The 288,358-nt window shown below is 48.5% G+C and overlaps 1 protein-coding gene and 1 long non-coding RNA gene across 7 annotated transcripts; both read right to left on the reverse strand.

The window, feature by feature from the left end:
* Positions 1-1,007: 1,007 nt before the first annotated feature.
* On the reverse strand, positions 1,008-172,189 carry PLXNA2 (plexin A2). 5 transcript variants are annotated; one of them, XM_062595159.1, is made up of 32 exons: positions 172,033-172,189; positions 150,717-151,972; positions 148,270-148,452; positions 97,109-97,243; positions 69,366-69,466; positions 65,482-65,605; positions 64,804-64,957; positions 63,515-63,611; positions 59,049-59,163; positions 49,445-49,645; positions 47,590-47,686; positions 47,222-47,415; positions 41,305-41,456; positions 39,385-39,502; positions 35,569-35,705; positions 32,007-32,174; positions 30,735-30,828; positions 27,974-28,213; positions 27,359-27,502; positions 26,036-26,270; positions 24,691-24,833; positions 22,812-23,080; positions 20,273-20,339; positions 19,173-19,319; positions 18,576-18,735; positions 17,949-18,052; positions 13,030-13,129; positions 11,079-11,269; positions 10,239-10,408; positions 7,885-8,097; positions 7,446-7,596; positions 1,008-6,311 (listed from the first exon to the last, which is right to left on the reverse strand). In XM_062595159.1, the coding sequence occupies exons 2-32, from the start codon at positions 151,902-151,904 to the stop codon at positions 6,216-6,218; spliced, it is 5,688 nt and encodes a 1,895-aa protein (XP_062451143.1). In that variant the 5' UTR covers positions 151,905-151,972; positions 172,033-172,189; the 3' UTR covers positions 1,008-6,215. The 5 variants fall into 5 exon arrangements, with proteins under 5 accessions (XP_062451143.1, XP_062451145.1, XP_062451146.1 ...); XM_062595161.1 differs by lacking the exon at positions 172,033-172,189 and adding an exon at positions 166,680-166,718; XM_062595162.1 differs by lacking the exon at positions 172,033-172,189 and adding an exon at positions 166,455-166,525.
* Positions 172,190-214,971: 42,782 nt separating this feature from the next.
* On the reverse strand, positions 214,972-215,909 carry LOC134150915 (uncharacterized). Of its 2 annotated transcripts, none has more exons than XR_009960739.1 (3): positions 215,751-215,909; positions 215,477-215,606; positions 214,972-215,367 (listed from the first exon to the last, which is right to left on the reverse strand). It is a non-coding gene; the product is annotated as an uncharacterized LOC134150915 (long non-coding RNA). The 2 variants fall into 2 exon arrangements; XR_009960738.1 differs by having other exon boundaries at positions 214,972-215,371.
* Positions 215,910-288,358: the final 72,449 nt, after the last annotated feature.

Here is a 288,358-nt window from a genome sequence, read left to right on the forward strand (position 1 = left end):
GACACCACGTCGTGGGGCAGCACCAAACGCCTGGGACCCGCAGCGTGTCGTGCCTTTGCCTTCTGCATTAGATTTATCCTCTTTAATATCTAATTGAAAAAGACTAAGATCCTTTAGTAAAAGCGGTAAGACCTCTTGTTCCAGATCCCCATGTTTCTTTTTTAATGATTCCTTAAGGGTCTCCATTTTTCTGTCACTTCCCATCATCCAGAGTAATTTCGGGCTGTTAGAGAAAGTTCATTGCTGTAATTGCAACCATATTGGTCATTAAAGTTGACAGACAGCTGTTGAAGGAGTCACTTGCTGGTTCCTACTACTCAGCAGATGTCTCTCAGCATTTGCTAAAATGTTAGCTTGAATTTATGAAAAAGAAGCAAATGCATTTTACCTTGAGGACCAATAATTTCAAGGAAGGGAAAACAACTCATCCTGGCCTTCATCTGCAAACAGTGTTTGCATCTCCTGCCCTGGGGACCAAGGTCCCTACGTGCACCCTGGACCCCGGGAGCACCGTGGGACAGCAGCAGGGAAGGGAGCTCTGCCCTGACTCTCTTTGGCCAACACCACCAACTAGCAAGTCTCACCGGACATTTCCGTGCTGAAGGACATTTAGGAAGATGATGAAACCTTGCACTGAAGGATCTCCAGAAGCAGAGCGGGCAGCAAGGACAGCAGTAAACTCCTCTGGCTTGGGCACTGCTAGCTCAACGCCAGCAGCATCGCCCCGACCCACAGCCCATACGTCCTCCCTGCTCCTACACCCTTCTCAGCCAACAGTTCGCTTTAATTTATTACTGCAAAAACTATTTCTGCTGCAAAGGCTGAAGTTGTCATTGGAGGGCTGGAGGCCGGGCAAGCCCAGGCCCCAGTCCTGCCCCTGGAGCTGGGGTGACTCAGACAGTGAAGATTTCTCACCAATATACCCAGCTTACTTAACAAATGTCACACACCACATGTTAGAAAATAAGGATGCACTCAAGAGATGTTTTTTTTTTTAAACCAGTAAACTTTATTTATATATAACAGTACAAAGTGAGTCCTTGGCTTGCAAAATAGGAGTGTTTCATATTTACAATAGGTACACAATAATATATTAGAATAATAACAAAACCCCCTTTTTTCCCCCTTGGAACATTTTTAAATACTTAAACTTTCTTACATTTTTTCCACAACACTTGTAAAAACAACAAAAAAACAGACAATCATCTTAAAAAAAAATATATATAATACAGAACTCCAGTGTGTCAAGTGTAACGGGGAAGGGAGGAGCCAGAGGACGGGCAGGAGGAGCGGGCGAGGACACCGGCCAACTCCTTTCCCTGCCAGTACACAAATCCCTTAGAACTGGCGCCTGTTTAGTTTAAGGAGCGGGTCAGAAAAGATAAGAATTTGTTCCACAACTAATAACTCCACATTCTAAAACCTTAGGGGACTCATCTGGGGGGATGACGGAGATTTTAGTACCTGTGTATTCCCTTCCCCTTGCTGCTTCCCACCGCTTGTCGTAACAGCCCCAAGGTGTCATTAAACATCAGACACTCATCAATACTAGAAGGGTATTTTACTGCAGTATCGTCTGAACCTGTGAAATAATTTGGCAAAATCAGCTGATTGGTTAGCTTGCTTTTTGATGGCTCCTCTTCAAGGTGTACCTTCCATCTGCCCGGCCTTGGAGCCGGACACGTTGGATGGAGAAGCTGCTGTGCAAACTTCCAAGCTCATTTGCAGCAGAGCCATAACAAATCTCCAAGGAAAGGCCCTCCAGGAGATTTCCGACTCGATCCAGCAGCCTCGGGCGCCCTGGTGCGTGCGGGGACATTGTCCACCCTGTGGGATGCGACCTGGAGGTCTCACCAGCGCCTTCCTACGCACTGCAGGACCTTCCTCGTTATTATATTCCACTTTTACAAGGAGAGAAGGGAAGGAACGGGCAACACGTAGGGAAACGGGGCTCAGGAGGGATAAGCACGGACACATCAGTGTTCACAGCATGGACAGAGCATGTCCCACCGCGGTCCAACGGGGCAGCTGGAGCGGCTTCCGGCGCAGCCCCAGCAGCAGCCGAGCAGGAGCCCTGCAGAAAAGCAGAGAATTTCAATGCAAGATCGGAGGCGTGCAGTGGCGAAGCACCGTGGCCGCCAGGCAGCCGCGCCGAGTCCTCATGACGGCGGAGCCCCGACAGCGCCGGCGCCTGATCGGGCACGGGCTAAAGCACCACTGGGCTGCGGCTTCGACCCACCTCCCGGGGCCATGCTCAGGGCTTCTGGAGACCAGACGTCGCGTGCACGTGTGACTCCCAGGTGAAGGAAGCCCTCCAGACTGCCAAATGCGGACTGCAGTGGCTCACATGGGCGTGCGGGGTCGGTAGCATGCAAAGATGAACCCAAGAGTTTGGGGCTGAAGTCCTTGATGCGCCCACTCAAATTGTTAAATGTGCCACGGTGGTTTTGGTAAAATCCACTCAAAGGTATACTAGATAACTTAAGTGGGGGCGGGTCACAAGGAGTTTAAGACAGCGTGTTGAAGGCACTGCTGTGATGAAGGGCTCGGTTGCCGCTGGCGCGGAGCGGTGGCCCTTGGTGTCCCTGTTCTGTCACAGCACCGAGAGCCTGTGGGGCAGGATTGCCGTCCGGCACGTCCATGGCCAGCTGCAGGATTGCTATCCGGCGTGTCCAAGGCCAGGTTCCTTATTCAGATAACCTCCCCCTCCATGACATACCGTGCCCAGGATGCTTCCTACCAGCAGCAAGGCCCATCCATCCTGCCTTCTTTCAGACCTGGACCCATCTTCTGTGCTGAAGTGGGGACCGTGATGTCCATCCAGGTCCTCTGTACTTTGGTGGGCTGCAGCACTGCGGTGCTCTACAGCAGGGCTTCCTGCCGAGACAAGCTTGCTTATATGTTCAGCTCTTGTCTGCGGGTTTTTAATAAAGGCTTTCAAGGTGGAGAAGCGTTTGATTAGCACCTGGCTCCCCCTTGGAGTGGGTGCTTTGATAGCTCATGAGCAGAAGATTAAATGGAATTATTTAAGCAGTAACACCAGACAGAGAGATCCCAGAAAATGACGTCTCCCACTTTGATGTCAAAATACCTGAAAAAAAGTGAACTGGAGAATCAAAAGAGCGAGCTGTGTTTCTCCCAGCCAGCTGTGCAGGAAGAAGGGGGCAACGAGAGGGAGGTAAAATCATTTCGTCTAAGGCATAGTCACTGCCCCCTCCTAACCAGCCCTCGAGTCCAGTTTGCTGCAAGCACAAAGAAAATTCCACATGGAGCTCTGAAGCTTCCCATTCCCGAAGGAGTAACTGAGAAGTCAGATGCGAACAGAGCAGCAGATTACAAGGGCTTTGCCCCAAGGGGCTATGTTGCTTCATTCCATATAATTGCCTGTAAAGATCTATAATTCATGTCAACCACCGTAAGTAGAACTTGGTAGATTATTTATAGGCCATCCCTTCCAGCCAGCAACGTGCCATTCCCTGCACCATCCCGCTGGGTCCAATGCCCTTTTAAAAGATGGAAGAATAGACGTTTCTGCCGCTTCCCTTGGGAGGTCAGTCAAAAGTTTAACAGTTTACTGCTTCGCAAAGTGCTCCTGTTGGTTTGGTTTCCTCCTCTTCTCCGTTTCCTCCCACAACACATGAAAAAGTCGCCCCGTCGCCCACCTCGTCTCCGCGGCGCTCACGGAGCCCTTGCTTCGTCCCGCTGCACGTGCTCGAGTCGCTTCACCCTTGCTCGCAAGCCAACCCCACCGGCACGACGCAGACATGTCACCGGGGCACCTACAGGGGACCTGGCGCTGGGAAGGGGGGAGCGACAAATGCTGCTCATCGGGTGCTCCTCACCCAAAGACAGAGCCCAGGCGGAGGAAAATGGCTTAAAATCAGTTATGCAAAAGCCTTGCAAACTGGCGTGAAGAAAATCAGACACTGAGGTCCCGGGGCAGGTCACGCGGCTGAGCCGGCACCAGCACCGGCATCCAGGCGGTGGAAGCAGGTCTTTGCTTTGGGCAGTATCCACGTTTTGTGAAGCCTATGGAAAAACTGTTCAGGTTAACGTTCAGAAGCATCTGGCTCCCATTGCCTTTGGGGGTTCGGCGTACCGTGGCAATCTGAGGAAGAAGCTGAATAACTGGAGAACGTGAATACTCAAAACAACCACCGTAACTGGAATATTTGCCTGGAAACCTTCACCAAAGCCAGGCGCTGGGCCTTTGTGAATGATGGCAAGAGAACCCTGTAAAAAATTAGATCTTCCGGGGGGATTTCAAAGCCCGACACTCAACAACCACCTGCAGCGCCAGCAGCAACGCGCGGGTGGGCAAGGAGCCGCTCCAAGCGGACAAGCTCGACGTTTCTGCGTTCGCCGTCTGCGGATCGCGGCGCAGCGCGCAGGGAAAGGACCCCCGGGAAGGGAGTTTCCTGCTAGCGGCCGAACGAGGTCGGCTCCGTTCCTCAGGCTCCCTCTTTTCGCGCCAGCGCTCTGCACGTCTCCGTACGCCGGAGCCCTCCGGGTGCAAAGCGCAGGCTGCTGTGGACCTCAGGAGCTTATTGCACGAGGTCGGTCATTAGCATTTCTTCCGGACATCAGTACGGCCCAGAGAACCTCACAAAAGTGGACTACCCAAAGCAAGTGGGCTCAGCATGGCTTTTAGCGACCGCTAATTAAAACGACAAGGTTCCTGAGTAGCGCTCTCACCGCTGCCGCCCGCCGCCGCCGGCTCTGCTCCTAAGCGCCCCGGCAGCCCGCAGCCCTGGGGGTCCGGGCGCCGCGGGAGCCTCCGGGCGCCGCGGGAGCCTCCGGCCGCCCTCCACGCAGACCCTTCCCCGGGAGCGGGCGCCGAGGGGTGCGGGGACGAGCCCCGGGCTGCAATCGCAGCGGACCCGGCCGCCGCCGCCGCAGCCGGTGCCAACAGCAGCGGGTATCGCGGAGGGAGCCTTCCCCCCCCCGGCGCCCTGCAAAGGGCCGCGGAAGCTCTGGCCTCCGTTCAGGGAGCAACGCAGGCGCTGGAGTTTCGCCGGGCGCAGGGGCCGTCGCGGCCGGCCGGGACGGCCACGCGGGCAGCGGGCTCGGCGGGGCGCGGGCGGCGGGTCCCCCCAGAGTCTGCCCCGATCTCGTCTGCGAGGAGGAACAGGAAAAGCAATAAATACGTCACCTCGCTAAACCTAGTCTTTTCAAGTATCACTCACTGTAAACATCGGGGTTTCGTTCGTTTTTACTGCAAGAAATCAGATGCGGCTGCCGCAAAACACCACCGACGCACGGGAACGCGGCGAGGAACGCTCTGCCCGAGCCGCTCAAATTGTACCTGCAGAAAACCCGCCGCGCCGGCACCGGCACCGCGGAGCACCGTGGAGCACCGCGGCCGGGGGCGCGCGGGGCGCAGACAGAACGGGGAGAGCATTTAAAATCAGATCCTTCCTCATTCAACAGTAAACGGGATTTAAAATATATATATATATATATATATATATATATATAGACACTATATAAATACATAGATAAAGCTGGATTTCAAGACAGGTTGGATGATCTGGTGGTTTTGCAGTTCAGGTAAAGTTTCTTCTAGTGCCTATAATTTACTCTGCCACTGAACCTTCTCCTGGCTAAACTTATCTCACTTGTGTAAAAAGGTTTGGTGCAAACTTGTGCTCATATTTTTACAAGATCCCAGAAAGAAGAAAATTTCTCTTTTCCAAACTTTCCTATTGGCGTAAGGGTCCATTCACAGGGTCCGAGCCGCATACCTCGGGAATCTCATGAAGACGGAAATTGGAATTGAGCTGTGTTGCCAGGATTATCGCTGTGGCCTCTGTGGTTTTTCACTCTATTTATTTTTTTTTCTTTTTCCTTTTTTTTTTTTTTTTTTTAAAAAAAACCATTTAAATAAAGTTTTATTTCCTAATATACATCAAACAATTTTCATGCAAAGCAGCAGTCATGGAGACATCCAGGTTCCTTCTTTCCAGGTACACTTGAAAAATTGATCCATCTTGATGTGATTTTGATTGAGATGCTTTGTCTATTTTTTGCCCCATCTTCTCGAACTGCATTCTGTGTGGTTTTAAACACAGTAAGTCCTTGGGCCAGTGTCTGCTCCCTCCGGAAAACCCTTCGGTGTTTGTGTGTGTCCAGTGCCTTTCTTGCGTCTTCTCGCTCTTGGTTCCCGAGAGTCCTTGCAATACTCTGCTCCTCTCCGAGAGCATCACGGCCTTTCTTCAGCTCTCGATAGACATGGCACCAATAAGTTGTTCTACTTTGTATGCCAGACGCTGCCTACGTGCCTGTTCATCCTGCTCCAAAGCCCCAATGAGCTGGTACAAAAAAAAAGAGGGGGGAGAGAAAGAAGAAAAAGTCAGTGCGAGAGAGAGGGGTCGGGTAGCGCTGGGTGTGCGTTCGGAAACGTGAGCTTCTCAAAATGGGGATGGGTGGGACACACAGAGACTCGGTGAAGATCACCGGATACATCTGCTCTTGGTGGTTCCATAGGCAGGTTTCTCGGACGGGTGTAGTGTACAGTACCGGCACAAGCAATGCCTAGTGTTTCCCTGGGCGGTAGAGTAGCAACAGACACCTAATGGCTTTGGGACAGTGCAACACTGACGAACCTTTCTCTGGTTCGAGATTTCCTTCCAGCCAGAGTGCACACAAAATTCAGTTGCTGAGGTTTTGCAGCTACACTAAATCCTTTCCCTTAGCTTTGCTCCAACAAAGAAACCTAAATAATAAATGGCAAAGCAAATCGGCGAGTGCTGTGCCATTCCAGAGTCACGCTGATTTATTTGTCGGACTGTTCAGTGCACATTACCAGCACAACACAATCCTTCCCACACTTGTACCTTCCACTCTACATTTCCTGTCTCATTTAGTATGAAAGTTATGAGATTTTAGACCTTAATCGGAAAATGGTTGTGGTATTGTATCACAAATACATACATGCAATTAAATGACAAAACCCTTCCTTTTAATGGATGTAATTGCAAAATAGGTTCTTCTTACACTGAAATGAAGGGGTGGAACAGATGGTGAGAACTTGGTTTCAAGTGATGCATTCATTAAAGGAGCTCATGCTGCCAGGAATTTTTTGCAAATAGGAGTCTGCATCGCTGCAACATGGAATTTGTGCCACACTGTTCCCAGAAGACGTGGATGCTTCTGGGGAGGTTCACTGGGTCATGACAATTTTCCACTGCATTTAGGAGTGGGTTGCACTGGGGCAATGCCAAGGGTGAGGAATTCAGTTGCTCACACTGTATTTTAGCTCTGCAGTCTGCTGGGAAGTGCTTTACTGGCACAGCCAGGACCTGAACCTCTTTGTGCATGAACAGAACGGATACGAGCAGCAGGGATGCAAGCGATGACCACACTGCAATGCGAGTCCTCTGTCACACCACGTGTGCCACGGAGAGGGCATGGACTCTGCAGCCCAGCACCAAAGAGACACTCACCTCCTCGCTGTATTTGCTGACGTAGGAGTAGATCTCGTTAAGTGCGCTCAGCATGTTGAACTCGGCAGAGTGCAGGCGCGACTGCTCCGCGAGGTAGGCGTTCATATCTTGGTCGCTGATGGCTGGGAGCTTGGCAATGTCTGCATAATACCTGGGAGAATAAAAGGTGAAGGGGAGCCCATGAGAAACATGGAGGCTCAAAATGCCCCTCTTCTCCTCGGGATTTAGTCTCTGACTAGATGCTGAAAGCAAGAGCAACACTGGGCAATGCTGGGCTGTCCCGCTGGCTCATTGCAAGAGCCAGCGCTGGGGCACCACCCACCTACCACAAAGAGCAAAGCCACCACTCTGGAGCAACTCAGCCTAGGAAAAGTGGCAGGAAGAGGGCATGCCGGCCAGCCGTGCATGTGCACGGCTCCCACCCCACGCTGACACTCGCCTCTCCACCCAGCTCTTGTAGCTGGGGATGTCCTTGGCGTAGAGCAGCTTGTTGGAGGGGGAATCCTTGCCCAGGCGGTGCTCTGAGGTGGAGCACGAATCCATGAAGGTCTGAGCCACGACCGAGAGGCAGGCATCCGTGATGCTGCCTTTGTGGATATCGAACACGAACTGGGGGTTTTTTATTACATTCACCCAGAAGCGGAGAGGAAGGCTGTAGGGAAATCGAGAAACAAAATTAACGTTAAGTGAAAGAATAAGGACGGTGACTGTGGCTGCCTGGGCAGTGCGGTGGGCAGCAGGGGAGCCCCGGCGGGAGGGTCCGGCTCCGGCACCCCCAGGGCAGCGATGCCTCCAAAGCTGCGTGCAGCGGCGCGTGCTGGTGCAGGGCTCCACCAGGAGTCCATTAAACAGTTCATTAACACGAGAGTCTGTCGTGCAGGGCTGAGCCGGGGGCAGAGATGCTGCCAGAGTCCACGCTAATCATCTGCTGCCTGGCCACGGCGCAGCCCGTCACGGGGAAGCGGTGCAGCAGGGATCAGAGGCTTTGTCCCCAAATCCTGAGGCCTTTGCAATCAAAGGGGAATTATTATTCCTTTTTTCTTTGGCTGTATAGCAGGATCAAAAAAGCAGCTGCTGCTTTCTATTACCTTTCAAGTCTCAACTCCCTCTATCCAGCTAGCTGCATCGAAGGCTTCAGCCTTAACTCTTACCGCACCGCAGGCGAACGGCTCGGCCACATCCCCGGCAGCCCTGACGCCTCCTGCGCTTCCCCCAGCGCTGCGCCCACCTGCCCTTAGCTTCCCAGCAAGCGCATCCTGCCCCGGGGAGCTGCCCGGCCCCGCCGGCTGCCGCCCAGCGCCCCTTCCCGGCTGCCGAACCTCGTGCCGCCTCCCCAGCGCGGGCGATCCCGCCACCCGGCCGTCCGGGCTCGAGGCGCTCATCTCGCAGCCCGGCGGCTGCAGCGCCCTGCTCGACGCGGGCACCGCGGCCCTTTCCCGCGGCGGGGGCCAGCGGCCAGCGAGCCCCTTGCCGCTCGCTCCGGCCGGTACCCGGGAGAAGCCCCTGCGCTTGGTCCCCCTCCCTCCCCCGGGCGCCGGGGCCTCGCGGGACGCGCCGGTGCTGGTGCCGCTGGTCTCCAGTGGACCGGGCAAAGCCCTACCGAAGCGCCGCGCATCGCGGTTAGCTTGGAGCCCGACGCGGCCTCCTCGCCCCGACGTCATCCTCGCCCCTCGGCTCCGCGGGCTCCCCCAGAGTAATCTCGGCTGTTTGGCACATCCTTTTTTTTACAGCTTTAAGAAGTGTCCTCCATATTTGTGGTTCAAGCATTCTCATCCTAATAACTCCTTCTTCTAAGGCTTTCAATAAATTGTTTTTAGCTTCCCACAGTCTTAGCAGGGAAGCCAGCTTTTGTAGACGTGATGATTAGAGGCTTTTTAAACCATGAGGGACTGGGGGGAGAACACAAAGTCTTCGGGGAGCAATCGTTTGTTGTGCTTTTTATTTTCCGCCTCACAGAGGTAAATTCCGAACCCACAGAGCTCTTAATCCTAAAATAACAGCAGCGGCAGGGATGTAACAGCTCCCGTTGCTTGCAGAGCGCCGAACTGAGCGGCCGCTGGAGTCACCTGCACGCGGTGCCGGCTCCTTTCCCCCCTCCCGCTGCCTCCTCTCCCTGCCAGCGGCCCCGGAAGCTCTGGGAGCGTTCGGGAAGGGGCAGCCAGCTGCACTGTCTGCTCCGCGCACGCGCCGGCCCCTGCACGGCGCGGTGCACGCGCGAGGAAAGGCAGCGAGCCCGTGTCCCGCGAGCGACCGGCCCCGGGCGACCAGGGGCTCCGGGGGCTGGCATTCCCCCGGGGTTCACGGGCTGCAGCAGCTTGGGCGGCGTGAGCCACGATGGTGACCGAGGAGCCGAGCTCGGCTCCCGGCTCTGACCCAGGCTGCCTCTGCTCCTGCACCGCGCGAAGGAAAGCGGCGCTGGGGACCCAGAGGCAGCGGGTCCCGGCAGGTTAACCCAGCACCCGAGCGGAAGGGGATGGTGCAAACCGGACTCAAGCCCCACGTCACATCTGCACGGGCTCTAGGGCAGCGCAGCGCTGCGTGGGGAGCACCCGAACGGCTCGTGCAGGGGGCTCGCAGCGTGCGTGAAGGTGCCCTCGTGCTTTGCTACTTAAGGAACAAATGAAGGGACCTAATGGCACCTGCCTCTTTCCTAAGGTTCGTTTCACCTTTTGCTGCTACAGCACTTTGTCCAAGCCCTTCCCAAAGCTCTGCCCCCACCTCTTCCATACCCAGACACGGGGAACTGCTCAGTAGCCAGGTCTGTCCCCTCTCGCTCCCCTGCTCCACACTTACCAGTTGCTCTTCCACGTGTGCCGCACATCTGTGTCGTGGATGCCGTGCTTATCTGCTTGCTCGTCCAAGAAATCAAACATGTACTTTATGGCCAGCGGGAGCGCGCTGCCTCGGTGCACAGTGCTGAACAACGTCTCAAACAAGTCGTCCACAAATTTCTGCAGTGTACCCTAAATAGGAGCAGCAACCAACAAGGTGAAGGGTGGGACGAACACACGCTTGGTTAAACAGCAAAGGCACGAGGGACGCCAGATGGTGTTACTAGCTCTGTGCAGCGCCGCAGACGGATAGCTACAGATCCCGCAGGAATCAGTAAGATCTACTTCTTTAGCAACACTGACTGCTCTGTGCAAGGGCTCTGGGGTATTATTCTGTGCTGTAGCTGCTCAGGGCTGCACTTACTCTTTATTTCTAGGGTGAAATACAGTTTCTTGTGCTTTCCGAATCAAACCTGCACTCTCTACAGTGACGAATGCCTGGTGAAAGGCAGGAAGACCTTCGCTGGCAGAAGAAGCTGGTAATTTACGGGCACTGTGGTCTCTTTCCAACTCTTAGAGGTTTAATACCTTGGAAAGGAATGAAGTATTACAGCTATAACATTAACTTATAGCTGTAACTGTAAGGTTGCAGTATTAGGAAACGAGGGCAGTCCTGTCTCTGTACCAACGCGCTCTGGTGCGGGCCACACCTAACCCCTGGGAGGCCAGGAGGCAGAGCCGGCACGGTCCCCGACTGGGAGGTGAGCTTCCCCAACGAACGTGCAAGACTTATCAACGGCCAGCGGGGCTTCGAGGGCATCTCTATACATTTCCTAAGCCAACGTTAGTGTAAGGCAGTTACCTTTGTAGCTAATAACCTAGTCAGGTAGATCTCAGACACCATCTTACTGCCTCGGTCCCCTTCCTTCTGGTCTCCGTGGTCATGGTTTTTGACCAAGTGCCAGACTTTGACCCCGCTCTCCAGGTCCGGGGTGATCATGGGAGCCCTGGAGCGCAGGCTGTCCGGGCTGCCCGTGTACCGGAAGGTAGAGTCTGGAAGACAGGAGAAGTCAGTCGTACCCAGAGGAAGCACTTTTCCTCGTTTGCCTGCCCCTTCTCAGGGACGCCAGGATCACGGAGCCCCTCAGCCTCGAGCCTTTCTCTTCTCGCACTCAGACGCGGAACTTTTCCCAAGCCGTTTGCATCCTCTACTTACGTAAGCTGAAATAATACAGCTCTGCAGAAGATCCCTCCGCGAGTTACAACCCGCAGACACTAACCCCGCACTCGAGCGCCCACGGCACCGGAGGCCGAACGCGGGGACCGTGCAGCTCATAGCAAGCCGCCGGACACAGCCGGCGCCAAGGGCAGGAACCGCAAGCCGCACAAGAAGCGGTTCTGCTCCCGAGGCTTTCACCAGAGCAACAGAAGACCAAGGCAAGAGCTGACCACAGACCGAGCTGCAGGCCAGCAACGCGTCCCCTCCGGGTCGATTCGGCCTCTGGGCCCGGGGGACGCGCTTCCTGCTGGGCTCCCTGCTCCTGCCCTCCTCGCTGGCCAGCGAGGGCAGGCTCCGAGCGGAGGAGCCAAAGGCTTCTCCTGTAGCTGCTCTAGAAACCATGGGGTGACGCGGGACAACCTAGCTTCCCAAAGAACGTGCCTCCTTGGGTCCCACCCGGACACGGGGCAGAGCAGCGCGGCAAGGCCAGCGCGTAGCAGCGCGCGGTTCGCTCCCTCCCTCGCTGAACGTCTTTGCTCCCCCGAGAACCTCGCGCACTTCCTCAGCTTAGTCTTCCAGGGCAAGGGCGCCAACCACAAGGCAGCAGAGGGAAATACGGGACTGGTTACAGAACCAGCTAGATCTTCATTCCCGATTAAGGCTGAGATAAATGAGTATTCAACCGATGTAATTAAGGAGAAAGACAAGGGACAGCTAGGGAAGCATCTAGTAATTCTATTTTTAAACACAGCTCTGTACTGATATATAATGGGGGAAGTAAATAAGTATCTCATTTAAATTCTGCCTGCACAATTAGAAGTATTAATCTTAACATGAGCGATGATAATTCATATTTGTAGTTCGCAAAGGCTTTTCCACCTGACATAGATCGATGAGAACCTCAGACGCACGCTGTGTGACCCAGCTTGGATTTTTCCATCACCTGGAGAGTGGGAAGCACCAGGCGCTCTTGGGTGCATTGCATTTCACAGTGAGAAGTGCGATGCTCAGAGCCTGACAGGGCTTCTGCCTAAAGACCCTCTTACCATCTGGATGGCTTTGCCATATCTTTGCTTGGGGAAAAAAAAAAAACAACCAAAAATCCTGGGAGCTATAAACAAGACAAGGAGACAGGTTCGTCAGGAGACCTCTCATCTGCAAAATATTATGTAAAATGAAAGATAATGGAAGATCAGTGTGCTAGAGAATTTTCCACTGCTACCTTTTATGGAAGCATATTATTACTATTATTGTGGATTTAGCGCTATAAATGCACACCTGCTGCCGAACAGACTCATTTATTCAGTGTAAACTCTTCGGGGACCATCTGTAAAGTGCCTAACCATGCTATTATGCAAAAAACGCGCTCCCAGGTGCGTGGATCCTGGCACGCCGAGTTACGGAGCTTCTTGCCCATTTTTGGCCCGTTAGCTAGGAAGTCGTGATCATCCTCTTAGAGGAGAGGCGGACGAGGGACTCGGGGATGGCTCTGCCTTGCAGAAAACCGGGAGCCAGCGACACTTCTCCGGCACGCAGGAGCGGCACGCCGCAGCCTGGGAGCCGCGAGTTCCCACCGCTCAACCCTGCGGCTCACCGTATCTGCTGATCGACGTCCGGGATATGCTGGCGGAGGCAGGAATATTGTAGGAGGAGGTCTGCTTGGGAACGAGAGCCACCACCGAGCGGTCCGACACCTGCGGAGGCAAAGCAAGAGGCGGGAGGATCAGCAAGAGCCGCTTTGCGCACCGAGGCGGGCGAACCCTGCAGCGGGCCAGGACCAGCTCAACAGCAAGGGGCGGCAGATCAGAAGACATATTGAAGACGTTTTCGATTGATCTGATTTAAGATTATATCTTATCCAATAAAAAGGGAGAATCTCAAGACCTGTTGTGATCCAATTAAAGTAACAATGCAAAGGGAATAAAACAGCTATAATAATGTTATGGACCATAAAACATTCCCATTAAACCATTTTTTATTTTAACAATTTTTATGAACTTTAAAAGTTTGATTTACAGCTGAACAAGTCATAAAGCCATCTTTAAAGTATTAAATTGTCAGTCTCTGTGTTGCAGCAGGGAAGGAATTAAATGCTGGGAAGTCAAACTATAAATGAATATTTGTGCTAACAAGATTCTGTTGTAGTAATTTTAGTAGCCATGTTTAATTTTACCCTCCCTGTAAATCTGAGTCACTGGAAGTTCTTTTTTTTTTTTTTTTTTTTTTAAATACTGTATTTTGGTTAATTAGGACTGCACAGGCGTGCAGGGAACAGACCTGAGCAGCTCCCAGTTCTGCCCTCGGAGCCCCATTGCGCAGCGCGGCAGGAGAAGGGGAGGGAAAGCTACCGGTGCCGGGGTTGACATGCCGTGGGGATGCGCCCACGAATTACTTAGAGGAGCTACACAGAAGAAATGTCTCTGCACAGCAGAGAAAGTGCTTTGGGGACTGAGTCCTCCATTATTTGCCAGGAAGGAGCATTAGTCCTTTTACACGGGAACGTGCAAGAGCAGGCGCGGAGAGCAGAGCTCTGCGGGGACCTGCCCTGGGAACATCGCTCTGTCCAAAGCCGGGGTCCCACCGCGCTGCTCTCCAGAACATAATTAAATTCAGGATCTAGGGAAGTTCACATGGGAGTTTCAGGCAAGCTCTGGAGTAGGAGCTACACTTTGCTTCCCAGGAACCTCCCCACGCCATCAAGGGAAGCGGCGACTGCTGCCGCTGCAGCACGAGCTGCGGGCTCCACTTAGCAACGGAACAACTTTTAACGCGTAACGCTCCCCGCAGGGCTTGGGTTCTGCTAAATGAAAGGTTTCATGTAAAGGCGAGTTATTATTATTGCTAGTGATAGTGGAAATAATAGTCGCCTGTACTTCACAGTGCAAAAGTGAGATATTCCTAAGCAAAACACTTCAACGCCTCTGTTATTTCCTCCGCTATTCCTGCCTCACTTCATCCAATTTATTAAGTCAATGGAAGAAACAATCAGCGGTGATATTATTTTCTTAGGCTGTTATTAGCTGCCACTTCAGTTCAGTTTCAGCCCGCAGAAACCCGACTGCTCCGGCGCGCGGGATGCGAAGGCGGCCGCGGAGGCAGCGATTCCCAGCTGCCGCGCGGGGATGCGATTCCCCCGCGCTGCGCTGCGCTAGTGGAGGGGTATTGCAGACCCCCCCCCCCCCCCCCCCCGGCATGCAGCACTCGCGCTCTCGAAATTTTGGGTCGAACCACTCTTGTCAGCTAAATCCCACCAGCATACAAATTACCGTCAGATGTAACACACATTCCTTCCCCATCTCACCGCGCTGCTGTCGCGCTCCCGTAAGACCCCAGGGACACTCAAGAAACCCGTTGACTGTTTTGCAACTTTATAAATATTCCGATTTTTCCACTCTCTGGAAATGTGCTGTGTGAAACAGCTTAAAGAAAGGAAAAAAAAAAGAGCTAGGCTGAGGAGAGCAGCAGTCCTGGAGCAGCTAGGGACACCAGCAGCGCTAACCAGCTCCAGGTGGACGCTCCACTGCCAAGACACTGCTGGCTCCTGGACCTCATTTTCTACACAAATCGTCCCTCTCTGCTTCTAACTTTTCATTTAAAATAGTTTTCTAATCTCCCAGCCCTTCCGGACTCCCAGTGGCTGACAGGTATTCACGCTTTGCTGCCTCTGAGTTAACCCTGCGTGAGCCACTGTAAATCATTTGATATTAAATTCAGTGATTCATTTTACTTTAGTAAAACCACATGGGGGTGAGACTCTCCCACCGAGTTTAACAGGCATGAAACCAAAAGGATACTATACAAATGAAATACGATTCTTTATAACTTAGTGTAAAAGCTCCAGAGACTTAAACAATGAATTATACCTATTTAACCTATAAATCTACTTTTATAAATGAAGAAATAGCAGCAGGGATAGAGTTCTCTATATAGTACTATAAGGTTGTTCAAAAACATTACAGAAAGATTAATATTTCTTTTAAAATCCTATTTGGCTTTTACATGTTAAGGTTTCCCAAGAAAAATACATTTTATCAATTGATGCAGCTATATGGCGCATGTTTATCACCCTAAATATGTAGAAAATACAGTATAAGATTCTAGTGGAGAAATGTGGAGCGAAGAAAGCCTTGGAATTGAATAACTGTCCTACAAAAAACCTCATCACACTGACACTGAGCATGGTGAGGAGGGAGGCTGGTGCGGTCCGTGGCAAGAGCTGGCTCTCGATCGCGGAAGAGCAGCAGGGAATAGGGCTGCGGAGCGAGCGAAGCCCAGAAATTGGTCAGACACAAGACTTGAGGCTCAAGGACTTTCTGGTTCTTGTTCCAGTGATTACTCCTGGAGTATATGGCAAGGGGAAAGACCTCTGACCAAGCAAAGGAGGCCAGCTCTGAATCAAAGATGGAGACAGCTTTGCAGAGCTAATATTTATCGTTTCTAGAAACAGGTGAACACCTACTTCCCTGGTCCTCTGGAAGTCAGAGAAATTTGCATTTCGTTTTTCGGCTTGAACCACGCTTGTTTTATAGCGGCTAGTTTCCCCTTCCCACGTTCCTGCCGGTGACAAGACTCCCTGGCCGCTCCTTCGCCAGGCCCTGCCTCTTTGCTTGGACGCTCTTGGTTAAAACGGTGGGAGAGCAGTGCCAAAACCCAGATGCCTTTATGCTCTCTCCTAAGCTGCGCCTTTGCCCACATATTTGTTTTACTGTGCAGCTCTGGAGCATCTGTATTTCTGATACCTAATAAAAACATGTATTACTCAAACAGAAAAAAACCCTGGTAGGAATACAGAAAACCCTGCTGTTTGTTTTTGGCAAAAGCCCTGCCTTGACAAGATTTCTGTTGCAGTGCAGAGAACTTGGCTTCTTTTTATGGCTTCAACAGCTCTATTCTGGCTGCTCAGAGTTCTGGCCAGAGCTCGGAGAGGCATGTGCAATCGTTACCTACTTAGATATTTGGCAGCAAACTTTTACTTTGTTCCAGAGCAAAACTGACATTCAAATGGTAAGAATAGCTGCCGTGTCTTGAGTGCTGTAAGGATTCCATTTATTTTAAGGGTAAAGTTCTGGCTCAGCTTTCCCACAGGCACTAAAATAAAAGTACTCCCTCCCCTAGCACCCAACACACCAGACAAACCTAAATTTCACTTCTGACTTCTTTAGATGACTTTTAAAGATCAAGACATAATAAAGTCTTACTGCTTCCCTGCATGTTGGTTAATCCCTCGCAACTGTCAGGTAAAACAGATTCTAAAAGCCAACAATGGAATTTATATGCCCAACTCCCATGAGATTTCTAAGATAACCTGTGTTTAAATCCTTCAGGCTGCTTGGAAAAGTTGCCTCTAGAGCTGCTTTTTTACATGCACTTTGCATATTTATGCCTTTCCCTCTGCCTCACTCCCTGATTATACGGCTGCTGTCAATACTGGCTCGCATTCAACTTACACAGCAGGAGTCACGCTGATGGACTCGAGACGACATATAAACACCGAAACATGCCAGATTAAATACTAAACACTCCAGTGTAGGTAGTGATGGACAGTAGTAGGTTACAGGACCCAATTAATGCAGTTATCTCCCGCTGCAGACAGGCCTTTGATTCCTCTTATCTTAACTTTCTTCAGCCCTTTCTCTACCTCTTTTGACATTTTTCACACACCATTAGGAGCCCTTTCCAACGATAGGCACCTATCCGAAACAGCCTGGGCTGCACTGGGGCACTCAGGCTGCAAAAGTTAAAGATAGGAAAAAATTCTGAGGTCATCCACTCCATCCTGGCCAATGCAAAATAAAGCATCTTCACTGTGCAGCCTAACTTTATACGACTTCAGTGGCAAAACTCCTGTTACTTGTCCTGGAAGACTCGGTCTGAAATTTAGCAGACTTGATGTTAGGCTGTCAAGAAGTAGCTCCTGATATTCACCCTTGCTTGACTTAGCTTTGTCCTGTAACTCACAGCAACGTCCCCTTGAGTCTCACACACGACAGTATTTGAAGTAAATATTCCCTTTCCCTCCTTTGCTTCTTGCATGACGATCAGGAATCAACATGTAGGAAGATCATGAGTGTGACAGAGCAGTTGCCACTGAGACTGCCTGTCTGATCATGGGGGGTTCGCCATGCTTCAGAGGACAGCCGAAATTCCTGGTGCTCCCCAGCTGTACCTCTGTTTGCCTCAGCCACAGACCCCGGGCTCATCCGCATGCAGTCGCCCCCGGCCCCGCAACTCCAGCGGTGGCAGCTCAGCCCTCTCCAGTGCTCTGTCTATCTCACAAGAGCCGCTGGCATTTTTAATTTAGCCAATTTTCAACTCTGCTAGTTTCTTTAAGATCCATGTCAAGGTTGCTTTCCTGTTTAATGCATGAGCACGTAGAGCCATTCTGGTTTATCATACAAACGTGACCTCCCTGCCTGCCTTGGTAGATGAGACATTTGGGAAATAAATTTCTGCTTTACTTTTCCTTCCACTCAGCAGCTTTCTGGGACTTCTCTGCTGGGCCTAGTTTCTTACCTGATAATGCATCAGGGTGTTCAAGCGTTTCCAATCTCCTTCAATCTTGGTGGTGATGTCTTCATCTTGCAGGACCACACGAGCTATCCGGCCCTGGCGCCACTCTGCACAAGAGACGAAAGCCAGGCAGACGCGATGGTCAGAGACGCAAGAGATACTAATGGGCTCCAGCCACTTCTGGCCCAAGAAACTACTTGACAGATGAGCCTATAGAAAAGCCTGTCTCCCAGTAAGAGGCATTCAGAGGCATTCAAAGCCAAATTCTTTTCTTAACTCTCAAATCTTACAACTATAGTTCATACTGACAGCTTTCTTGCAGCTAAAAGCAGAACCTTTCCAGACCCGCTGCCCCCTCAGCTCTGGGAAGATACAGAACCTTGTTGAAAAGCTTTGCTCAGCAGAGTGAAGGAGACTTAAATTATTTGCTCACTGGGCAATGGACAATTAGCTGATCCCAGAGAGATCAAAACTTCTCTGGCAGGAGCAGCATCCACACTTGCTTGGGGCAGAAGTGTGGGTATAGTTGGGCAGGTAACCCAAGCCTCAACTCTAGCCTTTAAACTCTGCAAATCCCACTAAAAATCACTGATAATAACAGTCTCTTTAATAAGGAAGGGAGGCTCCTACCCAAGTCCATGTCAACAGCTCTTGGTCTTTGAGAATATGGGACATTTTTGTATACTGCATCTAGGATCTTCTCTTTGACTTGAGTGATGGTATCACAGTTCAGCACCTTCACAGGGATCTCTGGACTGTTCTCATTATCCGGGTTTACACAGTTCAGGATCTGGAAAGGAAGGAGAACCAGACCTTTCTCTAAAGGGCTTCAGACAAGCATCCAGCAGAACAGTAACAACATCCACCACACAACAACTAATTCTCATTTAAAGAAAATGGCTGCTGCATTTAGTCCATTGTCCTTTCCTAGAGAGAAGAAAATGGTCAGTGCATAAGGAGGTAAAATGTTCCCCTCAAACTCTGCCTTCAAAACCTTAGCTCAGGCTATTTGTACACGCAAATTAGGTACATACCTAACTTGGGCATGGCTCTAGCAGCCAAAGGCTTTACCTTAGATTTGTAGCTTTGAGGAGATTATAGATTATTGCACTGGCTTCAGTGCTGTGGTTTATACTGGAGACTTGGTAGGAAGCTCCATGGTAGTGCCCAAATCACTAGCCTAAATTTCAGAATAGCTCACACTCAGCTTCTACAGTGGTCACTCACCAGAGTTTTGTACTCAATTTGCTGCCGGATCAACTTATCCTCACTCAGGGAGTAACGGGCTTCTCCTGTGATGGAATCAATTGGGCCTTTCTCCATCTGCTGCTTGATGGCACAGTAGAGCATGAAAAGGGGCTCTCCAGCACATTCCTGCACAATGAGACAGACACCAAAACTAACACAGAGGTGAAGGTGCATCTCCTCCAGGGCAACTTGCCTGCAGACAGATTTTGCTCATGATTGATTTCAGGGGATGCACAGCCCCACTGCCTTAATCTTTAGCACATGTGTAAGCCAGACTTGCAGTTCCCAGCAGTGCCTAGAGAGGATACCCAAAACCAGGAGATCCATTACTCGATGGGGATGCTGTCCTTGGCTTGCTAAATCCTATACTGCTGAAAAAAGGGGGAATTTGAGATCTAGTCCTCATTGTTTGCTCCCATGAAGCAAGTTCTGTGGTGCTTCCAAAAGCAAAAGTATAGTTAAAAACCACAGAAGCCCAGGCACGGCGGTGTAAGTGGTAATTGCCCCTCAGCACTACAGAGGTGGAAGCGCTCAGGAGGGTGATTTGTTTGGAGTACTCTGGGGGACACAGCTAGCTGAAATGAGGTGAAACCAAAGCCAGGGGAAGTTAAACTGGACAGCAGAAAACATTCTCTCAAGGAGGGAGATTCATTAACCTGTAAACAGGGCTCAGGGGAAGCAAGGCAAACTCTCTCACGTGAAATTTCAGGCTACACTGAAGAAGACAGGTAAAAAGGGTACTGTGCTGGGAGGCAGGCTGGCTGCCCCAACCCCTGCTCTCTGCAAAGCCCACCCTGGAGGCCTCGTCTGCTTGCACGAGGCATTAGAGGGACTGGGCTGATGGCCTTCTGGCACCTGCCCCGCTGCAGGTCTGCCGGGCGCACCAGGCAGCCTCGGGGCCGACTGACAGGCATCTTTCAACAAGTCTCCAGCTCCCTGCCTTGCTAGTAAGCCACTTTGCTTTGAGTCTTGTTGAGCAGTTTCAAGCCCAGGTTCACCCTGGCTGGATGAGCACTCTGGAAGCAGGAAAAACGACAGCAAAGGGGTGCACGAGGGTCTCGGCTCCATCGCTCCCTTACCTTGAGGAACTTGTGGAGGAGGAAGGCAAACCAGTTGGTCAGCATCTTCTCAGCCACCGACTCCGTCCTAGGGAAGCCAGGAGGACACTCCGTCACATGCACGTTGCACACAAAATCGGCCCCAACGGCCAGGCACAGGAGACCCGATCCGCAGCCTGCGGCCGTCGCTCCAGCAGGAACGCAGCCGGAGGGGCCAGCCTGGCAGGGGCCACTTCCCCACCGTGCGGAGCTGACAGCGCATGGCCTGCCCAGCTGACAGCCCCGACGGCACGGTGACGGGCGCCGGGTGACACTCGGCTCCTTGCACGTGCCACAAATTACAGCCCAGCTGGTAAATCACTGGGATTTGCAGCGGTTGCTGGCAAGCGGGGACAATGGCAGGGAAACTGCAGCTTTCTGCCCAGCACCACCCCGCGCTGTGCCCCAGATCAGCTCTAATTTAAATACAATGGCTCCTAATGAGAGGTTTTAACGCTGGCGCTGCAGAACAGGGACCGCGATGGCCCCTTTTGCCGGGGCAGGGCAGGTGGTGCCCGAGCTGCACGGTTGGTGCCGGCAGGCGAAGAGCTGCTGCTGCGGCAGACCGATCGCTGCACCGAGGCCATTTCTGCCCCAGCCACCGGCCCGAAGCGAGTCACCGTCCATCTCCGGAGCAGCTTTCCATGCTCTGCCCCACGGGCATCGCTGCCCTGAATTAGGGACTGCACGCAGCTCGCAGACGCTAACGAAAAACACGTGCTGGAGAAGCAACAGGGTTTCATCATAACGTTAATCCGATCAGCTATAAACAGGAGCTGCAGATTTCAGCAAACAAAACCTGACTCCAGCCTGCAAAGAGAGCCAGGGTTACGTTATCTATTATCTGGTAGGATCGCAACATCTGCCGGGAATTTGTGAAAACGTCTGCAGATCCCCAAAGAATTTAAGCCTGAATTGATTAACTGCCAAAAAAATCATCCTACAGATGGACACGCTTATTGTTCTCCCGTTTAAAATATTTTGGTGACCCAGTAAAGGAGAAGAAATAGGAGCCCTGAGCCTCGCCAGCGAGCCCCGAAGTGCGGCGAACGGGGCCCGCTGCGCAGTCAAACGAAGGAACGGGAGAAAAATCTCACAACGTGGAAAGACGCGTTCCAGACTTCAGGCTGAATATCCCCCTAATACTCTGCTTTGTGAATAGACTATTAAATTAAGAATGGCAAACCTCCTAATTAACACTACTAACGAGCTAACACTGCATCCAGCTCCTGTCAGCTGCACGCGGATGGTCTTGCACGACGGCAATAACGGGGCACTACGGAGTTTGACAGAGGAGCCGGCGCGAGCCTGCGGGCCAGAGGCAGCGCGAGCTGCTCCCGCGCCCCGCTGCTCCCGCGCCCCCGCTGCTCCCGCGCCCCACTGCTCCCGCGCCCCCGCTGCTCCCGCGCCCCCGCTGCTCCCGCGCCCCCGCTGCTCCCGCGCCCCCGCTGCTCCCGCGCCCCGCTGCTCCCGCGCCCCCGCTGCTCCCGCGCCCCAGCTGCTCCCGCGCCCCCGCTGCTCCCGCGCCCCCGCTGCTCCCGCGCCCCCGCTGCTCCCTGCGGCGCCTCTACCAGGGACGCGGGTCCCGTTCCTACCTCCCGGGCTCCGAGCTGCTGTTACAGCTCTGCCTCCAAAAATATAAACCAGCTCCAGAGAGGGGCGATCCCCGAACTCGGAGAACCCCCCTCTCGTGCTGGCCGTGGAGCGGGGGCGAAGCACGCGGCGGGGACGGCTCCGCAAGGCGGCCGGGCGCCGGCGGCAAAGCCTCTGATGCACCGAGGCGAGAAAGCAAACCTAAACAAGAAGAGCTGAGAGCCCCCCCAAATATATACGTATTTTATTAATTTCCCCTTGCTTTATCTACGTCTCTGAACTGCTATATGTTTTCTATGCCGGGGACCGAAATATCTACTTAATTTAATATTGACTTTTTTGCTGTCTCCCGCAAGGGGTAGTAGCGGAAGAAAGAGAGAGGAAAGAAAAAAGCAGAAGAAAGAGAAAAAAATGAGCATCAGTTATCAAGCGTTGCCACCAGAGAGCTCAGAAAATAAGAAACAGCGTCTCGCTTTGTGGCTGATCATTTGCTAATAACTCGGAGCAAAACGTCGCAGCCGGGGGAGTTTCACGCGCTTCCTGAGGCCCGAGGAGCCCGCGGGCGCTCCGGGCCGGACGGCACGTTTGCGGCCGAAACGCCAGCTGTAGGAAGAACTTCTGACGGAGCACCGGAGCAGGTCACCCAGAGCATCTCCCTCTCTGGAGATGCTCCAAACCTACACGGACGCGATCCTGTGCAACGCGCTCCAGGTGACCCTGCTCGAGCAGGGGGTTGGACTGGGCAATCTCCAGAGGTCCCCCAGAGGTCTGGCCGCAGAGAGCGCCCTGGACACGCAGGAGCTCCCAGGGCCACGGCCGCCTCCGTCGCGGGGGGGAGACACGCCAGCCCTGCAGCTGCCGCAGGACCCGGGCGGCAGCGCCGGCCGACCGTCCCCTTCGCCAGCCCGGCCCCACGCGCGCGCCGTACCTGCGCAGGAGCAGTTTGGGGTGGTTCTTGTTCTCCAGGTTCTTCTCAATGAGGTCGGAGAGCAGCTGCTTCAGCACGTCGGTGGCGTACTCCAGCTTGCCTTGCAGGCCCGTCATGATGAGGGAGGCCACGTTGCCGCGGTCGCGCATGGAGAAGCTGCGCTGCAGCTCCAGCGTTCGGATGAACGTCAGCAGAAACACTTTGTTGTTGATCAGCTGCGCAAAGAGCTTCAAGGCCTTCTCCACATTCTGCTGCCCGTTCCCTTGGACCTGCAGCGGACGAGAGCGCGTCCCATCAGCCGAGGCGGCCGGAGGACGAGGGACCGGAACCGCAGGCACCACGGAGTCCTCTGCTTCCTCCCTTTGGCCGGCCGCGCGACCGGCGAACAGCAGGACAACCCCCAGTGCTCAAGCCCTTTCATTTTGGACCGAGGCACCAGGAACTACAACGTTCCCCAAGAACAAAGCGAGGGAGATTGGGACAGTGGTGCTGTCCCAGGCTCTGCAGCAGCAGCGCGCTGCCTGGGTGGGAACGGCCAGACCTCCCGGGGCTCAGCAGCCCAAAGCGTGTCCCGAGCTGTGGCCATCCTCAGCAAACACCAGATTTTTTGGACTCTCTGAGCATTTCCAGTGCTGCTTGCCTCAACCATTGCTCAGAATTGGACTCTGCATGCCATAAAGCTGCTGCTTTGAGGCTAACGGCCCTATAAATGACACACAATTTTGCTTGTTCTGCATAAAAAGTGACACTCCTATAAGTAAATTAAATACTAATTTAGACTATTGCTTTATTATGAGACAAGTGTAAAAAATTAATTGAGGCTTTCAGCCAGTTCCAGATTCGAGTAATTCATTACGAGTGAAAATGATGAACTACATTAAGCAACTCTTTAACAAACATCTTGGAGACTTATGTATTGGTTTTACTAACGTTACATAATTAAGCAACTGTGTAATTGGCAACACATTTATCACTTCTGCAATTCTGTTTTTCATGAGCATTCGTATTTGTTTGTTAGAGGATCAGCTTATTTGGCAATTTAAACGGTGAACATAATGTGTGGGACTGGAAAATGCGGGGCCGGCGAATGCGGCTGGGAGATGCTGGTTCAAGGACAACCAGCGCGAGGCTCACTAACACCACGACACCTGCTCACTGCTGGTGGCTTGATGGAGAAGAATCCAAGTCAGCGGATTAACGCTACCTAGCACTTGTAGGTAGCCCACTGACCACTTCTGACCCTTTTGCAAAGCCTTTTATCTTCAGAAGAGACTTGACAGAATTAATTTATAGGGACTCTCTTAATTCACCACCTAAACAAAGCTGCAGCTGAGTGAAACACAGAGATTCTCACGCACATTGTGGAGGAAAAGAAAAAGAGGGCAATTAAAATGCTTGCTTACAGCAAAGCCAGCAGCAGGCCATGCCTAGGCAAAGCACTTGCCCTCCTGTGGACATGCCATGAAACAGCAGCAGTAGGATGCTCCCAGGCACACGGCATTTCCCTACATTGTAAGGTGATTAAGGAGGACTTTAAAAGGACACCAATAACTTATGCGGCATGCTTTGCTGCTGGTCTACAGCAATATAAAAAACAATAAAATACAATAAAACAGCAGCAGCGTGGAAGAAACCAAGAGGAAGCAAGCAGTGTGCTATGAAGATAAAACACCAGGTTCTGTGTGCAAATGAACTCTGGGTTCATTTTGCTACTGTTCCCCAGTGCTTCCGAGAAGATTCAGTGTGAAAAGCACAAAGTGCTTCCCTGCCGTGTGGTTTCCCATGCAGGTTTCCCAGAGGGGCCAGCAACAGTCTCTGGACACCCCAGGAAAAGAGCTGCACGCTCTGGATGGGGGTGTTTGCCCTGCCTGTTCATTACCTCCAGCTCCCGAAGCACAGGATGGTCCTCGATGCCTGGGAAAAGCACCCTCATCGCGTACGTCCGATAGTCAAGGTATGGGATTCCTGAACGATCCAGGTCGCTGGTTAATTCATTGATGTCCGTCTGCAGCTCTGCAAAAGCTATTCAGGAAGAGAAGAACAAGAGAGATGTAATCAAACACGAGCTCAGGGAATCGGACTGCAGGGCAGGGGCTCCGCGACTGGCTAGCTGCCTGCTTTCCTAGGGGGCATATCAACAAAAGTAGATGGAGCAGCTCAGAAAACTGCTTTAGCGGAGATCTTGCTGTGCAGCTTAGATAGACCCTCATGCTTGGAGACCCTTTCACAGCAGCTGAGTGCGAGTGAGCAGGCACTGCAAAGAGCAGATGCTGAGAACAAAAGATGCTTCTTAATTTGTATGCAGTTCACACCTGTGTATACTCACCTCGAACATCTTTAAAGGCTGCAGATAAAAATGAGCATCTATTTTCATATCTTAGTGCCTCCCCTATTTTCCTTTCTATTTTTTTCCTTTATCTTTAGTAGCCAAAATAATCAAATCTGATGCTTCTGTGCAGAAACCACTTGCTGCAGGGGTCAGGAAGGAGTTTATTCTTCCTTTTATAACATAACATCAACAGGGATATTACAGCTGCTTGTGTTCCTTCTCCAAACTGTAAAAGATTGGCTTCAGCAAGGGCTCTTCCTCCCAGCCAGGTTGTGCCCAGTCATAAGTCGTGGTCTCATTTTTGCCTTACGCTTTCAAGGCTACCCTATAAAATCAGCTGAACAAATTCAGTACAACTAGCCATGCACACAGAGGTCACACTATGAAATTTTCAGCTTTCTATTTATTTTTCTTTGATTCACTAAGCTCCCTTCCAACTGGATGAAACACATTCCCTAGGCTGGAAGAAACAACTCCTGTCCCAGAGACCTGCTCTGTGTTAGCTCCCTGGCTACAGCTGGGGCGGGCTCCCTGTTTCATAAGCACGCTGCCGAAGAGAAAGGGAGATTTACAGCGGCGGTCTTACTCTGGAGAGCAGCCGTTCAGCTGGACTCTCTGCTGGAAGAGGTTCAGCTCAGAGGACAGCCCGCGTGCCCACCGCGCAGCTCTCGCGTGCTCCTGGAAAACGCCCGCCTCCCAGCGTGCCCACCCGCACCCGGGCCTCCCCTCCCCGCCTGGAGGGGCCTTCAGAGCAGGTCTGCAAGGGGGGACGCGCGCTGCTGCTGCCTCGCAGCCCCCGCACGCGCCTGGCGCCCCGCGGCTGCGCCGGCTGGCGGGAGGAGCGGGCCGAGGGCGCGCCGCGCGAGGAAGCCCGCTCCCGAGCCCCCGGACTGACCCTCCTTGCACTCCAGGGCCACCCGCGACTCCAGGTTGTCCATCTGCATCTGGAGCCTCTTGAGGGTGAGGTCGTTCTCGCGGGACTTGCGCTTGTAGGCGACGAGCACGATGATGACGATGACGAGGAGCAGGCTGCCTCCGGCCGCGATGCTGACGATGGCCGGCAGGGTCAGCAGGCTGTCCGAGACGATGCTCACCGAACCGGGCGAGAAGGCGACGCCACCGACGCGCACCTACCGAACGCACGGGCAGGTGAGCAGCAGCGCCGGGCGAGGGGGCCGGCCCGCCCCAAGCCCCCCGCCCGCCGGTGAGGGCGAGCACCGCGCCTGCCTCGGCGGGACGCGGCAAACCTTGGCCGCCTTCGAAACACACGGGCACCGCTTAGGCGAGCGCAGAGCCGCTCCGAGTCGCGATAAACGCGCCAGCCCGTCGCTGCCGGGGCTTTGCTCTTAGCACCCGGCGGCTCCATTTGGCTCTCATTTTATAATGTCCCTTTTGCAAAGCGCGGACTTTAGCAACCCGGCGACAATTTCACTGACGGGAAACAGACTTTGCACAGGGAAAAGGCGAAGGGAAGGGGAAGCTTCCCCGGGAAGCCGCAGCACGAGCAGGCTGGTGGTCAACAACCCACAGGTCTGCTTGCACGCGCCCGGACCCCGGACGCAAGCAGCCAGGTTGCTCTTATGTGGATCACACTGTGATAATTCGAGTATGTTTTGGATGTTGAACTTGAAGAGAAATAAAGCACAAGCATTTTAGCAATGCCCTGCTCGGCCGTGACTACCCTAGAGGAAAGCAACAAAAATCAAAGCAAAGCAGGACACCAGGGACCATCCTCCTCGATGAGGCTGCTGGTCCAGCCATGCCAGGGTTCAGGTGTCCCTGGCTACTTTTGCTTCAGAAAAAGGCAAAAACCTTTCCATCCACTTAGCAGACTGTGCCTGGCTGCAAGGACTGCGAGAATCTCTTCCTCTGCAGACGAGGGCGAATGCAGCGTGCTGCAAATTGTCTCACCCGTCAGTGGAGAAAGAAGGAGCAAGGCCAAAGACAAGACAGCAGCTGGTGAAGTCACTGTCACAAATATTTGTTCTTTCTAGAAGGGTCTGATGGTAGGTGGTGAATCTCCAAGGAACTAATACTAATTTTCTTCATGCTAATCAATGCTTTAAGCTTCCAATTAGACAACCATAAGGACCTGAAATCCCAGTGATCCTTGGACAAGAAATGACACTCAAATATCCCAGGGAGTTGGAGAGCAGGAGGAGGAGGGAGGGAAGGAGGAAGGGAGGGGGAGGCGCGGACGGGAGCTGCGACCCCTCACCATCACTTTGTGCTGCCCGGTGAGATTTGGAGGCTCGCACAGCAGCTGGGTCTCCGACACGGTGACGGCGCAGGGCGTTTCACCGATCAGGACGGTGTAGTTCAGCTTTGCTCCTCCTGGGGCGGGTGGGCACAGGTTTTTGCCCTAGTAACAGAGGTAGAGAACACTGTACAAAGACGCAGCGTATTTCTCCGGTTTTCACTCCCGTTCTCAGCTTGGGCAAAGGAAAGGCCTCCCTCCAGCGTCCCGCCACCCTCCAAGGGGCACCGCACAACTTCTCTAGCACACATCGCTTTCCGGATCTCCCAAAACAGAAGATCTGGTTCTTCCTGCAGCCACGATTTTTGCACGGCCGTCGCAAGTAGAGCTTTAAAAGCTTTGCTGGCAGTAACTGTAGATACAGTAGATAACTACAGAGTACTGGACGTGATTTTTATCTTACACAGCTATGCTGGTAAGAGCCGCAGGGTATACACAGTTACACAGATACAAAACTGTAAAGCCTATTTTGTTCTGCTGAACTCGAATCAGCTGCTGAGAGGCTCACGGGCGTGCTGAACCGCAGCGCGCCGGAGGGCTTTCGCAGCTCGTGCCGGCGCGTACGCGCGTCCTTACCTTGAGGATGATGGGCGACCCGGGTTTCTGCTCCAGCACCCCCGTAGGGCTCAGGAGTTCAAACGTGGGGTTGGGGTAGTATATAAACTTCGTGTCATTATAGACCAGCAGAGCCTGCACGTTGTTAAAGATAAAACCAAACTCGTCCGGGCGCTCGACGGCATCCAGGCCGGGCCGGTACTCGGGCGTGAGGGCGGGCGCCAGGCACGTCAGGGTGGTGGTGTTCACCACCTTGCAGACCTGCGGAGGGAGGCAGCGGTTCGGCAGGCAGCCGCGCGAGCCGGGCCGGGCCGTCGGCTGCGGAGCCGCGCTCGGGATCTGGAGCGCCGCCGCCCTGCTCTGCTACCCTTCTCCGAGAGCCGAAGGTGGGACAGCCGGAGCGGGAGCAGCTCCGCGGCCCGAGCCCGCGGGAGCCGGCGGGGCAGGCTCGCGTTCACACGACAGCGTTCAGCCAGAGACCTCGGGGAGGAGCAGCCCAAGCGATTGCTTTCTGCACTCCAAAGCATAACCCCGATCCTCAGGCGCTGCACTTGTGATCTTAGACATCATGCCTGAGTGGTGCCCCAGCACCCGGATATGCACGTTACGTTTTCCCTTCCCAGTCAGCTCTGATTTAGCATCCTGCCGTTGAGCTGCACGATGAAGTGGACTGGGCACAGATAAAACTGGGGTCCTGACCCTGCCAGCTCATTCGCATCTGGAGGACAGCTTTTGGAAATTAGAGAGAAGGGGCAGGGAAAACCTTATTCCAACGTGCTGTGAAATTCTGGCTTGGACAATGATGTTCCAATTCCTTAAATACTCCCTGAAGAGTCCAGTGGATTGGTGTTTATCTGGAAATAATTAATCTAAACTAGAACCATTACAGTCATGGTTTGGGAACATCTGCTTCCTCTCCAGCCAGCACAAGAGCACTGGAGAAGAGATGGAAGTAGAGCTTCAAAATGAAAAGTGTTTTAAAGAACTTAAAGGATTGCATACCAGGTCACTTAGTCTTTTTTTTCTTATTTTTCTTTCCAGTTGCATTCTCTTGGGCAATGCTAGCTTTGAAACAGTCCTATAATGAATATCTGGTCTCTGCTACAAATTGGTGATTAGAGGCAATTCTCTAATACCACCGAGAAAGAGGAACGATCATCTAACAATCAAGGACGGGAGGTAACACGAAGGTCAACTCCTGCTGGGCTGAGGATATCCACAGCTCCTGTAGCCCCTGGAAGCAGGGAGCTTGCTGATTTATTAGACTCTTGCCTTATAATGCAGCAAGTGACCAACCGTTTGGCCTCCCTCCATAAGCAGGAGATGTAATTTCACTCGATTTTGTGTCTTCGGAATTATTTTTGTAACATTAACTGCAACCACTAACATCAAAATTAGATATATTTTTACAAAAAGCCTAGATGAAAAAGAGTTTCACAGGAGAAGGGACTAGGAAAAAGGCTGCTAAGTGATTTGCCCATTCCAAGATTATATAGATTTATCAGTACGTTCACTGCACAGAAACAGTATTTTTCAGTTTACCTGGTCAAAATAAATTCCCAGTAAAGCAGAGGTACAATTCTGATTTTTAATGTACAGGAATATCAGTTAGCACCTGCTTAAGCAAGGACCCATTTCAGTTTCCTGCTCTTGGACTGAAAAAATACAGTATTGCCACAGAGAGAGGAAGGAGCTGGCATTGTACTGGGACTTGAAGTGTAAGATTAACTCAAAAATGTGTTACCAATTCCTTGTTTGAGGAACATCAAGGTGATTGCAGCTGTACGTCCCTGGTAGCGAGAGAGGTGCTCCCTCCCCACCCATCATGTTCTGCGCCCCTCCAAGGATGGACAGCTTGTGGCCTCACAAGCACCGCACGATCCAGGTCCCTGCTGCATTGCTGCTTGCAGCTCATGGCTGGTCCTTCCTCACCAGTGCCCCTCGGGCCACGTCGCCTGCTCCTGCACAGGAGCAGGATAACAACCTGCCCTATCCGCTCTCCTTGCTATGGCAAGCCACGAGACAAGTACTCTGTCAGCACTTACATGTCCTTAGGCATCTATCTTCCCTGCGTAAATGAATCTGCTGCGAGGACACACAGACATATTCCACCCCACTTTGCAACCAGAGCTCTTCATAGCAATCTAGTTAAACAAGCCAAAAGAACAAAACTGCAGGGACAATTATAAGTGACAGAAGCTTAAATACCCAGAGGACCTTTATGAGCCTGAGATGCTCTTGTTTAAGTACTCTGACAATTCAAAAAGTAGCGAGTTTAATGAAAATTAGATTTAGCAAGTGATTAGCAGAGTACTTCTCAGCACCTGGTACAACAGCACAGCATTTCTCCAAGCAGAGCAAGGGCTAGCTGAGAGATGTTCCTAACAACATCCAAAAAAGGCACATTTAAGGTAACTTGTACCTTGGGAGAGGCTCTTGGGCACAGGACAGCAAGCGTGACTCAGATTTGCCCCAAGCCTACAGGAGGCATGTGGGCTTTGCTGCTAGTGAAGCGCTGGTGGGACGCCCAGAGCACCGTGCGTCAGGACAAGCCTCACCAGGCAGAGATCTCTGGGGGCTGTTTTGACACACGGGAGCGGGATGTGCCAGTGAGGGCGCAGGCAGAGGCCAGGTGGAGGACTCTGCCGTGCTGCAGCGCGCGGGCGGCCCATCCAGCTGCACCGCCGGCCGCCGCGGTGCCAGAGCCGCGCAGGGGCAGGCGCCGCGGGCGGCCCGCTCTCGCGCGGGAACCAGCTGCACCGCGGTGACAGCAGCCACTTACGTTGACAGACTCCTTTCCGTTGTACTTGACGCGAATCCTTGGCTCCTGGATCACGTCCAGGTTGGACCCGGTGACCGTCAGAGCCGTGTGTCCGCTGCAGAGAACCAGGAGACATCGGATTAATGCGTTTGGCAGGAGGAGCTGCGGCGACACGCAGAGACCGCGCCGGACGATCAGGATGCTTGCTGATCGCGGGAAGATCTTTCCTGCGGCCACTACAGGAACTGGGCGACGTGGCAGATTAATGCCCCCGCGCTGAGCTGGATTTTCTACCCTCAGCTGTGCCCCCTCCCACATAACAGCACTGCGAGGACCAAAGAACTCAACTGAGCTGAGACTAAACACGTAAGAACAATAAATTGGCTGCGGCGTTTAATGATTTACACAGCGACCTTTTTTAAGTAACGAGGTCCTGCATGACACATGGCATGTGCTGCCCCTCAGCACGGGCTTTCACGCCTGGCTTCCTCTTGCACGTGCTAACTGCAGCAGCACACCCCAAATTCGCAGAAGCCTCCAGCCCCTCCACAGCAGAGCCCAGCTGCTTCTTTTAGATCTCCGTTAGCAACTCTGACAAACCCATCCAACCCATCTTACCCAAAACAAGAAGTGATTTTGAATTTGGGCTCAAAGCAAAGATGTCTTAGAGCCTGCAGAGAAACACATACTTCTTTCATGAGCAATTTTAAAAAATAATTGGAAGTGAAAGGAAGAGCTGCATTACATCCCTTGTGAGCACAGCCATTGAAGTAACACCAAGGGATGAATCCGTCCCAGAGCTTTTAGCGCTGCCTACGTCACGGTGCTGTGATGGGGCCTGCCATCCTGTCCTTAGCAGTGAATCTTGGATAAACAGCATATTTTGATTAGCATCAGCTTTTTCCTTTCTTGGTGGTTGCTGTTTTTGTTTTATTCCAGAACTACAAGAAGGAGCCTTTAATGAGCAATTGTGCACTTCTTCAGCAGATGGAAGTGATCTTGGGGCTTTATTCATGCTCCCAAAATCTCAGTACAGACTGCTATTGCTGTAATCGCCTTGGTAATTACAATTACTTTAGTAACTCTGGACCCGATTTTCCATCTCTGTAAATGCAAACGCAGCAGACGTCTAGCAACAACAAATTCAGGATCCTGGGTGCATTTGTTGTGCATTTCAAAACAGACCCTCTTTCGTCCTCATCGAGTGCATCCTGAGGGACGAGACCATGCCAGACCTGGTGAGTTAGCTCCTCCCGCACGGGAAGAGGAGCTGTTGTTAGAGCTTGGTGTTACCTGGCAATGCTCCATTCGGGCTCGATGTGCTGCACTTTTGGATCGTCGATGTACTCGAACAGCAAGGTCCTTTCGAGCTGCGCCCGATCAACGCTCACCGAGACGTGAACAGAGCCGAGGCCGTGCATGGACGGGGCAGACACGCACACGATCTCACTCGTGGATCGCCTGCGCAGGAGAGAGGCAGGGCACACGTCAGCAGGCAGCGGCGGCACGGCGGCAGAAAGCAGCCCTGCGCCCCAGGCCAAGCTGCAGCCCTGGGGCGAGGTGCAGCTCAGAAACGCTCCTCTGAAACCCGCCACGCGGACGAGCTCGAGACCCGCACGCAGGTGGGACTCACTCGCGCGAGCGCAGACCCCTCCTGCCCGCCCAGAGAAACCTCAGACTCCCTGAAATTCCTCCTTGTGCCAAACTGCCGCCTCCTGCATCCCTCTGCGAACCTGCTGCCTCCTGCCGGGCACGCGACAACAGACGGCTGCTTTTTAAACGGGATGCACGAGCTCGCTCAAAAGCCAAATTATGGCCCTGCCCCGGCCTTACGCACTGGCCACCTTCCCCAAGGAGCTGGCCCATCACAGCCCTGCGGTTCTAGGAGAGCATCTCCTGGCAGGTACCACGACGCTCGGAGCTGCCCACCTCGGCACGCCGATCCACCACAACCGAGAGAACGGGACCAACCTTCCAGCACATCTGAGGACCAAGCTGGGCTGAGAGCTTTCGCTGGAGCGTTTATACGGCTAACCCTTCCCTACTTCCTGCTCTCTTTTCACCTCCTCTGCACTTCTCCCTTCCTCATCTTACTCTCTGCCCAGGTTCACTCAACGGAGGAGGCGTCCTTGCTCAAGGAACGCTTCTCCCCTCCATCCCCACGGACTCGCGGGGCGCTGCCGTGCCGGCGCTCCCGGCCGGAGCTCCGTGCCCGCCCGCCGGAGCATCGCCGGCGCCCCCGGCCCCGCCAGCCGTCGCGGGCTCCAGTTACGCTGTTGGCAGTTACGCTGAGCTCCCTGTGATCAGTTAATTAGCTTTTCTGTGCTATTATCATGTCGTCATGGTGAATCTACCCACTCCTCCGATCAGAGACGGGAGAATAGGGGAAGCTGTAATTAGAGTGAATCTCATTAGAAACTGCTTCATCTAATCAGGCTCTCCCACACCCTCTGGTGCAACTGGAGCTCATCGCCTCGAAGCGGTCCGAGCCCAGCCAAGTGTGCAGCACGACCCCGCAGGTACGAGGGGTTGCTTACACTCTGCCACTTGTGTTGTTCAAGTTTCTGCTTGCCTGGTGTAATTAAAACATACACAGAACTCAGAAGCGTCCCTGGTTTCGCAGGTCAGTATCTCCAGGTTGTCTGAATGTAAGCATATATTTAAGAGATTGTATTAGAAAACAAATTCTGTCCTCAGCAGGCTTGCAAGCTGCTTCTGCTGACGGTAACAGTTACCTGCGTGCATCTGAGGATGCAGTCTGGCATCTCTGCTTCGGATACAGAAAGAAACACTGAGGAATCAGTTACAACACTTAGCGCCCGAGAGCTCACTCGCACACGAGGACCTCAGCATCTCCTGATGCACCGTAGGAGGAATCATCATCCTCCTGCTCCCGAGATGGGGAAAATGGGATACGGGGGAGGTGAGTAACCTTCCTGCTGCCTACGAAGCCAGGCTGGAACCCGAGAGCAGCACGATGCCTGGTGCCTCTCTAAGCTCTCAGCTGCAATTCCTCCCTGTCCGCGTTATCCAGCATGGGAAGCCCAGGTTCTACTGTGGAGCATTTCTACCTCAGCCCCAAACCACTGCCACCATCTGCCTTGGGCTTCTCCGGCTCCCAGGGATTTTCAAGGACTCCCAAGTGCAGAGGACTCAGGAGAGGGAATCAGCCACAGAGAAAGAAGTATAAAAGAAGTAATCACCATGTCAAATGTTCAATTCCTATCTTCTCAGCTCCATAGCCAGACACTAGAGATACAGCAGGAGAGCTGAGGAAGTCCATTAAATCCTTCCTCTTTATTAACAGGCTCTTCATAATCCATCCCTTCCCAGCTACACCATAAAATGGGAATCAAGTTTTAACCATCTTAGCTATTCTGAGGCTGATGGGAGAAATAATTGCTGATATTCAGCATTTTAATAGCCTCCATATCACATTCTGGGTTTATCTGGTCCCGTGAGAAGTACTAGGAAGGTCAAGTCCCGGCCGAGTCCCACGGTGCTCAGGAGAACGGTGGGTCAGCACGAGAGCCGCAGGGCACAGCTCACTTGACATCAAATCTTGGCTAAGACTAGCAGAGCAATTTCAGTCCTCTGCCATCCTCTTCCTCCCCAAAGTGGTATCTTTCCTGCCCACAGCTGGGAGGTTAATGAACGAGTGTGAGGGAACCCTGAGACTCAGATTTAAAGGACTGAAGATGGTCACAGAATAATCATTGCTAATATTAAACATGCTCCCCTGTTTAAACGTTCACAGCTCCCCTATCTGAGGGTCCCTCAGTCTTTCAGAGGAGAAATTCACCTCCACGGGTCTTCGCATCCCTAGAAACCACCTCTGTTCTTTCCGGGAGGCCTAATCCAGGATTTAAAAAGGCAGAATGTCTTCACACATTGCTCTGCTTTGGTGCCCTGTCCCTCTTCCCCAGCTCTGCTCTGGCCCTCCTGCCAGCTGCACGCTCCTGAACTCCCATTTACTCCACGCAGGATGCAGAGATATCATCCCCGGCACGATCCACACGCGGTTCGCCCTGGGTACGCAGCGTGCAGCGGGTGCACCTACGGACCGTTACAGCACATACGCACAGATGTATACTGCAGACACATTTTTTAACTAAGCCCCCCTAACCCAATAAACCATGCAAATATCAACTCTACATTTACACTGTTGAGTAAAAAACAAATTTGCCATAGAAATCCCAGGAGAGATTTACAGTGGTGTTAGTTCTCAGCAGGAGATGTGAAGATCCGGGCTCTGCTCCCAAAGCCCACCCCTCACTCATGCAATTTTTAGTTTTTGAGATACCTGCAGCAGTGGCTGCAATAAAGATAATGCAAGCTGTTGATCCGTGAACAGAGGAACTTTTCACAATCAAAAGCCACTGGAATTTTCTCATAAATGCTACATTTTCTTCAGTTCACATCTGGTCTGGGGGGGCAGGTACTAGTGAATAGTACAAAGATTTTGCAATTGCAGTGATGCTTGCCTGAGATTTTCTGGAACAGTTAAAATTATAATGCATTAAAATGAAAAAATCGACCGCATTAATATAGATGTAATCAATTCTTTACCAAGCAAAGCTCAGCCTCTGTAAGACAGAAGATGCCTTAAAGTAATAAATGACAAAATCAGAGCTTTCAGGGGCTCCTAAATGAGTTTTTGCTGGGGCTGCATGTTTAGCCACGGCAAATTCACAGCAGCTAAAGTTTTGTCAGTCAAGATACCAGAGTAATGGAAACGCGTGTTCACGCTGCGCCCGCGCTTAGGAACAGCTGGCCTGAAGCTTCAACGTGCAGCGGATGCAAAGGGATCAAGCCTGGCCCCACACCCAGACCGAGCCCGCGCGGCTCCTCTTACCCGTAGAACTCGCAGGTCTGGTTTCCCAGCGCCACCGACACGCTGCTGCCCGCTCCCAGGTAATGGCCAGTGATGGTCACCATGGTGCCTCCCGACTCCGGGCCGCGACTGGGGTTCAGAAAACTTATTGCTGGATTCTTGAGAAGGAAAAGAACAAACTCAGCGCTCCTGTCTGCTGGGCGCGAAGCTCTCCGCGAGCAGCTACGCACGGGTCACAGCCAGCGGCAGCAGGAGAAATGCCACCCCACCGAGTCCCTGCACTGAGCAGGGACACCAAAAGTAAAAAGGAGATGCATCCCAGAAAGCTGGCTAATTGCTAAATTTCCAAACCATATTTCCAAATAACGTTTTGAGGGCAAAGTTTACATCCCATTGCTGATGAGAAGACACCTCTAGAGCTCTTTTGACATTTTATCAGTGATATTGCAGCAATGCCACTTTATCCTTGTATCTTTGCCTCTGCAATGGCTATTTATCCCCCTTAATAGAATTTGCAAAACACAGGTACCTTTTTATTTGTTTTCAACCAGTGGGTATAACAAAATTGTTTTATTAATGCTTTCACGTTACCCTCTTTACGATTCTCATCTGCAAGCTGGCAGCCTCCCAGCCCCACTCCCTTGGTACCACCTGCTTGGCAGCTTAGTGACTTTGTGCTGTTTTCTCTATTGCTTTCAAAATGCAACATGTGTTTTTCCGGGTGTCACAGCATTTGTCAGAGTATTTTAGACCACAAGCCTATCTGACTCTGACTCCTCACTCCTACGCTGGCCTGAACAGATCAGAGAAAAACACACAATCCACCATGCTGTGGATAATTACAGAATAATGTTGCAAGAGGGAAAAATTCCTCCTCCAACTGCTCGTGGCCAGCTCACAGCCCTTATCCTAGCTGTTACACCAGCAGTACCTAGACAACACGCATGTTGATGGCAGCGTTTACGTTACGCAGGCTTGGCAGCATTTGACACAACAAAGAGAGGAGATTCTGAAGGGGAAGAAACCTCCAAAGGAGGTTAGGTGCATGACTGCTCACCAAAAGGCTCCGTCTGCCTACAGTCCCATCGTGGTGACTCTTCCCAGGGCAAATTGGGAACAAGCTGCATCTCTGTCCAGGGGGGCAAAAGCCCACTGCGAGCCACTGTTCTCCCCAGCGCCCTGGCACTGGTGGCAGGAGCACAGCAGCCAAGGGGAGCATTTAGTCAGCACAGCCGTTAGGTCCAGCACGTTCATGTGCACAAACCAGAAAACAGAGCTGCATGCAAACCGAAAAGCAGAGTCCTCCTTTGCACTCAAAGTAAATTATTAGCACCTCCTGGCTACAAGCACCTGACATTTCTGGTATGGACAAGTGAATTGAGTATTACCTTGTCTAAACATTACAGTCCTTGGAAATTTTTGCATTTCCAAAAATAGAAACTCAGACTGTAACCCCAAGCAGTCATTCTTGTAAACAAGGGAATGAGAGAAGAGCTGAGGGCCTACACTAAAGGCCTGCAAAAACCTCAAGGCTGGAACGAGACCCGTGTTGGATGAGGATATGATAGCTAAATAAGACTTTTCCATCTTCAGCTTATGATTTGGTGATAATTATGACAGATTTACAGATCTGAAGTAGCTCCAAGGTTCCACCTCTCCACATAAAATGGGTGCAATTAAGGCGACAGCATAGATCCTGCCTGGTGTCAGGCATCAGATGAGCTCACTAAGGCATGAACCCTCCCAGGGTCAGAACAGAGCTCTGCTTTAAGGTACCAATCAATTTTACTACCGACTTTAACGGCATAAACCAGCTGTAATGGAATTTGTGGCGGCGCCAAAGAGAAAAATAGAGGCCAAATAAAAAATAGGAAATGATGTACTAGAAGTTTTGGACGCCTGAGAAAAAGAAACGATATTAAGAATAAGTGCTGAAAACAAGGCGCAACACTGCAGAGAGTGATAATGTTCAGCATATGTTTAGCAGGTTGCTGCAAGGTACTACTCCAAGATTAATCTCTGCAGTTACCTTCCACTGGATCCCAATTCTTATTTAACACAAACCATGAGAATATTCTCTTTTGTGTAGCATGAGAACCTTGAAATAATTGCAAGTCTGGTGACTGTGGTGTATATATATATTAAAAAAAGAATTTTCAGACTAATAGAGCAGTTGGCCCAGAAAACAGTCTGCATGACTCTGGGAACCAGGCAACAGGCTTGCAAAGGCTCCAGATCAGCCAGCCCAGGTCCCCCTCGTTTTTCAACCCATCCTAATGACGACACCTGAGGTCTGGTCCTGGCTTTGCAGCAGCTCACCACATGCCATTAGCAAATCACCTCCATTTTAACACAGCAACTATCTCAAAGATTTGTTTATTCACCCGGTGTCTACTCTGACTTGCTAGCACACTCGAGCATACACTTAGCTTTAATCAAATGCCTGATCAAGCGCCTTGCCAAGCCACAGCTGGGCCCTTCGATTTACTCACCTACAAGAAGGGGATTCTAACATTAGTTAAGGTGCAACAAATACTGCGGTACAGAAAATGAACACTTCACAACTCAAAAATTAAAGGTTAAAAACTTGCATCTGTGAATCCTAATCAGCATTTGCAGAGAGCTTTCCCCAGACAGGGGCCGGGAGAGAGAGCAGAGGACTGTCCCCATGGCCGCCCGGACCCAGCAGTTGCTTTGAAGCTCAGACTCTGCCAACAGCCTCGTGGCACCCTGCTATTTTGCACCACTGCTGCGTTGCTGAAAAAATGAAATCCCAGGGGAGAGTGGTGCTTACAAAGCTGATAGGACAGCAGGGGCCAGCCTGATTTATCTCTCAATTAGTTTACAAATTGCGAACAATTGGTAAGTGCTGGCTTTTCACAGCATACACAGATTCCACTAAGCACAAAATCAATGTGCCGGGATGAAGTGCCCTGCTTAGGCAAAACCGGAGATACGAGAAACTCCAGCTGTGGCTTTTAAGTTTATGAATCAAAAGGCTGCTAATTAACAGAAGGAAGTGACAATCACTCAAGCAATGGAAATCCACCAACCCAAAGAGCAACTCTTCATTAAGCAGATAGATGCAGCCTACAATGAATTGGCATTCTCAGTGGGAGAATAAATAAATAAATAAATAAATAAAATCAGGGAATATTTGGATGCAGAATTGCCCTTCCATCCCGAAGTGCATCACGGAGAAAACATTAAATCTATAGACACAGAAACTAACTCTGATATTAGGATTCATAGGCTCTTTATTAAAAATAAGTTTCTCTTAGGACACTAAAAGATGGTGCCTGGTGCTTGCTCTCCTTCCGTGCATTTCCGTGCTCCTGTGCAGGGACACAGAGCGCCTGCATGCATATACATGTATGCAAAGAAAACAGCTTCCAAACCAGCAAGCAGCAGCATGGTAGATGTTTCTCAGTTAACTAGGTCCCAAAGTAACGATGTTCCTTCATTTCTCTTCCCTTCCCAAGACACAGGAAAATTTTGAGCGCTGACTCAAATTCTTTGGCAAGGTTACGCATAAAGTCCTCAACAGAGCACTAACTTACGCTCAACACAGCGCTCCCACCCCGAGAGCGCCAATGCGCTTTGCAAGCCGTAACCGAGCTCAGCAATCCAAAGGTTGTTGCTATTTTAGAGGTGCGAAGCTGAGCCAGAAGTCGTGGGAGCTCAGGTACTTAAATCCTGTTAGACCTCTGCCAGCTTTGGACCCTGAGCCCTGGTGAAAACGGGGCCAGCAGCGACCGGCCCGCGCAACCCCGCAGGGAGAGCGCAGGAACGGGCGGCGAGCGCGGGGCGTTCGCCTCCGGCCCCCGCCGTACTCACCACGAACACGTAGTGCTGCGCCGACTTGGCCGTGAACTCGGGCTCGCACTCGCCGATGCAGAGGAGCGCGGGGCCGGAGCTGACGCCCGGCAGCGCCTGCCCCATCTCGCACACGATCCTGAAAACAGAAACACCGCCGTGAGCCCCTGGCCGGAGGCGCCAGCGCTGCCCCGGTCCGTCCTCCCAATTTTTTTTCCCCTCTTCTTTAACTTTGATATCTGCCTCTTTCCTCTTCAGAAGAAGTTAATTACTGAGTCTATTTTTACCCTGTGTAGTAATTTAAAGGGAAAAAAATCAAAATTAGACATAATTATTACAAGCTGTAAACTCCAGAGCGAAGCAGAGCAATAATGGCAATATATTAGCCAGTAGCAAAGCGAGTGTGAAGTCCTCAGAGTAACAGATGAGTTCATTAAGTGCACAGCTCACATTGCAGTCTCCCAGTTAATCAAAACTGGAGAAACCTGCTGGGGGGCGATGGAGACGGACACGGCGAGGGGCCGCCTGGCCCCAGCCCCGTGGGAGGCACGGATCTCCTTGCGGGTGGATAACGCAGGGATCCCAGGGCCCTGGGAACGCAGAAAGCCCTTTAGCTGAGCCTAAAGGGAGGGAGCAAGTCTGATCCCACTGCAATGCTGGCAAAGGCAAATTCAAGCGTGTTCTGCTGGGCGCCGGAAAGCTCAGGACATGCACGAGCTGCCCTGCAAAGGGCGGCAGAAGCTGAGGACAAGGTGAAACTGTGATTACAGGCAGGGCCCGGCTCCCATGCAGGCGGAGGAACCAGTAACGCAGACGAGGAAACGCTCGTCTGCGCTTGGCCCGCAGAGCGAGACCCAGGGAAAGCGCCAAGCCGGAGCTTCCCTTCCCCAGCGCGGCCGGAGGTCCGGCTGCTGCGTGGCGGGGGAAAGGCTCTTCTGCTGACCGGGGGCAAGTAAACCAAAGGCTCCAGTTTCTGGGGCCAACACTTCAGTGGCCTTTGGCTGCATTCACTGCAAATAAAATAACTAAAGAAAACAGAGAGCCTGCAGACAGTATGCACAGGTGATGCCAGGAGGCGTAGTGAAGCACACACACGCTAGCGCAGAGCTCTGACGTGAAGGTCCTTATTGCTGCAGGTTGCCTGGAGAGGTGCTGCCTTTGGGGAGCAGGAACCGAGGCAGCTCAGCTCCGCGCCCGGGCCGCGCCGCCACCGGTTCCTCCCTCGGCCGTGCAGCAGGTAGGATGGAGCGAGGGGCGGTGGCACAAGTGACCCTGGTGCAGCTGATCCCCGTTCCTGGTAAAAGCCAAATTCCCAGCAGGTGCCTTGTTACAAAGCGGTGCATTCGGCAGAGCCGTAGGGTGCTGATTGCTGGGCTAAGTGGCCCTTTCACCAACATTAACCTAATTGCTGGCTGATAGCGCGTGTGGCTGGAGCATATGGTGAGTCATTACGGAGCTGGAGCTCGGTCTGCCCGCAGAGCCCTGCCCGGGGTCCCCGATCTGCGTCGTCTCGCAAGGGCAGCTCCCCTGCTAGCGCTTGCCGCTATCCGCCCAGGGTGAGCGTTTTAACGAGGTTAACAAACTTCGGAAAGCTCAAGAACGGCAATTAGAGTCAGGATTATAAAAATCAGGGCTTCGTACTGTCAAAGGAGGATAATTTCATAACCTTCCATCCTTCATTTGGAAAAAGTAAAGCAAAACACCGAGCGGCCCAAGCCGCTGCCGCTCGCAGCGCTCCCGGGGGGCCGCTCGGAGCCACCGCTGCAATAACCCCGGCGGGGCTCTGCCCTTCGCCCGCCGGCGCCGAGCTCCTCCCGGCTCCCGCCTCAGGCCGCAGCTGAGCTCACCCGGCCGAAGCGACCGAACCCCCTCGGCGGATGTTTAAGGGGGGTCCCCAGGCCGGAGACGTCCCAGCGCGGCGCGGGCCGCGGGAGCACTCACTGTTCGGCGGCGACGTACTGCTCCGGCAAGGGCGCGCACGGCACCCCCGCCACCTGCACGCCGTGCGCGATCTCGGAGAAGTCCAGCCCCAGGTTCACGCCGCGGATGGTCACCCTCGTGCCGCCTTCGGGAGGGCCGGACACTGTCAGGAGCTGGAGGGAAACAAAACGTGGGCTCAGCCGCGGCAGGAAGATCCGGAGGGTTCCCACCACCATCACCACCACCACCCGCTGACGGCCGCGACCACCTCCGCTCTCACCGAGGACCCGCCGTCCTCGAGCAGGAGCGCTGCGATGGCCGCAGCCACGCGTTCTTGCGTGACTTGGACCCAAGACTCCTGACCGCACGTTCTGCCTTTGCCCTGGGCGCTCTGGGTCGACTCGCTAGCGTCGTCCATGCAGAGCTCCAAGGTTTCAGCTCTTCAGGAGTTTTCCCTTAACTTTTCCAGCTGGCTGGCAGCTGCTTTTCTTCCACCTGCAGCGCTTACACTGCCCATCACCCTCCTCCCCCACCAAAAAAACCCCAAACCAACAACCCCCCTCCCCAGAATAGTCAGTGTTTGCCGTTTCCTGACCCTTCGGCGAGCCGAGCTGCCCGACCACACCGAACGGAGCCGACCACGCGTTTTGAAAACGTCCTGACCTGGAAAATCCCCGATACAGAGCTCCGCTCGACCTAGATTTTAGTGGCCGCTAATTGAACAGTTTTGAAGTAACTGTGCCATAAAGGAGCCCCGGGGTTAGAACAGATGCATTCAATTAATTACAGCTGGGGAGATTCAGTCAAAATCCCAGAAAGAGGAGAAGTCTTAAAGGTCCAGCGGCCGCGCGTGACCCCTCGAGGGGCGGCCGGCATCCCGCGGCGCCGGGACCTTGGCTTGCTCCAAGGCCTGTTTTTGTGCAGACGCGCCACCGCGGCTGCTGCAGGCTTCCTGGTCCATCTTAAGCACCCCTAAACGTGGTTGCGTTGGGAAGCTGCAGAGCTCGCCGTAACGACGGCCCGCGTTTCAATGCTGAGACAGAAAGGATTAGGAGGAAATATTTTCCCCAAAATATTAGACTTATCTGCTTCCTATCTGCCCTCAAAAGTGCTCTCCGTGTTATCTGAGTTACTGCAGCCAGCAGTAACGAGTTTAGCACAGAGGTCTTCAGCCTTGGAGGCCTGTGGACGATCAAAAGAATCTACAAGGGGGAGCTCGAAAAAAACCAAGGCTGTTGTCAGGGGTTTTACATTTACTGTGGAAGGGGCTGTACCCCTGCTGGAAACTTTTAGGACATGTGCAAAACAGAAACAGTCTGAAAAATCACTAAGATCTCAAGCAGGGCCTGGCAGGCACAGCCTTTGGTCTTGCTGATCTCCTAAACTATTCTAGCAGGACACCTCTCCTGTCTGTCTCAGTTTCTCCTTGCACGAGACAAGTGAGCAACCCCCCTTCTTTTATAAAGCATGCTCCATGCTGTTCAACGACAGGACCTAGCAACTGCAAAGCACTGGATTATCAACAGACAGGATGCACGTACGCAGACGAAATGGATGGTGGTACGAGCTTGCTTACCCTTGCACTCTGCCCTTACATGGCCTACGGGACACAGGTGCACATTTCTGCTAGTGCAGCTTCTTACCTGAAACCAAGGTAGGTTGTACCAGTACAAATCACCTCACTTTACTGGTCTAGCTTAAGGGTGTTGCATCAACGTGGCAGTGAGATGCCCATAATCCTCCACAGAGGCCACACCTGAGCCTTACGGTAACTGGTACGATAAGCGGCTGCAGCTCTGAAGCAAAGTGCCTGCACCCCTGAAGAGCAACAACCCTTCTCTCAAGGCTTCTTTCTGGATATGAGCTTTGTGTCCCCCCATTCTGCTCCCTCATAAGCCATCTATACACAGGTCCCACCAAGTCAATGAAAGATGCATTCTCCTCCCTCCTAACCTCATGCTGCTTCTTACATCCTCTCCAGACATCTTTCATGAAGTCCTTCAGGATTCCTATCATGGTATCCTTCAGATACAAAAAGCAGCAAGCATTTGCCTTGGGACACTGAAATTCAGCAGCTGAGGCAGAAGCAGAGCTGAGGAGTGCCAGTGCCCGGTTGTCCTGCTCTGAACAGGGAGCACCAGCAGAGCCTGGGCTGGTAAAGGACCCCTGAGCCCCAGTGCAGCACCAGCATGTTTCCAGCCTGCAGAAGACGCTCCTGTAATGCAAGATCAACGTTTTCACCTTATGGTTTGCCAGTTCCATGGTTTAGCATTTCTGAAATAAAGCAATATTCAACCAGAAGTGTCTGCACAAGCCAGGGAGAAATAGGACTACTTGCAAGACACAGACAGACCTTTCCCTCTGTAGAGTCGGAGACAAGCTGGGAGCCCACAACAGCTTTGCAGTATTACTAGTTGGCATCCATTAGGGTGCCGAGAGTGCGACCCGGTTGCAGAATAGATGGTATAACTGCCACCCCCTCCCCGAAATGTCATCCACCTTCATCCTTTTCTCTATTTTATTTTTTTATTTTCCTCTAAGCTCTGCGGGCCCCAGCTGACGAGCCCAGCAGGAAAGCAGCACATGAGCATTGTCATCCCGGCATGATCCCTCCTTGTCTCTGCCTTAGCTGATGGCACATTCAGAGCCTAATTGTCATCTCGGCAGAGCGACTCCATTATTCAGCCTGACACCCCCCCCCCAGCTGTTTGTTGCACTGATGTTATATTAATGAGGCCTGCAAATAAATGAATAGGAGATCAGAGTGCTGCTTGTTCGCAAGAAAACCGATTTTTATTTATTTATTGCTGAGACCACAGACCATGTGGAAGTTTTATGCTGTTAAAGGGACACTGGCAGTGACGGTACGGCCCTGCAGTCAGACCGTCCAAAGAAAAGGACACTTTATATACTACTGTATTTACTTTCATGACTATTAAAACACAATCTCTTCTTGCTAGTTATGCATCCCCTAGAGGTACGGGAACCTAGGAGTGAGGCCTGTCACCTACAGCTGGAGAATAAGAGAGGGAACTCAGCCCTAGAAAGCAAAAGGAGCAGAAAACACTCTTCTTCTAATGTGAGTGATCCAGAGTGCTTTTAACACAGGCACTTGCACGAGACTCAACGCTACTCTCTAGTCCAGGCGGATCGAGACATTGTGTCACCATTTCCAGCTTTTTCACCCAAATGATGACTCCTGCCAGCATCATGTTGTTCCCACTGGGGCCAGCTGCTCTCTGCTACCAGTTTTCAGTGCAGAGCACCAGGCTCTGCAGGACTGGACGTTGCCAAATGAGACCTTAAATACTCAAAAAGCTCAGATGCCAATAAAAAAGAACCCAACAGCCTCAACAGCAGTCAAGGCTGCAAAGGTATTATGGTCTCCAAGACCATCTCATAAACTGTTCTGAAGGGAAAAGGGGAATATAGCAGAAGTTATCCTGTGATATCGCAAGGTTTGCACTGTGCAATACCAAAGCTGCGGGGTTTCTGCCGGGCTCTGCCGTTGTCTGTAGACCCAACTGCTCGAGACCTTGCACAATTCAGCCACAAAACTCAGCCCTACACAGCGTGTACCCCATCTGCGGATGTCAAAGCACACCAAGAAGGCTATAGTTACTTCTGTCATTCCACTTCTTTTTCCACAGCAGTGGAAACTTAACTTTCTTAAAAAAAAAGTAAAAGGTAAATTCATAACAGCAAGAGTGGGAGGCAGAGTTCAAGGAAAACCACCAAACACTGCAAGACTTAGGATAAAATCACAACAGCTCACAGCACTGCCAGAGCCAGCCGAGGGCATGAAACGACAGATTGCCCTAAAACTTATCTTTCCAGTTGCGGACCCTCACCGTGGAATAGGCCGATCTGCCAACAAAAGCACAGGCAAAGTTTCCTACTCACTGTCTCAGCCCCAAATCCACGCAGGGCAATCTCCCGAGGCTCAGACATCCCCAGCGAGGCACGTCGTGCCTCCCACCTTGAACGCTGAGACACAGACCTGGTTACGGAGACAAGAAACGTGTAACAGCAAAGCTCTGCTCTCTCCTCCTTGGATGGAGACCAAAAATATTGCTTTCAAGTTGGACAGTGATAAAATACTCTGTGACAGTGCCGTGCCTGCAGCCAGCAATGAGAGCCAGCCTGAAAATGCTCAGATGCAAATTATTTAGTGGCTGGAACAGAGTATTTTTTCCCCTTCTTTGCTTAGCTCTAGGAGGGGTAAATAAATCTAAGACTTCTTAAATGTTACAACTGTCTGAACAGTTTATGATGAAGAAAATCTCAGGCAGAGGCCATTTTGCTCGTGGCATCCTGTAACATAACCTCGTGCACCCACAATGCTCGGATAAGGAAAAGGGGAGCTGCCTCCTGCTGCAGGGGACAGCGGGAGACAGCTCACTCGATTCCTTAAAAAGGCTTAGGGAGAGGAGGCATAAAGCTGCTGTGAGCCACTATCTTCGATAGGCTTCTGCTGCCCAGCGGGACGGGCACGGCAGCACAGCCTGGGCAACGCTCGCTGCCGTTTGCGTTAACTCCCTCCGTAACTTTTAAAAAGTTAATGGCAATGGGGACCAGGAGATCTTGCTGCTAGGCCCCCTTTTCTGGAAGGGCTCTGACTTGGAAAGTGCCGGTGCTGGCAGGGCTCCCTGCTCATGAAAGCAAAAGCCAAATGACCTTGGGCCCCAGTAAGGGGCCCTCCATCACCCAACCTAAACTCCAGAGCAGACCTCCCTGTCGCCACACTGCAGCCGCCGAGGGTTAACTTTAACCTGGTTAACTTCGGTCGCTCGTAACGGGCAGGACAAGGTCAACAGCCAGGCAAGCCCTGGAGGCTCATTTTATTTATATATAAATAGCTACAACCTGCCAGATAAACAAAGAGACTAAGGAAGGGGCAGACTCAGTATTTTTTGTAACGTGTTCACCTCTCCACGTGATCAGAGCCACCCCGACCTCTCTTCTGCCATCTCGCCAGCTCCGCTCTGCGCTTCAGTGTCTACAAAACTCTGCACAAGGGAAATAGCTGCCCGTTACTGGCATGACTCAGCCAGGAAGAAAGTTTAGGAAAGAAATGCCAGAGGCCCAGTGATGTCCCCTTGGGCCAGATGGAGTCTCCTTGGCGAGATCCTCCATCAGTCAAGCCCAGCCCCATCGCAACGCTACGAGCCTCTACAGTTTCCTCCTCTCCTTGATACAGAGGAGGCTAATGCCTGCCTCCCTGGGGTTTTGAGCATGAGCTAGTTTAACAAGCTGATTTAGAAACTAATTTGAGTTAAGAGGAAACTTCCATGTTGTCAAGAAGGTCTTAGTTAAGCTGGTACAAGTACGTATGCTGAAAAGCCCTTGTTTAGCCACAAACATCAGCGCAAGAGGCCACTTCACTACCACGTTGTTTTACACCCTGGTCCTCCTCCTTTGCAGTATGGACGAGTGCTCAAGACAAGGGAGGCTACTGGGGGGGGAAGTTCACTGAGAAACCAAAACCTTCTCTCATCCCCACCTGATGCGAGTGTCACTCCTAATAGTAACGTTAACAGACCAAGAGCAGTTTTACTGGTAAAAATGCTCCTGGGAGACATTTTGCATCCCTCAGTGGTCTGAGCAGAAACATCAGAAACATCAACTATAGACTAATTAGCTCCCCAGTTTAATTAGCATTCATGCAGCAGTCCATAGCGGTCACCCCACTGCTGAGAGCGATGCCTGGCAAGTGACAGCTGCAGCGCGGGGGCAGCCGGGTTGCAAACTCTGCTCATGTGCTAAAGAATCTGCACATTAATTTCACGGAAAGTAGTGGAGCGTTTTATTCGCTCTTCTTCGGCGCAGGGCAGACGATGATGTATTTTCAGACTAGATGGAAACAGATGCAAATCAATTTTGCTAAAATTAAGGAGAACAGGCCGGAGCCGGACAGCCTCCAGGCACCCTCACTTACCTCGGTGATGCGTGGGTTGGAGCACTTGACGTTTCTGCTGGACCAGTCGAGCCAGGGCTGAACGGCGGGGGAGCTGCAATGCCGGCGCAGCGTGCACTTGGCCTCGCCGCTGCACCAGCCGCACTCGAACTTCTGCTCGGCCTTGAGGCAGAGGCCGCAGCTCTCCCGCTGGGCCGCGCACTTGTACAGGTGAACTGCGGAGAGGGAGGACGAGCAGGGCTGAGCGCCGCTGCGCCGGTCCCCGGGGCTGAGAGGAGTCGATCTCCCAGGGACGCGACACCCCCGGCTGCAGTAACACAGCTCTCCCTTAAATCCCGCTTCCCAGCCCCCCTTCCCACGCCGCAAAACCAAACCCGAGCGGACGTCACCTTTCAAATCCTCGGGGTTGTCGATAACAAAGTTCCCGTTCCAAACCACAGCAAAGTCCACTGCTAAGTTGCTTATGTCCGTCCCATCATAGAGATACTAAAGAAGAAGATTGAGAGTGAGATGCTTGGGAGGATGTATCAGAGTCACTAATGCAAAAAGAGGGTCTTTTTTTTGTTGTTTGTTTTTAAACGATGTCCATTCTTCAGTTAAAAACCTGTGCTGATGTCTGAACGACCAACAGGTTTACACTTCATCCCCAGGGTCCTGCTCCGGCTCCCTCACGCTCACCAGGAAGAGATAATTAAATCAGACCCAGGCCCCTAGAGAGGTAATAGATTAATTATTCCACTCTCATAAGCTGCTCTTGTCACTCAGTCGCTGGCTTATCAATACGGCCCCTCCAGTGAAGCAGGCCAGAAGGATGCTGCCTGCAGGCCACCTTCTCCTCTAGGCACCACGCAGCCCGGTGTCACTGGGAGCCGAAGACCACGCTGCGCAGCTCTGGCTGGTAAAACGGGCAGTAACGGAGAAGGCAGACCGTGCAGAGCTTGTCCACGTGCAGAAACCACATAGTTTTCACTTACATTTAGTTATACCGTACATCTGGTTACATATTGCTTTGCATGCCTTCTATGAAGTTTGTATGAAACCAGACCTTCTGCTCAACTGATAGAACTGCAAGTACAGAATTGCCCTTAAAATCTCTACCTACTTTTTCCTATTTGCCTAACAGTGATAAAAGTGCTTTCCTATGTTTATAAATCACTTTGGATAGGAAAAGTACTATATAGTATTAATACATTTATTAGCCACCAAGCTGCAAGGCCCAAAGACAGCAAGTGATGTATAAATGTCTGGTGAAATTTTTAAAAATTCAAAACTTCATTAACAATTTAAGACCATCTTCGCTGAATATTAAAGTAGACCCTGAAGTTCTTCGTTCTGCTGCCTAAACAAACTGCTCGCGCCCTATTTGCCCAAGGACCGCTCCGAGTGCACAGCGAGGACTCAGAGGAGCAAGTTCTCCCCTGCCCTTCTCGCCGCCGGAGCGTGCTCGGGATGCGCCCATGCGGTGCAGGTGGAGGGTGCGCTTTGGGCAGAGGGAAGCTTGTGTTTGCCTTATGCACGGCGAGTTAAAGCCCTCCCTGGGAGAACCGCTACGCTTTTGACATCGAGCCTTCCCAAAGGCGCCGCGGCGAGCTGGCAGCAAAAGCCTCCCAGGTCTGCTCGCCGGGGCTGCGCCACGTCCCGCGGCAGAGCTGCCCCCCGCCCGCTCCCGCAGCGGCATCCCGGGGCCGTCTGCAGCTCCCTGCAGCGCCGCGTCGCGCCGGCAGCGCTCCTTTCCCCCCCCTCCCCGCTCCGCGCGGCTTCTCTGCCGTCAAGCCGCCCTGGCCTGGGATCTGACAGCTCCCTGATAAGGGCTCTGCGATTCTCCTTATCTCTCCGCTGTGAATTAGCTCCCCTGAACACCTTTGTCTTGTGCCCTCTTCCTCCTCCTCCTCCTCCTCGCTGACCCCCTGCGGTCGGACAAGCGGCTGCCGGATGACGGATCTTCCCCGGGCCAGTGCTATAATTGAACACCTTGCGTGCCCACGGCAGATTCCCACCTGGAAGTCGGAATTAGCTTACCTCTCGGGTTCTTCACTCTTTCCTACCCCCAAACCAGTTCCCTCCCCCTTCTCCTGAGGTTAAACCGGCCTCTTTCGCAGCGTCTGCGCCGCGAGCCCCCGTCCGCAGGCAGGGCTGCGCCCGGGCGGCCCCACGGAGCAGGGACGCGACCCGCCGCCCCGCCGCCGCCGCAGCCCCTCGCGCTTTGCCCTGCTCGCTCCTCCGTGCCCTTCCCCGGAGCCTCACCGAGCTGTTCTGGCACTGGACGCTGGAGCTGTTGAAGCGCAGGGCGGGCACGCGGTGGATCGCTCCCTGGATGCTGAGCACGCACTCGTACCCGCGCTGGCCCGACTGCGGCTGGGGCAGGTTTCGGGCTTTCAGCGTGATGGGTTTCACCTCTCCCACCGGGATCAGGATCTCCTCGGTGGGCAGGAGCTGCGGGCAGTCCTGGGGGAGACACAAGAGAGCAGAGGTTACCGCGACGCTCAGCCAACTGCTCCGGCCGCCTCGCAGCCCCGCGGCGCTCGGGACAGTCATCCAAAGCCTCGGCACCCGGGATCAGCAAATCCCTGCCACGTTCCTCGGTCTGCCACAAACTAAGTGCAGAAAAAAGAGCCCCTTGATGCAGTCTCCCTGCCCGGGGAGCGGTGCTGAGTTTGTCATTGCAGTCACACAGGAAGGAGCATCGCTATGCAGAGAAGAGCGCGACGGCACCCTCCTTCCCCCCAGCTTGCTGCGGGTTACGGGTTTTATCTCTGGAGCCACGAGGCCTCCTACCCCCGGCTCTCGCCGTCCCTGCAGAAGCAGGAGGCAGCCCGTGTCCGCCTGCCTCGGCGCCCGGCTCCTCTGCGAGGTGGACTGGCTGCTCCTGCCGCTCGCTGCACGCTCACCCTGTTTTTTTTTTTTTAATCTCGTTTCATCGCTTGCAGCACACGAATGTGTGCTGCTTCAAAAGAAGGCTGATCAGCATGGGACGTGCTTCCCTCTTGCTACCAGGTACTGTTCTGCTCTGTCCTGTCTGAGCGAAGTTATGCCAACATGCCACCAATTTCAGACGCTGCATTGATTTCTGCTCTATCTGCTTTCACCCTCACCATTTTCCGAAATCTCGCCTTTCTGAAACCCCCAGGGAGCTCACTGCAGTGCCCCCACGCTGCTGTTTGTGCTGAGAGTGTCTTAGCTGCGAGGTCCCGGGGTGGATGTGGGCCTCCTCCAGCTGGGCCTGCCAGGCATCCCGAGCCGAGCCGAGCCGAGCCAAGCCACCGGCTCTGTTTCTGGGATGCGATGCTCTTCCCTCCTCCGGGCTGCTGCAAAGCGGAGGACGTCCAAGGACAGGAGGATTTGGTTGCAGTAAGTATCCAGGGAGTGCAGGGTTAGGGTTTTCTCAGACAGGATTAAGCACCCTAATCCTGACTCCCCGGGGCCTGGGAAAATCTGCTAAACCGGCCTTTTCTCTAGGAATCACAGAAAGCGTTTGGCACGTGCAATAAACTCAGAGCCTCCTCCAGCAAATGGTATCTGTGAAGGTCCTGCAGCGCTTTCCTGTGTGATGTTCTCACCAAAGAGGAGGCTGCTCTCGATCTGAGGAGCTAACACCAGGAGGGATCTCTTCCAGCGGAGGGACACTGAAACCAAACTGAACTGGTGCGTGTGCGACTCGATCTTAGTACGGACCGGTGGGGCAGGAGACGCTGCACAGTAATGGGGAACGCTGCCTGTCCCTCGCCACGCGGTGAAGACAGCAACCACCCACAGGCAACTGCAGAGCTCCTGCGACGGGGCGTTCGCTGCAGGCACCGTGCCGCGCTGGCCAAGGCGCGAGGCTGGCCCGGGAGGTGCCGGACCTCTGTGCAGAAGAACGCTGATACCCCTCGAATCTGAGACATTCGTTCTCTGTCTTCTTCACAACGCACCCTTTGGGCCTCAGAAATGGAAGCCTCCAACTCTTCTGGAAATAGGCCCTTCAGGTACCTTACGGGGCTTTTGCAAAGCCAGCTGTCGGCGTGCAGGAGCTTTCCTGGTTTATCTGGAGCCCTGGCAGCTGCTGGGCAGGAGGGAAAGGGATTTTCCAGGGAAACTCAGTGATTCAAGCAAATGGTCAGTGGCAGCAGCTCCTGCTTCAGATCAAAGTCTGTTCACCTCAGGGATAGAAACTGGAGCTGTTCCAGCTGAGTCAAATGCAAATTTGGAAGCATGTTATAGCTACAGCCTTAAAGCGTCATCATCCTGCCAGGCCATGGCTAACCGTGGGGTGGTGGGGGGGGAACGACCAGGAAAAGGCAACCAGGAGCAGCGGGAGGCTGCTCAGCTGGAGGAGGAGGAAGGCAAGGAAGAGGGGTCGAAACAAAACAGCACAAAGAAGCATCACTTCGGGCCCTCCCTGCTCCAGTCTGGAGAAGCATGCATGGAACGGATGAGGAAAGAAAGGCTGACGGGCTCTCCGTGTCCCGGCATCGAGTAGGGCTCTAGAGAACCAGCAAACCACAGCAGACTCTGGGGAAGAGTCTGATGCAACCTGTGGTTAAGAGCTGAGGCTGTTAACCAGGTCCTGTTCCTGCAACACACGGCACCAGGTTTGCTAACAGCAACCAGTGGAGCTGGAACTGAAGCCGCCGGCGGTGGGAGCTTCAGGAGCCGCTGGGGACCTGGAAGGACGCAGAGGCTCCCCAGGCTGACCCCAGCGCAGGTGAAAGCTGCATTTAGTAAAGGACGATGCTTATTCCGTGATGGCAATTTCGTAAACAAATTTAGGAGTTCTCAGCTAGAGCTGGTGAAAGATTTGCAATGAAAGTTACTCAATCCCTGAAAAATGCCTCATTTTGGAGTGTACAAAATATCATGAAACTGGAAGCAGTCTATTAAATTTTCCAGCGAAAACAATATGAAAACATTTCAACCCTCCGTGTGACTGCAGTAAAGGAAAAAAGAGCAAAAAGCTGCTGCCTCCAAGACTACGTATTCAAAAACGTGGCAGTAGGTGGTCTTGGGCTCTTAAAACACTAAGCCCAGCAGTCAAAACGTTAAGTGCAGAGAACTGCTGTGTTTTGTTTCCACTTCTGCCGCTATCTGGCCAAAAGAATGCAATTGTTAATTAACAGCAAGTTTTATATTGCAGTAGCTCAGGGCTTCACCAGGCAGGTTGTATGCAAAATAAAACAAACTTGTCCCTGCAAACAGCACTCTGCAGCGGAGCAGACCAGCAGTTGCGCACGAGCCACGAGCGCCTGCTGCACGTCCGAACGATACTGGAAGCTGCACTCCAAAAAAGACCTCCCGAAGCACGATACTGATGTGCCGTTCCTCCCATCCCCTACCCGTGGGATCTCCCCACCCCGCACACTACCCCTTCTCGCCATCCCGGGGGAGACGAGCTTCCCTTGCTTTAGACATCAGGAACGGCAACGTGCAGAGAGGAAGCTTCTGTCACAAGCGTTTAAATTCGGTTTAGCTCTAACTCCCTTTGATTGACTGGAAATAGAAACCTAAATACCTGTAGGTAGGTGGTACTAAATAATTAATCGCAAATTAAAGTAGAATTTTGGAGGAAAAAAACCCACCAGCGGGGCTGCGTGTCCCTCGCCTTCGGCACCCCGGCTGGCAGCGAAGCCGAGCGCCGCGGCCGGGCGCGCGGGCAGCAGGCGCCCGGCTCCTCCGAGGTTGTTTCGCTACGGGCTCAGGCAAGTCGTAAACGAGAACCAGATGCTACCCTCGCTCGGAGGAGCCGGTAGCTTAAACTGCTGCCTCATAAACCTTTTTAGTGGCACTTTTCCGTATGTATTTTTTATTTTATTTCTAACAGGGACTTTCACGGATTAACAGCCAGGAGTGATTTTAAACTCCAGCAGCAAGAAAGCTGGCTCTGCTGGGAAGGGAAGAGCAGCCGCTTTCTCCCGCGGAGCAGGTTTGCAGGCTGCAAGGGAACCTCACCTACGAGGCTCCCGAGGGCCTGGTGTCAGGGGTTCAAATCCCAGCTCAGCCTTTACCCTACCCCCAGCAAACTGCTAAGATCCACAGCGTATTCCCTTCCCAAATCCGGGCAGTCTTGGCACCTACACCTCTTCCTCCTTGCTACACGTCACACATGTACCATTTTATACTCAAGATCTTACTGCATTTGGGCTTTTTGCAATTAACCTCAAAGTGTTATAGAGGACCAACAGGAGAGGAATGGGTCCAGGGAGGTTCCCAGCTCTTTGGAAAGTCTATGTTTGGGAGGAAAGGTGTCCTGGAATTGTAAAATCTTTTATCGCATTGTGATAAAATATAAAAATCTCTAACTATATCACCAGAGGGAGAATCTCAGTGCACAGTCCTGAGAAAAATGAATATGTTATGGATCATTATCCTTTCTGGCCACCGCCATTCGTGAGATGACTGTTAAGAAATGCTTTTTCCTACCGAGACATAGGAGGGGACTTACATTTTCAAATCTGCTCTGTAGTACTGGAAATGCAGGTAGCAAAAATTGTTCTAGCGTCATTAGAGGCGAGCAGGATATAATAGATTTTCTCTTCCTTTTCTTTGAGCAGGGGTTTCACTGGGAGAAAAATGTCACATTGGGATTCTGGTGAAAAGAAAGCCAGCCAGACTGAGCGCCCTCCGCTCCGGGGCGAGCGGAGCATTGCAGCCCCTCGGTGTTGCCTGACAGCTACACTGACCACGTTAATAAGGGGTATGCATTTAGGAATGGAGGGATGTGCAGGAAGATGCCACGTTACCGAAAGCACAGGGCACTTGCGGGGAGCCACAGCGCTGCTGGCGGTTGCTACTGAATTTATCAGACGAGCGAACGAAGCTCCAAAAACCTGTAGGGCTTGCGGAGGGTGCTGGGCTCGCTCGGCTGCCGCACGCATCGCGGGCAGCGCTGCTGGGGGCTCTCGCTCCCCTATTTGTGCCGCTTCCAACCCAAGCTCCGCGTTCAGCTTTCAGGTCTTCTTTCCTTAAATTGCTGCCGTGGTTGCCCATTCGCAACCTCCTCCAGGCGCTACCGGATTTAAAAGCGGCTTTGCTGGGGCGTATCGGCGGCTTCCTCGATGCCTCTCGCGGTGCTTCTTCACCTGCTGGGAACTGCCTGGTCGCTGCCAGGCGGCTGGCACCCTCGCCCCTGCCGCGCGCCCCGGGGGAAGGTCCCCTCCGCGAGCGGCGAGCGGCACCGTGCCCTGCTCGGGACGGCCCAGCTCGGCCTGCTCGACTCTGCTTTTCACCCCTGCTACTGCCAGGAAGATCCGAGTGTCCGGAAAATACAGAATAAAAGAGAGAACTGCAGTCAGTGGAATATGTAATTTGTTCCCTAATCAGTTTGCTTTGTTTTTTAATTCATGAGAAGTAAATCCTGCAGTGAGCTAGAAAGGCCGTTATTACCTCCTCTTGCTAAGCAAACACACGCTGGATTCTCTCATTATCGTTCTGACTTCTGTAAACCAGAATAAACACAAATCAAGAGATTTGCTGGAGAAAGACAAGACTTCAATGCCTTAGCGGTACAGACTTGTAAGGAATGTTCTATGTACGAAATATCATCACACATAACTTACAAAGATATCTTACGCTTCTCCAGCACCTTTTAGCCTCAGAGCTTCCGAGGTCTATAAACATCTCCAACACCAGAGATTTGCATCTTTCTCTGGAGCAGAACAGAGCACCCAGGTTTGTTACTTGTGCTTAACAGAACAGTTTTAGTAGGTCAAATCTTCTTGCTCTTATTTGCAAAAAATCCTCCAGAAATGAGGGACATTCCTTTTGACTACAGAATCCAGCTCAAGCGGAAGAAAATACAATATTTTTGTACTTGTCACCTTAAAAAAAAAAAAAAAAAAAAAAAAACTCTACAAATGTTACCTCATTACACATTGTAAAGTTAGAAACATAAATGAACCTGGCACATGAATATAAACCCTTGGCTCTTAGTTATGTTCCCAGTGATATAAATTACAGTTTCCATTACTCATGGAAACACATTACTCTTCATTTATGCTACTGGAAAGGAGAGCAGGTCTTGCCCCTTAGCAACCACACATAAAAGGAAGAAAGTCAGTTGAAACTAGATTTTTCTCACTAAAATTCATATCAAATGACCTTTTCTCCTGTGTTTCACGCGGTATGAATGTGCTGTAACTCATGTCTCGGCCTGTATTTTATAAAGTGCCAAGATATTTACAGCCATGTAAATACAGACACCAAAGTCCGGAGACTTTTCTCCCCCATGAACAACCTTGTGGACCAGATGTGAGGATAACAGTGACCTCTGACAAAACTTCTGCTCACCCAAGCGGGGACAGAATACAGGTGGGAACTTCCTTCTTTGATGCCCAACACTGCTGCCCACCCGCTGCAGCGGTACAGCACATTTTCCCACATGTCTCCTTGCCCCCAAAGAGTAAACACCGCAGCTCACATATATCAGAAATCTACTGACAAAAAGGGTTGCCAATAAGCTCAAACCAATCTTTCCAAATAGAGACGACTTAGTCTTGCTGCACGCCCAGGCTTTTTGTTGCTATTGGTACTCTTTCCAACACATACATCTCTAGAAGTCAGATGCAACCCAACATAAAGTCATTTGCTGACTTCAGTGGACTTAGATGTGACCCTTCCACATTACAGACCCCACTCAGGTATTCTGAGATGGGGACTTTACAGATAGATATGAGGAAATTCAAAGTTGTTTTATTTCTGTCACGGAGCATCAAGCAGCAGTGAGCATCAACTGGTACAATCTGGTGCAAAGACATTGCTTTCAAAGTCATAATAATTTAAACCTAAACTCAGAGGAGTCAGAACGGAGCTGAAACCTGGCTCTGCACTAAACTTTAAGAATCTGAAACACTCCACCTTCCAATTCAGCATCTCACATGTGGAAACAACATTATCCACACACAGTGGACATCAAGGAAGGCACGCATCACATGTTCTGGGAAACTAATAGGATTTATTTGGTTCTAGCTCTCCACTGGGATCGGGTGTAAGACTATACCTATGTTTCTACACTCTTCTTAATCTGCATGTTTTATTCATTTACAGAGATGCATTTTATAGCCATAAGCCTTACACACACACAAACCCAACCCCTCAGACACATTAAAGTGATATTACAGGCCTGATTTGAAGCGGCAAAGGTCTCAAGGCTCCATCTGTTTCACCTTGGGACTGAAGCTTTGCAAAGTGAGACAGTCAGTGCTACACAGCCACGAGACCTCTCCTGGCAGAGACCCTGCTTTTAGGGTGCAAGTCCGCCCCAGGCCTCTGTGCTCTCGTTGCTCCTTAGGTAGCAATGTCTAACCAGGCACCTTCTGCAGATAAATGAAGCCTCAGGCTAAGAAAAGGCTGAAAATACAGGTGCTTATGTTATTAACTCTTAGAGAACCGCCTGCCTGAGAACAAAAGCCTCAAAGCAGCCTGGTTTTACACTATGTCAGAAACTTCCCACCAGACGGAAGATATCACGAACGGTTAGCACCACCCTGGAAGACAGCTCTGCTTTGAAGGTGTTGGAGGCTTCTGTATTCACTCACCAATGAGTCCAAATCAGATGTGCCTTGTTTACAAACAATATACTTTAACTTTTAAAAAGGCAACAGCATGATATAAAACACATATCTGACAGTCAAGCTACGTCCTTTCTCAAGCATCATAAATGCCCATGATTATCATTTCCCAGCACTGGTGGCTTTACCGGACACCCTCCACCCTCCGTGACAACGCACCAACCCAGCCCCAGCCCCAGCCCCAGCCCTCTGAGTCACCGGCACCTGCTGCTGAACACGGGCACTGGAGCTTAGGAACCAGTTCCTGTCCACGGGGCATAGGGAGACAAAGAAGCTTGTTCTCTCTGTTGTATTTTCATGGAAAGCAGGGCAAAAAACCAGCAGCATTTAGTTTAGTCGGTAGATTCAGAAAATTGCAAGGAGCAAGCGCACAGATCACAAAAAGGGGTTTGCTTTCCACTATCACCTTGCAGCGTGGCTATGGCTTTGAGCTCCTCTCCTTTCCTAAGGCAAACAGAGGATTGCTAATAGCATCAAAGGGAATAGGTTGCACATCTGAATCCAGCTGGGACACAAGTTATGATGGGCCAAGAGTAAAAGGGAATATTTGGTATGCTTTCTAGTAAATTAAATATAAAGTCACAAGAAAATTTCGAACCCCATGTGAACATGTGTGGAAATCTGAAGTGAGAAAGCGCACGTGGGGCTGAAAGTAGGCCAGCATGTATCTGTGTGTTGCTCTCTCTGAATCCTCCTTGATGGAGGCAATTCTGGCTGAAGGGCTGTTATTAATGTTCTGATTCCAAACACAATAGACTTTCCGCTATGAAGGGAACGATGTTGATAAGCACAAACACTTTGCCAATATATCAGGCCATGACACAATGAGAACATTGTGATCTGAATTGTTTTAAGTGAAGAAACTTTTATGAGGCATTTATTTGATGTGTTAGCACGAGTGAAATACCCATAATAAAGGCATTAGAACTGCACTGTGTACACAAGTGTTGATTCATTTACTTTAAATAAGCAAACGAATTAGGGCTGGGTTCACATGTTCAGAGGTGCAGAAAAGTCATGATGAACAGCAAACCATCCTTATTATTATCATCAGCCCTAATCAAAAGTATTCACCAGAAAGGCTTTAGACAACATATAACATCCACTGCTAAGAAACAAACTAATGGAAGCTCTACAAGATGAGGAAACAGAGAAGAACTTTGGAGACGTAAGAGTCCTGTTCCTCTGCAGATCACAGCAGGAACTGGCAGACAGACACCAACTCTTCACTCACTCGGTGTGATCTCAGGTAATGATCTCCTATGCTTTCCCAAGAGTAAAATGGAGATAATGGAATTGTCCTACTTTACCAGAGAGTTGTCAAGCTTTAAAAACAGCAGCTTTAAAAAACATTTTTGATATCATAGGGTTGAAGACCTATAAAAATGAGGACTGTAATTGTGAAGTCTGGGAAGACAGATAATGCTCTGAGTCTGAAGGGAAAAAAAAACTTCACACCACTAGCAAGAAGGAAAAGCAAAGATTGGTTCAGCTAGCAGCCTGGGAATTCGAGTCACATCCATTTAATGGCTCAGTGTTTTACTCCACTGACTGATCTTCCTCCCTTTTCTCATGCATTCACTCTGTGCCTCCACTATCTACTGATGCGGGTTCATATTCATCCTTGTTAATCTTGCTTTCCTTGCTTGTTCAGCATTCTCGTGTGTCCTCACTGCTGTCTGGCAAAGTTGCTTGTGGGCTATGCCTCCTTCCAACTTTTAGAAGCATTTTTGGAATTGAGCCCTATGCCTTTTATTAACTCTTAACAGAGATAGCTCCTGGTTCACAGCACTGGAACCCAAACCAATTCTCCTTTTCAAAGTTTGGGGCTGTTCACATTTGTAATTCCCTTCCTAATGAGTTTACAGCCAGGCTACAGCCATAAATTTCAGACCGGTCAACACAACCCACTGAATGACACCAGGAGCCCCACCAAGAGCTCTGCATCTGAATGGTCGCTTGCTGCTGGGCAAATCACTGCGTGCCTTGTATATAAAGCAGAGTGACTGAAATGTACTGGTCTCTGAGAAGTCTTCGAGATCCCTGGAGGAAAGCATTACAGAAATTATAGCTATTGCTGAATTTAAGCACACCCACTTAGGAGAGGTTTGGTGTTTTTGCTAGACTGACACTTTCTTGCTAAGCTCCTTCAAAGCTGCTTCTGCACTTTTAGATGTCAGTCAAGACAGACGTGCAGGAGAACCCCTCCGCCCTCTGCAAAGTCAAACCCCCTCATATTAACATTGGTTATGCTACGTGTGCCACAGGAAAAGCACAGCAGGAAGCACTCAAAACAGCCCCAGTACCTCAGAGACGTTGATCCGCCCCTCCTGAAAGGAACACGTGGTGGGGTCGTGGGTGCAGAGGTTCCGGTACTTGCACCAGTGGCAGCGGAAAGCGCTGTTCACGCAGGACAGGCACCTGCGGAGAGGAAGACAGGATCAGCTCCAGAGCTGGCTCCCAGGGTGCAGCGCCCACACGGGCACAGCTGGGCTTAGCCAGGAGCCCGGGCTCAGCTTCGCTCACGGGGTAACAACTGCTCTGGAGAAAACTAACCCAAAACTGACCACACAGTCCGACCTACAGCTAGAATCACTCCAGTTGTTTGGTCAAACCCTGCTTCTGTCAGCAATCTGAACTATATAAACGGCTTCTGGTCTAGGAAAGGGATGGTCTGATACAGCAAAAGTAGCAAACGGTGCAATCTTAGGTTTGGGAAACCGCTCAAAAGACAGTCTTTAAACAACCTGTAAATTCATTCACTAATAAAACCCAAGCGTGGATTTACGACACATCATTACACTGGGGTACAACAAAACACAGTCTCTGGACTTAATTTTTAGTTTCAGTAGAAAGTGGAAAACAAAGGAAGCTTGGCAAAATTGGATCAGCTGTTTTACAAGTTAGGAATGCCTAAAGCCATGGTAACACTCCTGCTTGGCCTTGGAGAGCAAAGTGTCCAGCAAGCACTTTTGATTTATATTGGAAGAAATTAACTGTTTATGAAATCTTTTTGAAAGACTGGAGACTCCTTTCAGACATGGGGTATGCCCAAGTGCCAAGGAATTGGCTGGATATTTTTTTATCCCTTACTTTCTAATCAGCTGCCAATTAGATGAAAGGTTCATGACAGCTGTTACTATTTGCAGGAGCAACCTGCTCCACCTCTGAGGCCGGTCCTCGATGTTACATGACAGCAGTGCTTTGATGACTGTCTGTTGGCATAAGCGTAAGCCACTCTCATGGGATTTGATTCAGCCAAGGTGCTGGACAGGCAGGAGAAGGATCAGCACTCAGGACCCTGCAACCAGCCCACCCTACCAGCACCTCGGCATACTGGCACGACGCGGGAACGTGGCAGCAGAAACCTAGAGGGTGAGACAGAACGAGAGTAGCAAAAGCCAGAGCGCTCGGCTCCGTCAGCGATGCTCGGAGACCAGGTGCTGGCTGTCAGCATCTTTCCTACAAGAACATCATTTCTAGTTGGTTTTGGCATTTTATTTAAGCTGTTCTAGATCCCAAAGGGAAAGACTTGAAAAACATCTGAATTTCAAACAAATCTGCTCCTTTATAAGGAACAATTTTTTTTCCCTCTCTAAAATAACATCAGTAAGGGCAATTTGAATAAAAACAATCTTTTTACCAAAAGCCAGCCATCTACATAAAACCAACATCACTGTGGCTCAAGCAATTCAGCTGGTACCGGGGTACAAATGCCACCTGGAGTGACAGAAGCCAGAGCAGCAAGGTTGATGGAAAGCTGTGGGGGTTATTCTTGCACTTGCACCTCTTCCTGGGAAGGACACGGAGAACAGACACAGCACAACACCCAAATCCTCAGGCTCTGAAGTGCATTCTGGGCGAATGTCGCCGGTGAGGGAGGAGAGCAGGTTGTCACTGCCCTGCCTCTTCAACCTGCCTGAGCTGTGTTGGGCCAGCTGGGCAGAGGTGCCACTGCCTGGTGTTTCTTCTTCAAGCTGCTGCCCCTCGAATGCATATATAATAACTTAATTGTATTTTCCTTCTGATGCATTCACAGTGACCTTAATAGCCAGGGAAGCTTATTCTAATCATGCAAATGCAAATCTGGGGAGAAATATCAAGTGCTGCAAGTCTATTTAATTACTCATTTATCTGACCCATTTCTGTAGCATTTCTCCCACCCTCCCTCACCGGACTCAGACCTGGCCTTTAGCTTTCCTGGCTGGACCTGATGAAGCTCTTTGCTGATCTTAGCACTGCTGGGATCGAGGGGGGAGGACCTCTTTGATCGTCCAGGCCAACAGTTTGGTTTGGCACCTCTCACTGTCCTGTGGTTTTCTGGCTGCTGCTTTCAGCTCTGCTCGGCCCCAGCTGAGCAGGCTGAGGGCTCCCTGCAGACCCTGAGCTCTCACAGTCTTGCAGAAGGTCACCACTTTTGCTCTTTCATCCTGACCCTGCTTTCTTAGGGACCACTGTTTCTCCTTCACTTCTCAATGAAGGTGCATCTCTCCATCTCATCTATTCCTTCTCTTATTAAAATAGACTTAAAACCGAAACCACTACCGAGTTCCCTAGGCCCGCCTGGAACCCCCTGGGACACAGGAATGCATGTACCTGAGAGCTGAGCCACCTCAGCCTGTGCACTCACATTTTGATCAGCGTCTGAAGTTTAACAGAATCAGTCTGCAAAAACAGCCTATTCTTGTCTTCGCCAACCACAAGCATCTGCCCTTCTTAGCCTAAAGCAAACTCCCAGAGGGTACATGCTTCACACAAAGCACAGAATCATTTCTTTTGCTACCATGCAGCCAGCAATGGCGGAGCTGCTCCCCAGCCTTGTCTCTAAACTCCCTAGCAGTTGCAATGAAGAGTCTCAGAAATCAATGGCTCTGTCTTCTGCAGCAGCTGAGACCTGTCTTCCTTTCTCTCTTTCATGTGTTGTGATTCATTCCTGCTAGGCTGGCTCATGCCCTCATTGAACTTACTGATAACGAGCCCAGTTTGACGTAAGCGCTACAGAGTTCACAACCATGCTAACATATTGTCTCCAAACACATGGTCAGATGAAGCCAAATGACTGGACAGAGGAGATGTATCACCTCTCCTGATTCAAACCTCCACTTCTAAGAGAAAGTAAAAGTCCCCTGTAATGTTATCCCTTGAGCAAATCCAGAGCTATGAGAATCTAGCAAAACTGCTGAAAGGACTGCATGTGTTGGCAGCGGGCGAGAGGCAGAGGCTGATGCTAGAAAGCTTGACTGAGGGACAACACAGTACGGACAAAGTTGCACACAAGCGTTAACATGATGGGAGGCAACGATCGCTGGAGAAACGCATGCGGTCTACCATGAGAGATAATGTGAGGAGACTCACAGGGCTCCTTTCATCCTGGTAGCCCTGCTATGTGCTGTGCCTCCCCCTGCCCCCTAGATTTTTTTTGAATATATGCCTAGAAAAACTCCCTGCAAGCCAAGCTCATCAGGACACACCACAGTCTAACAAGTACATCAGGGAAGGTCATATAGTTTGAGGCTTTAAATCTAGTTCAGAAAGGTTGGGAATGACTCTATGTTGGCACTTCTTGACCCCTAACAACCAGCTAGAGCAGCAAATCATGCTCCAAAAGCAGAGCTGACGGCTGACCCCTGCAGCGGGAGATGCCACCCAGCCTTGCAGGTCAGCCTGCCTTTCGTAATCTGACTTCTGGCAGGTCCTGCCTGCATTTCACTTTGGAGTTTGAGGCTTGCTTTGTTTCTAGAGAGGAATCTATAAACACTTCAGATCTGTAAACATGCTTTTAAGGCCAGCCAGCTGCGCGCTGCCTTCCAGGGCCAGGAGTGGAAGATGTGCCCGTGGGGGATATGTTTGTACAACGCTCAGCAGCGCGGGGGCCTTGCACTGCCTGCCCTCTCGGAGCAGCTCTCAGCGCCCGCGGTCAAATGCTCAGGCTGACACTCGTGCAGCTGCAGTGGGCTCTGGAGGGCCTCCCTACCTGGACCGAGGGGAGACAGGCAGCAGGGAGCCTCTCTGCTCAGAACGCTTTTGCTCACTCCATCTTGAGTACATCAGCTGTGCTCAAATGCCCATGCCGGAGACTTCCCCGCTGCTGCCCTCCTGAGGTTGCCTCCTGCTACAGTGTCCTCCTTGATCTCGTGGAGGATCTGTGCAGGACCCAGCACCACGCACTCCTGGCTTGGTGCAGAGGGGAGAGGGTCCATCTCCTCTGGGCATGCTCACAGCCTGCTTTCCTGGAGTCTCCCAGAGACACTCTGCTCTCCCTTTGCCAGCTGCCTGGGAAGATCTAGCTGAGTTCACAGTTGCAGGATCATGCAGCTTGGGGGCACCAGCATGTTAAGGTTTTTTCAGGCTCACTCAGTCTCTGTCTCTTGAGGCAGAGAAACCTATACACAGATTTGGAAAGGTTCACGCAAGCAGGGACCTGCAGGCTCTCCTTCAATTGCTGGCTCAGAGTACCTCTCTCCTGGCACTGAACCTGACAGCATGATAAACCCCTCCTGTTGGGCCTGCAGTCCAGCACTCATTTAATAGCCCTTTCTCTTTTTCAGTCTGCTGCTTCCCTCCATACATCCCTCCCTCATGCATCTCAGAGGCACAGAAAAGGCTTTGGGGCTTTACATGGATTAGTTCAGAGTGGCTTCGATTTGCTAGCTAGCCTGGAGAAACGGTGGCTTCTGGGAAAAACAGTTGACTATACCCCTCAAAAACAGATGAATAAATAAGAAACCTACTCCCTGCTTAGGCCAGCGAGGAGAAGGGAGGGTGTACTCACAGCTGGTGGGCACTGCAGTTGTAGAACTTGAGCTCCGTGCTGACAAATGTCTTCCCAGTCTCCCTAGATTTCAGCTGCAGCACGACGCCAAACCAGTCTGCAGAGCGAAAAATAGCCAGACAGTCACTCCAGCAACAGAAGACGTGGGGGCATCCTCTCTGGGCCTGTCTGACAGTTTCCCAAGCCATCTGCGTTGGGGTAGGAGGTGGAAAGCAGGTTGCTCTTGCTGTCCTGCTCTCGAAGGCGCATGACTGCGAGTCTGCACCAGCTCCCGAGGTTCGGCCCCGAGCAGCCAGCGCAGCCGCCTGCCCCGGGCTGCCTCTCCCAAGCACCTCCGGGAGCTGAGCTAGCTGTCTCCAGCAATCCCTCCAAACCAAATCAGATTTGACGGTAAAATGCGTTGAAGACACAGGGTCTAAACACTGCCTTAGGTCACATCTGAAATGAGTTTGGGATTTCATCCCATTCCTTAAAGAACTTCTCTCCTCAGCACAAAAACATACTAACTCAGTCTACTCTGACAAGCAGCCCAAGACTAGAACAGGAGACAATTTTGGAAACAAGGGCATTAACGGAGCTTTTTAGGAGACTCAGCACCCGATTCATTAAGGGCAGATTGTTCTCCCAGAGCTGCTGTGGGCTACGTCTGCACTGGCCTGGCTGCCCCCATGGCTCTCAGCAGCTCCGTGTTCACTAGTACTCAGCCTCCATATACTGTTTTAGAAATGCAAAGATATCAGCAGGGAAGCTTGGGAGACACCTGGAAGGATGCCAAGGAAAAAAAATGAGTTTTAAGCAAGTAGCATTTTCATTACGGGAAGAGAAAATGTGACAGCAGTAGCATTAATGAAGAAACAACCCAAAGACCAGGATCGAAAAATAGAAACTACCACCTACTCATGGGTGCTGAGTCAGGCATGGCAGAGCAGCTCCTACTTTCTGGATCCACCCAGCACAGCAAAGCTGCCAGCTGCTGCCGGACTCCAGAGCGGCCACGGGGCAGAGCCCCAGATCCTGCCCCAGAATCTCTGCGGCAGCAGATGCTGGGGAAGGCTGCAAGAATGGGCCAAGCACATGGTGCTACAGCTCCAGCCCACCTTAGCTCAGGCGGCATGAAATTTTTATGGAAGAGGTGTATTCACCTCCTGGTGTTCGATGCTCTTTGGTAGAAGCATGAATTTCTCCAGCAGCAGCCCCAAAGAGGTCTGCTCTATCTGACGTACTTCTGGACCTGCACCTCGCTCTGGGGCTGTAGAGGCCACGCTCCTACGCAGGGGCCAGTCACTCACCTTGATCCACAGGTATGGCAGGGACATCTTTGGCGGCTGGCGAAACGCACACCACCTGGCTGCCCGACACCCCACCTTCCACCTCAGTGAGGTTTCCGAAGAGGCAGGTGATCCCAGCCGACAGGTCTGGAGCGTCGCTCACCAGCAGGCTGAGCTGCAGCAAGGGGAAAGGGGAGGCAGAGAGGAAATAAAACCCAGCCAGCAACCTGCTCGCAGCCCGGGCTGCTCAAGTTTCCTTCGTGTTTTCACCACCAGCTGTTTTCCCACTGAACAGCGACCCTGTAAAGCGCCGTCCGCACGCAGGAGGCAGCCAACTGCTGCTCCAGGCGAAGCGAGGAGCAAAAAGGCAAGCCAAGGATGCAGCTGCTTCTTCAGCGGCACCCAAGCACCTCGCCGAGCCGCCGGTACCGCAAATCAGGGCAGGTGGCAATTGCAACCGCCCGCAGCACCGCTGCCCCCGGGGCCCGCGTCCCGCAGCGCCAAACGCAGCAGCCCAGCAGGAAAGGGAGCTTGTGGCTGCGATCCCCACGTCCCCCCATCCCCTCCCCTCCCCGGCCCCTCCGCAAGCCGGGCCTCACGCAGAAACGCTTGCGCGCCCGGGACGGGAGGGAGGCCGGAGAAGGGACCGACGGGCGCGAGCCCGGAACGCGTCGGAGGCGCGCGCCGCGCAGCACCTACCGGGCGGCTGTGCTCCGACACGGAGATGCTGCTGGGCTGCACGCTGACGCTCATGCACTGGCCGATGCTGGCGGCGAATCGGTTCGGCTCGTCCGCCCGCCGGCAGCTGTCCCTCGGCGAGCACCTGGGGCGCACGGGTGCGGGCGTGAGCGCCTTCGCGGGACGGGAGACCCAAGCGGGTCCCGGCAACGACTCCGGGCGCCTGCCTCCCCTCGGCCCCGTCCCGCGAGCCGTAACGTCCCGATCCGCACCGAAACCGCGGCACAGAGCCGCCAAAGGTGGCACCGAGCTGCTGCCGCCGTTCGAACGTTCCTGCGTTCAAAGCCGCGGGGCTCGTTCCTCCGCTCTTCCCGAGGCCACAGAGCGCGGCGGTGTCGGAAACGGGAATTTCCTCTGCCCCAGCCGCGGAGCGGGCGCTTTGCTGGCTCTCGTGCCTTGGTCTCCCCGGCTCTCTCCCGTTCCCACCTCCAGGGACGGGACCCACTAAGCGTGCCCAAGAGAGCGGCTGGGACTGCGCGGCCCACGGCGCGCGCGCGCAGCTGCCTCGCTGTCCCTGCCTTCCCCTTGCAGGGGTCCTAAGAGCGGGCCGAGACTTCGACCCAGCATCAAAGATATCGAAAACACAAGGGAACAGGACAAGACTCCCGTGCTTTGCCGACGCAGCGCTGGAGAGCGCAGCAGATGGTGCTGGCGCGGGAAGCGCCCCTGCAGCCTCGCTCAGCCCCGCGGGACGCCTAACGGGCGGCTCGACGGAATTAGCAAACGAAGGGGACGCCGTCCCGTCCGGACCCCTCGCTGCAGGCACCACCGCTGCAGGGCAGACGCGAGCCGGAGTCGATCACACCGCGGGAGACCCGGGCCACCGGGAACCCAGGAATTACGGAAACGTTTCAAACCGCAGCCCTGCCCGGCAGTGGGATCCCTCAGTGATTCTCCATCTTATGCCATTTGGGGAAAATCTGGTTCTTCAGACTCCACTCCTGGGAGCACACAACATATATTTGCATTTTGAAAGATGTTAATGAACTATCAGCAAACTTTATCACTTTTCACTCGCTATTGATCTTGACCTTATTTAAAACTGCAGTGCAAAGATTGGACGATCGAGATATCGTCACCAGTAAGTTCTTTTTTGACATTTACTTGAGCGTATATGTTACTCCTGCTAACGAGGCGCCGTGCTCAGACTGCTTGCGTAAACGCATACATTAGCGGAAACGCCAGGTGCCCACACAAAGTCTTGCTTTTGCCATGCCAGATCTAGCGAAGATCAGCTGACAAGCGCCTTGCAAAATCACTTCTCCAAGCTTCAAAACAGTGAGCTATCATCCTTGCTGAGAGCCTATTTGCTCCGGAAAAAGAAGAGCGGAGTTTACACTTCCTGCTCCCAAACAGCCACTGCGATACCCTGCAAACAATCTCGCGGGTCTCCTCACCCTCTCGATCTTCTTTTTTGGAGATATAATGGAGTTAAATATGAATGCTGCCAAAGGAAGAATTATTGAGGTTTAAGTGAATCTGTAAGATAGCTTTAAAGTGAGCTCTTGACTGGAGCCTTTATCTCATTGACTCGCTGGAACGGTTCTTTTTTTATCATACTATTTATGGCAACAGCCCGAACAGAGATAAATAGGTCTGTAGACAATAACATACTTGCAGAGAGCAGCGTATGGAAGAGTCTTGCAGGTCTCAAATCCCACTGGGCTGAAGAGGCTCTTTAACCATCTCCTCAAGGCCTCCGCCTGCTCCCCAAGAGCACTGGCTTTAAAAGAGGAGCAGCACAAATTCTCTCTTTCTCAAATACAGAGAAAGAGAATTTGCAAGGAGGGCAAAACCCAGGCTGGAAGGGACATACGAGAGGAGCCGGGCACAGGACAAGCTACTCAGCTTCTTTCTCATTGCTGCTCAAGGGGCCACGCTGTGAACACTGTTTCTCCAGGTTTCTTTAGCACGTTCTAAGATTTCCTGGATTCCTTAAAACTTGGTGCAACACATGCTGCCCACAGCTACCACCTAGTCAAGCTCCTCTGGCAGCTCTGGGGCTGCTGCCAGCGCAGCTCTCGTGCGTACGGACACTGGAGCTACCCCGTCGGTGCAGGCTTGGCACAGGCATGACCAACGCCTGCTTGCGCACCCGGCGGTCACTCATTTAATCCTCACGGGTAGCTCGTGTTTATGAGCATCGTCACTCTTAAATTGCAAATATGTGTATGCATAAGGGCACTGTAGAGCCTTAATCACAAACTCCAGCCTTTAGGTATGATAATAGCAATCACATAACGAGGGGTTTACATAAAAATACATAATGAACGGTTTACTCTGGATTCTTTTATTATTGGCTGAAACTGGCTCTGGCTTGCTGGCTGCCGAGCGCCCGCGCGCCGGCGCAGGGACCTCTCCTTGCGCCCGGCGCGCAGCAGCAGCCCCTCCGGCTCACAGGGCTACGAGCTAGAGGAGAGAGATGACGGATTAAACGCGAATGCTCCAGCACTTGGGGCCTCTGCGCAGATATGATGGAGGCTTCAGCAACAGTGAGATAAACTCAGTTCTTTACAGCTTAAGACGAGGGCTAAAAAATGATCATTGCTCCAAGCAGGCCAGGGAAGCGGAGGAACCCAAAGGTGGATTGAGAAACACCATCAGGGAAGAAACTCTTGCTGGGAAGAGGTTGATGCCTCAATGTCATGGCCAAAAGGGCAGAGGAAATGACACTTTTCTCCCCTCCTGACGTTGAGGGTTTTCTCTTCGGACAAAGCCGGGGAGCGGGAGGCAAGGGAAGGGACGCGCTCGGCTCCCGCGGCACCGCGGCGCGGCAGGACACGGCAGAGGGCTGTGCGCCCCAACGGACCGGGGGAGCCAGCCCGGTGCCTCGTGCCAGCCGGCGTTTTGCTGAGCCTCCCCGCGCGCCTCGACGCCTCTTTGCAAATCGCACGAACCCTGACGGGCGCTGGAAGCCCGTTTACACCCCAAAGCACAGAGGTCCCTGATCCAGGCCACATTTTGCATGCGAGCTTCCCTCGCTCGCTTCTCACCCTCCCAACACCTGCTGCTTCGGCGTGCGGCCAAGTGCTATTGTGCAGGGCCCTGAACTCTGCCTCCGCCCCGACTTCCATGCATTTAGCGGGGCTGCTTCGCTAGCTGGCACGAAGCCGGAGGGATTTCTATTCCTCTGCTCCTCCTCCTCCCCGAGCCGGGTTCCCCTCGTCCCCCTTCCGCTTTAGGAAGCAATCGTTACCGTTGCAGCGGGGTGGAAGAGGGAGCACAGACACCTCTTGAATTCAGAGCGCGTTTCCCGGAGCTCCCAGAGGAAAACCCGGAGCCCTTTGAGCCCGTTGCGTGCAGTGGGGCTGCCAGCATCGCACCTGCCCACGGCCCTGCGAGCCCCGCTCTGACCTTCCCCTGCAGAACTTAAACACCTCTTCCAGCTGCACTTAACAGGGGTTAGTGCTCTGCTCTGTTCCAGTGCTGAAACCTCGCTGCGAGCCCCGCTCGCATCATCACGTCTACTTGGGCCTCTAGAAACACCCTGTTAACCAGGAGAGACCAGTGACTTGGGTGAACAGTAGCAGCGTGCAAAACGCAAGGTCTCTGCTCGCCCAGGTTTAAATTCTGCTTTTCTGTGGCGTCCCATGTCACCCTCTCGCCACGCTGTGCCTGAGGAGAGGTGGAACACATCTTCCTTTACTTCCTCCCAGGAGCTCAGGGATTTTCAGGGGCATTCGCGCTGCAACGCAGGAAGTGTCCCGGGAAGAGAGGAATGGATTTAAGGAACTTCAGCCTAATTCATGTGTGCAAAGATTACATGGGAAGTGCCAGGTAGGTTTCGAGGCTGCTTTTGTCATTGCCACCACCACGTTAAACCAAACGGCCGAGGCTGGACTTACACGTGGTGAAGCGTGCACCAGCCGCAGTGCGGGTCCCCCGAGCTCAGGCACTCCCCGCAGGTCGTGTACTGCTCGCAGGACTCTACGGGCACCCGGGACACCTGGAAGGGAAGCAGACACACACACTCAGCGCCTTCGCCTTGCACGGTAACAGCATATAACAGAAGAGCAGCTACAGGACCGACTGAGCAGGCGTTATTTGAGTAATGCAAAAGCAGTTCACAAACTTCAATGAATTCATTCTAACACTTGCACAAAAGTCAGGCAGCAATAGGAAATACTGTCATGAAGCCATTCTGCCACTTAGGCAAAGCCACACAGTGGTACCTATGGGTGTACAATCTTGGAGGCCTGACTGCCCGTGCTGTGCTCTGCCTTCGCTCAAAAAAAAAAAATCCTCTGCACAGCTGCACTTGGCCGCTCTGCTCTCGAGCTGGGCCTGCAAGTCGTTCTCCAGCAACCCCGGTGATAGGCAGCACGTGCAGTTCCTACCAGGAGCAAGAGATGGTTAAGCCTGTTGAGGAACAACGTACTCCACAAGCCAGAGGTCTCCTGTGACACCCCAGCCGCCCAGGCAGAGCCCTCTTGAACCACACCACAACAAGGAGGAACGGAGCTCACTAAAACATGCTGTTCGCCTCCCTTCCCCACGAACTCATCTCGTTGAGCAGCGTAGCACTGACTCGCTGCCTCTGCCTCCAAAGCTCTACAAAGAAACTTGCCACCAATATGACCAAATGGAGGTCCTAGACCAGCAGCACACTGTGATGACTTCATGTTGGTTTTAATGGTGGTGCAAGGCGTCAGCAACAGCAAATTTCCAGGAGTCTGTATGGCCTCAGCACTAGCAGGTACTTCCAGCACTTTTAACACAAAATGCTGTGGGCTGGGGCTTCATGCATCAGGACAGAAAAGATGCTACGTACTTAAGAAGCAAAACGCAAACCTGAAACCAGCCTGCCTCCCGCCTGGTTTGGAATCCCTCAAAACACTTGGTTGCATGTTTAAGGCTTTAATAAAGAGAAATGGAAAGGCAAATATTTAAAGAAAAAGGAGTCCTTGTGTTAGAGATGAAAGTGAGCAGAGAAAGCAGCTTTTCTGTTTTAAAGAAGTGGAGGGTGTGGGGGGGGGGACCCCGCATGCTCCAGCATGCCTGAGAAGGATGTTTCTGATTCCCATCCAGGTGGCCTCCCTGGTAGCCCGGGACCGGCTCCTTCCTCCCCACAGCGCCCTTGTGCAGCGGGCCTGGCCCCGCACCTTGGCTTTCGGGGCCCCCCTGGGAGCGATGCCTGCAACTGGCTGCAAATTAAAACAACTGTGTGCCCTGCACTCGCTCTGTCCGTCACCGCGGCGGGCGGCGCGCAGCAGCTGGGGCGCGCGGGGCTGAAAGGCAGCAGTGTCTCCGCGCACAAAGGCCACTTTCACGCCAAGTGCTGTTGATATAGTGAGAACCCAGTTCCTCTCTAAACATGACACCAATAGGGCTGCTATTCTTCTTGTTTCCTGAGCCCTACTCAACAGCTTTTCGGAAAACAAAAATCGTGTGTATCTGTGGGGATATCTGTTTTTTTCAGCAGAGCCAAAGTCCACGGGACATGCACAGCTAAGCCTGGAGAAAACTAAGAGCAAAGCAGATCTGGAGGCTGATGAGCGGTGAGGGGTGCCCGTCGGAGGCGAGGGGCAGGGCTGGGTACCGGATGGCTCTGCAAGGAACTTCAGCTTAGAAATGGGGAAGAGAGATGTAGGATGAAGGAAGAGCACGGAAGTGCAAAGGGCTTGAGTGAGCTGGGTTTGAGTGTCAGCTGCAGAAGGCTTCCGGCCACCTGGGCTTTGCAGGTCTCCTGCCCCTCACGTGCCCACCTGGGACATTTGGTTTAAAGACAGCGTAAGCTCTGAGGACAGAAACAGCCTCTCAGTAAAGACTTCTGCAGAACCCGGTACGATAGGGATGCAGCTCTTAAGGTCCTTTTACTACAAACGTAATATAAAATACGGCCCCGCATACAACATACACGTTCTTTGTCCTTACCACACTGAACCAAAATCAGCCCAGCTGTAAATGGGACAAGGTAGGGTTTTGGGGACCTGGCCTGGGCACCTGGCCCTGCTGACAGCAAGAGAGAACCGAGCCCTCGCAGATGCCTCCAGGTTGCCCCTTCCGTAGCCCCAACGGCTCCAGGGCCGGCTGCTTTGCTTCCCCTTCCCCACTGGACCAAGGCTTGACACATCAGGAGTGAACATACCATCTGCTCTTCTCAAGTTCTCAAGTGCTTAGGCCTGCGACTTTGAAATGCATTCTTTGCAAAAATTGATGCCAGAGAATCTGTATTGCTTCAAAACCCAAGGAAACATTCACATGAAGAAGTTGCAGAAAGATTATGAACAGAAACCATTTAAGTATTCAAATGCAAGAAAATAGGTTGGGTTTTTGTCTGGTATTTGTCCAGCTCTCACAATACCAGTATGTTATCGATCATCCTTACAACCCAAATATCTGAAAGGTTCCAGCACTCTAAAGAATAGGTTTCATTTTAATGGAAAACATGAGAAATCCCATTAATAGTAGGATATTTCCATGTGTTGTCACACACCTATTGTGAACACGCGAGACTGAGCTGTTTCCTTCAGAGAGCACATAGACGGAAAGCTCAGATTCCCTTCCTCGTTCCGGAGGTAGGGTGGAAAAATGCTGTTGGCTTTTTAAACCCTTCTTTGCCAGCCTTATTATCATTGTGAGACTGAAGCATTTGTGTATGTGAAACCCTGTGCGAGGAGAGCGCAGAAGATAAGGCACACCATGCTGCAGACAGGTGGCTGGCTGCAGGCGGAAGGAAAAACACCATGGATTGCTGCCGATTCGGGGAAAGAAACTTCGCAAGAGCCACCGACATCACACAGAGAAATGAAGGATTCCAGTGACTGCTGAAAACTAAACGCTACGGCAAAACGACGCAGCAGCAGCCTGGCAAAAGCCACAAGGCTGTCGTAAGCCCCAGCCCCGTACGGCGGCAGCTGGCAGCTCCGCGCCTTGCCGGAGACGAAGGCTTGAGGTCTTCCTCTGCTCGCTTTCAGCAGCGACAGCGCCTGGGAAGACCAAGAGCTTTTTCCCCACCGCCCTCTTTCATTGCAACTGCCAAGCAAAAGCAAAAGGAGATGGTGGATGCTAAAAAGCAGCTGAAAAGAAACAGTTAGAAGACGGCAGAGGCACTTGGGCATCCCGAGCGAGCGCGTGGGGCACGAGCACCTTCCAGCTCCACAGATGCCGATGGGACCAAGAGCTGCCAGAGTCTGGTGTATTTGCACTCTCATCCTCACCAGCCCCTGGGGGCAATCTGCAGAAAAGGGGGTTTATTTGAAAAGGGCTTTGCCTTTCGGTATTTAGTTTTTAAATGCAAATAGTTCTCTTTATTTATATTAAAGAAGATAGGTCACAGAAGTACTCCTGGCTCTCCAGGCAAACATCTGAGAAGGTCTATCATCACTCCAGGAGTGTATTTTGCAACCCCAGGCTAAGCCCCAGGAAAGCTCTGTTGTCTGAACTGATGAACTTATCCACTGAGCCGAAGCTCTGCTGCATCCCCAGAGCAGAAGTCTCGACTTCCGCCCTCATCTTGCAGCACAAGCAAATCTTGGAGCGAACCTTGGATGCTAATTCAGGATGCCCTGAGACCTCCGTTTGAGCTATCAGAAACACGGGGCCAGAGGTGCTGAAGCCAGGCAGAGGCATGCTGAACTCCCGGCCGCTTTCCCGAGTGCAAACTCATCCCGCAGCTCCGGCGTGCACGACGGGCAGGGCCACGTGCGGACATCTCCGCTGAACCAGGCGGCAAGGCAGCGCAGGGACAGCAGGGACATCCCGCGCTGCACGCTGGCGCGTCGCAGCGTATGCGCAGCGCCGAAGGGGTTCAGCAGGACCGAAGAGCTGCACGTGCCAAGGACAGCGGCCGAGAACAGCCTCCGGGGAGTTTTCTTCCCTCCACCAGTGGTGCCTGCTGCCGCCATCCTGGCTGCTGCTTCTCCTCCTCCAGCCCCCACACAAGCGCTGCTGTGAGCTTTTCACTTCTCTGTTCAAGAGCCTATTTCCCAAAAACTAAATTATAGAGTCTCATTACTGCTTTCCTTGACTGCCTGACCTGCAACATCAGCCAAAAAAATAAAACAAAAAACAAACAAAAAAAGCAAAATCTCAATAGACTCTCCAAATTTCTTAAAACATATGAACCAAAACTCCACAAGACCCCAGAGAAAATAATAAGTGCAAGAATCTACTTCCAGATAAATACATACATAAAGTTTCCATAGCTCATGCCTGCTACCAGTGGAGGCCTCTGACCTCTGTGGCGCGGAGCCGGCCCACAGGGCGTCCCATCCGTATGGCACGTTGCCTGCAGAGCCACCGGGGTAGTGGAGTTCAAACACAAAATCTATTTTTAATGACTTTGGGGAGTGTGGTAGAGATGCCAACTAGTGCAATGTAATTAAAGCTATCTATCACTCAGTGAGCAGGAGCCCGAAGTTGATGAACCTTCCAATGAGATTCTTTTTCTTTCCTTCATTCTTGAAAGAGCTCCATTTTGTGCTGCAGCAGGAGACATGAAAAACTGTGGGAAGGAGCAAGGGGGACTCATCTGTTCCAGCTGCTAACGTGTCAGGGGGCCAGCAGGTGACAGGGCTGGGGAAAACGAGGTCCAGCTCCCTTGGAGGTTTGTAAAAAAAAAAAGTTTGACAAACTCTTCTTTCCACTGTTTTTGCTCCCAACCTCTTCAAACAGTGTTGTTCAAATCTTGAGCCCTTTTGCAATAGACATTCAGCCAAATTAAGAGGAGCATGCAGGGCTGAGAAGCACTTATTTTTCAGGTGAAAAAGAAAAAGCACTATGGGTCCAGTCGGTCCTCAACAGTATGAAAAGTCCCATCTGGAAGTGACTCATTGACTCGGGCAGCCTCCCGGGGGAGAAACCCAGAAACTCGGCCAGACACACACAGAGCTGATGTCAGCCGCGAGCGGTGCCGATGCTCCAGCAGCAAGCGGGATGTAGCCAGTGCATTGCATGCGGCAACAGCTAGGACACATGGAGGGACCAAAGGAGGAACGTTTTGGTTGAAGAGCGTCGGGGAACTTCCCCGGAGGGCTCTGCTTGCTGAGCAGCCTCCTAAGGGAACGCGCTCAGGGGCTGTTTAAAACGGGACTGAGCAAAGCACCTGCAAGCGCACGAGGGAGCAACCTGGCTGAGACACGTCCGCTTCCCTCCTTCACTGCCATGGCTGTGACAACGGGCGTGTTACGCTCGGAGCGGAGCTTCACCGAGCGCTCGCGAGCACAACTCGAGCCTGGATACAGGAACACCTAACCCAGCAGGGACGAAGCCATGAGGCACCGTAAAGGATGAAACTCCGCTGTCAGGCGAGGAGCAGAGGAGGGCGAGTCCTCCCGGGCGGGTAAAGCAGCTTCTGCAAGACCCAGCTCTTCTCCCACTCGGCTCCGCAGAGGATGGATTGCCAGAGTTACCGAAGGGCTGTCAGAATCAAATCAACGTCTGTAACTTTTGGCAGCAAAACAGTGAGTGGGAGAGGACACAGAGACAACGTTTCCATGACTACAAAGGGATTATTTAATTACAGTGCTGCACAACCACACAGGGAAAGTCCCTTAAACTCTGATCCAAGCAACCTTTTCAACGAGCTTGGCTTTGGTGCTGTAAGAACCTCATTAGCACCTTACCAGGACAAGCTGTGTTTAAGCACAGGAGAGTGGAGAGCTTTTCCAGTTAGTAATCAGACCGCCTCAAAGCAAACCTCTCTCCTTGGCTCCCAGCTGCCCTCTTACTGCCCTCCGTGTGCAGGGCTAGATTCCTGCGGGAAGGAACGAAATGAAAGGGCAGCCTCCCCTGGGAGGAAAAGAGGGTGGAAAAAGAGCAAATGTCCCAGAGCGTGGTTTAATCAAGCTATAAAATCATCCTCAAGCCAGAGGTTCCTCCATCGAATCCGGGGCAGGACTGGGGCTTGGAGCAGACTCGTGTTTTGGCAGACAGACCCACGCAGACAAATGCTTTCTTAGGGTTTACCACAACCCCAGTTAATCACTACCTCAGTATGAAATGTCCGAGCAAGATCTGCTGGAATAACACCATGCCAGGCAGAGATCACATTCCTGCCCCAAAGAGAAGCGCAAGATCATGCAAACCTGGAGGAGGACGACCAGCACCTCCCAGGTACGTACCATAGCCCCTGACCCCCACCACAGCCCAGAGGTACCTCAATTTCAGCCAAACTGAGTGGCTGCACGCCACCCAGACCCAAACTGAGCACCGTTCTCCCCAAGAGCCCGGCCCCACCGGTGCCGCCCCGGCCCCGTGCAGCCGGCAGCCTGGACACCGTCAGCCCCCCACCAAGAGCAGCAGGCTCCTTCCCTGCCACCAGCAGCTCTTAGCACAAGCACAGCGAACGTTACACGCAGTATTTTGCCGTCATTCATATGCCCACCAGCTGCTCAAAGTTAGCCCCCAGCAAGCCCGCGTGAGCGTACACGTGACAACGGCAGCTCGAAAGCGGCTTGGCAGCAGCAGCTCTCCCTCGTGCTCTGCACGCACCATCTGCATCTGGAAGGCGAGGGGTGGGGGACACTAAGCTGCTCTGTACTTCCAGAGTATTGGATAACTTTATTGATCCAAAGAAATTCTACTTTCCTGGCAAGAAAAGGAGCTAGCATGAGAAATACTTACACAAACTAAAAACAAGGAATGTGATGCTAAGACGGCGCCTGCATAAAGAAAACTAGGTTGTGTCACAACACATCCATGTGTTTTCTCCTCTGAAAAAATAACCATGCCTCCGTGGATCTACATTTCGGCTACAGCTACAGCACTTCTCGTCCCCTTCCAGAAAAGGTGCCTTCAGTCCCTGTGCAGGGAGTAGAAACACAACTGCTTCATGTTGTGCAGGGTTGGACCTTCTAGTATTTTCATGGAAGCAAGCATGAATTTTATTTCACAACTGATGCAAAGCTTTGCTTGGGATACTTGCCCTTACGATGGCACGGGAAGCACTTCTCAGCGCTCCTGAACTCCGCGGTTCAAAGGCGATCGCTCCCGTCGGAACATGCGGCTGTTTTTACTAGAAGAGGCTTTCTGCAAACATTGGCACGGTCTTCTGACAAATGGCAAGTTGCACAGCAAGACCACCCCGAAACGGCCACCCAGCCAACGCGATACCGCCTTTGTGCGATGGTGATTAGTCCGAGCCTCGGGGGAACTAATTAACACGGATAAGAGGGGAGCAGCTTTCCAGGATTTCTGGGCTCAGGTGGGGATCAATCCGACACAGTAAACTTTTATCTCGCATCAGTTCATGGCCTCTTCATCACCGCTTTGCCTTGCTGCCATGTAACTTGTAACACTCTCCCTGCAATCATTTGAAAGTTTTAACAGAAGCTTAGAAAATTAATTAAGGTGAATAATTATAAAGAGCGCACTTCGCTCCTTCTCTGTTTTGTAAGTCAGTGGCAAAAATAGAATTCCGAATAGTTCTGCCGTTATAACCGAAGTAATTAGGTGTTCAAGGAACACTCACAATTGGGCTGCGCTTATTAAAATTACTGTTTTAGTCAGAACATTGCCAGAGAATCATTAACAGCACAATGGTTTGATTCCCGGGAACGCTAATTAGACTTGGACCCCTCCCAGCTCCGGGGTTCCCCGGCTCCGGCGCGACTCCGCGGCGCGCTCGGCACCGCAGGTGAGCCGGGTGCCGCCGGAGGAGCCGCGGAGGGGTGGGCAGGGGCGAAACGCCCCGGCCCCGGCCCCGATGCCCTTTCCACCCTTTCGGCAGTGCTGGAGGCCGCAGAAGGGGCGTCAAGGAACTCTGCGCCTCGGGGGAGCGGACTCCATGGTCTGAAACGCCGACTTCGAGATCTGCTGTGAGCATCCCGGATCCGAGCGGCGTGTGTCACGGGATGCTCAGCGCCTGCTGCTTGCGATTGCCTTCAGCCTTCTGTTTTTCCTCTCTCCCCATAAAACCACATGCTAGACAGCAGAGGCCCCTTCCCCCAAACTGCTAGCCTACAACTCATAAATTCAGTTAAGTTGTTAAAAAGGATTATGGCATGCTAAGATAAAACAGAGGAGTTTAAAATGACAAACAGACTCCTAAATGGGATTAGAGTCTTAATGAAAACAGTAATGAATGAATGAGGCAACCAAATATTACCCATTAATATTAGACAGATAGATTAGATCCCAAGGCACTGCATTTAAAAACGACATGAAATTACTTCAATTACTCTGCATCGATAAATAACAAGGCTATATTTACTGTTAAAACATATCCTCCCCCTCCCCTCGACTTGCTTTGGCTTTTCTCTCCCAAAAGGGAGAGGAGATCATTTAGAGGCTGGGGGGGAGGGGGGGGGAAGCACATGCATCAAGGCTCAGATTCCCCCATTCCCTCCTTTCCAAAGGAGACCCAAGCTAGCCAGCATGGGCAGCACGTCGCTTCCGGGGGTACCTCGTTAGCCTCAATTAACACTACCCACACCATCACTTCAGCCCTTGCACTTCTGTGCAAAAACCCAGCAACCACTGCCAGTTCACTTCAACCCTGATGCTCACGGCATCCTTCCACCTCAGAAGCCCCCTCTAAGCACACTTGCTGGTGGTTACAGCTGCTCAGAGCCCTCTTCTCCAGGCACGAAGCGTGAGATTAACCTGATCAGAGGCCTTCTCTAATGAAGAGATCATGGATGGATAATTCCTAGGTGTTTTGGTGACATTTGGTTACTAATGATGAAAGTTGATGCTGGTAAAGGCAATGTCAATGAGAGACCCTTGCCTTTGCATCCCAGCCTCCAACCCTTGTGGAACTGAGGCCAATCATCTGGTTTTGGGGGTTCAGGAAGCCTCCAGAGGATAGGTTGCCACTAGGAAAGCTGCAAAACGCTGTTTCCAGCTCTGCTGCCCTAGACTTTGAACCTTCTTGGCTGCTTGAGCTAGGCACCCAAACGGATATCTTCTCTGTGTGATTAGGGCCACCACCTGGTAAAGGATGTGGTCAGAGGTGGATGGCCAACCTACCTGATAGGATAAACAGCATGAGGTTGACTGTAGGCACACATACTCAGGTGTGACCATTAGGGGATCTTAAATGGCTTTGCAAAAGCTTGTTGCAGAGGCTTATCCAGTCTCGTAACCTATCAGTGAACTAGAATAGCACGATCAAATATTTTAGAGATACAAGGAAGAGCAGCTTCCAGGGAGAGCGCACAGCAGACTGCTGCGCTACAGCAAGCCGCAGAATTTGAGCCCTAATCCCAGGTCCTCGCTTCAGTCATCAGATATGTCATCTAGTGTTTCTTACAGAGCAAATCGACATAATCCACCTCCTCTCCCTCAGCGGGGACGAACTCTTTTGGGGAGGTGTCAGACGCTGGCCGAACAGAACGCCTGTTACTCCGTCCAAAACACCGCTGAGCACGAAGGAGTCGCGACGGGCGAGAAGCGGGGAGGGTAGGAGGGGCAAGGGGGGGGTGTGCGCAGCAAGCAGATATAAATTAACTCACTAGAAAGGCAACAAAACCAAGCCCTTGTGCTTCCCCCCCCAAAAAAACAACTGGTGAAGCAGGAAAGTGAAAAGGGAAGAATGTGCCGAGCTCTTCCCACAGCTCAGGGGAGGGGTGACCTTTCCAATGCTATACCTGTATAAATCTTATTTAATGAAATAATAAAAAAGACTAAATGAAGGTTTAATCATTCCCTGCAGCAGATTTACACTGAAAACACAGTCTGTTCAGACAGTGGTTGGTTTACATAACAGCCCTTTAACATTCCTTTCCCAAATACTAGGGTGACTCCCGACCAGCTAACCACAAGATGAGTGATAGGAGCCCTTGAAACCAATGGCGAGTTGCCAGGATGGAGGCAAAAGAAACAGTGCTTGTCTGGGGTTTACTTTAAACACACAATTACGGGTTTCGGTAGGTCACAAGTCACAACATGGTGGTTTTTGCCCATCAAACTTTCCCCACAACATTCCCATCCTTTGGGACCTGACTTCAATTTTCAGCACCACCACCCAAGTCAGCACTGTAAATAGCCGCTTCCCCTCCCCTTGCACACCGCAGAGCAAACATTGCGGCTTGGAAGTGCCCCTGGGAAACTAGGAAGACTAACCAAGGACCTCCCATAATCTGAAATAAAAGCTGGAATGGCTTTTGCAGCCAGAGAAGGTTGAGCAAAGAATTTCATTGTCATCTTTACTTGCTTTTCCTCAGGCTGCTGTTTTGCTACATGGGAGAAGCAGAATCAAAGAGCAGCTCTGAAGCTATGGCATTGCTTTGATGAGAGGCAGAGGCAACGGGCTGCAGTTATAAGCTCAGAGCTTATATGTAAACTCCAGAATTGCTGCATTAATGTTCACAGTGCTGCAATATTAAGTCACTTGTCCCTAGAAGCCATATCAAGCCCTGTTGTAAACAGTATCTTTGACATCAGCATCTCACTGTCCCAATACAGCACTCAAAACAGTGGCTTTCTGGGCATGGAAACTCCTCTTTGCTCTATCAGAGCCTGACAGGCATATGCACGCATTTCTGTAAATATAATTGGCATCAGCATAGCAACAGACCCTATGGACTGAAACAAAGATCACGCAGACTGCTGCCGAGACTTCCCACACAACAGCTCAAGGAAAGACTGCGGGTGTGAACATGCTTTGAAATCACAAAATAAATCAGCTCGCCTGAAGATTGGTAGCACTCCATTTCCAGTGAGCCTCAAAACTGCAGGGAGGATCCTCTTAAGTCTCTTAATTAAAATGTGGCACTTGTTGCCACAAAAAGGCAGAAAGTATTTGGCAGTATTGGGACGTTCTCCTGGGAAATCAGCTCGCTGGGGCCAACCTCTGCCTCAGGAACGCCGAAGCCCACGAGGACGCACGTGGACAGCACTGCTACGTGCGTGACCTGCTTCTTATGCTCTTCCTGGGAGACGTGCTTCTGCCAGGGTGCAGGCCTCGGGGAACCCTAATGGTGGTCCTCACGCTCACGCAGAGATGCTGCTGCTAACATTTCTAGGCAAAATTTACTCGCTAGTGGTCTGTTTTCCAGCCGGCTTGAGAGGCAAATCTCCAGCAGCTGGCAAATCCCCATCAGTTCAATGGGCAGCAGAGGTGGAAGGGGAGCGCTGCCTCTTCCCAGCTGCCTTCCTGCTGGAAGCCTGGACAAGAGCAGCTGTCGGGAGCTCTCTTCTCCGCGGGATAGCCGGCCAGAGACAGGGTTAATAGGCCCTCTCCATGCGTGACCTCTCTTCCCTCTCTCCAAGAGCTTCTAATTACCAGGCAGCAGAAAGCGGGGCAGCCCGCTGAGCCGGCCAGACCCCGCCGGCCAAGCCCTGCCCTTGCAGGGGCATCGATCGCAGCCCGCTGGGCTAAAGGGACCGCTCCTCCCGCGGGTTGAGCCGTAGGGCCCCGGCAAGGGCAGCGTCTCCCCCTCCGCTCAAACACACAGCGAGCTCATTAAGGCCGGAGCCGTCCTGGAAAAAAACGGGAGCAGCAGCAGGTCCCTTCCTCCAAAAGCAGGGTAGCTTAGGGAGGCCATGAATAAGTAACGCTGCTAATGAACGGACGCCTGCACGGCGGCGGCGCGGGGGAAGCAGAGCGATGACTCTATTTCTGATGCACCGGCAGCCTGACAGTTGGCAAATGAACCTCTGCAGTTATCTGCTTCCCCCCTTTATTCCTCTCCTCATAAAACTGGCAGGAACAGGGGTAGGAGAGAGATGCTGGCGGCAGCTGTGTTCAGTATGAAAAATGAGCAGCATGTGCACTGGAGGCAGCTGGAGCCCAGGGCGCTCCGCAGCGCGAGGGACCCCGGCAGATCCCCCCCTTCCCTGCCCGCTTCTCCGACCGCTTCTCACCCCGCCAGCGTTTAACCCTTTCCTTGCTTCAGGGGAGTAAATCCGCACCCCCCCACCCCCGGGATGGACATCGCGTGGGGTAACCACCAACCCCCGTCGGACCCAAACGGCGGAGCCTCATCTGCATCGCTGACGCATCTAGAAGCCTCACGAGCTGCTGGAGCTCTGCTGCAACGGGCAACGTGGACGTACAGGAAACGGCAGAGCAGCCCCCGGGGCCACAGGTCCGTCCCAGAGCAGACGCCCCAGCGGCGCAGATCCTTTAAAATCCTGAGCATATAAATGCCCCAAGTAGCTTTAAAGGTCATGGAGTGGTATCCTCACCGTTCCCACGGCCTGGCTGTGGCCCTGCTCCTTGCCCGCTCCAGGAGCGCTGCTGTAGTCCCAGCACCCTGGTAGCCAGCGTTGCTCGCTAACCAGATCACACTCTCCTCCCCGGTCCATTTTCTGCTGCTCTGTCTATCACTTTCCCATTTGTATATCATTTCATACAGCTGTCAAAAATATGATTTAGGAACCTGACCACCAGCATGAGAAATGAACCCTCCTAAGCATATCCCAAACTCCAATTCTGAAGGAAAATGAGCTGTAAGCACTTTCCCCCAAAGCAGGAAATCCTCGCCCCCCGCAGTCACAGCGCTCAGGCTTGGCTCTCGCATACAGGTGTCTGGTTAAGGGATGTTTGATTAGCACAGTCCACTAGAGATGAATGTCAAAGCACGATAAATCCCCAGAGAACATCTCAGGAGACAACCCAGCTCAAAGCTCCAGGGGACCACATCACGGAAGAAGAAAACAGAGCACGGTCCTCTCACCCACATCCCAGCACAACTGCACTGGGCACTGTGTCAGCCTTTAAGATCTTATTTTCATTGAAACCTCAGCGTAACACATGTGAGCTATTTCAAGTTACTGCTATTAACAGGATTTTTCTTTCTCCTGGAGGTAAAGTGCATGGAGTAAGCACTGAATGCCTTCTGCTCGGTGGGGTTACTTGCAGCCTTGGATATGCGCTATGATGAGATGGGCTGACTTGCCCTCTCAAGGCTAGAGAGGAGTCCTACAGACAGGGTCTAGACTTGAAGAGCAAGGTTAGATGAGCAGGGACACCTGCTCTCCTGGCAAGGACCATCCCCAAGGCACCATCCATGCTGCAGGCGCCTGGGCTGTTCAGTTTTGGAGAAAACAATCCTGCACAGATCCTGCCTCCTCCCCTTTCTGGAGGCACATACACACTTCTTGCAGTGCAGCACATGCCATTAGTTAGCTATTTCATCGCAGGCCAGAATCAAAGCTAGAAACAAAGAGTTTGCTGAGATGCATATCAAACCTCTGTGTTCTCTCTGAGCAACAAGGACATGTGGAAACCAGAGGCAGGCAGCTCTGTCCTCTAGCAATGACTTGTAAGAAAGTTTGTGATTATTATACTCCATTTACTCCTGTATAGTGCTAATTTCTGCTCCTGCAGCAAGCCAGCACCAAGGATCTTAAAGTCCATCACAAGCCCTAGCAAACAAATATGGACAACCTTGCTGCAGCTTCCATCTTTTGGAGCTTTTCCACGGGTAAATGAGTCTCCCTCTTCCCTTCATCTGAAAGCTTTCCTGCTTGTTAGGGGAATCTGCCAGTGACAAGACGAACACACGATGACTGTTTCTACCCTTATTTAGCAAACAGCCTGTCTGGGAGCGCTGGGCGCGGATCAGGACCCGCGTTTCGCTGGGATGATCAGACCGCGTCATGTCACCCAGCAAGGAGGGGGTGCCTTGAACGATCACAGGCAGTGGTAAGCTTTCCGCTCTTCCTACTCCTGGCAGCTTTTGATGCCCAAAATGTGTAGGAGAAACTTCTCCTTTCAGTGCGAGCGCAGCAGAGAGTAGGTGAGGTGTCAGTGCTGTCAATGTCACAGCACAGATCTACTCCAGACGTTCTACACGAAAAAACAGAGCTGTTAACATTAGCCACAGCAAGGACACATTCACATTGTTTTCCACTGACAGCTATGGTTGCCATAATTTCTTCCAGCATCCTTGGAAGCTGTGGGACAAATTCGCTGCTGGTGTAATAATTTAATTCATTTCAATAGATTTATGCCACGACTAAATTTGGCCCTGCATATTTTACTCAGAAGCCTAGTAATCAGTAGTGGAAATAATTTGCTGTTTGGCTGCTCTGATGTTACCATCTTTTGTGCATATCAAAATGACAAAGACATCAGGCCCTCAAAGTCCGATTGAAGAATAATTGGAAATCCAAAGTGGCACTAAATGTTATTTTCTAAATAAAATGCATTCAATTACAGAACATGAGGCTGTAAAGCATTAAGAAAGATTAGTTAGAGCATAAAAAAAGTATTCAAACCTTCAGAGACTTCACTGTATGCACAAGATAGCCTATGTTCCTTGGGACAGGCAGGAGACGGAAAATGCAAAACAATTCAAGTATTTTCAGCAGTCCACGCTGTCTCAGGACAGCCTCATGCTTTTTTGCTAGCAGAGTTTTAGCTGAACCATTGCATGTGGTTTCTCACTGCAACACACTGAGGTTTATGTGTTTTCCCATTTACATGAGTTGGGAGTGCAGCTGATTTCGCTTCCACTAGCATGCAGACTTCCCACACTGCATTCAAATACAGCAAGTTTCTTTCGTCAAAGTAAATACTCCTTTACTAAACATCGATGGTCTGAAACACTCCACCAGCTCAGCTGTCAGCCTCCGCATCCGACCACGCCATGGGGCCCTACAGCGATTTCCAGCGGCCGAGGCTCCTGGAGCGGAGCTTGGATCCCGGCAGCAAGCATGGACAGATGCATGGAGGAAGGACAGTGAACTTGGAGCAAAGCCTCGAGCACTTGGACAGAGGGAGGGAGCAAGGAAGGAAGGATGGATCTGGGTGTCCATATGCATCAGGCGAGGAGGATGAGGAAAAAATAGACAAAAGAAGAAAAAGCAGAAAATGAATACTCCTACTGCAGTGTCTACAGCAAGATGCGGCAACAAGAAAAAGAAAAGGCATGTTACAAGGATAGGTTCTTACATAAGAGATCAGAAACTTCTCGGCAGGTACCAGGATGGCAGTGTGCCCCTAGATATCAGCACTGGAGGCTCCAAGCTGTCCCTACGGCCTGCAGAGAAGGAGCATGTCTACGCATGTGTTGCGGACGTGGAAGCCAAAGATTGTGGCTTTAATGGGCACCTACTACATCTTTATATCAGTAAGGCCAATGATACAATGGATGCACCTACTTCAGCGAGCAGCATAATGGCCATCAAGCAAAGGAGGACAAAGACGCTCGTATTTCACCTAGTAGGAGCTGGTAAACCAGCACTTAGAGCAACGCGGTTGCAGCCGAACAGACAGGACCCAAGTGGGATCTGTGGCTCTGGCAGGCACCTTCTCAGCCGCCACAAACAGCTAGAGATGAGATGCATTTATCTCAGGCGCTTCATTTCAACAGCTTTCCTTAACAGCTCCGGTCTCTTGAATTAATCCATATTGCCAAGCAAGCTGCGGAGCAGGCGCACAGTGGGGGAGGTATAATTATTTACATGTCTGTTTGCTGTTTCCATGTAAGGGTTCAAGACCAGGTGAGATTTCTTCGCACACTAGTTTTTATTTATTTTTTTTAAAGAGAAGGTAATTGCACTTGAAATCACTCAGGTGCAGAGGCAACAAATTACTGACCTGAGGCTGATCTCTAGAAGCAATGACAGTATCCAACTTCACTGATAAATACAGATGTGCAGTGGGGGAGAGGGCAGAACAGCCTACACATAACTGAAGATGGATTTATTCCAGCCTTTGCTATAGGGCTGAAGGCTGGGAAGCCAAATCCCTCTCTCCCAGGGTTTCATTAGCTGGGAATGGCTTTCTAACGAGATTTACACAATCTAGCCTGGAGCCTACACATTTTGCTCTGCACCCAGAGACAATAACAACAGGGAGCTAAGGAGATGCCTTCTTTCTCTCTGGTCACCCATAATTCAAGACTGTTACACTGCTACCATCAATATGATTACACAGAGTGAAAAAATAAAATAAAAACCTGCCCTTCTATAGCATTAAGTCTCCAATTTCAACTGACCCAAGCCAGGAAAATTTATAGTTATGGGGACCACATTCAGTCCATTAAGAAAGGATCTGAAATTGCCAGCTGGGATCGAAATGACATTCTCACCTTTCCTTCCAGCGGTGTGGAGCCTGGGCTCAGGAACACTGCACTGCTTCTGTTCAGTGCTGAGGTCCTCTGATTCCTCCCCAAATCACAGGATGGGACCAGTGTATTAAATTGGACTGTGGTGCAGATTTTCTGGAACGTCGTATTCTCTGCTGGAGCCAACCCATACAAAGGCTAAAACCCAGACACCCTGATACCACACTGCTACTTTTTCCAGAAATTCAACAACCCCTCCAGTATCCTGCTTGGATAAGATGGTAGGAATTGAGCTTCTTCCCAGGCCACCAGCTGGGCCAAGCATTTTTAAGAGCATAGACCTAAAATGGAAAAAAACTGGCCATCTTTGGATAATAACCAGAGCTGGCACACTCCTCCTGCAGTCAGGAAAACGCTGTTTCTGGCCCCCTGTCTCCAGGAACGATATTCCAACGTGGTCAGCTCTTTTTACATGGAAGGATTTGAGCACATTCTCTCTGCGGGTAGGAACGTCTCCTTGCTCGCACACAGGCCTGGCCACCCGGCGAGGAGTTCCTTTTAACACCCATCCTCCCCTCCAATTTCTCTCCCAAAAGAAACAAAAACCAAAAAAGAAAAAAACCTTATCATCATGTTCCTATGGAGATATTAATAGCACCCAAGATGCTGACAGTTGCCTGCCTATGAGTCACTTCTTAAAGGAATGGGAAAAAGCCTGCAACCGGGGCTTGTTAGAAGGAAACAATGAAAATATCATCCATTAACTATGCTGCTAGATATCACCCATATTGGGGTGTTAGGTAAGAGATGCTCACACGCGTGTGGCACTTTTTCCATGCAGCTGGGGCAACCAGTGATGGAATCTGTTAAGCTTGAGGCATGCTGCAAAACGTGCCGTTTTCCCAGACACTTGGCAGGGAGAAGCAGCTGACAGCAGCAAAGGCAGACTGCAAGCCTTTGCACCAAATTGCTACCTCAAATGCCAGTTGACTTTGGCCATTTTGTATTGTCACTTTTCCTTTATTTGCATCACTGTAGCTCTCCGGAGTCCGAAGTGCTGCACCACTCACCAGAAGCATTAGGTGCATCGCTAAGAGCAGAAGGATTGCCCTTGCCTCCACCAGTCATCTGTGCCGTTGAGAGTCCGAAGTTCGCACGACACACAGCCTCCAGCACTTCCACCTATCTCAGCTGCTAAGAAGCCTTCTATGCCTGGGTCATGTTTCTGGACCTCTCTGGATTATCAAATCTTCACATTTCTCCACTGTTGGCATGCAATTCCAAATGCTTCTTTTAAGTGAATTAGTTTGAAAGCATCTTAGATATCCTGAAACCCTAGTTTGGTCTCCTCTAGGTCTTTTGGTGCTACATGCAAGGGAACAGCAGGCACCATCCTGCTCACGTGACGTGCTAGCAATGCAAGTCACTCCAGTCTTCTGAACGCTCAGCTTGATTTCTATTTGAAAGGAAACATGAATGCTAATTCAACAGCCATAAGGGCACAGAGCAGATAAATATGCGTTTGCAAGAGAAACTGGATAGACAAACTCCAGAGTAGTGCCAAAGAGAGAAGGAGGGAATGTGTCATCGTTTCTGGTGGCAGAACTTCAGAACAGCGCTCATCACCTCTTAATACTCACATAAACCAAACCAGATGTTCGACGAGCATGCTGGACTTACTGTACCGCCTTAAAGCCTTCCTCCTCCTTCACTGAGACACAGATGACTGCCCTGACTTTGGTGGTACAGATATGAAACAGTATTTTGCTCTATTTGAAGACTGAGTAAAGCAGCATTTATTTTCATGCCAGCTTCTAGCATGCTCTAAAATGTCCGCGCCAACTCCTCCACAACAGAGCAGCCCTTTGGGCTGCAATCCCTGGAGTATTAAGATAATCTGAAGCATAATATTTTCCTGCCAGCTCTTAAATTAAAAATTCTCATTTTGGTGTAACAGAGAAAGGTGAGCAGTCATGGCAGGAAGACTGGATTTTAGAGAGTGGCCCTGTCTCCCTGAACAATTTTTATCCTTTACAAATACGGCAGAAACCTACTGGTGGAGGCCATACTCAAGTTAGTGTTAGGCACAAAAATATACTGTCATGTTTTGTCTATACAATCAATGAGTGTCTAAAAACAAGTGCACTGTTTGCTTGCACTTTGGAATCACAGAGCTACAGAGATGCTCTACATAACAGACGCATTAGGTCAGAAACAGCAAATTCACACTTGAGCTTTGTTTTTGCCTTCAGAACTAGCAGTTGTTTGGTTATAGGCTCTGCCAAAGTTCAAGGAGGTTTGGAGGAAAAAAGGGTCCCAGCCGGGACACAAAGAAAACACAGAATATATTAATATTCAAAGCCGTAACTTGGCACCAACGATGCATATGAAATCTCAGCTGAAACACTAGGGCTGCCATGATGGATCAGACTACTGCTCAGTCAAGCCTGATAACATGCCGCTGGCTACGGCCACTTCCAGATGTTTCACAGGGAAGGGAACAAGCGCCTGTGGCTCCGGAGGACCCGGCCAGCTGTGCAGCGCGCTGTTCTCCACCAGCGGCCTCGCGCTCGAGGAGCCCTGCCCCATCGTGCCATGCACTTTGGGGCTCACCCGACAAGGTTAAATGCTTTCAAAGGGATTTTGTGCTCTGACATCACCTGTTTATGAAGATTTTCTTAGAGGTCCGTTTACTAATGGTCACTGTGCAACTGATTGCTGCTGGAAGGCGACGCTCACCCCGACAAACACTTTGGAAAGCATTTCCCACTGCAAACCGCAGCCTGCGCCTTCCCCTCCTGTATTAGCTCCCTGCCACTACGGATCATGGAGCTTACTAGCGATGAAGCGAAGAACGGTCCCTTGTTATGGGACCAAGGATCGGGGAGGTTTCAGTTCAATCTCCTCCTGTGCTATAGATTTCCTGTGTGACTTAGGACAGGTCACTTAGTGCCTCTATGCTTCAGTTTCTCATCTACAAAGTGATATTGCTCCTGTAGCACACAGGGCTTTGGGGAAGATAAACCCGTTAGCGGGCAGCAAAACGTTCCGACACTTGGGTGTCGTTTGCTGCAGCTGGGATAAGTCACTGGGCAGGCGAGGAGAAAGGGAGGGGGAAAGCAGCCGCCTCCCGGCACGAGGGACGCTTTGAGCTTGGTCACTTCACAAACGAGCTGGTTTTTCCTCCCCAGGGAAACGCTCAGGATCCCACAGTTTATTTCTCCCTCCAGCTCTGACGGGCGCCGGGTTCGTCCCAGCGCGGCTGCTGCAGAGCTCGGAGGCTGGAGGCCCCCGGGCCAGCCGCGGTGTTTAGTCTGCCTGGCACATTCCTGCGCGCTGCTAAAATAAATACAAGATTATTAACGGAGCCACTTTCCCTCACCAGCACGGGCCAGAACTGCCAGCGCTATCAGGCGGCTCTGGCGGGGCTCGGCGACCTGCTCTCCGGAGCCTCCAAGGAAGCCTCGGCACCTTCCTCCGGACACACGCGCTGTCCCAGCTCGAAACACCAGCACAGCCACCTCCCCTGCGGCACATCCGTCACGTTCAACCTGCCCGGCATCTGCTGAAACTTTTCCCCGAACGTTTCCGAACTTTTCAGACAGTTTGTGGGAATCTGGTTTTAATGCTGCCCGCTCGCTCGTGTTAACGCAGCGCCGGCGGGACGGGGCCATCCGGCCCTCGAGGCCGAACACGCTCACGGCAGGGCAACGCACGCCGAGGGAGTGCGAAATCAAACTGCCAACGTTAAAAACTCTTACTTTGAAATTCAGTTGTATTTTGCGGCTAGAGATGCCTGTGCTTTCGCTCACTGCTGCATTCCCCCCTCGCAGTCCCCCAGGCACCTACAGCAATTCTCAGCACCCCTGCGCAGAGGGGATGCACACGAAACCCACCCGTCGGCAGCGCCGATCTCGGGACACTCACCAGCAGGCAAGGGGCACGGCATCGCCTAGAGCTCAGCTCTGAGCCCACGAGGGTGAAGCGCGGTTATATCGTTTAATGCCTTCCTGCAAGAGGCACACACATTTCAAAGGCGCCTGCAACGTACCAGCCAGCAAAAGCAAAAATACCTAACGCATTTTGGGCAAGAATCTCCACGGGGAGATTGCATCTCCTTCCAGAGTTTCCTTCTGTAGCAGGACCCAAAGATCCTACTGAGATAGTGAATTCAGACTGGTTTTTTTTAAGCACTGTTCATTTCAAAATTACTGCAGGAAACTATGTTTATAGCTATATTCCCCCCATCTGATCTGGATTGAAACCAATAAAACGGATACTGGAAGTTGAAACTCAGCCAATCTGATTTTGCAGAACTTTCCAGTATCCTGAGGGGAGGAATGAAGACGACGTAGGATGTTTAGGTTAAGATTCAGGACGGACCTGAAGTCCTTCTGTCCCTCCGAGCCATGGGAGTCGGCCCAGTGCTGCCACTGAGGTTCAAGGAAGAGCCAGGAAGGACGGCTGGGCCAGGAGCTGCCCCCCACCAGCGGGAAGGGGCCGTGAAGGAGCCGGCACGGGCAGAGCGGGAGCCCGGGAGACAGCCCGCCACCCTTCCCCGCCCAGTCCTCAGGTCTGAGCTCAGCGGGAAAAGGCTCAGCTGGGCAAGCGCCCGCACATCATCTCTGCTTACTTCCTGCAAACTTCATAATAATAAAGTGACACTCTACACCATATCCCTTTTTCCATTTCACCCTTCACTGGATCATTTTATGCATCTATTCCCATTGCTAATTCAAACTAATTAAAGTATAAAATAGAATAATTTGTGCAATTTCAGAGCTCCCCTCACCATATTGTGAGTTATGTTTCTTTTCTGCTCGCACCCGGTGCGAACAATTCCCCTCCTCGCCGGCTGAATACCCGCCAAACTCATTTGCTGAGAAGACTGACTATTACGGCGGCCTAGGAAGGGGGAGAAGAAAGAGTGAAAAAAGCTCTGCTGAAGGAAGAGGAATCTGAGGTTTTCTTTTAAATTTCATAGCTGAGCACTTTCTGAAATGGGCAGTGTGAAATTTCAGATTTCTCCTCCGAGTAATTACCTGTCTTGGGAATACATTTCTGTCATTACTCTTATTACACAGCGAAGCACAGATGAGAGACCTGCCTCTGTCTGTCCGTCCAAGCTTGCAAACCCAGCAGCCCTCTTTAGAGCACAGAAGATTTCCAACCATAATTCGCCACTTGCAGAGTTCCCCCCTGCAGCGACCCAGCCCAGAGGGCGCTGGGCAGCTCTGGCCCTCCAGTCTCGCAGAGCTCCTGCTGGAAGCAGGTCCCGTTCCAGATGCCACGACAGCCCTGCAGACCCAATCCCTCAAATTCCTCATCACGACTGAGACATGACCGGACAAGTATCCACAAGTAAATATGTCCCTGCCTTGCCCAAATCATCCTCGCTGCAGGAGAAGGGCCAGGATAGGAAAAGCAGGGATGGACTTCGAGCAGCCACGGAGAGCTGCCTGGGGCAAGTGCCACCCGGTCTGCACGCGTCGTCTTCACCGCACGGGATCACACCCGTGTCTGTCTCACTGCAAGGAAGCCGATACCCCTGCTTTACAGGACGGATGTGCCAAGCCCCCCCTCGGCAGCATACCACTGCAGGCCACGCAAGGCAACAGCAGAGCCACGAGGAGAAAGGCTTTGCAGGACAAGCACAGAAAGAAAGAAAATGATGAAAGGCTCATTACAGCTAATGAAAATAACCCGAGTCGAACGGAGGGGAAAAAATTGCCTAATGCCTCAGCAGCGTTCCCTGCGTCGCTCAAACTCGGCCGAGAGCATTACCACCAACAGAGACGCACCAGAGACACGAGGCTGCTTTTCAAACACATGGAGCGGTTGTCCTAATGCTTTGCCTGCTGGTCAGCCCTCAGCCCCACGCTGCCGAAGCCCCGCGGCCGTGCAGAAACCGAAATCTTCAATGACTCGACACCTTCCCAAAGCTACTGAAGAGTTGTCACTTGTTCCCCATCAACTTCTTATGCACTGGTGCTCTGAGCAGGAGGGAGTGTGTGTGTGTGTGATATATATATAAACTCTGGAAACACTTCAGGACTGCAGTTGCCTGCTTGAAAATTAAACAATAGGTCTGTAGAACAGGAAGCATCAGAAAGGGGAGAAAATGCTGAAATAAATACAGGGGAACCCTGTGGCTGCAACTGGCAGGGGAAAAAATAGATTAATATGAAGAAAAACAAAGCAAAACAAACCCTGAGAGCAAACCTAGCACGCACATAAAAGCAAGAACCGTATGAGCAATGTCTAAAATACGTCTCATTTAGCTAAACAAACTCACTGACCCCCTGATGCTTAATTTTTGCATTGGGGCATATTTTTACTACTTCTTCCATAGAAGGTTGCTTCTTAAGCACGCGTCAATTCAAAGACCTCTGCACTTACCTCTGCATCCCTGAACGTTTTGTGTGGCCCCTCGGCAGACCAGGGCCACGGGGATGTCCGATGTCCGGGAGCCGCCCCAGACACGGAGGAATAAAGCCCAGCGCTGGGCACGTGCGACAGGCTGACCGCGGGCAGGGCAGGGCAGGGCAAGGGGGCTGCGAGCATCCCACCCGGCGGGGCCAGGGCCTCTCGGTCAATTAACGTTAATTAACACATTCCTCTTGTCAGGCAGGTATTGGTAATGACCTCAGACTACTTTTTAGCTGAATTTCTTAATTACTCCTAATTGACTACAGGGAGGAAAATGAAAAAAAAAACAAAAACAAAAAACCCCCCAAAAAACACAATCAGCTCCTGAGTTTCAGGCAGAGGACGGTGTATCTGCCACGGAGCGGGCCCGGGATTTGGGGCATCGCTGCAGGAATTCAGCTAAGCTGCTTGCCCCGTGTCACTGCTTCCAACTTTACTAAGATTATGTCCAGTTAACTGGCTGTTCAACTAGCAGATAATTTAGTTAAAAATTTAATTACCTTTTTTCCCCTCCTGATGGCTCCAGACCCTTTTATCCACACCTCATGAATTTTTTATCATGTTTTCTTGGTTCTTTTCAGGACACTGTCAGTATTTACAGCCTTGCTCCCTCAGAACTGATGGACTTTGTTTTTTGCAGCCCTCACTCCAACTCCAGCCTCTTTTAAATCACCTGGGCAGCCTCTGCCTGGCTCCCTCTGAACCAGCATCCAGAAAACGTAGCCCAAAGCAAAGCAGCTTGCACGGGACTTAGGCACCTCGGGGTTACAGCACAGGGAGCCGTGCAACAAATTGTCCTCAGGGACCCCGTGGATCTCCAGCTCCTGACATGGGGCATCGCTGAGCAAATATTTCACTGCTAACAGAGCAGATAAAAATACAGTTTCTTTACCTAAAGCAACAGATACGGAGAAGGGAGGGGGAAAAGCGGGACGGAGCCAGCCCGCGGGGCAGCGCCACGCACCTGTGGGAGCGGGGACGAGCTCGGGAGCAGCAGCGCGCTCGGAGCCACGGCCCCTCGGCGCTGGCGTGCGCTGCGCCCGAAGCCCCGCGGCCCCGCTACCGCTAGCAGGCTCCGCTGTCCGGGTTTGCAGCTCTGACGAAATTCAGGGAGGGAAAAGACCTGTTAGACCGTGTTTCTCTTGACTAGTGCAGAAATACTCCTTTTCCAACAAAGCCTGTGGTATTTTGATCACACTGTTTTAAATCTCTTATTTATAGCCCTTGATTAGATGGCGAAATCTTAAGATTTGGAAGGCAATTCCACCCCGATGCCTACCGTGGTTTTGGATTGGACCTCTGCTCGCTCCAGGACTAAAAATAGCAAAATTCGTTCTTCTATCAAGAGCTGTAAAAATCTTTGGCCCCAATTCCTCTGATGCTTATATAACCCCCGCTGAAGCATGCCCACCAGTTCTAGCAGAGATAACTCTCGATTGCTGAAGGTGCCAGTGGGAGCAAAATCAAGACTGCCGCCTGTGAAAGCGGTGCTACAACTTGAACTCGTACAGACGGCAGATATATTGACTAAAAAGGGGTTACAGCCTCGGAGTCATAAAATTGCTCCTGTCCTACAGGGCTTATATAATTGAAATGCACGGAGCCTTCATACATTAAAAAAAGCTACAGTCTTCCTGACGCACAGACAATTAATGCTTCAGGACTGAATTATTATAAAGCCACTTTATCTGACTATAACCAGCATTTTTTTCCTGTAAGCTTCAGTCTTGCAAGAGATCTCAGAAGCTTTGCTGCACCTGCAGAGGTTGTTGATGTGGGTTTCACGACAGATTTGCCATTAGAACGAGAACGTCCTTAATCTGGGGGCTCACGGTGGCCCCAAGACTTTTGTCACTGTTTTTCTTCTGCACTGATATTAACCCCTCGGCTGCGGCTTAATCGCTGCAGCCCCCTCGGGCGCGCACCTGCCCACGCGCAAGGGGCATCCTTCTGCCTCACCGTTTTTGGCAGAGGTCAGCGAAGCCAGCAGACAAGTCCATTGTGGCAGCAACACTAAGCATCCTGATTAATATTATATATTTTTTTAATAGAAACTGTTAATTGCATTTGTCTGCCTGTGAAAAGTAAGTGGCAGCTCACGCTGAGCGCAGAGCGAGCACAGTCCTCGTGCGAGCTCCCTTGCTTCCAAACGTGCCGGAGCTTCTCACCGCTGACCTGAGGCACCTACTGCTATTTCAGTCCCAGGGCGTCGTGTAACTCTGCCAACGCCTCCCGGTCCCCACCGGCAGCCGCTGCTGTTATTCCTGCCCCGGCGTCCCGCACCGCGCAGCTAATGCAACATGTCTCCATCTCAGTGGCATCTCACACTATTCAGCTTGGGGGCAGAAATGGTGTCTGTTTGCTAGAGCAATGCTGCAAGATGAACCTCTGCTTTAAACAGGGTCGGAGTCATTTCTCTTTGGCCATAAGAGCTATTTGAAACCAGGTGCTGTGGGAAGAGAGCCCGTAAAAGCTCCTAATAAGCACTCTTAAATCATGTGGTTAAATAGCTCAGAGTAAGTGGCTGGAAGCAAAGTTTCTTTTTCCTCCTCTCCCCTGAACTGGGTTGTGCAACTGTTGCTTCTGTGCTTTGTGGGAGTGAAATCAAATGTCAAATATTCTGCTCTGGAAGAAGTTGGCAATGAAACATGAAAGGCTCATGGAGAGCTCAAAAGAACTGCACATAAATTGGAGCAAAGCACAGACAGGCTGGGATGGGCGCCAGCGCGAGCGTGGAAGGAGCGGACGCCTAACCAGAACGCCAGATTTTAGGATGAAGCAATTACTTTCCCTAACTCATTTCAGCATAAAGCTGATCCTAGATTTGAGACAGAAATGATACATCAAGTTTTTGCTGGGAAGCATCTATACATCAACGCTGTTTACTGTGCACCATCACAGCCCAATGAGGAACATGGCTTCTGGCCCGCTGGTTCTCGCCTGGCCTCACGGCAACACAAGAAGCACGAGAAGATCCGCTCCTGGTCAGTGCTAGGGGAGCACGTGGCTCCTTCTCGAGCCCCGCAACGCCTGCATTTTCAGAGAGGTGAGCTTCAGCACAGGCGTGCACGCTATCCCCTTCTCAGCAGGTACTTAACAGCATCACAGGCTCTAGACAACCACCTCCCACCACGTTAATATGCGACAGATCAACTTTAAGAAAAGCTACTGTCTATGTCACTTTGCTGTGGGCAGAATTTCATTTTCTTCTAGATTTCAAGTCATCTGCAGACATTTTTACTGTTTATTTTCAGTACTTTCAAGGGCACTTCCTAATATTTACAGCCTCAGACCTGTGAAATTGGTGGACCTTTCTCCTTTTCTTGGTACTGACCACTTCTAAATCATCAGGCACCTTTAACATAAAGCATTTGGGAGGAAATAAATATATATTCTTCCCTCTATTTTGCTGAATTATCACATCGCCAGGATTAGGGCAGCAAGGATCACAGAAGCTAACAAATCCCAGGACTTCTGGATCCAAAGCGCATTATCTTCACAAGGGCAAGAAGGGTAAGCCCTAAAGTAAGTCCAGTAAGTAACCACAGACAGCAAGAGAAGGCTTCGCTTCCAGAGTCTCACCCAAAGAGCGAGTACTTCACCTGATCCATAGCTTGAAATGGAATTAACATTCCAGGAATATTGCATTATTTGCTAATTCTGTTCACATCATTTTGTTTCACAATTAAGCAAATTAGCACTTTGATGAATATTAAGACTCTCTCGCCTCATAAAAGATGAGTTGAAGGCATCCCCACTGGATTTTGCTAAAAAACCGTTTCACATCCGCTTTGGTTGTTTTGTCCCTGGTATGCACATGAGCAGATGAGAGATACTAAGGCTGCCTGTGAAAATCACCATGACATTAACATTTTAATGAAACCCTTTTATTTCAGAAGTTTGCAGAGATCCTCTTATCTACTGTCTAAACCAAGTCCATGCTGGGATGGGATCCTAAATTTATGGCTGTTCATGGCAGTGTCTATCACTAAATTGCCATAACAAGCATAAAATCTCTTCTTTAACCATAGGGATTCATTCCGTTAGTCTGTTCACACCTTTTCTAATGTCTTTATTCGCTGGTTTTAAATAACTTTATAACCAGGGTAGGTATTTGCTAGTTTTTTTGCTTTGATACAGGTTAGCAAACAGTTTTGCTAGGTTTGGAAGGAACTATCAACTCTGCAGTGCAACTAGAATTGTTTAGTACCTGCCTGGTCTCTACTGTCTATCAGCAGATCCTAGAGTGCTTCATCCCGATACCTCTCTGCAGCATCTCTCTTGGAGCAGGTGGGAGGGAAGATAGAGATTTATCTACTAGCAGATGTAGAAAGCTCTTAGTAAGCAAAGGGTTAACTCAATACTGAGCAATTTGATGATATCTTCAGATGTAACCCTTCTCCTGTCCCCTTCACCCACAAGGCATCAGCTCTATTAATCTGAATTACACAGTCATGAGTAATAGCCACTAAAATGCTTTGAGTCAGTGAACCCAGAAGTCTAGCTTAATGTTTGGGACTTCCTGCATTTTCTCATTTCAGAGACGAATGGAAGATCCCAGATCTGTTAGAGCTGAGGTCCTGCATTATTTACATGGTGCTCCCGTAGGCAACAGACTCCGTGGACTGCTGGCCATAAATTTCCATCACAATCATTTGGTTTTGCTTTGTACAGTGTGGCCCTTCATTGCAAAGCAGCAGTTTATCGTGCTCATAAACAGGTTCAGAGGAAGGGCTGCATGGACAGTAAATAGCGAGGAGTCTCTGAAATGCTGACACAGTCCGGGAGGCAGCGTCTCAGGTATGGGCTCCCTCTCTGTATCTACATAAAGATACGCTTAAATATATTCGCAAATAAATACATACATACATACATACATCATAAAGAATGCTCAAACAAATGCAATATTGCAGCCTGCCAAACTCAGTGTAGAGGATGGCTCGGTCATGCTTGTGGTTCAGGACATCTTTCCTAATCAGTGAAGGTTCAAATCCTTGAATGACATTTCCCTCACGGTAGCTCCATTCTGTTTCTAATACTTGCAAACAGTAAGTTGAGACAACTCTTTCTCCCCTATGCACAGACGATAGTCTCTGCTCAGAGGCAGATAAAACTAAACTTCTTCCAATATTCTACCTACCCGTATTGATCCCTGCACTGTGGAGCTCAACAGACAGCCTCAGCTCTATGTGCACTGACTCCATCCTCCACACGGAAGGAAGTTGCAGCCACAGAGGTGCAGAAGAACGTCTTACCTGTCGTTCCGACATGACATATAGATACTTCTGCTCAATGGAGAAGGCCATGTCTCGAAGGATAGGGCTCCCGTCCTTGAAGACTGTGACCATTTCATACTGAATTCCACCGTGGGGAGGACCATCTGCTCGGATCTGGAAGAAGCAGAAACAGATTACAGGTGACTTCATAACAGCCAAATTCAGTTTTTTTGGAGGGGGGTGGGAAGAGGGGGAGGACAAGGTAAGAAAAAGAATCAAATTTAAAATTGCACTTTGCAACTTGGAGATATGAAGCAAAGACAGCTGTCAAGTGCCATGAATGCGCAAGAGCTAAAGCAAAGATTCTTTCTGCACTGAAGTTAACATTATTTCCCCAACCCATAAGAAGCAACAAGAGAGTTTTCTGCTGGGAGGTGAGCTTATGCACAGTCAGTGTGCTATGACCAATCATAGGCATCCAAGAGTAAAAATGACCGCAAGAAAACTTTATAGATCCTCCCCCAAATAAACCTGGAAATAAGACCACAAGACTCCACAAACAGCAGAACTAGGACAATTACAGTAGAGATTTTATTTTCCAGATGGATAAAGAATGAGATTCATAAAGCTTTTCAGGTATTTTCCTCCACTGAGCAGCAGATGAGCAACAACATGTCTTGAGCACACTCATCCAGAACCTAGTCACTCCTGCACACTTAGGATCATATTCCCAAGTACTTCAGACCTATAACTACACCTAATTTCCTGAAGTGGTTCCTCAGACTTTCACTGCTGTGCTGCACTCTGAGTATGCATTCTTTATTCAAAAGTATGTGGAAGTTGAGTTCTTTGGCGTACTCACATATTGATGAAAATCACCCCTTTCCAGCATTATTACAGCTTGTTTTAGAAGAACAACCAACTCAAATCTCATGCAGTAGCACCATCTGAAGAAACAACTGGTTTGTAACAATCATCATCATCTCCTCCTGCTCCCATGGACACCCCCAAAATAGCATCTCTGCTTGCAAATTTGGAGACGGTATTGTCATCCCATTGCTTTGAAATATGCAAGGATAAGTCCAGCTCATACTGCTGTGCAAGCAAATAACTAACACGGTGGCCATATGGCTTGTTCAGTTTGATGGACTCCTCGTACAAAGCTACCACGCCAAAAGACAACTCCTTGCTCCTGCAGGAAAACCTGCCCAAGATACGACAAATCCCATCACCACCAGGAGCTGCTGCAGTTGAGAACGTATCATCTCTTCCAAAAGTTAATAATTTATAGCCTTGGGAGCTGTGCAAGGGGGGGGGGAGGATAAACAAACAATTTACATTGTCTTTCCTACCAGGATTTACATATTTGAACAGCCATTTGATTGCAACATGGTGTCTACATAACATCAAGCTGAAAACACTGGCAAACGTCAGGCAGGGAGATTAGACCAGTCACGCGAGCCAGCAGCTCCATGGAGCCCACTGATGGCCCAGTGGCTCATAGCGACAGAGATACTGTTTCGTGCTGGCCAGGAAAGCACAGTGCGTGCTGGGCGCTTTGCGGCACGTGCACGCTGCCCTGCTAGGAGAGGGAAGCACGGGGGACTGCCGGTTCCTGGAAAAACCTCTTATCACAAAGATGCCATCTGCTGCAGTCTCATGCCGAGCTGTCTTGCCGGATCCCGTTTTGCTGCTCAATTACTCTATGCCTGACTGCTGTATGGAGACAGAGGCCTGAAGAACCAGCTTTGGACGAGTTTAATCTTCAGAAAAGGCAGGACAGAGCACCTAAGAGGGATGTCTGTTTTCTTTGGTTCACAACCCCAGGAGTCGAGAGAACAGTTTGTTAAGCGTCTTAAGATTTGTTTGAGAAATGCGCCAACCCTGCTGGAAATAGGAGAATATTCTTACACTCACTGAAGGGTGTGCTCCCCTCCACCGCCTCCCAATGCATCCACTGCTTTGAAAGAGCCCTGATGTCTCCTGCCGTGTAAAGACTTTTTTCCTGGATTTCTCTTTCTTCCTTACCTTTTAATCTGTATTTATTGAGATATAAAAAGAACAGCAGATGTGAATTTCAGTAAAGGAAGAGCTAGTTTAAAATTCATGGCCAGATCCAGAGATCCTCTGATACGTGGATCCTCTGATACATTCAGCAGGCAGCCCAAATCTGACTCAGCAGTCCTGAATTTACAGGAAGAAAAAATGTAAATAAAGACAGATGCTCAAATCCTGTTTCCAGTTACACCCGTGTAAATGTGACTTTACGAAATAGCGAGAAGCAGGGGCGGATTCCCACCTGGCGTTTCTCAGTGACGCAGTACGGGGCTGGTGGCTTCCGGAGCCTCCCAAAGCCCGCGCAGCCGGGAGCAGGGCGCATCCCCGCGCCCGCCCGCCCGCCCCGAGGCCACGGGCTGGCTCCGCAAAGCCACCTGAGCAATAAAGAGCGGGGACGAGTTGTCAGAGACAAACAACTGCTTCCATGCAAATACCTGATTAATGACCAGAAGGGAATGGAAATGCCCGACGTGAAGGATCAGCCGCCTTTGCAAAAAATCAACAGTTTTTCAGAGTTCCCCCAGGGGCACCAGCAGCTCGTTAAATTGAGCCTCTCGTGGTAATGAGGTCAGACAGGGCTAATAAAGAGAGATACCACCGGACCAGCCTTCCGCCGGCCAGCTCCAGCTTCGGCAGTCGCGCTGCAGCACGGGCTGGATTTAGCACCACGCGCGTGGGAAACCCTCGGCTCCGTAAACCCGCACGGAGCGCTACGGGGCCGGAGCGGGGCCGGGAGCGGCGCCGCGGGCTCCTGCCGCCGCGGGGCTGCCTCGTGCGCGGGGCGCGCTCCCGGCTAGGGAAGGCAGCGGTGGGGCTCCGCGGGGAGGACCAGGCTGGGGCGCAGCCTCCGCGGGCCACCGCAGCCTCCACCTGCCCATCGTTAAGGCAGCTGTTTAAAGCCATTGCCATGGCAACGCTCTGGAAGTCCTTCCATTAAAACGTCTTATTGCAATTTAATTATTCCTCGCTGGCTGGGGTGGGCTGCGGGGTTCCCCGCTCGCAGCCGGGGAGGACCCGGGCGAGGACACGTTTCCGCGAACGATGGAGACCCCTCTGCAGCGCACCCTCTCCGAGGGCTTGGGGCCGGTGGCGGGGCCTCGGCGCTCCTCCCGGCTGCGTCTGCCCCGCCGTCTACCGCTCCTGCCTGCAGAAACCCAGCCACGAGGGGCCCCGGCACGACAGCGGCCGCCGAGCCCCCGCCGAGCCCGTCCCGTCACCCAGAGCCCTGCCGAGCGGCACGACGGTGCAGCCACTCGGAGCAGGAGCTTCAGCACATCCCTGCGAGAGCCTCGTTTCCAGGACAACAAATGACGATGTCAGAAGAGAAGAATGATGAGTCCAGGAAAGAGGAAAGAAGGGATCATCTCCACAGCAGGAAGCTTGCTGTTGACATTTGGAGAGAGAAATAATTCCTCTAACTTACGGGTGCCATGCCATAGCGTGAGTGCTTCCAGTGCCTGCCAACCAGGCAGACAAAATACGGTGCCACCGACCCTAGGAAGGTGGGGGTGGAGAAGGGAGGAAGGTGAAGGACTGACACCAAGGTTTATCACTGTCAAAGGTCTGAGGCTTTAAGGTCCTCTGGGGGCTGAGGGAGGGCTCCCGCCTGGCTCCTTGGGTCAGCAGCACCCAACCACCACTACTCCAGCGGTGTGATAACAGTCCCACAAGCTCTGGGTGCTTCTGAGCTCAGGCTCCGAGCACAGCAATGCAGGGCAGGGAAGGTGCAGCACGAGGCTGGGCTACTGACGGTCATGCTTCGTTGTCCCGCTAACTCCGCCATCCAAGTCCAAGGTGTCTGGGACAAGGGACCTGTTCAGCACCACGGAACAGAGCAGAGTCAGGGAGGACGGAGTGCAGGCTCTTGGGTTTGCATGTGAATTGGAGGAGTCTTTTAGGACAGATGCAGCACTCTCCTCAATTGCTCTCGATGTATGTTTACAAATATAGCCTGAGAAGTGCCTAATGACATAATCTGCAAATCCAAATATCAGCACTGGCTCAGGGTACCCAGGGCCAGCAGAACTCCACACGTGATGAAACAGAAGGCTTTTCAATTCAGGAAATCACAGTTCTTCAAAGGCATTGCAGAGATTTATGTGTCTAATACCCCCCACAATACAGACTGCAGGCATAAGCTCTGCATTATCTTAAGAGATTAGCAAAATACCATATTGTGTCACATATACGTTGCAGTGTAGCACCCACCGTGATAAGCGTATGAGCCATTCAAGTATCTAATATGATGTGAAGCTCCAACATACCTATTGCATTAAAGTTTCTGTTCTGTATTTTGCCCAGCTTGTATTAGATCTAAGATACCTCTGGATTCCTTTCCAGTTCCTCCCAGCAGGGTCCCAGTAGATGACACTGAATCTCTTTGTAGGAACTTTGCATGATTAAATTACCTGTCTGTTTTCATTATTAGTGTTTCAATGAGACTGACTCTTATGACGAAATGCCTGGTGCCAGAAAAAGAGCTGAATAAGCCTATGCATGAAGGGACTGACTCCCTATCCCAGATCCTACGAGAAAGGCAGCTCCTCATTAACTCCTCAGGAACTGCAGCTGTTTCCCATGTACTCCAGCACCTGGTGGGAAATGAATCCCAAAGCATCTGGGCTGGTAACTCCCCCCTGCCTCCGTGAAATGGCTTGTGGGGGCTTCCCAAGAGCGCACTGGACTCCTGAAATGACTCCCTAGGTGCCAGGGGCGCTGGCTCTGCATGTTCCTCTTCGGCTCTTTGTACGCAACGGTGACAAAGTGAAAAGCTCAGTCAATCCTAGAGCCTTCAGATTGCTTCTTTCATGCTAGCGTTTCTAGCCCTTGAGGTGAATACTATGAAATAACATTGCATTTGTGTAAAAGGGACATTTCTAATAGAACTCTCCCAGCTCTAGGAGTGCACACCAGAGCATCGCCGCAGCTATTGCCTACAACAGAAACCAAGTGCAACACAAGAAACATCCTTTACTACCAAGGCGCATCTTTGCAGAATTACCACATTTTTTGCCATTTAAGGCTGCCAGTATCAGCTTTTGGACATTTCCCAGCAAAGCCTCCTGTAAAGCTGTAGGATGGATTTCTTGCTTCAATGCTGGAAATTTAGCAGGTTTCTGAATCAGGCTGGAGCACAGTATGGCATTGACAGCCTTTCCCTGCCCTTTTTGCCCATGACTCTGTGCAGCTTCTGCTACTTAGACTGAAAGTAGTTTCCTAATAGTAGTTCCTACTAAAGGTAGTTTCCACAAACAAGAGATTCAGCAATGCAAAAGCTTCCCAAAGACAAGACAAGATAAATAAATGAGTCTAGGCTTTTTTTGTGTGCTTCTATCAAATAATCTTTGCAAAAGGCATTTACATTTGCTAATCCAATTTAATTAAACCAGGCTACTCTACAATCAAACTAGAAAGGAGATGAAGATGCATGTGTTGATCAGGCATTTTCTCTATCCCTCTCACGAACACAATTTTTCACAATCTTGTTTTACATGGTAACCCATGCTGGAGTCTGTGTGCTGCTAATGGTCCTACCACTGAGAAACAAGTACAGCATCCTCGAGGAAGGGCAAATCTGGAATGGAAATTGCAAATCTCTATACAAGAAGTTTTCAAGAGCCCTTCAGGCCCTATATGAAATTCTTCTGAGAGTAAAGTACCCTTCTCATTTCAATTCCGTCAGAGAATTGCTAACATCAACTAATTTTCTGATGCTCCTGGGAGCTAGGTCAGAGCCGTTTACAGGTCGTTAATAAACTACAGGGAAGTTGAGTGATTTGCTGCAGGTTGTACAACGAGTTTGGTTGTAAAACAAGCTGGCAGTGGATCTAGGATCTGAATCTGCTCGTGCAGACACCTGAGAGCCCTGCCTGAACCACAGGATAACATCCTTCTCCATGGGTCCACCTCAGGGAGGAAAAATCCAGCTCGGAAGAACTGGATTTCCCTGCACACACCTTTACACACAGGAATGCCAGTCATGTCATTCACTACACTGCTCTCTGCATGGGAAGTCTCCCCCTTGAAATTAAAGTGAAATGGTAATCCCATTAAGTATCTTTTCTTTAAATCGGGGATATGTCTGTAAGGAAATTAATGACAACCCTTACATGCACATTCAATTCAAATCAGCATATCCAATTAACTTCATTACCTGGAGGCCCCATCATATCCCAGTCTCCCTTTCTCCTGTCACATTTCCTCTATGTATTTTTCCCAAATTAGGGTAGAATATGTCTGCCGTGGTGGGCATCACCTTCATTTTTACCCTCAGAGGTAGCACGGGGAGGCATCAATAGACAGGTTCATTCCAGAAGGTCACTGCGCTGTCAGTCTGAATGGCTTGCAGCAAAACAGCTCTTCAAGACCAAAATGGTCTGGTCTCCTAGGGATGAGAAATCCCATCCATTCCAGAACCACGCTGTCTGACTAAACATTAAATATACTTGCTAATTCCCACTGGGGTGCCCTTAGAGAACTCAAGAGGATGATCTGGGAAGAAAAATCAATTTTGTAAAGACCTCTTTACACAGCACGACTGGGAAGGCACAAGCTTGGGAGGAGCATTGTAACAAAGTTGATTTTTCTTAAATACTGTATATTGATACCGTGTCTATTCATTAAATTTATGCACAAACATTGAGCACTCTAACATAGAGTGCCAGAGAGAGGCCTAAATCAGAGCAGCTTTAGTTACCACTGCAATCAGAGGCCCCTTGACCTAAGGAGGGAACAAACAGGTTGGGCCAGTATCAAACAGCCCGGTGGCATCAGTCCAGCACTGATTTCACGGTGCTACGGGACAGCGACCAGCAGCTGTTAGTGAGTTCTTACAGGCTCGATTTCAAGAGGCAGCAGCAGTGGTTGGTAAATCAGTGGCACCTTGATGCAATGCATCTTAACTCTTCCCAAAGCTCCGCTCCTCTCCTCCCATACCAGCAGGCAGTGCCAGAAACACACAGAATGAAGGTGCTCTCTTGGTGCACCTTTGCTCAATTCTTGCTGCTGCTTTTGAATATCAAAGCTCTGACCACGCAAATCCAGCCTAGCATCCCAACCTTTCCTCCTGCTGCTGGGTACAATATAGACGAAGCATCAAGCCAGCACCAAGCCAAGACAGCCTCTCCACTCGGATTTTCCTTTTCTTGGAGACATTTTCTTCCTCCACCCCCTCCCTGTAATTAAGAGAAGCCCCAGGTGTGAGCAGACAGACCTCCTCCATCTCGGCCTTTGCTAGGATCTTGGGTTTCCCTACAGATTAAATTGATGGTGCCTTCCCCTCAGACTATCCCTCCTTTCCAGCAACTGCAAACACCGTATGTCGGTGCCAATGTGTGCGTGAGTTTAAACCTTTAAAAGGGAATGGGGCAGGGGGGACAGACGGACAGGGAAGCAAGGGAGCTGTGAAGCAAATCCCAGTAAGCTGGGAGAATGAGTTAATGACGTGTCTTTAGCTGTAAAGTACTGCTTAGTGCAGGGGAAAGGGAGAGTAGGTTCAAGCCTGAGTTTATGCTGGTAAGGCTTCATGACCCAAATTATTTCTAGATCTAAGGTTTTTGTGAATTCAATACTCATGTCAAAAATGTCTCTGCGAATGTCTTTTACACCCACACGTGTTTCCCATCTCTTCTGATTTGGAAATGCTAGCCAAGTGTTCAAAGTCACAACCTGGGAAACGGTAGCTGCCTGGAGAAATAGCTAGTGAGAGCAACCAGGGCAGGGCACAGGAAACGCCTCCCGGCCGCCCCAGGCGGCTCTGCAGGGAGGAAGCCGGGGCTTTCGTTCCCGTGGTCTGGAGCACCGGCACCCACTAAGCACAGAAGAACATAGGCAGGGTCTACTTCTCGCGTCCTGTGCTGCCCCTGCGGGACCTCTGCCCGCCTTTCTGGAGGCGTTGCAGGTTAAGAGGCCTCCTCAGTGGTGGCCCATCCAATGAAGAAAATCCAGAGATTTCACATGTTAAGTAAGAAGGGTCAAGCTCTCCCTCACAGCTACTTAATTAGCACCAATTGCTTTAGTATCCGAGACAGAGAACTTTGGTTCAACGACAAGAAGGTGAAATACTGGCAGAGAAGTTTCGCCACTTCAGCGTGCTGACATAATTAACGTCGGGGCACTTTCCTCTCCCACTGCAAGCTCACCTGCACTGTCACGAAAGTGCTCGTGCCAACCAGCGTACCTGAGTTAGCGATACAAAACCACTACTGATTCAATATCTGCTGATATAATGCACTTCATTCCAGTATATAATTGCATCAACACCCAATCTTTTTACATTAGAGCAGCAAAACCCCAAAATTTTCACTCCTCTTTGCCAACAAATATTTTTAATCCTAGATTAGTTTTGACTACCTTGTCCAGAGTTGGAGCATAAATAGACCAGATTAGAAAACTTAGGTCAGCAAGTCCTAAAATACTCTATCACCCGAGCATCTTCACTGCTTTCAGCATGACCCTGTTTAAGCTTGTAAGAGCTGCTTCTGAGCATTCAATCCAGGCCATGTTGAATGTGGAAGGAAGAACATGCCCCAGAACAGCCGCAGCAGGTGTTTTGGTCCAGAGTCTATTAAAGACAGCCCAAATCCTTCTTTCTCTTGACCCAAGAACCCCCAAATTTCTATTGGCTTTTATTGCTGGGTTCAAGCTGCAGCTCTAACATCGTATCAGGTGCCAGTGCAAAACCTTAAGAGAAAAGATTTCCACTGAAGCTGTTCTCTCTCTCTCTCTCTCTCTTAAGCCTTTATTTCCTTCATCCATCCTCTCTGCTCCCCCCACCCTTCTGGAAAGCTGATCTTCCAAGATAAAAAAGGGAGGTTGGTACAGAGGCACCATGCAGAGACTAATCAGCAGCCCCCATGTCTCTAATTTATTACTGCATGAGAGGCTCGTTTAGAACAAAGCTGCCAGTTCGGAAGATCATTTCTTTAAAAGACTTTTTATTTGAAAAGCTGTCAGCTCACACCTTGTCACAGCCCTACTTGCAGCAGCAGAACTTTAATAATGTGCCACCTCATGCAAATGAACTGCTAATTAATTAAGTAGTATTCTTCCGGGGATGGATTCATTAGAATCAAATTTGGGTAGACTGGCTGACTAGGTCATATTTCTTTAGACTGTGATTTAAATTAGCAGCATTGCCTTTTCCTTGAGTCCCAGCACTGGGGTGATTCCTTTCAGGAGAGCAGTTCGTTCCTACCCCTGCCTTCCCGGGAAGGCTCAGCACACAGCAGTGGATCAAGGCAAAGCCATGCTGTGACGTGAATGCCGCATGGCACACACCAGACCCAGTTTGGCTAAGAACAGCAGAGAGGTGAGAAAGCAGCTAAATGTAGCACTCGTATGATTCCCCTTGCTCCTATTCTGGAAAGCCTTCGTAGAATAGGGCGCAAATCAAAAGCAGGATGCAAAGTCTATTAACATCAGAGGGCTCCAGAGATCAGGATATTGCAAAAGAGTGCTGCTCTTTTTTTGGAGCATTTGTTGCAAAGAGACAATCACTGGGGTTTGGGGGCTATAAGTCTTGCACCTTTCACTGGCATCAAAGTCACTTACAACCCATTGCAAGCACTTGAGAGTATCCTGTGGATTCACTCCTGGGAAGGAGGACAGCTCAGGGCATGTCTGCAGCATGTTACAAAACCTATTCACTTCTAATTTGTCCCCTGAAAAGAGCCCCAATGTGCAATGACTTTCTTTTTCTTTTGTTCAGCAATAAGCACCCTTCTCCCTTTAGCTTCCTGTATTATTTTTAAAGAGATGGCTCAGTGCTTCTCTGGGAAATGGGAATCATTAAGTTAACAGCACTTTGCTGCTTGCAGGCTTTACATTTTGGCACTGAGCAAGGAAATCATCAAAGAAACTAAGAACTGGTCTCCAAGAGAAAGGAACGAGGTAGGTGTTTCTGTACCACAAGGCACTGCACGCTAACCTTTCTGCAATACTCTCCTTCAGCCTCTGCCATTCTTCCCTTGACTCACCCCTGCTTCTCATGCTTTGCGCTGCTTTTATCCAGTCCCTTCCCTTGGAGCTGGAAAGTAAATGAAAGTAGAGGAGAGCAAAGAGGAGGACAGCTCCAGGAACAGGCAGGGTGTGTTTTGTTATTTTTTCAAAGCATCCTCTTGTACCTGGTGCTAACAGTCTTGAGCAGGGATGCACAGCTGACAAGGCGTGGGTAGCTGGATGCAATACGAACCATCTTTGTACTGATAAGGACAGGTAGAGATTGCAAATGCCCGGGTCATGCAGTGGCTTTTCCCCCCTTTGCTCTCACCCCATAGCTGGCTAGGAATTAGCAGGCATGCAGCAGGAACTCAAGAGCAAGGACAAACCAGAGCAAGCATCATTCTGCTTGATGCCTGCAGGCATGCCTTAATCTCGCTGAAGTCTTCTGTGACTCTCTGATAGAGGACACAGGAGGAAGCACAGGGCTGGCATTATTTAGGGCAGCAGAGGTACCGGCTCTCTGCTCAGAATCTCTTGTCACCTTCCACTGGCAGCTCTTCCCCCAAGTCCCCCAAATAGCACCATTATCCATGCTAACTATCCAGACCTCACCTGTGTCCTGCCAGCTGAATCACCCTTCACCACTCAGCATCCAGCTCTCTCCCTACGTATCATCCCCCTGCAGCAGTAAATCTCATAGCTGAAGGGACTGCTCTGGCTTAGTTTGGTTTGTTGACCTTGAGTCACCATGTAAAATGGAAAAAAAAAGACAGTTAGACTTGACTATCTAATATGGAGTTTGTTCTCAACAAGTAGTAGCTAGAAGTGATTCTCTGTGCAAGAAGAGATAAAAAAACATAAAGAACCATCTAAAATTACCACGTGAAATCCCTGTTCTCCCAAGCCAGAGCTTCGAACTGATCAGGTGGGAATCACAAAGTTTCTCAGGAAATATCAGTCTCTTTCCTCTTTAAAAATATCATGTAAGTAATATGTTTCAAACAACTTTGACTTCCTGCACAACACCTCATGGGGAACATCGCAATGCGAGGCCCCACTGCTTGCCATCAATCAAGCCTGGCTCTCAGCTCTGCCCATTTTACTAGGTTCTCACAACATTTGGTGGCATTTCTAAGTCCCGGCTTTAAGACTAATCTCTCTCTCACACACACACAAAAAGGCTAAAACCTAGATGGAAGGAAAAAGTCTTACTTTTGTTATCTTATTGTTTTAAAAACCCAGGCTTTTTAAGTTACTCTTTTTAAACTTGAGGAGAAATCCTGCCTCGTAATTTTGGAACGTTTTATGTCACACACAACACGCAGCTAGACCTCGCGTATTTTTGGTTTCACTTGTGCATGCAGGACCAGTGGTGCTTTACAGATCGGATCTAACCTCGCTGGGTTAGAGTGCGAAAATTATGGGGCACAGAAGCCTTCCTAGGCAATGGGGCTGTCCCGTGCCCAGCCTGCTCTTCTGTCCCTGGCACTGACCTGCTAGGGATAATATCCAACAGTCGCATGGGCTAGGACAGCTGCAAGCGGCGAGTAAGTTGAGAGAGGTGCAGGTACGAAGCAGTTACGAAGTCACGGTTACGAACCCTCGCTCCGACACGGCCCAGAGCACGGAAGAGCCAACGACGCGAGTCGGTGTGCTGGGCAACGCTGTTCATACAGCCTCTGGCTTTTACCAAAGCAACCGTCTCGCAGAGCGAGGTCACCTAAGGACAGGCGCAGGCGCAGCCAGCTGGCACCTCACCGCCGCCGCGGGCCGGGCGGCAGCTCCGCGCGGGGCACCGGCGCGGTGGGCAGCAGAGCCGCCGCCGCTCCCTGCTGCCTCTCCCCTCCCCGTACGCAGGGCGGCAGTCTGTCTGGCCCGTCTGCTTTCTAGCCACCTACCAGCGGATACACGCGCTGCGTTTGGGTCCCGCTCGTCTCTGCACATATGGGATCCGGACCAAGCGTGATTTCCTCTGGCCAGGCAAAACCCAGAAGCAAGGTGTGCAACCTTGCGGAGCTGGGCTGGGAGCTCCTCAGGGACATTTGCTTATCCGGGACCCTGTGTTGGAAGCGTTAAAGTTTCCCGATAGGATTCAGACAGCTAAAAATCCATGGGAACTGAATCTCTCCTTATGCTTTTGTGTCTGCTCGTCCACACATCTCCCAGCTCTCTGCGGATGGCAGCTTGAGTCAGCTCGTGTTCCCAGCACACGTGGCACGTGCCCAGGAAGACAGCTTTTGCCCCCGTGAGCCGCTTCCCAAATTCTATTCTGGGGCAGATCAAGGATAAAAAAAAAAAACTCTCTTCCATCTCTGCGCTCTAGCTCACTAAGCTTTAGACATATGCTCTTTCCCAGCATCTCAGAGTTTCTCAGCCGATAAGCAGATGAACTGGCACCGAATAATCTGTATATGCAACACATGTAATGTTATTGAACGCCGCCGTGAACACAGCGGGGAGATTGCTGGGCTAAATGAACATGATGTCTGTCCCCTTCCGCTGCTGTCCCCAGGAGGGGCTGTAGCCAGCAGGCACGTGCACGACCGCGGCAGCACGAAATGCCCCGACGCGAATCCGGGCGCGGGGGAAGTAAAGGGAGACGCTGACGGATCAGCTCTCTCCCGTCCCTGGGGCAGAGGTCTCAGACGCCCACGGTCAGAGCTGAAGTTCAAATGCAGCTAGAGGAGGAGAAGAAAATTCAAGGAGATTGGTGCTCAGCCTGTAACCCCTGATGCAGTCTGAATGGTGCTGCAATCACCAGAAATTCAGAATATTTCACATTCAGAAATACAGCACAGCGCTCAAAGCGCTGCACAGCTCCGGACCGCGCCGGGGGCCCGGCGTAAGGCGGCTTCGCAGAGCGGCGGCGAGCTGCGGCCTCCAGGAGCAAAACCCACCTCCACCCACCCGGCACAGGCAGGGACGGAGGGTTTGCTCACGCACCCTCTGCAAGACGAGGCCGAGCAGCTCCTTCCCAGGGCGGTGAATTTCCGCACGGGAGGGACCCAAGCATCTCTTCCCCCAGCCCCCAGCCGCCTGCTTTCTATATACACGTCCAGCACGACTAATCCCTTATCGCACCCACGGCCCAAAATCAACATCGCGAGGTAGGCTCAGGCCAGGCTCCACGGATGGGAGAGGCAAAGCTCCACCACATTACTGCTTTCGCTTCCATAATTGACCTGTAGATAAACACATGGCTTCCGCCTTAATCCCCTGCAGCCTCATGAACATCAGCCACGCTAAATTTTTCATGTAATTAAGAGAAAAACCCTAATCCAGTGTAATTAGCTCCCTGATTGCCAACGTCAGGCAGAAAAGCACTGTTTGAACAGCAATTCAGGTCTAGCTGGTTAGGCAAATACTGTGTGTGTGGTTCAGTAATTTAACACTGAAACAACTCCCCCTCCGCCGTCCTCGTAGGTTTGTTTTCCTAAACAGCACTAAGTGGTTTCATGACTGTAATAGGCCTGACATCCCTGAAACTGCTGTTCTGCTGGTCTCCAGTTACGTCCCTGTAGGGTCCACCATGAAACGGGCAGACCAGGCCTCCAAGAACCACATGGGCTGCTGAGTTTGGAGAGTTCCCGCCACCCCACCAGCATCCTTAAGCGATTGCCATCAAGTCATTAAGACCGACTACTTCACCCTTAAACTCTAGGACTTAAGTTCACAGTCAAGACCCTGATGGAAAGACAGTCTCCTACTGAGAAATACTGCGCACGGGGCCCGGAGGCGATAACGGTGCTCGCGGAGAGCTTTATGTCGCAGGCCAGAACTCTGCTCAGCTCTGAGCCCGTGCGGCTTACAGCGGCACTGTTCTGATTGTACGCATTGACAAAAAAAAAAAAAAAAAAAGGTTAGAAATTTGGGAAGTGAAAGCAGATGGGACAGAAATGGAGAATGTGAGATGCACGTGCGAAAAGGAAGCAGGGAAACCAAGAAAGCATTTTTGTAGTATCTTTATAAAATCCTTTTGCGGCAGATATTACTGAATATCCCACTGCTGGATCAGTTATAGCTTTCATTTTCAAATTTAACATCAGTCTCCTAAAGAACAGCATTTGAAAGAGAAATACTTCTGGGAGTCATTTGATGGGGTCTCTCTAAGCAGATCCTTAATCTTCACTGTGTTATAGTATAAGGGTTTTGGGGTCTGGTTAGTCATTTTTGGAAAAAAAGGTACAAGTCTACACTTTGTTAGATTTGGTTAACATTGCTGTAGAGGCTAAATTTCTGTATCTAGGAGACTGCAAAATAACAAGCCCACTTTCTGTACAGAGAAAGCTGAAACCCACTCCAACAGCTCCAGCTTGGCTTTTTTTTTTTTTCCTTTTTTTTTTTTTTTCCTTCCAGAACTCATTCCTGAGGAACAGTTGTTTACACGCTGTGGGATGCAAGAGCCAAACATATATGTTTTTGCAGCTATAACTCCTAATGCTGACAGAGGCCAAATGCTGGTGAAATGAGTGAGGTTTTGCCTTGCTTTGCCCATGTTTGGGCTCCAGGCTCTGGTCTCCCTCCCCAGCACCGCTCCTCTCTCTCATTACACGGCTGGTCTGTAAACAAACCAGCAGCAAGCAGACAGAGCTGCTCCTTTGTATCAAAGCCAGAGAGATTTCTTTACACAAAAAGGAACAAAAATGATTTATCAGCTCAAAAGCTCCTTTTAAAGAGAAGCCCCTAAGGAGAGCAAGCCCAGATGCTTGCTTGCGCTGCGTTGGTAAGCCAATTCCTCTTCCTCCCTTCAAATTTACTTTTTTTTTTCCCTTCATGGAAGGCACTGTGTATGAACTATCGACTGCAAACAGAGATTCCTGGTTGGAAGGCAACACATCAATATGGATTTAAGTGAGCAGCAATGATATGGCACAGTTTGGTGCTTTGCCATCATTTCCCTTACAAAGAAACTGCCCTTAAAGCCAAGCAAACAACCTTCTGCTTAAATGCGTCCCAGAGGACATCCAGCTACTGAGCCCACGAGTCTTGCAGATGGGCTGGAGACAGGGAGCCTACGTTAAACTGTGCGGTTTCACAGCTCCGCGTTTAGCTTTTCCCAAGCGCGGATTCACAAAGCAGCACCGCTGCTGGGCTCCACAACCACAAGGCCAGAGGAATTGCCAGGCTGGATTAGACCAACAGCTTATCTCCTCCACAGTCCCGTATCTGACAGCAGCGAGGGCTGAGGGTTGGAAGAGCTGTGGGACAGCAGATGCTCGTCTCTGCTTAAACGAGGTGACAGGGGACATACTTGCCTTCCTTTTCTGCAAACCCCATCCTGCTATTTCCACAGCTACCTGTGTATTTCTGGTTCTGACTGAAAAGTGCCAAAACCATGCAGAAACAGCTGTTTTCAGAACATTTCTAACCAAGCTAGAAGCTGGCGGTAATCTCACAAGAAAAAAAAAAAACATATGTGATGATAAAAAGCAGGCAGACATCAGCACGTAAACACCTGACTGGGTTTTCTGATAGCTGACCCAGACTTGGGAACTTTTGAGACCCCTCTGTGCACATCACTGTGACTCACAGGTCCATGGTAGGCTGGTTTCAGATATGAGCATCTTCACTCCACCCTGCAGTTTTTTCTTCCTCTTCCCCAGCAAAACAATCAGGAGTAAACCTGGGCATGTTCTGGGTATCCCAACTCTTAACTCCCTTAGCAATAGCTTGCAAGGTGCTGACCTCTACTCTGGAGTGTACCAGCTCATGTTCTCTTCCACCAACTTTGACAAAGATATGATCATCTCTGACAGAAAGAAGGGGCAGAAGTGTGGGGGAAAGAACGTTCTCAGTTCCTATGGTGAGGTTAAATCAGAGCTTCTGTGCCTAATCTGAGAGATGACTGGTAGATTAAGACCATCAAAGGCTTTCTCAGAAGCCTCCCTTGGTGTGCAGCGATGGGGCACAGCTGCCACTTCCAGCATGTTTCAGAAGCTCTGAAAGCAGAACGTCCTGCCAAACTAGCAAATGTATTTCTTTGCTAAGCTGCAAGCTGTACTGCAGGACATCATCATGCAGAGCTAGCATAAGCACCAGAACTGCGGGGCTCTTCACCAGAGGTTTGGCAGATTTCATGTACCTTGGTTAATAAACTTGCTTTTGATTACACACAGTTGCCTCACTTAGTATGTAGCCACTTCCTGCAACCCTGCTTTAATAAATGCTATTACCTAACTAGAGTCCATTGAGAAAGATCTTTCCACTCACCCCAGTTTGCTAAATGGAAAGACTAAAAAGATGCAGTCAGAGCTGCTTCACAGGCCTCTAGCATTTTGTGAAGCAAGTCTGCATATACTCATGAGCCATTTTTCCAGCTTCTCAAATCCTTCGATAACCCTCACACCTTCCCTTTCTGGCCATAGTTTCTACATTAAATCACACACATTGATGGGGACTCTTGCTAAGGAATTCTGGATGGGATATCAAGTTTGCACACGGTGGTTGAAGTGGTCACAGAGATGTGTATGTGCTTCATTCTTCTGTCTCGTTGTAGTTATTCCAGCTTTTAGTCAGCTTTGTGGAAATTGTTCCTGCCAAAAATTCCACCACTGAATGCCAGTGACACATGAGTGTATATCTTGAGTAGCTTGTGGTCTCTTTGCCTTAGGTCCAGCATAAATTCTTCTCTCACTCTCCCATGGCTTCACAAAGGAAGGCATTTCAAAGGTCTATGGAGAACAGCTAACTGATGAAAAGAGCTTTATGCAGCTCATCTGAGGGCAGACTCCTTTCTTCTCGCTTGTTCTCCCCATTACATTTTCAGTGGTATACAACAAAGAATGCAGTCCCAGGCTGTCTCGGCAGAAAGCTGGGACTGAGGTGCAAACTGGTTATAAGCTGTAGCTTATGCTAGCAGTTAACAGGTGATAAATCTACATTCCTGGGAGCTGGAATGTAGCAGTCGCTTAGACAGTTGAAGGATGGTAGAAGTGTCTCAGAACAGATCCAAGTTGATGCCTTCAAAATTTATTCTAAAGCAGCTTGAGAAAACTCCAGTTTCATTATTACAGCCAGTAATTTGACTTCTTTCATCAAGGCGTACTTATCTTTTTGCTTTCTATCATTTTATTGTTTCCCTGAATGCTCCTACCAGAACGCTAAAGAAACCAAAACCAGGTGACGGCAGCATCCATGAGCTCTCTTTTTTTTTCTGCTGCCTGAATTTATTTCTATCAAAGCTTCCTCCTTGAGTCAAGCTTTTTTAATTCCATCTGTATTTAATTCCAGACAAATACAAACAAAAACACAAACAACAATCTTGGCTCCCTAAGGCCATCACTTTCTAAATCAGTTACAGCCAACTCCAATTAGCCACAAAGCAACATGAGCAGCTTCGTACACTCCTGTACCTTTGGGAACAAGCCAGCCCAGAAGGCCTTTCTCTCCAGACCGTCCCCCCTTTCCTCCTGAAGAGCATGCACCGTCGTTAGAGGTACAGGCTCTATGAAATAAAACACATTTGCCTTCGTTTCTGCCATCAGCAAGGGTGCACTGCGCCTCATTACCACTGTTTTGTGTCTCTGTGCTCCTACAGCTGAGGTCTACCTGTCCCTACAAGTGCTAAAGGGAAGAGCCTCCTCCCTACTCTGCCCTTGAAACAGCTTTCTTACGGCCAGGCACCTTCTGCCTCTTTGAACGGCCTCTCTAAATCGGGGGCCGGAGAAGCTGCGAGGTCACTTGCTTCGACAGAGCAAAGGGAGCAGCTTCCAGGGTTACTGGGTTTAACGCCGTCGTGAATTCACTGTCTGCAAACTGCTCTTAAGTGCGGGTGGCACCTGTTCCTTCAAGCTCTTTCTGTACGATGCCCTCTGCTCTGCAGCTGCTTTGCCGTGGCGTTCCCCACGCGCGGGGGCCGGGAGAGCGTCGCAGGCAGCCAGCACGGGCTTCAGGCTGATGGCTCCGCCAGGACCCCTGCACAAAATGTGTCAGCAGGCAGTGGGCTTCCAGTGAGCCACTGGCAAACTCAGCACTTGCTTTGACTGAGCAGACAGCTCTCCCTCCATTAGTGAGCTATTTTGGGCAATGATTTCACATGAAAATCTGTATTTTATTAATTATGCGTCTGCTTTGCTGCTGAACTCTTTAATGTGTTTCCCAGCTGTATCAATCTATGGCCGTGAAGGAAGCCATTAAATCTAAATGCCTTCAGCGTGTAACATTTCTGCTGCGATGCATTCATCGCCGGCGTCAGCACAGAGGTGAAGGGGCTCCAGCCAAAGCTGCTTTCTCCTAACCCGTGGGGAACATCTCCCATCTCCACCTAGTGGGAGGAAAGTAGGTGACACTGCGGGAACGGAGCAAAGGATGTGCCCTGACAAACCCATCAGGGCTGTAAATGATTGTGAAGCAAGGTCCATCTGGAGACGCTGCTGGGCTTCTCCATCCTTCACACCGACAGGCGAGGAATGCACGGAGCCAGCACCGACACTGCTGGGCTTCAGCTTTGCATGTTGCCAGCAGCTGTCAAAGAGATAAGATGCGAATGGGGGAGAGAATCATTTGCATTGCTGCAAATTCTTCTTACAGCCTCATTTACTAACCTTGGTGTCCTGGCTGGCTCCGCGCTGCCGGTTCCCCTATGTTGCTCCACTCCTCTCCTGTTGCACGTACGCAGTTTTTGAGCAATCGGGACAAGGATTTTCCTGATACATGCCCTTGCCTACCATGTAGGAGTGTTAGAAAAAGTGTCTGCAGGCAGGCAGGCAGATTTATTCACCTGTCCTAACTGGCAAAACTGATTGGTTTTGACGGACATGCAGGGCTGTGCAGATGAATTAATGAACAGTTTAGCATGGAAACTGGCAACGCAATGCACCTCACAGATGTTATTAGGGGAAGTTTATTTAAAGCAAATTTTATGGCTCTGGTGAATTTATTAAATCAGCAACCTAAGAAAAATCACTCCAGGTTCCTTTCCTGACAAATAAATAAATAATAGCAAAAAATAATAAAACATGCTTATAGAACAGCTCTCAAGCACAGAGAATTTTACATACAAAATTCTTTGCCACTAATGAAGTCATCTCTTGGGTAAAAACTAAAGAGGTTACTAGCACTCAAAACTGGAAAGGGTTGAAATAACACATCAAAATAAAGTCCTGCCCTTAGGTGTGCCACAAGACTTCAGGAGGTATCTGGACTTGATTTTTAAATTCTTCCCAGACCGTGCGAATGCAGCTTGGGGCAGCAATGGCTGAGTTGTCCCCCACGGCCTGACCACACTGCTGCAGGAACCGGTGGCAGCAGAATCTGAAGTGTCCAAAGAACCAAACTCATTGTCAGCTACAGGCAGATCCAATTTGCCCCAGAGGGAAACTCAGATTCGGCAGCAATCTAGCGCAATACAACCATATAAGCAGAACCTCTCCTTGCACATCTAACATGGACCAGTACCCAGTTAGTGCAGCACACACCTCTGGGGCAGGTCCTCTGCAGGTGGGCTGAGTATCAGGCCATCATGCGACCTACTTTCCCCCACCAAGAAAGTCATTTATGCAGCATTATTTAAGAGTGTCCTTGAGACAGAGCAGCTTTAATGGGCTCTACTGTCTCAGAACTGCTCTTGCTTAGATACCCACAAAGCTGTGCAAGAGAGGCACATGGCTAAAAAATGTTCTCTCTTTCAAGCAAAACAGACTTGCAGTTGGATTGCAGAGAAATTAAAGCAACAAAAGGTCTCTGAAGCCAATTGCAATGTAACTGAGAAACAGGCTCGTCACTTTGCACATCCATCTGGCAAGGACATACTTTCCATTTCAGCAAGTGCTACAATGGTGGACAGCAAAGGGAAATGTGAAAACAGCAAAGAAACAAGAAGAATGAAAACCTGCGGGACAACACTGCTACCCTGTTATGAATACTGTATGCCTATTCATATGAAAATCCATACGGCTGCTACTGTTGCATGCACTCTTCTTACACAGCATGAAATTAAAATTCCTCTTCAGTATCATATTGCCAGCACTACAGAACAACTTTAGACTAAGCTAGCAGACAATTTATCCTTTGGCTTCCTCAGATGGGCTTGTGCTGGGATTGAAAGCCAGTGGGGTGAGGGAGACGAGTCTATTGCCCATGGTAAAAAATTCTACTTCCAAAACAAATCCCAGAGAAATATTGCTGGCCTAGAGTATGACTGTTGGTGCTAATTTCACAGTGCAGTTTCACATGCATAATTCCCCCCAGGCCCCCCTGCCACTTGCTTTCTTATCTTTCCAGAACAAACTCAACATGCAGGCTAATTTCAAGGAGTGTTTCACCCAGAGTCCAGCCAAATGTCAGTAGATCTGCTGGAAATGCAAATTGAGACAATCATGCAAAAGAGGAGGGCTTATACATTGTGCAGAAGGGCAACAGAAGGCAAATAAAAGCTGACAGAAAGAGGTAGCAAGGAATGAATCTCCCATCTCAAGTTGTTAATCATTTGCACACGTGCTCGGTGGGTAAAGACAGATTTTCAAAAACATACAAGTCCCATTGATTTTCACTGCTAAATTGCCTAGGTGCCTCTGAAAACCACAGATCGCAAAGCTACTAAATCAGAATTTTGCGTTCACTTACACCATTTGCATCCATTCTGCCCAACAGAGAAGAATCCATTCTGCAACCGACAACAGACACCTCGGAGATGCAGAGAAGCAGCGTTGAGCTTCTCTGAAAGCTTTGGAAAGTGATTTCAAGAGAAGGAGAATAACCCCTAGGTGTAGGGAAAATAAGTAAGTTGTTTGCAGTGTGAACTTGAGCATCCCTGCCATGTTTCCGCTGCTCAGAACGCTATTGCCACAGCACCTCTGGCCGGGCAGGAGAGCACAGAGCCCAGTGCAAGGTGCGCAGGCTCCTGCCAACCTCTTTGCTTGTCCTACGTAACACAGCCAAGCGCCTGGGTGTTTATCTGAGCAAAATGTCCCAATCTCTCGAGGTTCGCTTATCACTAATGAGCATATTTAGCAAAGTCATTATTTGCTATGCCCAGGCAACACGCTTTGCGATGAAAAAGGCACAGATTCAAAATGACCCTGTCCTTGAACGCATACACAGTCTGACACACCAAACCCAGCCAGCCCTGCGAGCCGTGTAACTGCTCATTGCCGAATTGGTACTGGGCAGACTGGAGACGCTGGCAAGTGTCTGCATGGGTGCCCAGTCCCTCCAGTACCTTGCAGCCTGAGCGTCCCCCAGGGCCATCGGCTGCAACGGCCCAGCTTACGCGGCTGGGAACAGGGGCAAGGGAAATGCAAAGTCCAGCCTTGTGCACGTTAAAGGACGTAGCTCATTTGACTCCCGTTCGATCCAGGCGAACTCCCAGAGGAACAGAATTTGCCTGGGGTCCCAGGGAAGCTCTCGGCGCGGCTGGGGACCGCAGCTGGCGTTTCCAGCGCCCCGCGCCAGGCTCTCGCGCCTCGCGGTGCGCCCGTGCTCGGAGCCAGCGCGGGAGCGGGGCGCTGAGCGGAGCCCCCGGCGCGGGGGGACGGGCGGCTTGGCAAGGAGAGCTGGGCAGGGCGGCTGCTTCCCAACGGAGAAGCGCAGCCGTGCTGCCAGGAGCAGCGGAAGCTTCCACAGAACAGGTCTAGTCTGCACTTTTGAGGAAGTCAGGATAACTGCGGTTCTTTGATATCATCTGGGGACAAAACGAGGAAAAGGTAGCTGAGATGTGAACCTGATTAGCTACAACCCTGCCACAAAACTTTTCAGAGAATAGAAAAATCTTAAGACGGTTTGCTTATTACACATGCAGAGAAGCAGCAAGCAAGAGAAGAGGATCTGTGAGGTGCGGTAACACGATGCAGAATTAATCCCCCTAGGTTACAGCATGCCTCATAAATGGCAGATGGGACAATATCCACTGTATTATATTTTATCATGCACACTGTCAAAATATCCCCTTCAGGGAGCCTGTTCAAAGATGGTATCACAAAGCCTTTTCTGGGGAGGGAGATTTGAACTAAGCAGCAGCAAACTACCAGTATGTTCTTTGCGACACTGGTAGCTGGGAAGAGCCTTACAGCAGTGTTTGTGGCGTCGAATGGAGCGCAGCCCTCTCTAAAATAACGCTGTCCCCTACTTTTGCTCATGTCTATATGGAATATATATGCTATTTAGTTTTTATTAATAAGAATACTAAAACAAGCTAGCTGCTATGCTTCAGCATGCCCCTAAGTCCCCGAGGGACTGCAAAACACTTTGCAAAAGCATCTGCTGAGGACAGCTTTGCCAGTAAAGTGCAGTCCCTTTCAGGCAATTCAAGGCAGCGCACATGTAACACGTGCTCACCTGCAGCCCCCGCTGCTTCCTCGCTCTAGGGCTTGCGGCACTGCTAGAAAGGGCAGCGCTGAGCTGCGCAGTGGTGCTCCGGGACGGCGACGTTGGCTTCTCCATCCCCTCCGCTGCTAACCTTCAGCAGCGAAGACCAACCTCCCACGCACAAGGCTTGCAAGGCTGGCTGAGTGCTTCCGCCTCGGTAGCCTTCACTCTGTGGCCACTTTTGTAAGACACTCTGGCATTTTTGGCAGCCACCGAACTGGAAGAAAAGGGGTCCGATTATCTCCTCCACCACTTCAGTGGTGACCCAGACCAGTGACCCCTTTCCTGTCATTCTACATTTGTTCTGGATGTTTTACATATGGAAGGGGCAAAGCCTTTACTGTCGATTCAGGCTGCATCCACATGCTTCGTTCTCTGAGCCCCGTGCGGGACACAGACACCGCTTATTGCGTGGTTTCACTCCGTCCCTTGCTCAGGGCTCACCCTTCCCGCGCTGCCCAAAAGTGCCCGGCGTTCCCAGCTCCAAGAGGCGATGTGGAAGACAACAAGACAGGCAGCACCACAGTCAGGATGGAGCAGGGCCTCCAAGTGGCCCGGCTACTTATGAGCAGAGTTGCAGGGAAGGCTGGACAGTATTCATCCAGAAAGGCCTTCTTCACCTCCAGTGCCCTCGTTTTGCTTTTGCTATCTAAAACACCACCATCCTCAAAAAGCACACCATGAGTTTTTAACTACATAGCTGAGACAGAAGTTGGCATGATACATCCCAGAGCTGGGTGGAAAAGGAGACGTGAAGAGCAGTGACACCATCTCCTCCTTCCATGGAAAGAGCCCTAAATCTTTAACACCTACACAAGATACTACCTCCAGCCTCAAGGTTTCATTCTACAGAATGACACGTGGCCTTAGGTCTGTGGACTTGTCTTGAGAGTGCTGAGATGGCTACAGAATAGACACACAAATGGAAGAACAAGTCCTCAAACCAGCTTCTCCCGTCAGTACAATTTGCCCTCACTCATCCTGAGATGCATCAGCAAGGGATTTGCACACCTGGACACAAATATAAGGCCAATACTGTGCTGTTACACTCTGCTTTGGAGGGTTTGCTGGGCTCTGTCCTCAGCGAGTGCAAACCCAACCTGAATGGCAGGTGCAGCAGCAGCAGCTTTGTCACTTTAATGCAAGTGTCCCTGAGTTAGAGACATCGATCAAGGTAACTGCCCATCAATCAGATGACACTAACCTACTCTGACAAGACACTTGGGAAGATGTTCCCCATATGCCACAACAAGCCTTAATTATTTACGTCTCCGGAATTTTTTCAATTACCTCTTCTGCAGCAAGGAAAGGTGCCCCATTCTGCAGAGGGATATTAATGACATGGGGAAGGAAAACAGATAAGGAGGAGGTGAAAGGTGTCATTAGCTCAATGCACAGTGCACTCTTTTAACGAAGAAAGAGAAGTGACTTGATTGTTTGGTGGGACAAATACTAGAGCACCTTGTTTCATCTCCTGCATTGCATAGCCTCCCTGGGCGGCACCAGGAACAGCCATACCAAGCAGTATCGTTGGGACATATGTGGTTGCTGCCTGTTTCCGACTTCCCTTGCAGGGAAATGCCTTGCTGTTTGTATGTGAAGGCAGCAGGATCAAGGTTAGAAGAAATTTCTTAGGGAATCTGGTCTTCGGCCCTGCTTTGCCTGCACCCATTCAGTGGTTCCAACCACTTTCAAAAAGGCTTTTAAGCCAAAGGCTTCTTTGCTACAGATGCTGACATTGTCTCCAGGTAAAAACTACTGCATTGGGTTTTGTGTTACTTTAACTCTGAAAGCTTGAAATGGCATGCTCCCATAATCTGGGGTTAACCTTGTCTCAGGACTCGGGCTGCAGCAGAACATTTGGCTTTAGGGTAAAGCTCTCTGCAGCATCCATAAACCATCTGAATCCCCCAGAGGTCCTCAGTTCTTCCTTAGGCAGCAGAGGCTTTGCCAGCCCCTGCATGCATAAATGCACTCACCTCTAGCTGAGTCTAGCACGATCAGATTGTGTGAAATATGAAAAACAGCTATCTGGATTCCTGCGATGAAGATGGCCAGGAACGTTTTTGGAGCAGGTACCATTCTGTGGGAATCTGAAGAAACATCATTGCAGCAACAGCAGCCGGTGCCAGAGTAACGTGGGGGTCTGCGGCGCAGAGCGGATTGCAACACAAAGCCTTTGCCTGAGACGCCACTGGCTCCCGTCCAGTCCGGACTGGAGATGATGATGTTCTGACAGTGGCTTGGCAGTCTGCGTGATTTCAGGGTGGGTTCACATCACAGCAAAGCCCTTCCTGAAGTTTCAGCAGCGGATCAAGGACAGAAGCCTTGTTAGGGCCGGGAAGGGGAACCATGGCCACGACGGCTTACCAACAGCAACAGGCAAGAAGTTGAGGGATATGACCTTATAACCAGTCATCTCTGTGTGTCCTTGGGCAAGTCACTGTCCCCTTCCTTTCCAGTTGTAAACTGGACATAAAGTTAATCTTGTTTTCTATCCTACTATATGTTCTTTGGGGCTGTGTACAAAGAGCAGACAGCTACTGGCTACTGCAGTATAGATAAATAATGCACAGGTCTCTGCTGTTTTCCAGGCCAAAAGGTTGAAGAGAAGAAGGCAACAGAAGGAGTGAAAGAAAAGCTTGCACACATGCTACTTATGCTCTACTAAAAGCTGTAATCCTGACTGCATTTTACACTAAAGCGGTACTGGTCAAGCCTTGACCTTTGGTTCCAGAAGTCTGAGAACAACTGCAAGATTCATGGAGAAATCTGCAGCTTAAAATCAGGAAGGCCAATAAAAGAAAACTGAACAGGAAACATACAGGAAGCAGAGAGCAGTGCAGCTCCCAGGCTGCTACAGAGATACTTTTTCAGCAGGTCACCCGAGCTTCTCTTGCTGTTCCCAGCCTAAATAGTCGTAGTGTTATGCTCTCTTTTTCCCATTCCTCATGCTGCTGGGAAACGATTTCAGGAGCTCAGGGTCTGTTAGGCTGGAAACGGAGCCATGCAAATCAGGCACAGGTAGGAGACCTGGGGCCAAGGCTGACACAACCACAGTGCTGCTCTGCCCCAGGCAGCATTGCACCCGCTATGCAGACACTCTGAGCAGCCCCCGCGGTGGGGAGCCATCCCTCGAGGGCTCAGCACCCGCGCTCCTGCGCAGCCCGCTCCTGGACATGCTGGCCGCAGGGCACTAGCCTCTGCTGTGTGTCCATGGGGCACGTGCAGCTCGGTACAGCAACGCTGTCTTGGACGGACCAGCTCAGGCTGCTAACCTCTGTCCCAGCAAACAGAGGTGCGCAGAGCACGGGCTGGTGAAAGCGGCAGCCGCCAGGGACCTCTGCGCTCCAAAATCTCAGTGCAAGGCAAATCTAGGAACGATTTTTGAAATGCATCAATTTTCATCTGCAAGCATCTGCTACCGCTTGGGGCAGAGACTATGTAAGGACACTCTGATCAGCCCTGGACACCACCACGTCCATTCCCAGGCTTCACAGAGGCAGCAGCCAGGACACTGCTGCAGCTCGGTGGTGGCACAGGATCCTCCTGGGCGCTGCAAAGGCAGCGTGGAGACCAGGACCCACCTGCTGTCTCAGATGCTGCTGACAAAGATAGGATCCAACACCTCTTTAATAAATTCATCAAAGTATTTTTAAATTAACTCCAGCACACTTTGTATCGCCTGCGCTCCCACTCCCAGGAGCTACTGTAACAGACCTGCATTTTGTTATATAATTAAATATCAACACATGTATCCTGTGCTCAGCACAGTTTCTGTGTTTGCTCGTGTTAATTAGGATGTGAAGTAAAGTGTCTCACAGCGGAATCTTACGTGCTTCCAGACTAATTTTCCTTAAAGATTTGGACAGTCAAATCCTATCTCTCCATATTCCATCTTCCCCTCCAATTCCTTCCCCCAGAAAAGATTAAGCCTGGCATTTCATTTCACCACCTCCTGCTCAAATTAACTCCCCTTTGATGGAGCACTGAGACTCTTCACTGACATCCCCATATCACACATACCCCTCCCCTGGGTGCATCTGCATAAATCCACCCCCATTCCTCTCTCACACGCATGCACGCATCCTGCTCTGAGCCATCTCCCCAACCCTCTCAGCGAGGAACACGGAAACGCATGCACATCCACGGGCACATACACGCGTACGTGGTGTGATAGGTGCAATTTCCAGCAATTTCCCTGCCAGTCTCTCTGCAATCTCAGGTAATCTTCCCCCAGAGGGGTGGCAGACTCCGCGGGGCCTCTGCGTGGCCATAAGCAATGCAAATCACATCCCGATGTGTCTGAATAATGCAACGGGAGCAGCCGGCGAAACCCAGGAAGGTGGGGTGTCTGGGAGCTGCTCCTCGGCTCACGTTTGCGGTTACTGCGGCTCCGCGTTACGTCAGAGACGCACAAAGAGCTTCAGAAGCAGCTGGGCAAGCGAAATCATTTGTTTCGACCACCCAAACTGCCAGCTTACTGCAGGTCCCAGATTTAAAGCTGCCGGGGACCTGTCAAAAGGTGCCCTGTGGGGTTTTGCATCCAAACGGTCTCACCGGGGCTGCGAGTGACTTTCCCTTGTAACATCCGTGCTAGCACAGGAACACAGCAGCCTCCGCAGCAGAGCGGACTGTCAGGTTTGGCATTTTGTCTCCAGCCAGGGCTGCTCACTGGGTCTCAGCGGGAGGTGCACGAAGGCAAGGCAAGGCGGTGCCAGGACCCCTGGGCTGCGTCGCAGCCGGGGATGCCGCCCTGCTCCCAGCGGTCTCAAAGCCGAGGACATCGGGCTGACTTGCCCCTTCCACATCCCCTTTATCGGCGTGTGCTGGAGCGCATAGCTCTGAATGTGCAGCACCTCTTGGAGATGGAAGTACAGAAGGCTAAAACAAGGCCTGCTTTTCTCTTGAACACTACCAAACAGTAACTAGAATTCAGCATAGCAAGTCCATGCAACAGAAATATGTCCTCCTTACAACACAAAATGCAGCTATTTAATAGTCCAGTTGGCAAATTCACAAGAGCGTTAGAGCTCAGACGCCTCTCAGCCCTTGATTCAAGCTGGAGCTGAAGTTCACTGTTATCACAGACACACCTCAACGCTCCGCGTGCTCCCGGTTCTTGCACTGGACCGGACCCACACAGGTGGGATGTGGAGCAGGGCCGGCCAAGGAATTTCTCGTTCCAAACCCAGACATTCATTAGCAGCACCAACTTAGTGCTCTAGCACCGAGCAACATTGCTCTCTCTGACTGTAATCCAGAAGTACAAGCAACGGAAAAGGCAAATACAAGGAGACAAAGAAAGTAAGAGGGAGCAACCACAGACATATTTTATCAATACAACAGGACCCGAATTTGGAGAAAGTTCCCAGGGAGCACATGAAACTTCTGTAAAACTATTTTTCCAGAAAAGAAAAGAAAAGAAAAAAGGCAATCACACTCAGGCTGGTTAAGATTAAACAGAACTGTTCATTCTGGGATTTTACAGTAATCCAAACCACAGTTCCCTCATAAGCTATTACCACATTTGTAGACTGATGCATCCCAGATACTTAAGTTGCCAGAAGAACCTACAGATATTTTTCTCCCGGAACTTGTGGTCACTTCCCACCACTGTCAATATTTCATGGACAAAACTAGTAGAAATGACATAGCCAGGTAAGACTGTGATCGTTCTTGGGTAATTGCCACATGCTGGAGCAAGTATGCAGTATTTATATGCCTGGGCACATGGAAAAATGAGTGCATGTGCACCGGTGTGAGTGCAAGCACCCCTAAAGGAAGGTTATGATGATGCATGGAGAGCACTGATTTGAGAGAACAATAATCAAACATAGTGCAAGAGCTACAAACTTCAGGAATCTGAGCTATTTATCCTAGCTAAATTAGCAATCTGTTCTTTTCCAAAAGTTACTTCTTATATTTGGAAGACTATTCTGTTAAAGTGTATGAATTCATTCTTATATAAACTCCTTCTTCCCCATAATGACATTCAGATAAAAAGCTCCCATTTATTCAAAAACACATGCCCAAGAAGCCTTTCCATCTGCTTGCAGAACTTAGACTAGGGAATTGCTGGAAAATCAATGCGAGAACAAAACCTCAGCTCTGACTCCACACCCCTGCTGCTCACAGCCAAATAGAATCAAGTAGCACAAATTTTACGTTGCTTTGGGCTTCAACACACCATGTGCAATGTACCTAGGCACATGTGAAAAACATAACTGGAAGGGTATGCTGCCAGTGACATGCCAATGGCACAGGAAAAGCATTCTGGCAATGACATGCCCAGAATTTCTGTAAGAAATAAAGTGAAAGGAGCCAAGGGAGAGCTTTATATTTAAGCAGAATACATCAAAATCATGGGAAGGGCTTATTTTCTAGAACTGGTGTGAAACAGACTTTATTGCTTATAAAGGAGTAATAACCAGACCCCCAGACAAGGAAGACATGCCAAGATGCTGTCTCAGCATTATCTTGATAGCACTTTTCAAAGCCCACCAGTATAGATATGTGCCAGTCCTGGTATATAAAGCCTTTGGCTCTCTTACTTCCATAAAGATAGCGACAGGCAACAGACTGCAGGACACAAAAGCTGAATTTAACTTAAACACAGCAGGTTAAAACGATCATGACCCCGTTCCGCATGCGTTGGTTCGAATCTTGCAAGCATTCAAGAAAAACCAGACAAGAGCCCTGCAGAGAGCAGGAGATGGCAGAGGACAGAGCAGGCTCTTCCCCGATGACAGGAGCGATCCCGAAGTAGCACAGCTGCATATCTCTAACCTGCCACTCCCCAAATTCTGCATGTCAGTAAATCCCCTGCCATTACAGGGCTCCAGAGGACTCGGACTCCTCAGGCAGCTCTAGTCCCCTGGGGCATCTGCTGCATCTGGCACCAGGTCTGCCCAGCCCTTCACTGTGAGGGGTTATTTTCATACCCAAGAAATCAAGCTTGGATTTGTTCAAGGATTTTACTGCTGCTCCTTGTAGTACCTTGATTAAACTTGAGTTGGGAACTTCTTCCTGGAGATGGGCCATCTCGCAGGTACGTTCAGCTCCTCCTTGGCCCAGCTGTTGTGCCAGGAAGTTCTCACATCAGTTACCCAAGTGCTCCCCAGCACGAGGCAGGTTACTGCTCCTCCTCCTCCTGCTCTCGGTCTCTCTTTAGCACATGCTAAGGCCTGTGTCCCTCTACCATTTGCAAAAGACACATAATTCCCTCATAAAAGTGATTTATGAAGGTCTCTCTCACAGGTGAAATAGCCTTTCTCCTAATGGAGGTTTTATTTGGGATAGCGTTAATGTTTCAACCTTAGGAGAAATTTCTGGCCGTTCTGAGTGCCCTTAGCCCTTCAGTCAGTTTGCAGGGTGCCAGCCAAAGGGACGTCCTCTGGCACACCCGCGGGCAGACCTCTACCGCGTGCGCGCCAGACCCAAAGTCTAGGCAGGCGGGCTGGGGTCCGCTGAAAAGGAGGAGGCTCAGAAGCAAGCAAGGGAGGAGAGAGACAGCCAATTTTGAGGTCGCTGAGCCGCTCGAGGCCGGCAGGCAGGTGTTCGCAGCCCGACCAGGCTGCCAGGGCCGGGTCAAACGCTCTCTCCGAACATGGAGAGCTTCCCCTTATCTTCTTGCCCTATCTACAGCTCCCTCCAGGGAATATTTTTTCAGTACCTCTTTTCTTTCCCTTAGCAGAACAACACAGCCTTTATTTTCTCCTCAAATCTCAAGAGGACGTGAAAGTAACTTTAAGCAAAGGCTGACACGTCTTGAAACAATTACACCACCCATCCGGGAGGTGGGGGGAAGAGGGAGGCTTGGTAAGAGATTATTTTTAGAGATTAGGTTTAGAGTGACTGACAAACTGATATGCAACAGCATTGGCTTTAATCTGAAACAGGTTTGGGATAGAATTAAAAGAAAAGAAAAATGCAGCCACCCACCGCCAAGAGCTCCTCAGAGGAAGAAAAGCTGCAGCTTGCAATACTAACGCGTTTCGCAGTTGCCCGCCATGCTCCTTCTCCCAAAGACGTTCTCAAGCGCTCACTGCCATTTCCATCCTGAGACTGCGAATCTGCCCCCTCTTCCCAAGGACGCTATTTGGTGCTGCCGGGAGCCAGGACCACGTGCACCTGGAAGTGAAGCGAAGCATCGCTGCCCTGCAGCATCGCCCACGCGGTCCCCAGAGGGTCAGCACCAAGAGCGCGTGCCTGGCCGCTCCCATCGGCCCTGCTATAACGTGGGAGCTTCCAGCCCCCTCGGGGGTGTGAGGGTGAGTCAGGGCTCGCATTCGAGTCTTGCCCCAAGACCTCACCACCTGGCCAGCGGAGCTGCCCGTGCCTTGGAAGGGTTGCTCTGCTGCTGGAGGTACTAAGCACCCAGGAGAAGGGACGTGGTCTCGAGGGGCCGCGCGGCATTTCACAGCGCCCCTGAACCGCGGTAGCCCTGGCTAAAACCCCTGCCAAGCTGTGGTGTGCCACGCCAGCCCTCCGCAGCGCTGAGCAGAGCCTGGTCCAGCCTCCTCCGCAGAAACAGCCGAAATAACCTCGCGCCGAGCTTGCACGTATCTCCGTACACCCTTCCCACGAGTTAACGAATCTCAGCGGACCTGCCTGCTTTCTGCTACACAAACACTGGCGCAACAACCGGGCAAAAAAACCCCAACCCAAATGAGCTTCCAAGACGTTTCAGTCCAAAGCGCTGCTCAGCCTCCTTCCTCGTAGTTCTGGTTCGACACTGCGGCTCTCCTATTTTTAGAAACATTCAGCCAGGCCCCGTGCAGATGCCAGCGGCGGAGGGGATTACAATCCAGAGGCTCTGCACAGCCCTTTCTCAAAAGGGTCATATTACCCCCACGCACGAGGGAGGGCTGCTTTTTTCACATTGGCAGCTCCAGCGTAGTCTGAATGCCAATAAGTCCCTTTGAATTGAACTGAAATGATACCCGAGGGGGCCAGTTTTGCACAAAGCCCTGTCATGCTGCTGGAAAAACAGAACTACGTATTTCCAGGCCTCTTTCAGTTATAGGTCCTGCTTGCATCACCTACAGGCAGTGCTGGAGGGAAAAGGCTAACTTTTAACCCAGTAAGCTCTTTCAAACATCAAAATGTTTTCAATTATTATTAGGATTTTCAATTTTTTTTCTTACAATCCAGAAAGAAAAAAACAAAAAGGAAATCCTACAGTCCAGGACTATGCTCCACAAAATGGCCATTTTTGACACTACTCCTGCTTCCTACAAGAGCTGTGTTTTTCCCTAAAGGATGTTCCTAAACATTTGGCTCGCGGAGAACACACAAAAACTTCATACCACCGTTAGGACTGATGCACTTTGCTTCTTCCTTCGGACACGCACCGCGTTTCCACGCTACCGCCTGCCTGCGCGGAGCCGGCGCGGCTCTGAGCAGCCGAGCTGCGCACGTGCTCCTGCTCCTCGCTGCAGACATCGCTTCGTAGCTCTGCGTTTCTCCAAAGCAATCGGTGCCTCTCCAGCTGGATCCTGACTCCGAATAACCCAGAGAGCTGCGGGCTGCTTCCGTCTGCCTGTCCCCTCTTTTCTTCCCCCGACCTCTCTCCGCAACAGCTGAGCAAAGAGATCACATCACAGCCAGGGAATACGCAGCGCCGCCTCCCAGAGCATCAAAAGTACAGATTTTCCAGCACACCCAGTCTGAGGCACCCAAGGATCAACTGGTTCAAGACCAATTAGCTTATGACATGCAACACAGCCCAAGTCCAGCAGAGCACAGTTGCACATTGCAGAACTCGGCCGCTGGGAGGGCTGGAACAAGACCAGTGGCCCAATGGTTTCATGAGCTTCAACACTTGCCCGTGCCTGAATTATGCCAATAAAAACACTAACAGATGAACAGGCATAGACCAGCTGCATGAGAAGCTTGGGGTAAAGGCTAGGGGAATTAAATTAATCCCTTCATTATCAATCTGACCCCTGGAAAAATCTGAAGGAATGGCTATGAGGGTTCACTGTGGAGCATTAAAGCCAAGAAGATCAGCTAACACAGCATCTGCCAGCCCAGACGGGTTCCACTCTAATCTCCATCATTCCAGCTGGGACTGGAGTCACTCAAGGCTGCTGGAAATCAGGCATTCATACTGATGAGACCATGCCGTGCCGTGCTAGGAGCCATTCAGAGCAGAGTCATCCCGAGAAGACTGAGGCTGCAAAGGAAAAGCGCCCTGGAAAGGCTGGCACACTCCTCTGCTAAAGCCTCCCAATCCCCCAGACCGAATCTGCCAAGTCCCAGATCTAACACACAGCTTTGCCTTCCCCATCCAGGTGCTCTTTTAAGCCAAGGATGGCTCAGCACTAAGAGCAGCTGCCTTAGTTCATCCTTCAACAGAGATTTTTAACAAAGATCTTGAGAAGGTAAATAAAATAAAAAAAAATAAACCTGAAGAGCCACAGCTCTAACACACAAGATCCTCAGTGCTCTCTTTGTGGAGTTTGAAGAGCAGCGCGCGGAGCAGAGGAGGCCGCAGGCAGGTGAATGCGAAGGGTCTGATCATCTCTGATCTGGGGAGGGAACAGCCAGTACGCTGAGGCCAGATGCCACACGGCAGAATAAAACCAACCACACAGTGTGGAGACTTTTCTACTCCTGCAGCCCAGACCCCTCTGCTGAACTGCCTGCCAGGCATCTTCCAGGCCCCTCTGGGGCAGGACGGCTGTTGCAAGCAGATACTTGTGGGAAGTTTGGGGGGGGAGGATGGAAGAAAGAAAAAGGGGGGAAGAAAAAAACCCTTCTCCTTCCTGGGATTAGTATCTCAGATGATTTCTTTTTTTGCAGAAAGACACCTGGGGAGCTAAGGGGCTAGAGCACCAGGCTCCAGCCCTTCTCTCCGTCCCCGCAGCAGGAGCAGCCCAGCGCGCAGGCTGCAGCGGGCAGCACACCGGCGGCGGAGGGGCACCACCAGCTCGGCGGGCTGCTGCAGGCTATTACCATCCACAGCACAGAAAAGGCAGCCAAAAGCAGGTTTATCTGCCGGATAATAAAGGCAAAGATTCTCAAAAGAGACAAGTTTCAAGCCAAATTGTGAGGCTCCTTCACTTCCCTTTTAATCCCTCTCAAACCCGTCAGTATTATAGCTGCGTGTACGTGTATGGGGGCGGGAGGAGACTCTTTGCCCAAAAGGCAAAAGAGCAGAAGCCTTCTGAAACCCCCTATCCCCGCCAAATACCGCAGAGGTGTCTCAGACACAAAGAGGAGATTAAAGGCCGAGAGGCCGGAGCACCGAGCCAGGCGAGGAGCCTGCTGGAAAAGATCAGGAAGAGACCATTGGAAATATTTTGGACGCCTGACAAGGAGATGCAGAGACCATCTGGGCGAGGGGAGGCAAGGGCAGGGTGCCAAGGGAGAGCCATGGGAAAGCACAGGGAAAAGAGCACCTTGCTCGGCGGAGCAGCCGGGGCTGTGCGGGGGAAGGCTGCTCCTGCCAACCGCTCCTTCGGGAGCACCTCCCTCCCTCCTCTTCCTCTCATAAAGAAAAGCAGGCAACAAGTTGGGGCTCAGTGGGAGAGAGGTGGTGGCTCCCAGCGTTCCTGGCATGGGGCGGCGTTGCAGCGGAGGACCTGGCTCGTTGCACAAGCCAAGGAAGGTTTCCAATGGGGAGAGCAGGCTTGCTCCCAGGTGACAGCAGCTGGCCTCCCCTCTCAAATGCTCTATCCTTGCCTCAAATTAACAGTATTATTTCCCTCCTGTTAAAAGCAGCTAATGAGCCATGACTCCCTGGCTCAGGCACAGAACATGTTTTCCCATGACATGTTCTTGTGAACCCCAAAAGGAACAGCTAAAACATGGCATTCCCCGCGTGCAGGTGCAACGCCGCAGGTCAGCAGCCGCGTGCGGGTGAAGGCTCACGGCAGCCGCTCGGCGAACACGGCTCGTGAGCCTGGCTCGGGGCTCCGGGTCTCCCGCCAGCACCAGCACCAGGGCTCAGTCCTGCTGCTTGAGATACGAGGTGCATGCTCCTTGCGGTAGTCCACAAAACTGCCACCTGATCCTCCTTCCAGCTGGCTCTAACTGCACCTACCAGGACACAGGCACTTACTAAAGGAGCATAAAAGGTGAAAAGCAGCATTATTCTAATACGGTTTTACTCTTCTCTTACTCTTTCCCCCTGGAAGGGCAAGCGCAGTACAGAGAGCGGCTGTTCTGCATCGATACACCATGACCTCCAGCAACTCTCCTCACCTCCTGAAAGCTTCATTTCATCATCTGTGACAAGGGGACAGCAAGGCTTTACCTTCCCCCAAACAAATTGCGACGTGCTGATAAGAATAGCTGCACCGGCCAGAAGCTCGGAAACCAGCCACCGCTCACCACAGGGCCCAGCTGGTCTTTCACTCACCGGCTCAAGGCCATCAGAGATGGCAGGGCTGGTGCCATCCCCATGCGGGGAAGGGGAACAGGACCCAGTGACTCATTTTTCACAGGGCACTCAGCACCCTTTAGGTGTTAATAACTTTTGGCAACTACTGACCTGGGTCACATTCAAACCAGTAACCCAAAACAGAGGGGTTTTGCTTTCCCCATCAGGAGCCCCTCGAGCCATCCTGCACTGCTGTGCTTTGGAAAAACGGAGCTTAGGAAGGAAAGCCAAGCAGGTCCTTAACTCCGGCACAGGGGTAACCCTATCAACAGACACTGCAGATAAAGGCTGCTTCTTCCCCGGGAGGAATCAAAGCTTCGTTGATACGTGAATTATGAATGAAACCTTAAGCTTTTAAACTTTTAACCTGTGCATTTCTACAAAAGTCTTAATTCAGTCAGAGACACAGCAGAGAAGCACAATGGGTCCGTGGAAGGCACCGCGTTTCCTGGGCTTCTAAGATACACCCGTCTTTAAGATGAGTATTTCATTTACTGAGCCATTCTCAGGGGAGGAAGGAATTTCTGATCCACATTGACTGGACACTGAAATCCGTGTTAAAACCAGACTCTGGGCTCCAACTCCCATTTAAGCTGTCCCTCCGTCGTAACTCCAGCTACGGTTGATTCCTTGGCAGTGCCTGTGCCCGGGGCTTCCAGATCCCTTCTCTCTGTTCACCCATGCCAAGGCCAGAAGAAAGCCCCTGGGAAGGCAGCGAAGCAGTAACAGTGACGCGGGGAGACAGAGATCAAGCCACCTCACGCCAGTGCGGCCAGGTCAGGGAGGGTAATGCTCGTTAGAAGAGTAAACTATATAACGAATGGGGTGGGGGATGCCTTGCTTGGAGCCTGATATGATACTCTGAAACCTTAAATCCCTAGGTCATCAGTTCAAATCCCTTCCAGCCTCTACTCGACTGGAATTCACCATCAAAAATCTCCTTGCTGACCAGGGCTGAACAAGAGTTTGTTTATTCTCTAGACAACTGCGGGCACATTGCTGCTCTCAGCAGCAGCGCTGGCACAAGCCTGGGATCTGAGTGGAGCCAGGAACAAAACGACCAGCAGAGACTCAAGTTTCTGCTGTCCTACAACTTTGCCATCTCCAGCACAAGGCTCTGGCAAACTGTCAGGGCAGAAAGACTGTGCCAAACCCAAACCGCACACGCGCAGGGTAGGGAGGAAACAGGAGAGCAGTAGAGGCTTCAAGGCACTGCCTAGCAGGAGGGATCATCTCGAAAGGAAAGAGCTACCGGTGGCCACAGTGTCCCTCCAGCAGTAACTAGCCCTTGACAACATTACCTACATATAGGTAAATAGGCATGTTCGAATTTGAAACTTTCCACACTTCAGAGCTTCACGTTTGCCGTGGAGCCGGGGCGAGAGCGGGGAGGCCAAGCGCGGTCTCGCCCGACGCCGCTTCGGCTGCGGGGGGAGAGCTGCGGTTTTTCTCAGACACACCAGCAAAAAAACGCTTATTTTCCTGAGTCTGAAATATCCGCCTCTGTCTTAGTCATAACATGAACTCGGGGGTTTACTAGAGGGAATAGGAAAGAAAAATTAAAAGCTACAAAGCTTTCAAGCAGGGCAAACAGGGAACAGCTAACACAACCCCTGACTCTTGCTCCATCTCTGTCTTGCGTTAAACCTTTCAGCACGTTTTAAGGAAAACAGCCCTGGGCCCCTGCTGCCGCCGGGGACAAGGCTGACAGGTGCCGGGGCTCCAGCCCAGCCAGGCTTCGGGGGCTCGGCCGGCCGGCCGGGACCTGCACGAGCTGCACCACCGAGCAGGGAGGTTCCAGGAGCAGAGCGCTGGCCGCCAGCTGCCCGCCTGCAAGCTGCTCCGCACGGCTCGGTGGGAACGCCCTGGGGTTTTGCCTCCTTTCTGACCCACCTGGTCACAGCAACGGGATGAGATGTTGGCTTGGGCAGCCCCCCGCCCTGCGTTCATGGAGGAAGGACAGGAGGATGCTCCAGCTCCTCTCCCCTTGTCTTCTTCCACCACGGGCTGCTTCTCTCCTAGGAGAAGACGTGGAAGAAGGAATGGGGAGCGGACCTGCAGGTGTTTCAGCCCCACTGGCACCTTCTCCATGTCATCTGCACACGTAGAGCCCTGGCTGCTCACGGGGCCCCATCCTGAGGAGCTCTGCAGCACTCGGACGAGGGAAGCAGCAGCTAAAGCACGACAGAATCGTGTTCAGCAGGGAGGCTTGGGCGGCTTGCTCGGAGCAGATCACGCTTCTCTGCGGTCAGATACAGAAATGTCACAGCCCATCGAGAGGGAGCCACATCCTGCTTCCCCGGCACTAATTGCTCAAGAAGCTTGAAAGCCCGAACTGCCAGGAACCAGGACATGAAAAGCCAAACGCCATCAGCAAGCACCCAAAGTTCAGCCTGCCTCGTGCTATCAGAGCCACTGCCCGCACCGGCAGCGGCCCGTAATGCTTTTTGCCACTTCCCTGAAGGGCAGACCGCTTGGCAGGGCAGCGACAGCGAGCACAGGGTGGTGACGATTACATACAAGAGCTCAGCTGCTCCTTTGTATTTTACATTGCAGGACACTAAATGCACTGGCAAGCATTAAAAAAATCAACGCGGCGTGATGGAGCGTTCCCAGCATCACCCGCTGCCTGCGCAGCCGCGGTCCCGCTCCCGGCGCCCCGCGGCGCTCCCAGGCATCGCTCCACTTTCGGTTTACTCCCCCCTCATCCCGCCCCCCAGTACACAGGCAAGCCCATAGGACCGCTGCTTACCCTCCTGCCCCAGGGCATCCACAGTCACTCTGAGCTTCAGGGGTCGCGAGGAAGAAATGCAGCAGGGCCGCAGGCGAGAGAAGCGGAGGAAGGAGGAATTTCACCTCCCTCCAGCCTTTTGCTGGGCAAAGTCCTGCCACCAGCTCAGATGCACAGAGTTTGGCCAGGAGGTTGCAGATCCAAAAGGAGGGTCTGCACAGCAGCGTGAAGAGCTTCCGATCAGTACTGCGGTGCTGGGACCTGCCCACCGCTCTCCTGGGACCCCCAACCCCCAAGGGAGCCTCGCTCACACTGCCTCTTTGCACGCAGGGTCTCAAGTGAATAAATATAACATCTCACATTATTTATGTCAGCACTTATGCCCTCAAAGCTAGCTTTTTTTTTTTTTTTTTTTTCCAAATCTACGTTATCACATAGACTTACTATCAGCCAGAGATCTTCATTAGCACTTTTCAAAATTGCTTCTCCTACTGCCTAAGGAGGCAGAACCAAAGTCAGTCATTTGGGGAGACCTTGAAAGGATTCCTTTCTGCTCGGGGATTTCTTCTCCTGTTCAAAGAGGAAGAATAACTCCTATCCACAGGAGCCAACGAATGCACTGAGCATCCCAACCAAATTGCAAAATGGCTTAAAAAAGAGCAGGGAGCGAAGAACAAACCCAGAACTGTAACTCCCCTCTCTGGAGCAGGGGGAACACAGAGCCCATTCCAAGACAATTTGCAGAAGAACCGTGCACACGCACGTGTCCCGGAGCGACTGCCAGCGCAATTGCGTCCAGGAGAGAGGGCAGCCCCGTTCCAGGAGAAGGTGGAGATCGCAGGGGCTGAGGAAGTGCAGCTGCAATAGGGGAATATGCTGTGAGAGCAAAAAAAAAACGCCGTTCTCATGTAAATGTCCCTAATAATAAAAGAGTGAATGAAGAAAGCAATACATACAAACAAGAAATGCTACATTTGTGCTAGAGAAGCAGAAATGATTCTAAAGAGAGAGCTTTATCAACATTTTCCAGACGGCATCAGCTGTTCTTTAATGCTCCTAGAGGAATAACACATTGATCGCACTGAACCTTGGCTACTTGGTGCCTCTGATCACAGGTTTCCGAACAATCCCAGTCTGGAGGCAGCACACTTGGAAAAAAATTAAGCTTGTTTGTTTTCTCAAACAAATATTGAGCCACTGCTCTCACAGCCCATAACTGGCATTTTGTGTTATTTGCCCTGTTTCTCCGCACAGAGCTTCTGCAGATGTTCCTGTCCCATTTCCAGGAAAATCTGGAATCTGAATCTGCGCTGGCATCAGCCTAACAGCAGCGAAACCCCCTCCGCTGTAACAGGGTTTCTCCTGCTTCAGGTTGCGTTTTGCCTAAGCTCCCATCGTACGCGGAGAGCTGCGGAGCGGCAGGGCCGTAGCGAGACGGGCTCGGCCACGGCGCGGCCCAGGCAGCTCCCCGCGCTGCGAGGGAAGCGGAGACGGCAGGGACAGCCCTCCTGGAAACCCTCCCTCACGGTCACCGCCGCGCGCGCCGGGAGCGGGCGCTTCTTCACCGGGGGGAGGAGGAGAAAAATGCAACGCGGAGCCCCGACTGCAAAAACGCCCCCGGGGCTGCACCTGCGCCCGGCGCTGCTCTCTGCACCCGTCCGCCCACCGCCGGGCGCGCAGGGGCCCTCGAGGAGCTGTGCCCCGGGCCCCGCTCGACGCCGACCTGCCCCGCGCTCAAAGCCGGGGCGCCAGGCGCTCCTCCCCGCGCGGTTCCCCACCTTGGCAGCACCAAGTAACGAGCGCCTTTCCCCCCGCTCGGAAAGGTGACAAAAGCGCGGATTTGCCCTCGCTAACGAAGCGACAGCCGGCAGCCGGCTTCCAGCTTCGCAAAGCACCTTCCCACCTTCCGCGGACTCCGCTGACGCTTCCAAGAGCATTCCCAGACTTTGCCAACATATTTGCACACAGACAAGTTGACTGCTACCAACTATTATCAATAATGTTGTCAATATTGAATACTTCGCCCGTATTAGTTACGTGGGAACCTTCCTCTTCTGATGGTGCTACAATCATTTAAGCTGTACAGATGTTCTAAAGGTCATCGCTTCCCTAGTACAGGGACAAGAAAATCCAGTCCAGACTGGGCTAAAAATAAGTCCAAACTTAAAGTCTTTAGAGTTTATACCCAGTAATTCCCTGGCCGTGTTCCTAAGCAACTTTCCAGAGGGAGAAAGGGAGCCCAGGAGTCCTCAAGACCTTCCCTTCACTGCATCATCCCACTTGTCCAACCCAATAAACAGTGGAGAAATGGGAAAAGCCATTTGGTGTACCTTGATTAAACGTCCTACTAGTTCAATGGAAAAAGTGCTGGAAGCACGTGGTGAGCTGTGGCAGAGCTGGGCAGGGGTAAGCCAAGGGAATTTCTACTTCAGCTTTTAATTAATAAGCGCAAGCTGCATCGACAAATCTCCAGATCTCCAGCAGAAAGCAACAACGCTGCAAGAAATCCTCTAACGGCTCCGCAGAGAAACAGGGTCACAGACGAAGCACCGGGACGACGCGGCGCTCGGGAAGCTGGGCCGCGCCGGCGTCGTTCGAGCCGGGTGCCCGGAGCCACGAGGAGCCCCGCGCAGCAGAGCGACCCTCCGCCCCGGTGCGCTGCCTGGAAGCCTTTGCCCGACAGGCAGCAGCTGGGAATATCTCAGGCTCCTCTCTGCAGGAGGCGCGGGCTCCCCCAGCAAGCAGCCACGTCCAACCCCCACGAGATTATAGGAAACTTATTTATTTTTCTGTTTTGGTGGAGATGAATAGAGTCTTTGTAACGGTTCCACAAGTGGAGTTAAAGGGATAAAAGGACAGATCAAGAGCCTGAAATCATGCAGCTCGGTAGAGCTGTCTCACATCTGTGTTAGGACTCGAGTTTTCCTTGGAGTTAATGGGTGTCATTTGCACAGGAAGAAATTCTAATGCAGTTTCTTCGACTGCCAGGCTGAGGACATGGCTGAGCCACCGGCTGGTGGGATTTTCAGGTACACCGCGACTCCAAAGTCCTGCAGCTTGCCCTGGAGAGAGGTGAATCCACACGCACGCACCAAGAGCGGGGGAACAGCATGATGCCTTTTGCTCATTATTATTGTACAACCCCAAACAGCAACGTGCATCCATTTAACTTGTCCCTTAATTGATGTTCCCTCCTCTCTCCACCAAGTTAAGCAAAATTTGTTAATACTTCAGGTGCTGGGGGAGGACAGGGGGATGAAGGACAATGACAAAATCTTGCAAGCCACAGCTGTCCCCAAACCTTCCCAGCTCTCTTCCCACCATTCCCCATCACTATTGCGCTGCAACCTGTCACGACGTCAATAAAGCGAGCCTGGGTGAGTACCCAGCTCAAGTACCAGTCTGGACAGTGCAGGAGGTCGGAAGCAGCAGATCCCTCCCAAGGGCTATAACAATTTCAAGTGCCAAATGCAACACAGGGATCCTGAATTGCAGCATCTTTGGTTCAGTCTGCTTTCCTCTTGCTTCAAAACTCTGCAGCGTGATTTATTTATTTTATATTTATTGTTTTATTCCAACTCTGCCATTTACTAATTCAAGCATATAGCACCAGGCTAGCCCCTTCGCCTCTGCAGGCCTGCTTGCATTTATGGTACAAAGTCTCTCAGAGTAGGAAGCTTTGAGAGCATCACGCAAAAAGCATCAGAGAAACTCAGAAATTGAGAGCAAGCAAACAGGACGCTTTGTTTTTCCACTAATAAGCCACTGGCTGCAGGATGACTAGCAAAAGCAAACATCGCATTAGTCAGCCAAATGTTAACTCAGAGCTGCTAGCCTCAAACGCTCACTAGTCGCTCCGGAAGGCGAGAGCTCCCAGCGGGAGGCACATCCGTGTTTATCCGAAGACCCTCCTTTGCCCGAGCGCCTCTGCCCCGCACCCTTCTGTCTTCGCGTTAGGCAGCCCAGGGGACTGACTCTTGCTGCCTCCGACTCACGCGGTCCCCAGACTGGCATCCTCTCCGAGCAGCAAATGCAAATCAACTTCCGAGAGAGTGGCAACGACCAGCTTCCAGGCCCCGCTGCTTTTGATGAGCTGACGAGAGGGAGGCAAAGACGAACAAGGGCCGCGTAGAGCCACGCGGAGCCTGGTGCTGCCTGGCGCCCGCGCTGTACGGGACGCTCAGGCTGCCTTGCGTAAGGCCTGAGGCAGGTTTATGAGATTAAAGCCCAGCACACAATAAATAATTTAGCAGCTTACCACAAAAAAAAAAAAAAAAAAAACCACACTGCATAACAGCTAGGCTGTATGATGTGTACATTCATTTTAAATGTACATCGCTTTCATCTACATGTATCTATTTGATACAAAGACATGAAACCAAACAAGAGAAAGAAAAGGAATAACAGGGACAAGGCGGCGGGGGGACCCTCGCGAAGACGCAGGCAGAAGGATCATAGGAGAAATTCTGGAGAATCCCACTACTAACGATTCCCGGCTGCCCGGGTCGCTGCTTCTGCCTGCGCTCTTCTGTTTGCACGCGCGTGCCGGAGGGACCCTAAATCCTCGCTCAGCCAATTATTCCTGCACCTCCCTCCGCTCGGCCCCGGCAGCCGCCCGCTACGGCCTGCACCGGCCTCGCTTGGGTTGCCCTTAGCTCGGGACACGCAGCGGAAAGCGCTGGGTAAGCAGCGGCGTCCCCGCGGCGCGGGTCCGGTCCTGCCGGCCGGCGCTCCCCGCACCGGAGAACCGCGCGGCCGAGGTGGGAACCTGCTCCGGGGGCCCCCGCGGCCAGGCGGGATCAGGCACGGGGCAACCGGCCGCTGCCGAGGGCGTAAATCACAATGTGCAAATTACAAATTATGGAGCTGAAAATTACGAGCTTCGGTAATATATCCAACATCAGATCAATAAAACCCGTGGCTAAAACGAGAAGAATAATCCAGGCATCCTCACTCTCACATTTCTCTTCCCAAGCCACTAGATGTGGCTCCCTTCCCGGCTGATTAGCATCATCCATGATTTCTTTGAGACACCTCTAATGAATGAGGAGCCGTCGCATCATGCCCCTGAGCCAGACGATTAAGATGGCAGCAGGGAAAAAAACAAAACAAAAAGAAAACAACCCCCCCCCCCAAACACACAGCAGGAGCACTCGGACCCTCCCGCTCGGCAGAAGCGTGGCGGCGGCGGCCGGGGGAAGGCGAGGAACTGCCACCACTGCCCCTCGCGGGCGGCGGTCGCGCTGGGACGCGGCACGCCGTTGCCCTTTTCATCAAGTCGCAGCCTTTACTCCAGGTCCCCCCTGCAGCGGGAGGGTCCCGCGAGCCCCGCGCGACGCCTGCGGGCCCGAATCATCCTCGGCTTGGCGCTCTCCGGCCGCCGGGAGCCCTCGCACCGCGTGCTGCGGTTTGTCTCCCTTGCTTATTACTCAAGCTGGGCTGCCTACACGGAGCTCCCCGAGGACCGGAGGAACGCAGGCATCTGCCGTGCCGGGCGTCTCCTCACAAATAGGAGTAGTGATAAAGCAGGAGGCAGTGATAAAAAGCAGGGGGAGGTGGGGAGACCACGCGCCGTAAAAGGCGTAATGGACTAACGCGAATATACAGACTGGCTGCATCCGACCCGCGCCTGTTTCGCGCACCCATAAATATCGGACAGACATTCAAGTGATGAATTTGCCTTCTCAAACCATGCGGTATTTTACGGCAAAGCTAACGCTGTCATTGCCCTGGCCAATAGCAAAAAGCAGCCATAACAACACGGAGAGCAAACAGGATCATGGAACTGAAAAAAAATTAAAGGAAGAATCAGTCAGACGAGCAAGGGAGAGTTTAAGTGCAAGTCCAGCCACGAATTACGGCGGTAGTGCTTATTTTCGTGCAGAGTTTAATTCACTGATTTTCCCTGCGCCAGTCACGTGCCAAGATCTCTTTGTACGTAAAAGATCTTCCCAATTGCTGGCCGGAGGAAAGGCGGATGTGGATATCCAATGCTGCAGTGAAAACCGGTGGCATCGCAGCACTTGACAGTCGTCACCACGTTGTTGCAGGGCACGGACAACCTGAGCTCGCGGGCGCCAGCGGAAACGCGGCGGCGCTCGCTCCACGCTGCCGCCCCGGCGCAGACCCCGCGGCACCTACCGCTCTCCCGAACCAGCGCCGATTCGCGCTCGTCCTCACCGCGCTCCTCTGCGGCGCTCCCCGGGCAGCCGGCGTGCAAGGAGCTTCCTCTTCCGCACTCGCTGCTCCGTGCGCTCCTATTCCGCTATTCCTATTTCGCTTCTATAAGCATGATCTTCTCACAGGGTTTCTTGCCACCCAGGGATTTAAGGTCTTACACAAGGATCAGCACTCACGCTATTTGACCCCCGTGAGAATTTAAAGTCTGCAGGAAAAAAAATATACTAAAAAGAGCGTAAACGTCTCGATTCACAAACAGAAATGCAGGAGTCTAACCCCCACATCATACAGCATCTAGATAACTTCAGATTTACACTCAGAGTAAAGGAGGGAAAAGTTAAAAAAAACTTAACATCAATTTACAAAATAGTCTGGTATTTACTAATACTTGTTTTTCACCAGAAGAAGACTTCAGCAAGAGATCCATTAATGAACAAGATGAAAATGTGACTCTGCTTCTAGCATGAACTGGAGGAGGAATGACTTTCCTCCTCTGCATGAAGGAGGTAATACCTCTTATAAAAGGTATGAGGATTAGTTATCTTCTAAATTTTCTAAAGAAAAAAACACCAGCCACATGTGGTAACCGAGTATTCTTTTTCTATGCCAAAGTACAAGGGTGATGCACCTTTAAACTCCTTTTACCCTTACGCGTGGCACTCCAAACTTGGCTCAGCCATTTGCCTCAAATGATAGAGGTAAAAATTGGTTTATTAAAAAAATAAATAAATAGAGATTTTGGCCTAAAATACTCAAGAATAAATATGTAATTAATAATGTAAGCAAAACATAAGTGTTGCACTCAAAATTTCAAGCAGATTTTTCAAGGTGTCTGAATCTGAGTCAGAACCAAGAGGGGCATCATGCTCTCATGACCAAGAAACAGATGAAAGCAGACTCTGAGCCCACCCAGCTCGATTTCACACAGCATTTCCTGCAGTCCTGCACCTTAGCTGTCCAACAGCTATAAAAATGTATCACGGCTTCTCATTTTTTCATTTTCCTTGCTCTGCTAGGCAACAGATAACCGAACTGGGAAAGTAACTCTAGAAGAGGAGGCGATTTCATGCCTTTAAGAGGTGGTAGGGACATTCTCGAACTGCTCAGTCTCAAGCAGAGTCTAAACAGCTTTGGCAGCTTTCTGCCCCGGAGCCTCCCTTCCGCCCTGCTCCAGCCCCAGGGCCTTCCTCTTTGGCTGGGCACTCTCCAGCTTCACCCTTTCCTGCTTTCCAATGACTAGTTTAAAAGCTCATCAGGCCATTTAAGCAGATGTGTCTCTAAGGAGCTGAAGGTAGAGAAAATTAATAATGTTTCTTCTCCTGAAAGCACTCCATATCCTCCGTCATCCTTGCTCCCGTTTCATCTGCATCAGTATTAATGGACAAATTTGGCTTCTCTTAAACATTGACCAGCCAACTATGACTTACCCTGAAATATGCCATTTTCCTTCGGCTTCAAGCTCTTTTCACGTTCCCCTGTGCACATCCCAGTTAAAAAGTATAACTCCAGTTCTGGCCGTTAACACTAGCCAACGTAAGGGACTATCAGGTCGTTGGGGGATGCTCATGCCCCGTTTGCTGGGGTCATGATTTGAGAGCACCCCTTTCACGCAATGGGAGCACGGTGGGGGAATTACTGTCTGAAGCTGGAAAACCCTTGTTTAGGGAGGAAAAATAATTCCACCTTCCCTCATCACAACAGAATCAATCATGAACAATATAATACCATATAAATACCCTCTTATCTCACATCCTAGGGCAAAAAAACAGAGTCTTGTTTCTCAGGGCTTTCAAGTAAACAGCTGCTTCAATCAAGCAAGAAGTCATCTGCAGTCTGACGGCTCTGCTGGGACAGAGGTCTGCTTTCCCGAGGGTGATGGATTGACCGAGAAGGGCCGAGTCAGCAGTGTATCCAATGTTGCAACCTATTTCCCAAACTAGGAAACTCCTTTGGAAAGGGTCTGCAAGCAAGTGGTTTTCATCTGTTCAATAAATGTCTGATGTCCTCTTGGCTTCTCTACAGGCTGATGCAACTGACTTCTTTCCTGAAGCGTTACAGAATATGTCTGGGTGATAATTAAAGGTAAATTAAAAGAATAAGATAACCATCCATAGCATGAAGGCAGATAAGGACAGGTTCTGATGTATATTTCATTGTGAAGACCTATTTTATTCCCACTAATGGAACAAGTTAAATCAGCCAAGCTGAATAAAACTATCACATACCACAAAGTAACAACACATTTAAAGTTTGCCATTCCCCTGACTGAGTAATCTGATCACTGTTTCTTACAAAAGCGGAGTATTAGCCTTCACTGAAAACAAGGACAGACAGCATTATGCACTGTGCATTCAGGCATTCAACAGGTAAATAAAAAAGCATCTGTAATCACGAAAAGTCTACTTACAGCAATACTTTTTTTTTTTTTTTTTTTTTTTTTTTCCTGTAGCACTTTTCCCCCGGAGAGATCCCAAACAGTTCTTTGCAGGTCACCTTGCATGCCAGAATTGATTCAAGCCATGTACAAATGCAGCTACAACTGGGACAGTGCTTTAGAACAACGAATGATGCTCATTTATCCACGAGGAGCGGGAGTGAATTAAGATGCACACATTGCCCTTCACTTCAGATGTCAGAAATGACCAAGACCTCCATTACTGAATTCTTGCCTGCAGCACCAAGGTTTACATTGAAGATGGGCAAAGCAGAGCACCTTCAGCTTGGTTTGGACAAGCAGTCCTTGGAAGCACACAGACCAGCTTTTAGGCATACCCCGGGTGGCTCTAATACGACCAGTGCTGAGAAGCATACCCCAAATCTGCGTGCGCCTCCAAGCACGCAGCACTACAGATCACAGCCATGTCACCACTGGAACAACACAGCACTGAGTAAAAACCACCAGCTACAAAGTCACTGTTCTTGCTTTTCCATTGGAGACATCCCGTGTGCATAACCATGAGTGCCTTAGCTCATGCGATCACAGGCAAGCGATGGCACGGCTGCAGGCCAGTATAGGAACTTCATTTTTCTTAGAGGAGGCATAAACAGCATGATGGTAAAATAATACATAGACTGTGCACTGTCAGAAATAGAAAAGACATTTATTTATCCTTGATTACAAACAATGTCCTCCATTGACAAGCTGAATGAAGGGCATTTCACTGATTTATTAGTTCTAATAAGATACACACCTCTTGGGATGAAACACAAGATTGATTTTTAGTGGTGAGCCATGCTGCTATCCTAGCCACCGTGCTCAGCCTGCGGAGATGAAACCAGGAATGCACAAGGTAGAGAAAGAGTTGAAATAGCAAACGGTAGAATAAACAAATGGAAAGATTTACAAGAGGAAGGGCAGCTAAAATGGAAATAAGATTTTCAATAGCATCCCTTCAGACCTGAAAACTTATTCTTTTCTTCCTGCAATCTTTCTCTCTCATGTTAAGTCTTCATATCCTAAGAGTCAAGCAACAAACTACTATGAAGTTTAGGTGCGACACCAGTGCCATTCTGCCTCTCAGGAAACCTCCAAGTCAGACCCTTCCCATACACGTCTTTTAGAAGAGCCCCTCTAAATATAGAAAGTATAATTTTCATATCAGTCTCAGCATCTACCAGGCAAACCACATTAGCTGAGTTCTGCGGATGCCATTTTCCATCAGGAAAAAGACAACTAGCACAGCAGTACTTAGCTTGAGGCCCTATTAATAGCAGTCCTAATTATATGGCTGCAAATTTAATTCATAGCAATGATTAGTGTCAAAATCAAAGGCATCACACATCAATATTGATGGAATTGTATAAAGGCCATAAACAGAACAAGCAAGCCGACACATCTCCCCCCAGCAGTTAGTTGCTGTTAACTGTTGCATTAATGTCTCGTCTAATTTTGCTCGAAGAAAATTACTTTATTCCAGGAATCCATGATCCTGAATGGTTAGGTCTGTAATATAATCCCCTAGCCCACTTCCTCCCCGGTCAGGAAGCAGGGATCTTTTGAAAGGAGAAAGGGTCCACCGGTTTGCACGGAGAGCCCAAGCTCACCCAACAGGTCCCACTCTCATCAACGCTTCTGCTTTTTAGTCGCTTAGAGACAGCTGCCGAGGAACAACAGTTCTCGAGAAAAGGTGGTGGCCAGGGACCACCTGTGGACAACACGCCGGTCTAGGTGGGAAGCGCGGTGGGGCGCAGGCCCGCAGCGAGGGCAGCCAGCGCCCCACGGGCGCCGCGAGCCCCTCTCCACGAGGCATGCCCTGGTTGCAACGAGAAGGAACAGCCTGGCTGAATCGGTACCTCCAGCGTGAGGTTTTAATGGAGAATAGATTTATCGATTAAACCTTCTCCCTTAGAGCTTCAGCAGCAGCAGAGGACAGACCGGCACATACAGACGCATTTCATCAGTGGTGCCAGGAGCTGGCCAAACCCCTTCGTGTCCCATGGTCCCGGACAGCCACGAACACAGCAAGGTGCCGAGCTTCAACAGCCCCGGCGCCTCGTGGTCACAAGGGCTCCGGCACCAGCCCCGCGGGGCTCACGAACCGCCAAAGCGAGCGCGGGGGCACAGGCTCGCACGGGGGCACAGCGTCAAACGCAGCACGTATTTACTCTGTCTCAGAGGATCCTGATAAAAATTGAGAAATACAACTTTCCCGGGAAAAAAAAGCTCCAGCTGAGCTCTTCAGGCTCTCGCGGCCACAGAAGACGCCAAGCGGCCGGGACGCCGCGGCGAGGCGGGCACGCGCCGGGGCCCGGGGACCTCGGGCAGGCCGTGCCTTTGGAAGAGCGCGCCTGGGAAGGCAGCAGGCACTCTCCTGGGGCATGCCAGGTGGATAACCGGCAGGGAGGAGGACACCAGCGAGACAGCGCGGCATTTTCAGCAAAATGAACTCTCGCAGGGGAAGCGCAGACAAATTTTAAAAATTTCAAAGCAGGCTCCCTGGCTTCTTTCCTGTAGCTACAGAAAAAAAGTAGCTTTGAAGCCCTAGACTGAACCCACCAGCTTGCTTCCATAATAAGTAAATCAACAACGGAGGGAGAGGGAATCGGTGTGACGAGGCTTTCCAATACCGTTGTGTAGGTAGATGCCCAGGGTGGTGAGATGGGGGAGACAAGGTGTTTATCTGTAAATCTCTGGCACTTTACAGGGGTGTGTACATTTTTACTGTCCTAATTTTACAAAAAAGGGAAAGAGACATGGGAATGTTTATGGCATGGAGCATGCTGACTACTCACCAACTTCAAGACATGTCTAGTCTTGGATCACACCCCCCCTCAAGCCAAGCTGTTAACTCCTCAACAGGTCTGCAGTGCCTCCTCCACAACGAACATCTCAAGTGCACCCCCGTAGCTCAAGGGAAAGCTCTTTCCTGATCCTTTCTTAGGCCATACAAAAATTAATCCCACACATCAGAAGAGAACAGAATTTGTAAACGTGTGGACAGGACCACGAAATAGGGAGGAACAGCAGTCCCAGCCCCACGCAGCAATGGATGGGACAGTAATAGCTCCCACTAACAATAACAGGAGGCGTGGGTCTAATCAGCCGCAGACAATGCCGATAAATGTAAAATAAGGATGCCTGGCAGATGCCATGAAAGGCTGACTACCGGGTGCCCAGAATGAACTCACTGGAGACATGAACAAATTTTCTCAACACCTGTTTACCGCTGGCTCAAGCAGCTAAAACTTGAACTATTCACCTTACTTCTTTTTCCCCATCTCCCCCACTCCTACACAGATCCCTTCCTTCCTAACAGAGTAAACTGGATAGATGTGAATAGCTTTACTTTGCATGAAGAAGGTAGAAGTCTAAGGGGGTCTTTGATGTACAAGCAGCACATGTGGAATTAAATCATGCTGCAGAAAATACTTCTATAATCCTGCATAATTAATGGGATGCAATCCTGCTCGCCACAGTAAATACCTAGTGTGCAGGCACAAGCTGTTTGTTTTAACTGTCTCTAAATGAGGCACCTCCCCTATGCTCCCCCCTGCCAGCAACCCTGAACAGCAGGTACCATAGCAGGCTACACGGCTGGCTTGAAACCTGACAACATATGCATTTGCAATATGCTGAGGGCGCTTCTTCCATCAATTTAGCTAGAAAACTCACGGAGCTGCGTGCACCACGGCGGGCGGCCAGCAGGCAGGGAGGAGAAGGGATTCTGGCTTACGAGCCCGGTCTCCACCATGTTCAAAACTGCCCCACTGCAACTTGAGAGGCACTAGGGAGGCACCTAATTTACTACTACTCAGCACTTGTAAAGTGCTGAATGAATATTAATGAACTGATGTAATTAAAATGATGCAGACATTCAACTGTAATATCTGCCCGTCCTTGTATCTTCCTGGATAGATGAGAAAGAAATTCCCTGCTGCTTAAGGACACAAAAAATTAACAACCTGCTGTTGATTACATTTGTTAACTCTTTCCCTGGCGCTGGGAAGCAGTTTGTATTTAGGGAGCTCACCTAATGCTGTCATTGACATTTTAGGTTAACTTGAAGGATCTCGGTTTTCCAAAGCAGCAGCTATAAGGCTAGTTTTGCCAAAGATGGAACAGATTTTTGCAAACACTTATGAGCTAGCAAAAGCTGAAAGCCAGGGCTACATTAAAACATCAGTAAACAGACCTCTGCTGCAGTTCCTGCAAACCTCTGCTGCCTTGTAAACCCAGGACAGGTGATGAGGTTTGATTTCTCTTCACACATGTCTGAGTTACTACCCCAACCATCCATACCACCCCACCCCTCCCATACGCTATGTACTCCTGACATCACATTTTATTTCACACAGATAAAGCTTTCATATCTAAGAACCTCCTCTTCTTGTCCTGAGGAAGGGCCTAATCATGACTTCCATTTGCAGCTCTAACACTAAAGAGCAATAGTAAGATGAGTTTCCCTTCCAGCATGTCCCTCCAGTCATAGTGCTCTGGAGTCCATGCAAGGTGCCTGGCTACATCTCCACAGGTCCATTTCCAGGCTCATTTTAAACGTGAGACTTCTGAGACATGACTAGCGTTGGCCAAACTCAACAGCAGTGTGACTGGATCTGACCAGACTTTGCATGTCTCTTACTGAGAAGAATGGTGCAGAGGAAACAGAGAAAAACACTCAGTTTGACTTCACTCACCATCACCCCCACTTCTTGTTGCTGGGAGAGAAAACCAACATGGAGCATTTCTTTGCCTTGGGCAACTGGCCCCAGTACAAGGTGAGGAATTTTATCTTTCAGGGCTGATCAATCACCCAGCTGTCTGGGGGAAGAGTAGGAGGTAAGAGGCAGCAGGACTTTGCCCTGAGGCTTGGTTTCCAAAAGTAGCCAAGTTAACCCCTTCGTATCTCTCCAGCCACCAAACATGGAAGTCCTGCCAAAACCAGCAATTTTGCCACCACCAAAGCAAACCTCCCAAAGCATTCCTGCACTCAGTTCTCCCTCCAGAGACAGCCTCTACAGCTATGGGATGGGATAAAGAGACACAAGCCCATCAAAAGAGTAAGATATGGCGCATGTAAGATATGGCAGCAGTCAAATGCCTAAGAAAGGAAATGAGAAATGGATCCTGGCTCTCCAAAGCCACAGAAATACGCTTACCTTCTTCAGCTTGCCACTTTTAGTTCCCACGAACACCACACTGTAGCCATTGTAGACGTACGAAGCAACAGAAGTCATCCGGTCCCGGCTAGAGGTAAAGAGCGTCACTCCGTCCACCGGTGTCGAACCTCCAAGGGGCTGGTTAATGTCAAGCCCACAAAAATTATCATCAATTGGAACTGGCTGGAAAGACAAAGTTTGGGGCAATCATGAGTGAAATACAAAGCACAGGGCAGACGCATACATTCAGACTCATGCAGGACAGAACAACAGCCACACAACCCCTGCCCAGACACCACTGCCAGGCTCCGCAGTTTTCCTCAGTATGTTATCTTTGCTACCCAAGGCCAAGAATCTCTGCAGCCTGCCTGGGCCAGGTCATGGACCATGTATGCATACTGGCTGTTTCAAAAATGTGCATAGACAGGGCTGAGGTAGAACCCGAAGTTCACTGTAGATGTTTCCACTGGTTTTCAAAATCCATTAGCTTTCTTGTGGGATTTAGGTCTTGTACATGCATGGCCCATGCAGGAGCTGTCTCCCCGATGCATTTCACCTCCTCTTGCCCTGATTTCCAGAGATGCTGAGCACTGTAAGCAGGAAGGTGCTCAACATCTCCACATCAGCAAAGACTTCCCTTGAAGGGCACACAAGCCTGTTTAGAGATCACAGCAGAGCAGCTCAAACCAGCTTTCCTGTGTTCCCAATGCCATCCCTTATCTCAGTAGTTAAAAGTGAAACAACAGCAACATAATTGACCTAAGAGCTGAGAGTTAAACCACTTTCTCTCACATAGGTGTGCAAGAAACTCCTCTACAACCTGTGCTGCTGAGCCAAGAGCACGCTTTCCCAACCCAGCTCACAGCACATTTGACACCCATTCGCAAAAACAAACCCACATTCCTGCTGTTCCCGAGCACCCCAGTACCATGCAGGTAGGGGTGGGGAGCAGCGAGGTGCCAACTGGCTGCCCTTCTGCTGCTGACAGCTTGCAGCAGTGGTGGCCTTGCCACGTGCTGCATGGGGCAAGCGCGGATCAGCAGCACCAGCCAGAGGAAAGGCAGGCATGGGCTGAGTCTGCACCGTGACAGCGGAGCGGAGGGGAAGCTGCTGCTTCCTGCTCACTGCTGTTCATTCCTTTTGGAAACAGCCACCTCCCTTTTGTACAAACAGTCCAGCTCCAGGGCAGATTTTAAATTCTGGAACTTCTGATTAGCTTTCCAAGCAAATATGCAGCTGGTGGAAAGTGCTGGACTGGCTGCCCTGGAAAGCCAGGATATCCAGTTACCCACACAAGGTAACTGTGTGGCAACACAAAATACATGGGTGCTAAGCTAGAGGAATGACCATCCAAGCTCTGCTATCAAGGCAGCGTGTAATGGAGAACACTAGGCTGAGGTCCAGAGGTCCAACATGTGTTCTTGTTTCTGCCACTTTCCAGCTGTGCACTTTTTCTTAAAAAAAAAAAAAAAAAAAAAAAAAAAAAAACCTCACTGTGCCTGTTTCCCTTCTATAAAATGGAATATGGACACTGCCTTCTCCCTGGAAGATCACTTGTTGTCACCCATAAGGGAAAATCATTACATTAATAGGTAGGTATGTTATTAAGTCATCTCAGCTGAGATTGCTTGAGTAAATTCCTACATGGAGTAGGTGGCAGGACTGTGATATGGGTGGTAGCTTGCCATGATGGTGATAAATCCACTCCCTTATCTTTTCACAAGGGATGTTAAGTAACTACCAAATGTTCAAGCACATCTAGTTGCAACTGAGATGGGGAAAGCTGTCTGTCCCATGTCTCCCCCCTGCGCTAGCCAGGGTTCTAGCTCCTCTCCACATTCCTTCTTTTACTTCATCTAACCCATGTTTATCTTCTCCTAGCAGCCAAACTTAATATGCTCAGCAAAAGAAGGCCCCAGGGATTCTCAAGTCAGCCCAGGAACAATCTGCATGTGAATCAAGATTAAAGAAATCAGCTGAATAAAAACACAAAAGATGCAATTGTCATTTGTATTTATCTTGTTAGTTTGTTTGTACTGTCCTCCTGCTGTAGGAAGGGCGAGACAGCCTTCCTCCAGCTTCCTCAGATTTTTAGAGCCTGAGGATGGGAATAACAGAACACTTCTAGCAAGCAGCATGCCCTTTATTCACCTTCTTATATACTATCTCTTCCTTTCATTGTCATAAGGCCTGTCTAATAACAATAAGGATTAAAGATGAAAAGGACTACTGTATCTGCTCCACATTCAGGGAAACTGAGGCACTAAATATTAACTGGATTCTGCAAGCCCATGTGCAATAAAGGCAGGAGGTGATCCTGGTTCTGCTGAAGCCAGGGCCATAACAGTCCCTCTGTTCAAAGCAGATTCTGGGCTGCTGGAGCTCCCTGTACCAACAGGCTGCACTTCTGAAGAGCTGTCAGAGCAAACCACTGAAAGTGTCCTTACCGCTTTAGTGCACTGAACATCTTTCCCCAGCAGCCAGTTCAGCTCCAGGTTGCCTTCTCCCTGATAGCAGGACTGCAGGCGGTCCTTGATCTGCGCGTTGACAGTGCGAATAGGGAAGACGCAGAGCGCAGAGTCATCTGGTGGCTGGTGGTACTGTTTCTGCCCCTTGGAGAAAATGGCAAAGAGGATATCTTCCTGGGCTGTGATGTTGAGGGACTTGGCCAGCACATCTCCCGGCTTTGAGAGGTAAGCAGCTTGCAGGAGGCGGTATTCTGTGTCCCCTTTGACACAGCCAAAGGGCAGAGAGACGTAGGAATGGAATTTGGGGTCATCTTTGCAGAGACGAACGATACGAGATGTGTAGAACAGGTCACTGGCAGAGTTGATGGAGACTCCCTCCGGGGTCTCTGGCTGGACAGTCAAAAAATAGACAAAATTGCCACTGGCGAAACCATAGATATAGAAGATGTCGAAGTGCGAAACAAGGGCCAGCGTATCTGAGGGGATTTTGATAAGGGAGGAGACAAAGTCACTGTGGAGCTCATAATCCAACATGGCTGATGACTCTGGGTCCCGTGGAAGTTTGCGACTGGAGAGGGTGGGGAAATAATCCTGTTTCCCATCGACTGCTGTGCCAATGAAGAGCTTCCCATCCTCACCTTCTGAGCGCACAATCACGCCATACATAGTGCCCGTCTTGTTGACGCTGGAGAGGTAGTGCTCCTTTTTGTGTGATGGCTCTACCAAGATGAAGAGGTCATCCAGGCGCAGCAGCTTACAGACCCCCTGGTAGAGGCTCCCACAAGCCAGCAGCCGGTTCTCAGAGTAGTCAATGATCAGCAGCTTGTTGACATTGTTGGTGAGGGTCAGGATCTCGCTGCATGGCTGGACAATGAGGGGCGGGTAGCAAGATTTGTTGTCCTCCTCAGGACCAGTTTTGTGAGCCACCAAAATGGTCAGGTTACCTGAAAGCTTGTAAACCCTGTTGATAGCTCCAACATAGACAGCTCCAGTGCCCTGGTGGACAGTCAGGTGGTTGAAAGTCCAGTCCCGGTTCTCAGAGTGGAAAGTGCTGAACAAGGCATTGCTGGACACATTCCGGGAAAGCGATGCCAAGAAGAGACAGAGTAACGCCACTGACCAGCCGTCGGAGTCCAGTATCCGAGGCCAGTTCTTCCTCTGATCCATCCTGGGAAAGGCAAACTTCCGTGTTCCCTGTGCTTGTCCTTTGTCCCAGCAATGTCCCTCACATGGTTCTGGGGGAGAAAGGAAAAAAAAATCATACAGAGTAAAGGATTAGATCCAGTGTGCCCTGCAGAGAGAATTCAGAGGAGGCTATCTAATTATACAGTCCTTGAGATAAAGCGAGGACATCTCTGAGCCCAACAAGAATTAAACAGGTCTCCCTACTTATTGGTAAACAGTTCAGTCTTTATGTTTTGCCACTTGGTTCAGCCTCTGCGTGTTAATTTGTTTTGTGGTTTAGCTGTTTATAATGTACTCTGCTCAGCCATGGGAGGGGATAATCAGCTTCAGCCCGAGACAAAGCCTGCAGTTCACACACCCAACCATCAATCTGCAATCTTGGCTAAAAGGATGTCTCCTGCAGGGTATGTTGTTGGAAGCAACAGAGGAAATAAGAGGTGTTTTCTACCTTTAAATTCTCTATGATATAATTTTAAAACCTGAGGTAGAAGTCTCATGCAAGCAAGTGCACTGAGCATATACACAATAAAGTAAGTGCCTTCTCCCACTCCCCAGAGCTCAGAAGTACCTGTACAGGTGCTTCTCAGCCTGAAATATTTCACAGCCTTTGCAAGGTATTTTACTGCTGAAAAGCAGTGGAGGCACATGGTGATTAGATAAGCAACCAAAACACAAGAGCTGCACAATGTGCAGGGGAGAAACCACCAATTTAGGCGGCTTGTACAAATTTCCTACTCTAATGAAACTTCCAGGAGATGATTAAAGCCTACACAAAGCAGCAGCTTGGACACTGTGTCCAAGAGACCTGCTACAAAACAAATTGCCCATGTGCCCCTCCCAGCAGCACTGCGAATAAAAGACAGAAGTACAACCTCCTTGGAATGGCAAATTTTCTTTCATCTGTACAGACAAGGCAATGGAGGTCAGTCGAGAGTTGGAGAGTTCTGGCCAAAATCTATGCAGAAGTGAGGCGTGAAAGGAAGAGACTGATTTTTTAATAGAAAATGTCTATTTGGGGAATGCATTTTATGAGGTCCCTTGAATTCCCCTCCTCCTGCAAACCAACTGAAATCCTTGCAGATAGCAGCTCAGCAGTATAAAATATGGTCTCAGACAAGGGAGATTGCGCATGGAGTGAGGAGGCGAGTCAAGAGATCGATAAGAAAAGCAGAGAAGACAGACACATATTTGCACGTTACAGGATCACTAAGAGGCAGGAACTGGAGAATGGCACAGGAAATTCTGCACAATGAGCAGAAAAGTAACAATTAAATCAGCAAATGAGGAGAGGAGACAATGAGGTAAGGAAAGATTTGAGGAACTATTCCTACCACAGGGAGAGCTAAAAGGGCACTTAAAACACAAGTGCCCCATCACCTGGAAAACAGCATGTCCCCTTACATCCACTCTGGCCACTCAAGGAACAAGATACACCTGTGTGTAACCCTTCATAAAGGGCTGAAGGAGCAGCAGGGCCCTGCTCCTCCCTCCTCTTTAGCAGCTGATTTGTAATACAGGAAACGCAGGCTGGAGTACCATGGACCTTCGGCACCTTGAGGAGCACCTGCTGAACCGCAACAGTGGGTGCTTGCAGACCAGCTGGATCTTACTGGAGCCTACGGGACAGTCATGCAGGAGGAGCTGTGCCGACCTCCCATCCCCCATTCCTTTCCATCCCCGCTCACATGGCCGGCTGTCAAGCTGCATTAGGAATCACAGGGCTGGAATTTCCTTAGGAAACAGGAGCTTGCCTTGGAAAGGCGCTGTCTGCATGATGCGTGTTTACCTCGGAAAGCGTTTCATCCGCCCTTCCGGACAGCACGCTGTCTAAGAGAACATTCATGATCCTTCTGCCTGCTCTACCTCGTCTGTTAGCACCTCTGCAAAGGTGCAAATTAAAGATGCAGGGCCTGTCTAACGAGCGCTCGAACAAATACAAGCTGTCACGGGAAAGGGCCATCAGTCACGCAAAGCCCACCGCTGTGCTTCCCAAGAAGCCGCCCCACCATCACTGCCATGCACATCACCTTGGTGTCTTCGGATGGACGCCAGCCCTGGCCCTTCCATAGCACCCCAGGGTCCCCAGGGAGCCCACGGCCCTCCCAGACGGACCCAGAGCCCCTTGCCGCCGCAGTGCCCTGGCTTCCCTCCGCTGCAGGGCTGCTCGCAGCTTCAGGCTCTGGCCTAGGTTACGCTGCAGAGGAACCTGCTCCTAGGTGAAAGCAAGGGAGCGGCAATGGGCTTCTCACGCTGCTCAGCACCTTCCAAAATTTTGAACAAGTGGTGCCATTGCAAACTGAGAAAAGAGTGCAAACGGGAAAATAAATACATTATGTATGTACAGGACAACAGGAGCGCTTCACTTAGACTTCAGAAATTTTATATTTTTTCCCTACAGCATTTTCATTCAAAGATGGTACAAACCCGAAAGCTGGGTTTGAGCTATTGTGAAGCAGAACTGTCAGCTGAAGGCCAACTTTTATGCAGTGCCTTACAGTGAAGGTTTTACAGAGTATTTGTGAACAGTCACTGCCAAAGGCAAGAGAGATCATCCAGGAAGAAGAATCTGTGCTTTCAAATAATGTTTGAAGACCACAAGCATGGCCATGGCCTGACATCATCTTCCAGACCCAAACCTGCCAGTGGAAGAACTTCCACCCCAGCTACCTTCTTCACCCTGTGCAGCAGCACGGGCTGGATTAGCCAGCCACGTGGCTCGAGTTAAACCCAGGAGGATAATGCCTGAGGCCGGGAAATGCAAGCTTGATACTAGGGTTTTGAAGAGGCAAACAGGCTAGTGACGAACATATTTGAATTAAACAGGGCTCAGTGACACAGCTGTCAAACGCCAGAGAAAACTTGCCTCCGACCTTGTAGCCAGGACCTGCAGGAGAAGTTTGGGGATGGCTCAGTACAGCTGGTGGAGTTAAACAACAGGGGAAATGGGAGAGTGGGTGACTTTAATCTAATCCTTAATATTATTTGACCATTAAGGAATTCTTTATTTTTTTGGAAGCGAATTTAAAATATGGCCTTAAAAGCAATCTGAAGCTATTAGTAACGCAAGGTAAAAGAGAGAGTAAATTCAGGGACACAATATAAACCCAAGCAGCTGAAAGGCTTCAATTAGGCTGAAAGGAGTTATCTGGTATTTAAATAATTATTAGATTGAAGGAATAATCACAGGTCTGAACCAATTTTTTTTCCCCACTGTCATCCTAATGGAGACTATAATATTATTATTCAAATGCCCATGATTCTCATTTAGGGGTGAAGAAAAAAGGGCTCATTTAATCTCCATGTGACAGGGCTTCAGGAGGCATGATTAGTCATTTCTCTTATTTCACCTGTCACTCACTCACAGGCACCACAGTTTGTCATTAGTGTTATTTTATGCACATGAAAAAAAAAATAAGGAAAATTAAAGCAAAAAAAAAAAAAAAAAAAAAAAAGAGAGAGAGAATCTCCCGTGGTAAATGACGGATCAAAGGAACAATTTTGATGTCATCAGCACAGCAGCTGCGTTTCACTTCGTGGAGCTGGTATCTTTTCTTTCAGGATAGAGTTAGTTTTGTAAGGAGTAATTTATGCATACCCCCCCTTCCCTTCCAGCCACCGCCACCCTGCCTTCACAGATCGGTCCTGTTCAGCTGCCATTTAATTTCCCATCTCTTTCTGATCATTTGAGCAGTGTCATACTGATCATAAAGATCCTAAATACCACACTGCAGCACCTTGAAGAATCATTTATACCTGCTCAAAGTGGCTGGAAATGGACCTTGGATGAGGTCACCATCTGACTGTCTCAGTGGTACTAAATGGAGGAAAAGCTTTTCCCCAACTCTTTACTGCCAGAACTAAAACTGCCTTTCGACTCGTACAGGGCTTGGTTCACCTTAGCTCACGCTCTTCATCCTGATGCACGCAAGCATATTTTGTGCTAGGCTTTCCAGCAGCTCCGCTTTGGTGCAAATGGCCAAGGCAGAGATGAGGACAGCAAGGATCTAGGATCTACTTCACCCCTCATCCTGAGCCCTGCCGTACTAGCTCTGCTGGGCACATCCCACTGAGACAGAGGGACTGAGGAGCAGGGTCACATCCCACAGACCCGAGTACAGTTTTTCACCTCTAGGGGAGAGGTACTACAACCCCTGCACCTCTTTAAAACACAGCAAATAAATCCGCACCTATCCTAGCATCCTCATTTGCCAACCATCCCTCTGACTCCTCCTTTTAGGGCTTTTTGTCACTTTTCCTCTTACCTTGATCCCGAGGCAAAATGAGGCACTGCCTTTCCTCTTTGCTGGGCTAAAGAAAGTGGGTCCAGATGCACTAGTGGGGAAGCTCTGCACTTTGCAGCTGCTGCTGCTGCTGATTCTGCTCCTTTGCACCTTGTAGGGGACACAGGCACTCGGGAGCACATAAACACTGCCCACCTAGTCACAGCCCGAGAGGACGACCGAATGAAAATGATGCAGTGGCATCTTGACAACAACCCTCTCCCAACCTCTGCCCTCTTGGCCTCAGCTTTCATCATCAAAGCGCCATATGTTTTTCTCAGGTTGTCCCAATGTGCTGCGCTCACGGCCTGGAGGCCATAAGGAGTCTTCAAAGACTCCTGAAAAGAGGGAGCAGAGCAGACAATAAAACACACTGTCTTTTCTCTCCTAAGGCGATACAAGTTTGGGGAGTTGTCTCACAGAACGAAGCCTCCTAAGAAATGAATGAGCTTGTGAGGAGGGCGAGAACTGGCCTAAGATTATTTTCTAAGCTGAAAGTGGATTCTGCCCTTTTTGATTCTTGTAGTCAAATAAGATTCATTGCTCTGAGGCCAGGAGCAGGGAGATAGGCTGGCTCTCTCCGCTGACCTCCTCTGTAGGTCACCAAGCTGTCAGAATTTCCCCAGAATTATAGGAAGGGTCACCAAAAGGGCAGGCTACACTATATAAACTAAAATACAAGAACAAACCATTTGGAACAACATCACCCTTGCACCAGCCTGACCCCTTCCCTTTACGGTGACTCTGCTCAGTATCTGCCAACTGGAAAGCTGGGGAGAGGTTGAGGGCATGGCCATTTCTCGGGAGCCGGTGAGAAAGCATCTGCCTGGTCTGCATCTCTCCTGGAGCTGATCAGGAATTTTTCCGTGAAATGGATTTTGAACCACTCAAGCTGTCGCAGCGATCTGTCCCCTTTGAGGAAATGATATTCAGGATTTCTCAGCTACAGAGACAGACATTAGGAAAATTAATAGGGCTTTGCTTTGTTTTAGTTGGACAAAAGACCTGCACCAAACCATCTGATCTACGCATCTCTAGACTTTGGGTACTTCCCAGTCCTTATCTGAAGTTTGTCTCAGTCCTGCCTCTTAGGCTGAGCTACAGTAGTTAGGAGACGAAGACCACCCTGCCAAATTCCCTCTTCTCTAACAGTCCTACTGAAACCTTCACTAGTTGGAGTGCTACCACCTCTTTCTCCAGTAAGAAAAACCTTGACACATTTGATACACTAACAGCTGATTTTTGCATGCATTCCTGAGAGCAAACCTGCTGAGAGCCCACGGGGACAACCTGCTGCAGCGACCAAGGAGCCTAGCCCTTCCCACAGCAGGCGGGTACTGGCGTGGAAGACACGATTCCTTCATTTTGGTGCAGGTTGGCTCACGTCTCCATCTCCTCAGACCACAGCATTAGCACCAATGAAGTGCAGCAGCATACAGTGTTTAACAGCCAGCTCCATAGCTTACTTCAGAATTTGACACCAACTGAAATTATCCACAGCTTGATGTGAAGTAATTATGTTTTTTTGTAATACATAACAACAACTACAGCTCCTAGAGTCTTTTGTTTAGGCTTTTTAGAATATTCTAACTGTAACAAAAATCAAAGCAATTTGTAAAACTTTAGCGAGCTGTCTGGCAGCCCTCTGCACATGAGTCCCTCACTGGTTAGCTGTCCAGCCCCTGGAAAAAGCTTATCATCAAAGTGCGATCATTTCATCTGCACTGAAGGGATGCTGTGCAAGCGTCCAGTGAGGAGAGGCTTCGCTAGAGCTAAGCTTGGTTCTGCACCTTCATCCTGAAAATACTCCTATCTCCAAATGGAAATAGGAAACTCTTTACATCTGATTTTGTGGGAAAACCTTCCACCAGGTTTGTTGGTTCAACTGCTTTTAAAGCCAGATAGCTTCCAGCAACTGTGGGAGCTGTAAATCCTGGCATTTTCCATGGTCTCCCCTCCATGAGGGAGGGCAACACAGAGGTTACTGAACCACAGGGATGGGGAACATCATGCCTTTTTAAAGCATAACCTGCAACACTGAACCCCTTTGGTTTTAGACAAAAAACAACCTCTTTGCCTCACGCTTTTATTTTGCTGCCTTTGCGCAGTACCTGTTTCCCACTCGAGCAGCCAGGGCTCCAGCACGGCTAACACCAGCGGCCAGAATCAGTAACTACTTGCAAACTCCGGAGCTGCATCCCTGCTGCCCGCCCTCTTCCTCCGAGCTGCTTATTCATGGGGATGGTATTTCACAGGCTTGTTGTCAGCTTTCTGAGAAAGAGTTAAGAGGGCAAAATACAGTATTGTGATTATTGCTTCCTCCAGTCCTGGGACAAGGAAGAGGAGGGGAAGACTGAAACCCAGACCTGAAAAGGCATTTCCCTGATAACAAACATGATTGCATGAAATATGCGCAAAATTTGTTCATATTGTCCAGACTTCGGATATTGTTTATACAACATGTACCGGATAAGCTGCCTCTTCCCCTCCATCTCCCTCCTGAGCGTCCACATACCAACAGGTCTGGGGTAAAGAGAAGCAGAAAAACTCAGGGAGAGAGACCTGGTGCAAATCTCATCCTAGCAGTCGCCGTGTGGACAGCACAGTGTAGCAACCTGAGCAATGGTCCAGGCGGTCTCACTATTCATTCCTGCCTTTGTCCCAGATACGCTGAACAGACCTGGGCAAGACATATTACTCTTAGCCTCATTTTTTTCACCTGTGAGATGAGGATAATGCTTTCAAACATGACATAATCTAATGTCCAATTGATGAAAATACTCTGAAACCAAAGGGGAGTTATCAGGCATAAACTACCATAGCAAAGCGTGGATGCGGCAGCGGTTTACAGCTCCTTTCCACCTCTCAGTGCCTCTGCGTCCACAGGTTCTTTCAGCACAGCAAAGCTATTCTCCCTCAATAACAATGATCACACGAACACAGACGCTGCCACCTCTGCGACCCGAGGATCCTTCAATGTCCGTGTGACACAGCAAGGAGGTGTTTCCTTAACATTGGCAAAACTAACCGTGTCCAAGGGAGCCACGGGCAAACCTAAGGCAGGATTCCAGCTGGGGCTCCAACACGACTCGTGCGTTCTCCAGCATGGTGTTCATTGCAGCTGGAGACAATTAACCAACCACCCTAAGACAACATCCGGCAAAATTCATAATCAACCAGAATACCTAGGTGGCAGAAATTAGATACCTTTTTCTTTCACTGTGCTGATACTTTACACCTGCTATCTTAGAAACTACAGCTGGCAGCTATTGAGATTTAAGAACACTAGCAAAATAGCTTTTAAATTATCTTGCATCAATAGAAAAGGTGCTGGGAAGAGGACTTTATTCACATACAGTCACTTAGGGTAGAATCCAGGAAGGCAACACCACCATATATTGGAGCACAGAGCAGAAGAGACTCCATATTTTCCCGGTTGCTTTGAAACATGATACAAAGGGAAGGGAAAAATCATCACTTAAGTTTCATAAATGGTTTATTCAAGTTTTGGGAAATTCAGTTTCTTCCAAACCTGCATAAACATGTCAATGGCTTTGGATAACAGTAAATCATAAAATTCACGGCTAGAAAGTTCTAAGTGTCTAATTCAGCCTCCTGCTACGAGAATCGCATGTATCTATCATTCGCAAAGAGATGTCTGTCTAACTCGTCCTTAAAGACCTCCAAAACTAGAGTTCAAAACCTCCCCAGACAGTCTATGCCAGTATTTCCTTTAGAAAATGCTTTTAATAGTGTCTCACCTGAGTCTTGATGGACTGAGGTTTATACAGCCCCACATCACTTATGTATCTGAGCATCTTATAATTATTAATGGACTTTATCCCCAGTGAAACAGAATTTAATGCCCAGTGACCTTAGATACAAGCAGATTAAATGATTTGCCCAAGGCTAGTCAAAAGGTCCCAGTGGCAAAGCTAGGAATTTTATCTCCTGAGCTTCAGCCCAGCATCTTCTCCCCCAGGTGACTTCCAGCTGCAGTTTATTACAAGAGAGTATTACTGTACAGCATGAGGGAAGATCAGAGCGGCCACCGAACTGGAGGAGAAAAATAAGCAGCAGCTTCTCCTGGCCTCACTCCAAGTGCACCACAGGCAAGGGAAGAACCCCAGCTCCAAATTAAACGGGTCCCCAGCCACTCCATTAAACAAAAATCCTGAAACAGAAATCCTTTGGCTGTGCCAGCCCTGTGCGGTGAGTGGTGTTCGTTATCTCCAGCACTCCCTACGGCAGCCAGATGTATTTACACAGTAGCCACAGTGCAGTTACCTAAGTAAACCAGGAAATCATACATTTGTTAAAATTACATTCTGAAATGCTGAATCCCCAATTGTGTGGCTAAAGATTTCACTCAGCCAGCAGCACACTGAAATTGTTAAGAACACGCAACTGCTTACGTGCGCACTCAGACACACGTTCCCCATTTGGAAGGTGTTTACCAGCCACATGATGATCCCATTCTGGAATGGAATTATTTATCTTTTTGATTTGTGAGCAGTAAGTGCCAAGTCAAATCTACACTGCAGAAGAAATTACTTTTCAGATACCACCACTGGATCACAAAAATTTGGAAAGGAAGACTGCAACTAGCAAAAAGCCCTTAAATTAACAACAAACCTGAACTATGTGGCTGATGGAGAAAGCCACATAGTACTAAAGAACCCTTCAGAGACCATTAAGCAGCCTTGCATTGGGCCTGTCTCTTAGTGCAAGTATATGCTATTAAGTATAATCAACATGAGCTTTATCAATTCCTTTGCCTCTCCAGGCCTGCTCTTTAAAGTGCATCACTGAGGTGCTTGATGTATTTTTTAAAGTGCTTTGAGATGCCCAAATCCTAGGAAACCTAAAGCATTTACCTTTCCTTCCCTGTCTGCTACAGAACATGACAGCGAGCAACTTCTGCAGAGCCCACAGCCATTGGGACAGCAGCGGGTCTTTTGCAGGGGCCCAGCAGGTCTCCTGCACCAGTGCTTGTTAGTACCCAGGAAGCCGATGTGCTGACAGACGGACACCCCCAGGGTTTGCACTCGGGAGCTAAGTCCCACCATCAACGGAACATTGTCTCCTCCCCTACAGCATTTGGATGCGAACGTCTACCTGAGAAAGCAGCTCCTTTCCACTCATCTACACCATGCTCCTCAGCCCTGCTTTTCAATTTCAGAGCTCTGGCAGATCACTGATTAATTCAAGCCTGTTTAATAACCCTTCTGTTTAGATGAAACAAGCTGTCTTGTTTTCTTTATTTTTAACATTGACTCTTGTTTCTTCAGTAAGGATCTTACTGTCATGTTAAAACCTCTCTCTCTCCAACCAAGCTGATAATAGGATGGAGAAGGCATTTGCTTAGGTCCACATCTGCCAAGAACCAGAAATTGCAGCATGAGGCAGAAGACTAGCTAAGAGGAACTGGACAGCCTGATGCTGGTAAAAGTTCCAAAAGCCTGAACACGTCCTGCAAAATCATTAATATTTCTCTCCACTTTCTGTGGCAAATCTCTGTGCAGCTCAAAGTGCAAACACCAGGGACCACAGGCCCAGCTCCAGATAAAACAGGCAAGAGGAAAGGAGATAAGGGAAGAGAAGCAGAGACATGCAGAATGAATTGCTGCAGTAGAAGGCAGCGAGGACTGCCTCAGCTCCTCATACAGCTCATCTGCTGGGAGGATCAGTGCTTCTGAACTCCTCCAAGCAGGGGGAGAATGATCTTCAGAAAACCTGAAAGCTGTTACACATCTGTTTTCAAGCTCAGCCCTGCACTGTGCCCCTAGCAGGGCAATCAATTAGCAATGGCCAGGCAGCAGCACAGCCCAGCAGCTGCTTCTGAAACCAAATGCAGGCCTTGCAACAGCACGCCCTCGAGCCCTCCCCCAGCCCCATGTGCCTTCACCTGCTCTCTCATGGTGTCCTCACACTGCAAGGTCTTTGAGGCATCGGCTCGTTCACCGTGCGTGAGCACGGCCTAGCTGAACCTCCTTCCTTCCCACCCTCTCCCCCGTTTGCAGACTGCAACCCTCAAGTGCTACGCATAAAGAATAATAGACGCACAAGAACCCAACTCCCGATGGGAATGAGTTGGAGCCTCTCAGCTGTCTCCTGCCTCTTTGAATTTCAAAGCTGCACTTGTCTGTAGAGCAACTGAGTCATTTCCTTCCTATATCCAGCCTATCGGACTAGATCCAGCAGCGCCCGGAAAACAATAAATCCTTCAAGGACTTGTAAGGCCATATTTCACAGGAATGCAGCAAAGTCTGCCTGCTTTGAAAATTCCTAGCACACCCTTTAATTCAACACTCCTCCGTGGAAGCTGTCTTGTTCTGGCCCCGCTCCCGTTGGAGAGCGCAAGTAGCCCCTATCCCTGCCAGTCCCATTTTTCAGGACACTGCAGAAGCCCAAGCACACACCAGCACCGCAGCCATGCAGAGGGACACCGGCATACATCGCCCCTGGCCAGACACAAGACCGAGGAGCAAATTTCAACCAAGTGACACAGGTTAAAAACCAACAATGAAATTTCCTTGACTCCATAAAACATCTGGAGATCCAAGAGTGCAGTAAGCTGCAGCAGAATCTGCTGCAGGGTTTCACTGATACCTTGGCAGACTGAGGGAACATGCCTGCTGCAAAGGACGGTTTGCTCTGCGAAATACAGGGGAGGCAGCCCCCCAGGAGAAGCTGCCCAGGTTCTCTCTCTCTGTAGGAATACTTTCACCTGTTTCACTTTTGTACACATTTCTTTTAATGCAAGCACAGATTGTCATTCCAGTTTTTTCACAAGGCATTTATGCAAAATTCATGTTGGGCACAACAACAAAGCAAAACTCAATGTTTTCAGCTATATATGGCTTGAGAGCTGGTGAACTTCCACTGAAACTACGGGACCAAGACAGTTGGCCTAAAGAAACTCTCTATGCTAGGAGATGTGTTTCCACGTGGCTCTGAGGAAAATCTGTGGATTTTCTAAGATCTCATCAATGCTGCTTCCATCATTTCTTAGAGGCCAGAAGCAAACTCCAACTGACCTGCCTTAAGATTTGTGACACCATTAGCCAAACTCAAATATGTGAGAAAAACTAAACTACAAGGAAATTAATGTTTCCTACTTTATGGGGAAGGTGGGTTGCTTCCTCTTGCCAGCCACTGACTTCACCCTGCTCACCAGGGCAGGGCATGCACATGCTGGTGTCCCATCACAGGGACAAGCGTACCTTCAGAAGGTTTGCAATAAGTCTTACTATGTGAGCTCCTAGACATTCAGTATCTTTGAGAAGCAAAAACAGTAGTCTCAAGTGTGGATGTTAAATATAATAAAGTATTTTTAATGTGAACTTCAGAAATCGCCCATATATCTCAGCTACAATTTTTTATGGCAAAAGATAGAATCATAGAATGGTAAGGTTGGAAGGGACCTCTAGAGATCATCTAGTCCAACCCTCCGCATAGCCTCGTACAGGAATTAAACCCATGACCTTGGCATTAGCAGCACTAATAAATAAATAATTGTCCAGATACATCTCTGCAAACTTTTGAGCTCAAGCTTCTCTTAAAAAAATATTTTTAAAGTTTCAAAACTATTTCTGTGTTTATAAATCAGTGTTAATATTGACTCCACATGGCACAATCTTGGGCTGCTCAGCCCAGAAAATTTAGAAAGTAGCTAGCTCTTTAATTTGACTACCAAAAATCACTACTCCTGTTAAAAGTGATAGAGGTCTCACTCACCAAGACCAAGGTCTCATTTACAAGTCATTTCTTATAAGCTACATGGAAATGGATAGTAAGAAAATTCATATTACTGAATACACACTCAAAAGTGAAGATCTCCATCTGCAAAGTCAGTTCAATCCCACCCAAATTTTACTTCTGAGGTTAAGCCTCCCGGCGACCCAATACCCTGAGCATGTTTTCTTTTTTTTCAAAAGAAGTTATACAACATGCTTGGAAGTCCTTAAAAGAGAGAAACAAAAGCAGAGGCTCTGAGAATTAGTTCTAGCACTTCTCAACTCAGCCCAAGACAATTTGTGACAAACTCCAAGTCAGAATATTTATTTGGTGGAACTGATGTAACAGATTTGCCCCTGCCACACAATTTATTCCTTGAAAAGCCAAGTTACGCAAGTACTTATATCAGCGCCTTATTATATACCCGTGGACAAGCAAAAGGGCTCCTACGGCTTTCTTCTAATGAACTCTGGAGTGCTTGTTCCTGTTCCTTGGTTGCTATGAGATTTTAAAGACTGTCTAAACCTGTTACCACCAAATGGGCCTTTAACACAATTCCTGCTCCATTAGGCTCTTCGTCTGCCAGTCTAACCAAACCTAACGCAGCCCGCTGATCAAAGGAGGGCCCATCGCCGCTGCTCCAATTAACTCCTTGCTAACTGCAAAGAAAACTTGAGAACAAATTGTTGGAAAGAAAAAGTCCAGAGTGAAGCTTTTGTCACTGTATCCTCTCTCAGCCAAATGGATTACATATTGCAAATGTTTTTCATCTAGTCCTTCCAACTTCTGTAAAAGAACAGATGATACCTCCATAATGTTAAATTGATACAGTGGTCAGAAAAACAGATGGGCCCACAACAAAGGCCAGAATTTTTAACAGATTCAAGAGCAAACATGAAAACAATTTTCATTCTAAGGTAGATTTTGAGAAGATCTTACTTCCAATTTACTTATTCTAGATTTTGAGAAGAAGTTATTTCCCATACAAGTATGCAAGTGGCAGCTCTGGAAAACATTCAATAAATACATAACAAGCTGATTCTTAAAAGAAAAAAAGGAAAACCAGCTCTCACCCAGCAGCCCAGCCTTGACTGAAGTCTAGCCCTTCCAATTGACCCACATCTCCTCGAGTGAATGGCTGAACCAAGAAAGGCATTTAGGCATCTTCATTCTTAATTACTGTATCCTACCCTCAGCATCAACACTTAATCAAACGAAAACATCAGAAGAAGTGTTTGGAGCCTGCATTAGTATAGGTGAAGTTTGCATCTGGGTACCTGAACTAACCAATGCTTTCATATGTCCATCTGGATTTTGTTAAAATAGGTGAGGACTACCACCCGCACAATCACTTCTTGTCAAAAACTGAGATGACTCAGACACTTGCTGTATACGCAGTTGTACCGAGATGTCCCCTGAATCACACAGGTTATCTGGGGTCTCCCAGTCATAATAGTTTAGTAACTAGAGTGAAAATTTGAATCAGGGTTTTGATGCTGGACTTTACTGTGCTATGAAGTCGTGCTGGGGCAAAGCTGCAGCCAGCTTCTCTCAAGTGCCCAGGAGAACAGGACCTCCCATTTTCCAGCTTAAGTTCCAATTTACAACCTGCAAGACAGCAAATCTTCAGGAGAAGGATAACTTAGCTGGTTACAAAACCTGTTGACATGCTCCCTTTTCTGCCCCACCTCTTCGCACTTCATTAGAACCGGGAGGAAATTCACAAGTGTTTTTTTAAATAACATAACAGGCTGTGACATAAACCAGCAAAGGCAGGAAATATGATCATGAGGGCAGTGCTCCATCCTCCACTCCTGTCATTGCGACTTTTTGGGTACTTGGCAAATGAATGAGTAAAGGAGACAGCCTGCATGTTTTATGGAGTTGAACTGTAACATCCCTGTTAAGCAGCCAACTTACCATTTTTCTGCTCTGACATCAATAAATCTGCCCAGCCACAGGGAACAAAGATCTTAATATGAACTGGCTACACACGAATCCCTCATAGCGGCTACCTTCACAACCAACACGCTGTAGTTTGTGGTTCCTACTGCGGCTTTTGTAGCATTCACAAAGAGGGAAATCCTGCATTTCAGTGACGTGACTTGGGAAATGTTAATAATGCCAGCGAGGTGCACGATTTCGTTAAAGCTCATTCCTGTAACGGCTGGAATCTCAGCTTTCCACTCCTGGAGGAAAATGGCCACTGTAGGTTATGAAGAAAAACTTGACAAGACAAACTGAAAGCCCAGAAATTTGGAAGCAAGAGCTCAAAAAAGAGTTCAGAACCTCTCTGTTTTAACTATTATACATGATCTCAAAATCTTAGTGCTCAAACTCATTTTTTATGCTTAAATTTGACAATTCTGCTTAGACAACAAAATGGGAGACCTATGTACAGGATCAGATCCCTATAAACCAAAATTTTATACCGATTCCTTGTACACTTGCACCCATTATGTCAAGGTTAATAACTAGTTAACCTGGTGTAAGCACAAGCACTGAGAAATACCTCCGAAGGTCTCCAGGTTTCTGCTGTTCTCCTGACAGATTCCCAGCAGTACGGGATCTGGCGATGCTGAGCCTCACCGCGGGAGCCCCAGACGCCGCACACAGGCTTCCCCCCACCGCCACGTGCCTGGGGGATGCCCAGCTTTCTCTTATCAGGGATGCGAAACTGCTACAAAGCAAGAGCTACACACAGGTGTCTCCAGGAGGCATCTGTGCCCAAACTCACCGAGCCTGGAAATACCATGAGTAACTTGCTCCAAGCTGAGTCAGGGTCTGCCAGAGGCTCCTGGACAACCGAGGCGGATCAGCTTCCTTCCCAGCCCCGCGGGCTGCGTGAGCGAGCAAGCAGCGAAGCACTGCCCAAGAGGTTTCCTGTTTTCCCTCCCACCGCTCGGCTTCCTGAGACAAGGTAAAGGGCAACCAGTGCTCCCGAGTCCGACGCCGACCTGCCGCTGCCGCCGCGCAAACCGACGCTGCTGTTTTCCAAGGGCTGTTAACAGCCAGCCAAGAGCTGAAAGCAAAATAAGCAGTTTCCTTTCATCTGCCCTGATACACGCCGGGACCAGCCTCCCCAAGAGAAAGGCCCTCCTCATCCCACCACCTCCTCGCGGGGAAAAAGCCAGGTCCCGCTCCGGAGGGGAGGAGATTTGCCCGTGCATCCCTGCTGCCTGCCCCTGCACCTCACCCACGCCTGCCCCGCAGCCCGGCCGCCGAGGAGCCTCCGCCGAGGAGCCTCCGCCGCCCCTCGGAGCCCCGTTGCACCGCTCGGAGGTCGCCTGCTCCGAACAGGCTACCGCTAGCAGAGTTAGCGTTTCTGAGGCCTTTCATCTCCTCCTCCGAATGCTGTTTTAGCCTAGGCGAAGCAGGATTAAATTTTCCCAATGTGACACATTTGTCTCACTCTTCGTCCCAAGCCCCCCGGGCCTCCCGGGTCAGCTTCGCCCACGGACAAGCGGCGATTGCAGCGAGCGGATCAAAACAAGGGAGGGCACCGCTTTCCCGGCGCCCTGCCGCGCGGCCAGGCCGGGAACGCTTCGCGGGCGCTCGGAAACGCGCCGGCGGATTGCAGCCCGGAGCAAAGACCCAGCAGAGCACCCGCAGCGGAGCAGCAGCACCCTGACACCCGCTGCGCTCGCACCGGGGCCGGGAGCGGGGCCGGGCAGCCCCGGCAGGCTCCGGGGAGCGCTCAGATCGCACTGCCCGCGCCACGAGCGCCGCTCGCAGCGGCCAGCGAAACCGCGGGTCAGAGCTGCGGGCGCCGTCGCCCGCGCGATGCCCCTTCTGCCCCCACGCCAGGGCCCGGCGGCTCGAGCTCGGCCCGGGGGCCCCGCTCTAGCGGAGCTCTGCCAGGAGCCGCTCTTATTTTTATTTTTGCGACACGGCCGCCCGCTCGGCTCCTCCAGCCTGATCCGGAGGATCCCCTCTAGCGGGACCAGGAGGTATTTCAAGCTCGCATCCCGCTCGCTCCCACCACCTCCCAAAGCTTCCCCTGCACCATGCTCAGAGCAGCGGCCGAGGGCGGGCAGCGGGCCGCCTGGCCGGCTCAGGAACTGCTAGTCCTGCTTGGCCGGAGCCATCTGGAGCCAAGTCAAACCAGGCTGGAAACGCCGGCGCCGGCGAGGAAGGGCAGAACGGGCAGGGGAAAGGAAAAACAGAGAGTGCTGCCAGCAAATCCCCTTCCCGAGGGTGAGCTGACTTTTCACACGGTCCAAGACATCCACCTCTGGTGAGAACCTGCAGGTGGGACGGCGCTGCCCGGCCAGCCTGAGCGCGCTGCGGGAGGGCGCGGAGCAGCCCGTCCACCCAGGAGCAGCCCGCCCACCGCCACCAAAACACACCAACAAACATATATGAATGTATCTTAACTGCAGAGAAAGCATCTGAACACAAAGCCCCCCAGGCAGCAGGCTCTGCCTCCCAAGGACCCCGCGCTGCCCTCAATTCTCCTTTTGTCCACGCTTCTTTTCATCCCCGAGGCTCTCCCGAACCGCTCGCCGCGCACAAAGAGCTCGCGGCCTCCCCAGACCCAAACGCCGCCTCGTCTCGAGCTCTGCTCCCGCCGCGCGGGACGCGGCCTCGTCGCCAGGCGGGAGGCGCGCGCGGCCGGGGCGCAGCGGATTAGGGGCTGCGAGCGGGTCGCACGCAGGATGCTCGTGGTGGCAATCACAAAGGCACGTAGCCGGCTGCGAAACGCTCGATGGTACCTTCCCCCCACCCCCGCCGAGCTCCCCCCTCGCCTCCCCCTTCTCCGTGTTGTGGTGGCCCTCCTCGCCAAGCTGGTTAAGAGATTAACACTCTAAAAACCACATTTACTCTAATTAGCCATGAAATCTTTGTAACTAAGTGAAAAAATGTTTCCCTTGAGGGATTTTTGTCCATTCATTGCTGTTTGAATTGCCAGAGAAGGGGGGGGGATAAAGAAAAGGGTGGAGGGAGGGAGGAAAAACCCTCAGATCTAATGGATTAACAGCAGAGAGCCCTCGGGGAGCAGCGGGCTCCCACGAAACACCGGCACGCCGAGGGGGCCCGGCGGCGGCTCGCCGCACGGCCGCTTCCCGATCATTTCTAGTTAGCAGACTGCGCGGCCCCGCTCCGGCAGCCTGGCGAGGGCTCGCCGTGCCCGGGAGCCCGCCGGCGCCCGGCTCCGCGTCTTACACGGGGAAAACGCCTCCAGAAGAGTCAGGCTGTGTTTTGGGGGGGGGGGGGGGGGAGGATCTTGCCACAACTTAAGCCCATAAATATTCCATACGGTTGGAATAAGAACAATTATAATCCTGCCAGCGCTTTTCTTGTGTATTTTAAATGTGTCACCGCCTTCCACTTTCTCCCCCGTTTGTGTTTCTTGTAACATGCCCATGAAAAAAAGATTAGCTGAATAATCAGGAGTGTTTAGAAACGTGAAGGGGCCTGTCTGAGGAGCACCACGCGCTCAGGTGCATCTTTTCTTCTTTTTGAGGATGCCACATACGGGGGTGGTGGTACCATTTTCACACACTATAAGCGATGGGGACGGGAACGGGAGCGAGTGTGCGGGAGAGGCGAGCAGAGAGCGCACGTCCCCGCCGACGGCGACAGCCTCAAAACCGCGTGGAGGAGGCCGGCGCGCTCTTCCCCATCGCATATTTATTGCTCACACTGCAGAGGGGCCAATTAAAACAGCTTGATCGCTGCCACACGCAACGGAGGCGTACAGGCTCAGAGGGGCGGCGTGCGAGAAGCAGGTGCACGCTTTCCTGTTGCAACACAGCTCAGCCCTCTCCACCGCGAGTCCCCAGAACAGCCGCAGCTCAACAAAGGTGCTTCCCAGGCGCAACCCAGCTCCCTGCGGGAAGCATCACATTGGCACCAAACAGCAAGCACGGTTTTCCTCCTAAACCTATCTTTTGCCCCACAGCTTGTGCAATTTGCAGGCATTACTTTTTGCTTTCTTTCCTCACTCAGGTCTTCATGCAAGTTGCCTACTGCATGAGACAGTCTGTGCATATATCTACCCCAGCTTTGGGGCAACTCTTTCAAGTTAGGCCCGGGGGATCTCACGTCTAGCTGCAACTTAAGTTCCCAAAGCAAGTTCTGGAAAGCCTTGTAGCAGTAGTTAAATAGGAGATCTCAGAGAGATACTGCAAGTCACATGTTTCCCTGAGACACCACAGCAAACGGCTCCAAATGTCATTTCCATTTAGCTGCTTTGCAAGCCAATTTGTCACATACTAATGCAATTTGCTGAAGAGAGTTAAAGAGCACAGGGCAGTTGCAGTCACCTCTTTTCTAGGCTCCCATATTCAGCCCAGATCTTTGTTTCCCTTTTGCATCTAATTGAAATCTGGGAAGTTCCCGTCTGCTAACAGGCAGGGGAAAGCTCAGGGTTAACGTGGAGAGCAAGACGGTGTGTGATAAGAGCATGGGAAAAGCTGTTTCTATCATACTGGTGGATTGTGTGCAGATCTTCAGCAGCATCTGTTACCTGTTTTCACTGCACAAACTTGTTATAAGCCAGGGGGGAAACTCCACAATTAATTACATCAAATAACACTATAAAGACAATGAAGACTAAATTGGGTTACTTTATCGTCTTGCAACAAGCACAGAGATGGTTAGAAAAATTGAGTAAGTTGACTTTTTTTGCTATACAAGCCATTTCACAACAGCAGTTGTGCATTCAGTTACTCACTGCTTGCACCAAGTTTCTTAAGTCAAAGCTATTTTATCTAGTTCCCTGCACCAATCCAGTACATTGCATTTCAGTCTTGCAGCTTCTCAGACTGACAACAAATGGCGAAAGGACAGCAACAAAGAAAAACAAATCACTTTTTAAAGGATCTAGCACCTCCATGTCTAAGGAAAGTGATAAACATCTGTTCTGCAGATAGCACACATGTCTTCTGAGGCAACAGTCTTTCAGTTGTAGGAAGTAGGTCATTTGATTTAACTTTTAGAGACATTGTATCAGTGAAGCCGTGCAGTGAAGGACAGCCAAGACCATCTCCCAAAAGTCAGCTAAGATCTATTTAACACATTCAAACCACCAGTGAAGCATCAAGTGCTGAGCAAATCAAGGGGAAACCCTCTGAGCAATAGGTTTTTAGGTCATGGTACTCTGCTAACTTCACATTCTCTCACCCCTCAGCCAGTATCTTGAACTGCAGGTCACAGAAGTACAGTTTTTTTCTTCTATCACTTACTATTCACCTCACTTAGTACTAACCTATTGAATTTCTGATACCCCTTAGAACACAGATTAATTGAACATCATTCACTTCACCTCCAGGAACAGAGAAGCATTGGCTACTGCTTGAATGCAGACAAAGCCGGCAACGCTTGACCATGCCAGGTTAAACCGAGGTCATGAAAAGAGAGGACAACGTGGCACTCGGGGTCATCACACGGAGCAGCCGCCCCCGCAATCCACGCGCACACACCATCCACGCAGCCACGAGCAGGGAAGACTTGGACCATCGCACAGAAGTTAGGATTTCCCAGAAGGGAGTGACGCTGATTCGTCCTCCCTTCCCTCCTTGCCTTTCACAAAGGGTCTTGCAAGGATTTGGGAAAGTTTTAGAGGAATTTTTGTTGTTGTTGTTGAAGATTCAGGAGTGCTTTCAAAAGAGTCTTTCCTTGTCAATGGTAACTTTTTACGGCACAGAATTGTTTTATTCTGATGCATTGCCTGCTCCACACCGTGACTGAACGGTAACACATGAAGACCACAGATTTAAAGAGGAAAAAAAACCTACACATGCACATATATATATATATATATGTATGTATAATTTGGATGCACATAAAACAGAAGCTGGGGTGCGGGGGCAGGGGCATGCGAACAGGAATAAGGGAGTTTAAAGGGATTTCTCCATCCCCTTCTGTATCTAGCACTAGGCAACGCTCTGGATGCTGTCGCCAGACGCAGCCGCTTCCAGCGGCGCAGCTCCCCCGCGCGCGGTCTGCGCAGGCAGATGCACCCGCGCCGATCCGGCCGCAGGGGCCCGCGGCCGCGTGCGGGAAGGGGGCACCGCGCTGCCCCCCGCCCCGGGGTGCCGGCCCCGGGGGATGCCCGCGGCCGCCCGCCAGCCGCGCTCACTCACCAGACCTCGCCGCTCCGCTGCCGCCGGCTCCGCGGCTGCCGGCGGGGCGATCCGCACGGCGCCGGCACCATGGAAAGCCGGGGCCAGGCGCCCGCTACTCCTCCGCCTTCCCGCAGCCCCTCCGCCTCCCGCGGCTCAGCCCCGCCGGCCGCTCATGCCTCCGCAGCCCAGCGAGGGCGGCGAGCCCCCAGCGCCCGCCCCGCCGGCGCCGGCATCCGCGGGCTGCGCCCCGAGCCCGCTCCGCTCCGCGCCGCCGCCGCCGCGCAGCCCCGAGCCCGGGCGCGCTGCGCCGCGCCGCGCCGCCCGCCCCGCCGCCGCCGCCGCCCGCCCCCCGCGCCGCCCCCCGCGCTCCGCTCCGCCCGCCGCCGCCGCCGCTGCCCCCGCGGCCGCAGCCCCGCGGCGGGGGCCGCCCCCGGCCCCTCTGGGCGCCGCCGCTGGAGCGCGGCCGGGGGCTGCTGATCGCCGCTGCCGGGGCCGCAGCCGGGCGGCGGCTTCGCCCCCTGCCCCTCGGCCGCGCACCCCACCGCGCCCTCCGGCAGCGCAGGGCGGGCAGCCCGCGGGGGAGCCGCCGCTGCGCGGCCCACGAGCGCCCCGTGCCTCAGTTTCCCCGTTCGGGAAGAGGCGTTAACTCGGCGGTTCATTTTTTGTTCGCCTGGGTTTTTTGCAAAAAGCCACCGCGTCAGCCCCAGCGGAGCAGCTCTGCAGGTTCTGCAGCGCCCCGGGGCCACCCGTCCCCGCACCTCCCCACTCGGTCCTGGTCCAGGGGATCCCGGCCCACAGCGGGTCCCCTCGGGACACCCGGGCTCACCACAGCCCCTGCCGGCGCTTCGCGGACAGCCTCGCCTCCGCTGCTGTCCCAGCACAAGTGCTCGGGGGAAAAAAATGCAAATGCCTGGAAGCTGTAAGTGACACGGAGCGAGCAGCGCGGCGGCCCCCACCCCCGACCCACGCTGGTTACCTGCACTTAGTTTCCACGCACAGTTTTAGCTGCTAGCAGGGGCCTAGAGAACACGTCTGCACACTGCAATGCAGCACCATGGTAGATACCCAAGCGAGCTCCGAGCAAGCGGCGGGGCCTGCGACGCACCGCGAGCCGCGGAGCAGCGCCGCGGGCGCGGAGCGGCGCCGCTGCCCGGGGCTGCCGGGCGGCGCGGCCCCGGCCCCGCTCCGCCCCGAGCCGGCGGCCGCAGCCCGGGGGAGGCAATCGGGAACAGGGTGGATGCAGCCAGCGTTTTGCATTTCTTGCCCTCGAGACCTTTCTTTCGAACACAACTTACTGCAGTAATTGTGGGAAAATGTAATCGCCGTCCCGCTGGGGCCTGCGGCTCGGGGCTGCGCGGAGCAGCCGGGCAGCGGCTCCAGGCAGCTGGGCATCTCCCGCAGGTGCAGGCGGCTCGCTACAGGTGAAAGCCATCATCTCACTGTCGAAGCAGGGCGCCACTTGGTTTTGGTTTTATTTCCAGTTACCGGCTTTAATCACCGAGCACCTGGCGGCAGCTCCCGGCCGGGGCGCTCCAAGTGCCCCCTGGTGGCAGGTCGCGCTGGAGGGACAGGGAGAAGGACGGAAACCCACGTCTTTCTGCGCTCCCCTTCCAGGCGAAGCAAAGCGCAGAGGCCAATGCATGTGTCAGAAAGGACAACATGTTTCCCCTTGCCTGCAAGGGCGGTTTGGGGGGGGGACCGCAGGGGAGAAGACATGGGCGACACTGGGTTTGCAGCTTGGCCCGTGCACCGGGATGTGCGCGGAGCAGTTCCCTCGCAGGGGCCGCTGCGCCCTCCAGGAACGGTTACGCACCCACTGGTGCAGCCCCGTCTCCTCCGGTTTCCTTTCAAAGGAATTTCCCTCTCTTGGGAAGGCTGTAAACAAGAACCTGCCCCTTCCCTCCTGGGAAAAAGCACACGTTGAGCTGTGTTTCTCCCATCTCTCCCCACCCTCATCATGTTTCTGTCCTCCAGGAAAGGCTTTGCGTTTCAGACCCACCTACATAACTGTCAGCGGGGCACGGGCGTACCAGCCGCTACGCCACAGCCGATAGCCCAGACCCACCCCCATGCAAAGGGTCCCCTGATGTCGCTGGAAGCCCTAGAGCAGGATATTTCGACATCCTGAAAAGATGCACAGGACACAACTGTTCAACTCAGGAGAGGGGACAGAAGACACTCAGTGGATGGCAGCATTCATTCCCTAGCAAGCATTCCTCTTTCACTATTCTGTCCCTAATACATTTACTGTGTCACACATTCACAGTGAACAGCACTAAATCTATTACAAATACCATCCTTGGTTAAATGCGCATCCCACTAATGCAATTTCTCCTTTTGCAGAAAGCCACACAAGGTAGATCAGTGTCTCAACAACCATTTCTCTCCTCTTTGCAGGACCATCTGCATCCTGCCTTCTGTTTATTATTTATTGATGGTCAGTTATGTTCCTGTACAGAGAGTCTGTCTCCAGCTAATTACAGGGTTGCTTGGCTAGCGGAGCAGCCCCAAGACTTGCAGAGCAGCTCACACTCAGTGCCGAGGAGTGGAGCAATGTGGGAAGCAAAACCAAACAGGTGGTGATTCACCCGGGTTTGTTCAGGCGATGTTCAGCGCTTCTTGTCTAGTGAGCAGTCTGTGTGCTCAAAACACTGTTTAAAAAAAACACGGGAGAAACCTTTCTGTAAGTATTTGTTTTCCTGTGACTGGGGATAGACCAGTGAAAATCAAACTCTGGACCCATAACAGATGAAAGAACCCGCCTCTAATTAAATCAAATACATGTGATAACAAATATATGCAGTAACAAGTTAAGCAAATTTAGGCGGGTGTGCGTACACACAAGCGTGCGGTGCCGCGTGCACCTTTGCACACGTGCACCCACGCCGAGTATCGCTGCTCAGACGCACAGACGGAGCAGCCCAGATGCAAACGTTAGCTCACGCCTGGCGGTCCCCGTTGCTTCACGCGCCCGCGCCGCTGACGGCGGCTGCCCGTGACGGAAAGGGCCCTCGGGCGGAGCGGCTGCAGCCACGTGCAGCCCTGCAGCCCGGCGGGAGCCGCGGGACGGGAGCGAGGTGCCCCGACACGGCTGCTGCCGCCTCTGTCGTCCTTCTGCACCGCTGTCGGTCACGGCGTCTAGCAGAGCGCCCTAAACACGCTCCGAAGCAAACCCGGGGCTGGACAACCGCCCCCAGCCTTCCCGCGCCTCCAGCTTCCCCCGGGCTCCCGAGGTCCTGCCCCGCTCGGCTTCACCCACCTCCTCGGGGCGCCCGCCAGGTGCCCGCACGCAGCCGCAGACAACGGCAGTATTTTCTCTGTATCTGCCGTTCCAAGGAGAGTAAAAAGAATTCTGCTTTTCACTGATTTCTAAAGCAAGAAAATCTCCTCCCCCCCCCCTCCACGTTTCCATTTAGGCCAAGTCGCTGAGCTCAGGAATACACGGTGGAGGCCTCCGCTCCGCAGCGGACGCGGTCGGAGCGGCGGCAGGAGGAGCGCAGAGCAGCGCGCGCCATCCCCAGGCACCGCGGAGCCGGCCGCGCTCGCTCCCGAAGGCTCCCGCGGCTCCCGGCAGCGTTTCGTTACCAGCCTCACAGCTATCCGTGCAATACTCAGCAGAGCTAATAATTATTCAGCACTAATCACTACAATAGAAGAATCATAGGCAGTTATTTAGAAATGATTGTTTCCACTCAGTTATCACCTGTGACAGTGAAAGGAAGTATCAAATAGTCAAGCCCACATGTATACGGGAAGCTGAGTGAAAGATCAATGGGAATTTAACCAGCATTTTATGCTATTCTTCCTCTTTAGAAGTACCTTGTCAAGTAATTTTTTTTTCTCTCTCTACTGCTCGTAATATCGTCTTGGAAAATTGAAAGGATTTTTCTTTTCCTAACCCACTTTATCCTTCCCCCTTCTAACACTGTCTCACACACGTGAGCTTTGGCGCCTGCTTCTGTATCTGCAGATTTGAACGGAGCTGGAATTAGCACAGACGAGTTTTTTTTCTTTTTAACACAAACTATGTATTCATTAAGTCCAAAGACAGGAGAACAGAAAGTCTCCAAATCCTGAGTTACAGGATGTCTTGTTTCTGTCAAAAACACAGTTGCCAACAACTCATGTGCTGAGGTTGTGCATCAGAAATTCAAGGTGCAGCTAATACGCCATTTCAGTCAGCTTCCGACAGCGCGGAATCGTCTCATCTGCAAAAAGGGATCGCACAGAAAAGGCCACAAAACGAATCCCGCGAAACACTAGCAGTGTTTTTATTTATCCACTTAGCTATTTTAAAGGAATAAAACATAAACCTGAGACCATTGGTCATACTGGTCTGTCCCCAGGAGTCCAGAGAGCAGCTGAATCCGCCCGGCCTCGCACGTCCCTCGGCAGGATCGCTGCAGTCTGCTCCAGCGACACCCGGGGTCTTTGTCACGCCGCGGTTTGAGGAAATTCAGAGGAGCTTCTGTTTTGCCTGACTCCCGAAGACATTCTGCATGCCAATTATACCAATTACATCTTTCGCATCCCTGGCCCCCTTGATGGCTCAGTAATGCGATCGCTTAGGGTCTACACGACACGCAGAACCCCATCTTTTTCTTCATAAATATTCTGTTGCATCCTTGTATTTCACATTGCTGGACCTGTACGCGTCCCTTCCAGTGCAGTGGCAGAGGCACAGCGGGGTTTTCTACCCCACTCACATACTAAGCCAAACAGTCCAAAGAAAGGGCGCCCGACCGGGTTAGTAATTCGTGGTGACAAGCTGGTCCACCCACGAAAAAGAACTATTTTCAAAAGCATCATCAAAGTGATTTATGAGGCCATTTACCCCACGTGGTGCCGTACAGACACATGAGCTCCGAGGGCCAGGAGCCTCCCGGGAAGCAGGAGAGCAGCTTGCCCATCTTGGAGACAGAGCTGTGTCCGTGCAGCCTCGGGCCGGTGCTCGCCAGGGCCTCGCTGCATGGCCAGGCTCTCTGTAGCACAGACGGACCTCTAGCCCCTTTCCTTCATTGGGGCTAAACAAACCCCAGCTTCCAACTTGCAGGCAACAACAGTTTTCAGTCAGTCCGGAAATGGGATGGCTTTGCACTACAACTCAAAATTTAATTAGGCTCTTCAAACATGACCAGTAATTTCAGGGATCTCTGTATTTGGATATAATTGGGAGGTGTTTCCCAGAAATTGAGTGCTCACTCAGTCCTGTCGAGGCACGGCAAAGCAAGCCTCAACCAGAAGCCACCACACATCTCGAAGCACTTGTGATCGCTGCCCAGCCTAGCTGTTCTCTCCAGGATCAACCCTCCTCTTCAGGTACTGTGATGGCTTTTGGCCTCAAAGCAGCCCCACAAGCTGCTGAGATGACCCTGAAAGCACAGAGAGGTCCTGCTCAGGCTGTGGGTGCTGAGGGGCCCTTTGAAGAGGTTGGCTGGGCAGTGTGCTGAGCAGGGCTGGCTGCCGACACCCAACAGGCTGTGTCTGATTGCAGCGAGCTCTTCCAAGCCATTGAGCCAATTATTGACCATCTTGCTAAGGAGCCTCCGCGCAGCCCATAACATGAAACAGGAGCCCGGCATTTCTCCAGCCTGTCATGTTGAGAATTTACAGCTTAATGATTTCCTAAGGGCCAAATCCTGTTCTGACATGAGTGTGCCTGCTTTGCTATCAATCAAAGCCAAGTTCTTGAGCAAGGCAAGAACATTTTTTGGTCATGGATTTCCTTCAGCGTGAACTCCATGTTAACACTAATACACATCTGGAGAAACGCAGTGCTGCACCTGCACATCAGGACTGGTGTGGCAGCACTAGCGTGGGAAGTGTGTTTCAAATGGCCCCTCTTCTTCCATGGCTGTGGCTTTGGTTTGCCACCCGAAACCAGGAACATTCTGGTCAGACTCCAACTTGATTGTGTCCATGGGCTGAAACCGATGCACCAAAACAGACGGTGCGTTTTCCCATCATTAGCTTATCTAAATTATTAATTATCTCCTAGCAATTCAGTTACAAACAAGCCCACTATGCTTGAAACTGCCTTCAAAGATAGAGTCATGGTCTACTTTTATTCTAATAGCAGAGAGAGGCTGAAAGGGGCAGCTGTCACATTGCACCAAGCTCTACCCTTGCACAGGATGCACATTGCAGGGTTATTGCAAACAGCTGATCTGACCAGTCACGCTTCCCACCACCAGCATCCCTGGATGTCACTGGAGAGCCTTAAGAGACTGCTTCTGACACTCCCTGCACCCACAGCTAGGAGAAGATCTGCAGAAATCCCCTCAAATTGTAGCAGAGCCCTCTGTGACACAAACAGTCCAATTTTCAAAAGACAGGTATGCAAAGCGCTCGCTACAGAAAGCTTTAACCGTGGGCCACTGGGTGTTTTCCAAAATCTCTAGTTTAAATATCTGCATCTGAATTTCCTCACAGTCTGCTGAAGTTTGCAGAGCCTCTGTTTCCCCAGGACATCAAAGGGGGTATCTTTGGGGAGAAGCATCTACATAACTTAGTTACTCGTGTTGTCAAGCCTGAAAGGTGGTTGCTGTGATTAACAGGCTATTTTAGCAATAAACCTCTGCAGCATGTTCACTGCAGCATGTTCATTGGAAATCTTTAGTTCCTTCATCATGAAGAAATGAGTATTCCAGGCTCACTGTCCTAATGAACATAAAATATGAAGCATATTGTCAAAACATGCTGTAGCTCTGCCTTTTATTCTACAATATTATCTCTTTAATTTTTCTGTAGGCATTGTATATTACTAACAATGAAAGACTAAATTATTTGAAACCTTAATTTCATGTTTTTTTCCCTCTAGCCTGAGGAGATTGAGATTTTTTCACTACATAATAGGTGGGAGGAGGGAAAGAGCTGGAAATCCTTTGATTTGTGGCTATATGATTGCTAATCTTCTGCTGTGAATTCTGCTCAGCATTTTGTAACCGACTGAGGAATGCAGAGCCTAAAGTCTGCTTATCATTTCATACTCTTTCATTGGATTTTCAGCATTTCTTCAGAAGGGGAGGGGAGGGAGACATTCGTAGTCAAATGTGAGCTCGGAAGTTTAAAGAAACTCCTTTCTCTTCAGAGAGCTCAGCCAAAGCCAGAGCAGCAGGAAAGGTCCAGGTTCATTTAAAACATCTTTAGTATCAATCTTGATATAGCCATTAGGACTACAAACTTCTGAAAGAAAATTAAGAAAATAACGAAGACCACAGGAGCACTAGCCTTTTAATTCACACTGTAATTTAGCAAGATAGCTTTTGATTTGACCTGTTTCTTCAGGCTCTCCCTCCACCTCCCTCAGGGTACACATGTGCACATGCATTGGCAGGGCTGTGCGAGGAAAATCAGATTTCCTGCATCTCAGGACACGTTCTGCTGGAGACCGGCCTACCCAAGCTTTGCGCATGAACAAATGGGTCCTCTTCCTCCTCCCCCATCACATGACAACCACAGAAAAGTCTGCCCTGAGCCAAAAAAGATGGATCACAGAGCGCGATTTATTTTGTGTAAGTGATTACTGCAGAAAGGTCTTGGGTTTAATTGATGTATTGGATTATGTATGATAAGTGTATCCAGGGAGTTTTCACATCACAGGCAGACATATAGAGAGGGACCTCCTCTGGTTCCTTTCTTTGCCTCAATACCCAGCAAGGGGCCCAGGAATATTGCGGGATTAATGTCACAACAGAGGGAAAAAGACTGCCATTCAATCTATTTAAACATTTTATTTCACCAGTGCACCAATTAAACATTCCCTGTCTGAAGAGACCACAGATTAAAGCAAGAGCAATGCTGAAAAAAAATAATCATCTCTTTGGAGATCTTCCATAGACAGATCTTTTTCTCTCAAACAATCAAGGCAAATATATGAAATTAAAAAAAAAAAAATCTCTTGAAAGTAAACTTCAGGGCTATGTGAATATTTCTCCCTTCCTTGCTCCCTTTTATGAGCTTCTTTTACATTTACTGGCACCTTCTCCCTTGCAGCTAGTTTGCATTGCTTAATTAAAGAGAGCCAGCAGCGATGGCAGCTCTGAAGACGGCCACCTACTGCCCTTGGTGGAGCCTGGATGAAGGGTTTCAAATGCTGAGCCCAACCTTCAGGCCTAGGAGCGGATGAAATCATGCTCCACTCTCATTTGCTTGGACCATTCCAGCTCACATTGGAGAGCAAAGCACCACAGTGCCACTTCAGCATTCAAAAATAGGTATTAATGCAGTGATGGACTGGCAAGCTGGTGGCAAAAGCCCACACAACACTGCAATCCTAGCTACCCAGCACTTCAGCAGTCCTCAGCCTCATGCTGGCTGGCTGCATGAAGCTGCCCATGCTGTTTTATTTCATGGATGTAGACTGGTATTCCTCCAGAGAGGAGGAGAGCACTTGTAGCAGCATGACGCACATACACCAAGATCAGGAAGTTCTCCAGAAGGTTCCCTGACCCTGCTGGGTCTCTGCTGATGACAGTGCTCAGGTTTCCTTAGGGAGCTTGTTTCTCTTAAAACAGGTGAAGCAACATGTTTTTTCTCTAAGAAGTCCACTCAAGGTGTCAGTGATGGCATCTTACTAGGGACAGCCTGGTGGGCAGGGTGACCAGGCTGCTATAATAAAGTATATCTGTGCCAATGTGGAATTTGTGATGAGATACCAGGAAAAAAAAAATAAAACATCCTTCTAAAAACTGTGCAACTCTTGGTCCATGACTGACACCAGAAACAATACCATGTGTTTCGCAAGCTGTGCACCTGCTGGCCATATATTTAAGCAATGCAAGTCACTATTTCAAAGTAATAGGAATGGACTAGATCAAAAAAAAGAAGACAAAGCATATTATTTTTCCCAACTGAAATCCTTCTCTGGCTGTGCCAAGACCTATTTCCAGCTCATTTCTCTTTATTTGAATAAGCAGAGGGCTTAAATGAGAAAGTTTTCCTTGGCAAATATTTATTGGCAAAGGAATATGACCAGTCAAACATACCCAGCCATGCTTCTAGAGATGCTTAGATATTTCTATCACATGATTTCCAATGCTGTCTGGGCTCAAGATTTAACTCAGAGAAGCAAAAAAGGGGCAGTGGGAAGCCAATACACACAGCTTTGCCAATGCCCGATCAACTTCTGCAAACTCCTCACCAACTCTCACACAACACTTGAAGCATTTGAAATTATTTGTGGCAACTGAAAAAGGACCAGATCTCCTTTCCTTGTTGCAGGGGTAGCTGCCACGGCAGCAGACCCTCACCTAGTGCGTCCTGTCCCAGCGCTGCTCAGGAGCCCGCGGGCTCCCCTCGCAGCACCGGGTGCTCTGCCACCAGGATCCGGCACTTCCCTCCCTCGCCTCTCAGGAGGCAGAGGACAACACAACTCCTTCACAGAGCTCTTAAATTTAATTTCAAATAAATTTAAATAAGAAAAGACTGAAACAGACTAGCCATAAATCTGAAAATCTTATTTTAATGTGATTGCCATTTATTGTTTTGTGGCCTCAGACAGATACGGTGCACTAAGTGCAGGAGATACTGTGCAACCATTTAACATTTATGGCACACGCCATGAGCTAGTTATAAAGTAAGAATTCACTTTCTATTAAAGAAGTTTTAGAAATATGACCACAGTATGCTGCAAGGAGTGTTTTGTGGAAAAACTCTTGGCTGGTCTATATTCTGCATTGACAGGCTCTAGACTTTATTTCATTACAAGATATTTTTATAGTGTTTTAGGGGAAACCAGGAGGTCACAACACTTTTTCTTACAAACAATAAAGAAACATAACTCATTAACAAATATAAACAAAGCTAGCAAAACCGAGCCAGAAAAATTGAATGTGCTTAAAACTGAAGAACAAAACAAACAGGAACCACTTGTTATCCAATAAAGGAACTAGAAAAAGTCTTTGATGGTAAGTGAGGACGATTTGCTCTCATGGGCCAGTGAACACCCAAATATATACAAGCTGTTTGCAGCAGACTGATTGCAGCTAGGCCATAATGCTATTGTACATGCTCAAAAAAAGAGTAAAAAAAGAAAACGGCACTACCACAGAGGTACTTCAGAAATAGATCAGGGTCTATTCATTAACAGAGATTATTTTACTGAAATCTATTTCTCCCCTCTCTTTATTGCCATGTTTTCTTTTATGTTAATTATGTGTCTGTTTAAAGTTGAATTCCTTGATCTGCAACATCTTTAGCTTTAATTTTTTTCTCTTCTCTTACCAGCAAAATGAATTCAAGTCATTTGCATTTATTGCAGAGAACATACAGCCTCATCTGTAGCCTTTAGTCTGACTGAATTGCTTTTCTGCTTCACAAGGCACATAGTGTAAGCTGGAGCATGCCCCCTCGCCATTCTGCTACAGCCAGAAATAATCTAGTTGGCACTTCCATGTTTCCATAATGTTTATCATATTGATCATATATAAAATAGATAAGCAAAATTATATTATTGGAAGCAATGATCTGATGAACCTATAGACCAAATAAGTCACTTGGCAGAGACTTAAAGAATAAAGGTAGCAGCTTGCTCTCAACCATTTCCAAAGTCAATTTTCCTTGCAAATAGGTTTCTCATCAAACTAAGCACCCTAGAGAGACTCTGCCCTTCCATTAGACTTTCTCTGAAAGCAGGTATGTTATATATGGATACCATGCCAAATTTAACTTCTTTAAAGCTAATTAAAGAGGAGCACACACTTCCAAAATCTTTTAAAAAATACCATATTGGCTTTATGGATTTACCTTAAAAGGACCCAAAATACTCAGAGAATCATGATGCATGCAGACAGAGCTTGCTTTAGACTAGGCTTAAATTAGTTTGTTAAAACTATGGGTATAAATACACAGATTCACACAGCTTATATTAAGTCATCATCACTCATGTTAACCAGGAATGATGCTTGTCCCAAAATCCTCTATGGCAAACAGATGAATGCTGGGGTCAGGAAGGCAGATTTGAGGCCCAGATTCAGACAACCTGAGACCTCAGACAACTAGAGAAATGCTAAGGTTGGTCCAGGAGGATTTTAGCAGCTCTGAGGCCTTCATGGGGGCTCTACATGCCCCACTCCCATATCAGGTCCCTTCCTGAGATTGTCCTAGAGCAGAGAACAAAGAAAACCCTAGGAAAGATTAAAAACTCCCATATATCCTTGAAGGGTGGATGGCAGGGAAGATCCAGTGCTACAGTGGGTCTCTAAAGAGAAACCATGCTAAAGTGTGCTTACGTTTAAGCATAGGCACTCCATCTCACGCAGATGCTACACAGCTTTGCTAAATAGAGATGGACTTGAGCACATGCCTGAGTGCCTTGCAATTAGGGTCAAAATGGAGCGACAAAGAGGCTGAGGCACGCAAAGATGGGTAGCAATTGCTGCCGAGACTTTCCATCAGCCGAGAGGATGCGTCAGGGCACACCAAATGGCCAATGCCACTGACAGCAGAGCACACGCTAAAGCTGCTCCTTCCCCAGTTCTTAGAGTAGTTTTATCAGTAGCAGCAGATGCTGCTGCAGTCAGATGGAAACAACACAGGGAACTTTCCACATGGCATCTAGTCAAAGGGAAAAGGAGAATCTGTTAGAGGCTGGCCAGAGATACTTGGGAAAGCCTGAGAAAAAGCAGCTATTTTCAGACTGAGCTTTTGCAGTACCATGTAAGCCATGGTCACAAAGCACTTTGGATGTAGCACTAGATCTCGGTTGCACCTCATCAGGTTAGAAAAATTCTATGTTTCATTGACCAAGCAGCAAAAGATTCAGGTGGGTGGAGTGACAAAAGGTTGTAGACCAGAGAAAAATCTGAAAGTCTTGGCAATAATCTCATATATTTTATAATCTGTGCAGTGCCATAGGATTCACATTTCCTATAAATCCTAGTTGACAAGGTTAGCTACCTCAGATGGCAATGTCTTGGCCTTCATCCTTCCTCCCTAGCTGTCCATGCAAACCTGGAGTAATCAGAGGGAATTACACCAAACCCGGAGCAAACTGCATCAGATCAATTACAGTGTAATTGCAGTCCCAGCACAACCTTTTCCGCCAGCTTGTACGCAGTCAAAATCCCCTGATGATGGGTAAAAGCTTCTCCTGTAGGCTACGGTGAATGAGAACAATTCCATGAGAAGTCCATATGATTGGGGAAAGACTCAAAGTCATTGATTTCAGTATCAGGGCTACACAATAGATGTAATTAAGCAGCACATAAGCCCATGCTGGATGTCTACCTTTGGGTTAATTCCAGTCATGTATAAACTGCAGACAGACAGACTGTTCCACCAGTTGTGATTGCAGTCACATGGAGTATGAATAAATTAATCAAGCTTGCCTCTCTTTGCTAGAAAGCCAATCAAGCTGGCTTTTCAAACTATAACCACTATAAACTCCATACCAAAAAAAACCAGCCAGGATTAACACATGAGCTTTTTAACAGCTGTTTGTAAATATGTCTAATAATTCATCCTGTCAACATGCTCACTTTTCCATTACAAGGAAGTATTCATAAATGGTATTCCCAGTGCTGATGGATCCATTTCCTTAATGAAATATGCATAGTTTATTTTACAAAACCTACTCGCTTGAGGAAAAGGTGTCAAGTTTTTTATTCTATTTGTGGTACCAAAAGCATTCCAACTCACAAGTAGAGAAGTTGAGGGAGCTTATATAGCAATTTCTTAGTAACTAAACCACCTTTAATCAATAATCCCAGGAAATACAGGTGGAGATGGACTCAGATGCTGGACTTACCTGCCTTCTAGGAGTCTGAACGTTAAGTAATATGAAATTCAGCCCTATTAATTGATTGGGCAAGGGAGCTCTGTAGGAAAGTCTTAAAATTCAGTAATTGATTATCTGTATTTCCTAGATGTGAATGTTTGCAGCAGGATAGCACAGCAAGAGATGCTGAGCTGAAAGGGGAGCAAACCAGGTGAGAAGCCACCAGCACTGCGAGAGGATGGGAGAGCTGCAGGACATACGATATGATGGGTTACACCATCATATCGGCAATGCACATGTAAAGTTTGATGTTGCACTTCCGAGTTCAACTCTTCTGCTTTTACCCATTAAATCTGTGATGAATGGCAGGAAATCTGGAGTCTCTCTGTATCCTTGACTCTCTGGATTGACCAGAAGAGAATTGCACGTTTTCCCATTTGCAAGCTGCATGAATCTCGTTAGAGGACTCATAACTAGTGAAACGACCCCAGATGAGGCACAGCACTGAACTGAGGGCACATTTTAGCCAGAATCAGCACATGGGACCCAAGCTCAGCATGCACTGCAGAGCTCACTCCTGTTAACACTTCTGCCTAAGATGGAAATGGTAGGCTGCGTGCACATGCTAATGATCCAGTCTGACCCTGAGCAGAAGTAGAGACATTTAAATCAAAGCCTGAACTACATCACTTTGGGCTAATAGTGGCGGTGCACTTTTTAAGGAGGCTCAAAAGTGTTATTAAAAGCTAAACAAACTCATTTAGGCATGATCTCTCCTTCCGTATGCTAATACGGAAAATGGAAAGTAGCCTAGAAAATACTCTGCTTTTGACAGACAGGAAGGTTAGCTGGATGCCAATACTTAAACACTATCAATCATTTCTAAGAGTAGTTTGAGTGTGTAAGCAAATCTCCTTGTATGCCACAGCAGCTTTACATTACTCAACTTTCTCCAGCTATGTAAAATTAAGCTAAAGACTTACAACTGCCTCCATCCGAGGTATATGACGGGAACACAGGTATTATAGATTCTCCATTAAAATGAAATATTATGCATTACAGTATGTAGCTGTCACTCAGGTAAGATATAAAACCAAGTCCTAGCCACAAGCTTTCCTAGTGCTGTTCCCAGCCTGTTAACTGGAGTCTTGGTAAATTTTTAGATCATAGTGATTTTGCCCGTCCTGTCTCAGCCCAGACTCTTACAGCATATTTCTACCTCCTCCTGCTCTTACTCATTCTTCCCATTTCTCCATGCTAAAGTGACACAAGCCTGCAGAGATAAAGCTCATCTGGTGATTTATAGAGCAGCATGGAAAATAAAAAACACAGGGGAAAAAGTAATTTTCAGTTTGGGTTCCCAGAACTTCCCACTGTAGAACCAGAAGAATTAACACGTGGTACTGCTTGAACAAGTGAGGGCGCATGATGTGACAGCTTTCACACCAGGAAGCATCTGCTAACAAATCCTGCAGAATTTTTGCCCCTCCACAACCAGCCTGATATACCTGCAGCCAGGACACAGCAGCCTCCTGCACACGGTGCCCAGGCATTTTTTGACCTCATTAAGTAGCTACCTAAACCTTCGTTCAGTTCAGGTAAGAAGCTAGTAAATGCCTCCAAGTGCCTAAATATATTTGCTAATCTGCCTCCAAATTTCAAACTCTGCTGTAGGCAAACATCGCAATTTCCATAGGAACTTTTTATCCATTTACGTGCCTCACACTTAAAAGGCAGAGTGGAGCTGGATGTCAGATTGGAAACTGGTATTCCATAGAATCACAGAGCCAGCAAAACGGTTGGAAGGGACCTCTGGAGATCATCTTAACTCCCACTCTATTGCCTTAGAATAGCAAAGTTTGGCACCCACCTGAAGGCGCCCCAGGTTACCCGGGAAGATGCCAAGAGTCGGGGTAACACTGCGGCTGGAGGAATTGCGCCTGTGCAGATGAGACCAGAATCTGGTTAACTATATTTAAGACTATCCAACTAGTGCTACACACACCAAACTCACTGTCTGATCCTTCCATAGCATCAAAAAGTTTCCTTGTTTGAACAAAGCAGGTGGTTAATTAGGAAGGGTTTTTTTGTTTGTTTGTTTTACTGAATAAAACTCTTGGGGAAGGAAACAAATGAAGCACTGAAATATTCAGCACAGTAACAGCCCCCAGGAGCTGTGCACTTCAGCTCAGCTTCCTAGGGGCTCTGGCAGAGCTGGCTGAAGACCAGTCTCTGCCCGGAAAGGCTTCATCTGTGATACACCAAGGACACTTCTGGGAGCAGACTCTGTATTTTTGGCTCTGTAGGAATTGTCATTTTGAGCAAATCATTCCTTAGTGGCACAATATCCCTGCAGAACACAGCCACGGCAAGCACGGGACCCCCAGGGAGGGCGGCAGCGACGGTGCCCGGCTGGCAGCGCGCGGGAGCCCATCACTGCTCACCCACCTCCCCGCAGACTCTCCCACCCCAACAGCCCACTAAGAGCTAACAGCAGGTTTGGTCAATCCACACTTTTCCCCCCGCCAATAGCATTTTATTAATTCCGCATAGGCTCTCAGTCATAGGTAGTGTGTCAATCTGGGGGGAAAAAAATCTTCTTTTCCATCATTAAAAAATGTCTTTGTTTCTGGCTTGTGTAATGATTGAGATTAATGTACTACCTTTGCAGTTCAGGAACCTCAATTTAAATCTTTTCCTGTTAAACTCAATCAAGACAGAATCCAGTCTGGTCCCAGCACAGAAATTACTCTATACAGCCTAAGTCGTTAAAAACGAATTTTACCTGATGGCTCCCCCAAGTGAAAGGCAATGCAGCAGCTCTGCAGAGACCTTCGCACCTACCACTGCCTTCTCCCGCTGTCACGTTTCCCTCTCTCATCTTCACTTCTCATTGCTGTTTGCTTCCATTAAAATATTTTGTTTTTAATTAAACCCATAAATAGATGCAAATAAAGGGGAAGAAAGGAAAGGCAGCCCGATAACAGTGTTATCTATTAAGCACAGACATTGAGATATTGCAGAAAAATGTGAACCACGCACTGGGTGTCCGCAGAACACACGACACTGGGATTAATCTGGCAGCAGGATTGCACTGCGCACGGGGTTTTGCTTAGGGCTTTTCTTTGCAACGGGAGCATGTTACCTGCTCCCTCAGCCTTCAGCTCGGAGCAAAACAGAGCCCACTCGACCTGCACGGCATCCTCACCTCCGTGCAGAATTCATTTCTTCTTTCCTATCAGCATCACCACGTGCCTAAAACATGCGACTGAGAATCAAGGTTCCCAGTTTTTATTGCCATCTCCATCACTTATAACAGCCTGTGACTTACAACGGCCTGAGTCGCTTCTCCAGCCTCATCTCTAGCTCACACACTTGTAAAACGAAGCCTAATTAACACGTGCCCGTACATCAGCTTCAGTTCTTCTCACAGAAGGCAGTAGAGCTCTGCAAGGTGTCATTACTTTAGAATTAGCTTCAGAGACATTTCTTTAGCTTTATAACCACCTATCCATTCACCTATCCATCTTTACGCAATTCTATATCAGGATCATTTACCAAAATATCCCAGGAGCAGTTATATTTTAAGCCTTTGTCATTTCTCTTGGTGGACACTAATTTAGGACACAGACCCTCAGGAAAGACACTTGCCAGCCAGCAAACGGCCTCACCATCAGGCCAGAGATGATCTTTTACCCCAGGGGGGCTGCAGCAAATACAGTCCCGTGCAGCCAGACAGGATACGGCGATGCTTTTTTTTTTTTTTTTTTTTTTTTTTTAAATCAACATCCTAATCTATAATTCATCTGAAAATGCTTCCTCCCCTTGTTACTCCCCTTACGCACCCCTCCAAGATCGCTGCGGTATGTATATTTAATCAGTTACTGGAGGGGAGTGTTCACCTTCAAGGTGAATAGCTTTAAAGAGCAGAGGGCAAGAAAATCCAAGTACACAGAATTCGCACACTTATCTTCCTGGACTTGCCAAAACCAAAGCAATAAGATGGAGAAATCAATCACCTCACAAAAAACCAAAATCACATCTGAAAGCAGCTAACATCAACTAGAAAACATAACTGCAACAGGCTCTCACTGCTGCTAGGGGCTCTCCCAGGGGCTCAAGCTGCTGTTGCAGAGCCTGTGTCACGACTCTGCTGCTTTAGAACATGACCCTCTGCAGTTTGTATTTTTTTTCTCTTTTTAAACAAAAGGGTCTTAGGAAACTAAAGAAAGAATATTTCATGGAACATTTAGTATCCAGTCGAGTTGCTTGTGCATGTATTTAATGCATAAAAAATCATGACTTATTAATTGCAAATTGGCCCACAATTTTTCATGTGATGACCTGCCTCTCTCCAGCCTTTTTCCTGCACCCCAATGACACCAAAATCCTTTTTAACAAAAAGAGAACTGAGATTGTGAACACTGCTCTTTTTCAAAGCAACGCCACAAGCTACAGCCTCTAGATGAACTGTTGGAACTGAAACTCCTTGCAAAACGTTTCAGTTAAGCCTCCCCTCCCCTGAAGCCACTGAACCCTCTCCAAAACAAAACAACAAAACTTGGCTAAAGATTCCTCACCAACCTTAGGCAGGGTTGTTTTCAAAAAAATAATAAGCTCAGCTTATTCCTCTTGCAAACTGTTTCGGAGAGGGTCATGGCACATGAGGCATTTCCTGCCCAGTTGCCCTCCCGACCTGCTCAGAGAGAAAAATCACTAGAAAAGTGCTCAGCACAAACCTCCAGGTGGTTTTTTGTCTCATTTTGGGGAGGGCTGAGCAAAACTGATGCTCTCCCACCTCTGCACTTGAGCCCCCTGCTCAGGGGTTTTCCACGCTGCTCCTCTGGAAAGAGGCCTACTGGTTTTTCCCCTTCCTGCAGTCTGAGCACTCACGAACATGCTTTTATTCCTTTTCAATCTTGGACATCAAGCTTCCCAGCCAGCTCTTAGGGAGAGAGACGTTGGCAAGAGCCCGAGAGGGATGCAGCAACGTTAATCGGGAGACAAGTCACTCGCGTGGTCTGCTGACGGATCCTGCCACATTGCCCTTTCATGGTCGACCCCACCTCGTCTTCAGAATTTAAAACAACTTCAGACCATGTAGCATAAGCATGTGCCTAATCTCATTACACTAATAGTTCATAGGTCTCAATCTGCAAGAATCTTGCAGATAAATGGAGAGAGTTTTATAAGTGTCCATCAGCTTTAAGTCATCACATTTGGAAAGCCTCTGCTGGATCATCTTTCTGGCTGTGAGGGCTCTTAACCTGTGCTACAGGCCTTCACCATTTTAAACATTACATTTTAAATTGCCCTTGAACTAAAGCAGCAATGAATTATATCAGATAATATCTGGCTTTATGCAGTGGTGGGAAAGCTGTACACAGCTGTGCAGGGTGAAACCTGAAGCTCCCTTTGGACACTCGAAGTTTTGCTCAAACCACGTCTTGCATTTTCTTCCCAGGCCTTCATTCTCTAGTTTTTTCCCCCCTCTCCAGGAAGCAGATTATTACTTCATCAAAAGTGACTTGCATAGGGAAAACTGGTGGTTGTTAAGGGATATTTCAGTGTTGAAAACCAGGTAAAAACTCTCAAATGTGCAATGAAACCTCCAGGTTTGGGCTGAGGCACTGGAGATCTTTGTCTCTCCAACTAACTAACTGCTGTTGGTCAGAGGCTTTGCTGTTACTGTAATTACACACAAACCATCCTAAGCCATTCAGGAAATGTGAATATACCATTTTAAAAGGATGAAACAAAGCTGAAAGACACTGCAAATGTCCTAGAAATACCTAGAGAAGCTTTTTTGGAAAGCTAACATGTCCACTTGAGCTGCTCTTCTACTGCAGTTGCTCCATGCAACCTGATGTTGGCTTTAGAGAAGCACAAGCCAAATCCTGTTCTAACTTTAGGACAGGAATGGAGCACAACAGGTAACTGTCACATGTGTAGGGTGAAATCTCAGCAATTATCCCAGCCTCAACTGATAAAATTTACCAATAGCTCCAGCAAAGCCACTGGATCTATAGTAATTTATATCACCTACAAATCTGGATGTTTGGTCTGACTCAAAACCAGATAAATATTGAATAAATAGCTCAGGAGATGTCTCAGTAGGTGGGAATTATATTACATCCAAGCTCATAAAAATGTAGATATTAATAATGGGAAAGCAGCTAGATCCATCACCATAGCCTTCCTGGGCCAGCCCTGGGCAGGCTGCAAATGCCTCCGGCTGCAGCAACGCGTACATCTGCGTGCACATATAGCCACTTCCCACAAGTCATGCAAATCCCAATTTGCAGAGAAATACAGACACAAAAGCCGTCAAGCCACCCAGAGAAACAATTAAAAACGCTAATGGCCTTAGCTTACATTAAGGCTGGGTAAGACGCAGATGAAGAAATTGCTTTGCATTAGTTTCTCTGCAGGTCACCCTGCTCCTAGCTGGAGCAATAATCGTACTTAGCTGAGCAGTTTGCTAATCACACTCATCAATTCCAAAACACAGACCCCAGCGAGATGAATTTATGACGTTTTCAGGATGCTCTGACACGGGAACAGGCTCAGGCAGTGATGCTCAGGGGGCTGTGGTCTCCCCCACGGGAGTGGAGCCAGGGCAGAGCTCTGCCCCACCAGGAGATACCAGCAAACGAACTGAACAGACTACTTGGAAAACTCACTACTTTCCTAACTTTCACTTAGAAGTCAATATTTTTGCTGAAAGTCAGGTTTTGTTTGTTTTTAAAGATTTCAAAGGTTCCACTCAGCTCTCCTAGTGAGGGGGAAAAAAACAAAAAAAAGTCTTGTTACATTCTCTTAAATATCAACATGGAAAACTCCCTGTGCAGGGAGAGGCTGGAGGCAGAGCCCACAGGTGCTTCAAGGGGCTTTCAACCATCCCGTGCATGGTCAGCAAAGCACCAGCCCTTTCCTAAACGGTGTCAGCACAGCATAAAACCACAGGCGAATGGCTACGGATCAAAACGGCTGCGTGCACCATCGGAGCAGCACCGGCACTTGCTCTGGATCATCTCATCACATGTAACCAGAATTACTCGTCACCATTGGCTTTTTTTTCTCCTTAATCCTTTCCAGTATCTTTCTCATGTTCTCTGCTTTCTTCTTATTATTTTTAGGGGCTTAAGTGCAAGTTTTCAGTCAGGCTTTGAAGGACCATCTACTTTGTGTCTAATTCCTGGAAACCAGCAAACGCCAGAAGTTATTTAGACTTCAGAGGGAAGGTTTGCAGTGGATAATTAGGCAGTCAGACATCCCAGGGATCTCAATTGTGCTTCCAAATAACCACAAAGAAAAACATTAACCTGCAAATTATTTGCATTCATGGAGTTCATAGAATATTAACACCTACAGACCTTGCCCTGGGTGGGGGATCTCGCCCAGAGGCTGAAGCCAGTAAGATCATTTTAATGAGCTTCCAGCCACAGAATTAATGTTTTTAGGAACTCTGAAACCACCCTGGCTGCAGGCTATTGAAAAAAAGCTATTTGCATCACCGCAGAAGGAGCAAGGCCCTGCCTAGTCCGGCACTTCGGCAAATGGCAGAGCCACTGCGGCTCATGCAGGACCAGTCGCAGCAGCTGAGCATCTTTCTTGGCAACTGCCATCAAGCTGGTTATGCCAACAAATAGCAATAAAGAGGAGGTAGCTGTGTCAATAAACATACTCATTCTCAGGTGTTGCTTACATTTTAATGATTTCTGCAGTGCTGTCCAGGCCAGCACTGCCTCCTCTTGCCCAGCAGCACAAATACACCACCCTGCTCCTGCTGGTCAGGCACAAGCTCCAGGAAATTGGGTTTTCATATGCAATAAAGTTGCTGGTGGTGTATAATTTGCATTTCAGTTGTACATGTGCTGCCTGGGACTTGGGTCATTCACTGAAGCAAAATAACACAACAGTTCTGTTCGGCATTTCAACCTTTTCCAAAGACAAGAATTCATGAGAAACAATAATTATAAATATCATATACCAGTGACAAGATTGTCAGATTGCTGATGGTGTGTCTGGTATTAACTCCCCTTGATAGAGTTTATTATACACCGAATTGCTCATAACAGCCAATCCCTATTTTGGGGCTTTGGTGAAGCACAGAAACAGGCTATGGCAATGGGAGAAACAAGGATCTTGTGCCTTTTTCTGTGCTGCCAGAGGATCTGGGCCTGAAGGTGAACCGGGGTCTGTAGCAGACAGCTTGTGCCTGAAACGGGCATCTCTCTCCATTTCATTTGCAAACCAATTTCATGATGGAGCAGAAATGCCAATCACTTGCACAGCCATCAGGGCGAGAGCATCCCAGTCTGCATTAGGCAGCTGGGCAGCTTTCCAGAGCATCCTCTACAACACATGAATTATTACCCAAACATCACTGCTGTCAGCACATTCCTCTCTATACAACTTCCTATTATTATTTTTTTGGCGGACAACCCTGAAATTTTAAACAGCTCAATCTTGCTAAACTAATGCAACTGCCTATGCCTGCAGGATGAACTTTCCATAAAAAAACAACAATAATCCTTCTACTGAGAATAATAATGAAAAACTCCAATCTTTTTTTGGGTGTCTTTGGTAGCTCTGCCTTTCATTCTAATTTCCAATAACAGCCTTTTTTCTTTGTAAGACAAATAAAAGAGACTTAAGGGATCCTTAAGCTTCAGTGACAGAGTATGAAGCAGCTTACAGATGAGGCCACAGAGGCAGGGTCAGCAAGCCCTGCTGCTGCCATCGGAGCTCGTTAAGAAAAATGTTGAGCTCGTTAAGGAAAACGTGCTCTGAGCACCATCACTTTGAAACAGCTTCTGCTACAAGTCATGCGGAGAGCATGCAAGTCTAAGAAACACCAAGAACAGCCTTAAGATCCTGAAAATCACAGTGGTGAGTTCGTTAGTTTGTAGTTCACACGCCCTTTGGTGAGAGTGAATAACTATAATGGCTGGAGGGGAAACTAAACCTTGGGGCAACGCTGCAACCACAACGCCCTGACTTTGGTGAGACCTTCCTTGTGCACAGATGTCAGTGTCTGCAGTATCCTGGCCTGTGACAGAAAGGTTAAGTTAGGCATCTTTGCTGATTCAACTTTCATAACAAAGTACAGCTTAGGAGCTTTTCCCTAGCTCCGTACCTAGCTCTGAGGCATTCCCAGTCCTCTAGGGAGGGTCATTCCTCGCTTCCCGTAGGAAGCCTGAGAGCTGCATTTTCATAGAGATGGAGGTAGTGATCTTGCTCTAGTTATATGAATCAAAGCTTTCATTCAGTTGCAATAAAGAAATTACCTGGATAATTCTTCTGGTTATGAAAAACATATATGCATTTCTACAATGTCCAGAGCAGCATATGTGCTATTACATAATTAACACAATTTCAACATTTCCTTTTTAATCAATCACAGTTGAATATACAATACAAACTTGCAGCATAACAAAAATGCAACTGATTATCCAGAAATATTTATTCAAGATTAAAAAACATGTAGCATATGAATATTTCAATAAATATTAAATATTTATCTCTCTCCTTTCCAAAGCTTCCGTAACCAGGCTTTTAATTAATTTGTCATAAAAAATGTACACAGCCAGGTACACTTAATTATTAAATTATATCTCTAGGTTTCAGGTACTCCTTTTCCCTTGTACCAGTAGAGAACAGGAAGAACTACACAGATGTTATGGAGGTTATACCAATACAAATATATTCTGCTGTAGGCCAGAAATGGATGAAAATCTGCTCCTAGCCTTTTCAACAGCAGCTCTGTGAATTGTAGGGATGCACTAGATTAAGCAGTATTTGCATTTCCCTACCCAGCACGGAAAGCCCAGCTGAAAGCAGGGAGGCCTGTTTTACTGAGACATACACACTTAGAAAAAGACCAGCTTTCTCCTGAACCCCTGCAATCTCTACAGGAGAGACCCACTGTGCTGATACCTCACCTACACAGCCAGCAGCTCTGAGCAGAGGTTCCAGCCTACCTAAGCAGGGTCTTGAAGGGCAGTGCAGGCAGCTACAGGTTTCAGGAGCCCCAGATCTGTGTCACTTTTCTCAGAAACGGCTGAGGAAGAGCACTGAACAAGCAAACATCTACAGGAGCCTTTGCTTATTGCTCTAAGAGGAGCAGGTAGGCTGAGCACTGCATGCACCACCAGCACACCAAATCCCTCATTCAAACAGCAACATCCACTCAACAATGAGCTGTATTAAGCCATAAACTCTTGGAGATAGACCATCATGATCTGGTGGTCCAGCAATGCCCAGGCTTCCCAGGAGATGAAGGTACACACAGGGAGGGCAGTATCCATCACATTATTACCAGAACACGGAGTCAACAGGCAAGCACTGGAGACACATTAACAGCATGGCACGTCTGCCAGTGGGTTGGATTTAGCATTGATCCAAGTGGCAGCTGAAAGCAGAGACATTTTCCCCTCCTCCCCATGTTTTTTGTGTCTCCCATAGAGAACGTTCAAGGCATTAGTTTATCCCTCCCCTTTGCATAACCTTCTCCCACCCTCACACGAAATGTGAGCTCAAGGGACAGATGCAGAATCTGGGATGCATTCCCAAATTGATTTTTTTTAAAGGAGTGAGGAACTTGCACTGCCTACGCTAAGTAGGTCTCTCAGTCTACAGTATTGCTGCCAGCCGTGACTTTGCAGCACTGCCTGCCTTCACACCATGCTGTGTGACTCCGCAGCACCATATCCCAGCACCATCTGGGTGTCAAATGTGGAAAAGGAGAAGACAATGCAGGTGAGGAACAGCCCTTCCTGTCACAGCCGAGCAGCCTGGTCCCCGGACAGTTTGGAGCAATCTATTCCCAGCACATCCATCAGGTCTTGCATTATAGAGATTTCTTTCCACTGTTACAGTCACAGATTGCATTTGCTGGGACAGCAGTGTCCTGATATGGGCATATGAAAAGCTGCCCAAGTTGTCTATGTCTGCTTGATCGCACTGAAAGCTGGCACAGACAGGCCATCTGCAGCTGAAGTCCATCCTCACATTGGCAGTCTAGATTGGAGCAGGGTACATATGCTCTATGCAATACAGTGCAGATATCACTGCACCGGCCACTGGTCAGGACAGTCCACATGCACCCATGCTGGCCAGCTCTGCCCACTGCCTTGGCTGGAGCCAAAATGCCTGGCCTTGCCCCGACACAGCACAAGCATGGACACGCCCTCCTTTTCATAAACCCCGTGACAGCTCCTGGCAGACATTTGGAAGTGGTGGCTCCAAAGGAAGATCAGCCAAAGCATGTTTCTGTGCCCAGGAGTACAAGGAGAAAACTACCTCTCCACAGAGCTCTGCTTGGTAGCCTGTTGTGTTGATACAACCCTTTGCTGTTTGTGACAAATGTGCCTACATTTCTCCAGCAAGCTACTGCAACAAGAACAGAGGTCACCTTCCCTCAAATCAAAGCAAAGGAGAAGAAATCCTGCAGTGCAGCTGTACTTGTTTGACCTGCTGGGAGCCGTGGAGTTGGAGGAGAAAGACTGAGTCGAGAACTCAAGTGTTGAAGCCTGTTATCTTGGGGAAATTTTGGTACTGGCAGCCCTTGGAAGCTTCTGTAATCACAACCCCTGCTCCACTGGGGAGATTCAATTCTGCAGCAAGCCAGTCACAGCCAGCAGAGCAGACTGAGCCTCTTTGGGAACAGCTGAATGATCAATAGCAGCTGCTGGCTGCCCAAAAAGAGGGAGGAACCAGGACTGTTAGTAGATGAGTAAGAGTGAGGACACCTGCACTCATTTTTTCCAGTATCTTCCATTAATTTTAGCACTAGTGTACATGTGTCGGGGGGGGGGGGTGAACCAACAAAAAACAACCAGCATTCCTCATCTCACTGTTTTAAAACTTCTGTCATCTGCAACAAAAATGATATCTAGCAGCATTAGTGTGCCAGGGAGAGATCCCCCCAAAATCCCAGGGAGTCCGCAGAAACGTGAAAGGCTGTAGGCAAGTCTGTAGGGCCCAGAACTGCAATTCTCTTGCTAAATGGGCATCAGGTTACCTCTGTGTGCATTGCCTAACACATTGCTCACCACACACCACGTCATCCAGGGTGGGCTGCCCTGTCCTCACCTCTCCCAGCCGTAGGCTCCACACTCACAACCAGGGCAAGCAGCAAGGCTGCAGGAAAGCTGCATGCAGAAATGGTTCTAACGAAGGAAGTCAAAGCTGAAGCCTCCTGAATTACAAGAAAGGGCTGGTAATGGTTAAAGTCACTGTTCAGAGCTGTTCCTTCCCTCCTCACCCCCCATCCTGCTTGCCCAGGCAGATAACCCTCAGTTAATCATTCCTGCTTAATTACCTCTTCCTGGAATAAAAGAAAGTTCACTTCACCTGGCAACCATCAGAAGCTTCAGGGAGGGAAATGTTCCTGCCTCAGGTACTTTGGATTTCAACAAGAAAGAGACATTTTAGAAATGTGACATCTCTCCAGCTGAAGGTGACAGAGACATCTAACTCTTGCTGTCACAAAATCTCTCTTCTAAAGTGCTATTTCATAGCAAACTCTTCATACAGGGAGAGTCACCAAGACGATCGGGGAATATCCCCCCCGGGGTTAGTAGGGGCACATCTGGCCCTTACGCAAGGCTGCCTTTTGCACATCAGCCCATGTAAACCTAGGTAATTCCCACTTCACCTGCAGGTCTGCTAAACACAGACTCTTAAAAGAAATGAAAGGAGTTGAAAATGGTTAAGTTAAAGCTGTCAACAAGAAAATAGTAGTGGTCATTAAATTTTGAAATAATATAAAGGGTTTTCACAGCTTCTCTGTCACTAAAAAACCAGGTGCCTTTAGGGAAAATAACCTCTGCTATGCCTCTATGGGAGGCATCTGCATTCGGGAGCTGCTGGCTGAGGCTCCCTGGCACACATCTCAGGAAGACCATGGGAATAAGCTCTTCCTTCCCTGGAGCACTGTGGACATCTAGATACAGCCCAAGCTATTTAAGGTCAGCAGTGCAGAAATCAGGCCTTTAAGTGACCTTCCTTGCTGCTCCTGATGAACGCAGCCTACAAGGCTCCATTTACTGCTGTCAGGACACTCAATACAGGATGTCGAAACTCAGTTTGAATGAGTCTTCTTGAATGTGCCTAACACTGATTTTATGATATACTTAACACCCCATCCAATAGCTATTAGTTTTACTGTCAGGCACACAATGCATGTGATCCATCTTTCTTCTCAGACATGCTGTGTCCCCTCTCAAACGACATTATAGTATTTGTTATTTGCTACCACAGGGTTTTTAAGCACTAACATTAAAGCTCTCTCTCTCTCTTTCTCTCTCTCTTTGTTTTTATTTGTTAGGAATGTCATGTTTTATTTATCAAGACTGGCCCACAGTTCCTATTCAGATATTGCAAAGAATGGCTTTGATTTCCTCCTTGGCAAGTGAGGCCCTTTGCAGCATGTAGAACCCAGAATTGTGACAGGAGCCACAAAAACAGCACATTCCCACTTTATTTAGCAGGAGCGATGCAGGGAACAGCCAAATCCTCCAAAATCCCATGCACAAGCTGGGACTACTTTATTTCTTTCCTCATTGTGAACTTTCCTTTTTCACTGTGTCACACCATTGCAATGGAGGGCTGCGACATCATTTGTGCTTTTCTCTAGGATACGCCAAGGGCTGCAGAAGTCCCGCGTACCACCCAGTTCCAAACTTTCTAAAGGGGAGGTATCATGCAAACTATCTCATTGCAGACAAGTGCTATCACCTTCCATCCTCTGCTGTGGCGCTACTGGTAGCGATCACCCACAAGCATGGCCCCAATTTCAGACCTTGCCTGCAGCCCCCTATGCCACGACTCCCCAGACTAAACAGGCAGAGGTGCTGGAAAGCAGAGTTTGGTGCAGTGGCCTGTGAAGCTTTTCCTAGCTCAGGCCTAAGTGAAGTAGCTTGCAGCAGGAGTCCTGCTGGTTCTGTTTACATGCAAAAACATCCACAGTTGTACAAGCGTCCATCAAAGCTCAGCCTCAGACTCCATTAAGCAGTAGGGCTGTCAGCCAGAACACGACCACATCAAAAGCCTTCATGAATTATTTCAAAAGCATTAACAGAAAGGTTTTCTTGCAAAAATGTTTTGGGCTCACCAAAAACACAAAGCAGGAAAGACATGCAATATTACCCTTGCAAAAATAAAAGTCAGCTCTAGAGATCTCAATTTCTCAGTCCTATCTTCAGTTAGTAGAAGCGAGGCCAAGAGAGTTAAGATGATTTACAGCTGAGGAGGAAGTGTTAATAAGTTATTCTTGTTTATTTTGTTGTATTTATCCGAAGTTTGCACTCTCCATTGAGGAACTGCTCTACCATTGCCTGCATCAGGACATTTTGAGCAGCAAGCAACGCGACACGCCACAAACACTGACATACATGTTTATGTTATTGTTTAGTCTATCATTTGTAGATGCACAGATGAACTACACTGCTTAAATCTTTTCCAGGAGGATGGTAGAGCTAGCTTTGTGTGGACAAACCACTCTGCTAGAATATTAAGCTAAATAATAGCAATTAATTAGGCTTGCGTAAAGCTATTAACCTTCAAATCCCTATAGAAATAATAAGTAATGCTCAAATCCTCTGGGATGCACATGATATTATCCCATTCCATAGGGGAGGAAGCTGAGATCCAGAGCAATGAAATGATTTTTGCCCAGGGCAATGCTGTAGTTGGGAGAAGTCTGTAATTATTTCCACTTCCATAGACCATGCTGCTGCTTTTAAACCACTCAGATGGATGGGTATAAAGAGATACCTACAGATATACACATTTAGTGCCCCATTTTTAACTGTTCATTACAGCCTGACACTCACTGTTTACAGATTAGTATTTGCACCTTATGAAATGGTGATTTTCTGGAAAGGGTGATATCTATTTTTTCCTCTCTAATCCCTGCTACAATCCTAACAAAAAAGGCTCACTCCATCTCTGTGATAACATTGCACCTTTAAGTTAAAAAAAAAAAAAAAAAAAAAAAAAGAGCACCCAAGAAATAAAAACAATCTTATTCTTCTCCTAAGCATGTCTCCCAAATACTCTTCTCCATTTCTATAGGCAACATATGATACCAAAAGGCTGAACATCAAGTTAAAACTCCCTGGGGCTTTACATCCACAGCATGGAGAAATCTTACTGATTCCCTGCACAGGCTCTGTCATCACCTTCCCCAGGGCACAGCTAACCTCCAGCTTTTCATCATCCAGTGTCCAAACTACTGCAACAAGCAATAATCCTGCTCTTTGGTAGAGCGTGAGTGGGTTTTACTTGCATCACCCCTCTCCGTGCATCTCTGCATTGGCTCATTCCTGCTCACTGCAAACATTGGATGTTTCAGTTTTCAGAGCCCTTTGTAGCCTGCTCTCCCTTCAACACTTCTTGCTCCCCACCACTGTCCTCTCCCTACCTGGTTCCCTCAGCCACGGATTATGGAAAGAGATGGCCAAGAAGCTACTTCAGCGGTCTCCTTCAAACCTTGTCTCAAGACTCGCTCCCTGCAACGTGGGAAAGGCCTGAAAATAAACTGCCTGTGTCCTGAAACCATTAATTTTAATTGTTGAATGATACTGTTATTTTCTAGACTAGTTCTAATCTTCTCACACATTACAAGCACACTTCATGTCATTGGCCAGCCTTTAGTTTGAATTTGTTCAGTACTTATTAACACAACTGCACTCTAGGTGAAGGGTTCCCCACATGCCATCATAAGGAGCAGTAAATTAATAACAACATTCCCAAGAACTGACAGTTCCTGTGGTTGGACCATCCCTCCAACCTTACAAATTCCAGGGTGGGCCCCAGGGGAACTTCTTACACAGAAATTATTACAGCTCCCAACTGCCTCCTTCCATCACGGGGCAGGAGAGCAGCACTTTGCTGGGGACATTGTCTTTTTTGGCAGCTCAATTCCCACTAGAAAAAATACTGCTTTCATGAAAGAGTCACACAAGATGTTTGTTCAAGTCTACCACAAAGACCCTGTAATTAACTGGCACAATGGCTTCCAGGAGAAGGGAGATGCACTAAATGCAGCTCAGGGCATCTTAACAGGGGGAGACTCAGCTCCAAAAGCCTTTGCTCTTCAAGGGTACGAGATATCTGCTTTTCAGTAAGGAAAGTCCTCTTGTCCAACGTCCTCCAACAATCTGCCTTTAAATGGGGTTACTATTGCAGAGGTAAAGCATTTTATATGGAACCAGGTTTACATTATCCTGCTATTCGGCAATCTAGCTTGCAATGCTGTTCAAATCCTTTAATCCATAAATAGGATTCCAGCCAGAGCTGGGCTGCTTTCCAAAACTGTAATCTCCAGTATATGAATTATTACAAAAAGATTAGGGTGTTTCGAGTAATAACATTTCAAATAAATCAGCTTTCATGGAGGAACAACAAACTAATATCGGAAATAACAATATAAAGACATTTATATAGCCACTTGCTGGAATAACTTCACTAACCGGAGGGATTCTTTTCCCATTTGCATCATTTTCTTTGCAAAACCTACCTTTGCGTTTGTCCCCTCAGTATTGGGGTCTGCTGCAGAGTAAACAAGGTGCTTCTGTGTCATACATCAACCCCTTCAAACCACCCAGCTTTTGTTATCCAGAGACCAAGATGTATGTTGGTGTTACTGCAGATTTTGTTCCCTCCAAGCCTTCAGCTTTACATAAAGCTGTGATGAGGATGGACAGATAATCCTCAAGGCCAAGGGATCACTCCTCTAGCTCCATTACAATAACGATGAGCCGGGAGTTTAATTATTATTATTCCTAGTGCATTTGCAGTAGCCCTTACCAGCCCCCTCCCTTCCACATGCACAGCGCATACATGCATGCAGGGAAGATTAAATAACTACTCCTTCTCATTTATTTCCTGTTACTTTTAGAATTACATTATATGACCTATTTACTGTGCTGTTCATTCCCACAGTCTGTACTGGTATAGTAAAGAAATATGCCTACAGAGTTCAAAGCAGGAAGATAGGGAGAAGTTAAGGGGCTCAGGTTCTGGGAAAGCGAGATTACAGAACAGGAGCAATGGAAACAAGACGAGCTGAGAGCAAGCGGCTCCCCAAGCTGCTCGGGCACTGGATGGCAGAGAGTGAAGGGCGATGTTCCTCTGCTTCGAGGGAGAAGCGAAAAGATCTGGGGGCCAGCACCACTGCCAGCCACAAAGCTCCAGGTCACCTAGTGACACATCAAAAGCCCACAGTGCCCATGGATTTATGGTGCTCCTCTCTATCTTCTAAGCACCATGAATAAATGACATATTTCAGTTCCTTATTTAGCCATTTGTGAAGCTTAATGGGCAGTTGCAGAGAAGAATATTGAGTTTTTATGGCATAGGACAGGCTGGTTTCCTGATTTACGCTTACATCAATAATGAGTGGAATATGGACTCTGCATAACTTGCCTCGTTTTTAGCAAAACAAAGAAATCCACAGAACACAGCAAAACTAGATCTCCTAAACAAAAAAAAACTCAGTCCAGCTAGGAGCATATGAGCTGGACTCAGACCTGGACACTACCTACACAGCAAGGAAGCTCCCACTGTTTGGGGTCCCCATCCTCCACTTGGCCCTGCAGAGGATGGAGACGCCCCAGGATCTTGCAGTGGAGACCTGCAGCTCTGCTTTCTAACCCAGCACGTGCTCAACTTTAATGTGCCAGTCTCCCTCTTGAAGTCAATGGGCCCATTAAGAGATGCAGTTAAATACGTGCACAAATGTTTTCGAGACCTGAGCCTAGAAGTTACGCGCGGCCCTTGCACAGTATATGAACCATGTTACGCTGCGCGGCGTAACAGCCAATGGTCCGTGCCGGGCTGAGCAAACCGCTGCCGGCTGGAGTCCAACGTGCAGCCTCCAGGCACATCCCCTGCCAACTGCCCGTGCCAATTAGTGCCAGCAGAGAGCGTGGCATCCAGGTTTCACTAACAACTAACCAAACCCCAGAGACCTTCAAAATTCAATCACCTAAAGCTCCTGAAATTAGATCTTTAATAAAAATTACCCAGCTTACTATCAGAAACACCTCTCAAACAGAAGTTTTGTCATTAAAAAAATGCTTGATGATCTCCATAATTTTTGGCCAGCTCCTGTAGATATTCAGCCATGATTTCCATAGCACATTTTATTCCTATGTCATAAATTATGCCAAGACACAGAGGAGAGAGCAAAAGCAAGTGAACCAGTACAGCTGATTTTCAAAGATCCTCTGAGAAGGAAAATTAGAGCCAAAATATATATTTTTAAAAAGTTGTGGAATCAGGAAAAACATTAAGTCATGCATGCAATTTTCAAACTAGCCCTGCTGTAAGGCTGAAGTCTCAGACTCTTCTAGTGCAAACTTTTACTTATTTTAGTGGTCACAGTCATCAAAACTATTACTTTTGTGTATAGCTCAGTAATTTCAGATTGAAACCCTTTCTGTACAAGCTTAAAAAAGGCTAACAAAAAACCCAAGCCTCTTCTCCTTTTTACTTCCTAGTGGACACTAATTCAAACAATCCCTGATCACACAAAATGCAGCTTTTTACTAGCCTATAATTTTTGCTGGTGTGCACTAAGGTAGCAAGCAGCCTTCCCCTTAGAGACTGTCAGCACACCTATTACACAACCTATGTTATTTTTCCCCTGGAATTTATCTTTCAAGCATTTCAAATGGAGCTGAAACTTTGACATGTAGACTGTCAGTCCAGAGAATTATTATTCCCAGAAAATTAAATAAATTATGTCAAACTTTATGACCAGCTTTCCCACCCACCTCGCATAACGCTCCCAGCAGCTTTTGAACATGGTGAATTTTAATCAAAATGCGGATGTTGCTTAGCAGGGGGCTGAGGGCGAGCTCTCCAGGGCGTGGGCACAGATCGCACGCGGGCTCCGCACAGAGCAGGCTTGCTCCGACACGAGCAGCCACGCAGAGCCACTAAGCTGTGGAAGATACCTTCCCTGCCCTGAAAGGTGCCTGATACGGAGCAGGCTAACTCAAGTCAAGAAGCACAACAAAAAAAACCCAGAAATAAGGCAGCATAAGTATTTTTCACTGCTGTTACTGAAATAACTGGCAGGCCAGCTCCAGCGCAAGGAGCAGAACCACCCTCAACCAGCTACCAGCCCCTGAGCCTCCTCCAGCCTGTTCCCACCCACCCCTGGGGGCAAACACTGGCCCCAATGAGCCACTGCACAACTCTCCAGGTTAAGTATAAGACCAAATACTTGGTTTAAATAATTCTAGACCACACACAGCAATGGTTTCTTGTCATCTGCAACCAAAAACAAACTGCTGCACCCAAATGGCAATTCATAGTATAAAGTTTTTTTTTTTTTCTTTTTCATGCTAGTATTTTCCACACCTTTTTTTGTGCTGAATGAGACATCCTGCTGCAGCCTGTTCTTCAGTGAGCCAACAGTGAATCACCATCTCACCTTTCAAAAAACCCTCTTTATGGGCCATAACCTCTGCCAGCCCTTCAGGACATATCCTGGCCAGGAGGGCAGGGCAGGGCAGGGCAAAGAGCCAGAACCCTCCGCTCCTGCGCCTTTTGACCATCCTGGCTTGGTTAGGTAACCTTTTCCAGCTGGGCTCAGCCTGCTCCCTGGCAAACCCGGCAGGGAGGATACACAGCTGGGAAACTCTTGGCCAACCGTGTTTCATTAACTCTTTCCTTGGCAAGCAGATGGGCTGCCTCATTTTTGGGGTGCTCAAGCTGTTCCTGGCATTGCAGCGGTGGTTATCATTTCTATGCATGATGGATACCACGGCCTCTGGCTGGTAATTTGGTTTGAATAGCAGCAGAGCTAGATTGTCAAAGATCCCACCCAGCTCTTGAGCTACCCCAGCAGCTTCCCCCCTCCCCAGGCACCTCAGCCCTAGCTAAGTCCCGGCAGATTTGCTGTCTTTGCCCATGTTTGCAAAGGAAAAAGTAAAAGAATGACAGAGCAGGGATGATTTAGAGACAGGCAAAAAGGATCTTCGCTGCGCTCTGCTCATCTGTTCTGTCCTTTTAAAGCAATCGGACCACGGTGGCCTCCCAGGGAACGCTACACGGTGCTTCGCAGCGGCTCCAGGGAAACGCTCCCCATGCCCAGGGCCGGGGGGCTGCCGCCCCGGGGCCCCCCGCTTTCCCCAAGCCCTAACGCCGTGCCGCTTTCTGAAACCCAGCTGTATGAACCGCAGACACTCTGCAAAAGAACCGCGGTTGCCCGTGCCCACCTAACCCCCTCCCGGAGCCCGGCCCGCGGGTGCAGGGCCGCGGGGGCGAGCGGAGCAGCCCCGCCGCTCCCGGAGCAGGCGCGCTCCCGCTCCCCGCGCCCCCTGCCCATCGGCCGGGACTGGCCTCGGGGACACAGTGCCTGCAAATAATGCTGTTCTACCGAATCCGCTGGCATTTTTAATGCCCACCATTATGTACTGATTTAACTAAATTAAATAAAAGCTACCTTGCTCAGCTTCTCCTTACTCCTCCAGCCTGTTCCCACCCAACTGGCACTGATCAAGGAACCAGTGAGGCTTTTAGGCAAATATTTCACTTGGATACAGCATTCAGTGAAAATAATAACATCTGACAAAGTTTATGGTATTAAATAGAAGGCTGAGAATTCTTTTAACCTCTTGCACATGCCGGATCTAGTGGTGCAGGGAGCAACAGCAAATAGCAGAGAGCGCGGGGAATTAATTTGCTATGCATATAGATGCCGTCGTACTTTTGAACAGAAGTTCTAGTGCAATTCAGCTTTAATAAATACTTGCTTAAAATACACATTGTACCATGTAACCATCTCCTTGCATTAAACTTAAAAAATCAATCCAAAATCCAGAAAAATTCAATCCAACAGCAGGCTGATTTCCTTTTATGCAGCCTTTTTGTCCAATAGCCTAGACAACTAGATTAAATGTAAACTATGTAGAACGTAAAAACTCTCTCCTATTAATACAGTGCTGCTGGGACCCATGAGAACTTTACACAGGTTCTAATTAGGTGCGTCACAACCACGTGGATTTTGGAGTTTAGGCTCATTTCCAAAAATCAGAGGGTGGGATTTTTACCTGGTTGCAGAATCTGGTGCTGAATGACAAAATGGGCTGTACGAAACCTGTTTCTGAAAATGGTGCTGGTGGGGAGAGCTGGGGAGGAACACGATGTCTGTGGGCGAACCTGCAAAATAATTAAAGAGCAGGCTACAACCTAAAAATTGTCCATGGAATTATTCCCAGATAATTGCTCTCTCTATGCCTGAGCAGGTCCAAACTCTTCCAGCTTTCTGCTGCTGGGATTTAGCTCTTGATTGCTTTTGAGTCTTTTTTCCTCCTTGCCCTCACCCTCACCCTCGCCCTGGCCTAATCTCCCAACACACGCCGGTCCTGCGGCTGAGCACCGAACGGCCACCAAGGTTTTCGTAGCTTTATCGGCAGATGACATCAAGGTGGGACCAGCTGCTCCATGGGTTTGTCACAGTTAACCTGAGCTTTGCTCCAGCCTGCAGGGTTTTTGGGTCTCCTAACAACTGCGGATGCAGCACAAATCCCGGAGACAGACACGTGTACGTTGTGATGAGGTTTTCCACCAGTCTGGGAAAGAAAAGACATGCTTTCTGACCGCTATGGGAGGAAACCAATGTCCCTTCTGGGATACGAGCCGGGAAGCCCCAGCTGATGATAGAGCAGGTGCCCAGTCTGCTCCAACGGCAAGCACCGCTCCGGGGTGCCGAGGCTTCACGCTCAGCACCACTGCTGCCTTGACTGCCGGAAAAAAGCACCGGGCCCTGGTGCAAGCCAGCAACAGGCGCTATCGACTGCGGGGAATTGATCTCGTGCCCTGCAATCGCTTGCTCCAAATGTTAATATTGATAACTTACTGTTGTTTACCGTTAAAAAATCATTAACTTCCCTTGACTATTTCTTCCTACTGGCAATGACTTTATCTTTTTCTCTTAAACCCTCAAAATCAAAAGACCCAGTATCTCACCCCCTCCTGTGCACAGGGGCAGGGAGAAGAGCGGCGGCGGCCGCAGGGCAGGCGGCGGCGGCGGGAACGGGCAGGGGCCGTCGCCGCTGCAGAGCCTCTTCCCGCGGCTGCGCGACCCGCCGAGCCCTGCCGAGGACGCGGGGCTCCGCGGAGCCCGGCCCGCACGCCGCCGGCCTTCACCCTGCTCTTAGCCGGAGGCAAGGCCAGGGCAGAGCGACTTTCTGCACCTTCCCTCGGGTGAGCTGCATTTCCCCAAGCTGAGATTCGCTGCAAACCTGACTCGGCATCACGGCTCCCGCTTGCCCAGTGCGGGACTCAAAAGCAGCAATCATCTCCTTTATTTATTTATTTTAATAGGACACATCTGAGCTTTCCCCGTGTGCTTGCAACCATAAAAATGAGTGTAGCAACTTGCTGTCATCCCACAACCTGCTAACTGAATACTGGCCAGGTTTTCTTCAGATGCTATCTTGGGAACATCTGAAGTTCTTTTTGCCACTTTCATGCATTTTTTTCAGAAACTTTTTTCATTACTTAGTCTTTTTTAAATAGAGTTCATCCTCTTTGATCCTCACAAATTTTTCTCCCAGTCCCTGTGATTACTTTTTTACAGAAATCAAGGTAACTTTGAAATGCCTTTCCCCACCGCCATGCTATGTAGCATGGCTAAGTGAGTTTCTTTCCAAATCTTTAAGAATTGTAAATGTGACCCTGCAAAGAAAATGCAGAAAGTGTCATCTCTTATAAAATATAAGACAGTAAAAGACTGTAATTTATAAGGCTAAGTACAAAGGGCTGTTTTCCTTTGAGCTAATTAACTGGAAGAAGAGCATAACTAATTAACTAGAGAGACACATAAGGAAATATGAGGTTGCAGAAAAGCACTGTGACTTCAGATAATTCTTTTCATCTTGGGGATCGGTTGCTGGGATCCAGCTCTGTCCGTCAGAGGGCAGGTGAGTGGCTGCGTCCTGCCCCTTGCTCTTCTTCACAAACTACTGGCCGTTTAAGTTTCATCCTGTAAAATGCAAACTGGGATGCTTTTGCATCTCGTTAGGCCAGACAAGTACAATCCCAAGGATATTCTCCCCAAGATGAGGTTACAGTTAATTCTGATTCGAGCAGCCCAGTAATTCCTTGGTACCTCCAAAATTCAAGCTACTGCTATTTTAATAATGAAGTACTGCACATTGCTTTAAACTTCGGGCCAGTGACAGCACCAGCCTCTGGAGCTTTTGTCAGAAGAACTCAGGAGTGTCCAGCAGTCAGCTCTTCCCCTCCCCTCACTCCCATGGAAGTCCATTAAAAACTATGTCTAAGGGAATAGGCTTCAAAAGTAAGTAACCAGTGTGCATGCACCTGATAAGACCTATAAAATTAATCACAAACAAATGACACTGTTTAATGGAGAAAACGGTACCTGCTTGGGCTGCTCCTGAGAAAGGAAGGCGTTCGATCAAACGCTGCAGATGTATTTAGGAATTTTCTATGCAGATGCAATTTCCTGCTGGTTCCCCAACTGGGCTGGAGCTGTTCAAAGGGCAGCAGAAAAAATCCCTGTAGATCAGCCCTAGCCCTGCGGCCAGGCTCAGGGCTGCCCCGTGGAGGCGCAGGGCGGCCGCGCCGGCCGCTGCGAGGCGACGGTGAATCTGCGGCGTCGGCAGCGGCCGGCAATGCCGACGGCCTGGAGCCGCTGGCCGGGGAATTTCACCAGGATGTGAATGAGGAAAGAACCAATTATTTGATGCCTGGCCGTTTACACTGCGTTGCCTTCCGTTCTTGCCTTTATTCAACAGCAAGAGGAACAAACATACCAACCTCTTCGTGACCATGAGCAAGGCTCTTCCAGAGTGATCTTTGATCATAAATTTGAGTTTATATTTGCTTGGCATTATTGCAAAAAATCGTTTTTTTGTAGATGCACCCTCTGTAGATGCACCCCAGCCTGAACACTTGTTTTTTCTTTTTAATGCTGCTTTTCTCTGGACAGCTCTGAAGGACTCTGAGCTCAAGCTTCCCACTGACCTACTGGGCGTTAAAACAAAATTCCATATCTAATAAAATCCTCCCCGAAGTTCTGGGCTTTAGTTTCCTTTCAGCAATGGTTTGGCTGGGCCGTCCGCTGGCTTCCATCGCTGCTCTTCCAGAGCTGCTTTGTCACGAACAGTCTCTGGTTTGGTGCAACTCGGAGGATTATGCCTGAGGTTTCAGGCTCAGCTCAACTTTAACTGGAGTTTCTCACATGCAATAAATGAGGAATGACTCTTTCAATAACGTTTCGTTGTCCAGCAGGTGTCCTGAGCATTGGGTGCCACAGAAGGAACAGAAAACAACACGCAGCACAAACCTATCTCATTCTTTAGCACTAGCTGCTGCAGTTATTGTCTCCACAACACCCGCAGAGTCCAGAAGTCACAAACACCCCGACACGGCTACCACCATCCGATCTGCTCCTGAGCCTCGCATGGACGCGCTGCCAGAGCCAAACCAGCAGAGAGCTGAAATGTGAGGTCTGCAGACTTGGGCTGCAATAAAACATAAAAACCTGGTCTGGGAGCTGGTTGGAAGCTTCTGATTTTCCCACTGCTTTGCCATAAGGAAAAACAAGCCAGGATCTCCCCGGGGAGGGGGAGGAGAAGGTGGTTTTTAACTCTGCAGAGTGTATCTCGGTTTGTCAAGTGATGCCACTCGTGGCCTCTGCTATTAGCCTGAGTGTTTTTGCACGGCTAATGAAGGGCCGGACGGAGCTGGCGGCTCTGCTCTGATCTCATCTGCTGCCCTCCTTCAGCAGGAACGACCTCGTTTTCATCTACTCTGACATTTTTCTTTCCATTAGTATCCAAGACCAGAAACAATTTGTCCAGGTGCTTTGCCTTTTCCTTTTTCATCCTACAGCAGAGCAAAGTGAATCAAAAAAAACCCTGAAATTAGAGCAGAGAAAAGACCTTTTGAGCTGCCCCGTTCTGCCCCGGGGGCAGGCGCAGGCAGGATGCCCGCTAGTGCTTGCTAGCTAGTGCTGCAATCAGTTTAATTTTCATACTCTGCGTCACAGAGGATTAGAGAAGAGCAAAGTCTGGGACTCGGCTCATCCTTTGTCATGATCAGCAGAATTCTGCTCCCGGCTAAACTGGGGAAAACTTACAGAATTTTGCCGAATGCTTGGAAATTCAGGGTCGGTATGCTGGGGAGACGGCCAAGAGCTGTCCTGAGTCTGGGACGCTTGCTCCCGTCTCACATTACACCCATGCGCGAGCCAGACCGACGGCTCTGGCGCCTGGCCGAGGGCTGCAGGCCGACTCGCGCACCAGCCCGGCCCCGCGGCATCCGGCACATTGCTGCCGGGTGCAGTGCAGGAGGCACAGCAAAACATACCTAAAGGATCCAAAATCCGGTCTTTCAAAAACATGCATAATCTGTTGCATGGGAAGACGGCATCCAGCCTCCAAACGGGCGCCGTGTTGTTGTTCTCGCCAATGCTGACAGTAAGGTTAAAAATCCACCGACCTCAGAGGGAGCAGAGTGAGGGCTAATCCGAGCATTTCCTACATCCCAGTAACTCCTGTAACTCCTGGGGCTTCCAGAGATGCCCACCTGAGGAGATGAAGAGAAAGGCATGAAAAGGAAATCGGTACGGATACAACAGTGGAAGATCCAAAGTTCACCAACGTTCACGGAAGCTCACGTCCCCTCATCTGAAGAGGCATTTGAGCACATCCTAGACTCAGGGGCTGCCGGGGTACGGGCAGCAGGGCCCACGTTGCTTCACAAGGCAGAGGAGGAGAAGGTTCCCGCGCGCGAGGCCGGCCGCGTGCCGGCGGAGGCGGGCGCTGGGTGCAGGGCGCACGGCCGGCGGCGCTGCCAAGCACCACCACGCGCTCTCCGGGCTCTGCGAGTCCAGATGATGAACGATAATGAGAACAGCTGCATCCCAAACGAACCCTCCTCTGGCGAGAGAATACAGGGGATTTCGGCGTATTCATGTAACGTTAGCACAGGGCAGCGTTGGATTGTTCTGCGTTTTGACCTGATTTTGTAATTATCTCTCCTTCATAGAAAGACGTGTTGTTTAAATATCCTCTAATTTGCTTTCAGAGATCATAAACCTCTCTTTATTATCTGCTGCGATGTATTACAGACAGATAATGACTGACTTTTGCCTTCTTTACTTGGAAAACTGCATTTAATTTTGCCAAATAATGGAGGCTTTTATTCATCTTTAATTCTATTTTCTGTGCTTCATTCCCTTTTACCTAATAAAACAGACTTCTTTAGAGGTCCATTCTGTGTGATTGCTCCTAATGCAGGGTACTGCACAGAGCTGAGGGCACTTGCGTGTTACATATTCATCAAAAAATATCGTATGAAACTGCTGCCATGGTATCACATAGAAATGCCTCATATCAGGTTTAATTTGTTCCATTTAATGCACTAATAGCCATCAAGTCTTTTTCCAAATTACTGGTAATTAATGTGTTTGTCATTACAGAATGAGTCCATATTTAGCAGAATGGGTGATGGCCAGGAGCTCTTTAGAAATTACTTTTACCTACTGAAGGGAAAATCGTTTCCCCACCCAGCAAAAAGAGCTCAAGTACTTAAAAAAGAGGGATCATTCCAGGTTCTGCACAATTACAACAGAAAACCTCCATCTACTGGTTTATTATATGCAGTCGTAGTTATTCCCATAAAAGAGGACTTCATTGCATCACTTTGAGCAGACTTTAGTATTTTGCATGCACAGCACTTTTTCCTGGATATTTGCAAGGCTTTTAAAATATGAAGTAGTTACTGCTTGTGCTTTCTCAAATGTATCAATTATTTTTAATTTCTCAAAACTGTTACGGTAGCATACAAATAGAGTAGAAACAAGAAGATTTTTTTTTCCTCAAAAATAAAGTTTAAGCATCCCCAGACATACTCAGAGAGAGAGAGAGAGAGAAAAGAGCTTTGTAACAATACGTTGTTCCCAATGTTATTTTCATCTGGTCTTAATGCAGTTTCTGTTTATAGATATATTCTATTATATGGATAATTATTCATTCCTTCTTTGGCACTTTGAGATGCACTGGATGTTTTATTATTATTTGTACTGTAGCATGATTATTTTAACTGTTCTGCAAACACACAGCAAGAGCCAGCTTTGCAGCCTGAGCAAGCACAGGGCAACAGCGGGTTTGGGCTTAGAGCTACTCCAAGGTAAATGTTCATGTGTAAAATGTCACTGCTGGGGAAGGCAAGCTAATGAGAGCGAGCACACCTCGCTGTGAAAAGAGGACTCAGTTCCTTTATGTTTAATGGGGTAATAACATGCATATATATAGTTAGTGGGGAGCAACTGAGGCACCTGAGGTCACCTCCTACCTGGCCTTGCTCACGCAGATGTCCATGATGGCCGTACACTCCAAAGTTGCTCCCCGAGCCCAGGACTTGTCCAAAAACCCAGGCTAGGGCAGGAGCAGATCCAGCCTGGAGAGATGCCCAGAGCCACTTGCTTATGTTACTGTGTGGCAGCATGAGAGCTGGAAACTCGGTACTGTCTTCCTGCAGCGCACTGCCAGCTGGATCACATCACCTCCAACAAAGCAGGATACAAGTCAAAAGACCACCTCATTATTGCCCATTGCCTTCCCTTAAATTGCTGACTGCCCCTTCCAGTAATTTACTCACTGGTAATGACTTATAGTCCAGTTGTCCCAGCAGCAAACGGGACAGAATTGCTGCTCTGGGACCTGAGTGCTCTGCACACGGGGGTTAGGTCTCTACCTGTCTGCAATTCCCATTATCAGTAACAAAGGAATACAAAACTACGTACTCGATGCATGCAGGCACCGAGGAGGAAGAGGAACCCCTCTTGGGTGCATTTAAAAAAAACCAACTCCACACTTGCATATAACAGGAACAATTCCACCACTTCTGGCTAAGTGACCTAGCAATATAGATAAGAACAGAGGTAATATGTGACGTTAAAACGCAAGCATGGCATTTCCCATAACTGCACAGAAATATGGGACACTTTCCCTCATTTTACTGTATGTAATTGATATGAGGCCAGGAGCTGCTGGCAGATTAAATTTTACAACCCATGACACACTAAGGCCTTGACTCAAAAATTACTTGCACTCGACTCTAATTATTCACGTTCTACCAGTTCAGATGTTAGGGATATATGCCATTTATTCTGAAGGAAAATGATCTGCAAACCCACAGCAGAAAAAAACAGAAAAGCAGAGCTTAAACACGATGGCGAGAAACCGCCAGCAATGCAGACAGGTATGAGGGACTGGGAAAATAATAAACAGGCAAGAACTTGACATGGGGAAAATTATCAGGGTAATAACGTCTGCTGCAACATATGTAGGTGCATGTGCAGACAGTGGCAGTCAGATCTCGCGCTTCCCAGCTCATTTGTCAGGTCTGGCAGGAAAATCTCCCTCCCTCCTCCCTGCGATGGCGGGGGCCGGGGCCGGATCAGCCTTTTTGGAGGAAAATAACTGAGGGGGAAATGGAGCAGAAGTGACAAACCCTGCACTACTGCACGGGGACCTTCTCAGAGCCCTAAAATGCTGCCCAGGATTGTGCTGCCAAATCTGAGCTTCAACACTGGCCGTTTTCAAACGTGGGTGAGAGTTGTCCGGGGAGGCCCTGGAGCCCCCTGTGGCCAGAGGTTTGCTGGTCATTTTTGACTGACTCTCTATAAACCATTGGCTTGAGACCTTCAGTGTGTATCAAAAAATCAGGTGACATCTGATTAAGATTAATCATGCAGTGCAGAATTATCTGCTGCGCTTGCCTACAAGCGAAGACCCCGTGTCCACGGCAGGCACCCTTCCCCGGCACGTGCCCCGCTGCGACTGCATTGCAGCCAGTCACATCTTGGACCACACCATATTTCACCACCCATGTTTCCACCTATCCTACATTCTTGCTAATGAATGTTTGTGATCGTTGGGCATCCACTACAGTATGTTAAGAATTTCCCCATTTTGGCCAAGTGCTTAAGTTGGTATAAAGTGGCATCAGCACGGTGGTGTCAGTGGGCAGAGGCTGATCTGCATCAGCTGCGGATGTGACCATTTGCTGTCCAGTTATCACACGACAGGTACAAAAGTCTATCATGCCAAAACCTCCTGATGGTCAAAGACTTGCTGGCCGTGACAAAGACTTTCCAGAAAGCAACCATTCAAATTTTGAACAAATGTACATGAAAGCTGACTTAGCAGAATACCGCTTTCTATACAAGGTGGTTCAGAAAGCAGCCAGCCCCACGTACGGCTGCTTTGCCGCGGTTTCCTTGAGCACCGGGAAGGTTGTCTCCCTGAGAGCCCTGCCATACTTACGTTTTAAACCACGTTACAGGCCATATTTGAAATAATTCACAGCATGGTTCAGCTGGCTTGGGTCCTTGTTGTGTAAAAACACAGAATGGGTAAGGCTGACTTTTTTTAAATGAAATTCAAAAAAGAAACTATAATTACGCTAGGAGAACATTCATTTGCTTGTTAAGTGAAATTTGAAGGGGAAACTTTAATGATGTTAGGAAGAAAATCAGATTCTCTTGTTAAACTAAATTTCGAGAGAACTCCATGCATATGCTGGACAGCACATTAAGCATCAAAGACTCATCAGTGATTCACAGAAGATTTTTTTCTCAGTGACATGAATTATTTTCATGGGAAAAGATACGAAGATATCTTATATAAAGATGAGGAGTGAATATTTTTTTTAATTCTGTCCTTGGGAAATATACAGTGCATAAATAGACCTTAACTTTAAAGGCCATTTGAAAAAAAGAAAACAACTTTGTATTTATTTTTCATTATGTTAACAGAGAAATAGGTTCTAAGCCCTCAAATTCAACTCTGAATTGTAAATAGGTTGATCCGTTTTCAACTAAGCTAAGGGAAAATGAATATATAGTGCAAGTTGTTTTAGATGTTGTTTTCTTATTAGCTCCTTTGACTATTTGCCTACAGAAACGAGCACATGCCTTCTGTGTAATTGGCCCCAGTGTCTAGTCTAGCTGTTATCAGCAACCTGATGCTGGTCAGGCTGCCATCAGGCTCTGTTAATAAATTCTTGGCTTAAAGGTACTAATCGCCTATTCATACGAATTCAGCTAAAATCAACACTAGTGGAATAATAATCTTAGTGTTAATAATAATCCTCTTTCTGAGGAAGGATCGAGGAAGGATCTTTAAATGTTAATTAGGCAAGACATTAATAAATTAAGCCTGACTTCACACTAGCATTAAAGTATTTACTTACCATTATATCACAAATAGGTACACTGAGGCAAAGAGAGCTAATCCACTTTCATTTACACGCTCCTAAATCCAGAATAATTCCATTGCAGTTACTAATTTCCTTTGAAAATGTAGACAGCAAGCACACATCAGATTTTGAAATGACTAATCTAATTTTAACGTTACATGAACACAACCAAAACAAATTTTCAAAGTGGGATTTGGCACAAACGGAAGGAACAGAACAGCGTGAGGATGCCGGCGTTCACATCTTCCTTTTCCTTTCGCCCCAGGCATTTCCAAGCACTTCACTGTACCCCCCCAGGACCTCGGCTTTTACCTCCTGCCCTTTTTCTTTCCATCAGATGACTGTGAGCTGTTCTGCTCTGTTTGCCCCTTCCTCAGCAAAGGAGAGATAACAATTAATATAAAGCAAATAATAATTCTAGGGTGCTAATGAAGGATACAATTAAGGGCAGTAGAGCATATATTCCTGGAAACATACTCATAAATTCAGGCATCCCAGCTGAGATCCAGGTGAGGATCCCAAGGCAGGTCGGTGGCAGCAGATGCTCAGGAGAGGCGCAGAGGGCTCCTCCGCCCCGGTCGCCCCATGCTCCTCCGCAGCTGGCCATCTGTGGATAAATTCAACAAGCTAATACTAAATATCCACCTCTGATTTATTACCTGGCATTTGAAGGACAGTATAGTAGAAACATGACAAGTGAGCATCAAATGCAAAGGTATTTAACATTATAATATATCAGGGTGACTCATACCATTAATTGTGGATACTTCAGCTGTGGTGCTGCTATCAATCAACCACCAAATGTTCCCCTCTCTCTTTTTCTATCATCCATCACCGTAGGTTTCCAACTATATATCAGTCACCTCACATTCTTCTACAGTGCCCATCACGCTGCTCTCTCAAGGCTGAACCATATGGGAGGAAGTGTATAAACTCCTGAATGGGTAGATAAACTCTATGGTGTCTCTCCACCCCTTCTCCCTTTTTAGTGAGCGTATGATAATCGATAGAGGGTAATTTCTCTCTAACAGTCTTATTCTCCCCTTCCCCAGTCACCATCCCTCCTCCTGCCCAGGAGTTATTAGATGACATAACATTCACTTTGGCAAAATATATTATTCAAACTGAGTGGCTTAAAATTGAAATGCTTACATGGTCATGAACCCTGGCTGCTGTTAAAAATAAATCCCTTTATCTGTGCAGCATTCTCAGGCCTTCATTTTCCACGAAAAGTCCTTTAAAATACTCTGGACTCTGAGCCTGAACAAGATCAAATGTGACTTTTTAAAAATAGCACGCCTGGTCCTCTCGGCTCTCCTCCTTGGGCCGACAATGGGAGATAAATTTGCTCCGCGGGAACCTTTTGTGGGCCGTGCTGCTGAGGCAATTTGCAGTTTGCTGTGGAAAAGGCATCTTACGCTACATTTATCACCCCCTGCCGCTGGCTACAATTCAACCCACTTGGAGCCTCTGAGCAGAGGTGCCGAGCAGAGCTCCTGCATTATTATTCTACATAATAATGGGTGTTCAGGGAAGCAAGAGACAAATATAGAGTATATTCCAGAAAGGCTCAGCTGGGGAATGGAGGTAAAGGGCCAGGGGGTATGTTGCAGGGAAGAAAGACAGAAGGGAAGAAGGTTAGCAAAAACCTGAATAAACATGTTCATAAAAGGAGGCCCTTTTCTTGCGGCGTTAGATAAATACCTCTCTTTCACCTTGTGACACCGGGTTTCATTGTCCTATAGCAGGTTTTGGAGCTGGGTGAACTGACAGGAGCTTCTCCAGCCCCTTCATCAAGATTTATCAGCAGGAGGAGAGGCCAGGGAACCCGCCCCGACGACAAACCCGCATCCCGCACACCTCTCGTGCCAGCTATCGCTCCCTCAGAGCACGCAGGATGCGGCTCTCCCCAGCTGAGGTCCAAGGACATCCTGAATACCCTTTTCCCCACTCATCTTACTTGATATCTGGGATGCCAAAAACCTCGCATGAAGCGTAAAGCATCTTGCAGGATGGGGCAGGATGGGATCTATACTTATTCCTGAGCATCCCCTGCATGTTATTCCCAGGGGATCCAGGCTATGCCCTTGGACAATTCAAATTCCAGGCCACTGAAGGAAGGTGATATAAGTCAATTAGATGCATGGTGATGGGCATAAAATAAGGGCTTGATTATGAAATAACCCAGCTATTCACCACTCAGGAGATCAATGCACCAAGAGTTATATCAGTGGTCTATGGTCGCACTGTAAGTCAATAAGGAATTCAAAGTTTCTGTGTTTTAACCCTTGAAAGTCAGCCTTGTTTGACCATACAGGAATCTGTCTCCTCCACTATGACAACAGAAGCCACTCAATGTAACCTACAATGACAGCAGAAAATACTACATAACTACCTTGTAAGCAGATACAGATGATCAGAAGACAGTGCTGTCTTTTTATATAGTTATTTTTTAAGGTTTAAAATCAAAAGAGGGATAACTTTTTATTAAATATAGCTCACAGGTGAATATGCCTTTATCTTGCCATCCTATACACTTGCAACCCTGAGCTTTGTTGAAAATCTTTGGTGGGTGTTCTGGACAGCAAATGTCTTCTTGAGAAGACATCCTGAGCATATTAATTGTAGGAATTTTACTCATTAGCACAAAAAACCTTACATTCCTTTCACGTTTCAGTATTTTACATCTGTGAGGATTTTATTTTTTGACTACTAGAATGAAATACAATTGCCTGTCTGAAGATGGGGGGTTTGATCCATAGCTCACTACTTTGGCTCTTGTCCGTGTCCCTGTTTGACACCCGTCATTACAATTCCATTGCGCAGTTACTTCCTTTCCTGCATGCTGTTACCTTTTACAGTTACACTGATATTAATTCTTTCTCTAGAGTAAAATGGTCTGGGTATATAATAGTTATAGATTGAATAATTTAATTTGTGATCTAAGGTGATTTGTGGTTACGTTGAGCAGATCTGCAGAGCAGCAGGGATTTCTGTCCTACCCACCCGTCAGCCCCACATCAGCAATGGTTTGTCCTTTCGGTAGCAACCCACACGGCAAGGGGACAGAGAGGCTGTGGGCACAAATTGGAGGTCCTGGCACTGAGGTCTGCATGATCACACAGCTGTAGGTAGAACACCTCAGCAAAGCTACTTGAGAAAGGCAAGGGCATCCCATGTATGGCTCAGGAAGACCTGTTCTTGTCCAGGCTGCAAGACAGCAGGGCCAAGAAGTCTTTTACCTCCTCCCTGCCTGTTTTTTGAGGCAATTGAAGGAAAAAAATGTCTACAAGAAATGGTACGTGTACACAAGTTGCCAGCTGGCAATACTCTACTGCAAGAAGTAGTACCAGAAACCAGCCCAACAGTAGATAAGCTGGTCAGTTCAGTTACAAATTCTGCCCCCCTGTTAACAGAACCTGCCTGTTTGACTAAATGTAGATCTTCAACAGAAAACTTTTAGTTGGATATTTGTATGCAGTCCCTAGACAGAAATGCAGATTTAAGGAGAAAGCCATATGCAGGCATGAAGGGAGCAGATGTTGTACAATCAAGGGTAATTTAAAAGAGAGGGGAGAAGGTGATAGAAGGACAAAATGAATGCGATGTTGAGAAAATTTTAGTTGTTGGTACATACATAGAAACGATGTTCTACTTTGTACCTTAAAGCTCCAATGGTAAAACTCTGGTTGCCTGCCAGGGCACTGCCACCAAATGCCACCTTTCTCTTTTCAGGTATCATAATTTCAGAGCTGTGCTATTGGCTTTTGCACTGAACAGAGACTTTGTCTTGTGCATGTTCCCTTTAATTTTCCAACCCTTTTTGAAGATGAAGAAATTCCCTGCTTTTCAGATGCAACTCCAGACACTGTAAGGTTGGTAAATACAATGCAAAGTGTTCCTGGATCACATCACCAAGTCCAGTAGCAGACACAAAATGGCAGTCAACCATGTTTTACTTCATTACTCAGCCAAATTAATCCCCATATTTGTTTTCTCCTCCCTCTAGAACATACGAATACAATTACTTATATCCTATGAAAAACAGTTTTACAGATGAACCTGCAGGGATGCTGTGCAACATCACTGATTTAAGTTCTCTGTGCAGCTTAAATCATGTATCTTGTTTGGGGTAATACGAACACGAAGTGGGGAATATTCTGGTTGGAACAAGGCATGCTCCATGGTCCACCGCAGGTTACCAGCTTTCTACCAACAAAACCCAGAAAAGGTGCAACCATGTTGGGGCACAGAAAAACACACAACATGCTGAGAAATACTGTGTATTGCTTACCTTGGCCAGAAAAACAGAGATAGCACTAGCCATCCTCTGAAATCCAGGAAGGATGAACTCTGCAGGTCAGGATGATGTGGGAATGGGAGAATTTTGTTTTGGCTCCAGATCCAAAAAATCAAAGTAGCCCTGGTACTCTTTCTCTCTACTCTACTTTTAGTGCTGTCAGCCCTTCACATCTATGAAGATCAAATTCTGCCCTCCTTCCACGAAAAGAGATTGAAAAGGGAAAATAAAAGTAATTTTTTTGTAATTCAGTGCAATACTAATCAATTGTGACAGGTTCTAGAGAAAATTTTCATGGTGCCAATTACTTAAAGGGCAAAGATGCCATAGTACTATTAAAATAATAGCACAGACAGCTCTCTAGGACATTGTGGAACAATGTACTAAATGTTGTTCCACTTGTTCAGTGAAATAAAGTATTGGATCATTAACCTTACCAATGTCAATGTGTTGTCACTATCAAATTCAACTAAATGAGTGTCCAAGGTAATAGGAGCACACTTCCCACCAAGGAATGCATTAATACATTATTGACTGCTAATAAAGAGAAACTGTAATGCAGTGTTAGGAACCCGGAGAAGAGCTATAACTGTGCATCAAAGAGAGAGAGTCAACCTGAATGGGATAGATAGATACCTATAGATATGTGTGGGTGTACCCAGATTTATGCAATCACACATGCACATTTACAATCCATGAAATGACTAAACAGAAAATTTATGAAAGCAAACTCTAAAGCTGTAAACATATATTATGGGAGCAAGACTTCGACAAACTTCCTTTGGAACAGGATTTCATGTCTGTATATAAATATCTTCGGCAAGTTGCTTGTGAAACCTCTCAAGAGGAGTCACTTTTTTTTTTTTTTTTTTTTTTTAATCTTTGCGTTAGCAGGGCTGGTGGGGGGATCTTCAGTTTAGTGCTGTTTACTGGAGATAGGAAGAAAGGCTAAGCTGCTCTTGTTTGCCCCATCTAGGTGCACACTTTGGGAGCTGGTGCACTGCAATGCAAAGAAATCAATTCTTATATTGCTACAGCTCAATAATCTCTTGCAGTGATATGTGTGAAGAGGAAAAAAACAACATTACAGATTAAAATGAATATTGTTCCAAATGAAAATGTTGGCAGTAAAATAAAAATGATTGAAATACTTGGTCACTCTAACATTTCTGTACTAATTGAATTTTCAAATCAAGAGGAGCAGGAAAGGAAATCTTTTTACTTCCTCTTCATTCATGGGAGCAAGAATATTTGTGAGAGTAGCCAATGGTTGCCAGTGCAAATGTCTTCAGATGCTTGCAGTCATATTTCAATTTATAATGAAAAAGAAGATAGAAAACATGTAGATTTGAAATATATGGAGGTGTAAAATCACCATGATACTGTGCACCACTGGCGTCATTTCTGGCCCATTTATATTTCATAATTAATAACTTAAATGGGGTGATTTAAAATTGTTAATTCTTTCCAGGGAATCTGCATGAGCTCAGGTGATGTCAGACATACTGTCACCAGGAAGGTTAAATACTCCTGGTACTTGCTAATTGCCTAATCACCATTACGATCTCGTATTAATTCTACCCTAAGAACAGATTCATTATGACTACCCCAATTATTAAAGAATGAGCTGGAAACAAAACCCTTGTTGTTTGCATTCATTTAAAGGAGAGAAAAAAAGGCCCCTAATATTAACATTTCCACCTAGCACTAGGCAATCCAGAAAAGCAGCAAATAGGTTCCCCTCCCGGTGATCTGCAAGCACAGAAGCTGGCCCAACGCCTGCTTTGCAAGTGCGTACGAGCGGGAGCAGGACTTCTGCGGATTTAAGGTGCCTGGTACACTTGAGTGTAACTGCCCACTCGAAGCATGAACGTGCGTTGGCTTTAGCCTTGATCATATGTCGCTCTTGTCATCTAAATTCATATTTTAGTGATGAATTTGCAAATACCCCTGAAGATAAACCCTTGAATCTCTGGCTAGTTTCAAAGTGGGACTAAGTGGAGCTTGTTTGCCACATCAGTCTTTTGCTGTTCTCTATAGATGTATAATTTCCACCACCGAGATTATACCTTAAATACTTGACAGCTTCAGAGTGGCTGACAAAAGTTGCTGGCATTTACTTAATTCTGTTTTTGCCACGGCCAAAAGAGACATTGTCCTTATTTCTGACTTCAGTGACCAGAGGTGCAGAAAGGTGAGGACTGCTGAACCTCCTCGACCTGCCAGCTCCCAGGTTCAGCTTCCACGCAGGGCATCCATGTGCAACACATGCACATGAGCGAGGATGTTCCTCTCCTGGATAGAGCTGCTATTTTACCATCTATCCCTAGAAGTACCCAAAGAAATCTTTTGGATGGAAACCTCTTGATGCTTTTTTCATGCAAGCAAACCCATGTCTCAGCAGCACTTGTTTGGGGTGGAGAACAGTCCTATGCAGTGAGCTTTGGTCTGTGCAGGAAGGTGAATGGTGCTTTCCTCTCACCCCACATTGAGGATGGCCAATTGCAGCTTGTTTCATGGATATGAGACTTGGGATTTTCATCTATTAGAGAGCCAGCAGGAACACTTCCAAGGCAGGTAGATTTTATGGCTGTTTTTAGTGCTGTGCTATTAATCCTTACATTTGATTCAAACTGTGCATTAGGTGATGGCAGCTACATAGATGCAACCTTTTGAAATGCTAATTGTCAAACCAAAGTTTAGAAAGACTATTTCAAAGCAAAGTTGCCATTATTTGTAGGCTGTGCTCTAAATGCAAGAGCTCAATTATCTAGAGTGTCAAACGTCTGACACCTTTGCTGATCCATAAAAACAAGGGAGATTAAAGAGTTTTCTGGAGTAGAATCTCATTTTTATGCTCAAGGTTATTTACTGAATTATACATTGTGGACAAGCCCATACTCTGCTTAGTGATGAGGTCAAGATATTTATGGTTATTTATAACACCTTAATGGGAGAAAGCATTCAGTTTGTAGAAAGCTTTCATCGTCTTCATGGATTTTTCTGAGTAAGGAATCTGTATGTTTTTAAGACCTCATGAAAAAGAGCACCAGTGACTCTTTCAGACTTTTGACTGTCATTTTAGAGACAACAAAAGATTTCCTTCATTCTTTGCTTGACTTTCTCTGTTATTAGTGTATAGTAGAGAGGATTAGTTTCTTAGAGGGATAGACACTACGAGTTACACAAAAGATGACAAGATACAGTATGAAAATGCAGTTTTGCATTTGCATCTCAACACTTTTCTGTTATATCTCTTAAGAGTAGGGGAAGATATCCTTATTACAATGTGTAATGAATTTTCTTCGCTCTGTGCTACACATTGCACCACTTACTGACATTGTGTACTAACACAGACATAGTCTGCTGTTTAGCAATAACTCTCTGTACTTTATTGTACTTTGGAAAAGTAATGGCATGATAGTTTAAACAAAAGTACTTATCAAAGAATGCTAAGTGGAAATGGTATATCTAAAAAAATATTGCTTGGGGCCTAAGTGCTGCTTAAGTCTCAACTGTATCAAGTATAAGATATTAAATATTAAGTGACTGCACCCTCCTCTGTTAAGTAAGAACTTACTCATGAATAACCTCACTGCTCTTGGTGCAATCAGCTCTGCAATACTAATGAGAGTCAGCCTAGTGCTAAGCTGGACTTCAGTGCTGTGCAGATGCCTTGCAGGGTGCTTTCAACCTTGCTGCGTGTTTCCATGCTTCAGTCAAAATTGTGATATTCTTATCTCTTCCCTTCTGACTCTTGCCCTGAAATTTCAGATGAGTAGTAACCAGCTGAATTATAAGCTTTGGAGTGACTCAATTTTACTTAGATATACTCTAAAAGAAGTACATAGTAGGATTGTTCTAATGCAAAAGAATGTGGCAGTCTGTATTCTGGACCATTTACAAGATGAAACACTGCATTTTTGTCACATTCAGGGTGTCACATTACACTCTAGAGCATCTAAAAATTTAAAAGCAATCAAAGGTCATGAGCCACATCAGTGATCAAATTGCTCACGCTTCAGCTCATGTGGAATTTGTATATTGTATTTTTACTGCACGGTGCATAGGACATAATTTTTCAGAATGGGCTGTTTCATTTTTTGGTGTCCCTTTAGTGACACGACAGTTCCATTTATCACAATGACCCCTTCTGAACACATGGTTTTCTTCAATTCCCCTTGCAGAGATTTCATCTGGATGGCAGACTGTCTTCTCATTTCAACCTCAGAGAATCACAGATCACTGATAAAATGGAGGTTCCCTCCTCATGACATGTCACCTCTCTGGGGGCTGAGACAGACTTTGCTGCTATCTACAAGGGCACGGAGAAGTCAGTATCAGCGTAACTGGAAAGCAGTTCGAGGGTTTATGTACGTGGGAGTCGAGCAACAGACCCTGCTTTATCATTTCAGCCAAGGCCGCAGGAGAACTACAGGATAACTCTGACATTTAGGGAAATTACTATGGGGGCTGAACACACCAGATAGAGCATCTGTCATGTGCTGGCAATACCTAGGCACCATCCACCGGTGCTAGTGAACCTACCACAGACAATGTGTCTCGATACTCCATCAATGTCAACAGAACCTTAATGGGTAACAGCAGAGTAGTTAAGTGCCGGGATTATTAATTAAGGGGTTAATACGGCTGGCTGAACTTTTGTCTACACTGTTAAGAGAGTTGTAGATGCCAGGATTTGATTATCTGATTAACTGTATCCCAGCATGTCCATTTAGAATATCCTCTCATCAGCTGGGTTACTTCTCCTTGTTAAAACAAATTTTATCCATTCCCAAAGGAGCAATGTGGGACCCAGCTTTCCAGCTAAACCCAACACAAATCCAGCCCTTTCAGATGAAACAGAAAGGTTCAAATACAAATCAGCTTAGCTGGTTCTCTTGGCTCAGTAGTTCTCCAGCTGAATAAAGATTCAGCTACATCTTTATTGACCTTTATCGTCAATAGCTCTTTTCTTAATGTTGTCTTTAAGATGGTTTATCCTGCTTAAAGAAAGATTGAACGCCTTTTTCTCCATCTCGTTTCAGAATCCCTGCTCTGAAGCTCCTAAACAAGGCCAAATGTCAACATCAGCTTTCAACTCTAACTAATTTGGTGATACAGCCTGTATTTCCTTTGCTTCCTCCATTCCTGACAACCTGACATATAAACTAAAGAGCCTTATGTAGGAACAAGCTGTTCCAAAGAATAAGTGGTGGTTTCACCCTGCTCCGGGGAAAGCTTGCATTTCTGCTTCCCAGCAAGCTTCATCCAAAGTCATCTCTACTCTTAGTTATGTATGTGCTGAAGTGAGGAGGAAAGAAAAATCAGGCGTAAGTTACACTTGGAATTTAAAGCTTCTCAGGGTATCAAAAGAAATCATAATAATTTTGGAAGAAGCTTGGGAGCCCCAAACGTAACATAAACCCTGCTATTTCTAAGGAAGCTCAAAGTTTTCACTAAGTTGCACAAAAAATTAGCAGATTGTCTCAATATCTAGTTTAAAGTATATAAACAGTACTGATAGGTACCACTGAACAAAATCACGATTGCCAAGTAATGCTATAAAATCAGTTTCATACAAGTTTTGGCATATATAATTTTATGTAGAAATACACTAATGGTCTCTTGGAGCCAAGGTAGCAGAAGAACATCAAAGAGGGATATAGAACAGGGCTTGGACTGCCAAGTTTAAAGCATCTAAAATGAGTAACCTGTTTCAAAGATGCTATCAAGGCTTTGAATGCCCCTTTGAAACTGCATGGGGATATTCCTTTTTTAGACAAAGATGGTCCAAACAGACCAGAGTTTGGCAGGCCTGTGTCAGAGAGTGGAAGGACTGAGACCATTTTGCGGTTTGGAGACATTCCATGTTGGACACCTCTAGCAAAGAAAGGAGCATTACTTTCAAATTAAAGTGTAGCCCTTTGCTTGGAATTAAACAATCTCCCTGTGGGCATGACATAGAGAAAGGAGCTGGAGTTTGGTTTTAGCACCTTAACAAATTCAGCCTGGGATACAGCTGCAGTCTATAGTTATTGCCAGGTTCCAGTACATTTAACACCTCCTAAAAGTGGATAAATGAAAAACCACATATACTACTGCATTTTGCAAGTGAAATGTTTTTATAGTTTTTTTTTTTTTTCAAATTGTGGTAGATAAACTGCACAGTCCAAAAGAAAACTGAGTTACACTGATCTGTGAAAAAAGCTCTCAACATTCATGTGTTCACTGGCCCCATTTATTACATCCCCTGGCATCTAACCTGTCCAAGAGGTGGAAGGAATTGCAGCTGTGCCTCTTGCATGAGATTACTTCTTGGGATGTCATGATAATGCGACCTTTGGCTGGTGAATGAATATCTAAATAAACAGTTTGGGGGGGAAAATAGACCATGTGATCACAGTCTGAGACTTTTGTTCCAAACCATTGCCTCTCTGCTGGTAATTCTGCGTGTGAAATACAACTGGGCAGCTGAGCGGCTGTTTCTGCATGTAGCTAGAAAACTGAGTATTGCCGTCTTCTAAAGCACCCACCATGCTACTCTGCTACTGTTGTTTTAAAGGAATATTTGTTTTCATTTATAACTTAACATAGTTTATTGTCTGCGACTGTGCAGTAAATCTTAAGGTGCTGGATGGTATTTAATAGCGCATCTTTGTTTCTCAGCTGCAGACAGTGTGCTGGTTATGAAATATCCAAGGGACGACTTTAATAAGCCACTCTTCTGAGGAAGTGCCGCACTCCTCGATCTATCTCGGCAGAGCTATCTGCTTGGCAGCACTTGACCTTCTGTTCCAGCACAAGGACTGAGAGTTCAATGGCAAATTTCAATTGGCAAAACTAAACGCGAATGCAAAAGACCGACTCAGTAATCCCTGCGCACGCCTGTTTACTGGCACTGGGGAGTTATGCAATTTCCTCACCAGCTTTTCTGCAAAGTGCACTTCAAGAGCCACACACTTAATACAGTGTTAGATGAATGCTGTAACAAAAGCGATATTAAAACAGAGCATGGAAAATCAGGGGACAAAGGAACAAAATATTTTGAAATCAAAATGAAGCCAGTGGCAGAGAGGAGTCTAAGGAGCGGTTCTAAGGCTTTAAGATCTAATCCATCGCCTTTTTTTGTTGCTTGCTTTAAATTTTTTTTTTTTTTTTTTTTTACAGGGCAATTTCATAAAAATACATTTGATGCTTTGACGTTACAGTAAATGCCCTAGGGAAAAGCAGAAAAAAGGACAATAATATAACTAATGGAAATAAACTTTATGGCTTTAACAGGTCAGGAGCACAGAAGGAATCACGGATTGGTGGGTAAAAGAGATATGATCTTTTTATTTTTAGTTAATGTTTCATTAAATATTTTTTTCTAGCATGCTACATCAATACATATAACTTGGATGTAAGGACACAGGTTTCCAGATAAGAAAGCCAGAATGACTCACTTCCGAACAGCACTACGTTAGCAAGATGCATGCTGCATCCCCACAGGCTTACTTCTCATATCCAAGTGCTAGACATTGTTCTTGTTTAGTAGGTTATGCCTACTTACAAAACACAAATGCAAAGCCGCTCAGATCCAAAGAATGAAAGCGACCTGCTTCGTAAGGAGAAAAGAAGTCTCACTTTAGATTTACTGAGTTAAATACTCAGATTTATATGGGTGCATCTTCATTGACTTCAGTGCATTTTCACCTACTAACTCAGCAGAGAATTTTTGCTCTTCACCTTTACATTGTAGCATTAATCTATTCAGCAGAAGTAGAGCAGAGAGGATAAACTCAGAAAGCAACAACAGGGAGAGAAAAGAGAAAGCCTGGAGGATTTCAGACACCTGAGGTTGTTTCATAAGAGAGGAATTTGTGTTCCCAGCACCTTTTCCCATAATGTAGCCAACCTCTCCTTGCCAGTGCTGTCAAACTCACATTGGGAAATAAAATATGCATTAGTTTTCCATGGTCCAAACATTGTTAATTAGACGGTATGTAGCACTTCAGCTACCCGAAGTGCTGTACTAATACTAAATGATTAATCTTTGCAATGCTCGCCTTATGATGAATAGGAGGTCATTATCTGTCGGAGGGGAGATGCAATGGGATGCAGAGGAGTGTGATTTCCAAGGCTAAAGGCCTTTTGCCTTTCATTAGGAATCAGAGAATCATATCCCTATATGGTAACAGAGAACAGGGGTCCATATTGATCTCTAAGTGTTGGTTACAACATTCAACCTGCAGAAAAATTCAGAGGGAGGGAGAAAAGGAAAACCAACCCCTTTGTCAAAATGATAGATTCAGTGTAAAACTGTGTGACTTAAACATTCAACTTGTTCTGTTTTAATGGGATTGTCAGTAGTGGATGGTTAGCTTAACTCAGGAAAATAAAGAAAATGCCCTCTTGTTGCTTCATATATCATGATGAACAATAACCTGACAGCAGAAAAAAAGCCCTGATTTAGAAAAGATTGCTTTTTGGGGATTGCCAGTAATGAAGTATGAAGAAAATATAAGACTTACTGCTAACAGATTTTTGCACAAATCCAGATGTCTTGAAATTATTTCTTAACCACAATAGATAATTCTTGAATGATGTGCCTAACAGAGACAAATCCTGCAGCCAAAGGAAGTCATCTGTTATATTAACAAGCATATTTTTGATTCCTTCAAAACAGAAAGCAAGCTAATTGGAGCTTCAAAGGCAGAACAGAAAAGCTAAATGTCTTTCAGAAGAGCTTTGTGCAGAGGTGATCCCGGTGAAGGTGACTGACGAAAGCCTTTGCTGCAGCTCAGAACCTCTGCTGCAAAGCAGAGCCAATCCTGCCATGCACCTTCACGGTCATTCTCCCCTGTCCAAGCCAGCCACAAAGATTAAACTCACCCCTGCGGTGAGGCCCAAGCAGGAGGCTTGGCCACCACGCAAGTCCCCGCTGAACTCAGAAGTTCAGTCCAGAAGGCACTTCTTCCCGGGCCGATTCTCCGATTCACACATCAGATTTACACAGTCCCCCAGGCCTGTAATTTTCCTACAAGCCATACCCGGAGGTTCCTAACCGGCGTTTTCTTAGTCGAGTAAAACTTTCTTAGTTTATGTCAGACTGTAACGATACGGTGTCTTTTCCACCACATTAAATTGCAGGAAACAGGCTTTTTGGTGGGTCGGGAATCGGCAAGGCACCAGTGGCTTTGCTCTGCATTCCTGCAGGTCTATACGGCGGAGGGGGAATTTCAGTCCCTGTCGCCACCCGCTCAATTTGGTGGCAGTTCTCCCAGCACCAGGTCGCAGGAGCAGCCCCAGGGGCAGCTTGCATGGCCCAGGGTGTCACGCGAACAGCCGGGGAGCTGGAGCTCGGGGGCTTCGCCCGCGCCCGCGCCTTCCCCCCGGCGGCACCCGGCTCGGCGCGGTCGGCTCCGGCCCTCGCTGCATCGTGAAACCCGGAGCCGCGGCGCACGCGGGTGCAGCAGCATCCGCACCCCGACGCGCACGTCACCGACAGTCATCAGAAGTAATCATCCAGGGACGCCTGGGGCTGTAACAGCGGATTCAAACACAGAACAGCAAGCCAGGTTAGAGTCTGTGTAACGCAGCTTGTCATTTCCTTCAGCCCTTCTCTTTAGAAATGGATTTCCGTGCTCCCGAGGCTTCCCAGGCCGACGCTCGGGAACCCGACGCTTGGCTACGCTCACGCTAAGGCCGTCGGAGGCTCCTCGGGCGCAGCCTTCCCTGCCCCGCATCCTTTGGGAGCCCACCGTGGGCGGTCTCGCCAGGCTGGAGAGAAAGGCAAGTCCCCTCCCCACTCAAAACTTGACCGTCTCCAGGTCTCCAGTGCAAGAGGCAGCCGACGCTGCTGCGTGGCTGGGACCCAGGGCCACCGTCAGAGGCAACTCTGGTCCATCGGGCCGCCAGGCTGGAGAGGCAGCGTGGTGCCGGCAGAGCCCCCGCCGCCCAGGACCCTGCCGCTGGGCTCTCCACCTCCCCGTCCCTGCCGCACAACCCTGGAGAACCCAACCCGAGCTCTTTGCTCCCTATCATTTCCACGCTCTCTCCTTCCCTCCCAAATGCTCCCTGTGGGGCTCAGAAGACGAGAAACTCTTGCAGGTATTAAAAGCACTGAAATGACTAACTGTTTTTGTTCTGTGGTGGACAACTACCCTGCAATCAGGCTACCTTCACGGAGGGAGAGTAGGCTGGACAGATCTATACCGAGGATTACAGAAAACTATTCAGAACTGAAAAAATTAATAAGAAATGATTTCCTGATTAACAGGATGATCATGTCATTTTGCAGATAATTCCCTGGCATTGCAGTGCTTGGACTAGAATCCCATTCCAGGAGAAACAGCAGCACCACCGCAAAACCCTCCCCAGTCATGAAGCTGGTCCCTCCTCCCTCTTCCCCCTCTCCTCCATATCCCCCGACTACTATTTAGTCATTAGCTAGCGAATTAGTCCTAGATGCAATCTGCAGCAATGCTTACTTAGGCCTGCAGGCAATTCCCTCACCTTTTAAACGTTACTAGAGAGTGCTTAGTATTCCCCCCTTTTTTTTTTAATAAACAATTTCAGTTAATTTAATTATAGCTGGGATTTAATGTTTAAAAGCCATCAGCTTAATAAGTACCAGGGATCTATATCTTTGTTATCAGCATCTTTGAAAACTGCTGAGCAGCGCCTGGGCTGCTTGAAGGATGCAGAGATGGGGCGGAGAGATAGCACCATGCCTTTTTCCTCCACCCAGGTCCTAGATGCATTTGCTCCAGTGCGAGCGCCCTCGGCCCTCCGTCTGCTTCTCAGGTGGATTTGCACCAAGCTGTTTCTGTGTGCCTGCTTAACGTTGAGACTAACTTACGTCTCAAATAGTCAAATATAGCCTCAAATATTGTTTCAAACTACCAGGTTTTACCGCAGCTGAACTTTACCTGTAGTGCCTTTGCGTTTGGGAGCGAATAGGGTGGGTGTACAGTGAATGTGGGACCTGGGAGGCTGGGCCTGGCAGGGCTGCACAGCTTTCAGCCGGTCCCCAAAACAGGGGACCTGTTCTGCTCTGCCTGGTGTCACACTGCTCAAGGATGCCTCCAAATCCTTTGCCTGACTTAAAGGCTGCCAGAGGTATGGGATATGCTGTTCTTCAGCATCAATATTACCTCTCCTATTAGCTACAATGATGCATTTTGGTTTTCACATCTCCATTTGCCCTGCTAAACCATTTTTTCCTAGGGAAAAGCGGGTCTGAATCTCATTCGTACTGAGGTTATGACTACACAACACACTACTGGCCAAAGGACTTTGGAAATGACCATCCACCCCTTTCAGGGCTAAATTCAAGCTCTGTCAAAGTTAAATTGCACCCTTCAAAACACACACACACGCTCACTCACACACACAAATACTTTCTTGCTGGGGAAGCATTTTACTCCTGCATTGGTAAGGTGTAAATCACTGCACAAGGTGCAAGACAGAACCAAGCTTGGCTTTTCAGACTAGAAGGAGCCCCAGTGCAGGAACGGCTCTGCTGAGAATTACAGATTATCATCTTATCTCCACTGATGCTGCATTTTATTGCTTCTTAGTATTTTTTCTGGGCTGTCCGTGGCCCTTTATCATCTCTCCTGCAGTGGATCACAGCTTTATGGCCTGCTGTTCCCTCCTCGTTTTTTTTTTCTCTCTCTTACTGGTCTCTATTCCTCTTTTCCAAACAATGGCTCTTTACAGCGACCTTATCTAGTCTAGCTGCTGATATTCCTCAAGGTTCAGTTGCTTTCTCCATTGTTATTTGCAATTTATCTGATTCCAAAACCTGACATTATTCTTTGCTGTGATATACAGTTGCATGGCTATTGCTAACCATGTGCAAGCATATTATTCTGCATTGACAAATTTTATTTATTTATTTATTTAGCAGTCCTTCCAAGTTTAGAGCAGCATTCACTGAATTACAGATTTTGATGTCTACAAATCATCGCCCCATCACACAGATAAGACAGAATTCATTACTGCAAGCGCTGCCATTACATGGAAGAATTTAGGTCAAACTGCTTTGTCCTTGGACACCGTATCCCTGGATCTTAAATTCAGTTTTTCCTTCTTTTATACAAGTTCCTTTCTGCCCTCTGCTTTGGAGAAGCATCTGCTTACTCCTAACAACCTTGTCAGCTGGACCTTTTTGCACCATCCTCTCTGGATTTCCAAACAGCTAATAAAAATATTCATTTTTTCCTCTGCACTTTCCACCTACATTTTTCTTTAAAATGTCTATTAAGTTAAACAACAAGCATATACACTGGAGACACTACCACTGCTTTCATCTCCTGATTTGTAGATGGGAAGACTGCAGCACGGAGAGGCTTAGTGAACACGGGTCATGGGTTTGGTCGCTGCGCGGACAGCAGCACAGCGGTACCAGCAAACAGAAACGCTGCAGCCTCCCTTCCCCGGGCCTTCGCTCCCCGCCAGCCAGAGGACCAATTAGCATCCCAGAATCTTAAAAGGATTAAAAAGAGTGAAAATGGAAACACAAGGACTTGGAGTCATCCTGTCAAGCTTTAAGCACTTAACCAAGGTTTCCAAGTTTGAAATCTAATGGCTAATAGTCACAGAGTAGTTGCCAGCGAGTGAACCTGGAAGGCTCTTTAGATCTAAGTGGTTGGGTTACTTCTGGGAGTGCCTTGCTCCTCCTCTCCTGAGGCAGCTCTGCTCCTGGCAACTGCTTCCCACCAAGCTGGAGAAACCTGAGGCAGCATGCTTATGGGAGGCACAGCTCACAGCTCCACATCCCTCCTCGTTTTACATCTCGCAGGCAGTGCGGTCTCAGAAAGCGATACACGCGGAGCCAGCACAGCCCCCACCATGCTGCATCTCCTGCTGTGCTGTTGATCCTGCCTGGGCCACCCACTTCATCTTGGCCACCCAATTGCCCTGCCATAAAGCGCAGACAGTGATCTTTTTCTTTCTGCCGTTTGTGCCCCGACTGCTTTGATGCCAAGCTCTGCGGGGGAGCGGCTGCGCAGCACAGGGAAGCAAAGGGATGGTCTTGTCCGGATTTCCCGCAGGGCCCGCTCTAATCTAATCTAATCTGATGTCTTGATGGATAGCAGGAGTGGACTCGGGAGACTTTTCGTATGCAGAGTCCTTAGATTCCAATCAGTAACAATAGGTTTTATATAGCCAAAAGAGACGGGAAGGAATATCTTTAAGGGTAATGTCTCCTGGTAAGTGGTGAAGCACTATCCCTCCCTCTGGCATTCTCCAGACACACAGCTAAGGCAAGCTTGGGCAAAACCAGCTGCCGTTGATCCTTGATCGGCTCTATGAGAGGTTTGCTGGCGTATTGACAAAGTGCTCTGTAATCACTCTGGTGTAACAAGAAAGGAAACAAGACAGGCCTGAGGAATGGGCAACAGATCAGATGTTTGTCACATATTAAGGACCCAATCACCAGAGCTGCACGCCCGATTAAAAGCAATAAAGGGAAGCAGGCAGGCTCCTTGCTGCAGCTCCCTTCAGTTGGCATTTGCACAGGGCCCTTGGGAATTCACGTCACGAAGACGTGAGGGCATTTCTGCTCTGCCACCAGCTCCCAGAGCTCGCAGGGAGGAGAGATTCGATTTGCTTCGGAGCGTACCCTCGGTTTGATTGAGCACGGGAGTCCCAGTATGGGAATTTTGTTCCCGCAACCATGGGCTGGAAGCGCCCGCGTTACCTCCCCACCTCGGCTCTGTGGATGCGCTTCCCTTTCGATGCCCTTGTTCAGCCGGAACCATTTGTTCTGACGCAACGTGAAGTCTGACAGAGACTGTCAGTGCTTGGAGAAAATGTCACGTCTCCACGATGTAGGGTTTGGATTTTTGGTCCCCACAAGCTGTGCACTCAGTCCTTCATAGGCAGGCAAAAGCTGTCTGCATTTCCAGAAGACCTGAAGCTGTGCCTCAGCATGGCACTGAACTCAAAATCTCACTGGAATTATTAGTTTGGGCTTGATACTCTGCTAACAGTGACAACACAGCCGCCAGTTCAAAAGGCTGGGCGAAAAGGCAGAGTAAGTCTGCGTTTCCCTATAAAATATTGTGTCAGTATATCCCTGATGACCTACTTGTATGCAGAAACTGCAAAAGTTAAAAAGAAGAGAGCAGAACAGAGATCAGGATTATGCTTCTGAAAATAGCAAATAATTGACATCGGGTCTGCACTGTAGCGAGCGGCTGTGTGCGAGCAAGGTGTGTGCACGCTGCTAAGGGACCAAGCAAGACATCCTGCTGATACTCCTTCCAAATGTAAGATGTTAAAGCCTGTCCTGAAGAAAGTCCATTAATGTGCAAGATGTGCAATCTTAATTTTACACAGACTAACAAAAAGCCATCAAGTTGTATTAACTTCCACTTCCAGCTTGTGTTATATTTGAACTGATGACCTTGAAGAGAAAGACATTATTGATCCCTTGGGCTACTTAGTCATATATTAATAACAGATTTGTTGCTTCTTGTCTAGAACTGTTGTGTGTAGGTACTACTAAACAGCTAACAAAGTCTGTCCCAGGGAACACTGCAATGCAGTGATGAAGCAACTCCCTTAATGGAGATGTAAAAGTCTTTAGTTAGAATTCAAAGAATGGTACAAATTAAGATTATCATCAAGCACTATTGAGCATGAGGCAAAGAAAATAAAGCGTAATGCAGTTGGTTAGTTAAAAAAAAAAAAAGCTGCAATAGACTGTGGTTGTAGTGCTGCAGTTTCCTTGGGCTGTATCACAGCTTCTATTCTTTATGGCCTTCTGAAGGGAAATGTGAAGACTAGAGGCCCTATTTGAAAGAGCAACTTGAAGCAATGTGGTCATGCTCTTTCTTTACATTTTTATGTGAAAGCTGAAGTGAAAATACCATTCTGGATTGAGATGAGTCCACATTATGCTAGAATAGCTGTTAGCAAGGGGTAGTAAGCATGGCAGGAAATGAAAGAAAATAGAGTAGGAAAAGAATATCACTAATTTATACAAGCTAAAGACCTGCCTTCAAAACTAACTAGTTTGATCAATGATTAGAATTCCACTCTATCTTTCTATAATCATGTAATATGACATGCTTCTCAGTTTTGACAAAGAAAAATTGAGCTAGCTCTGAAACTGTTAAATAAGACCATTCTGCAACCCACATACAATCCACCTACATTCACATTTGGGTTCTTTGGTGAGAGATGCAAAATAACATAAAAACAGGCAGATACATGATCTTGAGCAACTCCTTACATAATCACTTACAAGACATACCATCTTTTTTATTATGCACAGAAACTGGAAAAGAATTGAAGTATCTTTTCGAAAGGACAGTATGTGTTTTTATAGTGTCCTGCAGGTAAGCCTTGAGAAGCAATCCATTGGGAGACCTTAGCTGTTGGAAATGGGCAAGTGTTGGGGTGACGCCAGCAGGGCCAGGCAGTGCTGATGGCTCAGGCTGGGTGGAAACGTGGCATACGAGACCCAGCTCGTGAACAGGGAGGAATGACACAGGGACGGCCAAGAAGGCTGCAAAATGCTGCTGCTTTCCCAGGACTCAACCATGTCGTGTACTCCCGTTTGCAGGAGCAAGCGCCTTGCCTCTGATTTGCATTTCTTATGAGAACCATCTTGCAGATGTACTTAAAGCGAAGCCAAGCCAACAGATACAGTTACTTCCCTTCGTTATGAACAATTTCACTTTACTACTTCACATGTATAAATTCAGAGCAGAGTAGGACCTGCAAAGGAACAGGAAGAACAGTCTTTCTAGAGTCTCGGAAACAAGCTAATTGGTCTCTAACCTAAATCATAAAAAGACCTGTAATTATATTGCTCAGAATTAACACAGAAGGCTTTTGAAAAAGTCCATTTTTAAAGTGAATTTATACTATTATAAGACCTGTCGCTTCTGAGTAATAAAAACGGAGATGTTAAGTTAAGCTTCGTGTTATCCTGTTTGTTCAGATGGTGCTTATGCCAGCTGTATCCAAGAGAAAAGCAGTTTTCAATTTATTTTTATTGCTCTTCTCTAAAAGCATTCCATTACAGGAATATTACGCCGTATGAAGTTTCCAACCACCATCGGCAGTTTATTTGCTTGTTTTGCTGGAATGGAATAAACAGTTATTCGCAGCAACTGTTATGACAACTCCATGCTCGTAACGTTATGTTTAAGGGTCAAAGCCCTTGGCTTGTGGTACCCCACTTTTTCTCCTGCAAGAGGTCTCGTGTCTGTTCAAGAAGTAAATTGGGTTGAAACTTTACTTTTGGTTTTACTAGTTCATATGCTGTTTTGGGGAGGGGGGAGGGAGTTCCATGCAACTTGTTTTAAAAAGTGAGATTCTTCAGTCAGCTAGGAAAGCTGAGAGAAGTTCTACCTAGGAACTGTATTTGTTAACTAGCAAAATATTTAATCCCAAAAGGTTGTGCTTTTATAAAAACAAAGATTGTCATAAAATTATACAAAAAAGTCTGATTTTAATTGGAGCTCCAAGAAACAAAATATGAGTTTTTGAATATGTCAGCCTGAGGTCAGAACTGGCACAGGAGCATAAGGAGGCACCTCAGCATCGCTCGGGCTGGATTCCTCTCTTCTGCATCCGCTGCCACGAGCCCGCGCCGCAGCGGGCCGGCCCGGCGGGCCAAGGCAAAGTGCCCGCTGCCCTGCACAGAGCCTCCCCCATCGCGCTCGCTTGGGGATACGGCGTGGAGCGCAGAATCGCACCGAGCCAACTGGAAAGCTGTGCAAAGAGCAATTGCTACCCAATAAAAACCAGAAAAACTACAACCAGGTGCTCCTTTCCAAGTCTTTAAATTCCTCCATGAACTAATCTTTTCCCCTGCGATGTTGGATTCAACAATTTGATATTTTATTGCTTTTAGGGTCAGAAATTCACTCACTATATTATCAACTCAAGAGAACAAATTGGAAGAAAAGATTTGTGTCTTCTCTGGGCAGTAAAGCCAACAAATCTCTCTCTGTTGCTTGGTTAGAAAATACAATTAAGTGGACTGTAGTGGACTCTCTTGAAAGAAATTGTCTGGATTGAGATGTGAATAGCCTAAAAGCTGATCGTGTAAAAATCAATCCTTTCCAGTCCTTTGGGACACCACTGTTTGGGAAAAAGTTTGCTCTGATTTTCCTGTACTGCGCAAGAAGTGCATACGCCTGTGTGGATGTGCGTAATTCTTAAACCAATCAATATAAGTCTCTGAAATGAAAAATTGAAGCCATCAAAGCCAGGAACATCTCAGAGATGAGAAATGTTTGCACGGGTTTTCTAGACTGATTGTCAGATCTAATCCCCCGGCTCCTCAGCCAGACAGACGCCGGCTGCCAGACTGACCGCCGCCGTGCCAGCCCAGCCGGGGAGCCGGCGGCTCCCAGTATCTGCCGTCCAGGCTGCCGGCGCTCCAGCATGGGCACCACTGGAAATAGTCCTGTGGTGCCCTCCTTACCACGAGGTGTTCGGGACTGCCTGGGGAAAAGCAGACAAAAGCTTTGACATCTGCGTCATGGCAAATTCAAACCCAGAGGAAACCGCGCTTCCCCGTATCGGTTCTGGTTGGTGTTGTGCTGTTTTCATCGCTTCCGCTGATCCTCCAAAGCGGAGATGCTAAGCGAGAGCTGCCTCTCGTGCCGAGCACGGGCTGTACGCCGGCAGCGAGTAAAGCCACCTTTCTGCATATTGAACATGTGCTCAGTTCAGCTGGCACTGCGAAACCGCCCGATTGCATGGGGGAAAAAAAAGGAAAAAAAGGAAAAGGCTGCTAGACAGCAAAGTTGTTGCCTAGGAGCACTCTGAGCTTGCCAAAAAGGCTCACGGTGCTCCCCAGGGCTGAGTGGCGCCTCCAGTGTCCTGGCTCCAGTCTCGGCAACATCCACCACCAGGAAGCCAGAGCCACCAAAATTTTTATTTCCAAAACACAAAGCACCTTTGGATAATCTTCCTGTAGCGCCTTCTAGCTGAACCGTGTCTTTCATTAAAAAGTTCATGGTATTTTGATGGAGGTGGCAAGCCCTTTTATAGATGTTTTTATAGAAGGGGGATGCAAAGTTACCGAAAACCAAACCGATCTAACAAAATCTGGGCCTCATGTACTGTGAGAGCAGGGACTAGACTCCACGGCTGGCGTCCCAGCCCCAGCCAGCTCCGGGCGTCGGTGATGCCAGGTCTCCTGTCAAGTCCTTGCATTTCATTTCACTACCCAGCACAATCAGCAACAGGATCTGGCCTCTAAACACCACTGTAGCACGAAAAATAAATAATAAGGATGATGATGATGAACGTCAAGAATCTTGTCCTCAGGCTTTCACCTTCCGAAGGGAAAGGCCTAGTAATCTGTTATGAGCTTGGACCTTTCATATTCATATTGCACTTAAGGCTGTGCTGCTTCAGTCATATTACATTTTATGAATCATCAGTTAAATATATGTAAAAATCAATTATATCAGTGTGCCATGCATCTTAACTGATGCCATCTTTCATCTTCCTAATGATCTAGAAGATCTGAAAATAATTAAAAATCACTCTGGAGGGTCCAACCTTGTCTTTCTTTTTTCTTTTATGAAAGAGGAATCTCATTTCCCCCTAAGATATGACACCCTGGTCTAGGGAAGCAGTGGTTTAATGATGGGATTATTGCCAGAAGAAACAGAGTCAGCACCTCAGCTAGACACAGTCTGCCTTAGTTCAGCTACTCCTTTTGTGGAATTGTGAGGGCTAAAGGTTTTCCTGGGCTCAGGCAGGACTTTTAAGAAAATATGAAGCAAAACACATTAATGGAATTGTTGGACTGGCCTGAAGAAAGTTCCGTAATGGAGAAGGAATGTGGGGGACAAGCCAGCTTCCGAGGATTGCTCACCCTGCTCTCGCAGCAATAAGACAAAACTCTAACAGTTGAGTTGAGGCTTGTCCTGGTCTTTCGAAAAGCGATGGAGGAGTCAGCACAGCTGCAAACAGCACCAGCTCAGCCAGGTATAGTGAAGTCAAGAGGACTAGAACATCCCACCCTGAAACACTGAGGGTATCTGTATAGGGGGGTGGCAGTAGGAATTGGAAAGCCCCCTTGGAGACTGCAAGCCATATTTAAAACCATAATAATGTTAAGAATGCTTTACAAATATAGTGTCAAATTTCCTCTTATGTCTGATACACTTCCCTCTTGGTTTCAATGAGATTGCACTAATCTAATTGAGAGTAAAATTTGTCTTGTGTTCAGGCCTGTCTGTGCGCGAGCATTTCTTGAACCTTCAGGTTACACCATGCTGCAGGTACCAACCACACAGAACTAAGGACCAAAACACTGAACAGAATGGCTTCCCTAAGCCTGTTTTTCCTATTGCTTAGATAATAAATATAGTCAGGAAGAAGAAAGGACACATACAAATGGCTGGTATCAAAGAGCTGCTCTTTAATGCCAGCCAGATAATGTCATGGTCCTCAGTCTTCTTAAATTTAAATGATTAGCAATGACCACGCTGTGCCTTCTCTTGATGCATCACTTAACCTCGTAATCAGAAAATCTATCCCGTTCTTGGGCTTGAATTGATGATGTCACATTACTCGTTTTTTTCCACCAGACAGAGCAATCATATTGGAGAGAACCGGTCCCGAGCGTAGCTGCAGCACGCCCATCACGAGCGTGATTAATATCATCGATTCTATGGGTAAGCCAGAGCAAGCAGCTCAGAGCCTACTATATTTAGGGCACATTAAGATGTCATGGAAGAATTTTTTTGAAAAGAATGATTTAATTCATCTCTTATGTTATGCCTTTTTGCAGATTTTTTTAATTTAAATAATAGCAATAAAAAAAAATCATTGATTTTCCCTCTTGGAAGAAACTTGCAATTTTTTCCTATGGTAACTGTAGGTCAGGTATGGCTACACAGCATCTATATCCTCCCCACACCATGCAACCTCTTCAATGTTTAGCATTTTAGATTTTCTGTGTCTGATATCACTATCTGTATCTGATATTTTCCAGTTTTTATTTTTTATTCTTTCCCCTGCGCACTGGCTTTATTACAAGCATCACAATTATTTTAAATATCCTAAAAATGTGTATTTTCCTCTTCTAGATAATCCTGACAGAAGAATTTACTCTGCTAAATTCATATGCATTTTTCTACATACTTTTTTGAAGAAATTAAGATCTCTTCCTACATACCCTTGGAGCACTTCTAGCTCTCATGTCCACATAGGTTTACAACAGCAGGTGACCTGGGGATCCATGGCTAGCAGAGATTTTCATGTTTCAGCTGGTAAATGCAGCTGTTGTTGTTCCAATTTTCCCTCCTTGCTACATACGAAGAGCATATTTTACTAGATGTCTTTCTTTCCTTCCAGTGACTTATACTTTCTGCCAAAATATGTAAATTGACTCAATTCTTTTACTTCTTTGTCTTTCTAAAGTGCTGTTTGAATTGGGAGCTGCTGGAGTCCTCATTAAATTTGCTTTTCATTTCGTAGCAGGTTATTAAGGGACTGTTTGTGGCGCCTGTGAAGCATCCGTCCCCGGGGGTCTTTAAGCGCTGGTTAGGCAGATTGTCAGAAGCGGTCCCTGGGCTCGGTCCTGCTCCACCGTCTCGAAGGGGAGACGCTCTCGGCACGGCTAGGACCTCCGCCGGGTTCCCACCGAGGGACGCGCGGCCCGTAAAAATCCTAAGGCAGCGCTCGGGCCCCCGGAGCTCGGCGGGGCCTGAACTCCGCCCGTGCCCCTTGAGCCCACCTCGCCTCCCGCCGGGCTCGTCGCTTTTACCCAGGTCGCATCCGCCGCGTCGTACGCGGCCCCGTCCAAACGCTCTTTTATTTTTACCGCTGTCGGGCAGCAAACGTCCCTCCCCGCGGCGCCTGGGCCGGCAGCGGCCCCGCGGCCCCACCGCGGCGGGACCGACCCCCCTCCGGGCGCAGCGGGAGCCGGGCGAGCGCCCCAGCGCCGCGCGGGACCGGCCCCGAGCCCGGCCCAAAGCCGCCCCGCGCAGGCGGAGGGAGAACGAGGCGCCTCAGACAAACCTCCCGCTGGAGAGCGCTCCTGCTATTTGACCAGCAAACGTTATTTTGGAAACGCAACTTAACTCTGCTTCTGGAGATAAACGTTTGAAATTGTTACAGGTATCAAAGCCGAGGAACTGCTTGGAGTGACAAAGGGAGAAACAGTAATTTGCACAAATTACTCTTCAATGTAGCCGCTTTCCAAGGAGTTTTTCTGTTTGCAGTATAATGCTCCTGCTTGTAACTTAAAATAAGCCCTTATACTGCAGTAACGTGGTAGTTTTTGTTCATATATTTAAAACAATTCTAAGTAATTCTACTTATTCATTTATTGTAGGGTAGGTTCAACTTAACTGCACTTATTTTTTCTTCCTTTTTCAATGCAAGCCTGATGCTCCTTAATTTTGGCTCAGATCTGGATTGCACTTCTAGCACATTGGTTTTTGTAGGCTACATTTCCCAGGAACAGCTTACGATAAAATCCACTGCTGTCATGCAAACCAAGAGGTGAGCGTTAGGAGGTAAAGAGATTCTCGGTTTTACAATACTTCCCCGTAAATCTCCGTGATCTACGGACCGACGCCACTCCGACTGTCACCAGCCAGGTCCCTATCGCCCGGGAAGGTTGCGCTGCCACCCGGGATGCGAGTTCACTGCTGGGGCTGGACCACGAGCATCTGTCAACGGCACAACTTTCCTACAGAGGTGTTGCAATCACGTTGCATAGCAATACGTACGTTTAAGTTTCTTTTATCTTTTTACTCACTGTCTTATGAAAGAAAAGCCAAACAAATGTCTTTTTTGTTGTTTTTGTTTTCTGAAAGCCATCTGGGTTACAAAGTCTGACTTCAAATCAGTAGTGACCTTTTGTTCAAAAGCTAGCGATGCAAAGAAAACACATAAAAATGTCTATTTAGATATTGGTGAGGAAAAGAAAGTTCATTGATTTTCTTAGTTTGCTAAGCTCCATGGGTTTTAAGAGGTGTTTGTTTCTCCAGAAGGAGACAGCACTGAGGGTGGCTAAGGGCATTCTTTACTTCCAGGAAAAAAAAAATAAAATTATGCTTCAAAATTGATGAGATGTCTCTTTGACACAGCACATGGGTTCACAGCGAATTCTGCTGGCTCAGTCATCTTTGAGAAATAGAAGGTTTGTTTAAATTAAGTGTTCCTTGGCCAATCTACCCAGAAAAAGGCATCTTTTCAGTAGATGGTTGTGGTTTTAACCCTTTGTTGTAGGGGAGAAAGTGGTCCTAGGAACAGATTTGTTGATGATTTGCATGAAATACTGCTGCCAGGAACAGCCAGCCTCAAACATTTGCCAAGAGACTGCAGAATAGAGGATAAAGAAATTAATATTTATTTCCAAACAACTTTTGGTTGATTTTGGACACGCTTGCATGCTTAATCTTCCACACTTTCCCTCTGCTATTCTAAGGGGCAAACCTCTTCATTTTTGTATCCCAGCAGCTTTAGGTAGATACTCTACTGCCCTAGGTGTTGTGTAGATATAGAAGAAAGAGAGGTAAAGGCTCAAATATCTTAAAGTCAAGATCACAAGATGGACAAAGTCAGAAGAAAGAACAAGCTCTTCTCTTCCAAAGGGGGAACCAAAGCACAAAGACGTGAAGGAACCGCCAGGTTCCCCGTGACAGCCCGTAGCTGGCTTTCGCTTCTTTGCCCCATCCTAGCAAAGGAATTTTCCATTTACCCTGGCAAAATCTACAGGCTGATCCTTCACGTCCACACCGGCTTCAGGGGCTATGCTATCCCACTGCCAAACCCAGGAGAGCCTAACAAAAGTTAACAATTAATGGCCATATTTAGACAGACATAAATCATTCAGGGATGTGACAGTTTATGTAGAGGCATAATTCCTCATTGCCTATTTGTTTATTTCCCCGAGTGTTCTCAGTTCAGCTGGTTTGCCAACGCCACGATAATTTATTGAGAGTTCAGCAAATAAATCTAGATTTGAATGTGTCAGAGCTCCCCTCTGAAGCCGAGCAGCTCTGCAGAACAAGCTGGGGCTGCCAAGGGCTGGCTGCAGCCGCACCGGTGTGGCCCCGCACGCGCCTCCACACTGCCTTCTTGTTGCTCATAAATGCCATGATGGGAAGAAGAAAAACAAAAACAAAAGCCACAAGCACTAAGTTAAAGGTTTTTACATAACAGCAAAGAGGCTCCTTGTTGGAGAATGAAGCCTCCAGCTTTTGCAAGAGGATAATTTGGAAGAGGCAAGCTGTACATGAACCTAGAAATACTGCCTCAGGCTAAGGACAAGAAATCAGCCTAGAAGTCTTTAATTTAGTATTCTTTGAATATGCTGTTTGATGGCTAGCTGGACAGCTCTGACCTGGAAGATATAGTAGTTAAGAGCTGAATTCATGTCTTTTCAGCGACTGGAAAACTCAGAACAGAGAGCAAGAGATTTGGTTACAGAAGGTGACTCAAGGAGATGTGTCTGTATTGCAGCAAACCTCATTGCTGTAAAAAAATGCAGCCATAGGGGCAAAATTTTTTCTTCAGTTAAATGCATTAACTAGAAGCTCTGAAAAGAATAGCTTCTGTTTAGCATGGATTCAGAATTTGAATCAAATCCAAATTCTGCATTTGTCGCCATCACTCTAATGCACTTCTGATTTAGGCTAGGCACAGTATATTAGAATGCAAGTATTTAATGGATGATGGCCCAAAAAGGGAGATACATCACTGGCGTGATCATGCACTCCATCAAAAACTTCTGCCTGAACTGCATATTTGACATATACGGAGGAGCTAAGATGAGGGGTTCTTAAAGAAGTGAGAAACCAGAGCACAAGAAAAGAAACGGAAAAAGAAATACAAAAGACCAAGAAAATATTTTACCATTTGTTCTGCTTTTGTGCATCGTAACACATTTGGAAGAAATATATCATACCCAAGATATCACAAGCACATACCCTGCAGGGGAGCAGAGCAGCTTTGCAAAGGTTGGCATGATGAAGGGGACCCTTTCACAGGCAGGGCTTCTGCATGACTTTAAATCAGGAGGTAGTACCTATATTCAGCAAAAGGCCTCCTGCATTTCCAAACGAATAACCCCAGCTCACCTCCAGGCTGAACTCCATCTCCTCATCTGAACTGATGCCTGCACTGGTATTAACACCGACATGGGGGAAAACCCCCGCAGAATGACCTGAACTGCGTTACAAAGGTGGGAGGATAAGAACCTCTTGGAGGTAGAAGATTAATTAAACATGATAGCTACACCACTTCCCGTCTAAGGAAATTCTGCATTCCAGGGGAATATGCTGCAAAATATTCTCAAAGGTTTTATCTTACCATGCAGAAATCCAATTTGTTAGACGCATTCTGTAGGAAAATATCTCTAGGTAGAGTTTCTGTGTGGGTTTGATAGGCAGTATGATGGCTAATACCTCAGATTAAATCTTATTGGGTGAGAATCAACATATCACCGTGCATTTTAAAACACTGCAGGGATGTCTATGAACTTCGGGCCAGCTCCTCTGTCTTTTGTAGAGTTAAGACTAAGCTCAGGTTCGTGGCTACATGCAGAAAGCAGCATTCACTGCTTTTCACATGCCTTCAGAGCTCTTGTCTCTAGCTGCATCTTTTTTGGAGGTATATTAGGTCTGGCTGTACTGAAAGTTGGCTGGGAGAAGGGCAACAAAAAATTAGGTTTGGATTTAAAACACTCCCACATTTTCCAAACTTATGGAAGGAATGTAATATTGTGAAATTATAGCAGAATATCATTCATGTTTTCTAACTAACAAAATAATCAGTTATTTGTGTCCTTATCTGCAGTATTTCCTAGACAAGCTTCATTAAAAAAAAAAAAAAAAATCAATACATATTAGATTAGTTGTACTTCAATTTTCACTCAGTATTTCAGACTCGCTCAGTTTTAGGTAGATTAAACTTACACCCCCGCGCCCCCCCTGAGTTTAAGGGTCACGCCGTTGACCCGCTGAAGAAAACGGATCATGAAACCTACACCGATGGCCGGCATCGCTGCCCAGAGAAGGGACTGGAATTGCAGCACCAGTTCACAGAACAGCCTGCTCAATTTGTGCTTTTGAAAAACGTCGATTTATTTCCCCCGCGCAGAAGGGACTTCGGCGGCGCCGAGCACCGGCCAGGAGGAGTTAGCGGCTGCGGAGACGACTCAAAGCGCTCCCCGTTACGGGCAGCAAAATGCATTTTCAGGCTAGCAGGTAAAGCTTAAAATTCTCAGCAAAGGCTGACTGCTACATTCAAGATATTGCAAGGCACCCGGCAAAACCGAGGGGAATGGGAAAGCGATGCTCGTGGGAGGCGAAGCCCCTCGCCGCGTGCTCCCCGCTGCGCCCCGAGTCCCCGGGCAGAGCCGCAACCGAACGCTGCTCTCCGCTACGGCCGCCGCCACCCCCGCGGACGCGGAGCAGACCCGGGGCTTCAAAGGACGCGGCAGGTTCCTAACTATCGCTGTTATTTCTTCAGTGCTTGCAGACAAGAGCTCACAGCTCTTCTGCCCGAGGTGCCGACCACGCAAACTCTTTTTAAGCCAGCCACCGCCTCCAAGCGCTTGGCCGAGCAACACGGACAGTCGTCAGCTCAGACGTTTGTTTGCAAAAGATAACTGGCCAAATGCAGTTTCCACCTTCTCCCAGGCTCTGCGAGAGCAGGTCTGGATTTTCTCAGATACGCCCACTCCCTCGCACTTTTTGACAGGTTATTTTATTTACTGATTTCTAATTAAACTAGCGGTTTAGTCATTCAGGGCTCTCCATGAGTATGCGTTGTTTCATTTCTAGTTCAGATTTATGATCCTGTTCTAGTCCTAGGGTTGGGTCTAACTGCTAACAGTGTGAATAACAAGATTTAAAGAGAGTTTTCCTTGAAAACATCTAAATGCAACTTTGGGAAGAAGCACACAATTCTAGCGAGTCTGATAACCTGATAAGCAGATCAAGTGCCTCTGCACCTCACCACAAGCCCTGATGATTTTTCATTAATCGGTAAATTTTGAGGCCAACAGAGTCTGTGACAATCTCTGACCTGTAGATTTTCCTCCCTCTCCCCATTTCTTTGGGGTGGTAACCTACAGCCAGCGGAAGAGGGGCGCGTGGAGAGCACAGCTCCCTAGGAGACACCCAGCGCTCCCGGGAGCGACCGTCACTCGGTCGTTTCTGCTGTTTATGCCTCTGTTTTCTGATCTGTGAAACGGCCTGTTCACACTCCTGTAAGGTGCACTGAAATCTCTAAACAAGAACTAGCAAATACTGCTCTCCCAAACCGCAGCTGCCCAGCTACAGCCTCGTCTTTGCGCTTTCTGCTAATTGCTGAGGGAGCTCTCATCCCAGGACACGAGGCAAAACAAAAGCAAGCCAATGTTATGTTCTCCAGTGGACACGCAGTAATTAACAAATTACTCAGGGGAAGAGAACCTGAGAAGGGAAGCGGCACTGCAAGTGTTTCCCCTCACCAAGCTGACCCAGGCAAGGAGCTCTGGTCGGGCTGCCGACTACCACTGCCAGCAATTCCCACTGCAACGCTGGTCCTGCAATATGGCTTGAAATAAAGGTGGAAAAAAAATCCAAACCCCACACTCAAACATTTTACTTAAATCACTCCCCCCCCCCTTCCGAGAGAAAGGAGCAAAAATATTCTAATTGTATTTCACAGCACACATCATTATGCAAAAGTGTGTTTAACCTAAACACTACAGAGGTTCCTCTCTTCTGGAAGTATTTGCGCGGAGAGGAGTTTGGTTCACCCCAAGCCAAAGGCTAACTTGGCCTCACCATGCAAATGTATTTAAATGAAATGTATCCAAGGCTGCTAAATTATATTCACAGGAAATAAAGTCCATCGGCTGCAAGTGGGTGCTTTGCGCTCTTGATTGAAAATTGTCGTTGTGTGACAGAGAAGGTGCTTAAGAGAATAAAAATGGATCACTCAGAATTACTCCAACCCCTAGACCATGTCAAACTAAACACAAAACATACTACAGCAAAAGAATGAATTATTTAAAGCTGCTACTTACGCATCGCAGCGGGATGCGCAGCGCCGGGCGCTGCTGCCCCGCGCACCCAGAGCCGGGCTGCGGCGCAGAGCGGGCTCCCCCGCGCGCGGGGCAGCACCGGGGCAGCACGCGCTCTCCTCTCCTGGGAAGGGGGGAGGAAGCCTGCGCTCCCAGGCCAGGGCAGCACAGCACAGGCAGGAGCAACACGTGCACCCGGGTCGGCAGGCGGCTCCCGTACCGCAGCCCTGTGCATTGCACCTGCTGCGCCGTCTGCAGGGCCTGCAGCCCGTCCTCCTCCTCCTCCTCCTCCTCCTCCTCCTCCTCCTCCTCGCACTGTCCCCAGAGCAACCCCAGCAGCCACCCAGGAGCCCCAAACCATCAGCTCCCCAGGGCAAGAGCTGCCTACCTCAGCTTGCAGTGCCCATGGCTGGAGCTGGCCAGAGGCTGCTGCCACCGGGGACCTCCCAGCACCTCCCTGCAGAGGTGGTGGCCCTGAGCTGGAGGTGGTGGAGGAGGAGGAAGAAGAAGAAGAAGAAGAGGAAGAAGAGGAAGAAGAGGAAGAGGAGGAAGAGGAGGAAGAGGAGGAAGAGGAGGAAGAGGAGGAGGAGGCACTGTCCCAGGGCGGCAGCTCGGTAGACACAGCTGCGAGCTGGGAGGGAGGTGCTGGAGGAGGAACGAGCTCCAGCTGGGAGCTCCACGCCGGCCAGGGAGGACACCAGGCCGTGTGCTGGGCTCCCAGCGTGGTGTCTCCCGCAGGGCGCTCTCCTCTCCAGCGGGGCCGGATAACCGTGTGGTAACACTGGCTCTGTCTCCGGAGCAAAACACCCGTGGCAATACGTGAGACCGCTGCCCGGCTCCTGGCGTGCCGGCCCGAGCGGGGCGGCCAGGGGTCTAGGAGCCAGTACGTGTTCGGTCACCCTGAGCCACCAAGCGCAACTGTTCCCGCTGTCCCCGTCACACGGCTGCCAAGGGCGCCCAGAGCCGCCCGGGCTCCGCGCCCTCCGCCGCAGCCGGGCACGGCGGCCGGAGCGGGAACCGTGCGGGTTCTCCTCGCCCACCGCTGAGCGAGGTCGAATCGCAGCTGCTGACCCGGTGCGAAATGCTCCGAATCGCAGACACTGCCAGCCCTCACAAGCCATCTCAGGATAAGGAAAATGCTGAGGAGAAGGAATATCTAAGATAAACAGCTATAAATAAATAATCGGTAAAAACAGCACACAGACTAGATGAAGCAGAGACACAAAGTAAACAGAGGGAAGGTTAATTTTTGTTCCCTTACACTTAGCATAAAGAACACAAAAAAATAACCAGAAAGGGGACATATTTAAGGAAAGAAAAGCATAATCCAAAGCCTGTTAAATTCAACAGAAAAATGCCCATTTGCTGCAGCAGCTTTGAGCCAGGCATGAAGATAAAGGCAAGACATGGGGAGCTGGGCTCAGACGGGAACGTGTGCCAGATGCCAGACTTCTTCGGTAGAGGCGGAGGTGGCGGGTCACCGATGATGGATAGCAGAGGAGGAGCCAGGAGTGATGACAGGGGTCTCCTGGACGAGGGCCAGCGGCTCTCAGGAATTTGGCTGAGTGTAAAGGCAATGATTGGGGTAACTTGTATATGCTAGTTCATTTATTATGCTAGTTCAATCTCTGAATGAAAAAAACCCATCTCTGTTAAATGCCTATGTATGTGTAGCATTAATAATCTGTCCAAGAGGATGACCATATTCCTGCTTAGGAAAATAGAAAGAAGGCAGGCTTTCGGGAGAGGTACTGATCCCTGTTAATGCAGACTTCCCATGGCTTGTGAACATTTACCTAATATTAAGTAACTGTTCCCTAACAGGAACTTGTACCTTAAAATGCCACCCAAAATGGGGGGGAGAGGGGGGTAGGAGAACGCACTGAAGATTCGTGTCCTTATAGGCTAAGTGCTGGAAACAAAATATTAATGCATATAAGTATGGATCAGAGCAGACATGGAAACCAATTTGCTACCTGGAGCGGAGACCACGTGCTGCAGTACCTGGAAGCGAGCGCTCGACTGCACAACCCAGAAGGGACAAGCACAGCAAAATCCACAGCAAACCTGGGAGCAAGATGGCACTAAAACTGAACCGGGCTTGGAAGAACGGCTTGTGAGAGTTTGCCCAAAACCTGACAACCAGAGCTAATATGTTGCAGTGAATGATGTGCAGTGGAGTCAAACATAAAAATCCAAGCAAACAGTCATCTAAAATTAAACGTACACCTCTAATTCACGATTGATTAGCATAAAGCTGTAAGACTGTTAGTTTCTGTCAATGAAACCTTAAGACAAACTTTACTCTGTTCTTATATTTATGTTCTGAAAGAAAAGAAAGAAGCAGTCCAAAAAAGGTTTTAACTTCCCAAATAAAACAGCCACTAGTTTCTCATCAGTTAAAATAAATAACTCTAAATCTAAATTTCCCCACAGAAAAACCCTCATATTTTAAGCATTTGATTTTGCAAACAAATTGTTTACTTCAATAAAAGATACAAAGGAAGTAAAGAGTAAAGATTAGAATGGACATTTTAATTAAGCTATAACTATTTGGAGTCCAATCTGTCCACAGTAATAAGATGAGAATCTGCAGCTTCAGGAACTGTAGCATACACAGTCGCTGAGATTATCAGTCCTCATGCTTCAGGTTATGAAATGATGGAGGTCAGGAAGCAATTTTCTTGCATATATTGCTGACAAGCTAGCGACTTTGCGGGAATTTTTGCATATTTTTTGAAACATCAGTTATAAGTCACTGTCAGGAAGAAGATCCCAGACAAGGTAGATATTACTTTTTATATCAATGAATTTCAAAAGAAGAGCCTGCTTCTGCAGCTTTCACTAGGACAAAAGTCCTATGATAGCAATGGACAACCAAGAACAGATTCCTGAGCTTACCAGATGCTTGATCTTATTATAAAACAGCAGCAGCAGCAGCGGGGCTGCTCTCCACGGAGGAGAGCTCCGTGCTGGAAGAGCACATGGGCAACTGCAGCTCCACGCGTCCAAGGCTGTGCACTCTCCAGCCACCTCCAGGGACTTGTGTCGCTCAGATGGTTTTGAGATACAAAGCTTTAGAAAAGCGACTGAAGCTCTTCAAGGGCTGGGGTAGAGCTGAAGTGGGCCCGGCACTAACCCTGCCTCGAGACGGGGCGCTGAACCGCTGCGCGGGCAGGAGCCGAGACCCCACGCCGGGCGCCGGTGAGCCCGGCCGCGACACCCTGCCCGCTTGCACCCCGGGCCGCAGTTACGTCCTGCACGGAAGCGGCTGTTCTGCCGGAGCAGGAGGAAGATGATGCCGCTAGCTGCTGCCCCCCGCGTTGCTGGGGCCCGCTCGTCTCCTCCTCCGGGGATCGCTCGCACGGGTGTTCGCGGTGACAAAGTGGCTCTATGCGTGCGTGTAGCCACAAGGGACGCAGCGCCTGCTCGGCGGCGAGGACGGGACGGACGGCGAGGCCAGCCGCCTCGGCGCCAACGCCTGGCAGTCTTCGCGGAAACACAAATTCAAAATGCACCACCAAAGGCGGGGGGGGGGAGGAAAGCTTTTTTGCAAGAAAAGAAATAACGGTTTATAAAAATACATCTCTGTTCAAAGTGAAGCGGCCTCTTCAACACGGCGAGCAGCTCACACGGCGGAGCAGGGAGCAGCTCGCCCCGGCTCACTGCGGGACCGAGGGCACTCCCGAGCACTAAGAGCCACTTAGGAGTTTTGCCTGTAAAAATCGATTGTATTTTATTGATTACTGAGATTAAGAAAAGAAAAAAGTTTGGTTAAACTTGAGAAATAGTTAGATCTCTGGGTCTGAAGTTAAACCTATCTAGAATACCGACAGCTTCGAGGCTGCCAAGCAAATTGATCAGGAGAAATATGTGCAAGTGTTCTATATGCAGTGCTGAGCACTTCATATGGCAATATCAAAGGAGCTAACTTGATTTTCGCACCCACTAAATTTGTGTCAAATAAATCACAAAGTCAAAACCAAGGTCATTTATGAAAACAAGATGGCAGATATTCAGCCAGCTGCACAGAGAAAGAGAGATTTTGGCAGTTTTGGTTTGCATTTATAGTATTTATGCACTTAGAAGCCTGATTCATAATTGGTGCCAGATGCTCTTCAATACACATAGGAAAAGACAGTCTTTGTTCTGAGAAATTTATATTAAAAAAAAAAAAAAAGACAAAGGCTGAGGAAGTGAGGAAGATGGGATCCTTACTTGATAAAGGTGGCGGTGAGAGATTAAGTAACATGCCTGAAGTTGCACGAAGGGTCCAGGGCAGAGCTAGGGACGGAGCCACGGCGAGTCCATGTACTGCGCGGGGGACGTGCACCGCACTGGGGACATGCACCGCACCGGCGATGTGTACCGCACCGGGGATGTGCACCGCACCGGGGACGTGCACTGTGCTGGGGACGTGCACTGTACCGGGGACATGCACCGCACTGGGGATGTGCACTGTGCTGGGGACGTGCACTGTGCCGGGGACGTGCACCGCACCGGGGATGTGCACCGCACCGGCAACGTGCACCGCACCGGCGATGTGCACGGTACAGGAGACGGGCTGCGAAGGCTGCCGCTCCGCCGCTCTGTGCTGCCGGCCGGAGCAGGCGTTCGGGGCCGGGGAGGTGCCGGTCTCGCGGGAGCCCAGCGCCCCGGGGCTGTGCAGCAGCCGGCTCACGGGGAAGTGGCGTCCGCGCCTGCACCCGCTCTGCTCCAAGGTTGCTGCTTGCTTGCTAGCTGTTAATGGGGAAATTTAGGATTGTACAAAAGACACGTCCATGATCAGCCTCTGCTATCTAAATTAAATCTCCCTGCTGTAAAATTCTAGGTTTTGCACACAATTTCTGCTCCTGAAAACAGCTTCTAATGTGGAACAGAGTCCCAGGAACAGCATGAACTACAAGGTCACAGTATTCAGCGTGTGAAAAAACTCAGCCAAACTGGAGATTAAGTATTAATTTCAGGGCAAAGTTCCATTTATCCGAGATTACTCTATGCTGCATGAATGTAATCCCGTGTTTCAGCTAATTAAAGGCAGAAGGGGCTATACAGCTGCACGACGAGGCAACGCTGGTTCCACGCTCGGTAACAAGACCAAACCGCCTGGGAGCGTGGGTCCGCGGAGCCTGGCCGAGCGCCGGCACCAGCACCCTGCCTGCCGCCCGGCAGCGTGGGTCCGCGGGGCCTGGCCAAGCGCTGGTGCGACTCTGCAATGTTTTCCTCTTTCTATCGTTACATTTTTGTCCTTGGAGGCCGGACGCGCCAACAGCCGGGCCTGGCGCCCTGCGGCGCTTCGCTGCCCGGGGACGCAGCTCCGCGACCCGCAGCGGGGCCCTCGCACGACGCATCTACCGGAACGACAGTACTGCACGTGTAGAAAGATTTTGGAAATAACTTGCAGCTATTTTCATGTTTGTGCATTTTGCAGAAACAGTTGGTAAGTTCTATTTACATAACATACTGGACATTTTTCACATTACATTTTTCATATAAAGTACTTCTTAGTGCAGAATTTGATAATACTGTGGATATATTAGCCATTCACGTATGTACAGTTAGTGCTAATACCTATATAAGGCTCACTGAAAAAATTATACACATGCTGCCTGATGAACTGAACACAGGCTACTCAGCAGTGGATAAATTATCCACGGAAAAATGAATGATTCATTGAAAACCAAACTGATAATACATCACTTATTTACTCAGACGCATCATCTACTGAGCCAGGTACATCAGCTAACGAACCCAGCGAGTCCCCCAGCGAGAGCGCTGAAAATGTTCGCTATACTGGACCACTGCTCTACCAGACCGTTCTTCTTGACGTAGCAATCCTGACCTCTTTTATTATCAAAGCTGAAAGTTTAGCAAGACCTAAATACTGATTGGCTATTTATTTGGCCAGGAGGAATATGCAAAGGTACGTTATTGAAATTAAGGGAGATTGCCAGGACATACAGCAACCTCAAAATACTAAAATGTATTTCCTGGGAGTGCATGCGGGGCAATGCACGTGCACCCAAAGCTGCGGGGATCTTCTGTCTTCCTTTTCAACAGCTCTGATGGTGATTATAAAGTTAGGACCCTGGTTACTGAGCACACCAGACAGATCTCTTTCTTTCTGGCAGCTGTTAATCTCAGAAACACAAGAGGCTAAAATATGGGTTTATGTACTGCCTTACCAAAGCACAGCCACACCAAATTCCCTGGCAGTTTGGCAATTTCAGTCACCCACCACTGCTTTAACTAGCACTTCTTTTCAATTTTACTATTAGCTTGATAAAACTATTGTACTTTTGGAACATCTTTATTATTTAAACTGAGACAACCTGCTATGAAGTGTTCTATATAAGTTTTGGTCCAAAAAATTTGTGTGACTTGGTAGTAGGAGTCATATACACAAATAGATAAAGTCCAGAGATATTTTTCCATCTTCCTTCCATTCACTTAGCTGCTTCACATTTCAGCTTTAAAGCTGATTAACATTACCTGCTGAAGTTAATTGAAATATATAGAATGCAAGAGGACTAATATGTCCAAGGCCTATCAATCTCAGAAGCTGGTGGGTCAATATTTGAAACGGATCTATCACAGAGGAAAAAATCTCAACCCAGACCTGCAATTCAAAGAGGAGAGAGGGGTTGCGCCAGGGCAGGATACTCCGATAAGCATCACTGAGCGCTAACATGAGTGCATTTCCGCATCTGTCCTGTTCCAACACACGGATATGCTCCATGCTGTGACTCATTCGAAAGCCTCACGGTGGATTTTCAGGATATCAAGAACTAGTATCAAAGCTGCAGCTAAGCCTGTAACTCTGAGAAGCAAAGGAAATCGGAGGGATTTAAGTCTCTGAAATTACTTGCCAGACGAAATTTCCCAAGACTACTCCACTTACTCACCTCTCTCAACAGCTAGCATTTCGTTTTATTCTGAAGTTTGAACCGAAAGCCATCTAGTGGTTTCCCAATGCATAAAAAAGTACAGCAAAAAGTGGTGTTTGGCTTATATTTCCCATAGTGATACTGAGTTATTACAACTTAAATACATTTTTTCTCCTCCTTTCTTCAGGACTTCAGTGTTCGTCGCAAATTGATGGACCATGAAAACACGTAACAAGGAAGAAGGCAGCAAGGCCGTACCAAAAAGGCCCAGTACTGGTGCTGGTGGCCTTGACTTGCATTCCACACGCACGTCTGTGCCCTTAGCATCTTTGCAAACGCCGAGCGAAAGCGGCAGCTGGGCTACAAGCCACCTCTCCGCCCAGGCCCGGCGCGAACGGTGCTAAAATATCTGGGAAGGAAACAAAGCAACTCCAGAAAAAGGCAAACCAGCGTCCCCGCTGCTGTGTCCGGGGACAGCCCCGGCTCTACATGCGATAGCTCTGCAAGGTGTTCTCCGCTGTTCTGCGGAGCTGTCAGCATGATTTAAACCAGCTTCCCAGCACGCTGTTCCCACTCCCCCGGCCCTGTTAAAATGCTCCTTTCCAGACATCACAAAAGGGAAGGTAAAAAGGGCAAAGTCCCAGAGCGCCTCCACGACGCTAACGCCAGTCCGCTGACTCTGCCGGACGATGCTAACGCTAGCAGCCCGGGTGACGTGCTGTTCGGCTTGGTGCGGCACTCCCGGGCTCCCGTGGCTGCCTGGAAGACGAGCCTGGGCGCAGGGAAAGGCAGGTCCATCTCATCATAAGGCTCCACCACAGATTTCTTTGCCTACAAGGCAAACGCATTTTGTTCCTTCAAAGTATGGTGACCTGGCGCTGGCAGCCTGCACCGTACCCACCGTCCGGCACGAGGAGCATAAACAAATGAAGGGCAGGAGGGAGGATCGGCCTTAGGAAAGCTTGGGGGCTTTAGGAAAGGATGATGATCTAGACTTTAGGTAGTGAAAAACAACAGTCAAACATAAAATCTAAGGTTTTGAGGCTTCCTGCTTTCAGCTGAGCCCCTGGGTGCTGAGGCAGCAGCTTGCAGCATCGTTCCTGCGTTCCCCTTCCTTGTAAAGCCTTGAGCAGAAACAAAGTGAGATCTTTGGCTGCTAGATGAAGAGACACAGCGTGGTTAGTGTTAAACATTGCGTACCTTGGGCTCTTGATTTGCACAGCTGCCTGCAGTGAAGACATACTCAGGGGTTTGGGCTGCATATGGGAATATGCCTTTAGTTTGAATTAAAAGCTGTTCCCACAAACTCATGCAAAGCTGAGCGACTTACTCCTGTCTAACGCCTGACACTTGCACACTGCTGGTGCAGCTTCTCAAACGGGTTGGTGAAAATCCACTGGCCCACATGGCTTTGTAAGCACAGTGCAAATTTATGAATATTTGTGAGCATACCTGCACCTACTGTCTTGCGTACATGCTGTCATAGTTATAGCTTTCTTTCTGCATAAAATATTTAAATACAATTTTATCAGCCATTCAGATCATTAGCTGTGAAGATCCAGACTTAATATACAGAGAGGACAACGTGCATTAATATTTATTAAGCTTGATTTGTTTAAGGAAATACACTGAGCTTTTTGGAGCAGGCAATTTCTACAGAATCAAACTGTGAAAGACATTAATCATTGTCAATGATGTGTATAGAGCACACACAGCCTATGGAAATGAAAGGATAAATAAATACGTGTACTATGATGCTTTAAAGATTGCAGAGCTCTGATGGTTAAGAATTGGATAGTGTCAGGTGGTTGTGTTCATAAACCTGTTCTGTCAGGAAATATTGCAGGCGCTGCCTATTGGCTTTGTCTTTTCATGCTGCTGATGTATTGCAGACATCCAAGACTGTCTCTCACCCTCAGCCAGACAGCTCAAGATGCAGCGTCTGTTCATTAGTGACAGTGACACGGTGGCAGTTGTCATCCCCCGGTAAGTGCTGACGGAGCCAGGGTCTCGCAGGCAAAGGGGGCTGAATCCGGGAGAATTCCCTACGGCTACTAGGAGAACAGCTGTATTCACCACTCGGAGCCCGGATTCACGTACGAACGAGGATAAATGAAGTTATGATGTCCATTTGCAGAGATGAGTTGAACATCATATGATTAGGCTTGCTTCTGCTTCAGTACCCAGAACAGATAGTGATTTGAGTGGCTTTGTGCTACAATAACTATATCTTTTTTCAGGTGTCTGAATAGCAAAGCATAAAATACCACCATAATCCAAATGGCCCATCAACATCATATAAATACCTCCAGGTATTTCCAGTGACATGCCAGGAAGAAAAAAAAAGCTGTGTTTATTTGCATTGGTTAAAGATTTGGGGCTGAAATCAGGCAATTAGCTCTTCTGTACCTATGAATGAATTTGTGTTCATTTTTTTTTTCACAGAAAATTATCACAAGATGCAAGGACAGCCTGTCACATCTATGACAGTTACTGCTACTATGCTTTTTTTTTTCTTTTTTTTCTTTTTTTTTTTTTTTTTGCAAAAAAAATCAGAGTCTGCCACTGGCAGTGGATGTGAACCAAACTCTAAACATCACATAGCTGGGAGATCCCAAGTTGGTGTCTTTGCAGAGGTTTTCTAAGTGGACTTTATCCGGTGCAGTAATTTCAGTGTTTGCAATTGAAAATAAAGTTTTGTCCATATGAATACAAAATGTCCATAGAAACATTATGTTTGTTGTTTCCATAGCAATTTAGCAAGGGGCTAAGGAGGAATTACAGACACATTCATTCTTCTTCTCTCAACATTTATCTCTTTATTGTGGCTTAAATGAGAGAGCTATTAAGAAATGGAGTATGGACACAAAGGAATTAAGGTTTAAAAAGAAAAAGTGTTTATAAAGCAATTTTTAAATTTAATCTGAGAGTTTATTTTCTCCTTTGTTGCCTTTTGTCCTCTGGGGATAGGTATTTTTCTTGTCCTGCAAAGGATTTACTAGTAAACCTTTTATTTTTTCTGGAGTTGGCAAGAGACAGACAGAAGTGAAGAGTTTTAGCAATTCAGAGGTCAGAGAAATGTTGGCTGCTGACCTCATTCTGAGCCAGTGGTTTAAGAGAAAATGTAAACAGATGAGGGACCTCCATACTCTGATCCCGTCATTACTTCAAGGTTCTGATTAATTTGGATAAAAATAATTTTCACTTTCTGTTCAGCTTCTAACACTTCCACAGCTCATGGAATGAAATGGAAATGAAAACCGCAAGCAATGTGAGAAAGGATCTTTCCGTAACACGGTGGGGTTGACCCCCCAGAAGGAAGTTCTGGAAATCTTATCAAAAACCCTGCGAAGGTGAGATTTCCAGCTTGATGGTCATGCTCAGATAAGGTTGTGACAAACAAGCGAGCTTTTGGTTCATTATCTGAGCCTGGTGAGATGGCCACGGCAAAACACAAGTGCGCTGCAACATCGGCGCTGCTAAATGCCGGAAAATATAAAACCAGCCATTGCCCATCCGTCTCTTCCCCACACTTCCCGTTAATAACTTTGGCTGGAAATTGTGACATAAATTAAACTGGGTTTTTTTTAAATAATTTTCCTTTAATTGTGGAGCCCTTGTTTTTGAGGTTTGCTAGAGAAAGCATAGAACGAAATGCAAGATTCCACTGGGCCCGAACGTCTGTAGAAGACGGGGCTCTGGCTGCCGCGTGCCACGGGGCTCACGGAAAAGCCCGAGGGGCTGGCAATGCCCTTGCTTAGCCGTTCCCAGGGGCAGCAGCTTTTCTAAAGCCTGGCATGAAAAAAGCGGTTCAGTTCTGTGGGTCTGATGTCCTGAGTGCTGGGTTGAAAGAAGCCCCCAAACTGACCGTGAGACCAGGAAGTTTCTCCTGGCTCTGACTTAGGTGTTACAAAAGCAGGTTTTTGGAAAGGACGCCCACCTCCTCCGCGCTGCAGGGGGGCTCTGGCAGTTTTGGATCAGCTTCTTGGCGGCTGCAGCTCCCTTTCACACCAATTTCCGTTTTAAGAAAATGTGAACTGCTCTCAGCCTGAAGCACAGCCATGCCGGCGAGCAAGCTCACTTTACAGCTTCAGGGCACTTGCTCCTGGTACCTTAGACCCTGTCTATAAATCATTTCCCGAGAAAAATTGCTATTGGTTTTATGCCATAACAGAGCAGAGATTAGATCCTCAATTTTAGCTGTATTCCTCCATTTCTCTTCAAACATTTCAGCTGACAGATTCATTAATTACATTAAATAAAGCTCCCACTGACTTTTGTAATAGTTGCAAGTGCTCCACAACTTTGGAAGTGAGACCTGGTGTGAAAGCAAACGAAAAATTACTGTGATACTTCACGATTTTTTTTCCATCAACATTTTTAGTGGTTTCTGGACAATACTGACCTAAAGAAAACCAGGCTAACATGGGAGAAGCGGCTGGGCAGCCCTTCGCCCAGCTGCTCCCCGGCTGCAGAAGAGCGCGGAGCCGGGTGCCGTGCGGAGCGAGAGCCTCCCTTCAACATCTGGCAGCCTGCAGCTAAGCAGGGGAGAGTTATTAAACATGAAACAGGCTTAATATGGAATCGACACTGTTGTTACGGGTTGTCAGAGTTCTTAACAAAACAGAACCGACTTGGCCCTTATAGGAAAAAATACAAACCAGCAAAGAGACACAAGGTTATGCAAAATTAGACTAAATCACTATATATTGACCTTGACTTTAAGGTGACCAGATCCAATTAGCAATCTTAATGTGGCTGAAGGCAGTTTGGAGCGACCTGCTTAAGGACTATGTGAACTTTGAGATACGGATATTTTGCATAAAGTGTAACGTAGGAATGCTAGGATTTGCAGTGTAGTCATTAGCAAAGTGCCATGCTAAAGTGCTGCCTAAAACTATGTTAGAGAGCAAAGCTGTTTAAGATACATTGGAAATATCTGTCTAAGTAACAGGCAAACCACGAGTATATTGCAAGGGTTTAAAATTACTTTCATTAACTCCTGAAATGGGGAGGAGCATCTGGAGTTTCAATAACGTGCCCAGAAGAGCAGTAGGAAGCAAAATTTAAGAAAACTTTTATCAGTTCTGGTTTTCATTTCAACTTGCATGCGGTCAGGAAGGAAGAAGTGCTCTGTGCTACGGTATGGAAATGATGGTAAAAATATCTGACGTTGCCCCAGAAATCCCATTTTTGAAGTGGTGCTGTCCGTGGGAGGTTAAAGGCGTTTGCCTCTCGCTGAGATCTGGGCTCTGAACGGACCTGAAGCTCTTGGGAAACACGGGAGCTCGATAAGTTTGGGGCTGCTGCACACTCACTGGCGGAAACCGCACAGCCCGCGTAGGGCAGGGAAAGGCTAAGTGATCGTACCGATCCCTCAAGAGGCTGAAATCTAACAGTGGGTAACTGTCGGTCTGCTTTCCAGCGGGAAGCTGTGCCTATCGCTGAAACACCCATCGCGCCCGCGGCTTTTCTCTCTGAGTGGCTACGCTATCCTCGTCACTGCAGCAAATAAAAACCCCGGGTGACAATTTCCAGAACCTTGTAGCAGTGTTTAGGGAAAACGAGCGCACTGCTACCCACACTAAATGTTTTATTTTTTGTCACATTGAAGACTGGAGGTTTTCATACAACTAGCTCCACTTTCTAAAATTCAAAGAAAAGGCCATATCCCTCCAGCTGTTGAGTTAAACAGAGTGTTATTCAAATTATGTAGGGGAAAAAATGTCATAACATAATGAGAATCAAATGTTGGCTTCAGGCGCCTTCATACTGAAGGACTTTAAAAAACAACAATAGCAGCAGAACAGTTCAATCTTTTATCTGCCTCTATAAAATGGTCATTTAAATAAACATTAACTAAGCTAGGGAACACTGCCGTTGTGCTAACAATTTGTTTCTGACACACAAGACCGTTAAGGTCTTGCTCTTTTTAACGGAGGATATTTTTGGAGAAAGACGAGGTACATTAAAAACCACGAAGAGCGCTCTCCCTGTCCCGCGCCGCGGGCTCGGCTCGCTGCGCCGCCGCCGCGGGGGCCCCCGCTCCTCCTCACCGGCGCGCCGGCGCACCCGGGCTCCCGCTCACGGCCTGCGCGTGCACCGCGGGATCCTCCGTTTCTTAGCACGGTGCTAGCAGCGCCCAGCCACGGCGGAGACCTGGCCCGGGAACCGGCCGCGGAGGTCTCCTCTCCCTCCCGACTGCGTCCCTCGCGAACGGCGCGGGTCCAAGCCGACGCGGCCGCAGTGCGAAAGGAGACCAGGCGCACGCACCCGAGCGCTCGCACCCGGGCGCTCCACGGCGCGATTCCCGCTTTCGGGCTAAACGCACGGTTTTCGGTCTCCGAAAGGAAAGGTGGATGCCAAAGGCATGGGAAAAACTAAGTGCAGGTGGCACTAAAATCAATCAAATTCTTCCAGGCAAAGAATGGCAGAGATCTGTAAGCAGCCAAACAAGGAAGGAAAGAAATAATTCATATTCTTGTTTTGCAGCAGTCTAAGCGCAGGCAGGGCCACCACTGCATCAGGCTCTATGCAGAGCAGAACAAGAACAGAAGCTCACCTCAAACACCTCTGCAGGTATCACAAGGAAAGGCCTCCACCGGGGTCTGAGAGTTTAAGCAAGCTGCCCTGAGGCTACTGAGGTTTCTGTCGTGCTAATAAGCACCATTACGAATCCTCCAGCCACGACACACGCAGCTATCGCTGAAATCAAGTTCTAAATTTGAGGGAATATGCAACGGGGAAGGAACAAAAGGATCCTTTGATGTGTTCAACCACATGATGTTTAGCAGAAAATGCAAATGTTCTCTCATGCTAGAGAACACTTATCAATATTAAGGCATACACAGAGGAGAAGAAAGAAGGAAGAACAAAATACAACACTTAACAAGAGGGTAATTTAGCCTGTTGGCAAGCACTTTAAGTCTGGTTCATGAAAAATTACTTGCACAATTGTTTTGCAGGGTTTCAGGGCTTTTATGCATAAATCATAGTATTGATTCAATGCGAGTATCCAACTTGCTCAGGTGTACAACTGCATGTGGGCACAGTTAAAGCAGGAAAGGATTTAAGTGTGGAAATTGGAGAGGAAAAAACCCATCCCCCCTGTTGCTCCTACAAGCTCAGCTACAATTGCCAACCAGCTGGAAGACCTGCGGATCGGCAATTAAAACGTCGCGGCAGCCACCTTCTGCAGCACTCTCCCGAGAACGGCCAGGCGGGACGTAACTGCCAAGCTGACAGTTTTTTATCCACCCACTTTTTTCTTTTGAGATTTTGCAACTTTCTTTTCTGATAGAGACAAGAAAAAAAAAAAAAAAAAAAAAAAGACGGCCCTGGAAGCCCGAGGACAGCCAACTGACAGAGACAACTAAACCAATTTCGTGTTACAAGCTAAAACAAAATTTGTGGTCAGGGCAAGGAAAAAGAGGGAGCAAAGTGTCACGAACAGCCTGCAGGAGCTTTTTTCATGGCCTTCATATTTACGAGCCACATTTCTGTTTCTTAGAAGACAGAGGAGGGCTCCGGTAGCGCTACCATAGGTAAAAGAGCTGGTTATAGAGGAGGCACGGGTATTGTGCTATTCAGGAAAAATGAAAAAAAGGTAAAGCCCTGGAAATGAAAACACACACAAAGCATCCATCTGACTAGCACAGACATGCAGTAACTTAATCACTTTCTATCCTGATTCATCTCTCAAAATTTTCAGCATGAGGACATACATTATATTCAGCAGAGATGTTCAGTTGGTCACCGCACACAGCCTGACAAATATGTTTCTTTTCTTTTTCAGAGAAAACAACCCACATGCAGTTAAAAACTTAAATTTTCCATGGAGGTTTTGATGTACCACATAAAAATGTGGGTAATACAGCACTAATAGGACTCTCTAAAGAAAACTCTTATTGCTAATTTGTATTGCACTTATTCTGCTATTATTACTCTTATTATTTAACAACGATAACAATAATAATGATGAGGTGGTTGCACCAAGGAGCTACATTGGCGAACCGTGGCACACCGCTCCCCCAACACAGTAACAGATCTGTATCCTGTCTTGGCAGCTATAACATTAAGATTAAAAACCTCACAGAACATTTCTGTTTGGCAGATGTGGGAAGTGATCCTGTGACCCTCCCATACAAGTCAGGATCATGATCTGATCTGAAGAATAATCCAAATCCTGCTGAAGTACATGATTTTGGGAGCCCATCCACAGATTCTGCTTTTGGTTGGTATAGTAAATCCTGTGCCTAGCTTCTCCTTCCCTTGTTCTGGACGTGTTTAACTCATGGGTAATTTCCATCTGTTTTTTTCCCCATTCTCTTCTCCTTTGCCAGCCATAAAATTTGAGGAATTTTCTACAAGTAAACTAAAGCTGTAGCAGCAAATGTGTTCAAATCATTGTGTTAAAAACAACAGCCAGCCTGGAGCAGTCTGGATCCTTTCTCTACAAAACCAACTTCTGCCACTCGCAGACGTAGGAACTGTGGATTGCTCTCAGCTGCTCCGAAGCTGCTGGAGAGCATCCTGATGGGAAAAGGTCAGGCTTCATGCAAGAAGGTTTAAAGTCATAATCAAGCATTTGTTTCAAGTACATCTCTTCCACTAAAATCTTAATAAACATTAGTTAAATGTTCAGGCTACTCTAATTTAATTTCATCAGTTTGCTTCTTTCCAGTCTAAATAAAAAAGTAGGGGAGAGTAAGGGAATTATTTGTATTATAATTGTAATAAAAAATTACCATCTGTGCCAGGTTTTTAAATCAAATTAATGTTTTTCTTCTTGTTGCAAGGTTAGAGTGAAATTCAGCTTTACTTGAACATCTAGCCACATTCGCTCCACTTCTCCTAGGGCTGCAAGTTCAAGCAGTAGCAAGGAATAAGCAAGCTTGACAGAGCAGAAAAGAAGGGGAGGTTGAAAGAGCATGTGGTGCAGTGCTGAAGCCAAATTGCCATGCTCCCTGTAATATAACCATGCATTTATTTAGCACCTTTGATTAAAGGCTCCCTGAGTGATCCAGAAACATTAATTAATTACCATCACCCCCTGGAGGTAAGGGCGTATTATTGTCCTAGCTTGACAAGTGGTCTGATTGAGGCACAGAAAGCCCAAGAGGATGGAGCACCATGCCAGGAACCATACCGGGAGCAGAGCTCATGTCCAGCTCCTGTCCTCAGGCTAACCTGGGGCCAGCGCGTGCTACGGGATGCCCCCATTGCTGCAGAGGCCAGGAGAGCCGTCTGGAGGACGGACAGGCTCATCATCACGGTCACCGTGTGACCATCCTTGGAGTCATAACTTCTGACAAAAGCTTCAACACATGTTTGAACTTAAAATTTACCTAAATCATGGTCCTTTGCTGGATCTGAGTACTTAGATCTTAGATCAGTGAAGCGTTCTATGGCAAGCAGATTCTAACTTCATTGATTCAATTACAATTTTTCACAAGACTTAAATACGGCATGCATTTAGTCTTACCATTTCAAGGACTACACAAATGTGTGCTTTAGTATACTAATACTGATCCTAAACTAAAGAATGGGAATACCCTACAGGTCATCAGTTCTTTCCAGCTAACATCATACTGTTCACTCTGTTCAGCATATCCTGTTTTGGTCAGTCCAATATTAAATTACTCAAGATTGACATAAGTTCCCTATTTCCCCTGGGAGACTCTTTCACAAGCTATTGGGCTTTAGTGTTAGAATTTTCCCCCTTATATTCAATCTGTTTTCCATTTCTATTATATTATCTGATTACACATCTTTGTATCTCCTGGCAAAGTGCTCCTTCCCTTCAGATCTTTGGATCTTTGCACTGGTTGGGTGCCTGAAGATGGATGGTACCAAGCAGGACCTGCTAGCATCTCAGGATCAGCCTTAATCTGAACTAATCAAATGATGACAGTCCCTCTGAAAAGAGAAGTAATTACACAGTATAGATTGTATGTATCTCTTAGGAAATGAAGACTTAGATTTGATTATCTAAATTCTCCTTAATGCTTTATGATGAAGTTAAGGATGAATATTGCCTTGAAAGCAATTCAGACAGAAGTTCTTTGTAGAAAGAAAGGTCTGAAACAAATGACCCAAGACAGCAAGAAGATATTGCAAGGCTAAGGTTTCTGTTTAGTTGTCCAAGATGTAATCAGAAACTGATTTAAGGTAGCTGGAGCTGGACTGATTTGAAGTAATATCCCATCAATGTAAGAGCAGGTTGCAGTGGCCAAAACCTATTCTCTAAGGCAGTGTAAAACTAAATAAATAAAAATAAATCCTACACTTTCTTAAAGTAGTTAGTTTTGGTTTTGATCCTTCACATTAGCCAACAAAAGAGAGAAATCAAAATTTTAAGCAACATCTGCAGCCATGGCCCATGTGTTAGAGCAGACTGAAGGTTTAGTGAGCACTTTCAAGCTCTACATATTATAATCCATGGACAAATATGCAGCTTCTGAATCACTTTTCACTGTAATGAGGTTAAGTTATTTATATACCTAAAAGAAATGTGCCTTAAGTACACGTGTCATCTGTGGGACATGCTAACTGCAGCCAAGACTCTTTCACCCTTGGCTCATGCTCTGCATTATTCCAGTTCATACGTGACCCCGAGTCTGACTGGCTTCCTGACAGACTGGAGCTGCCCCTTCCAGAGAATCACTGTCCTGCCCGTTTGCTTCAAAAGCTCCTGGAGTACAGCCCATCGTTTTAAAACGCAACAAAACACTTTCTTGAGACCATTTTCAGTGCTACCTTACTGTGTTGGGGTACAGCAAAGCTGAAGTAAAGCTACAGAAATATGACTGGTTTAGTATATTATATGTTAAGAAACAAGTGTCAGTGCTGGCATAGCACCATGCTTAACCTCCTCTTAACTCTGCCCTGAGCCCTGCTTTTGGCTCTGCTGTCTGCACTGCCCCACAAGCTCCCACCACATGGAGCAGTGCTTTGGCTGGAGCCCACAGGGTGGAATAAAACAACCCCGCACGTGGGTGTGATGTCAATCGGTTAAATAAGTAAGTCCATCAGATCTGGTCAAGCAGATATGTACTTCCAAAAGCAAGATTTTCTGAGCCCATTGGGAAAGTTACATTTTTTTTTGTCCAGATTCTTCTGTCTTGCTGCCAGACTGAAGTTCTCTTTCAGTGTCCCTTCCCACTGGCCTTTCCTGCACCTTTCTTTGAAGCAGATCGTGGTCAGGAATGGCATGCAGACTTAGATGGAGCCATGTCACTGCAGCAATTCCTCTGCTCCTGTTACAAAGGCATCTTTCAGTGCATTTATTTGATCCTAGTTTCAGCCTCCCGTGGAAGAGGCTTGCAATGCCAAGGTCCTGCTGCTGAAAGGCCCCTGGCATGGAAAGGCTCGGTCAGACTGGAGGTCACTGCAAATAATCCTTGGAGAAGCAGCACGCTCCCCTCCTCCCTGCTATGTGGATGGCAGGCAGCTGGAAAGAAAGAGGTACGTTTGGATCCTGCTTAAATATTGATCACAGCATATTTTTGCTGAAACTGAAGTCTATCGATTTGTCTGTGAGTTTGCAGCCTTGATACTTTGGTGAATGTTCTCTCAGAGATGGGCGAAAGCTCCTTGAGTTATGATGTTAATAAGCGAGGCACAGGAGGACTCCCTGATGTTCAAACTGCAACCTAAGAGCAAACATTTTTCATTGGCAGAGGTCTCTGGATACTCTGGGCTTTTTAATGTTTCTCTATCAGCTGTGCTGATGAGCCTTTAATATAAAGGCTTTGGAAACTTGTTAACTGCAATTCCTGCAGCTCTCTCAAGAGCATGTTTCTGTTGTTATTTCAAATTCAGGGCAGCCAGCCATTCTAGAGCCTCTCGGAAACACCAAGCACCAGGGGTCTTTTTCTTCTGCATGTCTCATAGGCAGTCCCTCCTCTAGTGCTCTACTTAAGTATATAATTAACGGTGTGAATTTTATCTTTGGCATCATTAGGGAGGTACTTGCTGCCCTGAAGTTTGTCAAATGCTTAAAGATGATGCTGGATGCAGGCAGGGCTTGCTGGATGCAGGCAGCGAGCCAGGACCTGCGCCCAGCGCAGTGGGTTGGACATGCGTATGCTGCTGCAGGACGGAGATGCCCAACTCAAGGTGAAACACCTGCTCTCCTGCGCGGCTTGACTCCAAGGGGCACGTCATCCGAGTCCCGCAGGAAGGAAGACGAGGGAGGGAAGCATATAAGAACAGAACCCACAGGCTTAATATAAACGTATGCTTTGGCATTAATCGCTGGCAATAAATAAAGAAAAAGTCAACTATCCTGAACTACTATTTGACCTACCCTGGAAACACTACAAGACTTCTCCGATACCTAAAATGTCAGATAACAGTGTGATGAGGTTGGCAAACTCCCATTCAGGTGGGCTACACTATCTTGCTATCAAGACTATCAAATCCATAGTGCTTCAGAGAAAAACAAGTCAGCCCCTCCATACTCGCCTCCAGTTTATTTGGCGACTTGTGCAGCACGCGCAATCCTTCCTGTCCCATGCAGCTTTCAGGCTACTAAGAAGCATAAGACTTGTTAATCTGATTATTTAAGGGACAAATCTCTCCTGCACATCTGTGGTCGCAGAAAGATCTCAAGGGGAAAGCCAAATGAAATTACATCCTCAACAGCTATATGTGGGAGTGAAGCCTGCAGTTACAACACAGAGTTTCAGTCATCTCTGACACTGATTCACTGTTCCTATAGCAAGGCACTTGAATTCTCCATTTCTCCCTTCCCAGTCTGCAAAATAGGAATAAAATCATCTACCTCTGAGAATGCCATGGGTTATGCCTTGTAAAGGCCTGCATGCCCTTGGATAAATGACACTATTCCTGTCTGAAGTATTTTTATTGTGTTTTTTGAGAGTTTTCCCTCAGATATGTCAGTGATTTGTGACAGTTTCTGCATTTGTGATACAACATTTCCTTGCTCCATTTGTAGGAGAGTAACATCCCCTTCTGCTACCAAGCCTGGGACAGGATATTAGATTTTAAAGAGAAATAGAGCCAAGGCTTCTCCATTTACATCAAATCCTATTTGTTTTGTTTTTCTTAAAATAACCTAGGGGTACTTAAAAGTGAAATCACTAATAATTTTTTAGGAATTGTTGCCAGTTGATAGTATCTCTTTATTCAGAATTTTATGTTTCACCAGCTACTGCTTCATGAGTCTCAGAATAGATATTTATTTTATTGTTTTATATTTAAGAGTTTACTAAAGTAGGCAAACCTAATCATTCTTAGCATATATTAACTTTCGTGAAAAAAAATAAACAAACAAACAACACTGGACATATTCCCATCCATGCTTTTTTCCAGTTGTCTCAAATAAAAAAGTTTGAGAGCAAGAAATCTGTTGGAAACAGACTGTTTTAAAGGAATATAAAAGACAATGCTCAAAAGCAGATTTAAAATTAATTGCAGCACATCATTTTAAGGCAAGTTTTCAGCAGTGAGCTCGCAGAGCTAGACCACGCAGTCTATGCATCTTATTAAAACACTGTACTTCACGTATCAAACATTTTCAACAAACTGCTGTGGCGCAGGCCAGTCCGTAACGTGGTGCCGTCACCACGCGCCTGCGCACCGCGCTGCCGTGCCGCAGCACGTCGGGCGAACCGGCCCGAAGCCGCCGCCTGTCACGCAAACCTAGAGGAACGGCTCAAAACTCGAGCAGCTCGAGTCGTCCCGCTTTGGAGCCTGCCCTGGGACTCACTCACGGTTCCACAGCATCTGCTGTGCTGGGACAGACGATCGCACCAGAGAGCAGCTTGTCCCACCGCACCCCAAACCCCGCGGCCGCAGGAGAGGGGGGCGCGCTGCTGCCTTCCCACCGCGCGCGTCCGGCTTCCGACTTAGAGACCTGCTCACCCAGAAGTTGCAACCAAACCGCTGTGTTTAATAACTGCTACCAACGTACCCTTCACCAATGCGCCCTATCTCTTCCCGAGCTCCTTTGTACACTCGTGTTGTCTGTCCACAGGGCAGCAGCAAGGACTTCTGAGTACGTGTAATTATGGACTGTGTAAAACGATCTCTCCTTGCTCGTTTGATACCGCTGTCCGAGAGTCTCCCTGGGTGCTCTCTTGTTCTTCTAGGGAGAGAAATATCTACAAGCGAGCACAGCTCCTGCTGCTCTTCCAGACACCCGTCTCTTCCCATTACAAGCAGCGGTTACTAAGGACATATTTACTGCTGCAAATGTGCAAGGTTTCATGCTTTTATGAAATATATTCAGCCATACTTGTGATTACACTCCAGTATGTTTCTAACATATCGTGAAACTGTATGTCGTGTCAGAACAGGCTGATTTTTAACATATTTTTAACAAAATTTTCCCTTCATTAAATTAGAATAATTATCACAGCATAATGTAACTTAATGTCAAGATGTAACACACAAGCCTATCTTCCATATTGTGGTAATTACATTTTAAATCTATAGCCTACATTAAGTTTGTTTTTTCAACATATGCAAGGCTGTTTCAGGCGTTATTTCTCCAGAAGCTCGGGGGGAAGGTGCACCCTGCGGGGGGTGCAGGGGAAGCCAGCCGAACCCGGCTGACCGCGGGCCATCAGCCGCTCCTCCAGCTCCCCGACAGCAAGAGCGTCGGAGCGCGGGAGGTTATCCATGAGCAGTCCGAATCCCTTGGATCAAATGACACCGGGGGGGGGGGGATTTCTGCTCAAGGATGTATTCAGCTTTCTGAAAACGATGCCTTGCGAGAAGCTTCATTTCAGAGCCGAGACTGCTGCGTTTACGGCGCAGACACCCCATTAACGCCAGCAACGAAGCAACGCGTACGCCATCCTGTGCAAACACTGCTTTCTGCTACAGGGAAGCGGTGTAAAAGCAGCTCAGAAATGAACATTTTCCATAATTATGTCACAAAATTGAAAGTCCTGCTAACACTACATTACTGAGCACCTGAAAAGAGAGGATAAAATGTTTCTCAACAGTCTGCCAAACATGGAAAAGCAAATCACTAAGGCCAAAGAAAATGAGGTTAGATTGAATTCCTGAGATGCTGTCTACCTATTGACCTCCCTCATACCAAGTCTTTTCCTGTCCTTAACAAAAAGGGGGGAAATCCAGGAGAATGCATGCTGTTCAGAACATAGCTGGAGGCTGGGTTGGATTTGAATTTTGATCAAAGTTTCTCTCATTTGACATGCTTTTCTGCATGTCAAATCTGCATTGCCAACCTGTTTTTCCTCCTTTCCCCCCGCCCCTTAAAATAACATTTCCCGTAGGAGAAATCTTGCCTTAGCCACCATACTTAATAAGAAACCCTGGGCTCAGGAAAGCACAGTGCCACCGGTCCTCTTTCTCCAGCCTCTTGTTTATTGGCAGAGGGATCTGGAGAGGCCTTTCTATCTCCCTACGCGCGAGCTTCGTTACGAGCACGCAGTTCGACACAGGTACCCTTCAGTAAAAACAAGTCATCTCTTCTTAACCCGTAACATTTCCAGGAGTAAGAAGGAAGCCAATTTACAGCCCAGCCGATGGCTCAGTTTCCTGATTTGTTTCCCTCCCTAGAGTTGAAAATAACATAGCCTCCAGTCTTTTTTTTTTTTTTTTTTTTTTTTTTTTGTGTGTGTGGCACAAAGGAAAAATGTATAAATATCAGTAAATGACTGCCATGGCTGAGAAGCCATCTGGGAAGGGCCTTCTCCAATTCCCGTCTACAGAGATTAGCATTCATGCCGTGTCAAATCTGCAAATTGTTTGTTTGCTTTGAGGAAATGTACAATATGGTCCAGATTGTTGATGCAATTGTTTTCTGAAGCATCTTTCTTGTGGACTGTGCCTTAGTACATTATTCTAATTACACAAAAGACAGCAGCACAGTAACTTAACAGTTGAGTTGAGCAAAGCCAGGGGCAATATTAAACAAAGAATAACATCCAGCAGTTGGAGGAACGGAAGAGGGAAGGTATCCAGCTGGCTTGCTTTTTGCTGGTTTCTCTTCAACTGCGGCGTGACTTTGCTGCGTGCCCGGCTGCGAGCTGCCTGCTGCCGGCAGACCCCCGGCGCGGCACGGTGCGGCACGGCACGGCACGGTACGTGCCTGCTGCGCTGCCAGGGCTCGCCGGGCTCCCAAATTCAAGAGGCTCCCGAGGCGCTGGCCAGCGCCCGCGTTCCCTGCTGCTGCTCCGGATGAGCACGTCTGCAGCTGCACGGTTTAATCTGACCAGGGCTGCTGCGCCTGTTTACGTCTAGCTGTGAGATATTGGCTTTGCCGCTCAGTTTGTCCAGATCTCACTGCAGATGGGGGCTGTGAGACAGGCCCAGAGTCTTTCGCATGAAATCATGCAATATTGCCCCCTGCAAAGCCACTGCAATATTTAAAAATATGGATTATCCTCAGCTTCTGCTCCTCTTGATGAGCCCACCACATTTATCTTGCTATTCCTATTTCCTTAAATGTATGGTTTCTTCTCAAGCTACTGACTGCTGAAAACTTGAAGCAATCCACTGACGTTTATGCACCAACTTACCGTATTGTTAGCTGTGAATTCATTGCCAAGGGAGTGGTTAGCTTTAATGGTCCTGGGAATTGAATCATGCCGATATGTTTAGGGAAACACAGGAGCTTAAAAGAAGGTTGTCCATCAGAAAGGCTCCTTGATGAATTTAAAAATAAAAGTATAGTTTGATCAAGCACTCTTATCTCTTTATGATTTCCTTCCATATTCTAAAATCTTCATTTTCTGTGAATATTCAGTAAGTGATTTTCTGAACTCTCTGAATTTCAACTATTTTTTGATTCCTTGCAGTCACCATTTCAGTGTCAGAGTTTTTTATAAATTGCATAATGGTAGGTATTTTCAAAGCAGAAAAACTTTCTGCTGTCAAAAGTGAAATTCCAGGTTCACAAATGAGAGTCACTAGAGACTTGGGGACAGAAAGAAATGAAACAGAAAAGCAGCAGCAAGAGTACTGATCTACAGGCATTCCTCTCAGCCACGATTTCGCTGAACTCGTGTTTCTCCTCTCCCGTGTTGCATTTAACTCTGGTTTTTTCTTGGCCATATTCTCCTTTTCGCTCAGGCCCAGAGCGTGGGACTCACGCTGCTGCATCACCTAACGAGAAGTAGCCACCGAGCACTTGTGTGTGTGCGCGTGTCTGTGTGCAGGAACACACATTTTTGAGGGGGGGGTGTGTGTGTGTGGCATTGCAAATACAACTTTCATCCTGGAAGCTCAGGAGTGTTGCTATAGAAATTGTAGCGGGGTTGTTAGCTCGTGCCCTAAGGGAATCCGCCTGCTCGGCGGAGGCTGCTCCCTGCTCCCGTCCTCCCTGGGGACGGACGCCGGCTGGGCGAACTCAGACACCCGGACAAAGAGGGAGCTGGGTTGGTCTGTAAGATTAATTTATAAGCACATGTGCATGTACACATCCACATTCAGAGAGAAATTACAGTAGCTGTTGGAACAGGAAGCAGTATGCCTGCTCAGGAAAAGCAAATCTAACTAGCTAAATGAGTGCTTAGAATAATAATAATTGTCATTACTATTGCAGGCTCTCCGTGGGATACTGTGCAGCTGAATACTTATGAATAACTGGCACCTCATGGCAGCTCAGCAAGCCAGGAAAGCTGTGTTACTCCCATTTTACAGATGAGCTGTGAAACATGTAAGCAGAATCAGAGCTACCTTTAGCAGGGCAAGGACTGCAGGCTCCTGGGTCTCCCTTTTGACACCTTGCACCATTCCCATTCCTGGGGCAGCGGTAGGATCTCAAGAGTCCCAGGTCCAATTTTTCTACTCGTCCTGCTAGAAGCAGTGTCTTTAGAACACATTGCTAAGAAACACAGAATAAATGCCCAGGGCCACAAGTCAGCAACACTGACAACAGCTCAGGTGCTGGTCCTCATCATCCATCACATCTCTGAATGAGGCAGCAGTTAAGGACTGGCAGAATAATTGCATTTGGTGCAGAAATTTAGCCTACAAAATCCTCTTCTCCTTTGATTAGTCTGACAGGTTTTTCTTTTGAACAACTTTGTTTCTTTGCAGATTTGTTTATTGTGAAAGGTCAGGGTACTACACTGTACTCTGCATTATCTCTTCCCTGCTTCCCGGCGTCCCCCTACATCACCCCACCCCGAGTAATCATGCCTTCAGCACCTTTCCTGCAATGCTTTGACGCTCCCAAATCCAGCTGAGACTTTTTGAGACTTTAATTAATGAGATAACAAAAGGGAAAACACCCAAAGAGTGAACCCCTGAGTTGAAGACTTTATCTGCTCTTTGCAGCTGTACTTTTTTTTCTTTTTCTTTTTCTTTTTTTTTTCTTTTGAGCTGTATTCCAGGTCCGTCAATACTGTTTCCCATTAAATTAAATAGCTTATTGACTGGTGTGAGACGTAGCCACAAGGCCGATAGGATCCGAGCGCAGTACTTTCTCAGTGCAAACAATCACAGGTCACTGCACAGTAAATCAGTTGGTAATGGAGTTTGAACTCTGCGAATCAGTTCTGTGTACCCTTTTTATTTGTTTTTAATTTGTATCAATGGTAATTCTGTCGGTTTCAATTTATGTGACGGTAGCAGGTTGTGGAGCAGCGGAAACACCATTTTTCTTCTTGTTAACCATTGAGCTCTCAGCACCTTGGCAGCCAAGCGTTGCGAACTCACAAGTGTTGAGATTTCTTGATATCAGCAAAATCCAATGCTGTTTTATTTTCTTCCTACTCTTTTTCCATCAACGATACCACCAGCACTGATTCCTCCATACGAGTGTGCACTAGCCCGTGCCGGCTTCTCGCTGGAACGCCGCGTTACGGAGCCGGCGAGCTGCCGGGCCGCTCGGGTGCCGGGTCCGCCTAACCGAACCTGCCTGGGCAAGGGGCTTTCGGGGCGTTAGGCTTTTATACAAAGACATTTCCTTGGCATATTTTTCTAGTTTTCAGCTATCAGCAATTTAGGGATTTCTACTTGGATTTGAGAACTGAGCTGTCATTAATAGACTTTTCTCTATGAATTTGCCTCACACCTTTTTGAATTCATTTCTATACTATTAGCATCTGTGATATCTTGTGGCATAGAATACCACAATTTAATTATGAACTACATAAAAATGATTTCCTTTTGTTGCTTTAATCTGGCTGCCTTATAATTTTGTCAGGTGTCCCCTAATATTTGCTTTGTGAGAATTAATGAATAACCGTTCCCTGCAGACTTTTTTATGCTTATCAGCCATCTCCGCGGAGAGGTGAGGGTCCTGGTCTCTTAGTCTTTTCTCTGAAGGAAGCTGTTCTGTACATACGATATCCCTATTGCCTGTCCTGGTATCTTTTCCAGTTCTCTGTGTCCTCTTTTGCCGAACTGTGGCTAGCACTGTCGATGTGAGCGTACCAAAGATTTATAAAGTTGCATAAGGTTTTCTTTCATTTCATTTTCTATTTCCTCTTTAATAATTCATACTGTTCTTGGCTTTCTGGCCTTTGTTGAGCCTTGGAGATTATGATTTCAGAGAACTATCCACAGTAACTTCACAGGCATTTTTGAGCAATAACACTTATATTGTTGTCCATGTGCTTTATCTTTCTAGGTGCTTCCGTCTGTCGCTACATTCATGTCCCTATATTAGTTTTGTCAGGTGTTGTGTGGTTTATACCTATTTAATATTCCCACTGTTTAGCTTGCTTGGTGTTTAGAAGAAGTTTTTGAACAAAAACAATCATAAACCCGTAGTTAGCACTGACTAAAGTTTGCTTTTCACTGCTCACGCATGCAGCCTTTGAAAGCCTGTAATGCTTAATGGATGCATTGAAGTGATAATATGAGGTGACTGCATGTCAGGTTGTTAAAACAGTGATAATACACTGCACTAAGACAACATTATCTCCACTAACTGCATTATGGTGGTCAGGGAATGTCTTGTGAAATTCCCATGAACACCAAATGAATTCACAATGTCTAGGCTACTTGTAACAACTGCTGCCAGGACAAGAGGTACCATTTTGTCTGGGTGCTTGTCTGCTTGGCATTAAAAGGGGGATGTGCAGAAAATGTCTGTTTGCAAAGTCACATACACACACGTTTCTCCTCTACAATATTTTGGGAATCGACACAGACGTGTTAGGAAAACTGTCACTTGTATAAACTTCTTTGCAACCGAGTGTGATTTTTTTTTTCCAGAGCCATTAATCAAGGGCTAGATGGAACCAGCCTGGCAAAAAGAAAAAAAATATGAACTCATAAAATGCACTGAGCAAAGAGTTGGATAAGGATTGGAGAGGTAGACTGAGGAACTTGTATGTCCAAGTATTTACATTTTCCACATCAGCTGAGCCCTTACAAGCAGTCATTAGAGTATCACCATAGAGGTTTGGAAGCTGGGAGGTTCCCCAGCAGCTGCTTCGCACTCTGAACTTGTGCTGCTGGCTTGGATGCAACACCTGCCTACTGCTGGCCACTCCCAGTTAGGGCTGTTGGGTTAAACTGGCTTTTGGCCTGACTTGGTACTGCTGTTTTTATGTCCTTACAACTGTCACCAAGCTACTGAAGTGGAACTGCAAATGGGGGGGGGGGGGGGGCTAAACATCAGATTTGCAAGAAACATGATCATGCAGCACAGAGACTAATAGCGAAATGATGATTTTTGGAGCAGGATCTAGTCGTGGCAGACATAAAAGGAAAATCCACTGCCCTGGGCACTGAACAAGCCCGGGGAAGGGAGACGCCTGCCCTGGACTGCTCATGGAGAGGGTCGGCTAAATGCGGCAGAAAAGGAGGAAGGAGGGAGGCTGACCGATGGCCCCGTCCACGCCGGGGCTGGCCTTAGCACACTGGTTTCCATCCTACAGTTTATGGACATGAGGACAGCACTACAAAGGGGCTGAGAACAGGTCAAGGGGGGTGTTCAGGCGCTGATACGATCGATATGTTCTCACGAGCTTTGTTTGGTGGTACTAAAATCCTAACAAGAATGAAGCACTGGGAGACTTAGGCAGCTATTGAGTGTCTGGAGCTTACAAGAAATACAGCTATTATCATTATTATCTAGACCTCTGTCTATAAACCAATTTCAGCGTGGAAATGTGCTTGAGGCTGGCAGGACCATCCAGACACCAGGCATCAAGAGGAGCAGCATTAGCTGGGATGCCTGCAGAGTATGGATCCAAGTGACACAGCCCTGACACAAGTCTTTCTTGTGCTGCTGGACTCTGCTGGCCAATAATGAGTAAACACCCCTTAATTATATCTGAGGAAGAGGCCACATAGGATTTACTCAACCCAAACAAGAGCTTTCCTGGGCCTGTACACCTCTCCAAACACACTAGAGAAGCTAACAGATTTTATCATCACTTCTATCACACAGCAAACAGTCATGAGTTACAAAACTATAAATCAGAGGCTAATGGATTTTCAACAACATGCTTTGGCCATTTTTTAATTTGCTTTTAATTTGTATTGATTTTCCCTGACTTTTGCTCCAATCTTGCCTGGTTCAGCAGGTCAGGGAGTGTGCCAAGAGGACGACAGTCTTATGGAAAGACAGAGAAGGAAAAGCAGGTAAGCATATACATATGTATGCGCTCCATAAAAATGATTGTGCCTAGGTGCCTGAGCTTGCCTGCCAGACCACACTGCTACGGGCTGTGCAAGCAGGAGCCTTGGGGCTGTGCCAGCTGAAGAGCTGCACCATCTGGGAATTTGTCAGCCGGCAGAGGGTGATTTTCCTGGGCTGGGAGCCACCGCAGCCCTCTGCACAGGTGTGGGTGTCACCTACCAGGAGAAGGACCTTGAAGAAGCATGGAAAGAAAATGTTGCTATTTAAATCCTCCAACCACTCTCAACCCTGAACCCCCCCAGCAGTGTTAAAGATTTGCTTATTTACTGGTTTTGATCTAGGTTGTCTGCACCAACTTATTATTTGTTCCTCATGATTGCATTAATATTTTTCATTTCTTAATGCTAATCAGCAGCAAGTTTCAGGCTTGTACCACATATTCTATTAATTGCAGAAAGAAAATTCAATGGCTAAATAGCGGTTGCGTTGTGTGGCCTGAGCAATCAGGTAGGGGGCAATGAGCACAGCTCAGTGCTAACCACAGGGTGGTCTTTCTTCTCTCCTCACCTTCAGTCCTGCAGAACAAACCCTAGATAGGAGATGGCTGATTGAGTATCTGTGATAAACTATTTACAGCTTAGGCCTAGCCATGCAAAGTGCTGTCAAACAGTCCTGAATAAAAGTATATTAATAAAAATCATGATCTGTACACAAACAGAAAAGGGCTAAATTCTTCAAATAAATGGCTCACAACAAATAATTTGACCAGCTCTCATGATCGGCTTATGCCCTGAAGCATGAAGATTATCAACCCCATGTAATTTTCTCCTAGCTGACATAGCTGCAAAGATTATTCATATTCATATAAATGTCTAATCCTCTAATCTAATCCCCCCCCCCTTTTTTTCTGCTTGTGCTAAAGCTCCACAGCCTATACTCAAAAGCTCTCTGAGCAATGGAATTATTGATAAATTACTTCGGAAAGGTGAAGCACAGCACATACACCAAGCCCACCAAGTCCTGGCTGTTCTTACAGAGTTTTTATGATCCTGTAGAAAAGTCAGAGTGTGAATTTTCAGGACGATTGCAGATATTTTTCCTCATTGATATTTTTCATGTCCTTCCCTAGTGTCAAAGTAAAGTGATTATCTTTCACTATTGCTTTCAGAAATATTTAGAAATTGTATCACTCCATCACTATGTCAATTAAGCTTCATCACTACAAATAATATAGGAGTCTGTTGGCATTATTATTTATTCTTCCTAAGACAGTGAATATCCCTGGAACCTGAACTCAGCACAAAAATGCTATTATGAGTATCTGAAATGAAGTACATCCTTTTTCAGTTTTCCATTCATAGAACCTCTTTGGGCCAGCCTTGGTGAAGTCCTGGTAAAATAACCGTAATATGAATGCACCGTTAGACAATTTGTATCTTGCACATGTCACGAGCTAAAATAAGAAGAGACACTTGGCATTTAGATCACATGCAACTGCCAAACCTAAATAACATAGCTGAAATGCGGCTAAGTATCCCACAGCAATGCCTGGTTGCTGCCTACGATCCAAGGTTTTTGGAGGAAGGGTCTTCGGTTAGAAACAACAAAATGTCTACTTTAATCATCCATTTTATAACAGCAAAGAGCATACATTTATACCAATTTTTACCAGCATAAAATAAAAGGTAGCTTATTAGAACTGTTAATATCATTTCCTTCTCTTTCTATCATAATTTAAATGTGCTAGTTTGTACTTTCTACTTCCAAAGTATGTTATCAGATTACCAGGATGACAACTTCCTGCTTCATTGCTGTTGTTTTATTATATCCATGACAATTTGAAATTAATGTATTCCTCACTTTCATTAGATATGCTGACTACAAAGTCTCCTTATCATAACATAATTTTCCTTTTGGAGGTGAAGCATGTGACAAATTCTTACAGATATATTCATGCACAAATCACGTGCATACCTACTGCCTGAGCAGTCAGCGGTTCCTGGGCTGCGAGGTCCAGGCAACGCTTGGAAATGAGACCGTTCAAGAGTTGCAAAGTTTTGGTCAAAAGGAATAAAGACCACGGGAGGACAGACCAGGCGATTTGTGAATAGCAGGTCCCTGTAGCTTCACAGAGCCTCCAGGCACCACTTGTGATCATGGCATCGGCACGTTTGTCTCCCAGCACTGACCTTCATCACCTCCTCCGGCACGGAGCCCCAGCTGGATCTCACCCTCGCCAGCATGGGAACACCACAGCCAGCAAGGAAAGGGTGGTGGTTGTGCCCTGGCTGCTTCCTCCCCTTCTCCTGCCTTCCTTTTTCCTGAATATATTTAGCCTATACACAGTCCGGGGTACAGATTTGTACAATGTACAGAAATTATAACTCCAGACACAGTTGGGGCCTCTGAGCATTTCTATAATAAAAATAATAAATCTGGAACTGCTTTTCACTCAGAATCAGACTGAAACTCATCAAGCTATTATCTCACTTAGACCAACAAACAAGCATCAAATGGGAACTTCTTTCAGATCACTATAGACTTGGACAAATTTTGAAACACTGCCCTAAAGCAGAAAGACTTAGGATCCTATTATTAGTCCCCTGAGGCCAGCCAGCTTCTCCATTAACTTTTAGCTCAAACTAATAGCACATTCATAAGCAATTTGTGGGTGACTGTATCTGAGACTTTAAGCTGCTGTAGTTTTTCTTCTTTAGACATTATGTTTTTGCTTGATGATATGGAATTATTTAGATGACAACTCACATTAAAAGAACCTGTGCTCTTTTAGGCAAAGACTTTTTTTTCAAACACAACTGTTACAAAAATGTTCTAAATCTACTGACTTCAAGGGACAGCATCTTCCATGATTAAAAAAAACCCCGCTTTTCCTTTTGAATATTTTGTCCTTTTTAATAGCTTAAACAGACATTTCCACGTCAACAGGTTTTCAGCTTTGCTGTCAGACAAAGCTGCTATTCTGTATTGTTATTACTCCACATGCTTTTCACAAGATACCCAAACTTTCACAAATACTAATAACATTTTTAAAATATTTCTTTCTTCATATGCTGTACATTCATCTTCAATTTAAACTTGCCTATGGACAGAAAGATGATAGCTCCACTTTTTTCTGGAGCTCTTTTCACTCAGTTACAGCTGTTGCATTTGATAATGCAGAAGAGTTGTTGTGTGCATTTGTTTGAGCGTGTATGAGCATGAGGACACATGCATGTGTCCTTCAAAAACATACATAATGCCAGTCATGGCATGAGTCAGTCATGGGGAGAAAATCTGCTATGAGAAATTCATAATGAGAAATATCTTCACTAATCCAGAGAAGAAATACTGGTAGGACATACACATCCCACAGCACATTCACAATTTCATATAATACATTCTCTTATTTTCTTATCTCATGTTTCTGTTCCATAAAAATAGCTAATGTTGTCATTTGTATTCCACTTGTTCATTTTGGGGGGAAGTTTTATTTGAGGGACTGCATGGCTCAAATACATTGGTAATATAGATACAGAGTCTTTCCCCAGGAGGTTGCAAATTCACATTCTTGCATCTCTGTAGTGCAGAGGGAAATTTTCACTTCACAGTCTCATGTCTCTTCAGTGTCTTACAGGAAATGACTTGACACTTCTGATCCTAGATCTACGAGAATACCTCAGCAGTTGTCTTTTAGTTGAGCCTTATTATCAATTTCAACAAGTCTAAAGGTTAAGTCTCAATCCAGTAAAGCAGTTTTAACCACAAACTTAAATTTTGCATGTGTTTGTATGCTAAGCATCCATAAATTATATATTGAGATGATCTTCTGACCAGGGATACTTGGAATCAGTGAACTGCACGTGAAAATGCTGCACTTTAGTCCTGTTCACAACGTGCCTCCCTGTTCAGAACAAAAGAGGCTGAGGGGCATCACCAAGACTGCTGTGATGGATTTGTATTTGTAGACACAAGACGCTTTTTTCCTGATGCAGCGTGTCCTCCCTCCAAGCTGCAGGCACCCCGGCAGCAGGAGGGCTTCCTCATGCTGCTGCTAACCACTCTCAGAGTGGGTCTGTCATCTGGCTTGCCCTGTAGTACCTGCTCTGTAGAAAGACCTGTTTTATTCCTTTCTTTGTCTCCTCCCTCTGCCCCAAAGCACGTGCGTATTTACAGGTACAGACCTACTTTATGCACTGTGTCTAGTTAAGATGAAAATGTGTGCTGTCCTGATAACCTCTCCAAATGGCTTTATTGGCCACTCCATCCCCTGCTGATAGACTTTTTAGCCTCTTCTCATGTAGCCATCTTAAACATCTTATCAAACCTGAGCCAAGGTGAAGATAATAATCTGAGACCTGATTAATTAATTACTTGCTTTAAAACTAATTTTACAATATAAATAATCATGAAAACACTGAAGCCATTTTAGTGGCATTAAAACCGAGGACTCTTTGCAAACACAGCCAGCAAAAAACAGCTCTATAAACTGCTTATTTAAATCTACTGTGCCTTCTTGCTTGAGTGTGAAGTAGGCTGAATAACCCTCTGGCATTTACCTGCTGCATCCCAAGCACACCAAACTGTGACGCAGTGTCAAACGCTGTCCTGCATGCCCCATAGGGGCAACTCACAGGGAGGACTTTTCATTACAGAGGCGAGGGAGAAAGGGACAAGTTATAACAGGTAGGAAACCAATGAAACATGTTCCAGCAAGAAAAGACAATTCAAGCAGCTGAGAGGAAACATCAAAGAATAACTGTTGGCAAAAGAGTAACGCAGGATCGTGCTACTATATCGGATTGATGGCTGAAGATGAGTTAGAAGGAAAAGCTGCTTGCACTGCAGCCTGTATATACCGGGGGAAGGGACCTGGGGCACTGCTGAGTGGATGCTGAGATCCCGGATGTTGCTAGAGAGCAACAAAAGGAGTGGGAGAGATTGGGGCTTTCGCTAGGAACGGGACTACGACGGCAACCTTTATGGTGAGGGAGAAAAGGCAGCTGTTTAGGGAGAACCAGTACATGACTTGTAATCAGCTACAGGCAGAGTCTACACCTCTAGAGTTCAGTGGAAATAACAACCAGAGAAGATACAGCCAAGAGGTTCAAGTCTACCAGTGCAGGAAACCTGAGGGTTCATCATCTTGCAAAGTCAGCAAAATCTGCTGCTACTTGGCACGTTTCGTATCAACTTCTTAACCTCAGTCCCCTGTCTGCAAAAAGGAGCAGATCATATTTACAGGATGGAGATCTCAAAAGTGCTTCAAACGATTCAGAAGGCCAAAGCTCACTGGTGGGTTTCTGGGCACTTTTAAACATCCTTCTGACTACTTTTCAAATGTTGACCTTTGACTAGGTAAGGAAATAAACAGACGACATAAATATAACAACAGTCTGTATGAAAAATAAAAATGTTGACATTAATAAAGCATTAAAGGATTTTTACACCCAACAGCAAACACAGACCTTTTATGCCTTATCTCTAGCTATTTCTAGTTATTTCTAGCAGCTGGCAGATAATCCTGTAAAAACAAGAACAAATTATTTATATTCACTTTAGTATTCCATAAATCAAATATTGCTTTGAGGGTGAACTAATATTTTGAGAATTGAATATGGGATTTGGTCTGGCTTGCTACATGCACTGAATCTCTGTTTGGTGTGATTCGAAAAGACTGAGAGATAAAAAATCCAGAAAAATAAGGAGTCTGAAATGTAGGCAGCAGGAGGAAACAATTTGCAGTAGTATTGCCCAGTTTGGCTTTGTGTAGTGAGAGAGTTATGAAATGTAGTTATTGTGCTTTCTGTGTGGCACTTTGCTTTTAAATGCAGATACTGTGAATCTATCAAAACATGTTATTTGTTTGCTTGTTTCTTTTTCCCTACATATGAGAAGACATCAATATAGTTTAACTGCAAAAATACATCCATCCACCCTCTGTAGCTCCTTTATTAAACTACAGTTTGGCAGGAAAAAAAAGTCATATACAGCCACTTGTGTTTTAAAGAAATGGCAAAAACAGAGGCTACAAAACTTAAATATGGGCAATCTGATTTACATCTGGGCTGACAGTCTGTAAACCATGTTATAGCAGATGGGTTCTCTGAACAGCCAAGTTATAGCCACCTGAAAAGCAGGGTTTGTAAAAACACTGGCAGACCTTTAACAGGAGCTGTGTGAGCATCGAGTGCTTCTATAAACAATATTTTATTGATTAGAATAGGCAGAAACTCAGGTTATTTACAACAGACTTTTTCATAGCATTTATTGATGTATTTAATGCTCCACGGAGAAGGAGAGAGAACTGGCAAATATAGTAAGTGGACTGGATGTAACACTGAACTACTGCTGTAAAACAGCCCTGTGGAAATTAGTTAGTGGGCAAGTCACAAAAGTGAATATATTTCTGGTTGCCCAGAGTAGCGCGAGCCGCAGCTACAGGGCAGCACCGTGCGTAACTGCACTCGTGAAGCCTTGCCGGGATAACGGCGCACATGGCATTTCTGTGGATAACTCATTCTGCCCATGCATACAAACAGCACGATTTTTTTTCTCCCTTAAAATAAATAAATGAACAGTACAAAGGAGGAAACGGGCAGCACGTTGCAGTAAACTGTGCTAAGAACCAGCATCAAACATCTGGAAAATTCAGAAGTTGTCAGAGGAAACACAGGCTCCATGGTGCCCTGAAGAGCTGGGGCAGCAGAGGGGATCTCTAGAAAGCAAAGGTGCTTTCATTAAAGTGTATTTTTGAGGGGATAAGGGAATTTCTATCCATTAGAGACCAGGATGAGCTGTAAGCTGATGGAAATCCATCACATATCGCTCTGATGCATCTCATGTGGATGGTAGCTGGAACTGGTAGGCTGAAGTAGGGGGCCTGAGCGTGACATCTCCTAGTCCCCCCGGTGCCTCTCACCTTGAATGTGCACTGGAAAGTGGCTAAGGCCACACTTCTGCCAGGTGGGCGCTGTGCCCCTCACTGTGGGGTCTCAGCATTTATCACAAATGACTTTGCACAGTTTGGCAGTAGCCAGCGTGTTGTACCCAGCTTTGTCTTTAATTAAACGCTCTCCTGGGAACCCTAATTCCAGCCTCGCGCTCCTCGCCTACCTCGGGGCTGGAAGCAGACAGTGTGGCGAGCTCAAATGCAAGCTCCCCATTAGAGAGTCCTCATCAATGATTTTAACCCCCTGACCTGGAATGAAGAGAGGTAATTCGATCTCCATGGTAACGGGGGAGCCGGCTCTCCTGCACGAGCCTGTCACTCACGTTAAATTGGGCTGAATCATCCGCCTTCGCTCGGCGCTGTGGACAGGACACGGATAACACAGTCTGGGAGAAATAAGCTATCCTTAAACATGATAATGACGCGTGACAGCTTAAACTTTGGGTCGCTCTTGGTGCATGAATTGTCAAATATTGTGACAGCCCAAGAAGCTCTCAGCACCATTGCACACGAGCAGATAAATGAAAACATTTGTGTGGATTTTTATTATTTCTTCTTAGCAAGGAGCTCAAAAATACCCCTGGTTTTGCAGCACCCATGGGTGCTCCACGGGAGGTAATTTCGCGGTGACTCTTGTGGGAAACAAGCCCAGATCACTCACGCTAGGCTGCGAAGTTTGTGACCACCCAGCTGTCGTGAGTGAAGGTGCGGGAGGTACCGAGTTACCCTCCCCCTCGGAAATGGGAGAGAGAATCACTCAAGGGATTACAAAGTCTCTTTTCTCAAAGAACAACCATATGGGTTAGCATTAACATCAGTAATACTAATAACTAGTACTATCATTAGTAAAACCAGAGAGCTCAGAGATCCTGCGCTAGACCAAGCCCTCAAGGTGCTAGGAGTGGTCATTAGAGAATCTGACAAATTACCTTTTTTCCAGATATGAATTTAAGTTCAGAAAGAGTACATCTCTGTCCCATGGCCAGCTAGGGAACCTGAAAGCTTGATCCCATGTAATGGGACCACACAACCACAATCAATCCCACCAGCACACAGACCTACTCCTCGGCTAAACCTTCTACGAACAGCAGCACGCAAATCTGTGATAGAGATCTGCCTCCAGCAACGCCAAGACCGGCTCATCTCATCGCACCACATGGAATCACCATGGCACGGCCTCGAGCTGGGGCAGAGTCTGCAGTCAAGTCAGGAGTACCGCGAAACTGCAAAAATGAAGCTTTGTTTAATGATTTTTAATTAATTTTAATTACTTACACTTTTTTTGAGCACTAACTTAACCTCACTGAATATCAGCCCCTCTGATCACTCTGGGACTTCTGCCAGCTTTCTCATTACAGATCAGTTCCCCTAACACTATTTGATAATGAAATGGGTTTTAAAAGAAAGGGACAGAGGAAAATATCAAATACCTTCAGCAGAACCCCAGGGAGCTGGAAGAGGATTACGATTTGGCATAGAGATAAAATGATAGTTTGGGGGCTTGCTTTATGAATAACGTATTTCTATGTTGAAAGTGTCCTACTTTTTAACGACAAAAGTTAAAGGCCTGCAAGGACTTTCCACCTTCACAGCTTCTTCTCACAGGCCCCTTCCATACGGGAAACAATTGTGAGACGGGCAGCAAAAGCCGCGACTGCGGCTGACGCCTCGTGCAGCGGAAAGGAGATGGTCTCTTCCACTGGGCAGGTAAACCCAGCTGAAGGAGCAGAGCTGGCATCTCCTATGCTACCAAACTCTGTACATCTGAGAGCAACTTCTGTTGATTTCTCCCTTTAAACAGGTGGTCTTTCCTTAAGCTTTCACATCCTCCAGGAATCTCCTGATCAGATTACATAGTTCATTCTCCTACGACCGGTATCTCCTAGCCTTAGTCTCTCTTTCAGCTCACCATTTACAAATTTCCCCACAGGCCCAGGTTATTTGTTCAGGAAAGGGTATTCCTTTTGCTTTCTCTGATCACCTCCTTACTTCTGGGTCTTCCCTCCGGCTTTTTTTTTTTTTTTTTTTTTAATCTCCTGCCACTGGGATCCTTTTCCACCTATATCCTGATCAGCATCCAAAAGATCTTTCTGTGCCAAGACAGTCTTGCAAGCAGCATCTCTTTTCCTATGAAACTCTGTAGGCTTTATCATAAAGAGATCTTGGAAGGAAGTGGTAGCACTGGAGTAAGTCCCTTCTGCCTCTTTGTGTCTATGAATACCCACTGCTCTGCTTCATGATTCAAAACTTTCTCCATGTGGCTCTGATCTTACCCCAGCTGATCTCATGCCCAGCAGCCCTGGCAAGCTTCAAAGCACCTGATGTTTGGGCTGGGCATAGAAAAGAATCTGTGATTTTTGGATGCTCTACTGAGGCTTATCTGAACCTCAGTGCAGTCTCTAAATCTAGGCTGGAAGCCACATAAGAGCACATTTTCATTAGACGTGTTTGGACTTCCATAGCCACAGCTGGAAATTCCCTGAAAAATGTATGTCCTTTTGTGGACTTACACGTAGGTTTGTGGTCCCAGAAGAAGAAGTGGCAGAGAAAGGAGAAGAAAGGAAGTGAAGGATGTGGTTTTTAGAGCACTTAAAACACAAAAAATGGGCACAGTGTCGCATGTGTTTATTACAGCTACTGACTGCACCAGGCAACACTGGAGGAAGTACTGAGGGAGCAGGCTGAGACACAGACAAGAAAGATGACTCTCACAGTCTGTTACAGCAAATCACATTTTGAAGCAAGGCCTAAAAACCAGGACTGCTGGCTCCCTGCACAGTCACCACTAGCCTAAAAGGCTCATGTTCTCAACAGACTACGGTTTCTGCATAGCCACACATCAAACGTATCTTTACTCATTAAATTGAAGCAAGCTGGGGTGATGCGGCAGCCTGCAGGAGCGCAGGACTGACATGCGCCTTCCCTCGCTATGGATCTGCCCTGAGCTCGAGCCAAAAGGGCTATCAGAGCCTGCAAAGAGCCCAGCTGAGCGACAGCAGGATCCCCCGAGCGGAGGGTTCGCAGGCAGAGGTCCTGCAGTGACAACAGAGGAGCAGAAACAGCAACTGTGAGCGAAGGTGAATTGGACGGTGGGACTGGGGCCATTTCCTACCTCCCAGCCATTTGAGGCACGTGCATAATTCATAGACCATAGATTGTATATATCTTATTCATGAAAGTTTAAACAGACTGGTTATTACTATTGACCATTAAAAGGCAATTTTTCCCCCATGTACGACAAGGACTATTGACATTCCCATATCCTTGAAAAAAGGTAGCTGATGTCCTGACATCTTCCGAGTCTCACACCACTTGTGCATGCAAGCATTGAGATATCTAGGTCTCCAAGCCAGCCAAGAGTTGAATAAGCAAGCTGCAGTTTTTTTTTAAATTTCTGGCTACTTTTATGACTATCGATAAAATGTGTCATTAATGCATTATTAAAAATCTGATTCTATGCTTTTAGGTCTAATGCTTTATTGCTAAGAAAGTCAGGCTGGTTTTTCTCTCTGCCATAGACAGTGTGACTTTATTTAGCTTGAGGTAAATTATTTTGCTATTGTAACCCTACTGCAATGCTGCTGTCAGTATTGACCCTGACCTGCTGCATCTGGGTTGGTTGGTTGGTTTGTCTCTTCCACTAAAGGTTTTCCTGTGGGCTAGAGCTGGAGAGAGGAAAGCAGGTCTGATGAATCTACAATGTGAATGAGACATCCTAGAGAATTATAAAGGAGGAACAGACCACAGGGGTGTTTCTGTGAAAGTGCAAAACAGCCCTAGGTAAGTGACTTCTGCGTGGCTGCGTGCTCTGCGCTTTGGCTCCAAATCTTGGTGCCTTTTGGAGCATCACAAAGGTGATGCTTTGGGTTTTCATAAGGAGAAGAAGCTAATACTCAGATAGGGATGCTGATTCTTCTTCTCGCTGCAGCCTTTAAGAAAATTAAATTCATGCCCAATGGGCCTAAACACACTTGGTAGCACTGAAGTGCAAAATTGAGCTAATATCCCTCTGATGTTTAAACAGTACTCATGATATTTTTATGCCAGTCTAGAAGAGGCTCCAAAGCTTTTGGAACTGCTGTCACAAATCATGAGTGATGTCTAAAATAAAAGGAAGGGAAAATATATTAGTTTATTGCAGGGAGTGCTCTGGATAATGCAGCAATGACGAAAAGTAATGCCAGGATGATTCTTCTGTTTCCATCTGCACATTCAAAGTGAACCATGCACCTCTATTAATGAAACTAGCTTAAAAAACACCGGGGATTCTGGAGAATCCCCTTTAAGGACATATACAGGTAGGACAGGATCAAAAGGTGCTGAACACCTTGCACACCAAGCCAGTTCATGAGAATTTTCTTCTTTCCACTACTGAAGCAATTAAACAATCTACTTCTGAAAATTCAACAGTCTTTTGCAATTCTAACCCATTCTTCATCCAGTTTAGAGGAACCTGAAGCATACTTTCTATTTCCAGTATCTAAAAAAATAAAAACCAGAACTAATTGAAAAGCAAACAGTGGCCATCAAAAAGGTGGACATAACCTAGAGAGAAGGGGAAGAGCTCTGAAAGGCTATTAGCTTCAGTCTACCTATTGCCTGTTCCAGCACATATGGGAAAAAATGTTTCTTTCCCTTTCTGACATCTACACGGAGTGAATCAAGAACAGGTGTAAGTTGGGCACTGTGGACTCCAGCAGATGAAAGACAATTACAAGTATAAAATGGAGCTGCTGATAGCATGCAGCCTTCACTTGGGATGTTCAGTTTAGCTACTGCGAAAAAAAAGGGATAGAAAACTAAACTCCTGACAGCAGCTATCTCTTGCTGCAGACCTGCTGACTCAAGCATTGCACAGCTCCTTGCAGACGCATGTAGAAATGTTTAAAGGCTCAATTTGAGCCATTTGTTTTTCATTTTTGAGCTCTCATTAAAATAATCTGTTCTGATTGTCTGCAAGAGCTATTTTTTGCTCTTCTAAACGGTTGCAAAAGGCAGCACAGATTAGAAAAGGAGAATCAACCCTGTTAAGCCTGTGACTCATCAAATCCAGACTCCCAAGCTTCAAAAGAGTACAGAAGCCACCTGTAAGGTGCAAGGTGGCACTGGCAAATAGAGAGGCAAAATCCTGCCTTGCTCTCTGTGAACAGTGCGTTTATCCATTAAAATTCTGCTGCACAGGCAGTGTGCTGGCAGCTTAAGTATATGTAACCAACACGAGGAAAAGGTGGTTTTGTTGTTCATGACTATTGAATAACTTGAATAACCAAAGAATAGGAATTTGTCAAGAGCTAAAAATCATTATTTGATATTCAAAACATACATAACCCAGAAAAGGGCCAGAAGAGCTATAATGTTAAGTGTAAAGTATTTCTTCTGCTCTTCCCTCAGCAATTGCCCTCAAACACCACTCTCTGTCAGCAGAGTCCAGGGTACATCTACAACATCAGTTTAGATTCCTTTAGATTCTCATCACCTCCGGTCTGGACACTCTGAGCTTCTAATGAAAAGAGGGGTCTGAGAGGCCTGAACTTGCACTCACTCACTTCAGCAGCTTTTTTGCAGCCAGTTGAGCATCTTTCCAGGCATAGGTAAGTCACAGAAGCTACAATTTTCAAAAAATCCCAGTATCTGTATTCAGGTCAGACTTAAAAATGAGCTCAGGAATTCCAGGGTACATGAGGAAAGTCTAGTGCTGCCTGTGGGTGCTGAACTTTGAGGCCTCACCAAATAATTCCTGTCATCTCAGGGCTGGAGGCTCTGCGCTCAGGAGCTCCGACTCGCTCTTGCACCTTCTGGGTTCTCAGCTGATCATGCAAAAATCCTAGGCAATTTGAGTGACAAGAAGCATGATGCACAATAATCTCTCCCATTAATTAATATATGAGGGTCAGTATATTTTTGTTCTTCAGCACGGCAGCATCAAGGATTTTAGGACCTTACCCTACTTCTTTTTATCCTTTTTCTATAAATCTGCAAAAATGGCTTTTGGGGCATTTAAATGTTCCTACCATTGACATTTTTAAAGCTACGAAAAAGGATTTTAATTGGCTGAAATGCTGATTGCCATAACAACTGGCTAATGAACCATCTGTTAGCATATGTAATATTTATTTATACATTTAAAAAACACAGCTAAAGATCAGGACTGGTTGCTTTTCAAGGACAGTGGCAGCTCACTCCCCCATACAGATGGGCAGAGAAGTGCATGAGTGAGTTTTATAGATCGCCAGGCCCACAGGGACCACCGTGATCCTCTAGTCCACCCTCTGCATAGACCTTGGCAAGCTGTGAACTTGTCGCCTGGTAATTCTTGCAGCAAGTCGAGGAACTCGTCATGGGCCACCAGCAGGGAAGGGTCCAGCTGACAGCAGAGGACTGCCTGGTTCCCAGGACTCGCTTCCCTGTTTGGGTCGCAGAGAGCAGCTGGATGAACTGCTGCAAGGAGGTTTGGGAGGAGGTGAATTCAGGAAGCAGCCTCCTTCCCCAAGCTCCTCGGTGTGGCACTTGGGCTCGTCCCTCATCTTTCGCCCTTCTCGAACACCATGTGTCCCAGCAGGGCACACGCGGCTGAACAGTGCTAGGGAAGTTCACGTTAAAGACGAAAAATATATACCGGTAAGAGTTGCCCAGAACCGCTTGATTTAATAAGATGCTTCTGTTACGAGG

Source organism: Rhea pennata, chromosome 25, assembly GCF_028389875.1.
Source record: "Rhea pennata isolate bPtePen1 chromosome 25, bPtePen1.pri, whole genome shotgun sequence".
Classification (NCBI taxonomy): domain Eukaryota; kingdom Metazoa; phylum Chordata; class Aves; order Rheiformes; family Rheidae; genus Rhea; species Rhea pennata.

Bases quoted from the DNA above. Each gene is read 5' to 3' on its own strand.
- PLXNA2 (XM_062595159.1), bottom strand. From the start codon at position 151,904: ATGGATCAGAGGAAGAACTGGCCTCGGATACTGGACTCCGACGGCTGG. The intron at 65,606-69,365 runs GTAAGTCCAGCC...CGTGCGCCCCAG, and splicing joins TGGTGCACGCTTCACCACGT to GTGCTCGCCGAGGGACAGCT. The intron at 7,597-7,884 runs GCGAGTGTCAGC...TTATTCTCCCAG, and splicing joins TACAAGAGCTGGGTGGAGAG to GTATTATGCAGACATTGCCA.